The sequence below is a fragment of the Schistocerca americana genome, chromosome X (genome assembly GCF_021461395.2).
Source record: "Schistocerca americana isolate TAMUIC-IGC-003095 chromosome X, iqSchAmer2.1, whole genome shotgun sequence".
In the NCBI taxonomy this organism is placed as follows: Eukaryota; Metazoa; Arthropoda; class Insecta; order Orthoptera; family Acrididae; genus Schistocerca; species Schistocerca americana.
This window is the reverse complement of record NC_060130.1, coordinates 702,916,358-703,204,715: the sequence shown is the minus strand read 5'-3', so window position 1 is coordinate 703,204,715 and position 288,358 is coordinate 702,916,358. Positions and strand designations below refer to the sequence as shown.

The 288,358-nt window shown below is 42.8% G+C and overlaps 1 protein-coding gene across 1 annotated transcript; it reads left to right on the top strand.

Annotated features, from left to right (window-relative positions):
• Positions 1-54,686: 54,686 nt before the first annotated feature.
• On the top strand, positions 54,687-222,678 carry LOC124556263 (glutamate decarboxylase). The gene is made up of 13 exons (XM_047130249.1): positions 54,687-54,707; positions 56,228-56,279; positions 62,686-62,922; positions 131,421-131,618; positions 138,681-138,799; positions 141,009-141,088; positions 141,166-141,337; positions 154,359-154,426; positions 179,455-179,533; positions 193,960-194,109; positions 199,893-200,087; positions 201,828-202,013; positions 222,587-222,678. Exons 1-12 carry the CDS (start codon positions 54,687-54,689, stop codon positions 201,999-202,001), a joined length of 1,545 nt encoding a protein of 514 aa, XP_046986205.1. The 3' UTR covers positions 202,002-202,013; positions 222,587-222,678.
• Positions 222,679-288,358: the final 65,680 nt, after the last annotated feature.

The window sequence follows — 288,358 nt, the reverse complement described above, 5'->3', positions numbered from 1 at the left end:
ATACCGCTTCTCGACTCGCCACAGATGGTCAACACACAAGAGGCAGCAGTAAGTCAACTGCAAATCGTAAACACAGAGGGTGATGCACGGGGTGTTGAGCATAACATAAACACTCGCCACCTCGGAAATGCTTCCAAACAACGCGAGGATCCTACTGAAGCCGTTCCGAAGCAAGGTTCAAAATGGTTCAAATGGCTCTGAGCACTATGCGACTTAACTTCTGAGGTCATCAGTCGCCTAGAACGTAGAACTAATTAAACCTAACTAACCTAAGGACATCACACACATCCATGCCCGAGGCAGGATTCGAACCTGCGACCGTAGCGGTCGCTCGGCTCCAGACTGTAGCGCCTAGAACCGCACGGCCACTCCGACCGGCTCCGAAGCAAGGACTTTCACATACTGCTTACAGCCATGACTCGCCGACTCCGCCGTCTTCTGTGACACTTCGGACGACAGTGCGACGGCAAAATAAAGTTAAACCAAATGATTCCGTGGCTGTAAGTAAGTCAAAAAGTAAAGTCAGCGCAAAAACTGGTACAAAACCTGCTGATGTAGGTTCGAAGTCCGACGGTAAGATGTACGCTTCCCAACACTCACACATCTCTGACGATCAAGAGTCAAGCTTATAAGTTTTTGTCCCTGAACATTAATAGAGTTAGGACAGATTTAAAATTAACAATGTTACGGTAGTTTATCAATGAGTACGAAGTTGATATAGTTCTGTTACAGGAAGTATCTATCTTAATTTTTCATGTATCAGGATTTGCAACAATAGTAAACACCGCGGCTGACGGGGGTACAATTACGGCCATTCTATCACGAGACGGAATCCCAGTGAGCAATATCGAAATGTTGGACTCGGGTAGAGGCATATCTTGCCAAATTTTTGGCGTCACCCTCGTCAATGTCTATGCTCCATCTGGAACGACTCTAAAATCAGAAAGAGCTAACTTCTTTAAACAAGACATCATTTACTTGCTACACCGCAGCCCAACCCAGTTGATAATTAGTGGTGATTTTAACTGTGGGATCCACGGGAAGGATCACTCCCCAAACTTTAATTACTGTAGGGAACTACATGATCTGGTCCGACCGGGGTGGCCGAGTGGTTCTAGGCGCTACAGTCTGGAATCGCGTGACTGCTACGGACGGAGGTTCAATCCTGCATCGGGCATGGCTTTGTGTGATGTCCATAGGTTAGTTAGGTTTAAGTAGTTCTAAGTTCTAGGGAACTGATGACCTCAGAAGGTAAGTCCCACAGCGCTCAGAGCCATTTGAACCATGATCTGGTGCGTCACCTGCAGCTCAAGGATGCGGGGGAACTAAAATTTCCTACCCCGGTAAAGTACACGTACCTGACCTCCACCGCATGTAGCCATCTAGTCCGTTTGTACATCTGTGAGAACAATTGCCAACATGTTCTGGACTCCGATGTCATTCCGGCTAGTTTTTCCGACCACTGCGTCCTCTGTGTCACGATAAATCTGGCCAAACAGCATACTCAATCGATTAGGATTCCGTGGAGCTTAAATGTTTCTATTCTCGTCGATGCCGCGCTACAGGATGTCATCTCCACGACATGGGCAGATTGTCTCAAGCAATGCTGCAGATATCCGAGCAAGATAGCCTCGTGGAATGTTGTGGTCAAACGGAAAATGCGATTATCCTTAAAAAACTACAGTTGACACAGGGCGCAAGATGTCAAACGCACGATTGATTTTTACCGGACAGTTCTGTGAGAGTTGTATGCGACTACGTCGCCAACCAACACGCAGCTGACGACCATCAAACAAATAAAGGCGAAGCTTATATGCATAAAGCGAACGTAGCTTGAAGGAATGAAGGTCAGATCATAAGCAAAATCGCTTCAAGAGGATGAACTTGCATCGCTTTATCACCTCATAAAACATTGTGCCAATCGCAAGAGGGCTTTTATCGGGGAGCTGGACACAGATGATGGACTCCGTTTGACCCAACAGAGTGATATTCTTACTGCAGTTTACCGGTACTTCACGGATCTGTACTCGCAATGCGATGCACATGGTGATGACGGCGGTAGTATCGTGCGTACTCTGCCCTCTGTAGTCATGCCTGCGGAGAACTCGGCGGTCGTACATGATCTTGCTCCAGACGAAATCCTTGAACTGATTTCTGGCTCGCCATCGAATAAATACCCAGACCCTGATGGTTTGCCACAGGAATTTTATGTGCGTTTCTGGCCCATAATCGGACACTCATTTACAAATGTTCTCAATGAAGTGATGCGAGGTCGAATTGTATTGATACCAAAAAGCAAACACCGAAAAACCTTAGATAACTTCCGGACGATTACGTTACTCAACTTTGATTACAAAACCTTTGCCAGAGCACTCAACAGCAGATTGTCTCGATTAATGAAGCAAGTAATTCACAACCATCAATCATGCTTCCCTGGGCGCACTATTATGACGCCCCTTTCGGAATATAGAGATGTAATAACCATAGCGTCAGTCACTAACGTGAATCTCGCATTGCTGTTTATCGACTTTTGCAAGGCATTTGATCGTGTCCGCCACGAGTACCTTCTACAGCTACTGCAGCTGCGTGGTTTTGATCAGCGGGTTATTAATGTCGTGCAACATTTTGTCACGGGCATCATATCCAAAGTCAGCGCAAATGGACAGCTTACTCAGCCCATCGAGGTCCAAAGAGGAGTGCCACAGGTAAGCCCTCTCTCCATGATGTTATTTGTTTTATCGCTCGAGCCACTCTTACGCTCCATTCATGACCAACTTGCAGGCCTGTCGATCGCCGGGACGTCCTTCGTGGTTCGTGCTTACGCCGACGACGTCGGAGTGTTACTGCGCAACGACGGAGACGTATCAACCCTCAACACCGCGGTAGACGAGTGCTGTCGTGCTTCCCGTACTAAAATCAACGCCGATAAATGCACCTTTGTCAACATTCGAGGATTCGATGCAGTTATTGCACCTTGGGCGAAGCATAGCGAAGCCCACACCACCCTGGGGATGATTATCGACAAATGCCCGCTAAAAATGAATGCAAAAAATTGGAAGCAGATCACCAATAAAATGTATGAAAAAAATTGGCGGTCCGTTGACATTCTCCAACGCATACGACTCCTCAGAAGTTATATATTCAGTAAAGCGTACTATAGTACGCTTTTCAGTCCCCAAGATGCAGGCCAAACACATGATGAAACTCTCTAATAGATTTATCTGGTAAAGGCATCTGTTCAAAGTGAAATACACCATGCTGACGTCCTCCAGACAGGCCGGCGGACTCAACATGCCTGACATTAACCGAAAGTGTACTGCGTTATATATTAAACGAATCACCCCCACTTGTTGCACAAGGAACCTCTCAGCGCAACCAGTTGGCTCTTCCGAACCTTACAACCCACCGATATGCACCCACCCATTGATGTAGGTAAAATGCAGTACAAACTACGACATGTCAAGCAGTTTTTTCTTGAAGTAAGCTATATTGATGGAAACTGTCTCACGCAGGATTTACCGACGACGCACCTGTTATTAAAAAGATGGACATCTCCAGTAGTCCGGAATCCCATTATACACTCCTGGAAATGGAAAAAAGAACACATTGACACCGGTGTGTCAGACCCACCATACTTGCTCCGGACACTGCGAGAGGGCTGTACAAGCAATGATCACACGCACGGCACAGCGGACACACCAGGAACCGCGGTGTTGGCAGTCGAATGGCGCTAGCTGCGCAGCATTTGTGCACCGCCGCCGTCATTGTCAGCCAGTTTGCCGTGCCATACGGAGCTCCATCGCAGTCTTTAACACTGGTAGCATGCCGCGACAGCGTGGACGTGAACCGTATGTGCAGTTGACGGACTTTGAGCGAGGGCGTATAGTGGGCATGCGGCCGGCCGGGTGGACGTACCGCCGAATTGCTCAACACGTGGGGCGTGAGGTCTCCACAGTACATCGATGTTGTCGCCAGTGGTCGGCGGAAGGTGCACGTGCCCGTCGACCTGGGACCGGACCGCAGCGACGCACGGATGCACGCCAAGACCGTAGGATCCTACGCAGTGCCGTAGGGGGCCGCACCGCCACTTCCCAGCAAATTAGGGACACTGTTGCTCCTGGGGTATCGGCGAGGACCATTCGCAACCGTCTCCATGAAGCTGGGCTACGGTCCCGCACACCGTTAGGCCGTCTTCCGCTCACGCCCCAACATCGTGCAGCCCGCCTCCAGTGGTGTCGCGACAGGCGTGAATGGAGGGACGAATGGAGACGTGTCGTCTTCAGCGATGAGAGTCGCTTCTGCCTTGGTGCCAATGATGGTCGTATGCGTGTTTGGCGCCGTGCAGGTGAGCGCCACAATCAGGACTGCATACGACCGAGGCACACAGGGCCAACACCCGGCATCATGGTGTGGGGAGCGATCTCCTACACTGGCCGTACACCACTGGTGATCGTCGAGGGGACACTGAATAGTGCACGGTACATCCAAACCGTCATCGAATCCATCGTTCTACCATTCCTAGACCGGCAAGGGAACTTGCTGTTCCAACAGGACAATGCACATCCGCATGTATCCCGTGCCACCCAACGTGCTCTAGAAGGTGTAAGTCAACTACCCTGGCCAGCAAGATCTCCGGATCTGTCCCCCATTGAGTATGTTTGGGACTGGATGAAGCGTCGTCTCACGCGGTCTGCACGTCCAGCATGAACGCTGGTCCAACTGAGGCGCCAGGTGGAAATGGCATGGCAAGCCGTTCCACAGGACTACATCCAGCATCTCTACGATCGTCTCCATGGGAGAATAGCAGCCTGCATTGCTGCGAAAGGTGGACATACACTGTACTAGTGCCGACATTGTACATGCTCTGTTGCCTGTGTCTATGTGCCTGTGGTTCTGTCAGTGTGATCATGTGATGTATCTGACCCCAGGAATGTGTCAATAAAGTTTCCCCTTCCTGGGACAATGAATTCACGGTGTTCTTATTTCAATTTCCAGGAGTGTACTTAAATACCCGAGTGTTCATTGGAAGGCAGTTTGGGACAACATAAATTTAACCGTCCACACTGCTGAGGTGGCGTCCACATGGTATAAAGTGGAAAGTGGTAAACGATGTTATACCCACTAATGAAAGGTTGTATAGAATCGGCTTATGTGACAGTGATAAATGCGTTCGCTGTGGTCTGGTCGACACCTTACGCCATCGCTTCACTTGTGGTGGTCATCTCATTAACTGGAAATGGGTGCATCAGAGGCCCGTAGCACACCAGCCAGCCACTGCACCGACATCCTGCTCTGGCCGGACACGAAACATTTTCCTGCTACCAAGAACAACACCGTGATGTGGCTGTTAGGGCAGTGTGCGACATATACCATCATCCACACTAGTGAAGATAATCTCATAGGTTTCGAGGCTTATATGAGGACGGCACGTTGGAAGATGAAACGTTATCCAAATTTCAGGACGATGTTTGGCAACATGTTAGACATAATATTTGAAAAACAGAGCGTAGGGTAATTCTCAACGCCTGTAAGGACACAAATCGCATGCACGACGATGTAGCGGACAAATTAGACAACGAATAAGGGATTACACCTGTTCCCAGGACTGCTCCCGGCTTCTCAACGGTGTTATTAACTTCATTTGACGTTTTCCCTAATTTATGTGGCCTGTGCATGTCTTTATTATTCGTTTGTATGCTCCAAATGACTTTCTGTGAAGAGTTTGGATGGTTGTGAATCAATTGACAGAACTGCAATTCTATTTAAGACAGTCAATTATATACCCACGAGTACCTTATATATATATAATTCTCTTTAATATGTTTGCGTTTTGGTTCTATGTATCTGTCTGGACTGAAGATGCTGTTTTGTAAGCTTAAGAATGGCACTATATTGAAATGTGTTCTTCAGTCCATTGTAGGATACAATTCGTGTTGAAACAGTTGCAGTACTGCATTATTTTGTTTTTGAGCTTATGTACTTACATGATTGTTTAATAAAGGAAAAAAAGTGGTCAGCGCGACAGAATGTCAATCCTAAGGGCCCGGGTTCGATTCCCGGCTGGGTCAGAGATTTTCTCCCCTCAGGGACTTGGTGATGTGTTGTCCTTATCATCATCATTTCATCACCATCGACGCGCAAGCCACCGAAGTGGCGTCGAGTAGAAAGACTTGCACCCGGCGAACGGTCTACCCGACGGAAGGCCCTAGTCACACGACATTTATTTATTGCATCTACTGACCAGCATCGTTGGTGAGATAGCACATGGCATCATATGCAAACGACGGATTTTTTCTTCTGTTCAATTAATAGTACATCCCCTCATCGATAGTGCACAGTTTAGTAACTTACCTAATTTAAATTAGTAATTATTATGCATTGCTTAGTGTGTTTCATGTTCTAAATAATATCTATACATATACAGAACTGAAAATTACATGAGCACCCTCTACAACGGTAAACCTCTATATTAGCCATAATTTATCGGATTTTTCTTGTTGTGATCATTTCGCGAGATGTATGTAACGGGAAGACCCTTAACATCGATTTGATGCAGAATTCTTGAACGTATTAAAAGGTCCAATATAATAAATTTCCCAAAGACGGAAACGCTGCTCTCCACAAATCTGCACGGTTTAAAAACCATCGCTTGCGCAAAACTCAACTTGCTCTTTTCCCACATGATATCCTGCGATGAAGGACAACAGTCAGGTCCCATATTACTAGACTTCCAGAAAGCATTTGAAACGCTTCCCCATTGCGGACTGTTAACGATGGTACGAAAATATGGAATAGGTACAAGAATATGGAACAGATTCCCAGATATGTAAGTGGCTTGAAGATCTCTTAAGTAATAGAATGCACTACTTTGTCCTCGACGGCGAGTGTTCATCGGAGACAAGGTTATCATCAGGCGCGCACCAGGAAAGTGTGGTATGACGTAGTTATTTACTGTATACATAAATGATCTGAAGGGGGGAATGAGCAGCAATATGCGGCAGTTTGCTGATGATGCTGTGGTGTACGGGGAGGTCACGTCTTGAGTGACTGCAGTAGCATATAAGACGACATAGGCAAAATTGCTAGTTTATATGATGAATGGCAGTTTGCTCTAAATGTAGAAACATGTAAGTCAATTCTTGTTGTTGTGGTCTTCAGTCCAGAGACTGGTTTGATGCAGCTCTCCATGCTACTCTATCCTGTACAAGCTTTTTCATCTCCAAGTACTAACGGCAACCGACATCCTTCTGAATCTGCTTAGTGTATTCATCTCTTGGTCTCCCTCTATTCAATACCTCCTCATTAGTTATGTGATCTACCCATCTAATCTTCAGCGTTCTTCTGTAGTACCACATTTCGAAAGCTTCTATTCTCTTCTTGTCTAATCTATTTATCGTCCATCTTTCACTTCCGTACATGGCTGCACTCCATACAAATGCTTTCAGAAAAGACTTCCTGACACTTAAATCTGTATTCGATGTTAACAAACGTCTCTTCTTCACAAACGCTTTCCTTGCCATTGCCAGCCTAAATTTTATATCCTCTCTACTTCGGCCATCATCAGTTATTTCCCTCCTCAAATAGCAAAACTCATTAACTTAAGCTTTGTGTCGTGCCATGAATCTGCAGTGAATCTCGCAGTGATATATACTCAAAAACAAAGCCCAACACTGGAGTCGTTGTGAGGTCCTGTCAGAAAGTCACCAATGGGAGCCAAACAGTGCCTTATGGTCGGTGGTGAGATGGAATTTGTTGCCACAAAGGAAAACATGGAAATTCTGGGTGGCGTACACAATGGCTAGAGCCTCCTTTTCCGTCAGAAAATAATTGTGTGGAATGGCTGTCAACGTTTTGCAGGCGTACTCGAGAGGCTGTTCAGAGCTGTGAGCATTTCTGTGAGCTAAAACCGCTCCAGGCCCGTACTGAGAAGCATCCATTGCCAAGATCAGCTGTTTCCCCAGTGTAAAAACCAGAGGCAGGGCGATGTCTATAGCAGCGTCTTTATAAGGCGAACACCGTGTCACAGGCTGCTGACCAAACGGAAATAACACCTCTTTTTTGCACCTCGTTAACGGTTGAGTTATGTCTGCCACATTAGGAAGAAATTTCGAATGATAATTGACTTTGCCCAAAAAGGATTAGAGTACCTCCATGTTCCGCAGTTTAAGGACGTTATCAATCGCCGTTACGTTGTGCTTCATAGTTTTGACACTGTCCTTCTAAGAAAGGTGATCCAAACATCCGATTTCTGTCTGAATAAAAACTTTAATTTTCGCAGATTGCACTTAAGGCCCGTCCCGTCCCGTCGGTTAGTGATATGTTCCTGGGGTGAGGAACCCGTGGCTATGATTTCATCAAAATAGTCTGTACAGCATGTACACCTTGTGTTAATTGTTCCATAAATTTCCGAAAATTACGGACGCACTTGCGATGTCGAGTGGCAGGTGTGTATAATGGTACAACCCGAAAGGCGTATTGACCATTATTTGTTGAGAAGCAACACCCAGCTGAAGCTGCAAGTACGCCTCCGCTAAGTCAATTTTAGAAAAACACTCACCGCTCGCTAATTGTACGAGTATTTCTTCTGGGCGTCGAATGCGGTATCCATCCGCTGCAGATTACGTTCTAATGGTGGACTCAAAATCACCACATAACCATAGCGCCCCCACACACTTTCGGATGACAAGCAGAGGCATAGCCCAAAACCGTGCAACCTGTGCAAGTCTCCCTTAACACTGGCCCGCAAAGTGAATGTATCAGGCCGAGCACCGCAAAATTTGGGAACTGCCGTTGGTTTAAGGGCGATGTGGGCATCGTAATCTTTTGCAGCACCGAATGCCGGCCAAAACACTGATGCGAATTCGTGGCAGTGGTCGTTAACGCCAGGAACGGAATAGAGCCGGAAACGAGACGCACAGCATCCCGAATTGGAAAACCAAAAACTGTGAACTCGTCGAAACCAAGAATGTTTTCGGACGTTGCGCTTCCGACGGTGAGAAACGTGACCGCCAGCCTAACAAGCTGATACTCAAAATCGATCGCGAAATTGTCTTGAACAGGAATCGGCTCGTCGCTGTAACCTACCAAACGACGACTGATAGAGGAAAGTAAAGGACGACCCACGCGATGATACGTTTCAAGAGACACGAGGGACACAGATGACTTGATATTAACACGAATACAGAATGGCTGTTGCCGAATTTGCAGCGTAATATAAGCCCTGAGGCGAAAACTGAACTCCTGGCTGAGCACGCTATGAACCTTCAGGAACATCATGTCCATTTCTGAGGACTGGCCCCACCGGTAGCCACAGCAGGTAGACTTCACACGTCCTTCATTCCGCCAAACCACTCGCCATGCACGCTGTTGCGGGCAGAAACTACGGACGTGTGCTCGGAAACTGCTAGGGCAAGAGGGAAACTGCTTTGGGAAGAGCCGTAGTCCGATCAAGACGAAAACGACCACGGTGTCGGTGAACGACGCCATTGCTGTGGTACTGAAATACCGCGGCCACTCACACTACGTTCTCAAGTTGTTCAGTTGCAGCCTGCGAAACATCGAACGTATGAGCAAGAACCAGGACCTCCTCGACTGTGAGATCTTCCAAATTCAACGTCTCCCGACGCACCTCTCTGTACGGAACAAAACAGGCGACCACGTCACGTATCAGAGAGTTGGTATAGCACTACTGATAATGAGAACATACATATATTTACCTCCACCTTAAGACCGGAGGTCGGCTACCCACGCCTGATAGGACCGGCCCAGTTTCCTTGTCACTGATGGAAGCCCATATGGGAAACCATAATGTGACTTTGCTTATAATCATAATAATTGAGCAACTAAAATTCTTGAGAAAACGATGACGCTACAGGGTCAGATAACAGAGTGATATCCGAAGCAGATGAGACGTTTCGGTCTCAATCCAAGACAAGCAAAAAGATTTTATATTCTTTGTGATCAAATGTAACCGAACACCTGGCTGAAAACGACTTACAAGTTCGTGGCGCCCTCCATCGGTAATGCTGGAATTCAATATGGTGTTGGCCCACCCTTAACCTGGATGACAGGTTCCACTCTCGCAGGCGTTCGTTCAATCAGGTGCTGGAAGGTTTCTTGGCGAATGGCACCCCATTCTTCACGGAGAGCTGCACTGAGGAGAGGTATCGATGTCGGTCGGTAAGTCCTGGCAAGAAGTCGGCGTTCCAAAACATCCCAAAGGTGTTCTGTAGGATGCAGGTCAGGACTTGCACAGGCCAGTCCATTACAGGGATGTTATTGTCGTGTAACCACTCCGCCACATGCCGTGCATTATAAACAGGTGCTCGAATGTGCTGAAAGATGCAATCGCCATCCGCGAATTGCTCTTCAACAGTGGGAAGCAAGAAGGTGCGTCTGTGCGGTGATAGTGCCATGCAAAACAACAAAGGGTACAAGCCTCTTCCATGAAAAACACGACCACACCATAACACCATCGCCTCCGAATTTTACTGTTGGCTCTACACACGGTGGCAGACGACGTTCACCGCGTATTCGCCATACCCACATCCTGCCATCGGATGACCACATTGTGTACCGTGATTCGTCACTCCACACAACGTTTTTCCACTGTTCAATCGCCCTATGTTTACGCTTCTTATACCAAGCGAGGAGTCGTTTGGTATTCACCAGCATGATGTGTGCCTTATGAGCAGCCGCTCGAGCACGAAATCCAAGTTTTCCCACCTGCCGCCTGTCATAGTACTTGCAGTGGATACTGATGCGGTTTGGAATATCTGTGTGATGGTCCGGATAGATGTTTGCCTATTACACATTACGACCCTCTCCAACTGTCGGCAGTCTCTGTCAGTTAACAGACGAGGTCGGCCTGTACGCTTTTGTGCTGTACGTGTCCCTTCACGTTTCCACTTCACTATCACATCGGGAACAGTGGACCTAGGGGTGTTTAGGAGTGTGGAAATCTAGCGTACAGACGTGTGACACAAGTGACACCGATCACCTGACCACGTTCGAAGTCCGTGAGTTCCGCGGAGCGCCGCATTCTGCTCTCTCACGATGTCTAATGACTACTGAGGTCGCTGATATGGAGTACCTGGCAGTAGGTGGCAGCACAATGCACTTAATATGAAAAACGTATGTTTTTAGGAGTGTCCGGATACTTTTGATCACATATGTGTATATAGTTTTGTCACTATATGATTTATGCGTATTTTTTATTACTATAGAACAATTAACGTTCAAGAGTAGAGATAGATTTGTGTTTTATACTAAAAATCTTACATATTTTGATAGATAATACATACAATTGTTATTTTTGGGCGACGAATTGAATTTTTTTGTTCGTAATCAGGGACCTGTAACTATTACTTGCGTATTAAATCAATCCAAAAGCATGTGCTATTTGTATGCACAGTGTTACTCCACGGCTGGCCGAAGTGGCCGAGCGGTTCTAGGCGCTACAGTCTGGAACGCGCGACCGCTACGATCGCAGGTCCGAATCCTGCCTCGGGCATGTATGTGTGTGACGTCCTTAGGTTAGTTAGGTTTAAGTACTTCTAAGTTCTAGGGGACTGATGACCTCAGAAGTTAAGTCCCATAGTGCTCAGAGCCATTTGAACCATTTTTTGTTACTCCACACAACCAAACACCTACTTAGGTACGAAACTCCGACATACAAGCACTTTCCATTGCTGTTTACAGTAAATACAGATATCTTGATTTTCCGTGTTGTATCAAGAATTGTACAGACACTGTGTTTGAAGTAATCTGTAAGCCTTGGTTGCACATTCAGTGGCCTGTTCTTTTCGCAGTAGCGGTTTATAGTCTTCCTTCTTGGCACTTCAGTTTTAGGCTTTTAACTTCAAGCTCTTGTATTTATATTTTCCTTTTCAATTCACATAACACATTGTCGTTGTTGTTGTTGTTGTGGTCTTCAGTCCAGAGACTGGTTTGATGAAGCTCTCCATGCTACCCTATCCTGTGCGAGCTTCTTCATCTCCCAGTACTTGCTGCAACCTACATCCTTCTGAATCTGCTTAGTGTATTCATCTCTTGGTCTCTCTCTACGATTTTTACCCTCCACGTTGCCCTCCAATACTAAACTGGTGATCCCTTGATGCCTAGAACATGTCCTAACAACCGATCCCTTCTCTAGTCAAGTTGTGCCACAAACTCCTCTTCTCCCCAATTCTATTCAATACCTCATTAATTATGTGATCTACCCATCTAATCTTCAGCATTCTTCTGTAGCACCACATTTCGAAAGCTTCTATTCTCTTCTTGTCCAAACTATTTATCGTCCATATTTCACTTCCATACATGGCTACAATTCATACAAATACTTTCAGAAACGACTTCCTGACACTTAAATTTATACTCGGTGTTAACAAATTTCTCTTCTTCAGAAACGCTTTCCTTTCCATTGCCAGTCTACATTTTATAAATGCACTTAAAGGAGCAAGTTCTTTAATATGAGATGTTTTAAGGATATCCGACACACCTACTCCTTTTCTTAACACCTGTGGAATAACATCGTTTACGGGAACCAGTATTAGTTTGTTAGTATCAATATTTGACGGTATTGTGGAGATTAATGTCCTTGATTGAGAGAAAAATATGTTTGTGCAGCTTTAATATAACACTTCTGTAAAATTCTTATATCATCTTTGTGAAACATGTGTTAGCAATCTCGCCTCCTTGGTGCAGCCGTATATTTTGTTGAAGTGATAGTTACATTAAAAACTCTGTGCATTTTATTGTAAAACTTCAAGAGGTTTACGTCAGCCCAGCTATGGACAATAAGAGCAATGGTCAACTTAATTTTCTTGATGTATCTGTAATTAAACAGGTTAATCGGGCACTCCATTAAAGAAGAGGAAAAGCCTGAAGTACTGAGTAACAACCGGCCACCATCTGGAAAAGTTTTTCTACCATTCATTAATAAAATTACGAATCGGACGGGTAAGCTTGACCAAAGTATGGGGGCGAAACGATCTTTAGACTCACCAATAACATCAATGAATATTTAAGAACGGAAAAAATATGCACGGCATTCCCTAACAACACCTGGAGTATATACACTGAAGAGCCCAAGAAACGAGTACACCTGCGTAATATCGTGTACGGACCCGCGAGCACGCAGAAGTGCCGTAACACGACGTGGCATGGACTCGACAAATATCTGAAGTAGTGCTAGAGGGAATTGACACCATGAATCCTGCAGGGCTGTCCATAGATCCGTAAGAGTACGAGGGTACGAAGATCTCTTCTGAAGAGCACGTTGCAAGGCATCCGAGATATGCTCAATAATGTTCATGTCTGGGGAGTTTGGCGGCCAGCGGAAGTGTTTAAACTCAGAAAAATTTCCTAGATCCACTCTGTAGCAACTCTGGATGTGTGGGGTGTCGCATTGTCCTGCTGGACTTGCCCAACTCCGTCGGAATGCACAATGGGCATGAATGGATGCAAGTGATCAGACAGGATGCTTACGTACGTGTCAACAGTCAGAGTCGTATCTAGACGTATCATGGGGTCCCATATTACTCCAACTGCACACGCCCAACACCGTTATAGTGTCTCCACTAGCTTGAACAGTCCTGCTGACATGCAGGGTCCATGGGTTCATGAGGTTGTCCCCATACCCGTGCATGTCTATCCGCTCGATACAATTTAAAACGAGGCTCATCCCGCCAGGCAACATGTTTCCAGTCATCAACAGTCCAATGTCGGTGTTGACAGGCCCAGACGAGGCGTAAAGCTTTGTTTCGTGAAGTCATCAATGGCACACGAGTGCGCCTTCGGCTCCGAAAGCTCATATCGATGATGTTTCATTGAATGGTTCGCACGCTGACACTTGTTGATGGCCCAGCATTGAAATCTGCAGCAATTTGTGGTAGGGTTGCACTTTTGTCACGTTGAGCGATTATCTGGAGTCGTCGTTGGTCCAGGATCTTTTTCTGGCAGCAGCGATGTCGGAGATTTGATGTTCTACCGGGTTCCTAATATCCACGACACACTTGTGAAATGGTCGTACGGGAAAGTCCCCACTTCTTCGCTACCTCGAAGATGCTGTGTCGCATCGCTCGTGCGCCGACTGTAACACCATGTTGAAACTCACTTAAATCTTGATAGCCTGCCATTGTAGCAGCAGTGACCCATCTAACAACTGCGCCAAACACTTGTTGGACCGCTACGGTCGCAGGTTCGAATCCTGCCTCGGGCATGGATGTGTGTGATGTCCTTAGGTTAGTTAGGTTTCAATAGTTATCAGTTCTAGGGGACTGATGACCTGAGATGTTAAGTTCCATAGTGCTCACAGCCATTTGAACCAAACACTTGTCATACATAGGCGTGCCGACCGTAGCACCGTATTCTGGCTGTTTACTTATCTCTGTACTTGAATACGCATGCCGGTACCAGTTTATTTGACGCTTCAGTGTACAATTCCATGTGGTTGCAGACAATTATTTATTGCAAGCACGAAAAGAAGTGTCAACCCCACATAGCCGAACACAAAAAGGACTGTCGTCTGGGACATACCAAAAAATCAGCCGTAGCAGAACATGTTTCTCGAGATAGGAATCACAAAATAAAATTGAGTGAGACGAAAGTTTTGGCAAGGACATTGCATTATCATGGACGCATGATAGAGAAGCAAGGAAGATTCATAACCACCACAGTTGATTTGATTTGGCTTTAACGGGGAAGCTAAAACAGCTTATCTCTAACCTACCACTGCCAGCACCGAAATTGAGTTTATTGTGCGGTATCGCTCCCTGTATATCTAGTAAAGCCAACCAATGCCCTTGAATAGTGCAGGGAGTCCCTTTACCAGTTTTTTGTTAGACACAATTACTTCAGGTCTAGTTGTCCCGAAGATTCTGTATCTTTTGCTCTCCAATGCCCTCATCACAGACCCTACATTTATGGTCTTCTTCCGTTATACCCATTCTGTGTAGGTGTTTTTTGAAATTCTCATGGTCTGTCATCAGTCCAGTCATGAGTTTGATCTCTTTCCTGTTCAATCCCAAGATTACTGAGCTTCTTTTAAACCATGGCTTGGGCATCATTACCTTGCTATGTTTTTGTTTATGGACCTTGGTCCAATATTCTACGTACTGCTTCCTAAGCCATTTCCGTAGTTCTAGTTTGATCATAGCCTTGGTGATCGTCAGGACAGGTTCCGGTCCAATAAATGGAGTCATTGCCCACATCCTGGCCAATCTGTCGGCTTGTTTATTGCCACAGATCCCTGAGTGGCCAGGGGACCACACTAGGTTTACCCCATTGCTTCCCCCTATCTCCACCAGAGCCCTGTGGCAGTCTGTAACAATCTTAGATCTTGTTGCAGGAGCTGCCAATGATTTCAGGGCTACCAGGTTGTCTGAATAGATGTAGGTGCTGTGGTCATTGTAGCACCTACGCATATTCTCCACCACACATGCCTTGATTGTATTGCAGTAATTTGAGCTTGGAATACAGAGGCCAGTTTTCCTAGAGAGATGATGCCTTCGAGTCTTGGCTGAACCCCGTACACCCCTGCCCCGACTCCTTGGTCTGATTTCGACCATCGGTGAACCAATCGATGTCCCCCGTATGGTGTCGAAGTATTTTTTCCCACTGCTCCCTGCTTCCAATTATTGTATTGTAAAGCTTGTTGAAGCAATTGGGAGTTATTATAAAGTCGGCAGGCATTTCCCCAGTCGTTCCTATATTTACATCGCTCACTATGTTAATGTGTGATGCTGGATATCTGAATGAGACCCAGTTTTTGCCAGTTTTAAGTCTGTATGCCCCAGCTACTGCCTCCATCTTGACCCAAAGGTGTAGCGGAAGCATATCCAGCATGGCTTCCATTCCAGCGGTTGGTGTGCTGCTAATTCCTCCTGTTATGGCTAAGCAGGCCAGTCTCTGCACCTTAGCAAGCTCCTTAGCTGCAACCTGCTGTTCTACGTTCTTCCACCACACTACAGTCCCGTAGCAAATCCTAGGTCTAACCACTGTGGTGCATATCCAGTGCATACCCCTGGGGCTTAGGCCCCAGTTTTTGCCACAAGCCCTTCTGGTACTCACTAGAGTACTTTTTGCCTTGGAGCAGATGCTCTTAATGTGAGGGGTCCACTTCAGTTTCTCATCTAAGGTTACCCCTAGATATTTCACTATCCCCTTCACAGGTAGAACTTCATCGAACAGCTTTAGATTCCAACTTGAGTGTTGGATATACCTCTTCGTAAATGGCACAACAGTCTTCTTAGGATTAACCCTCAGATCCTGTTTGATGCACCAATTTTGCACAATGTCCAAACCTCCTTGTGCCATATTTTTAACTTTGCCAGTAAATTTGCTAAGTATTACTACGACAAGGTCATCTGCGTATCCTTGGCAGAAGCATTGTCTGGAATTTAGTTCCTCAGTGAGTTCGTTCACCACTAGATTCCACAATAAAGGGGACAGAACTCCTCCTTGTGGGCAGCCTCTAGTGGTGTTAATTACCATCTTTCCATTCATCATGGTAGCCTCTACTTTCCTTCCACTAAGCATGGCCCTGGTCCACCTACACATAGTGGTCCCTAGGTCATGCATATCTGCTGCCCTTACTATGGAATCGAAGGTCGTATTACTGGGGTGCCCCTCGATATCAAGGAAGATGCACAGGGCTATTTCTTGGAAGTGAAGTGCTTTCTCCACCCTCCCAATGAGTTGGTGGAGAGCTGTCTCACATGATTTACTTGGTTGATATGCGTGTTGGTTTGAATATAGAGGGGCCCTAATTAGCCTCCTCTCCACAATGTATACATTAAGCAGTTTTTCCAATGTTTTGGGAATGAAGGAGGACAGACTGATTGGTCTCATATCCTTGGCCTTGGTATGATTAATTCTCCATGGCTTTGGAACGAAGACAACCTTCACTGCCTTCCAAGCATTGGGAATAATTCCTACTGCTAGGCTAACCCTGAATAACCTGCATAGGACTCTTATGAGCTTCTCTCCTGGATGTTGCAGGAGAGCTGGAAAAATACCATCTGTGCCAGATGACTTGAACAGTTGGAATGTTCCCACCACCCATTGGATTTTATTAAAGTCCACACACTCCTTGGCCGATTCTTAGCCCTCTCTTCGAGTGCCTGAGAACCTTTGTCTCTCCGGGATCACATTGTGGTCTGTGTTGTCTGGCATAGCATAATGAGGAAAGTGAGTTTTGAGGAGCAGTTCCAGCATCTCATGTGCTGTCTTTGTATATTCCCCATCCTCCTTCCTCAACATACCTTCTGGATTGGTTGGTACTCTAGTGAGAATTCTGTGACGTCTGGCTTGAGCAGCCGTGCTCTCCACTTCCTCACAGAATGCCTTTGAGGATGACTTCTTTGCTTGTACGATTGCAAGGTTGTAATTGACAAGGGCCTCACGATATTTAGCCCATTGTCCTTTACGTCTCGCAATGTTAAACAGTCTTTGTACCTGTTTTCTTTGCATTTCCAAGTTATTATTCTTCCGAGGCACACTCCTATTTTTGCACTTCATGGTGATTGTACAGTTGTCCTGATATGAGGTCACTATGGCAGAGGTAACAGCCTCTGCTACTTCCTCAAACTCTACTGGATTTCTCATCGAGGTTTTAATTTCCGATAAGCCAAGTCAAGGTCTCTCCTATATGTTTCCCAGTCTGTTTTCCTGGGATTCCTATAGGCCATGGCCTGTCTGATTCCCATTTCAATCTTGAATTTAATGTACATGTTGTCCGATGAGGATGGCTCTAACAGTACATGCCATTGTTTGACATAGCTGCCCATCATCATGGAACCAAAGGTTATGTCAATTACTTCTTCCCTTCTGTTACTCCTGAATGTAGGGTCATTACCCCCATTCAGGACCTCCAGGTTGTTAGCTAAAAGAAATTCAAGAAGGTACTCACCTCTCCTGTTGGTGTCCTTGCTGCACCACACTAGGTTGTGGGCATTGCCGTCGCATCCCACCAGCAGTTGGTCACCTTGCCGATGGAAAGCCTGTATCCTCACCTCCAAAGGAGGAGGAGAGCTGTCTTCATAAGAGAAGTACGTTGAGGCCAAAATAATTTCCCTTGTGATACCTTCCTCACATTGTTGCATTTTAATGCTCACAAGTCCCTGGAGCAGAAGTTAATCATTGACATGAAAGAAATTCCATTTCTTACAGAGATGAATGTTCTGGAGTTTCTTAGACTTCTAGCATAATTCAGCTTACCTCCAGTGCCACTGAGGCCCGATACACCCCCTTTATATTAATAAGGGTCTTGTATCAGAGCCACGTCCACTTCCTGCCTCCACAGGCAGCGGCTCAGGGCAGCAAAGGCCCCTTTACTGTGCTGCAGATTAATCTGCAGCACCTCCAGTCTCCGTCTTGCTGCCATCTTTGAGGTCTTTGACAACCCTGACGTTGACCTGCGAGAAGCCTAAAATCAATTTCAGGTCCTGCTCCCGCATTGTCTCCAGGGACTTCTCTCCGACCTCCACCATCAGGGTTCGTCCTTCCGGTACAACCTCCTGGTTGATCACTCTCCAGTCTCCTGTCGAGAATTTTGGGTTCTGGGCCCCTATTTTCTCGAACAGAGTCTTAGGAGAGACTTCCTTAACGATTTTTGGTACCCATATTGACACCTTTTCGGTCTTAAGAAGTTCCGCTGCCGTCTTGACCAGCAGCTTCGCATTTTCCCACGGGATATCATGGGCACCTTGTCCTTAAGCCATTCCACCGCGTGCACCCCCTCACAGACAAAAATGAGGGCACCACGATCTAGATAGACCCTCATGAAGAGTCCGCAGCTCGTGGTCGTGCTGTAGCGTTCTCGCTGCCCGCGCCCAGGTTCTCGGGTTCGATTTCCGGTGGGGTCAGGGATTTTCTCTGCCTCGTGATGACTGGGTGTTGTGTGATGTCCTTAGGTTAGTTAGGTTTAAGTAGTTCTAAGTTCTAGGGGACTGATGACCATAGATGTTAAGTCCCATAGTGCTCAGAGCCATTTTTCCTCCTGGTGCGAGGTGATGGCCACCAGTGGACAGCCTTCCTGGATAACTGCCATCCTAAAAACCGAGACTGCAGTACTATAGGTCTGTTTCCCTATTTCTTGCCTTGTTTTCTCTAGACTCGCTTATCCAGGGAGGAGGGAGTCTTAGATTCCTCCCTTATCCTCTTGCTACCTGTCTTCGACGTTGAGGGGGTCTGCATAGCCCCTTCGGCCTGAGACAGTTTTTTTCCTGGGGGTCTTATGTACAAGTTTCTTTAATACCCTCCACCTTTAGGAAGCCATTCTTTCCCTTCCTTTTTCCCCTGTTCCCTGAGTAGCTTCCTTCTCTGGGACCCAGACAAGGCTTTGATCTTAATCTGGTCTAACTTCTCGGTTACAGTTCCCACTTCTGGCTCAGGTCTAGACCCTGATTCAGTTGTGGGAATGCCTTCCATCGGTCCTGACCCCGATGTTTGGGTGTCTGAGGTCTCAATTTGCCCCTCAGTTTGTTTTTCTTTATTTTCTTTAATCGTGTCCATATTGGCCCCACGAGATTTGGGGATCTACACGGTCCACACTACGAATACCCCACGCAGTGTAAGGCTACTTACTCAGGGAGGTCACCCGGTATCCCTAAGGCTCCGTTTGTGACACATCTTCCCATGTGCCACGCACCCCTCGGCACGGATCGCATCACACCTTGGGTTGGGAAAGGGAATTGGGTAGGGCTAGGAGTGGATAGGGAAGATGGGACGTTGTGGGACAGTCTTAGTCTGATCCATCGGCTGAGGCCTTTGCGGTAGCAGGTCCTCTACCTACGACATAGCCCTCACCTTCACGCGGATACGCAAGCCTCTCCACCCGCACGGATAGTGCTTTGTCAAGGTGGTGTCCCGCGGAGAGGATCCACCACACTAATTTTAATAGAAAAGAAGAAGGTTTGAAATTAGATGTCGACTTTGCGCTAAGACAATGACAATCGATTATTTTTAATCGAGAGTGATGACGCTATCCAGAGATAGTCACACAGTCGGCAGCACCAAGTGACGTATGGTGGTGCCCTCTATGCGCTCTATAAATGCGAGAACCCCTCAAGGCTTAGTGACAGTAGCCGTTCTACCTCGCAAGATGCTTCCCGCAGTTGGAGACGAAACATTAAGAAGGACCACGATCTTGCACCCTGGAAGTTTTAACTGAGGAAGACGCCGGCCGTTAAAGCCAACATTGTATGACTAATCTCCATGAAGTTTACAGGTAAATAATTACAACTGTAGGCAGACAGAATGTGGTTTGTAATCTATTTCTCGAGTGTCCAGAAGTTCTACTTGTACATCAGTCAACGTTTCGTGTGTTCTTATTGCCCAAGTAGACAATTTGCATAACACTGTTAAAAAAACACAGCAGCTTTTTTGAAAGCTATCTAATAATTTACACCACATACAAATGATTGGCACAGAGTAGAGTGGAGTGTATTGTAAATAATGTTTCTTGGCATTCGATGCATTTAGAGAGTCTTAAACCGGGTCAAACATATCGTCCATTCCACAGTCAGTCTGGTAATTACTTGGTCTTCAACTAAGTATGCTCTAAAATTTTCTCCTAGATGCATATTAGGGCACTTTATAAAATTGATTAGATGGTTACTGATAACTTTTCTCACACCTGGGCTTGTAATATGACATATTAATTTGTTGTATATTCTTACTCTGCAACCAGAGCTCATGCACATTAAACAGTATGTTCCGGCTGTGTTATCGTTGTTTACAACAACACTGCCGTTTACTTAGTAGTCTTCTTGTAGACAGAAGTCGTGGTTTGATGTTAGGTAGTCACATCTACATCTTGTTATAAATCCCAGCAAAATTCTTACGTTACGCCCAGGTCCATAAGGTAATAAGCGTCTACCCGAAGCTGTTACAACAGCCCAGGCAGTTGATTAATTAGAACATCCATTTTAACACCGGCCAATTCCGGTTTATATGATATCTCTACAGGATTTTTATATTTCCTCGATACCGATTCCAATGCTTCATTGCCAAGTTTTTCGTAATGTGCCTATTGCAGCCATATGATTGGCCCCGTGAAGGAATACTGGAAGTTTTGTCTTGACGCAGTGCCCCCCCCCTCCCCTCCCCCCTAACGTTTCATCCTTCCTCTACTAAATTACACATACATGGAGTCATCTCCCTGTTATATCTAGTGTTTGCATTAAAGCCAAGTAGCTTCTGCTACAAATTGCAATCATTTCCTCTGTAAACTGCTTTCTCTAAGTGCTTTTATAAATCAGCGCGATATTACTAAAGTCGAAATTGTAAAGGATTCTCATATATATATGTGTGAGACACTAATTATAATTGTTATGTTACAGATGGTTTGTGTGCTAGTGGAATCGAATATTTTACAGGGTATACTTCCCACTCCAGCCTTGAGTCGTTATGAAGTTAGGGGAATGTCCAAGATGCCTCTTTTTGGATATGCTTTTATTCGATTCTCAATGGTGCACTTCTTCTGCATCTATATGGCTACTCTGTAAATTAGACTTAAGTGTCTGGCAGAGGGTTCATCGAACAACCTTCACAATATTATCCTGTTATTCCACTCTCGAACAGCGAGCGGAAAAAATGAACACATATATTTTTCCGTACAAGCTCTGATTTCCTTTATTTTATTATGATGACCGTTTCTTCCTATGTAGGTCGACAACAAAATATTTTCGCATTCGGAGGGGAATGCTGGTAACTGAAATTTCGTGACAAGATACCGCCGCAGCGAGAAACGCCTTTGTTTTAATGACGTCCACCCCAAATCCTCTGTTATATCCGTGACACTTCGTAAGGGTCCCACACAGCGCAGCAGCACTCCAAAACAGGGCGGACAAGCGTAGTGTAGGCAGTCTCTTTTCTAGATCTGTTGCATTTTCTAAGTGTTCTGCCAATAAAACGCAGTCTTTAGTTCGCCTTCCACACGGCAATTTCTTCGTGTTGTTTCCAATTTCAGTTGTTCGTAAACGTAAATGTAAGGTGTTTAAGTCCTATAGATTTGATTTATTTATCGTGTAACCGAAGGTTAATGGCTTCCTCATGTGGATGACTTCCCACTTTTCATTCATTAGGGTTAACTGCCAATTTTCACACCACTTAGATAACTTTTCTAAATCGTTTTGAAATTTGCCTTGATATTCTGATGACGTAGCTAGGCAGTAAACGACAGCGTCATCTGGAAACAAACTAACACTGCTGTTTACATTGTCTCCTAAATCGTCTGTATAGATAAGGACGTTCGAGTCCTCCCTCGGGCATGGGTGTGTGTGTGTTTGTCCTTAGGATAATTTAGGTTAAGCAGTGTGTAAGCTTAGGTACTGATGACCTTAGTAGTTAAGTCCCATAAGATTTCACACACATTTGAACATTTTTTTATAGATAAGGAACAGCCAGAAATCACTCCTGTTTTACTCGATGAGTTTCCGTCAGTTACTACGAGCTGTGACCTCTCTGACAGGAAGTCACGAATCCAGTGGCATAACTGAGACGATGTTCCGTAAATACGCAATTTGATTACAGGCCGCTTTCGAGGTACGATGTCGAAAGCCATCTGGAAATCTAGAAATACGGAATCAATTTGAAATCCCTTGTCGATAGCACTTAACACTTCATGCGAGTAAAGACCTAGTTCTTTTTCATAAGAACGACGTTTTCTAAATCCGTGTTCACTATGAGTCAATAGACCGCTCTCTTCGAGGTAGTTCATAATGTTCGAACATAATATGTGTTCCAAAATCCTGCTGCATATCGACGTTAATGATATGGGCCTGTAATTTAGTGGATTACCCCTATTACCTTTCTTGAATACTGGTGTGTCCTGTGCAACTTTCCAGTCTTTGTGTACGAATCTTTCGTTGAGCGAACGGTTGTGTATGATTGTTAAGTATGGAGCTATTATATCAACACTCTTTGAAGGGAGCCTAATTGGCGCACAGTCTGGACCGGGAGACTTGCTTTTATTAATCGATTTAAGTTGCTTCCCTACTCCGAGGATATCTGCTCTTAGTTACTCATGTTGGTGGCTGTTCTCGATTCGAATTCTTGAATATTTCTCATCTTTGGTGAAGTAATTTCGGAAGGCTGTGGTTGGTAACTCTGCTTTAAAAGCACTGTCATCAATGGTATTTCAATTTCTATCCCGCAGAGAAGGAATTGACTGTGTCTTCCCACTAGCACACTTTACATACGACCAGAATCTCTTAGGATATTCTGCTAGGTTTGAGTCAAGGTTTCGTTGTGGAAACTATTATAAGCATTTGGCACTGAAATTCGCGCTAAATTTCGAGCTTCTGTAAAAGATGGCCAATCTTCACATGATATCTTGCGAACCATGGATGAAGGGTATCAGACGGATGCCATATTCCTTGACTTCCGGAAAGCGTTTGACTCGGTGCCCCACTGCAGACTACTAACTAATGTACGAGCATATAGGGATTGGTTCTCAAGTATGTGAGTGGCTCGAAAACTTCTTAAGTAATAGAACCCAGTACGTTGTCCTGGATGGTGAGTGTTCATCGGAGGTGAGGGTATCACCTGGAGTGCCCCAGGGAAGTGTGGTAGGTCCGCTGTTGTTTTCTATCTACATACATGATCTTTTGGATAGGGTTGATAGCAATGTGCGGCTGTTTGCTGATGATGCTGTGGTGTACGGGAAGGTGTCGTCGTTGAGTGACTGTAGGAGGATACAAGATGACTTGGACAGGATTTGTGATTGGTGTAAAGAATGGCAGCTAACTCTAAATATAGATAAATGTAAATTAATGCAGATGAATAGGAAAAAGAATCTTGTAAAGTTTGAATACTCCATTAGTAGTGTAGCGCTTGACACAGTCACGTCGATTAAATATTTGGGCGTAACATTGCAGAGCGATATGAAGTGGGACAAGCATGTAATGGCAGTAGTGGGGAAGGAAGATAGTCGTCTTCGGTTCATTGGTAGAATTTTGGGAAGATGTGGTTCATCTGTAAAGGAGACCGCTTATAAAACACTAATACGACCTATTCTTGAGTACTGCTCGAGCGTTTGGGATCCCTATCAGGTCGGATTGAGGGAGGACATAGAAGCAATTCAGAGGCGGGCTGCTGGATTTGTTACTGGTAGGTTTGATCATTACGCGAGTGTTGCGGAAATGCGTCAGGAACTCGGGTGGGAGTCTCTAGAGGAAAGGAGGCGTTGTTTTCGTGAATCGCTACTGAGGAAATGTAGAGATCCAGCATTTGAGGCTGACTGCAGTACAATTTTACTGCCGCCAACTTAAATTTCGCGGAAAGACCACAAAGATAAGATAAGAGAGATTAGGGCTCGTACAGAGGCATATAGGCAGTCATTTTTCCCTCGTTCTGTTTGGGAGTGAAACAGGGAGAGAAGATGCTAGTTGTGGTACGAAGTACCCTCCGCCACGCACCGTATGGTGGATTGCGGAGTATGTATGTAGATGTAGATGTTGCGCATTTTGCTTTCGTTTGAATTTGGCATCCTTTTTTCGTTGTTTCTGCAACTATCCCCACACCAGAAGACGACTGCTAAATGGTGAAACGGAACTGTGTAGTACAGGCCTAAATGCCTTAACAAGAGTAGTCTGCAGGGGGAGGAGGGCAAAATGGTGCTTTAGACCTGTGGAAATCCTTCCATGTCAACAAATGGCGCATCCATAACGTATACGTATCTTCTGTGTGTCTCTCTCATGTCAGAAATACCATGTAAATTAATCTACATTATTATATGTCTCAGTAATAGTACGTTTTATTAACAGAACACTTATTAGTTGTACCAAATCTACTACAGAGACTGCATACACCATGTCTGCCAGTAGTTGACAGCATTTAGGACTTCTAATTTTACATTTCATTCATGCATTTTTTAAGCAGATCCAAGTAAGAGTGGAGGCTCATAAACAAATATTTTGTTTGTATATCCTCTAACGTAGTGAACACCCTAGAATCTGTCATTTTTCTGCAAGTACACCAATATGTGACTAGTTCCATAAAATGGGCCCATATCATACCATCCACCCTGTCCCAAGACAACTTCGATTCTTTTGCTGCCACTTCTAAATGCAAATAACACATATCTTTGGATACAGTATCCAATTCACACACACAGTGTGTGGTGCTGACATATTTTTTGGGAAGATGTGGAAATGTCACTGATATAAACATTGTGTCGCTGATCAAGTTCAGTACTTTTTGCAGACATTTTAAACGTTTATTTAACATGACTACACTGGAAAAGTATCATGAAACAGTTTACACCACTATGCTTTATGCTCAGTGTAGGCCAAAATGGGAATGTCAATTATATACTTAAGTTACTATTTCTTAGTCACATGTGTTTCATAATAACATGGAAACAGTATTGGAGCATTTTATTTGAGAGCCTACAATGATGTTTTATGCACCAATTTTGACAGACTTGTGTGTGTATGTCTGATTTTCATTATGAAACTTACGTATTACAGATCAGAACTGCAAGTATTTTACATAATTTCTGGGTAAATAATTTGAACATAGTAGAAAATTCATATTGTTCAGAGCCTTGCGATCATGGAGCAAAATATTAAGATTGTTGAATACTTCTGAATGTGGTGCAATTTTCAAAGCGTTTGGATATTTTGGAACGTGGGATAATAACGGCCATTGGCACATGTGAACTAGTTCTGTCATCTTGGACCTTTTAATTATTTTTGAATTTTTACTTTTTTTAAATTTCCCCCACCCTGTCTTTATTTGATTCCCCATTAGTGAAATCCTGCGTTTTTGAATTTCTTACCAGCTCGATCTTGAGTAAAGAATTTCCCACCACTGCCAGCAACTGCAGTACCGTGACCACAGTGCCCCAGCTAGCAGTGGACCCTTGAACTCTGTGCTGGAGCCGCCACAGCCATATTACTGCCTACAGCACTGCCTTACATGCCCTTTATTCAATCTTCCAGACATCCCAACATTTCCTACATCTTCACAACAATAACATCACCTTCTTGTGAAACTTCTAGTATCTCAAAAGGAATGTCATAAAAATCCTAGCAATAATCTTAGGACGGACATTTCGTTACTTCTTTCTTCGTTGCCACCTTACTATTTACAGCCATCCCATCTATCTTCTTAATATACTAAAAACTCTTGGGCAAATTCTCAAAGTCAAACCAATCTGGCATTCCCATCTACTAAAATTCAACAAAAAGCAGACATGCGATTAAAACTGCTAACAGACTATACATGAGGATTACATCCCTCCACCATCTTTCAGACCTACAAGAGCCTTATTCAACTCAATCTTATTTTCGCCTGTGTGGTATTCCTCTCTTAACCTAAAAGGCTTTACCACTCCTTACATGACTCGAATTCCATGCTGTCTGCCTTGCCTTCCGTATCCATTATCCCTCACTCACATACATCCTCTTCCAGTTAATAAAATCCCATCTCTTAGAACATTCTCTTCAGTTCCACGTATTCCATAAACTCGAAGACCAAAATCCCAATTCCCAAACAATCACTTCAAATTCAGTACCTTTCGCGCTCCTATACCATCATATTTTCTCCCATCCTTTGCTTCCACACATACCACATCCCGTCTTAAGGGAATTTTTGACAAGCCCCCAATGCCTGATCCAGAACGTCCTGGTGACATTTTACTGTCCTACCAACTACAATCCTAACCTCTGTATCCTCTCGTTACATCAAGGCTCCTCTATCCTACACAACCTCTCATGATCAAAATCCAATCCCCACTTCTCCCTGTTTCTGCTCCCACCTCCTACCTCTTATTCCCACACTTCCCAGTACTTAAAAACCACATCCATGCTCAGAAATTGTGTCCAGATCATTTTATCCTTCATTATCGCAATCTCCTTTCCCATCTTACGACCCTCACCAGGAACAGAGCACGATGCACAATATCCATCGCATATAAACCTATGTAGCACCATCATCGACTCCACAACACCAGCCATAGCAACTCTACCTGTGTTTTGTATAAAAGTGTTATCAATAGAAATCATCTTTTGTTGTTTTTAATGTACATTATTTTGTTCAGTTTAATTTCAAAACTTGGTGATGTTCGGCGTACGAGACAAATTACGTAACGTATTACTCCTAGGATTTAAAGTGAAACGTTTATTGGCAGAGCCGGATTAATTACTTGCACTACTGCCTCAATAGACAATAATGAAATCCCTGTAGCTATCTAACAACTTTCAGGAAGGATACCGAGGCTCAACCACTGGACTGGAAAATGTTCACCCCTAACAGTTCAGGACGTCGCCTTCAACTGGCTGTCATCAGTTGCCACTGATAATTACTATAACAACAAAACAAGAACACAGTTCAAAATTAACGTAGAAACACAAAATGTGCCCCAGAGGCCCACTACTGGCCAAGTCAATCCACGAGGGCTACCGGCGAACTCTCCGATTTCGCGAGATCCATATTTCTCCAATTTAGCGTTCAGGGAATCCAGCCAACAGGAGTACGCATCCCCACTGGCCACTTCCTTACCGCTTTCGTATAAGTTGCTGTCTCCTGGCGGGACATAAAGAACTTTTTCTGCAACAGATGTTGAAGGCGCCGACCGTCACTGGGGAACCACTTGCCCTTCACTTCCCTCTTGTAAACTCTATAGTCACAACCCATACGTGAGGATTACTGGAAATCTCTGCCTAACATCTCGCAGCATGCCTCCTTCTCCCCCATGAAAACGGTCCTGCCGTAGGCAACGGCTAATGGGAGGAACACAACCACGGCTGGAAAGTGAGATGTTACATATCTACCAGTGACAAGCGCGAATAGGACCCGCGCTCTGAGAGTTCTGTCCAAACTTAATTAAGCGTATAGATAGTTCGTCTATAGGTCTTGATGACTGAGTTTGTGAGTATCGGAACATGAGACATAAATGGCGGCATTTTTAGATTTGAAAGGCTTAGAAGCTTAATTTTTTACACCGCCAAGAGACCATAGACCTCAAGATGTCACATAAACTTCAACTTCATACCTCTACCCGTTCCTGAGAAAAAGAGGTCGCAACAGACAGACAGACAGACGGACAACAAAGTAATGCTTTAAGGATTTCGTTTTTCCGTCTGAGGTACGAGATCCTAAAAATCAGTCCGTAGGATAAATAGTTACTACAGTAACTACGCAACAGAACGTCGTAACTGTGGAGAACAGAATTGCGTTCCTCTGTAAAAATGCCGGCAGTCAGACGAGCGTCTCAGCGGAATTCCCTGCCTAGCAGTGCGCCTCTGTCGGCCTCAGGCGGGCAGCGGCACGCGAGGGGAATGTTGCCGCCTCGGTGTTGCACATGCCTAAGGCATGTGGGGCCGCCCGATTGGGAATGCATCGGCAAAGAAAACTGACGCACCCCTCACATTGCGGTACAGGCTGGCGCGTCGGAATGTTATTGCGTTCCTGGGTGCTGTTTAATTAAAGCTGCCCCTAGCCGGCGAGGGGCGCCCCGGCAGCAGATGCGCACAAAAATTAATATTCCCGCAGATGGCGCTGCAGGGGTGCACGGCCGCGATGGCGAACGGGCGCCGATATTGAGTGGGGCCGCACGCGCCCCAACATCTGTCGCGACGCCCACTCCCTTCTCCCTCTCCCCCCACGGTCCTGCGATGCAAGCGTGCACGCCAGACCTGCAGCTTAGCGGCTTTCTTTACACCTGTGAACCCCTAGTGTGTGTTTCTGCCATTCTACCTTCTTGTTCGTAATCGAGGATGGACGATAGATTTGGATTCTGTAAGGCAACATTCCACTCTTGACGCATTTTCTTCAGTACAAAAACTGATGGAAGATTAGTGTTTAACCTCCCTTTATAACAATGAGGTCATTAAGACGGGGCACAAGCTCGGAATGGGAGGGACGTGAGGAAGGAACTCGACCATGTCCTATTCAAAGGTAACCTTCTGATACCGTAATCACCTTAACCCTTAGAGTCCCAATAATATGAAAAGATATGTAATTTTAAAATTTTACTCAAAAGTAACCTCTTTTGCCATAGTAAGCAACGATTACAAGAAGAAATTGGCATAAAGTAAACAATGAAGCTCTTCAAGTAGGTGGTTTCACTTTGGAATCACTGGGACATACAGTTTTCAGCCACCCATCATTTCATGAGATATGTTTGAAAGCAATTTTGCATTTTTCCTAGACACATTCGCCCGTATGCCAAAAACAAATTATATTGCTAAATAACAAGCAAAAATCAAGTTTACATTTAATAAATTTATATCAAATTGCAAAATTTATATTCAGTTACAAAATTTATAAAAATACGTAGTGCGTCAGTAGTTTCGGACAATTCATAAAAGCAGTAGTACAAACTCAAATTTACGTTACAACACTTACTTTCACTGTTAATGTTCTCCTCAATATGACCGTAATAAAAACCCCGCTCGTCATAAGGTGCTACACTCACGTAGCGAACACTTCGTGGCGACTGTTGCTTTGAACGCTGTAAGTGGCCGATACAGTGCATTATGTTCGTAGCAGTAGCTCTCAGTGGCTTCACGTGAGAGGCACTGGTACTTCAAAACAAAATTAATACAATGATCGTTTGAGACAGAAACCACTGGTGCTCAGAAGGTTAAGGGATTTAGGGAAACCATGGAAAACTTATACCTTGATGCCGAACTGGAATTTCAGCCACTGCTCCTCCTCTACCTTCCCTCTCCCCTTTTCCATTTCCACCATTTCCCTCCTCGAGACCAGTGTCTTATCATCACTGCACCAACTCACTCGACTAGGTTTCTCAGAACAAGAGAACGAGAGATGTCAGGAGGATCGAGCGAGCTGTCCAACGCATACCTGACACCAGATATTCATCCTTGGGACAGTCTGCATAGATTTCTAGCTCAGTGTCAAAATGGCTCTGAGCACTATGGGACTCAACTGCTGAGGTCATTAGTCCCCTAGAACTTAGAACTAGTTAAACCTAACTAATCTAAGGACATCACAAACATCCATGCCCGAGGCAGGATTCGAACCTGCGACCGTAGCGGTCTTATCTGAAATTTAAAATTTTCGATTACGTACCCACATGAATTGGCTAAAATTTCGCCTAAGGCTTGCCTTTACAAGAAATACATTTCTACTTTAGCAAGTTCAAATGGTTCAAATGGCTCTGAGCACTATGGGGCTTAACAGCTGAGGTCATCAGTCCCCTAGAACTTAGAACTACTTAAACCTAACTAACCTAAGGACATCACACACATCCATGCCCGAGGCAGGATTCGAACCTGCGATCGTAGCGGTCGCGCGGTTCCAGACTGAAGCGCCTAGAACCGCTCGGCCACACCGGCCGGCCTTTAGCAAGTGACATGTTACAAATCTTGTACACTCGTACGTGTTAAAGGAGATGTTCCACATGTCGACGTCGCATCTGGATGTAATACTTCACTCGTCTCAAAGTGAATTACGAATTACTTCAAACACTTCAGGAACATCCCGTAAAGCTTCACTAGATGGTGCATTCGCTGCTCCTGTTCTTCAAACATACTATCAAGAGTGTTATACACATTTCTTTTGATTGGTCCCAGGTAAGAATTCAGAGGCTTGAGGTCAGATGATCTTGGCGGCCAAGGCACAGGGCTCTGCTCCACGTATTCATCTGAAACACAATTACGCGGTAGACTTAGTCTCACATCAACAGTAATTTGTTCTGGTGCCCAATTATGCATGTACGATCTTCACTAACCACGGGCCATTGGTGAAATTTGAGGACAGTTAGTTGAATACTTATTCGAAAAAAAAAATTAAATTTAAATAACATTTGTATCAACGAGGACAAGTTGCATAGTAACCATACATACAAACTTAACTGGAAAATGTTTTCGGACCTACACATACGTTCGTTGTAACACTTTTGCTTCGAGTATAGTATGATTTCACCTGTATCAGTTTTTGCTGTTAACTGTGACACACCCTATATAAATGGCGGAGGATCCCCATATGCTCAAGATTTTTCTCCTTGGGAGACTCGCTATCAGGCCAAAAACACCTCGCTGCTTAACCAAGATATGTTATATTGTGGCTGAGGTAGTCAGGAGGAAAAGGGCTACAATTTCTCTATGGTCATTAGGACTCAAATTGCACGATATTTTGCTAAATTGTTTAAGGCATATCCACAAATTATTGCATTTCTTTATATTCAAGTCATCATATGCTCAGCAGTAGCGTACATACAGCGGCGGACAAAAATATTGAAGGAAACCGTTGGCATTCAAAACAGCTTCCAGTCGTCTCGGAATGGATAAATACGAGCACAGATCCCGCCTGGTGCCCATTCTTCCTGCAGGTAACGATGATGGAGGTGGATACCGTTCACGCACTCTTCTATCCAAAGTCGGCCACAAAAGCTTCATAATAGTAAGATCTGGTGAATGTTGTGGCTAGAGGAGATGTGACAATTCATCCTCGTGCTCACAAACACCAGTCCTCGACAATGCGAGTGGAGTGAATAGGGGGCCCTGTAGTCTTGGAACGCAGCTTTACGATTGGGGAACGAACACTGGACCGTGGGATGGACCTGATTAGCCAAAATGCTCACATAATACGACTTTGGCAGACTGACCATGGGGCCCAGCCACGATATGGCTGACAAAGATATCACATAACCCATCGCCAATTCACTACTGGGACGTAAGCTCTGCCAGAGTTTAGAAACTGTCTGAAACAAAATTCATCCAACTGAATGACTTTCTTCCATTGCACCATAGTACAGGTTTTACGACTTCGTCACCAGGTTTTCCTGCTATGGATACTTGCATCGCTAATGAGTGGTTTTGAAATTCCAGCTCGCCCAGCAGTTCCCTACTTATGAAGCTCCATTCGTGTGGTTTTGACGCTAACGGGGTTCGCGAGTGCAATATTCAGTTCTGCAACGACTTTTGCATCTATCGCCATCTTATTTTTCGCCACGATCCCCTTCAATGACCGCATGTCACGATCACTTGACTCATATTTTCGTCCGCGTTGTGATTTAGCGGACCCTGTATATGTTATAAATCTTCTATACGGTGCCTCTTGGAAAACGAAGCCGGCCGTTGTGGCCGAGCGGTTCTAGGCGCTTCAGTCTGGACCCGCGCGACCGCTACGGTCGCAGGTTTGAATCCTGCCTCGGGTATGGATGTGTGTGATGTCCTTAGGTTAGTTACGTTTAAGTCGTTCTAAGTTCTAGGGGACTGATGACCTCAGATGTTAAGTCCCATAGTGCTGAGAGCCATTTGAACCATTTTTTTTTTTTTTTTTTTTTTTTTTTTTTTTTTTTTTTTTTTTTTTTTTTTTTTTTTTTTTTTTTGGAAAACGAAATACTTCGGCTACCATGGCTAGGGAAGCACCCGCCATACGAATACCAACAATTTTCCCACTAATAGATTCTCTGATATTCGACGTAATGCACTCATAACTACGCAGAACGACGTTCTGACCACGACCGACATTTGCAACCTATTAAGGGCATTACACTGTGTCGTTCGTGGCCAAACACAACAGTGCCACCTGAGGCTTGCCTAGCACTACATTTATGTTCAGTTCGCATTCTCGCGATTTTTCCATATTCTTCTCCAACCCCTATTTAGGCAGTTAGAATATGTTTCATGTCCTTATTAGCATTCACAGGCAGGGTCAGGCAAGATACGATACACAACATTCATTCAGCGCAAACGAAATAATCTTAACATAAATACGGCGCGAAGTCTCTTGCAGTATCACCTAAGTTTTACCATTGGAGGCGAAATACGAAGAGCGTCGGGAAGTAATTGAAAGTCAACACCCAAGACCGATAGAATGAGTATTAGTCGGTCACAATATTATTTCTCTTGGGATTGAGGATGCTTCGGTCGGCTTATCGCGAGTTTTTATCGCGATATCGCCGAAACACTTGATAGTACCTGCATAATTGTCTTGAAATCATTGACAGTGCCATGCGTTTTCCTTAGCCACCACTGTACTTGTTTACCGTAAAGTTACCGTGTGTTTCCGGGAACGGCCACGGGAGGCCACGTGCAATATTGTCGTGGTGGTGAAATACCGTATTTGACTCCAAGGAACAACACCAACAAAATAAATACGGAAAATTCGCAAAGGGTAAACACTGAGAATTTGAGTACCACAGCAAAGGGTAAACACTGAGAATTTGAGTACCACAAACATTAGTCTATGTTCCATCCAATTCATCAGTACAACCAATAATTTATAGCTGTATACGCCAACACTCTGCAGGACAAATATCGCTAAGATGTCAACTGTAATTTGGATATAATGTGAGTTATAATGCAGAATTTAAAGATGAGATGCGGAAGAGAACACTCGACAACTGAAGATCAGGGGTAGCATCGAATACAGTACACGCCAAATAGCGATTTTATAACGGAACACAAGATCAGCAGTAATCTTTAAAGAATTTACCAGGAAGAAAGAAATGTCGCAGCTATACGAGAAGTGTGGTTTAAACTGACTTACACTGTTGTATCTCTTGGATATTGTTGTAACAAAAGACAGGATGAGTAGGTGTAGACTCTCAATCCAACGAATATTTTATGATCCACACTGTCCATTCACATACGCCCTGCTGAAAACTTTCTAGATATAGTAGTCAGAATTAAAGCAAAATTAAAGAGCTTCTTGGTAATATCCCGTTACTACCGGACCATAACTAGAAACCTGGTTTTTAATGACGGCTGGGAGAAACAACTAGAAGTGATAAACGAAGACTACGGGTTGGTGTTGCTTAGTGACTGTGAAAAACACGACAGTATCTAATACATGTAGAATGCCGATGGCGTTAAACACAACCATGTGTTCTCTGGAATTAGCTACGTTGGTCCAATGGACATTTCAGAAGGAAACAGTACCTCACGCCACCTCCCAACTGAGATTAAATTGGAGATATCGGCAGCTTCCAACAAGAATATGGAAACATGGTAGATAAAATAAGTGCGTTCGAAACAACATAAGATATCGACCTAAGTTCTCAAATGAAAATAAATGTTCCAACCAAGAGAATGCCTACTGCAAATTTATATTAATAGACAAACAAGATTTCAAAATCATCTTAACAAGAGAAATCTAAGAATTCAAGAAATATCTAATTGCTGGGGCTAGAATGGTACGATGCTGTTACGACAAGCAAAAATGCATTGACAATATACCATTCAAATCATAGTATCAATATATTTCTGCAACATCACAAAATATATTCCCAAGTGAAGAATATTAGGAAAAAAAACTGCGTAGAACTGGACAGCATTTCGCAGTAACATGCGGCAGTTGGTTCTGTGACGATAATAAATAAAGATACCAACTTTGTGCATATATAAAGACAATTTAATACTTTGAAACATAAGAACCAAGGAAATAACAACGTCAAGAGAGTTTATAAGTAGGTGTTAGGTGCAATTCTAGACAAAACTAGGATTCCTCAATATTATCAAAATATTTTTTACACTCGTTGTCTACAAAGAAAGAACTTTCTACTGTTTTAACGTATGCAGCGAATACATCACAAAGAGTGCATATATTAGTATTGCAGTGTTGAAGAATTGTCAGAAACCGCCAAACATTGTGTGCTGGAAATTTTCAACAGAATGTGGTTTTACGAATCATTTTGCAAATACTTCACCACACAGATAAATATATCAGTTTGAAAACTTAGAAACAATCCATGGCGAGTCTTCTCCTGTACACCCAATAGACTATCATCGTGCTTCGTGAAAAGTTTAGAATGAGTAATTAGAAATCGACTTGAGTGATAACTCGAAAAATATGACATGTTACCAGACTACACCCTCTGAAACGTTGTTTTGCGTTGGATAAACTGATCTGACGTACTACAAACACACAAACAGCTCTTCTGGAGAACCTATTTAAAGTATTAAATTGCTCCATTAAACATAAAGAGCTTCTGTTACTATCGGAATACCAACAGTTTTCTGAAATGTTGATCTTTATTGGACAATTTTATCCGACATGCAAGACACACAAAGAGCGTTCCTGGAGAACCTATTTTAAGTATTAAATTTCTCTATTACACGTAAAGAGCTTCTGTGTGTAAGAGCAAGACAGCTAAGGAAAGATGACAAAAGGCAGTAATGGAAAATACCATGGGCAAATACAGGCGAGCACACATTCGAGTTCCTGGTTCATCAGAGTTAAACACAATAAAATGTTGACATTTGTACTAACTAAGAAATACAGATTTTGGGCAAAAATAAGGAAATACCGCGAGAAATATATACTTGAACATATATTCAGATGCTACCCAAGCCTGCAGATGGCGCTGTCGTGTTTGACCATGAATGACACTCCTGGAATGCCCTCAATACATTGCAAGTGTCATTCATGGCCAGAACAGTGTTCTATGCAGTTGTGAGTGCATTATGTCGAAGGTAAGAGAAGAGAATTTGTACGTGAGCAAATTGTTGCTGCTCGTATGGCGGGTACTACCCTAATCATGGTGGCCGAAGTGTTTCGTGTTCCAAGAGGCACCGTATCGAAAATTTGAACTGTGTATGCCATACAGGGAAAGCGGAAAAACAGCATCCGCTAAGTCTCAACACGGAGGAAAGCATGTGCTGAGTGATCGTTGCAGACGAGCATTATAGGGGATTGTGACCACGAATAGAGCTCCATAAGTATGGAATTGTAGGGCAAGTTGGAGTTCCAAAATTACTTATCAATGATGAAAATATTCATAACAGGAAAACGTGGCGCTGACTCCATAAATGGGTCAATTGAATACAGTCATTTGGTCGGATGAGTCTTGTTTCACACTGTTTCCAACTTTTGGCAGAGTTTACGTCCCAGTAGTGAATCATGGCGGTAGTTCGGTGATGTTTTGGGCAGCCATATGTGATATACAATGGGCCCCATGGTTACATTGAAAAGTCGCATTACTATCAAGGATTATGTGACCATTTTGGCTTATCAGGTCCATCCCATGGTCTAATGTTTTTTTTTTCCCCCAATGGCGATGCTGCTTTCGAAGACGACAGGTCCCCTATTCCCCCAGCTCTCGCTGTCCAGAACTGGATGTTGTGAGCACGAGGATGAATTGTCGCACCTTCCCTAGACAGCACAGTCATCAGATCTCAGTATTATTGAGCTTTTGTGGTCTACTTTGGAGAGAATGGTGAGTTATCGGTATCTACTTCCATCATCGTTACGTGAACTAGCCGCTATTTTGCAGTAAGAATTGTATACCTTTCCCTTGTAATCCATAGAGGCCCCTTCAATTCCGAGACGATGAGAAATTGTTTTGAACAGTTTTCCTACACCACGTTAGGCGTGGTAATGTGTTCTCTTTTTGGTGTTTCCATATTTTTGTCCATCCCATGTATTTCATACCGTAGCCAGTTGCAGCTCGTGGCTGTAGATTCCCAATTATTTTGAAAACGGTTCCTTTGTGGAACCACGTTTACTCGAACCTTTTTGCTTCTAATACTGTATACTTTCACCTGTGTCAGTTTCTGGTTATTGATTGTGATACGTCCTGTATACAACCAATATTAATGTTCTGGTAGGGGTTAGGCCGGCCGGTGTGGCCGAGCGGATCTAGGCGCTTCAGTCTGGATCTGCGCGACCGCTACGGTCGCAGGTTCGAATCATGCCTCGGGCATGGATGTGTGTGATGTCCTTAGGTTAGTTAGGTTTAAGTAGTTCTAAGTTCTAGGGGACTGATGACCTCAGATGTTAAGTCCCATAGTGCTCAGAGCCATTTAAACCACTTTTTGGTATGGGTTGTGCAATACCGTACTGGATACTGGGCAAGTGCGATAGTACGACGTGTTGCCCTCTGTGCCTGTATCTAACCGAAACCAATACCTTGAGTACGTCATTTAGGCAAAATATAGCCTTCCTTCAAGATAACTCCGTCGCCGGATTCGAAAATGGTCTTTCCTGTTCAAACCTCACCCGAAATACTCACACCCACTTCACACCGCAAGCGATTTTGGTTAATCAGTTGCCTAGCCGTTCGATAGACTCGTTAATTGTTGAACATAGCTGCTCGGTTTCAGATGTTTCAACGTCCTTGGCAGAGAGTACTGATGAACTGTCGATTGAGATCAAAGCATTCTGAATGACAATACTTCAGAACCACCTGCAACAAGATTTTATCAGTCAGATTTTCAAATTCTGTACCATTTTTTTCAGTGTGTAAAACACTCAACTTCTCCATTTAAAAAAGTTAATCTTTAATACTGTTAGCACTAAGTGGATGCATTCGCATCTCAGACTGTCACTGTCGAGTTACGACTAGAATTCCCCTCTACCACAACGTTTCGGTAGTTTTGGTACAGTACATAAATGACGTAGTAGATGGTACGATTGCTAGTATTATTGGTAGAACTGGTAGGGATCGAAACATGAATCAATATGTGAGAGAGAAACTATCCTTGCAAAACATAAATTGCGTTTCATAAGCGATAAAAATTAGTTGATCGCTCAACTTCTGCACTTTTATGTAACCAAAGCGATACTTTTGGTGCAAGTACAGTTAACATGCACAAACAGAAGAAAATCTACATAATAACTGTTGTTATTTTGTACTCAATAGAACGCTCTTTGTCATGATCATAGGTCAAAGTTTGCTATTTTTCTTATTAAACACGACAGTTTTTATGAATAACAGAAACGTGTCTTATATAAGCTCGCCAAAATACTGAAGTGATGTTTGATATGTTTTTGTTTTGCATTTTTTTTTTAATTTTACCCCTTGTTTTGAGGAAATTGCCATTTTGAGCACTATATGATATCTCTGGTTTTTTAAACTAAAATATCTCACTGTTTCAAATTACAAATCAACAATCATTAATAAAGCCTCAATTAAACATTAACAATTTCATTTTTGCTATAAATACTGTATATTTTTAAGTCACAGACTTAACTATGTAGCACAAAAATGTACTTTAGGTTACATGACCTTTTTTATAGCTGCACTCAGCTTCTAGACAGTTCATCACTTTTGGTTTCTAGGAGACCCTAGTAAGACACTAACTGCATTCGCGAACGAACGGATCGAAATAAATAACGCCGGATATGTAGGCAACACACCTAACATTCATGTAATGTAGTAACTGACCTAAGCTGTAGGAAAACTACCGTAGTCTACAGTTACTGACAATCTACAGTAGCTTATGTAGTTTTACACGTCTAGCTGTCAGTGATCCTAATGTTGAGGATTCAAACTGTCTCTATCTTGATAAACGCTGTAAGTAAGTAAGTTAGGATAAAAGAGGGAGTGAGGGCTGTGTGACGCAGTGCGAGGCTGAGAGGGCGCGGATAAGCCTCTTGGGAGCGACCAGCTGGCGCTAATTGCGTAGTTAGCCGCCTGCTCGCTGGCTCAGATCAGCCGGCAAAGCGGATTGCCTCCAGCTGTACACTGCACTGTCTTTCTCATTCGCGCGCGGAGGTCCCCAAAAGAACGCGCACTTTGTTCAAACACCTTACACTTTCAGTTTCTTTCTCTCCTCCAGTAAAGAAACTGTGCGAACAAACAAATAATTGGAAGTACTATAGGGGGTGGTCAGAAACAGTCTGAAAAACTTGTTAAAGGGTGTTACAAGGTAGGTTTTGGTGAGAAAAAATTCGTTGTGCTGTTTCCTAGTTAATTACTACTGGCCATTAAAATTGTTACACCAAGAAGAAGTGCAGATGATAAACGAGTTTTCATTGGACAAATATATTATACTAGAACTGACATGTGATTGCATTTTCACGCAATTTGGGTGCATAGATCCTGAGCAATCAGTGCCCAGAACAACCACCTCTGGCCGTAATAACGGCCTTGATACGCCTGGGGCCGGCCGGGGTGGCCTAGCGGTTAAAGGCGCTACAGTCTGGAACCGCGCGACCGCTGCGGTCGCAGGTTCGAATGCTGCCTCGGGCATGGATGTGTGTGATGTCCTTAGGTTAGTTAGGTTTAAGTAGTTCTAAGTTCTAGGGGACTGATGACCATAGAAGTTAAGTCCCATAGTGCTCAGAACCATTTGATACGCCTGGGAATTGAGTCAAACAGAGCTTGGATGGCGTGTATCGGTACAGCTGCCCACGCAGCTTCAACACGATACCACAGTGCATCAAGAGTAGTGACTGGCGTATTGTGACGAGCTAGTTGCTCGGCCACCATTGACCAGACGTTTTCAGTTAGTGAGAGATCTGGAGAGAATGTGCTGATCAGGGCAGCAGTCGAACATTTTCTGTATCCAGAAAGGCCCGTAGAGGACATGCAACATGCGGTCGTGCATTATCCTGCTGAAATGTAGGATTTCGGAGGGATCGAATGAAGGTCAGAGCCACAGGTCGTAACACATCTGAAATGTAAAGTCCACTGTTCAAAGTGCCGTCAATGCAAGCAAGAGGTGACCGAGACGTGTAACCATTGGCACCCCATACCATCACGCCGGGTGATACGCCAGGTGATACGCCGGGTGATACGCGTTCACCGCGATGTCGCCAAACGCGGATGTGACCGGATGTGACCATCATGATGCTGTAAACAGAACCTGGATTCATCCGAAAAACTAACATCTTGCCATTCGTGCACCCAGGTTCGTCGTTGAGTACACCAACGCAGGCGCTCCTGTCTGTGATGCAGCGTCAAGGGTAACCGCAGCCATGGGCTCCGAGCTGATAGTCCATGCTGCTGCAAACGTCGTCGAACTATTCTTGCAGACGGTTGTTGTCTTGCAAACGTCCCCATCTGTTGACTCAGGGGTCGAGACGTGGCTGCACGATCCGTTACAGCCATGCGGATAAGATGCCTGTCATCTCGACTGATAGTGATACGAGGCCGTTGGGATCCATCACGGCGTTCCGTATTACCCTCCTGAACCCACCGATTCCGTATTTTGCTAACAGTCATTGGATTTCGACCAGCGCGAGCATCAGTGTCGCGATACGATAAACCGCAATCGCGATAGGCTACAATCCGACCTTTATCAAAGTCGGATACGTGATGGTACGCATTTCTCCTCCTTACACGAGGCATCACAACAACGTTTCACCAGGCAACACCGGTCAGCTGCTGTTTGTGTATGAGGAATCGGTTGGAAACTTTCCTCATGTTAGCATGTTGTAGGTGTCGCCACCGGCGCCAACCTTGTGTGAATGCTCTGAAAAGCTAATCACAAGCATATCACAGCATCGTCTTCCTGTCGGTTAAATTTCGCGTCTGTAGCACGTCATCTTCGTGGTGTAGCAATTTTAATGGCCAGTACTGTAGCAGTGAAGCCAGCTTGTCAGATCGTTGCGCACTCAGATTCAAGTGGTCCTCCAGGCACGACGTCGCCAAACATGTTTCTCGTTTGGTTTCCTAAAACCAAACAAGAGAGCGATACGAAGAATTGGACATAGGACGGCAGTAAGGGTCGAACGCGAGCCAAGGGCCCAGCAGTCTCGTGCGCTGTCATCTACACTTTGGCGGGCCGCTTGAGTCTGCGTGCTCAGCGGCTTGATTGACTGATTTCAACGCTAAGTAACTCTTAAACGACGCAGAGGTATCGATTTTGTCTTAACAATTATTTTTCGGCACAACGTACCCTGCAACACCCTTACAAGCTTTTCAGACTCTTTCTGAGAGCCCTGTATAAGCCTGAACACAGCAACCAGCCACAAGTATGGATTTCTTGACAACTTACCAGTAGCGGTTTAGGAGCTTTTTAAATCGTTCATCAGAAGGCTCTTGGGAGCTTTCATGCTGAGGCCTTGCTTTGTGATTCTTAATTCTTTCGTGTCTTAAAGGTAATTAAGACATAATTTTTCTCCAGATTATAAATTAAACAACGTTAAGACAATGTTCGTGTGACTGCTCAAATAACAAATATTTTCCATATGTTCACTGAATTTTTATATACTTTTGTGCATCTTGCATCGCCAAACAATTAATCACCACGTAGCGAGACCTCAGCGTGTAAGAGCCCTCTGACGATGTATTCGACAGTGGTTAAAAAGCCTCTCATTCCATATTTGTTGCTGATTACTATATTCAAGTTGTTATCCTTATAATTCTACTACCAACATGAACCTCAAAGTGTCTGTTTTCGATAAAAATAGCGTTATGGCAGTAATCTTACGGTCTTTTGATCATATGTGGCAACATAAAGCAATGACAAAAATTGGCTGTACTGGTGCACGTCTTGTGGAGAAGTAAGTGTCTTTTCCTGAATAAACCAAAATCGGCCAGCTGTAAAGTTTCAAAGCGTTAGTTGCTACATTATCTTGGTTGCTTAACAACATCAGTAAGAACATGCTTTAGTTTCCTTGTTTCCATCGTTATGCCATTCTGTGAACGCCTTAACGATTCTCTGTAAGTACTGAAGTTCGCAAGTGACGTTCACCCCTGTACTGATGTCAAAAACATTTGTATAATCTGTGGTGTCTCTTTGACGTCATACTCGGCAGTCCGAGGCCTACGAGAAAGACAGGCCGCGGCGCGTGCGTCACGAATGTAGGCCTGAGCTCGCGGAGGCACAAAAATTACGTTTCTGCACCTGTTAACCCATGACTGCGAGTGTACGTACAAACGAGAATTCCATGTTCTGCTGGAATCCGTTATTATGGAGTTTTACTTTTATTATTCCTACAATGATCGGAAGTCCATAGGCCTACATATAATTTGTTACGGCTGTATTGGGGTAATCACGCCAAAATAATTATCAGTTGCATAGGGCACCACTTCTTGTATCAAATGAGAACTATTAAGCAGAAGAGACTTAATGCTATAAACAAGCCGTTATACAATTTATATCGAGTATTGATCTTAAATTAAATTTTGTTGTAGCGCTGTTAATCAGCAAGACTTCAAAATAGCAGACTCCAGTAGAAGATGCAATTCTCGTTAGTAAGTAAACGCCCAACTGGGAGTTAGCAGGGTTAGAAACGCATTTTGTCTGCTAAGCTGAGCGCGCGAGCGAGTTCAGGCCTACCTTCGTGACGTACGCGCCGCGGCCTGTCTTTCTCGTGGGCCTCGCGGCAGTCACAAGGCCTTACAGTCAGATACAAGACAGGCTGCAAAGAATTACGTCTACACAGGATGATCAGCCGAAACACTACCGCTCCTCACCGCCTGCTGACGTAGCGTGCATGTAAAATTATGAAAGCTGAACAGAGGCGAATGGGAAATCATACTAGCCACGATACGGGGCGCAAATGGGGAGATCCACTGACGTAAGCAACCTTTTCAAAAGGAAAACTGTTTTGGCCCGGCGCGTAGGAACAAACGTCTCGGAAACGGCCAATCTGGTCAACTGTTCGAGCGCTACTGTGTGAGCACTTACAGAAAGTGGCTAAAGGACGGCGAAACCACGAGCACACAATACGCCTCATCACAGAATGTGGAGGTCGGAAGCATGCCGGCTTTGTTAAGCAGGATAGACGGCGATCTGTGGCAGATCTGACGACAGAGTACAATGCTGGAACAGGTAGAAGTGTTTCGGGACACGCCGTTCGGTGCAGATTATTGAACATGGATCTCCGTAGCAGACAACCCACACGTGTTCCCGTGTCTGATACAACGCCATCGACAATTACGATTGCGGTGAACGCAGGATAACCGAGACATGAGAGAGCATCAAAGGAAACGTGACGCCTGGTCGGATGAATAACGTTTCTTGATATATCAGGTTGAAGATTGTGTTCAGATACATCGTCATCTAGGTGAATGGCCGCTCGAGTCACACATCGCGCGACAGACACGGGCCGGTGCGGTCAGAACTATGCTATTGTGGACATTCACTTGGACTTCCATGGAACCCGTGGCAATAACTGAAGACACCATCAGAGCTGTGAACTACGTGAACATTATAGTGGACCACCTTCATCACTTCATGGTTGATGCGTTCCCCGACACCAATGGCATTTCCCAGCAACATTGTGTGTCACAAGGCCAGGATCATGCTACAGTGCTCGAAAGTGCACGATAGTGAACTCAGGCTTACGTCTTGGCCACATAATTCCCCTCATCAAAACCCAATTGGACGCTAATTGCGTGCTTGCTCGGCGCCCACAGACTATCGGCGAGTAATTTTGGGAAATGGTGATCTGTACATAGACATCTGGTGCTGCATATCTCCGGAAACCTACCGAGGTCTTATAGAATCAATGGCACGCAGAATCGGTGCTACATCGCGTTCCAAAGATGGAACAGCACGCTATTAAGTAGATGATCATAAAGTTTTGGTTCATCAATGTACATACGCAGCAAGCCACTTCTCAGTGGATGGTGGAGAGTACGTTATACCATTGTTACCTATTTTCGGTCCTATTCATTTCGCATACTGAGAGGAGGAAAAATTACTATCTGTATGCTCCTGGACGCGTCTTAATCTTACATATATTATTCTCACGATCCATATGCAGGATATATGATGGTGGCAGCAATGAAATGCATAGTGTTCTTCGAATACAGTTTGTCTACAATAAGTCAAAGAGGTTTCACAAGAACTGTGTTTCTTTCAAGGATTTCCCTTTAAATTTGGCGATCATTTCTGTTCCACTTTCATATGGGCGCTATAGACCTGTTAACATCCTAGCGCGTCTCTGAAATCGTTCGATGAGTTTTTACAAGCCTATTTGAAAAAGACTCCAAACTCTGGAGTAATATTCCAGGAGTGATTGATTATACTAACTCTTGTAACCAATTTTCTTTACAGTTACATTTCATTTCTCCAGAAACCTTCCAACAATTCTAAGTCTTCCATTCGCCTTCCCTACTGCTAATTTTACCTGATCATTTCACTTCGTGTAGATTTTTAGTATTACACCTAAATACTTATACTATGTGACGTTCTTAAGATATGCATAATTGATTTTGTAATCGGTTACTGTGAGGTTCTTTCTTTTTGTTATAGTTTTTTGTCTTACATTTATCTTCATTTAAAAAGATCTGCCATAATTGCATCAAATGGAAATTTTTTTTCCAAGTCTTTCATCCCACAACGTTTTTTCCCCGTAGACAAAACCAGTGTCCGTGAACAATCTTATGGCGCTGCTCAACTAATTAAGTAAATCGTCTATCTATACTGAGAATATAAGAGGTCATACTGCGCTTCCTCGGCCACATTCATTGACAATTTCGTTTGTTTATTTTATTTTACGAGTCTAGTTCCGTAGGACCAAACTGAGGAGAAATTCTCCATGGTCATGGAACGTGTCAGTACATGAACTTCTCAGAAAAGTTAATAGTAGATAAAATAAAATTTAGACGAATTATACGTAGGTGACAAGCTGCTGAATATGTACTAGTATAGTTAACCATGTAACACAGAATAGAAGGAGTGGGCTGTGAAAGATTAATCATCCAGTAGAACTTACTGTGTTCTGTTAGTCAAATATTAATGGAACCAATCACAAAATTGGAAAGATACTTCGTATATTCGTATGTTGCTTAGCAGTCAACGATGCGGTAGTGTTGGATGCCTTTCGGAAATCTTTAAACTGAGAAGCATAACAAGTGCCAGAGTAACAACCGAGTGAAGTAGCACAGTGGTTAAGACAGTGGATCCACATTCAGTAATACGGTTGTTCAGTTTCCCAAATTTAGGTTCCCGTTGTTTCAGTGAATCACTAAAGGCAAATGCCTGGATGGGCTCCTTTGAATAGGGCACTACCGATTTAATTCTTCATTGTTTCTCAGTCCGAGTATTTGCTCGGTCGCTAATTACCTCGTCGCCTACGGCACGTAAAACCGTAATCTTCTACGGGAGCAACTTAAGAAAACAATTACAAAAGTTTGTCGAAGTGACGGAAATAATGGAAAGCACGTCCAGCGGCAGTGTTCTGCTATCCGCCATAAAGTTTTCACTTGTAACGTACAAGAAACGCAGCGTGCACTTAACGCAGACCAAGAGAATTCACTCTCGGCAACAATCTTGAGCCTGTGGACAAGCCAAACTCTCCGCACCATTCGTTCTCGTTGACGTACTGGTCTCACAGCTCCGTGGCAGATTCTCTGCATTTCGGAAAGAAAGGCGAGGTACCAGGGACGGAGTAAAGCCTTAACGTGGATCGCGAGCCGTGTTCAAAGTACGTAGTTGATAGCGCTCTGCCCGAGAATTCCAGGGGCCTGGATTCGAGACTTGGTCCTGCACAATCCTAAAGTCACGTACAATCAACACAAATTATGCTTCGCACAAAACAATACGATTCATTTTCACACACTATATATTTCGTAAAGATTGTTTACATTACACTTTCAAACACTCAGCGGCGTTCGGGAGGACACTGCTTCCATTCCACCTTCGGTCTTCCAGAGTTAGCTTTGCCACTGTTCCTGTAAATCGCTTAAGGCAAATGTGAAATGGCTTACCTGAAAAGTATGTGTTCGATTTCCTTCCCTATACCTGTCCAACCTAAGCTTGGGCACCTCCTCTAATGAACTCGTTATTGGCATCAAACCTTACTTTTTTCTTTCCTTTACGATAAATAAACAGTTTGGTGGCTTTTAGGCTCTTCAGTTTTTCGATAAACTTACATGCTCACCTGATTATCAATTAATTGCTGTCACCTGATGTTCACACATACTCTACGCTAAATTATTGAGAGACGTGATGCTGTGTTTAAGAAATCAACTCGTATTTAGTGAAACTTCCCCTTTGTATGTAAAGAATGACAGTGCTGGAAAAACTCTTACTTTATTTGATTTTCAAAGAGCTGAGCAAAACTGAACGTACTCAGACAGTTCTCTCTTTACTTATTCTGATCATCACTAAACAGACACACAATATCTTTAGCGCAACGCAATCTGACTTTCAATAATCTATACAAAAGAATGGCCCTGACTAAAAATAACCTATATCTTTCGTGAATCACTTACCTCACAAAAATCTTCGTTACTCGAACTACTCTAATACAGCGAGCGCCAATACTTCCAGCTAAATAAAAGATTCTAACTAATGAAGGCACTAACCACTGATAGGCATAGTTAGCAAACTAAAGATTTTGATAGAGAACAGATAATGTCTTTACCTTAATAGTGTTCAAAAGTCATAATATATACATCAGGTCATGACATCCAGTCTTACAAATTTCCTTTTTCTGACGGACACACGTCCAGATCGTCCGCTCATAGGAACCTCTCAAAACTCTGGCATCTCTCTCCCCACATCCACCACTGCTGGCGGCTCACCTCCAACTGCCCAACGCTACGTGCTGTTCACATCCAACTGTCCAACACTGCACAAGCGAATATTCCAATAATGAGTCCAACCAGCCAGAGACCGCACACAGCGCAGTCAGCGATTTTCATACAGAGCACTACGTGGCGTTACCAACGTAAAAAACCAAACAGCTAACTTACACTAAGTGAAGTAAAACGTTGATCCATATCCATCCTTCCACTGCACAACATTAACATCACCGAAAAAAGGACTCTACTTTTCGTGGTTCTAAAGTAGTAAATCTAAAGCCCTTCACCGTAGGGATATGGAGCGAGTTTCCCTATATGTTACTTCTGACTACAAGAACAGCGTACAGAAAACAGTCTTTCTTCAAGGCAACTGAACTGTCGCAACAGAAATGCTCCTCAACAGTTACAGCTTATTAACTCTAATGATCTCCCTGTTTATATAACAAATGTCATCCTAACCGCAGTGAGACGGCCGTAAATAGGGATAGGAATCGGCCGTGATACAATGAAGGATCGAGCCTGACATTGGCGAAAGGGATTCAAATAAGACACGGGAACCCTAAAGCAGAAGATCCAGCCAACTTTACAATACTGCTTCTGTGCAATATGGGCCCCGTTTGACGATTACGCGCCACTGATATGATAATCTCAAGACAGTATCTGGTCAGAAGTATCCTGATAGCCCTTTGTAATGCGGAATTTACCACCAGATGTCACGAGAGGAGGACCCGCCAGAATAAAACGAGGCGGCGAGTATTCTGCTAACAGAAGAGAAGCAGTAACAGAAGAGTGGGCCAGTCACTGGCTTAGAACGTGGATTAGTCATTAGATGTCAGCTGAGCTACAAATACAGCAGGGGCATTTCAATCCTTCTAAATCTGCCCAAATCTGCTGTTGGTGAAATGATTGTGAAGTGGAAACGGTAAGGAGCAACTGCAGCTAAACCAAGACAGCGCAGACCTCGTGTACTGACGGACAGGAACCGTTGAGTATTGGCGAGGAAGATTGTAAAAAAACGCTTGAAATCAGCGAAAACAGCTATTGGTGAATTCCACAGTGACTGCGAATGGAGTTTAAAAAAATGGTGTACAATGGCCGAGCATCTCCTCATAAACCACACACTTACGTAGTCAGTGCTGAGCGACGCTTGAGGTGGTGTAAATAGCGACGCCACCAGACAGTAGATGGCTGCAACGAGTGATTTGGGGTGATGAATTACGCTGTACCCTGTGGCAATCAGATGGGAAGGTTTGGGTTTATCGAATGCCTTGGGAACTTTACCTGCCATCATGTGTAGGGCCAATAGTGAAGCACAGAGGAGGTGGTGGTACGGTATGAGGATGTTTTTCCTGGTTAGGGTGTGATCTTCTTACTTCGCTTAAGAAAATTCTAAATGTGGAAGAGTATGAACACATTTCACTGCATTGTCTACTGCGTACAGTAGAGGAACAATTTGGAGATGACTGTATCAGAATGACAATGCACCCTGTCATAAAGTACCATCTTTTAGGCAGCAGTCTGTGGGTAATAGCATTCTTTAAATAGACTGGCCTGCCGTGAGTTAAATGGAAAACTTGTGGGATGAGTTAGAATGCCGACTTCACTCCAGACCCCAGCGTTCAAAGTCAGTACCGTCTTTGGTTTCGGGTCTTGAGGGGGAACGAGTTGCAATTCCTTCACAGACATTCAGCCACTTCATTGAAAGTGTCTCCAGCAAAGTTCAAGCTACCATAAAGGTGAAGTGTGGACAAACCATACATTAATGTCCACTAATAGGTAACCGGATACTTTTGATCACAAGGAAGTAAGGGAGGAAGATTAGGGTTTAACATGCTGTCGACATCGAGGTCATTAGAGGCGGAGCACATGCTCGGACAGTTTTAAGGACGGGGAACGAAATCAGCCAAGCCTTTCAAAGGAAACACTCCGGGATCTGCCCGGAGCTATTTAGGAAAATCATGGAAAACCTAAATCAGGATGGCAGCGCGCGGATTTGGACCGTCGTCCTCCCGAATTCGAGTCCAGTGTGCTAACCAGAGCACCACCCCGTTCGATTTTGATCAGATAGTGTAGTCATACCTTCTCACATGTTGGAATATCAAGTGCAGGTAATATACCCATTCTTCAACAACCACGACATCTGTTTGAATATTCATGTTAAACACTGAGACAGTCGTGAGAGCGATGCATTCGTGAAAGCGACCCGGTTTATAGGTCAAGACCTCTCTGAGATTTTAATCTGCTTAATTACTAACTTTGGTTGACTTCTTTCTTTCCGAGTTGAGGAAACAAAAAACTAAGGACTACTGTGCCTAGTGCCGGACTGGCTAGACGAAGTACGACGTAAAGAAGAATAAAGTCGTATATGTGTTGGTGGCAATACCGCTCGGCCCTCTTGTGGCTCTCGGCCTGGGGAACGAGGGAGTAGTGAGGATTCAGTTTGCCCCCGCAGCCGGCTTACTGCTGATCCCTGAGGTTAATGATTCTCTTCCTCCCTGCGCCAAGACCTCTGTCCCGGATTTCCCGCCTCTCTTTTGCAGGTACCAGCCTACCCATCTGTCAAAATGACACAATAAACGCCTCTAGAAGGAAGCCCATAATCTCTCGTTTCCTCCGCAGATCGCAGGGAACGAGAAATGATGAGACACATAAAAAGTGCCTACAGCATAAAAAGTTACCGAGTAAAGGAATGAGGCTGTTACTCACAGAAACAACGTATTGCCACGTGGTGGTATAGAGAGTTTTGAGCGACTTATCCCGTATCACAGTGAAGGATGTCAGCAAATGGATATTTTTAAACCAAAATAGCTACGCAAAAGTCTCAACTGTCAAAGATTAATTTTTCCTTTGAACAATAACGTTACGCAAAAATTAAGGTGCTGCATTCGCATTCTGGAGAAGCAGCGTTTAAATCCCTGTCTGCCCTTGCTGGTTTAAGTTGCATGTGGTCTCCATAAATCGCTTCAGAGACAAATTTTGAGATGGGTTCTTTGTTAAGACACCCCTGATTTTTCCCCGATCGAGCGGGAGCCCCGTTCCTACTGACGAGATATTAAGTCCAACATTCCGTAAGTTGACATCCATGAACTAGAACATCATGCCACACGCAGCAGTCTGCTAGAATGTCTTAAATAAACACCTCGTATAAGTACCTTTAATGATATTCACTGACACTCAATTCGCCCATCAGAACCGCTTAAAAACGTGAATGCACTCTTTTCTCTCTTTCTCAGGGTGTGTATTAAATCGAAGCGTATAAAACAGTCTCGGCTTAAGAGAAACCATTTCAGTTCGAGACCGATGCGATAATTAGTAAAGACTGTAATACAGAGACATAATCTTCAACAAAGAAGATCAAATAATAAAAATTTCGAAATAATCCTAAATTGGAAAACACCTAAGCTAAAGAAGTGAACTCATTCTCAGCTAAAATTAAAGAACCAGATTAAATATGCGACAAAACTAAATCCTGAAAATTAATTTTTGGCGTACTTTCATGGTATTAATTACTGATTTATATTGAATTCAACGAGTTATTTTCCCGTATTCAAACGTTAATAAGAACTCAAAATCTTTTATAAGCTATATAATAAAAATGAAATTAGAAGTTGCTGTTTGAAAAATTTCCAAATTAAGCGCAAAAACAATTCTAATTAAATCGCATGGCAAGGACAGACCCGTTATCCGTTATTTTGCAGTAACGCACGTTGGCACTGGACTCTTCACTAATTTAACACCGATTAAAATGAATTCTTACCAAGCCAAATACCATTCATGCCGTATGTAGTCCACACAAAAGTTATGACGTATTGGTAACAGCGCTTGACAGTCATCACTTGCAAAAAACTTCACTGTGACTGCAGAAAATTAATTTTTAACTGTGTAGCATCTAAAACTATTCGAAATTGTACCTTTTCATTACTGTCTATATTTTGCCTCCATCTTATTTGACACCGGACGTATTGTAGAGAAATGTTCAGGCGTCGTGTAGTTACAATATTTCAACGATTGAAAATAGCTGTACCTGTAGTAAGAGGTTTAAATATCTATTACCTGATAGTAATATAAAGCCTTCGTGCACGTTGAAAGGTCATTTAGAACCTAACCCACAAAAATATTATTTATTTTCTTATTTTTCAGTCCTATGTGCAGCAAATACTAGTGTTTCAATCTGATGTCGCCGCTGGGAACCACAAAAATGTGGTACACGGGCAGGTATACCCGCCTCTGTTCCTTCTCATTTTTTTCTGTGTTATTTGAAATTTTCAGTATACTTTCTGCTTTTATTTGCCCTCTTCATAAAAGTATAAGTTTCCTGTCTCCCTCCTCACAGTGTTGACATAAATTAACTCAGTTACATCATCACAGCTGTTACGACCCTCCGGTTCTCCACAGCTGTCTCTACAAGCAAATTTGCACAAAAATTAATTTTACAGTGGTACATTTACAACACCTCTCTGTGGTGACACTACACTCAAATAAAGTAGCGAACCGTCAAGAAACATTAAACCAGAGAAGTAACTAGTAAAACATCCAGATAAAGTAGCAGTCAATGTCACCAGGTTAATACAGCATCACACATCTAGTCTGAGTAAAGGTTGTGAATAGTCTGTTCATAAATCACAATCTACCAACATCAAGTGTTACAACCCTTAACAGGACTCTACGTTATATACCGGTAAAATAACGTGTCCAGTTACTTACATAAAATGGCATGTCCAGTCAAAGGTGAGCTAAAATTCTCAGTGTTTCAGCCACCTACCATTAAGGAAGATGGAGACTTTCCCAACGAATGGAATTTCGCATTATTGACAGTGATCGGATCAAGAGAATTTAGTTGCACATTAAATTATACGGAAATATGTGAATAAACAGATGTCACAGGCTCTTTTATTGCTTAAATAAACTTCAGTCAATCGTCTGCGCATATTGATTTATCTGTTTGTTGATGAATGTTGAATATTTCTACTGTTTCATCTGGCATACCATCTTGTGAAGAATGTATTAATTGTCTTCTGGTTGTAGTTCCTGGCATCGCATATAGGATTTAAAAGGAGAACTGGGCTCGTCCTTTTATCTGAACTCTTAACATAATCGGTTCATATAGTCTCTTGTAATAAACATCGTGACCAAATTTAAACGGATATAACGGAACGCCTTGTATAGTAAAGAAGACACAAGTACATAACGGATGAGTCCCACAGAATACAGCCATAGTGCTCCTTCTAGCGGGTAGCCGAGCCTGGAAAGCAGCACATTGGCACCTAAAGGGAGAGTTTGAATTCAAACAACCCTACACGTCTCTGCAAATATAATATAAGCCCATACACAGTTTATACCATCTTCAGACCTGTGTTATGCTAAGGCAACCAATCCTTCTCGATGTAGATTACCTTGAGAGTAATGGATTTCGTTTAAAAACTCCAACGTTTGTATCAGCTGAAGCCCTACTGAGGTCTTTTTTTTTTTTTGTTAAAGGTGCTTGGAAGCACGTATGGGTGCCTAATTTTCCGCTTACAAGAGCATGTCACTTATGACATCTTCCCCGGATTCTAACCTACCACAGAGATATGCTCACAACTGAAAATCATAAGTACTGCACAATGTGTACCATTAGGCTGCACTGGTGCTGGGATGTCTCCTCACTAAAATGCGCCTTTGGCTGGAGAATTAAATCAACCAACATATTCCAGAATGAAACCAATCAACATATCGCTCCCGGATGCCTCTAAGACACCACGGCGCTCCTCCACACTGATTAACGTGTGGTAATTGTATTTTACGGTAAACTTAAGATACAGTTTGTATTCTGTATTCTTCTATCTTCCTATAACTAACATACGACAAGAAAACAGATTGCAGTGGCGGAATGAAGGCGTGGGCTTCTTATACAAGACAATGTTCGTCCCGAATACCTGAGCTGATGAGCTGAAGGTTAAAAAGGGAGAGTGTCACCCGAATGTTTAAACTAGTGTCTTGCTAGGAGTTGAACGCTAATGAAAATTTTTAGTATTTGCTGGAGGACGTAGGCTTGGTCCCGCCATGCCATCACCCACTTCCCCACTATTGTCAAAGAACTAGGGGTTATTCATCTTGATGAACGCAAAGGATTTTTCGGGTACTCATCAAGAATGTTAAAGAACCGCTGTCACGTAGTTAAAAACAGAGTTGATCGTTTGCTGCGACTAACACCATTTTAAGGGGATAAAAATAAAAACTCTATCGTCTGCTTTCGGTAAAGAAATGGCCGCATAACTTCTTGAGTGATATAGTCAATAATTTCAGAGCTTCTGCACCACAACACTATTAATTGTAAGCTACTGGTATGTGAAAAGTATTTTGTCAAATTATCTGTCTATTAATCAGAGACTTGAGTAGAGAAATTCGCAACAACATGTTGTGGTCTTCATTTGAAAGACTGGTTAGACGCGCGTCTCCGAGCTTTCTATTCTGGGCATGTCTTTTCATCCCAGCACTTCTACATCTGCTCCAAGATGTTTGCTGTATTCAAGCCATGCACTCTATTTTGTTTTAAGATATTTGCCATGCCACGTGCGTTTCACTTCTACAGTTACGCTTAAGTGTCATTTCAGTGTATTGTGTACAGGGTTCCATTTCTTCGATTTTTCATTCACTGATGCGACAAAACATTATGACCACTGACCACCGAGAGACTGAATCGTGGCTGTTGCTCTGTGTACACGTGATGTGGTGAGAGAAGTATTTCAGCGGAGGAGAGACAAAAGCGGCATCATTGTAACTACGATACAAGTACCAATGGGTAAAAACACTGATATAAACGAGTATGACAAAGAGCAAATAGTTATTATCCTTCATCTGGGAACGACCGTCTCGGAAACAACAAAGCTGGTCCGCTTTCGGCTTTCTACTGTCGTTATCTTCTACTTAAAGTGGTTGAAGAATGGCGAAACGGATAGGTTACAGGGTGTTGGACGTTCACGCCTCGTCGCAGATCGGAGGCCTGCACGCTCTGTAAAACAGGATAGGCGGTAATCTGTGGCAGGTCTGACGACAGCGTATAATACTGGTGCAGCGACAAGTGTTTCGAAGCCCACTGTTCAGTGCACATCGTTGACCATGGGGTTCAGATGCAGACAGCCCCTATGTGTTTCCATGTAGACCCAACGGCATGGTCAATTATGAATGCAGTAGACACGGGATCGTCAACACTGGATGGTGGATAAATGGAAACGCGTTGCCTGGTCGACTGAATCATGTATGTTATTACATCAGGTGGACGGTGGTGGTCACCACCGCCATCCAGGAGAACCGCTTCTCGTAATACAGGCTGGTGGCGGCAGTATTATATTATGGGGACTTTCACTTCGCCTTCCATGAGACATGTGGTAGTATTCGAAGGCGCTATGTCAGCTGTGGAGTACGTGAACATTACTGCGGACCACTTGCATCCCTTCATGCTAAATTTTTTTGTCTTCCCTGGTGGTATCTTCCAGCAGGATAACTGTCTGTGTGACAAGGCAAGAATTGTGGTACAGTGGTTTGAGGAATATCATAATGAACTCAAAATGATTGCTTGGCGGCCAAATTTGCCTGATGTGAACTTCATAGAGAACATCTGGAACGCTATCAGGCATCAGCTGTGCGCCCACAAATCACCGGTCCGTAAATTACGGCGATTGCGTGACCTGTGGGCAGAAATCTGATGCCACATACCTTCTGCAACCTACCGACGACCTTTATAATCCATGTGAAGTAGAATCGCAGCTGTATTGCATTCTGTATGTGGACTAATAGGCTATTACGTTGGCGGTCAGTATGTTTTGCCTCATCAGCGTATGTGCGAGTGCTTCGTAGGTGTGGTAGTTGTGCGCGTACCAACTATGTTTGTGTGACATTGTTATTAAGGACGGCATCACTTGTTGCTTTTTCACCATATTGCTGCATGGGTCATAACATGCGGTAAACGTAACAATTTTTCTGGGATATAGCTAAGTAATGGTCATGGGATCGAAATTAGTTACTTGATTATAAATAAAAATAGTTTATTTGAAAATAAAGTAGTGGCCTACGCTGGAAAATTACTTCATTTAAGAAATGCCTCGTAGCACCATATTTGAAAGGCTTCTTTTCTCTATTTGCCTGAATGTTTTGTTTTCATATAAGACTACATTCCAGGAAAAACTTTCAGAAGAGATTCCTAATTCTTAAATTTATATTACATGATAAAATATTTCCTTTTTTCTGGAACTTTTTTCTCTTGTCAGTCTGCACTATCTATCCTGTTTACTTCTGTCGTCGTCAGTTATTTTACTGCTCAAGCAGCAATAGTAATTTCAGTGTCTGACTCAAAAAATGGCTCTGAGCAATATGGGACTTAACTTCTGAGGTCATCAGTCCCCTAGAACTTATAACTGCTTAAACCTAACTAAACTAAGGACATCACACACATCCATGCCCGAGGCAGGATTCGAACCTGTTTGGCGCAGTTGTTAGATCGGTTACTGCTGCTACAATGGCAGGTTATCAAGATTTAAGTGAGTTTCAACATGGTGTTACAGTCGGCGCACGAGCGATGCGACACAGCATCTTCGAGGTAGCGCCTAGAACCGCTCGGCCACAGTGTCTGACTCCCTCGGTATCATCTGACTTAATTCTACTACACTCATTTATCTTGAGACATTATCCATTCTGTTCAGACGAACTTCCAAATCCTTTACCGTCTCGGCCACAATTTTAAAGTGATCGGTAAACTTTAAATTTTATTTATTCTCCCTGAACTTTAAATCATTTTCCAAATTTTTCTTTGGTTTCATTTAGAACACTTTCGGTGGACAGATACAATAACATGGGGCATAGGTTACAACACTGTCTCACTCCCATTACTGTCTCCCTTTCTTTCCCATTAAATTCTGTAACTACAGTCCGCTTTCTGTACAAGTTGTAGATAATGTCTCGCTTCCAGTATTTTGTACCTCACTTGAGAAGGACTGTTTTCCAGTTAATGCTTTCGATTGCTCAGTCAAAAAATACAGATGCCATAAATATAAATTTGTCTCTCTTTTAATTTACCTTTATAGTACGTCGTAGAGTCAGTATTTCCTCGCGTGTTTCCATGTTTATCCGGGTACCAACCAAATCTTTCTTTAGGTCGACTTCTAGCAGTAGTGCCATTCTTCTTCACATAATTCGTAATACCATTTTTCAGTAATGACTTACTAAATTGATGGTTTGGTAATACACCTGTCAGCATCAATCTCCTTTTGTATTCGGGTGATTTTCTACAACATAATCAAGGAGATTGAAACACGTCAGGCACAAAGAAAGCAGTGTAAACGGTATGTAAGCTTGGAATCCAAGAAAGGAGCGAGAATACTTCGGATATTTCTAAAGCAGACACATAAAATTCCTGTCGATAGTTGGTTCAAATGGCTCTGAGCGCTATGGGACTTGACATCTATGGTCATCAGTCCCCTAGAACTTAGAACTACTTAAACCTAAGGACATCACACAACACCCAGTCATCACGAGGCAGAGAAAACTGTCGATAGTTATTTCAGGTGCTCTTTCCCCACGATAAGTCTAAATATAGATAAATTTATTGTTTTTATATGAGACTGGCTTCTCAGTTCTCCGCTCTTCTTATCCAGTCTGAGCTCTAAAGTAGCAGCCACCAATCAGGTGGGGATACGATTGTTCCATACGGTTTCGCAGAGCTACGGAAATCATTTCTTATAAGAGCAGCAAAAGACGTCAGCGTCTGTAGTTATTTGGGTCCGTCGTATCATTTTTCTTATGCACAGAGAGAGAGAGAGAGAGAGAGAGAGACAGAGAGACTGTCAATGCACATTTACAGTCCTGTGCAGTAGACCCAGTCCCCCAGATCTGTGTAAAACATGTGTGTATTCTCTTTAATGGTTCATCTCTTTCTTAGCGGTAATACCGTCTTCACCAGAGCCTTTGTTAAGCGATTTTGTGATATCTACTGTTTCCTTTATTATAGGGGATTCTGAACCAGGATTTGTCCCTGGTTTTTCGAAGAAAAATTTTTCTTATAGTGCATCACAGTTAAGTGTGTCTTGAACATTGTTCACCTGTATCGTAAAGTTTTTTCAGAGTTCGTCTGGAATGTTCCATTTGCTCGACCGAAACACGGAGATGTTGACCGGTAACGAGATAAGTTCCCCTTGAAGGTCTTTTAAAATCTTGAAGAAGTCCTGTTCTAAATTAACTTTTCATAACTAGGATTCACAGTCATGTGAAATTCCTTGAAAGACATCGTATTTACGCCAGTGACTGTTACACTTTTTATTTCCACTATTGCAAATTAGGCCTTAGGCCATTATCAAGTGCAGATGTTTTGGCTTTAAGCCATGTCTACTTTATACAAGTTGACACATTCATATGTGGTTGTCATTTGCTGCTATACACATTCGTAACGCTGCTAAGTACGATATATGGACATGCGTGCTCGCACTACTTAGCAGCATTACGAATGTATATAACAGCAGATGACAACGACATATAAATGTCTCAGCTTGTGTAAAGAAGACATGGCTTAAAGACAAAACATCTGCACATGATAATGGCCTAAGGCCAAAATTGCAATAGTGGAAATAAAAAGTGTAACAGTCACTGGCGTAAACATGATGTCTTTCAAGAAGTCCTGTTCCATTTCTATAAATCTGTTTTTGCCATAAACTCGTTTTTCATTACGGATTATTTTGGAGTTCATTTTCTGCATCATTCAGCAGTTCTGTGTCCATTCCATTCATTCCTTTGTTTGATGAAGGCGCTCCCGCTTTATCACAGATTGTGTTCCACTATCGGTTTTCCTGTCTTTTAAGGTTGTCCTTATTTCAGTGCTGATGTTTGTAGCGTGTTGCAAAAGCCTAGCCGGCCGAAGTGGCCGTGCGGTTAAAGGCGCTGCAGTCTGGAACCGCAAGACCGCTACGGTCGCAGGTTCGAATCCTGCCTCGGGCATGGATGTTTGTGATGTCCTTAGGTTAGTTAGGTTTAACTAGTTCTAAGTTCTAGGGGACTAATGACCTCAGCCGTTGAGTCCCATAGTGCTCAGAGCCATTTGAACCATTTGCAAAAGCCTGGGAAGTGTCTACTCTACTGAATTTTGTTCACGTATATCCATAATTATAGAAAGGTCAACAATGGGCTCATCAAAAGACTACTGGCCGGTAGCAGGTTCGAATCCTGCCTCGGGCATGGATGTGTGTGATGTCCTTAGGATAGTTAGGTGTAAGTAGTTCTAAGTTCTAGGGGACTAATGACCTCAGCAGTTGAGTCCCATAGTGCTCCGAGCCATTTGAACCATTTGCAAAAGCCTGAGTAGTGTCTACTCTACTGAATTTTGTTCACGTATATCCATAATTATAGAAAGGTCAACAATGGGCTCATCAAAAGACTACTGGCCGGTAGCAGGTTCGAATCCTGCCTCGGGCATGGATGTGTGTGATGTCCTTAGGTTAGTTAGGTTTAAGTAGTTCTAAGTTCTAGGGGACTGATGACCTCAGATGTGAAGACCCATAGTGCTCAGAGCCATTTGAACCATTTTTGAAAAGACTACTCGACAGTATTAACTCAAAGAGGATCATAATCGACTAGTAAGAAAAAATTGAGTGATATACAAGACATGAACGTCACAGAATAAAGCTTCATAAATCGGTTAGCCTTTGGAACATTAGTAACAGATACACGGGAAAGCTTCAAAATAAGACCAGCAAGAATCAATCAGAGGAACTGAAGAAAAAATGATGAATCCATGAAGAGATTTTGGGAGACTAAAAAGGCAAAACTTATCATGCCAACTAAAAAGTCGAAACGTGCACCTTAAGTGGGCAAAACTAAGAAATAAAGACAGAAGGAATGAATGTGTTGTATCTTCTACGGATAAAATATGTCATTAAGATTTTGCAAATAGAGGTAGTTGTATTCTGCGGTCAGTGATCCTCCGACGCTCCGGCATAAATCAAGCAACCTTATATTTACGAGGTCCGCTCCTCGGAAGAGCAATAGGGAGCTAGAGCGAGTCTCTATAGACAGGCTGTTTATCTCCGAAGTCGATTGCATAGCTCTCCGTATTCCCCGTCGTGGTTATATCGATTGCGTTGTAATTGATAAACCTTGTCACACGGGGGCAATGCGGTGATAAATCACGCCAGTATCTGGCCGCACGTCAGCACCGCGCCGCTATAAAACAGTCGCTATCTGCCGCCCATGCAAAACGCGGGGGGTAGTCAGGGGGCGCAGGGGGGAAAAAACACAAAGCGGCTTAGCATCTGCATAATAAGTGTGTGAAAGTTATTATAGATGGCTTTTATCGGCGGGCGGCCTCTTGTTTGCGGAATGCAAACCCTCGCGGCTTAGGGGTGCGCGCCAGATTGTGCGGCCGTACTGCATAAACACAGATACTGGCCGCAGGTGCTGAGCGTAGCGCAGCACAGGCTTGCGGCGGATGCTGTCACCCTGTGAGAGGTGTGCGTCTGCATAAGCACATTAAACCACCACTTATGACGTGTGAAGTGCTTTTTCACTGACTGATAACAATAATGATTCATATTTTCTGCGGCTTCCTTTCATCGCAATATGTAAACGTTGTCTTAATTCGTAGTTCCACTTAGATATCAACGACATATGCTGGTGAACAGTCCTCGAGACAGATTCTTTAGTACTTTTACAGTAAGCAGGCATACTTAGAACGTAACGCTAAAAACTAGTGGACGTTCAGGTGAGCGTGAGAGATACGCCGCCAGTTTTACCAGTTCGATAGATTCCAGTAAAAATGCTGCTACCAGTACTGGTGCAACAGCCGTTTAGTAGCATAAATCCGCTCTTAACTACGTCTATATCTATACACATACTCCGCAAACCACCATACGATGGGTGGCGGAGAGTATCCTGTACCACTATTAGCCGTTTCCTTATCTGTTCCATTCGCAGATAGAGCGAGGGAAAGCTTTATGAGCCCTAATTTCTCGTATCCTATCTTCGTGGTCCTTACGCTAAATGTATGTTGGCGACAGCAGGATCGTTGGGCAGTCAGCTTCAAATGCCGATTTTCTAAATTTTGTCAACGTCACCTTTCCCACAGGGATTCCCAATTGAGTTCCCGAAGCATCACCGCAACACTTGCGTGTTGTTCTAACCCACCGGTAACGAATCTAGTAGCCCATCTCTGAATTGCTTCCATGTCTTCCTTTAATCCGACCTCGTGCGTATCCCGAACACTCCAACAGAACTCATGAATAGATCGCAGAAGCGTTCTATATGCGGTCTACTTTAGGGATGAATCACACTTTCCTAAAATTCTCCCAATAAATCGAAGTCAATCATTCGCCTTCCCTACCACAGTCCTCGCATGCTGGTTCCGTTTCATATCGCTTTGCGGTGTTACGCCCAGATATTTAAACGAGTGTGTCTAGTAGAACACCACTAATGCTGTATCCGAATATTACGAGTTTTTTTTCCTACTCACCCGCATTAACCTACATTTTTCTACGTTCAGAGCCAGCTACAATTCATCACACCAACTAGAAATTTTGTCTAAGTCATCTTGTATCATCCTATAGTCGGTCATCTTCGACACTTCGTACACCTCCGCATTATCAGCAAACAACCGCAGACTGTTGGCTACCCTGTCCGACAGATTTAGCGACCTTGGTCTTCTAAGTGGCTTATATTTGTTTATTGAAACTAACAGGACTTGGAGGCGTACGCAAGAGTTTTACAAGGTATATATACAAAACACAGAATATACAGTGACGGAAATGGTAAGTTTACACCATGAACACCATGCTACTAAACTCATACTCCCATGCTTCCATGCATGTGGAGAACGATGATAAAAATTTCATCTGTATGAGAACTTATCTGCGGTGCGGTGAAGTCTCATTCCTAGAAATGAAGAACAATGTGAGAACATTAGGGCTTATCGGTGTGTCTAACGTTGATGGGAATTTAGAGGAGGAGATCGCAACACAACATGCTCAGGAGGCATGCGCGTGCACCTTCTCGCCATCTTTTGGATGTTAAGAAATGTTGTGTAATTGGCATGAGGGCCATAGAAACATCATACCGGCAGGTAGCATAGACAGCTGACTGAAGCTGAATGACTTCAGAAAGAACAACGCAGAATAACAGTGTAAAAAGAAGAGTGGAGGCTCAGGTCCTTGAACGGCTACACCACGAGAAGATCGTAAGATTGTTCTACTTGCTCTGACGAATAGACGGATAACAACTGCTGAATCCAAGAAGAAATTACAGGCAGCGTGTAACCAAAAATCGTTTGGAACGGATTACTAGAAATTGGGTTGAGTGCTCGAGTTGACATGTGTCGCTTATGTTTAACACCGTATCGAAGACCACAGAGACTTGTATGACGTAGAGACAGAGTCAGTTGGGATATTGAGTGAGACTTTCTTGGGTAGACAGCGATGAGTTCCGCGTCCGTTCGTGGCAGTCAGAACGACACTACGGTTTCCCTAGACGTCATAGTGAAAGTTCACAGAAAGCAGCGATTCTCGAGACCCATACCTCTCCAACTCCCGGAATCATTTTGAGAGAAGCTGTTGGTTATGACAAAAGGCCTGATTTGATAATTGTTAAACGGAGGCTGAATGCTAGCCACTATGTAGCAAGAACGGTAAACCCTATTGGCATAATCTTCATGACCAGAGTACCAAATAGTATACTGCATCACTTGATGGAAGAACAGATATTGCAGTTTACATCCTAAGAGGCTCGAGGAATGTACGGTTCCTTAACTAGCATACCCGCCTCCTGAGCTCTTGCCCATACAGCATCTCTGAGAAACGATGGGAAAACATAGACTTTCCTATCAACCTCGGAGCAGCAATCTTCACGAACTAACGAAGCATGTGTTTCAAGGATGGCAAAAAATTAATCGTGATGATATTCGAGGGCAGTGTGCTTCCATACTATAGTGAATAAAAGAGTGTATTCGTGACCGTATGGGTCACACTTCATGCTGATGTTTATGATGGACATTAGTTTCGAATGGAGCGAAAATTTAATCATTTAAACCTGCCACTTGACGAACATCTAACAAAGTCGGTTGGTTGGTAGGGCGATTTGGTGTAGGGGACCAAACAGTGAGGTCATCGGTCCCATCGAATTAGGGAAGGATGGGGAAGGAAGTCGGCTGTGTCCTTTCAAAGGAACCATCCCGAAGTTTGCCTGAAGCGATTTAAGGAAATCACGGAAAACCCAAGTCAGGGTGGCCGGACGCGGGTTTGGACCGTCGTCCTCCCGAATGCTAACCACTGCACCGCCTCACTCGGTCACAAAGTCGGATACATATCTGACTGGAACTTCATAGAGAAATAATTTCCATTTTTGCATTTCTGGAGCATTGCATTTTCGTATTAATAAAGTGCATGATTGGCACAGGCTTTTTATCACTTCTCTATAAAATCAAAACCAATATCTAAATATTTTGTGAGCCTTTCTAATTTTAATGTCGCACATTTGGGCCTACTCTACCACTGTCTCTTCTATTTATTCTTTCTTTACATTTGTATTTTCACTCATGCAGTCCATCAACTTTAGAAACAAGTGGAAAACCATTAGCTGAAAACGTCATGCTGTACATTGGCTACATCAAATTTCTTACCCGAAGGAAGGAAGAGTAAGGGCTTAATATCGAAACGGTGATGAGACCGTCTGAGTCAGTGAAGGAGCTACCATTGGACGAGGATAGGACAGGGTATTCACCGTAGCTTATTCAAAGGAACAGTACTGACACATATCTTAAGTGGTCTGAGGGAACCACGGGAAAACCAGTCTGGACGACCAGACTGTGCCACCCGGATACCTGCGATATATCCTTTCAGTTGGGCACAGTACGCACACGGACATTGTCGTGCAATAAATAAATTACCTGCGTTGTCGTTTCATAGAATATGCTATGAATAATCCACCTCAGCTTTTGTTGCTCACAGAGGACGTCACAACTGATTATATGTCCTCGAAGGAAATGTTCGACGAGCGGCAGTCCCTCACTGCGAAGTGATTATTATCATTATTTGCAGTAATATTGTAGTTTTAATCATTTCCTTTTACACAATGTGAGTGACAACATCTTACTCATTATCTGTTACTCTCAGTTGTGTGTCGTGCTAATGTAAAATGAAAATCTAAAAAACTTGTACAACTAAACGTTTTCTACGTAAACATGAAGAAGAGTTAAAAGCGGCACCCACACAAGTTTTAAGTATCCTAAGGTGCGCTCGTGCAACAGCATGTCAGAACTCTGGAAATATGGCAGAAGATGTGTAGTTGTGTAACAGATAGCTGTTGTGATTGGCAAAGCTGAAGTGGTTAACTGAACGACGCTCCTAGCTATGTGGACAGAATGTGAATGTGTTGCTCACCGGATCACGGAAGGCGCTTCCTCGTAATTTATTCGAGGCTGTTCTCACTCTAGTCTTCAAATCGAACCATTACCTTATATTTGAGCTCAACCGGCGCCTCCCCCACATGAAATATGATCTATATTTATCTCTGTCCGTTACTAAAATGTATGTATTTCTTTTTTACAGATCTCCTGCCGTACTCGAAGGATGGCTTACCCGTGACGAGAGAGTTCCTGATGAAGGTAGTGGATGTACTGCTGGAATACATCAAGCAGTCCCACGACAGGAACGCCAAGGTGCTGGAGTTTCACCACCCGGCGGAGATGCGCTCCTTGCTGGACTTGGAGCTGCCCGATCGCGGCGTCTCTCTGCAGCAGCTCGTAGACGACTGCCAGACGACGCTCAAGTATCAGGTCCGCACAGGTAAGCTGCTGCTCAGCCGCGCCGTACTTGGGTTAACGGAAGTTCACCAATTGCGGGATATCCTCACAACTGAAAATTTCTTAGAGCACAAAACTCCGTATTCAAGCCCTGGTAGACCGTGCGATGTGGACAGGCCGCTTTGTCATCCTGCCCCATGTGGCGCCATGTTGAAGCGGTATGGAGGGAAAGCATCTTAGGCTATCTCGTAAATATTTCATAACAAATCGTTCCTCACACAGTGACTATACTGCCTATCATTAGAATTCATAACCACTTACTGAAGTTACTTGACGAGTTATTAGAGCACAAGACCATTCACAAGTTGACAAGCATTAACAACCCCACGACAGATCTTAACAGAAGTAGATTAGAGGCAACATCAAAGTAGAAATACCATATAACACTTATGTAAGGCAGGTGTAATGAATAGCAAATAAAAGGTCATATTGCGTTACTAAACCGAGTGAATTTATTACGAACAAAAACTGACAACAAAATAATGCTGAGAACTAAATGTCGAAGTAGATTATAGCTATGCAAAGAACACGTGCATCTTTATAGACCCGAGAGTAAAAATATAAATGTAATGAATAGAAAATAACTTGATCTTTGAGAAACCGTAGACACGAGTGATAAGGGGAAAGAAGTCTATCACCAACTCGAAGGTTTACGCGAACTTGGAGCACTGACGAGTGGTTTTAGAATTCGAGCTTGCCTGGAATTACCGGCCTAAGGGGCTCGATTCGTGTTCTTTTGATGCTGACGGGGCTCGCGAGTGCGACATTCAGCTCTGCAATGAATTTGCATCTGCCGTCATCTTGTTTTTCATCATGACTTTCGTCTGCGTTGGGACTTAGCGGATGATATTTTTCCGCTCTCCCCATGTGCAGTATAAATCTTAGGAAGGGTTCCTCTTAAAAACCAGACAGGACCAACATTTTGCCCACATTCTAATGCAATGAGCTCCGACATAATGGACTCATCAGTACCCAGATCTCGGTTCTGATATTTGCAACGTATTGATGACATTGCATAGACGCCATTCGTGGTGAAATACAACAGTGCAATCTGAAGGCTACGCTCGCATCTGCATTTACGTTCAGTCAATCATATCACGCAGTGTTTCCATATTTTTGTCCATCAATGTATGTACCTTATAAGACGCATCTATACGAAAGTAGAAATGACACACGGACGTAAAGAATGCTTAAGGGTTTCCTGAAAGAAATGAATCGGTTGTTGCACCCGCTACTGTCTAAGAGTTGTGTAATCACTCATTGCGAAAAAAAGTGAAATCAAATACTGACAGTATCAGCAAACAATACACTAATGAGCTAAGCTCTTTCAACATTTAACGATCCACAACTAGGTAGTCGACGGACCAAGAAAAGTTCGTCAGACATCAACATAAACTGAAGCAGTCATCTTAATTAACAATTTTTACTAAAATTCTGCACAAAGTGGACGACAGTTAACAGATGGGATTTATTAAAATAGTAGTAGTTTTCTTGAGGGACAGCTATCGAGTTTTGGTCTTTTTTGTCACGAACTACATTTGAAGCGAACTTACGTGTTTTGATGGGTCACAACCACTTCCTTTCTTATAATTTTATAAACAAGGAAGGCAGATTGGAGCTTTGAGATTTTTGTTTTCGTGTGATATAATTCGGAACCGTGTTACGATGTTGACAGTCATCATTTTTACAAAATTTTTAAGTAGTAGTTTTAACTGATTACATGATACTGAATTTCTACATGATAGTGATGACTTACAGGTATGATCTTCTCCTAATTGAATTTTTCTCCGTACCATACAATAAAATATATTTTGAGAACAAGTAGATTGACTTTACTGTTCAGATCTTACAGACGCCCAAAGAGAGCAAATTGTTGATGCACCTTAAGCAGGTACATCAGTGACGATACACGTAAATTTTCTAGGGTTGCCAGAGCTATAGTATCTGTACAGATTTCGGGGTAAAACTTGGTGAGGTAAAGATAACTATCCAAAATTACTGATAGACAGGAGGACAGAGGACGTTAACGAGGACTGTTGTCTCTCACAAGAAGACCATTACCACCAGAATGCAGTATCGACGAAAGCAGTACGAGAGGAAATGCATAGACAGAGCTACTACTGTTAAACATCAGTGGTCCAGGTGAATCCAAAGAACATGCTCCAGAGACGCAAGGAGCACAAAATTTGGACTGCTTACCAGTGGCGTAGCGTGGTTGTAAAGGTTGGGGAGACTCGACATTTATTATAGGGAGACAAAATAGTACAATAAACAATAATTTAAACAAAAGGCATCAAATATAACAACTACTACTACTACTACTACCACTACTACTACCACTACCGCCGCCACTAATAATAATAATAATAATAATAATAATAATAATAATAACTAACTTGTTCAAAAAACGATGAGAAATTTTTAGAACTCCAGCAGCAAGAGAAGACGCACTTATATCTTCTTGTACACAAGTGCAATGCGGCTGTCTTCTTTCCACGAATGAGTCTATAACTCGGTCTACAAAGATCTTACCACTGGATAGCTCTCCAAGTGGTGTCTTTTCTATTGCTAACTTGCTCAAACACGACAGCCGGGTGTTGGACATTAAATTCCTTAAATAATTCTTCACTCGTTTAAGAGTACTCATGCTTTGTTCACTGCTTGCTGTAGTTGCGGGTAGGGTCAAAACCAAACGCAGGAACTTCGTTGTTTCTTCATAAACAGAGTCTAAAGCAATGTTGGCGATGTACTTTAAGAGGACTCTTGGAGTTAAGTGTTTTTTCACATGAGCATATATGTTACACAGTGCATTTTCAAGTTGTTCTTGTTTCAAAAAAGGGTGCTGTTCTACTAACTGAAGCAGTTTCAACTTTAGGAATTCGTTTTGATAGTTTGGGAAACGCTTTTCGTCCAAAAGTTCACAAACTGAATTTGGGGAAACTCTTGAAATCTTCTTTCCATCTGAACAATTTGCAAATCCAGTATCTCGTAAGTTAGTGCCCTGAGAGATGTCTTTTGACTGTCACGGAATGATAAGTAGCCATTCAAACACAAACTGAATTTAATGCATTCATCAATGAATGTTTCCGTTCTTAACTGTCGTAATTTTCTCAAAAAAGTTCTTATTTCGTCGTGTCAAGCAATTATACTGACAGATTTTGACTAAAGAACATTAAAGAAATGAACAACATAAACAAAGCACCCTCGGTAGAAACAAAGCAAGTAGACAAACGTAGGATCATCCATCCGTCGTTTCATTCTCACAGCACAGCTCAAAGATTCTGGGTCCCACTGAGAGTCTGTATCATCAATTGTATTATTGAAAACACTATATAGCTCTGAGAAAAGACTAGATATTGTTGAAACTGCCCTGAAATGAAAGTTCCAGCGAGTATTGCTTGCATGTGGCAGTTTAAATCCTTTCTCAGTTATCAATACACTTCGTTTTGGTGATTTGTTGAAAAACGAATGGAGTGATGTAAAATCGCTTACAAACATGCGTACTTGTCGTATAATTTTGGAGGCATGTAACAGTACCAAATTCAGTTGGTGTGCGTAAAAATGAATAAACAGCGCATAAGAACAGAACTGCTTCACCAGTTGTTGTAGTCCTCTTTCTCTGCCTGCCATTACTGAAGCACCATCATATGTTTGACTAACCACTTTTCTTTCCACATTCCATTCTTTCAATACTGTATGAATAATGTTTGACAATCCTTCAGCAGTTTTATCTCCAGAAACGTCGTAAAATCCAACGAATCTGTCCTCAATTTTGTCGGTAATACAGTTTCTGAATATTATACTTATTTGACTCTTGCATGACACGTCTAATATTTCATCAGCTTGAAATCGAAATGAAATTGTAGTTCTGAATTTCAGACCTTATTTTCTCATTAACTGCCAGAGTTATCATTTCTATTACATCATTCTGCATATCTGGAGAAGTTCCTTTAAAGGTTGAAGATGATGACAGATGGTGTTGGATTAAATGCTCTCCTTGAGCTAGTAAATCCAACAATTCCAGATAGTTATCTTTGTAGCTGGAGGATTCATCTTCTCGATGGCCGCGAAAGGCTAGTTCTTGTTTACAAAGAAATACAGTTGCCTGAATAATACAAGCCAATACTCTCGTGTTGGATGCAACTTGTTCGTTGTATTTTATTAATGTCAGACGAGCGGCTGCAGAAAGAGCGTGCTCAATTCTACTTTTGCCCAATAACTGAAATGATTCTATGTTCTGCAGGTGACGTTTTGATATCTGATGCTTTGGTGCTTTCCTGTCAAAGTTCTTTATTGTACAAATGCCCTCATTGCACCATTCCCTTTCACCACCAAACAGAAGACATATATAACAACATAATCTGTTATTAACTGCATTCGCAGTCAGCCAAGTATACTTTTCGTACCAGGCTGTGTGAAATGTGAGTTTTTGTTTGGCTTCACTTAAAACTGCACGGAGTATAGGAGTAGGTTGTTTGTCCTTCAATTCGCACTTTTTTTTCGTACGGTACGTTAACCTAGAAAAAGGCGTTTTTAATAAAAATTCTATAAAGTATTCAGTTCTCGCTCACTCATGTTGGCGACACAACGAAAATACCCTCGTATGCACTAAAATCACACAAGAATGACTATGAACACAGACCGCGTGACTGTTGACTTCCGTGTTAAAAGCCAGCATAGAAGCAGCAGAGACTAGTCTCGATACCTGCTAGCAAGTGCAGCGCACCGGCCTTCGTGGAAGAGGGGAAGTGGAGGGGGCGTAGGCGCACACAGCCAGGTAAGAGAAGGGAGGTGGAGACAGACCAGTTGAGTCTCAAGCAGGCAAATACACCAATACTTAGCGTGCGGCGCGGGCTACGAGACTGATGTCTTCGCACATTTAGAGCTCTTAGCAGAAAGTTATTTATATTTTTGTTATGAGTTACCATTGCATCTTTTTTAAGCACGAATACAGGGGAGACTAAGTCTCAAAGTCTCCCCTCACGCTACGCCACTGCTGCTTACCAATAAAAGTATTAATGTGGTAATACGAATTCACTTCTCTTGTAGTAAGTTGAACGACTGATGAAGCAATTATATCATACTGCCTTCTACCCCAAATAAAACATGGTGGAAGGTACACAGGCTATCTGATCAAAAGTATCCGGACACCACTATGTAATGCAGAATTGAACACCACAAGTCACGCAGGCGGACCGCCAGTATAAACCGAGGCGGGGAGAATTGTGTTGTCAACAGCCAAGTAGTAACAGCCAAGTAGTAACAGCAGAATGGGTCGGTCAAGAGAGTTCAGTGATTTCGAACGTGGAGTAGTCAATAAACTCACCATGGACATTGCAGCCCTTCGAAAACTGCCCATGTCGCCTGATGGTGATGTGATCGTAAAGTGCAAACGCGAAGGAAGAATCACAGCTAACCCAAGAACCGGCAGACCTCATGCACTGACGGACAGAGACAGTTATAGAGCGCTGTGTGTGTGTGGGGGGGGGGGGGGGGGGGGGGGGGGGACGATTGCACAATCACAGCGGTCAAACAGTTCCTTATAAGTCACACATTTTCGTGTTCAGTGCTAAGCGACGCTTGAGTTGGTGTAAAGAGCGACGCTACTGGAGAGTGGATGACTGGAAACGAGTGGTTTGGAGTGCCGTTTGGAGTTTTGGTTCAGCGAATGCCTGAGGAACGCTACTTGCCATCACTTGCAGTGCCAACAGTGAAGTTACAGCGAAGGAAGGGAGATTAGTGTTTAACGTATCTTCGACAACGAGGCCATGTGGGGCAGAGCACAATCTCTGATTAAGGAAGGATAGGGAAGAAAATAGGCAGTGCCCTTTCAAAGAAAGGAGGTGGTGTTCCGGTATGGGGCTATTTTTCGCGGTAAGGTTTGATCCTCTTACCTCGCTTAAGAAACAGCTAAATGTTGTACTGCATAGAGTAAAGAACAGTTCGGAGACGATAATTGTTTGTATCAGCGTGACAATACTTCCTGTCGTGAAGCAGCATCTGTGAGGCAATCGTTTGAGGATAATAACAGTTCTGAAATGAACTGGCCTGCCTAAAGTCCCGACTTAACCAAGGGAACACATTTGGGATGGGTCACAACGACGACTTCGCTCCAGATCTCACCGCGACACCACTACCTTTTCTGGTTTCTGCCCTTGAGGAATAATGAGATCCTATTCCTTCAGAGACATTCAGACACATCACTGAAAGTGTCCCCAGCAGCCGCGCGGGATTAGCCGAGCGGTCTTGCGGCACGGTAACTCAGCGTGTTCGGTCAGAGGGTCAGCTGCCCTCTGTAATAAAAAAACTGGGTTAGTGGATCAACGACGAACTGAAACTGATGTCTTGCGACGTCCGCCCTGAGCAGATACACCGAACGAAAAAACGAACAAAATGAGATAAAAAAAAAAAGAAGCCTTCTAAGGCGCCGCAGTAATGGACTGTGCGGCTGATCCCGGCGGAGGTTCGAGTCCTCCCTCGGGCATGGGTGTGTGTGTTTGTCCTTAGGATAATTTAGGTTAGGTAGTGTGTAAGCTTAGGGACTGATGACCTTAGCAGTTAAGTCCCATAAGATTTCACATACATTTGAATATTTTTTTGTCCCCAGCAGAGTTCAAGCCTAATAAAGACGACGGTTGGACATTCCCCACATTAATGCCAACTAATTGGTGTCGAGATCATTTTGATCAGATAGTATAATGGAGGATCCATAGTCAAACAGTTCATTTTAGATGACTACATAATTAATAGCGTTGTCATTATGTCGAGGAAAGGATTGAGTCTTCCAGATCGATAATTTCTCAAATTACACAACAAGAAACGTTTTTGTTTTATGAAGAGGAGGACAAAATAATCCGCCTGCCTTGGTATCTAAACTTTGGAAGACTATCGAATCCTTTGTCTGTGTATTGGAAAAACTCTCGAGCGGGACGACTAAATCAAGGAATATTCACAATAAATCGACCTGGATTATTCTTCGGTCAACCCTCAGAAATTTGTGGAGCAAACCGATTTACTCACATCAATCACATATTTACACATTTAGTACCTCGAAGTACACCACCCGCACTAACATCATTCGTAGTTCTAATTGAAACTCTTAGCTGCTCTTAACAACTGATGGAAGAGTTTCTTTGCGAGGAAAGTTATTAAAATCACACTGACCACCTTTCGTAAGGTACGAGCAGTGGTCATGCTGTTATGAATACCAAAGTTGATTCTACATAAAATCAAAAAGGGCCTTTATGTTATTTTGGAAACCGCTGTCCGACAGACGAGTCGATACCTCCTGCTTGCAAACCCTCGACGTGCGAGCAGCTAGGTTCGTGGAGCGCCACAATCAGCGGCAGCGAATGGCGGCTAAAGTCAGGGTGGCAGGGGCTGCTTTGTGCTGCAGCGCCCTCCCCCCTCCCAATGGAGAGTCCCGCGGAGCCGCTCGTGTGGCTGCTGATAGCGCGATCAGTGGCTTTAGAAACACGCCCGTGTATCTTTAACTTAATTTCCTGCGGCGTGGTAATCCGAGAGGAATATGGTTACGTAATTGAATCTGCGGGTGTTAACAAGGCCATTGAGTGGCGCGGTGATTCAGTTCAATCAAAGCGCATTGTCGCCCCGCCGCGGCGTGCTGCTCTGGCGCCACCGGGGGAATTCTCGGTAGCCGGGGAATGGCCCGCCTTCCGACCGCTGCCTCTGCGTCCCTATCAGTCCGCTGCCAGCTTTCCGCCGAGATACGCACACGGAAATGAGCTTCTGTCGCCTCTCGCATGCATCCGCCATACAGCCACACATAACGTTATGTGCAATTTTTTACCTTCATCATTGCTGCTACTTCGTGGCCGAGGTCGCTAAACCGCATTTATGATGTTGGTCTCCAACCGAAGGTTTCCCTTTCTATTCCTGATGGTTACAGAATTTTTCGACACCGTAATTTCTCCAGTAAGAAGAAGAGATGCGCAGTGTACAGTTACCAATCAAATGACGGGGCACTATTTTCTGGATTTCACTTCAACTCCGCTAAGTAACGTTAAATCTTGCTCTCCCTGCGGTACTAGCGCTGCAAATTAACTGCATCAAGTTCAGTTACCTCCGTACCTTCGTATACTTACTCGCGGTATACACAACATATTCTGGCACACAGGTCTGAAGAAGGAAATGATAAACAGTCTATAATATTACTTTCCTGAATAAATGTGCCTTCTCCTGAACACTCATGAATACGGTACTTATTATAAATTTTGCCCGGTCGAACTTACGACACAACGATATTGGGTTTATGTCATGTGTATTAGTTCATGATATGTTACGCTCCGAGACAGTCTTACCGGTCTACTGTGTGAAATCTTATGGGACTTAACTGTTAAGGTCATCAGTCCCTAAGCTTACACACTACTTAACCTAAATTATCCTAAGGACAAACACACACACCCATGCCCGAGGGAGGACTCGAACCTCCGCCGGGACCAGCCGCATAGTCCATGACTGCAGCTCGGCTAATCCCGCGCGGCTATCGGTCTACTACAGAATCATATAACATATTCAGAAACCAAATATTCTGATCAGTTCCGAACAACGCACGTCACTGAGAGGATCAAAAAACTTGGAGACATTACTCACATAGAGCACAATCTACAGGGTGAGTCACGAGGAAAGATATATGCTTTGAGGGGTGATAGTTTTAGTGATTCTGAACAAAAGCCTTCATGTGGATATACACTCTATTACGAATAGTTTCAAAGATAGAACACATTTAATGTACATTGCTATTTATTCTCTTTATTATTCAAACATTGTCATTGTGTACAGCGTACCACAGTAGTGTAGAGGAAGTCGAGGACAGCGTTTCATGTAGGATACTTGCGGTCAGTCAATTCAGCAAATTACCTCAAATTCGCCTACAAAAATTACCCTAGCTACATCGCATGCGCATCGCGAGAGATTTTCAATACTCTCACGCTCTCTTCAAGCAAACTGTTAGTTCTAGATAAAAAACGAATAGGACCTTTTCGTTCGCTGGAAGCTGCGGTTTTCGAGTTATTCATGAAAAATGTACAAAAATAATATTAAATGTGTTATATCTTGGAAACCATTCGGAATCGGTCATATGTCCAAACGAATTTTTTTGGTCAGAATCACTGATACTATCAACCCTCGAAGCATGTACTTTTCATGCAGAGTCGCCCTGTATGTTACTTATACGTGATACTCTAAAGGCCTCATATGCAGATAATCGTATATATTCTTGAAATTTTTTATAAACATCTGGTCCAATGTCGCACTGACACTTACTAGGGAAAAGCTGTTCCTGTGATATATCTATCCGGGTTTTAATAGAACCAAGGAGTTCTAAAGAGGCACAGCGCAGTACATTACCCAGTATGGGTAGTCTTTAACAAAGACGTGTGCTCCAGAGAAAAGTGACAGAGCTTATTTTAATGTCATTAAACCTGAAATTACTTTTGGCTTCAGTTTTTGTTGCATATGATACATTTGCTTGTGCAAAATTCTGTTCTAGATAGCACCTGCGCCAATGTGCATTTCGAGTTTCAGAATGGTTCAGTCTGATGCTGAGACGAGAAATTATTTCATCGTGTGAAAACATTCTAGTTTTACGCTTCACTGGGCGCTACAGTCTGGACCCGAGCGACCGCTACAGTCGCAGGTTCGAATCCTGCCTCGGGCATGGATGTGTGTGATGTCCTTAGGTTAGTTAGGTTTAATTAGTTCTAAGTTCTAGGCGACTGATGACCTCAGCAGTTAAGTCGCATAGTGCTCAGAGCCATTTACGCTTCACTGTAGCTTTTTACTGTTACTTGAACAAATCTCATCACAAACCAATAATAATACAAAGGTACTCACTTTTTTTCGAAGGCTATAACTGGAGCTATCACTAAAAAGCTGCCTTAGCAAAATCATTTATGGGTCTTACACATCTATGAAAATATATGTAATTTACGAAAGAGGCAGATACCATATACTCATGGATACTGATACAGCCTGTTCTAGCAGTATTAGGTCGGATAAATGGAAGATATTGCCTGTATTAGTGAAAGAGAAGAATGATTGTCACATCTGATCGGTTTTAGTTAAAGAAAACGCAGACCCTTTTCAATGACCAGCTGTTAAATACACCCTCCGATTATCTCGAAAAACCTTCCTGGAGATTTTTTATGTATAATCGCCGATTATTTTAGGTGCAAATATACTGAAAAAGGAACATACAGACTAATAGCAGTCGTAGCAACTGAAAAGTACACCAGCGTTTATTCGGATATGACTAAAACAATATGGATGTATGAAAAGAATGGAACCAACCAAATTATCTAGACAGGATGTGGAATTCTATGTAACCCGCAGTAAAGCTAAAACTGAAACAATAAAATAGATCTGTTCAGTAAAAGACGACCTGTAGCAAGAGGGAATAACACAACTTGGTTTATCAAACAGAAATAATTTAGGCATAAAATTCACGACTAGACAATTGTCCTGGCACAGAAAGCAAACAAGACTAGAACAACTTGGTCTCCCGTGTGAAAATGAGACCATTCTGAGGGAATGAATGAAATATGGGCACAAAAAAAAGCTAAAATGGAAACCTGAAAATGCCCGTTGTCGTGCATCACGTTATTCAGTAGGGCCCAGACTAGAACAACAGTAATAATTATAACGATAATAATAACAATAATATTAGATGAACTTCAATTAAATAAAGTAAATGAACAACGTCCTGTTCAGTCAAGTCTTTTTCTACACTTCACACAAAATCGACATATTAAGCAATATGTGAAGAAAAAAGTAGCAATCTGACAACTCAGTCAAGAGTCAAACGCGGTGAAGTTTTATAGGGAGCGAACACGGATTATGGGATCTGACATCCTGTAGACAAATTGATATATCCAAAATGGAAGTTGTGTTGTTCACATGACGAGCTAGGAGCTGTATTTGGAAATTTATTTACAGAAAGCTAGAGTTGTGAGCTCATATAACGTGGTGACACAGTGGGAGCTTGCGACACTATTGATGACCATCCGCTCATCCAACGGCCACAGTAATCAAGAAGAATATACCATGCATCGGTACCAGGTTTCAAGGTCTGCCTTCTGTCTCTCAATGCACAAACGTAGTATCGCACTGTAAATATGTAAATGTAAATCAAACTGTAAATGAACTCATCGGAGTCAGCTACACGAAACAGTTACACTTCTAAATGGATAATGAGTATGGAGGTAAACAGCCTTCCTGGTTTACGCTCCTCCACAACAGTAGCATACAGTGTTTACATCTCACATTTCTTCAGCACCAAGCTAAAACACAGGCTCAGCATAATAATGACAGACAGAACTATCCCTGTAAATGTAGTTGTAGGCCGGCCGCTAGTGGCCGAGCGGTTCTAGGCGCTTCAGTCTGGAACCGCGCGACCGCTACGGTCGCAGGTTCGAATCCTGCCTCGGGCATGGATGTGTGTGATGTCCTTAGGTTAGTTAGGTTTAAGTAGTTCTAAGTTCTAGGGGATTGAAGACCTGAGATGTTAAGTCCCATAGTGCTCAGAGCCATTTTTTGTGGTTGTAGTTTGGTTGAAACAACGAGCGAGATTACGGAGTGGTAAAACACTGCATTCGTATTCTGGAGGACGGCGGTTCAAATCGATTTCACGCCATCCATATTTAGAGATTTCCCTAAATCAGTGAGAGAAAATGTTTGGATGAGGTCTTTTAAAAGAAACTGCCGTATTCCTTCCTAAACTAAACTTGTGTTCCGTCTCTAATGATCCCGTCGTCGATGGCATGTTCAAACCTAAGCTCATTTGTGGTTAATACATAGACATGCGTGTAGTCTGAGCATATAATATAGATAAAACGCTGAGGTGTAATAAGACTTAATGAAGAAACTCGCTGCTTTAATTTATTTCTGAAGGCTTCGTGTTCATCAAATATTAATTCACTTTGTTCTCTGCTAATGATAGACACATCACCACAAGGTTAGCATACAACTGTAAAATAAAATTAACTTGAGTCTCATTGTTTCAGTCTGAAGCTAAAAAAAGGCAGGTCTGCCTTCTTCCTATTCTTCTCTGTCTTCATAAACTGCTTCCCACTTACACGAACACTGCTAACTGAATTAGTTACAGGCAAATATAATGACTCTCTAAGGTTTTTCTCATGGATGAAGCATACGTAAAGTATCTCGTACAGTTCCAAGTAAAACTCTGCGCTTCATACGTGATCTATTTTGAAAAGAAGAAGGGAAGTTACGTTTTAAAGTTTCGTCAACGACGAAGTCATTAGAGAAGTCGGGGTACAAACCTGGCTAGTGCAAGGATCATAGTGGAAACTGATCATAGCCATTTTAAAGTTTTTCCCCTGACATTCACTTGAAGAGATTTGAAGGAACCATCGAAAAACTAGTCACAAATTCGTGGGCTCAAAACTGAATCACCCTGGCGAATGCAGTTCCCTAATCACAACGCCACCTCACACGGCCATGCTCATTAAATCACCGCTATAATACTTCCTCACTGCCGAATATCGTGTTCATGAAGACAGAAATATAGAAACAAAGTTATGCATGTTTTTCCTCCTACAGAACTCGCGACGATATTCATCGTTGACCCGAGCGACATGACGCACTGGTTAGCACACTGGACGCGCATTCAGAAGGACGATGGCTCAAAGCCCCGTCCGGCCATCCAGATTTACATTTTCCCTGATACTCCTAAATCGCTTAAGGCAAATGCCTGGATGGTTACTTTGAATAAAAAAAATGTTATTGCCGATTATCTTTCCCAGTCCTTCCAAATCCGAAATTCTGCTCCGTCTCTAACGACCTCGTTGTCGACGGGACGTTAAACTCTAATCTTACTTCCTTCCTTCCTTTTTTGTTCCATATAGCTTAAAATTTCAATTGTATGCCTCAGATTGGAAGAATGCGCGAAGCCAGCGCTTCTTGTGCCTCGAAGCTAGAGTATGTGAGGAGAAAACTATAATTATAGCGCTTATTTTTGTCATACATGTGCAGAAGTGTAGTACAATTCGCTCCGTGAAGACTGTGATTCCAGATATGTTCATTTCTGTTGGTTTTATACGTTGAAATCGACTGTAAGTTTTTGCTTTATACAAAAGTGGTATTACATGGGTCAAGGCAAATAGGTTAAAAATCTATCGATTTAACTTCTTACATTCAAGAAAATTATGTGTAATCTTATTTTGACTGACCATTCTATTCAGTCCATACTTCTATTATTAGCGATATTTTCTACTTTCTATCGTCATCTGTCAAGTAGAGCATTTCAGGTGGGCTACTGATTTACTTAGTAATTAATCGAGATTACAGAAAAATATGTACAGTATTATGATAGGTTTCGACTTCCTTTGCAAGTTATCCTCAGAATTTGTGATATTTCATTACATCTTACAATACCTTGCATATACCCTCCACGAAACTAGTTTCTGTAAGCTATTGTTTCTTCTACTGCATCATGGCTCGATATTTTCATTTGGTATCTTAGCGGAAACAACAGTTTGAGGCGCTAGCGGCGCAGCATTTGTGCACCGCCGCCGTCAGTGTCAGCCAGTTTGCCGTGGCATACGGAGCTCCATCGCAGTCTTTAACACTGGTAGCATGCCGCGACAGCGTGGACGTGAACCGTATGTGCAGTTGACAGACTTTGAGCGAGGGCGTATAGTGGGCATGCGGGAGGCCGGGTGGACGTACCGCCGAATTGCTCAACACGTGGGGCGTGAGGTCTCCACAGTACATCGATGTTGTCGCCAGTGGTCGGCGGAAGGTGCACGTGCCCGTCGACCTGGGACCGGACCGCAGCGACGCACGGATGCACGCCAAGACCGTAGGATCCTACGCAGTGCCGTAGGGGACTGCACCGCCACTTCCCAGCAAATTAGGGACACTGTTGCTCCTGGGATATCGGCGAGGACCATTCGCAACCGTCTCCATGAAGCTGGGCTACGGTCCCGCACACCGTTAGGCCGTCTTCCGCTCACGCCCCAACATCGTGCAGCCCGCCTCCAGTGGTGTCGCGACAGGCGTGAATGGAGGGACGAATGGAGACGTGTCGTCTTCAGCGATGAGAGTCGCTTCTGCCTTGGTGCCAATGATGGTCGTATGCGTGTTTGGCGCCGTACAGGTGAGCGCCACAATCAGGACTGCATACGACCGAGGCACACAGGGCCAACACCCGGCATCATGGTGTGGGGAGCGATCTCCTACACTGGCCGTACACCACTGGTGATCGTCGAGGGGACACTGAATAGTGCACGGTACATCCAAACCGTCATCGAACCCATCGTTCTACCATTCCTAGACCGGCAAGGGAGCTTGCTGTTCCAACAGGACAATGCACGTCCACATGTATCCCGTGCCACCCAACGTGCTCTAGACGGTGTAAGTCAACTACCCTGGCCAGCAAGATCTCCGGATCTGTCCCCCATTGAGCATGTTTGGGACTGGATGAAGCGTCGTCTCACGCGGTCTGCACGTCCAGCACGAACGCTGGTCCAACTGAGGCGCCAGGTGGAAATGGCATGGCAAGCCGTTCCACAGGACTACATCCAGCATCTCTACGATCGTCTCCATGGGAGAATAGCAGCCTGCATTGCTGCGAAAGGTGGATATACACTGTACTAGTGCCGACATTGTGCATGCTCTGTTGCCTGTGTCTATGTGCCTGTGGTTCTGTCAGTGTGATCATGTGATGTATCTGACCCCAGGAATGTGTCAATAAAGTTTCCCCTTCCTGGGACAATGAATTCACGGTGTTCTTATTTCAATTTCCAGGAGTGTATAATATGACAGATTGTCTGAAGGTGAATTTCAATACAGGTCGAAATCAACGGAAATATTTTTGTGACATCTGGCAAGAACATCAAATAAACCTTTTACGAAGTTATCAATCGCTGGCTCTCCACTATAGACACAATGTCTGTAATTGAAAAGGGAGTTAGATTTCTATACAGTAGACTTGTAATACAAAGTGTAGCTGAAATTGTATTAGCAAATCTCTTTCAGCCATTGTTCTATACTCGACACTTATTACTACGTATCGGGTTATGGACTTTCGCCTTAATAGGTTATTGTTGCAGTGTTATTTTATATCTGCTGGTGTACTTACTTGATTTTGTTTGGTTAGTAAATTTTCGATGTATAAATTCGTTGTAATAGCTGCAAGACGTACACTGACTCGATCAACTGTTTATCCAAAATTTCTAACAACATTAATAGTACTCAAAGAGAATTACTCGTTTCCGTAAGTTCAATGATTTTAGAGACGCATCAACAAACGTTGCATCATGTACGAACTAAACAGCAGCGGCACAACACGGAAGCACATGACGTAAATGAAAAGCCAGTAAGAGACTATTTAGACCTTTTCGGCAGAGATTTTGAGTTTAGTAGTTTCGACAATGTGTTTCGTACGTTTAACACACACAATAAGATTTGTGGGAAAGCAGGATGGCACACCGAAAATATCTGGATGATATTATGGATCACTGAATCATGGGTGTATTAGCGACCAGCCGCAGTCAGTCAGAGGTAAGCCCGGAGTTGAATGTCACATACATCTGTAAGCTGTTTGTAGACGACAAGAACATAAAATTGATTAAACGATGAATACGCGACTTACATTTGATATTGGGACGCTAGTCCGATACGGTGGAATCCAACGTACCTAACAAACATGACTAGCTCTAGGTGAGTCTTTAAGCGAAAAACGATGTAAATTATGAACAGACTGACATAAATTACAGAATCTGGGGAGTCGAGATGCGTACGACTAAAGAAGTGACTTTGTATCTAGCGAAGTGAGCTTTGATTGAAAACAAAGATCCTTTGCTGAAGAAACTGCGTCACACCCCTTAGCGTACAGAGTTCCTAAAACACGAATAAGCGAGCAGACAGTGAACAAAGTACTCCATCTGACAAAAAAAGTGAAGCACCCAGAACGAGAGGAGGAAACGAAATGAAACTTCACAAGTTGAGAGGGCATATGACGTTATTTCCGTGACTAATAAAGCGAATCAAATTTACAAAGAACTTAGCAGCACGGGCCCACTTATAAGTATGACGTAGCACTCCCTCTGGCCTAGATGTGTGTGCTGATTCCATTGGAAAGAGTGTCATAACGCCGTTTTATCCACTCCTGAAGCAGGCTGACCCACAACCGTTGTAACTGTGTCTCGATGTCCTAAATATTGGCACTGGGACGCAGTTGACGTCCGAGCTGGTCCCCCACATGTATCGTTGACAAATCTGTGTATCTTGCTGGCCATGGAGCGTCTCGACATAACGGAGACAGTTAATAGAAACACGTGCCTTATGGGTACGTGGAAAATCTTGTTGAAAAATGGCACTACGATACTGTCGCGTGGTAGATGACACATGTTGGCGCAGGATATCCGGTGCGTACCGTTGTGCCGTCACAGGTCCTTCAGTTACTACCACTTGTGTCCCAAAATCATACCCTATGGCTCCCCACGCTATAACTCCAGGAATAACACAGCTGTGCCCCTCCAACAAAATGGAAGAATGAAACCTCTCTCAGTTCACTGCCCGCAGTTCATCTGGAGTACAGCAGAACCGTGATTCAACTCTGAACACAATGTGATGCCAGTCATCGGCAGTCCATGCTTCCTGGTCACAGGATCACTCCAAACGAAACCGTTTGTGTTCTGGTATTAACGAAAGTGCGCATGGTACGACAATTCCTTAATCCAGCTGCTACAGGTCTCCGACCAATGCTGCGGGATTACAGAAGAAGTTGGAAGGTGTCAACTACTTGTTCTCGGATGGCAGGCATAGATATCAAGGGACTACGATGTGCTAGATTCACAATAAGGCGATCCTCCCTTGCGTTGGTCAGACGTGATTGACCGGAACCTTGACGACGAATATGTCTGCCCCCACGTTCCCCTGCAGTCCAACATCGGGCCACTGTCACATCCGAACGCCCCACAAATCTAGATATTGCACGATTTGACTAGCTGGCGTAACGAAGGCCAACGATGCGGCCGCTTTGAAACTCTGTCAGGCGCTGATAACGCTGCCTCACACGAGTATGAGGCATTTCCATGTCCTTCACAGTGATCACTCAGCATCTGACGCTGCTTAAATACCTTATACACCCTACCAGGCCTGGTAACGATACTAAACACTAAAAACATTAATGCACTCTGGTAGTCGTGCTACCTTTCACAGAGATTTACATACCTCCTCCCCTCCCTCCTTCCCGATGTTGCCTGCGTGAACGAGGTTACACAGACATCGGACCATGTCTTCTGGATGCTTCACTTTGTTTGTCAGCAGTATAGCACAGAGCACTGAAAGACCTGAGTCGAAACAAGGCCCCCGGAGTAGACAATATTCCATTGGAACTACTGACGGCCGTGGGAGAGCCAGTCCTGACAAGACTCTACCATCTGGTGAGCAAGATGTATGAAACAGGCGAAATACCCTCAGACTTCAAGAAGAATATAATAATTCCAATCCCAAAGAAAGCAGGTGTTGACAGATGTGAAAATTACCGAACTATCAGCTTAATAAGTCACAGCTGCAAAATACTAACACGAATTCTTTACAGACGAATGGAAAAACTAGTAGAAGCCAACCTCGGGGAAGATCAGTTTGGATTCCGTAGAAATATTGGAACACGTGAGGCAATACTGACCTTACGACTTATCTTAGAAGAAAGATTAAGGAAAGGCAAACCTACGTTTCTAGCATTTGTAGACTTAGAGAAAGCTTTTGACAATGTTGACTGGAATACTCTCTTTCAAATTCTAAAGGTGGCAGGGGTAAAATACAGGGAGCGAAAGGCTATTTACAATTTGTACAGAAACCAGATGGCAGTTATAAGAGTCGAGGGACATGAAAGGGAAGCAGTGGTTGGGAAGGGAGTAAGACAGGGTTGTAGCCTCTCCCCGATGTTGTTCAATCTGTATATTGAGCAAGCAGTAAAGGAAACAAAAGAAAAATTCGGAGTAGGTATTAAAATTCATGGAGAAGAAATAAAAACTTTGAGATTCGCTGATGACATTGTAATTCTGTCAGAGACAGCAAAGGACTTGGAAGAGCAGTTGAATGGAATGGACAGTGTCTTGAAAGGAGGATATAAGATGAACATCAACAAAAGCAAAACAAGGATAATGGAATGTAGTCTAATTAAGTCGGGTGATGCTGAGGGAATTAGATTAGGAAATGAGGCACTTAAAGTAGTAAAGGAGTTTTGCTATTTGGGGAGCAAAATAACTGATGATGGTCGAAGTAGAGAGGATATGAAATGTAGGCTGGCAATGGCAAGGAAAGCGTTTCTGAAGAAGAGAGATTTGTTAACATCCAGTATTGATTTAAGCGTCAGGAAGTCATTTCTGAAAGTATTCGTATGGAGTGTAGCCATGTATGGAAGTGAAACATGGACGATAAATAGTTTGGACAAGAAGAGAATAGAAGCTTTCGAAATGTGGTGCTACAGAAGAATGCTGAAGATTAGATGGGTAGATCACATAACTAATGAGGAAGTATTGAATAGGATTGGGGAGAAGAGAAGTTTGTGGCACAACTTGACCAGAAGAAGGGATCGGTTGGTAGGACATGTTCTGAGGCATCAAGGGATCACCAATTTAGTATTGGAGGGCAGCGTGGAGGGTAAAAATCGTAGAGGGAGACCAAGAGATGAATACACTAAGCAGATTCAGAAGGATGTAGGTTGCAGTAGGTACTGGGAGATGAAAAAGCTTGCGCAGGATAGAGTAGCATGGAGAGCTGCATCAAACCAGTCTCAGGACTGAAGACCACAACAACAACATAGCAGCATAATAGGTCCAAGATTCCCATCTCAACGGCTAATCAAGCGAAGTTAATATGTTAGACAACGAGAATGTTCCAAAAGAGCAATACAAACTATCACCACACGAAAAAAGAATAACTGGACACAGACAGAATGAAACCTTACTATGCAGTGAATTGGGAGGTACTGGGGAACTTTTTGACAAATCAAAACTGTGTACTACATCGGGACTCGAACCAGGACCCTTGTCTGTCGTTGTAACCACTGAGATGTCCCAGCACGATTCTCGACACTTCTTCACAGCTTCACTTCTGCCAATAAATCTCTCCTATTTCACAAACCTTACATAACCTCTCCTGCACATCTTGCCTGACTAGCACGTCTGGAAGAAAGGATATAACGGAGAAGCGGCTTAGTTATAGCGTAATGGTGTTTCTGAAGCGAAAGAGTATAAATGAGGACATGAAACAGAAAGAACATATCGGCCCTTGTGCGTAAAACACGTAACAGGATTTTATTTCTTTTTAGAGTACACCAAATCTGCAGATTTTCCGTGTATGAAACAGTTAAACGGCATATCTGTAATACCGATCGAGTGCGTAATCCAAATCAGGTTGGACGAACAGGAGGTGTAGAGAGTGCATTATGGAAGCGCCATTTGTTGCAGTCCCCTCTAAACACCCTATCATAAATACAGACAGATCCAACGTGGTTAAAATGGAAGTACGAGCTCTACATAGCACAATCATACTTAGAAATTCAAAATTCAAGTTATAAAGCTAAAATATACGGATACTCTAAAGCTCTCTACACACAATACAGATAAAATTAGACTAATAGTAACTCATTTAGATTACACACAATAAAGGTAAAATTAGACTAATAATAACTCATTTAGATGCTTACAAGCTTTCACAGTATATCTTTGAATAGAGAGGTAAGAACTGTAATTTGAGATTTAAGATAAAATGTACTCTAATACGCACCTTGCTATTATCTGCAAAGTACAGATGAAGAAAGGGATATGTATGAAGCGTGCAGTGGCTTCAGTTTAACAAAGAACTTGTCGCTTTAGGACTAAGTGAAAAATGCATTTCTCGATCCGCCGAGTTTTCCTTCTTTAGGCAGAAACAAACTGGCGCAGACTTTCATTGGTATACGAAGCGGACGTAAGGTTGCGAGGGACTGATCCCCGGAGGCAGCGCTACACCACTCTCGGAGCACGCAGCCCCACGCGAGTGCATTTCCTTTTAAAAGCCTCTTTTAAAGAAAGCCGAGTTTAATCAATCATTGTAATCCTGTATGGAGCTGCGGGCGAGGGGCGCATATCCCCGGCGGCACGCCACTAATTCCCCTATTTACCCCACGTCCGCCGTGATAAATACTCTGCCTCCACTCGGGCGCACCTTTCTGCAAACACCCCCGCCAGCCGCCAAATCCGCCCAGATGCCGCCACACTGATCACCACGAGCGCATCATCAGATCCCTTCCCCGATATCTGCAATCGAATGAGTGCACTAAATTTTCTTTCCCGCGAGTATTTCGAGATGTCCTAGTGTGATCGTAGCTAATTACTGACTCGCTTCACTTCATCTGCAACTGCAAACGAGCCCTCACCGTAGCCATGCAGAGCTCGAAATCCATTGCTGTACGTTATTAAAACTACATTTTATATTTATTTGGAGCATTTCCGAAAATAAAGTACAAATATACACTATTTATTAAAACTACATTTTATATTTATTTGGAGCATTTCCGAAAACAAAGTACAAATATACACTACTGGCGATTAAAATTGCTACACCACGAAGATGACGTACTACAGACGAGAAATTTAACCGACAGGAAGAAGATGCTGTGATATGCAAATGATTAGCTCTTCAGAGCATTCACACAAGGTTGGCGCCGGTGGCGACACTTACAACGTGCTAACATGAGGAAACTTTCCAACCGATTTCTCATACACAAACAGCAGTTGACCGGCTTTGCCTGGTGAAACGTTGTTGTGTGCCTCGTGTAAAGAGGAGAAGTGCGTGCCATCACGTTTCCGAGTTTGATAAAGGGCGGATTGTAGCCTAGCGCGATTGCGGTTTATCGTATCGCGAGATTGCTGCTCGCGTTGCTCGAGATCCAATGACTGTTAGTAGAATATGGAATCGGTGGGTTCAGGAGGGTAATACGGAACGCCGTGCTGGATCCCAACGGCCTCGTATCACTATCAGTCGAGATGACAGGCATCTTATCCGCATGGCTGTAACGGATCGTGCAGCCACGTCTCGATCCCTGAGTCAACAGATGGGGACGTTTGCAAGACAACAACCGTCTGCGTGAACAGTTCAACGACGTTTGCAGCAGCATGGACTATCAGTTCGGAGACCATAGCTGCGGTTACCCTTGACGCTGCATCACAGACAGGAGCACCTGCGATGGTGTACTCAGCGACGAACCTGGGTGCACGAATGCCAAAACGTCATTTGCTCGGATGAATCCAGGTTCTGTTTACAGTATCATGATGGTCGCATCCGTGTTTGGCGACATCGCGGTGAACGCACATTGGAAGCGTGTATTCGTCATCGCCATACTGGCGTATCACCCGGCGTGATGGTATGGGGTGCCATTGGTTACACGTCTCGGTCACCTATTGTTCGCATTGACGGCACTTTGAACAGTGGACGTTACATTTCAGATGTGTTCTGACCCGTGGCTCTACCCTTCATTCGATCCCTGCGAAACCCTACATTTCAGCAGGATAATGCACGACCGAATGTTTCTGAATACACAAAATGTTCGACTGCTGCCCTGGCCAGCACGTTCTCCAGATCTCTCACCAATTGAAAACGTCTGGTCAATGGTGGCCGAGCAACTGGCTCGTCACAATACGCCAGTCACTACTCTTGATGAACTGTGGTATCGTGTTGAAGCTGCATGGGTAGCTGTAACTGTACACGCCATCCAAGCTCTGTTTGACTCAATGCCCAGGTGTATCAAGGCCGTTATTATAGCCAGAGGTGGTTGTTCTGGGTACTGATTTCTCAGGATCTATGCACCCAAACTGCGTGAAAATGTAATCACGTGTCAGTTCTAGTATAATATATTTGTCCAATGAATACCTGTTTATCATCTGCATTTCTTCTTGGTGTAGCAATTTTAATGGCCAGTAGTGTACATCGATAAGTCAAAACATTATGTCCACTGCCCGCCTCGACGTTGGATGCCACCTAGTGGCGTTGCTAATATGTGACGCGCTAAGAAAAGTATGTAAGCGATGCAGACACGGACGGGGGATCGCCCTAGAGAACATATGGACTGCAAATAGCGAAATCCGTTGAGATAAGCGACACTTACAATATTGTTATTACGCAGAGCCTGTGAACGAGTATCTCGAAAACAGCAAAGCTGCTCGAATGTTCACGTGCTTCGGTCGTGAGCATCTGCAGAAAGAGGTAAAAGGACTGTGAAACTACCACTAGGAGCTAAATGGTTGGACGCCCACGACTCTTCAAAGAACGTGGGGTTCTGAGGCCTGTCTACTTTGTTAAGTAGGATAGATGGTGATCTGTGGCATCTCTGCCGAAAGAGCACAATGCTGGTGCATGCACAAGTGTTTCGGAGCACACCATTCATCGTGCATTGTTGAACATGGAGCTCCGCAGCAGACCATCCCTAAGTATTCACATGTTGACCCAATGACATCATCAGCTGCAATTGCAGTGGGCACGGAACCATCAGGATTCGACCGTCGATCAGTCACAAAGTATCGGCTCTTCGGGTGAATCACATTTTTGCAACACTAGGTCGTTGATCGTCACCACAAACGCCGTCATCGAGGCGAACTGCGGCTCAAAACGTGCAGCGCGCCTCGGACGTAGGCAAGAGGGAGCAGTATTATGCTATGGGAGACATTCTCCTGCGCTTGCGTGGGACCTGTGGTAGTAATCGAAGACACGCTGATAGCTGTGAAACACCTGCATCCCTTCGTGCTTGATGTCTTCCCCGACGGCGATGTCATCTTTCAGGAGTATAATTTTCCGTGTCTCGGAGTCACAACCATGGTACAGTGGTTTGAGGAGCATTATACTGAAGTTACGTTGATGTCTCGGCGTCGAAATTTCTCTCATGTAAATCCAATGGAACCGATCTGAATGGCGTCGGGCGCCATCAGCGCGTACGAAAATCAGCGGCCCATTATTTACCCGAATTACATGACCTGTGCATAGACATCAAATGCCACATTCCTCCACAAAACTACCAACAAACGTATCCCTGATACGCAGAATCAGTGGTGTATTTCGTTCCAAAAATGAACAAACAAGCTGTTAAGCAGGTGGTCATAATGGTTGGGCTCATCATTGTCTGCTTCATATCTTACTTTTGGATTGTTAATTAAGCCATTTCTCACATCCTCTTCTCTACGCCTCTCTGTCTTTCCATTTCTCTTAGAATATCCATTTTCTATCCACGTCCTTCACAAATTCTGTGTTTAAATTTCCGGTAGTCTTTATCTTTTCTTTTTAAAAAGAGTATTCCAGAAAAATATCTTCTACGATTATCAACATTTTTCCAGTTGATTGACATGATTAACCATGCAAGTCTCCCCATTTTTTTTACAACTGTCTTCTCCATCCCTATTCTAAATCTTATTCCCTCTTTTCTGATCATCAATTCCTCCCCGTTTATATTTCATTGTTATTTCCCTTGTTTCTGATCCATACGGTAATATGCGTTGTGCAATGCAGGTTCGCAGGAGAGCTTCTGTAAAGTTTGGAAGGTAGGAGACGAGATACTGGCAGAAGTGAGGCTGTGAGTACCGGCCCTGAGTCGTGCTTCGGTAGCTCAGATGGTAGAGCACTTGCCCGCGAAAGGCAAAGGTCCCGATTTCGAGTCTCGGTCGGGCACACTGTTTTAATCTGCCAGGAAGTTTCAGGTTATATGAAGTTTGTATACAAAGCTGATATCTTTGGCGTTTAGTGTTCAACATCATTCGCGTCATGTACATTCAGGATCTGCACTTCTGAGAAGAGGAATGTGTGCAGAAATCTACCATCTAAAGCCAGTCTCATTCTTGAACATATCTTTTCACAGTTAATCAAAATCTCAGATGGGTACACTTTAAAAGGCGGTGGAAATTCGTTTCTCAACAAATTGTTTCGTGGATTATTTTCTTACTTCATGTTTACTTAAGAAAATAATTGATTGTTTCCCGTGTATTATACAATCAAACACAATACTTATCTCCTTTTTTTTCCTTTTGCGCTTGACTGTGTGATTTCATGTGTATTTAGGAAAAACACATGAAGGTCCTGGTTTTTAGGGCTTCTTGTCAATATTCCGTTTCTTATCAGTCCGCTAGATCGTGTATATCTTATAATTTTCGTAGGCAGCAGCTTCTTTGGGATATTATTATTTTATTCGGTATGACCATCTTGAACAAATAATACCCGCAAGTGTTATCAAAATTTGAAAAAACAGCAGCTCCATTTACCTACTACAAGTCGTGTATATTCAGTTACGTGGTAGATGTTACATGGATCGCTTATGCGTCTCTGCATAATAAGACAAGTAAGCTAAATCACCACTTCTGAAACCACTCTGAACATAACCTGCTTCGTTAAATACTGACGCATTAATATGAATAGATTTTTCCGATTAAACAAACCGACGACATGTACTTTCATATGTCTTTGAAACATGTGAAAATATACAATTTTTTTTATATCCGATAAGTGTGTGACTTTAGTTGTATTTTGCTCAAGCCGCGCAGCGGAGGCGCGATGCTATTTGGATCCATGTTTTAGGATGCAGAACCGGAGTGTGGTGTTCTAGATGTAAACACGATATTTCCTTACAGTTCATATTTTAAAATACGCATGGAGATACATTAATACTTGGCTCTGAGCACTATGGGGCTTAACATCGGAGGTCATCAGTCCCCTAGAACTTAGAACTACTTAAACCTAACTAACCTAAAGACATCACACACATACATACCCGAGGCAGGATTCGAACCTGCGACCGTAGCGGTCGCGCGGTTCCAGACTAGAGCGCCTTGAACCACTCGGTCACTCTGGCCGGCTGCATTAATACTAAACTAAGTTTTGTGCGAGATGTCAAAATACTGCTGCCGCTTCAACTCTTATAGAACGCAACAAGTGATAAAGGAACAAGCCAAAAGGTAATTCAAGAAAGGAAAATAGACAAAGATAAGTCACAAAATTACACTTCATTTCAGTTAGTGTGATGTTAAGTGCATCAGTGTTACTAGAACGAAAATAGTAGGAGTCTCGTAAAAAATCACAAGGCAAAACTTCCCCTCTCATTCAAAGAACTGCACTGAGATTACGAGCCCGCAGGGAGCTTTCAGCACGACAAAAAGGCACGTATTTTCGCAGCGATGCACAGGAACAAGAGGGGCGCTGCTTTCCAGTCTCTGGCCTCAGTTCCTGCTCTCGTCTCTCGATCACAGGCTCCGTCGGCAAACAGCAACAATCACAATGAAGCATCTTACAGAGTCATACGATTTCTTTACAACTAAATGTAGCCACGCTGTGCTAGAGCTACGTATAGTCATGTTAATGATGTAGACTAACAAGTTGCTGTTGCAGGAGACGCGGTGTTTTAGTATACATTGAACAAGTTTATTTCTCACAGTGTCGTTCACAAGAGGACGAAATTTATGTTTGGATGCCAGTAAAGAATGAGCTATAATTTAAAACAAATATATAGTGTAATCTTCGGTAACAGTATTGGATTGTACTCTGACCATCATCAGCAACAGCCGTTCGGCATTCACTGATGGACAAAATCCTCCTCTAGACTTCTCCATGCGTTATGATTTTCATCAGTATGCACGCATGTTGCTCCTGCATGTTACCTACTGTCTTCTTCCCACCATCCATTACTTCGTGGTCACCGAGCGAGGTGGCGCAGTGGTTAGACACTGGACTCGCATTCGGGAGGACGACGGTTCAATCCCGCGTCCGGCCATCCTGATTTAGGTTTTCCGTGATTTCCCTAACTCGCTCCAGGCAAATGCCGGGATGGTTCCTTTCAAAGGGCACGGCCGACTTCCTTCCCCATCCTTCCCTAATCTGATGAGACCGATGACCTCGCTGTCTGGTCTCCTTCCCCCAACAAACCAACCAACCAACCAACTTCGTGGTCTCTGTCTCCTCTCATCTCTTGGAGTCCAGCACAGATCTCCGTTGGTTCATATAATTATGGTGGCCTGTCTACATTTCCACCCCCCCCCCTCCCCCTCCACATTATTTACATGTCAGTCATAACTACGTCATCCCTTTCATTGGTAATTTTGTTTCTTATCATATGTCTTCTAGTAATTCCCAGCATGCACTCATTCATTACTCTCAGAGCTATCCTCTGTTTTTTCTGGTTTTTGGCGTTAAAAGTCATTTTTTGCTGCCATAAATCAAAACTGAAAAAACGCAACTTCTATAAATTTTCATTTTCAGACATAAAGAGGGCTTAATTTTGCCGGGTTTCCAAAAGTATTCCACGGTATTTACATTTTTATGCTTATTTGGTTTACTGTCCATCCAGGTGGAGACCTAAATCCAACTCATCTATAGGTTCTATGCTTTCAGTGTTAATTTCTATAATTTTTTCTGTGTCTTGCTCATAAATTTAGTCTTATTACAATGGTTTTCAAGCCTATTTTCAATTTCGCTGGTTAAGCTGGCCCATAGGTTGATGAAGTTTATCTTCAGTAGAGGCAAGCTGTAAAATATCGCCAGCAAAACGAAAGCGATTCAGATACATTCCATTGTAACGTATCCCTTCTTCATTTTCCCAGTTTATGAATTATGAAATATTCTTAGCACGTGTGGATAATATTTTTCGTTATATTGATTCTTCTTGTCAGACACATCCTTCACTTCTGAATGTACTGCAGTCCTGATGAAATCTAATTGAAGATTCAGCATTCGTCAGAAATATACTACAGTGCTCTAGCACAGGTTGAATCAGTGAGTTCTTCCAAGTGCCTCATTGTGTTATATCCACTTCTAAAACCAGCAAGCAGCATTATGCTAGAAATAGTTATGTAACGTTCAGAAAACCATCTGAAGATGAACCTGGAAAGGTTCGAAAACCGGTTCATGGAATAATAATATTCAAAAAAGAGGACTGTTTGCAGTTTTATGTCTCTACATTCAATTAACCGTCATGGGATCTAAAATAGCCGTAACGGATAAGCTTAACCAGATTGTTTTCTTTGTTTGATGCAAGGTTGTTAAAGTAGTGATTATTTCAATGAACATGTCGACGTTACTTAGAGGATACTGATTTTATGTCACCTTTGTTCTGAAGTGCCACAGTTATGAAATCTGTATCTGTACCCTGGACTTTATTTCACAAGTCAGACAGTCAGTACCTAACAGGTTCGTCACTTACAGAATTACCAACTGCGAACACATCCGGACAGTGTTAATCGTTGGAAAACTGTCCACACAAGTGGTTATTTACCTTATCCCCATAATTCATCATCTTCAGCATGAATACTAGAGTTTTACAAATAAAGAGCTGATTCTCTTGAGTTTGACATGTCACATAAAAACTTTACAAATTACCTAGCTGAAAAAATAAAAATTGTTACAGATTTGTGCTTGCTGATTCCCACAACTGTATACGAGACGCAGAACTAGCTCCGAACTTCCAGAGGTTTGGGGACGAGTGAAGGGGGACCGAAACAATAGCGCGAGTTGACAGATGAAAAACTAAGCGAGTATGATAGCCCTCCCGCAACGCATTACTGCGTCTGTGTGCGGCAAATCTTTTTGTCCTCTCGCGTATAGAAGTATCTCGACGAAAATCGCCTTACTGTGCAGGAAATTAGATTCTGTGAGCTTCTGCACTCAAAGTGAGTTTGACATGTGGTAGCTCGTACGCAACGATTCACGCACTAAATTTTGAGCGAAGATGCATCTGAGAAAAGATTTGAATATTGTTTATTAACACTGTGTTTTATTTCTAAGAGGATTAGTTTTTTTTATAAACGTGACAACATATGGGTATTTTAGCGTAATGCTTTTAGTGATATCGAAAGGCAGTTTTAAATATATTTTACGAAGAATTTACTTACTTAGGTACCAATTAATTGGGGCACTTGTCCTGAAAGGTTAAAAAACTGTTGAACTTCTACCCCAACGCACAATTTTATAATGATTGCAGGTATGAGAACGGTCGTATGGACATAATTCGTCGTCTTATAATTACCGCAACCTATGACCGCAACAGCAAATAAACAGTTGTACGTGGATACAGTTGCACAAGTAAGGCTAACAACAGGGAATAACTAGAAGGAAAAAACTACTTCTTGAAAAGCGTGAGAGTTACAGAGATAATATCCTGTAAGAAATGAAGTATCAGTATATCTCTTAAGAAAGATTATGAACTGAAGTACGGTACTGTCGAACATTGGACACACAAGTATTTTTGACATAACAGTGCCGTTGTAGTCAGCATATTTCCACCTTCTTTTCTACGATCAAAGCCTTAATGTTCGTGTATGCCCAGCATAACAGCTGGCTGCACTCCGCGTATGAGAAATAACGGCCTAGTTTTTGCCTGCAGTAACTATTTTCTTAAGATTTTTTGGCGACCTTTTTCCGTAATCAGGTTTTCGGTTCACGTCCAGCTTCAGGTAAAGCGCTCACAGATTAATACAATTGTGAGATATGAATATGATGCGTCTATCTCGTAGATCGATATGCGCAGAGCACGAGTTTGCAAGGCACTGAGTTGAGACGGTCTTGGGTATGACTTCTATGTGTTTCCTACATCCCTTCAAGCGAATACTGGGTTGGATGCCTATCTCAGTGTCAGACTTATAACTAATACACATTTAAAATACGAAGAGACAGAAAAAAATTATTAGCATTACTTGCACACTGGTATTATAGCCACATTCATTGAGATAGTTTTATCAGAAAGGGAAGCTCACCACAGAAATGAGAACGAGATCCACGGTGACGAAATATTTCCCGGAAGCATATCGAGAAATTCAGAATAAGGCTAAGAATGGAACTGAAAACAAAGTCATGTGAACCATCTGCTTTAGGTCAGGTTCCACAGCCGTTATGATCTTACTGAAGGTTAAAGTTCATTTCCCATGTTTCTATGCATCACTTGAAAACGAAAACACCTCAGTATGACGTATCAGTAATTTGTGGTTTTTGAGACAGACCAGGGTATGACTTTTAGGTGTTTCCTACACCCCTTTACGTGAATACTGAACTTGATGCCTATCTCAGTCTAGGACTTATAGCTAATATGCAATTAAAATGCAAAAAGGTAAAAAAAATTGTTAGTATAGCTTGCACATTGATAGTATTAGTCACATTCATTGAGACTGGTTTGTGAGAAAATGAAGCTCACCACAGGAATCAGAACCAGATCCACGATGAGAAAAACCTTGGCAGAATAAGATCCTGCGATTCAGAAAAAGGCCAAGAAAGGAACTGAAAATAAAGTAAAGAGAACCATCTCCTTTACTTTAGCTTCCACAGCCGTTATGGACTTGTTGAAGGTTAACTTTTATTTTCCATGTTTTTGTGTATCGCTTGAAAACAAAAACTCGTCAGTCGTCACGTATCAGTAATTTGTAATTTTTGACAAAAATTAATAACATCGGCAGAGCTACTAACATTTAGTAAAATCAAGTGATACGTTCAGCAGTGCTGATGCATTTTCTTCGAAGTTTTAAGTCAAGGATACGTATCATGAGCAAAAATAGATGTCAACACGACTCTAATAACGTATATTCTGAATAACGTTGTATTATCTACCAAAAATAAGCACATTTTAACACTTATTGTGACTGTAAGAGTGTTCACTGTAGTTGAAATAACAAATGTCAGGCAGTTAACTACCTTCCCACTAATCATCAGATCGCTTCACTGATTTCTTTGCAGAGTGCACAGTTCATTAGAACACAAGTGCTAAAGGTCGCAATACGTTATGTACAAATAGAACAACGCCTTGACTTGGCCGATACCCCGAGAAGAATTTATCATCGAAATTAGCCGAGGTCTGCATTCCCATATAAAATAGAATAGTGGATTGGCTGCTGATGTTCTCCTCGTCATAAACGTAGCATAACATTTGCAGTGTTTATACGAATTTACTGACTGAAATTAAGCAATGAAAAAAAGTCTTCCTTATGTATGATTTATTAACCTCAAGACCAGCACTGATTATTGATTTACAGCATAACTGCTTTCATAACTAAACAAAATTACAAAAATTTATCAATAAACGTTTTCGCTTTAATTCCCCTTACGCCTACTGATGTATTTAATGTAGTGTATGTGGTTATGTATACTATTTCTATTTTGGTGATCGATCCTCTAATCGAGAAACTTGGTAATGCAGACAGGGCATGGCTCTAGAAGGTAAATAGTGTGGTTGCACAAGTCGTACGAAAACAAAGAAATGCAAACAGATGATGCTTTAAAGCAGACGCGACAGACTCCAGAAACTGTATGGAGCGCGTGGCTAGGGCAACGCGTGGGGCATGTGAAGCAGGGAGCGGGGCTGGGTCGTCTTCCCCAGGCGGCTATTATAGCACTCAATGCGTCGTGTAATCGTTCGCCCGTCCCTCTGTCACACGACTCGCAACCCTCTGTAATAGTCCCGTCGGCTCGTATTACCGCCGGAATTTTTCGAGCGATTTCGTGTGGTAATTGAATGTCAGATGGTTGAAACAATGACATATTTCCCTCCGAGGGCTGTGTACTGTAAATAAGCTATTTAAGTCCCCCAAGAGCTCGTAGGAGGGGAACGCCCCAGCAGGGGTATGGAGTGGCCAAACCGGCTTACTGATCCCTTATATATTAACCACGACTTTATACCAATGTGCTACTCGCATTTCCATTCGCTCGATCGGAAAAAATCTGTGACTCTGTAAATGTAGGTAGTTCCAGTAAATTCAGTTCGTCTATACGTTCGTTTCGTCTAATGCATGAAATAGACATCAAACGTGCACGAATCAGGGCAGTGCGAGTGATCATAGACTTCTTTGCCCTCAGAGAGAATGTAACAGGCATCATAAAAACTGTAAGATAACATACATTTGAAGAAATATCTGGAGAAGCACTACTCATAAAACAAAAGATCGGTTTTCAGTTCTTTGTCTCAATATGGCTTCTTTAGAGACAGAGAAGACAAAATAAGTCAGAATGAGATTTTCACTCTGCAGCGGAGTGTGCGCTGATATGAAACTTCCTGGCAGATTAAAACTGTGTACCGGATCGGCAGCCGGCCGGAGGGGCCGAGCGGTTAAAGGCGCTACAGTCTGGAACCGCACAACCGCTACGGTCGCAGGTTCGAATCCTGCCTCGGGCATGGACGTGAGTGATGTCCTTAGGTTAGTTAGGTTTATGTGGTTCTAAGTTCTAGGGGACTTATGACCACAGCAGTTGAGTCCCATAGTGCTCAGAGCCATTTGAACCGGATCGACACTCGAACTCGGGACCTTTGCCTTTCGCGGGCAAGTGCTCTACCACACAGTGCTCTGCACACAGTTTTAATCTGCCAGGAAGTTTCAAGTCTAATAACAGTTTGCACAGAGACATATAAGCAACAGTCCTGGTCACACTCGAATCAAGAATCGAATGACAAGAAACGCAAATAAATGGAACAATAAAAAGTATCCTCTGCTCATTATCATTTATCTCATACACTGACCAGTCTTTCCTTGATTTTAGACTGTGTACTTCACCATTTTGGCGATTAGCGGGTTGGGTTTCTTTCTGAGAGGCTAAGAGCTCAAACATATAAATACACAGACAAAGCTTGTACGATCCGCTGACACTTGATGCATTCAACGTTTCTCCTCTGAGTTTAAGATGGCATTTGGCACTAGAAAAAGTACTAGCCATAGAAATAAGTTTCAGATAAAAAAGAACAAGGCTCAAACTATGTGGAAGACTGTAATTAAAGAGATAGGGAAAAGCGCGCATTGTAAAATAAAGACAGAATGATGGAGACATCGATCAAGTACAATATTCCAGAATTAGTAACAGAATACAACTGCGTTTTGTACATGGGTTTCCGAATATTGTTTACTACCGTGATTAACATACTCTCCACATTACCGCGTGTATATAATCCTCATTTTGCCTCTTTAACATTCTTTCAATAAATCAGCAATTCTACACATAACTTTGCTGTATCCGATTGCAAGGCTTTGCGGGTTTTGTACTGAAATAACGCATTAAGGAATGCAACACTTTTTGTACCAGTTGTAATAAAAGTCTATGAGTGTCAGATAGATCGCCAGTGACAGAGCACCTCGTGTTCCTGTTGCTAAGAAGGCGTGTACACCGTTCGTTTGTTGTATACTCGTATTTTTACGAGCTTCCAGCAGGAGCGACTTACTTATTTACAGATACCTGTGTAGTTACTAGATTATTTTTGTAATTTCTTGCGTGTTCGAGTACTTACTAGACACAAGCTTTTATAACAGCGTAGCGTACCGTACCGCCGTTGCTATCGACCCTCGGATCGTACAGGCTTTTGTTTGTTTTGGTTAGTGTAGCTCAGTGTCGTTTAGACTGTTAGTGAGAGCGCACTTCGAATTACTGCTGCTAATAAGCCTAGTGCACCGTTCGTTTGTTGTATATTTTTACGAGCTCCAAACGGGAGCGACTGTAGTAATGGATAGGAACTGTGATTGCTGTGTCCAGATGCGAGCTGAGTTGGCGACCCTTTGCTCACAGCTTCAGGCTGCTTTGGCTTCCGTTACACAGCCTGAGGCTGCTGCAAAGGGGCATCATTGTGGGGGGTCGGATGCGGGGATGCGAGAGGCGTCGAGCACGTCCCACGTCTCCCCCGTACGGTCCACTGCTGTGGCCGCCCCGGATACTGCCTGCACTGAGGTTGACCCCTCACCCGTGATCGAGTGGGAGATCATTCCAAAGTCTGGCAGGCAACGAAAAACTTTCCGAGGGGCCGATCGTAGGGCCTCCCCAGTTCGTTTGACGAGCAGGTTTCGAGCGTTATCTGTGGCTGATGATGTCTCTGAGCCAGATGCAACCGTCCACCCTCTTCCAGAGGGAACTTCTCGGCCCGCAAGGTCTGGGCGTTCACGGAGAGTGGGTTGGCTGGTAGTTGGGAGCTCCAACGTTAGGCGCGTAATGGGGCATCTCAGGAACATGACTGCCAGGGAGGGAAAGGAAGCCAGTGTGCACTCCGTGTGCATATCGGAGGGGGGGGGGGGGGGGGGGGGGGAGAGTCATTCCGGATGTGGAAAGGCTGCTTCCGTCATACGTCTGTAGATATTCAGAAAATCCGTGAAGAGACTTAATCAAGTTGCGCGACGGCGGTTTGAACACCGCCAAGTGGAGTGTCTGAGCCACTGTGACACGACACTTGCAGTGAAGACTCGAGACAATGAACTGTGCAAAATACGTTGAATTAAACATGTAAATACGATCTTCAAGTGTGTATTTCTGATTATGGAAATCACTTGTTTTTCAATAGAAAAGGGTCCAAAAAAGTTTTGCGCCATTCTGGTGACATGCATAGCTCCTATTTTTTTATATTAAATCACTTTCTCAATATTCTCTTGATTACAGTAAATCACTACCTGCATCTAAATGTGTAATGAAAGTAAAAGTAGACAGTCATTACTAGTGCAGTTCAGTAGAGTGACCAGAATTTTTTCGGCCCTTATATTGTTCAACTTTTCCAAAGAAGCAATAGCAATTCGAGAGTTCTCAAATTTGCTCGCCTTGCGGAGATACAGAAACTGCTGATAGTATCAACTCAAAACGCATATTCAGAGCTATTAAAAACCGAAACAGGAGAAGCAAAATAAGTAACCAAATAATGGAAATTAAACGAGAATTATTGCAAAATAAACGAGGAGTTGTAAGAATCACATTTCTCGCCATCTGGGATAGAACTGGTTCACAATTACAAGGTCGGCAAGGAGTCCCGTGTTTCTGACCCTGTAATGAACATCAGTCTACCATCTTCCGATTTCATACTATAGATATGGAAACTGACTGTAGAAGACTGGGAAGAGAATTGGCGCCTTTCACTCTGCCATAAAGGTCAATACTACACGACGATCCAATTATCAATCAGGAGCCCTTTCGAAAAGTTCAGCTGAACAAGAGGCTGATAACTATCTTGGTACGAATTCGTACCAGGCATGGTCCAACTTCTTCCCAATTACGACGAACAAGCATTAAGGATAAGCATTTCTACCATTGTAGGAACAAAAGAAGAAGGACATGTAAATCACTTGCTGGCTTCCTACATCCTTCGAAGTGCAGCAAAACCGATCATTACAAAACCTTGTGAAACTGAAGCTGTCACTTCTAACAAGTACTCCTGTTTCATAATGTCATGAAATTACACAGGTATACAAAGCCTGTTCGATTTTATATGAGATAGTAACGTCTATACAGAGAATATCATAATTAATGGCGTAAACGGACACAGTTGAAAGTACACGACACTAGACGCAAGATAGTCTACGTAAACATCAGCTCTAAAACGCGTACCTCAATAACTATGAGCTCTTAATCTTCGCTACTGTGGAACACATCTCATCTGCTGAGAAAGTGCTCATAGCTCTGAAGGTATGCACTTTACAGCCCATGTTTACTGGACCCTTTTTTCTTGTTTTGGTCATGCTACCTTCTCGCAAAATATGTAAAGTAAAGAGCTTCCAGTAGAATGTTCCACAGTACCGAAGAATAAGAAGTGCTCAAAGGACTTAAAGTATGCGTTGTGGAACCTATGTTTACTAAGATTTGTTTGCTTCTAGTAACGAGTACTTTCAACTCCACGTGTTTGCGCCATTAATTATGATACACACCATATATGAAATTTGGTGTGCTATCTGTGGTCTCACAAACAATTTAATTTCCAGATGTATGATTCCCAATATCTGTTAGGTTGATTTTTATATTCTGTCTCGTCTATAGTTGATGTCATGTCAGGATAATTTAATTTTAAGTGTTGTGCTTATGTGGACACTGCAAAATAATCTCAAATCATTATTGAAACTGTTTATATTGTGATTTCTCTGTACATATGACGTGATATATGTATCCAGGAACGCAAGAGCAAGTCACATGACAATATTTTGCACAGAGCATCATTTAATCACCACAAATACTTGATTTACAATATCAATAAAGCAGGTTGTACACATGGACGAGACCTGGACGCTCCCGAGGGATTCAGATTGCTTATACGAGTATAATAGTATAGCAGAGAGCTCGAAAGCAGATTTAAACTGTAAGACATTCCCAGTGGCATATGTAGACTCTGACCATAAACACCGGATGCCATGAAGAGTACAGGGTGCAGCCAACTGCAGGTGGTGGCTCATGTCGGTACCTATGACGTGTGCCGCTTTGGATCCGATCGTTTCGGGTGGCTAACGGAAATGGTAAAGACTGCCAGTCTTGCTTGCGAGATTAAGCTTGGCTTCGCGATCTGCAGCATCGCCGATAGAACCGACTGTGGTCCTTTGGTGCAGAGCCAAGTGGAGGATCTGAATCAGAGGCTCAGGCGGTTCTGTGACCGTGTAGGCTGCATATTCCTTGACTTGGGCCATCGGGTGGTGGGTTTCCGGGTTCCCCTTAATAGGTCAGGAGTCCACTACACACAGGAAGCGGATACACTGGCAGTGGGGGCTGTGTGGAAGGGACTGGGTGGTTTTTTAGGTTAGAGGGTCTCAGGGAACCACAGAAAGGGCGTCCATCTAAAAGGGAACAGGTAGAACAAAATAAGTTAGTTGTAGAAACGATCGGTATTGTAGTTGTAAACTGTCGTAGCTGTGTTGGGAAAGAACCAGAGCTCCAAGCCCTAATAGAATGCACTGAAGCTCAGATAGTTATAGGTACCGAAAGCTGGCTAAAGCCGGAAATAAGTTCGGCCGAATTTTTTTGAAACGATCTAACAGTATTCAGAAAGGATAGATTAAATACAGTTGGTGGTGGAGTATTTATTGCTGTCAGAAGTAGTTTGCCTTGTAGTGAAATTGATGTAGATAGTTCCTGCGAAATAGTATGGGTAGAGGTTATACTTGAGAATCGGACTAAACTACTAATTGGATCGTTTTACCAACCCCCCGCGACTCAGAAGATATAGTTGCTGAACGGTTCAAAGAAAACTTGAGTCTCATTTCAAATAGGTACCCCACTCATACAGTTATAGTAGGTAGTGACTTCAATCTACCCTCGATATGCTGGAAAAATTACACGTTTGAAGCCGGCGGCAGGCATAAAACGTCAACCGAAATGGTACTAAATGCTGTCTCAGAAAATTATTTTGAATAGTTAGTTCATGAGCCCACTCGAAGCGTAAGTGGTTGCGAAAGCATACTTGACCTCTTAGCAACAAATAATCCTGGACAAATAGTGAGTATCGTGACGAATACAGAGATTAGTGACCACAGGGCAGCTGCTGCTAGGCTGAATGCCGTAACACCTACAGTCATCAAAAAGAAACGCAAAGTATATCTCTTTAAAAAAGCTGAAAAAATGCCTTAACGCCATTTGAAGAGACAGTCTTTACTCCTTCCGATCAGGTTATGTAAGCGTAAAAAATTTGTGAAATGATCTCAAAGAGATAGTATCGACAGCAATGCAGAGATATATACCACATAAGCTAATAAGTGGTGGTACTGATGCCCCATGGTACACAAAACGTGTCAGATCGCTGTTGCAGAAGCAGCGAAAAAAGCGTGCCAAATTTAAAACAACGCAAAATCCCCAAGACTGGCAAACTTTTAAAGAAGTTCGATGCTTCAATGCGAGATGCTTGAGATGAATCTGCGTTCACAGCCAGCAGCAAATCCTGTCGGATTTAAAACTAACTGCCACTCCCTTAAACAAAATACCTTATTTTGAAGTGTAGTTGCACGTGTAGGACTAAAATTATAATGTGTTCTTTAATCGTATCCTTTAAACTGAACCGTTACGCTTCATTTCGACAAAATAATCGTGTAACTAACTAACTGACAGGTAGTCGCCTTCTGTCCCTGTCGGTCAGGATCTTTCACGAGGACTGTTCTTACACCGTGGTACATGGCTACAAACGGTACCCTATTCCTTGTAGATACACTGGTCAGTCCGTGTTGATACACCAACAAACAGGGCAACTTCATTTATGGTGCGGTCATGCTCACTTCCAAACACAATAGTTCCTAGCTTATTTCTGCCACGATATTGTATGTCTGTGTCAATCCATCGTATTGCACTGAATCCATACAACCAACATGTAGATACACACGACTTCACTGGAATGACTTACGTCGGCGGTGGAGAGGAACAAAACCGTCTAGTACCACTTCTACTGCTCCAAAGAGGCCAGTGTGCTCTTACAAGGAATTACTAACGTTTTGACCGATGAGCTTATAAAAGGGCGCTTCAAGGAAGTGAGATACACATTATTATGACAGGTAAGTAACTTTTATGGGATGTTGTACTACACTTCTAAGTAACTCAGAGACATGAAATCTTTTTTAACATAGTCAATTATGTGTCTGTAAACAAAGGTCGGGTGATATAATCCCTTCTTGCTCACGGAGCGATTAAGGAACGGCTGTCTGAATGTACCCATTGTTCGAAAATCTCTTTCCCCCAAATGTTCTTACAGCTCGCTGAAAAGATGGGAGCCGGCCGAAGTGGCCGTGCGGTTAAAGGCGCTGCAGTCTGGAACCGCAAGACCGCTACGGTCGCGGGTTCGAATCCTGCCTCGGGCATGGATGTTTGTGATGTCCTTAGGTTAGTTAGGTTTAACTAGTTCTAAGTTCTAGGGGACTAATGACCTCAGCAGTTGAGTCCCATAGTGCTCAGAGACATTTGAACCATTTTTTTGAAAAGATGGAAATCGCATGGTGCCATATATGGACTTCCCGATCTACCGAGTAATCAAAAAGTCAGTATAAATTTGAAAACTGAATAAATCACGGAATAATGTAGATAGAGAGGTAAAAATTGACACACATGCTTGGAATGACATGGGGTTTTATTAGAACCAAAAAAATACAAAAGTTCAAAAAATGTCCGACAGATGGCGCTTAACTGATCAGAATAGCAATAATTAGCATAACAAAGTAAGACAAAGCAAAGATGATGTTCTTCACAGGAAATGCTCATTATGTCCACCATCATTCCTCAACAATAGTTGTAGTCAAGGAATAATGATGTGAACAGCACTGTAAAGCATGTCCGGAGTTATGGTGAGGCATTGGCGTCGGATGTTGTTCAAATGGTTCAAATGGCTCTGAGCACTATGGGACTCAACTGCTGAGGTCATTAGTCCCCTAGAACTTAGAACTAGTTAAACCTAACGACATCACACACATCCATGCCCGAGGCAGGATTCGAACCTGCGACCGTAGCGGTCTCGCGGTTCGGATGTTGTCTTTCAGCATCCCTAGAGATGTCGGTCGATCACGATACACTTGCAACTTCAGGTAACCCCAAAGCCAATAATCGCACGGACTGAGGTCTGGGGACCTGGGAGGCCAAACATGACGAAAGTGGCGGCTGAGCACACGATCATCACCAAACGACGCGCATTAGTCAGACATTTTGTGAACTTTTTTTTGTTCTAAGAAAACCTCATGTCATTCTAAGCATATGTGTCAATTTTTACCTCTCTATCTACATTATTCCGTGGTTTATTAAGTTTTCAAATTTATACTGACTTTTTGATGACCCAGTACCTCACCCACGTCTGTGCGGCCTTGGGCAAATTGTTGGCACCGTTGCAGTAGGGCTGGACGCGATATTGCATTTGCTCCGTATACCGCTAGAATTTCACGGTGAATCTGAGTGAATTTGTATTGGAATACTTCATCTATATCTACATCATTACCCTGCATTACTTCAACTTGTGTGTATGTTTCCAGTTACTGTGCCATTTCAACCGCACACTATGATGTACCTGTTATCCACACTGCAGCTTAACTCCGTCTGCAGACAACTCGGAGCAAGCGCTCTCTTCTGACAATGCGCCATTCTTGTTGCGCAATGTTCTAAACGTCGAACAACATGTATAACTTACTTTTTGAAGTCTCTAGGTATTATCACGTCCCAGATTCCACCACTCCACAAATCGTTAGAAAAGCTACTCTGTTTACATTCCTACCAGTTTAATTGGTGGAACGAAATCCGTGGTTGTTTAGTACGCAAGTAACTGTAACAGTTTTGTAGAAAGCGTGGTGAGTGCACTCCGCAAGAGACACAAGAGGTCTTCTCAGAACGACGGGAGGCCCCCTCGCGGACAGTACGGCCAGCTGTCGAGGGAGACGGATTATACCACGTTCCTGAACGCCCTTGACAGGCTCGTCGAGTGCAAGTGCATTAGCAGCATCCCCCGGCCTGTAAATCTGCAACTCGTGCCCTCTGCTCGCAGATGGAGTTCCGGTGTTCACCTGCAGGCGCGAGGGCGGCACGCTCTGATGCGCTGGGAGATTGTTTTCGCGCAGTGAGTGGCAGGCGGCAGGCCCATGCTGCCACTCCTCTGACGAGGCCAGCTGAAGCTCAGGAAAACAAAGAACCCCGCACAGCGCACTGTTCCGTAACGTTGAGCTTCCCTTACATGCAAGTAAAAGCATATGTAAGAATATACGTGTGTGTGTGTATATGTAAGAATATACGTGTGTGTGTGTGTGTGTGTGTGTGTGTGTGTGTGTGTGTGTGTGTGTGCGCGCGCTTGCGTGTCGCGGGGTGGAGGGGAGGGGCGGGCGGCAGTCTTCTTTATTCCTGAATAAAGTCTGCAGCAGTGTGTGTGCATTGAAACGAACTCACCCGGCAGATTTATATGTGTAAACTAGATCGGGAATCGTACTACAAACTTTCTCTTTGATTATAATACCGAAAACTTATTCCGGAGGAGCGAGTTGCTGTATTGCTTTTTTTATCCTTTGATTCCCTGAACCACTGATGGGAAATTTCTGAATATTTTATAACGATGAAGTTAATTTCGCATGATGTGTCACTGTCAAGTAACGTACTTCGACCATACATTGAAAAACTGCTGCAGATAATTTCAAGAAATACGCAATTAGTGTCTATTGACTCACAGTCAACACCGATTTAGAAAACATCGTTCATGTGAAACACAACTAGCTCTTTACTCGCATGAAGTGTTCGAGTGCTATTGACAAGGGACTACAAATTGATTCCGTATTTCTGGATTTCCGGAATGCTTTTGGCACTGTACCACACAAGCGGCTTGTAGTGAAAATGCGTGCTTATGGAATATCGTCTCAGTTATGTGACTGGATTCGTGATTTCGTGTCAGAGAGGTCACAGTTCGTAGTAACTGACGGAAAGTCTTCGAGTAAGACAGAAGTGGTTTCTGGCGTTCCCCTAGGTAGTGTTATAGGCCCTTTGCTGTTTCTTCTGAATGTAAATGATTTGGAAGACAATCTGAGCACCCCTCTTAGCTTGTTTTCAGATGCGCTGTCGTTTATCGACTATTAAAATCATCAGAAGATCAAAACAAATTGCAAAACGACTTAGGAAAGATATCTGTATGGTTCGAAAACTGATAATTGACCCTAAACAACGAAAAGTGTGAGATCATCCACATGAGTGCTAAAAGGAATCCGTTAAACTTCGGTTACACGATAAATCAGTCAAATCTAAAGGCCGTAAATTCAACTAAATACCTAGGAATTACAATTGGTTCAAATGGTTCAAATGGCTCTGAGCACTATGGGACTTAACATCTGTGGTCATCAGTCCCCTAGAACTTAGAACTATTTAAACCTAACTAACTTAAGGACATCACACACATCCATGCCCGAGGCAGGATTCGAACCTGCGACCGTAGCAGTCTCGCGGTTCCGGACTGAGCGCCTAGAACCGCTAGACCACCGCGGCCGGCGGAATTACAATTACGAACAACTTAAATTGGAAGGAACACATAGGAAATGTGGTGGGGAAGGCTATCGAAAGACTGCGTTTTATTGGTAGAACACTTAGAAAATGTAACAGATGTAAGGAGACTGCCTATACTGCGCTTGTCCGTGCTCTTTTAGAATACTGCTGCTCAGTGTGGAATCCTTACCAGATAGGACTGATGGAGTACAATGAAAAAGTTCAAAGTAGGGCGGCACGTTTTGTATTATCGCGAGATGGGGCAGAGAGCGTCACAGAAATGATACAGGATTAGGGGTGGACATAATTGAAACAAAGGCGTTTTTCATTGCGGAGCAATCTTCTCACGAAATTGTATTCACCAACTTTCTCCTCCGAATGCGAAAATATTTTGTTGACTCCGACCTACATATGGAGAAACGATCACTACGATAAAATAAGGGAAATCAGAGTTCTTTCGGCGCGCTATACGAGATTGGAAAAATAGAGAATTGTGAGGGTGGTTCGATGAATGCTCTGCCAGACACTTAAATGTAATTTGTAGAATATCCATGTAGATGTAGAAATGGCACTTTTTTATGAAGACAATTACTACCATGACGTCACCGCGATTCATGATGGTCCCCTGGACTTTGAAAAAGGTGGGACATCGTTCTTAATAGGGTATGCGATCACCAAGCGCCCGCCGGCCGGGGTGGCCGAGCGGTTCTAGGCGCTAAAGTCTGGAACCGCGTGACCGCTACGGTCGCAGGTTCGAATCCTGCCTCGGGTATGGATGTGTGTGCTGTCCTTAGGTTAGTTAGGTTTAAGTAGTTCTAAGTTCTAGGGACTGATGACCTCATATGTTAAGTCCCATAGTGCTCAGAGCCATTTGAACCATTTGATCACCAAGGACGGCGGTGCATGCTCTGCAACGGGCTCCCATGCTGGTCACAGGGTTGGTAAGTAATTCTTCTGGTCGAGCGTTCCATTTCTCGATCAGCGAGGTTGACAGCTGCTGAATGGTCGATGGTGCACTTGGACGTGCTGCAGTATGTCATCCCATCGTTTTGTTGATCCACGTGTTATGGAAGCGGAGGCATAATATTGCAAAGGCGTACTGATCTCTAAATCTTTGAATACAATACAGTCACTGGTCACCATTAATGTGTCACTGTACTCCTTCCTCGTGTGTATCTTTTATAGGGTGCATTCCGCCCTGGTCGTAGGTTGTGTTCCAAAAATGAACAGCATAGAGACAGAAATGATGACACTTTCTGCGGGACCTGACCATCATTTTGCAGGACAATGCTCGAGCACTTACAATGCGAGCTGTTACTGATTTGTTTGATGATGGGGCTGCTAAATGCTATACCACCTACTGCACCCCCCTGACTTAAGCCCTCGTGAGTTCAACTCTATGTCTAAACTGAAGAAAACACTTCACGGCATTCGCTTCGGAACTGCTATAAATTCGTCGCCAATAGACCGCGCCGCTAGAACTGTCAACACGACTGGCACTGCTAAGAGTATCCTACGACTTCCACACCGCTGGCAACGGGTTATACCCAATACTGGTGACTACTTTGCAGGTCAGTAAAACTTTGAAACACGTATCTGTTTTGTACGAGCTGTAAATAAATAGTTGTCACTATTAAAAGTCCAACCCTCGTATTAGGGTTTCTTCTCGTTCCATTCGCGTGTGGAGCGCAGGAAAAATGATTGCTTAAACTTCGTCCTGCGGGTCGTAATTAGCTGATCTTGCCTTCACGGCCACTGCGGGAGCGATATGTAGAAGATCGTAATTTATTCCTTAATACTGGTTCTTGAATATTTGTAAGTAGGTTTTCATGGTATAATTAGCGTCTATCTTCGATAGTCTGCCAGGTCAGGATTCTTAGCTCCTGAATGACGCTCTCCCGTGGGTCCAAAAAACGTGACCATTCGTGCTTGCTTTACTCGTATATGTTCAGTAACCCCCGTTAAGCAAGGCTACAGCCCAACATCCGGCCCCATTCTTGTGATACAAGCTACCTAACAATCACGAAAGACTTTCTCACCAGGAGGATGTTAATCGCTAAGCCTCCTATTCTGTCGAAAAATGTGATGAAGTTCTTATTCTCACGTGCCTTCTGGTTTGAAATAGTAGTGCTTCGTGTAGTAAAAGTGACTGGTGATTGATTATGAAACGTATGCTGATAGCAGCTAGGTTACTTTTATGTTGGAAAACAAAATCTTGAATTAACCCAATTACGATTCTAGCTTCGTGTTTCAATTAAAGAATCGACCACACATCTTTCTTTAATCTTGTTCATAGTTCCCTCTTAACAGCGAAATTTCACTTGTAAAATTATTGACTAGCATGACTAAACGAACCATAGACTCCCTCTGTGTTTGCGTTTTATCATACATTCATCTCCGTATTTAAGAGTATGTTGTCATTTTGTTACATAAATGGTTGTGATGCAACCGTTAAGATATTAATAGCAGCGACTGTGTAACGCTCGTCCGACCATCCCCATTCCGGTTTTCATTGGTTCAAATGGGTCAAATGGCTCTGAGCGCTATGGGACTTAACATCTGAGGTCATCAGTCCCCTAGAACTTAGAACTACTTAAACCTAACTAACCAAAGGACGTCACACACATCCATGCCCGAGGCAGGATTCGAACCTGCGACCGTAGCGGTCGCGCGGTTCCAGACTGAAGCCGGTTTTCATTGGTTCCTCTACATCATAATAGGTGAATTTCGTGTTAGATCCTTGGACAAGGTCACGATCGATTTCCTTTCCCATCCGCGACCGATCTGAGCCTGTGTCCTGTCTCTGTTGCCTTATATATTGATGACGCTGACCTCTGTCCACCCTTAGGTATCGTTTCGATTTTTCCGCTTAAGAGTGTAACATTTACAGATGATCTAACTTTTAACATCCTTTACAAGACTCACCTGACGTATGTACACGGTACGGTAAGACTTGTCCCCAGTCCACAAATAATACGTGCAATGACTGTTACCCCTCGTTAAAAAAAAGGAACTTTACACAATTTAACCTGAATGTGAGAGCTACAAGCAATTCATTTCGCTCGCTTTACGAACTTTCAATGTAGCTTTTAGATAGAAGATTTTTGTTTCTTGGATAGTGATGACCCTTCGTTTTTACTTCAGTGACTGTACAATTAAATATATTCACTTCAGTATTGCAGTTAGTTAATTCGTTCCCGCGCGCGCGCGCGCGTGTGTGTGTGTGTGTGTGTGTGTGTGTTTGTGTGTGTGTGTGTGTGTGCCACACTCCAAGGAACTTGGCCTACCGAGAGATGCAGAGCGCCTGTCTTCCTCAGCTCTCTCCCTCTCTGCAGATAGAATAGAAAGGCTGAATCAGATATCGAGCGACTCCCGGATACCAGTTAATCTTTTCAAATAATCTGCTGCCTCGAACGGAAATGTGATTACCTGGGAACGAATCGGCTGTGGGTTCCTCTACGGAATTGCTCTGAAGTCAACGGCAGGCAGCCAGATTGAGAAATGGGATGACGTCCTAGTGCACATAGATGACCGTCTGAGATAAGCAGCAAACTATTTTCACTTTGGTGGAAACGTACTTCCTCTGATTAGGGTATGCAACTCCAAAATTCTCCGCAGTGGCTTATGATGCTAATAAAAAGTGCAGCGTTGGCTAGGATCAGTCTCTCAGTGACTACCCTTTCCTGACGTTTGCTCGAAAATATTGCCCTCCGTGACAGATCCGCATCCTGTCTTCTCTTCCCTTACAGTTTTTCCAGACCAATTCCCAGCAGTACACATAAACTGTGTTCATTGCAGCAATATAAATTATTCATTTATTAGGTCAATTACGGAACCTATAATACACATCTCAGAGAGACGCATTGCCAACGCACTTCCGTTAGGACGCTGTCTAGGACGACACAGAGTGAATTTCTCGTTGTCGTTAGCGCTTACTGGAAAATGATGGTGGTTTGCTTTTGTGGTATTGTTTTCTGTCTCTAAATTCCCGGAGCCATGACAATACGAAACGAAGCACGATTCAGTTCAACAAATGTTAATATGTGTGGTTAAGTTACTCGTAGCAGTTGTAGAAATTATCGCCGTATGAATCCTTTTTACGCGGGGATAGTTAGTATGGATAATACCGGACATGCAAATAAACAACGACATACTAGTTCAGTATCCCTCTCACTCACTCTCTCTCTCTCTCTCTCTCTCTCTCTCTCTCTCTTAAACACACACACACACTTTACACATGAAGCAAAAGTGAATGGAAAAAATGTGTTTAATGACAAAATTAACATTGCCTGCGAGTAACCCTTCAGAGCAATCAGAGCGATGACAAAGCCAGGCCGGCCGCTGTGGCCAATCGGTTCTAGGCGCTTCAGTCCGGAACCGCGCTGTGTAACAGGTTCGTAAATGTTCGCAGGTTCGAATCTTGCCTCGGGCATTGCTGTGTGTGATGTCCTTAGGTTTAAGTAGTTCTAAGTCTAGGGGACTAATGACCTCGGATGTTAAGGCGCATAGTGCTTAGAGCCATTTGAACCATTTTGACAAAGCGAGATAAACTGGAAACTGTACGTATATTGCAGGACAGATAACTTTTTTCCAATTCTTTATAGCCATTCAATAAAGACGAGCACTCTTGAATCTCTTTTGCAGCTCGCTTAACTCACAAAATGATATACATTCCACGTCATTTGTGTTCAATTTAGAGTGAAAAGTGTATCTGTAGCAACACAAAACATTAGACATTCATAATGAGCACAACAAAATGGAATGAAATGAAATTTGTACAGACCACATCCAATTAAATATAATAAACTATCCCCTCTCTTTCTGGTACTGCCGACCGCGGTAGCCACGCGCTTCTAGGCGTTGCAGTCCGGAACCGCGCGACTGCTACGGTCGCAGGTTCGAATCCTACCTCGGGCATGGATGTGTGTGATGTCCTTAGGTTAGTGAGGTTTAAGTAGTTCTAAGTTCGAGGGGACTGATGACCTCAGATGTTAAGTCCCATAGTGCTCAGAGCCATTTGAACCATTTTTTTTCTGCTACTAATACTTAGCTTGTATTCTACTAGGGTTGCTCAGAAAGTAATGTACCCTTTTTTTCTCAGCCGAAAACAATGCTACGAATGCGAAACGTTACGTGTGTATTATTTGAAGTCTCCTGAGTGAGCGCTCCAAGTTTCCGTCACTTCCGACAGTTTCAAAATAACGTCTGTAGGTGATCAAGAATTGGTAGCGACAGGGCATACACATCCTTGTTTCGCGCTGGAGGAAGGTCATAGAACGGGATGTAGATTACGTGGAAAAATAGGGTGTGTCGATAAAACACCATTCTTTCGTGTGCGTAATTCTCCTTATGTTCAATAAAGAATTGTTGAAGAAAAAAAATGCGGTGCTTTACTCTCTGGGCAACACTCGTACATACACCAAAGGTGTGATTGGTGTCTCGGAAAGACTTTGAGTCTTCGATTGTCGCACAGCCTAACCTATGTAACTACATTATACGTAATCTACTGGGAACCACACTACAGTTATAGGGCTTGGCTCTACTCGACTCTTCACATGTCCGTTTGGATTGCCGCTATTCCAATACCAACGCTAAATTCAACATATTACTTATAGTAACACTATATAGAAAATATTTATTACTGGGAAGTGGCCAAGGAACGAAATGACTCAGCTCTATTTTCGAAACTCTGCATGCGGTTGTGACCATAGTTTTGGGTTTCTTAGAAGGTAACACTAATCTTTTGAAAGAACTTAGTCCTTAACATGTGTCGTAAGTGGACAAATTAATATTACGTTCTCTGGAGTTCCAAACTTTCTGAGAATCGTTACCCAATTTTAAACAAATTTTGAGTAGGGATCATGACCGCTAATCAGAAGCACCGTGCCCTGATTTTGATTTAAGTGTATCATCGTACTGCATTTTCTGCTGATATCAGCAAACATACCATACACTCTTCTAGCTTTAAGGCGTTCGTCCCCCTCCCCCCCCCCCCCCCCCTTACCCCACACACTGCAACTCAGTTTCTTTTTCTAGATTTTCGAGCTGCCTTTTCAGAGAGTCTGAAACCTGTAATTTCACGGATCCTAATTAGTCTCTCCCTGTGCGGGAAAGAAGAAGTGTGTGTTGTGGACTCCGTGACGTATGGTAGTTTGTGCCAGTCCTGGAGGCGTGCTCTTGTTGCCGAAGTAATAAGGCGACTGCTCGCAATAAGCGCTAAATTCCGCTACGGCACAAATTTTCGTTTGTCACAAACAATTGGTGTCAATCTGGATTCGCAAAATGAGATTCCATTTCTAGTCCCAGCCAGTGCGACGCAGCCAAAAGCGTTGATGAGCGATAACACTATGACCACTGCACGTCGAGAGATTGAATACTGGCTGGTGGCGATGCAGGCATGCGATTCAGTAAAGAAGGTATATAAACGGAGCAGAAACGAAAGGGGAATTCCTCTAGCACCGATATGGGTCGCAAATAGTGACACCCACTGACATAAGCGACTTTGAAAATAACTGGCTTATTGCAAACTGAGAAGCCGGTCGACAGTTTGCGTGCTACTTTCGTGAACATTTATGGAAAAGTGTTGAAGAACGGTGAAATCACGAGCAGGCAACAAGGTGTTGGACGTCCAAGTCTCATCATAGAACGCGGATGTTGAAGGTTTGTCCGCTCTATAAAGTAAGATAGGTGACGATCTGTAGCAGATTTGACGACAAACAACAATGCTAGTGCGAGGACAAGAGTTACGTACCACATCGTTGAACACACTCTATAGAAAACGGGGTTCCGCAACAGCCGACCCCTACGTGCTCCCATTTTGATCCAACAACATCGTCAATTACGATTGCAATTTGCACGGGATCGTCGAGATTTGGTCGTGGATCAATGGAAGCCTGTCACCTCGTCGGACGATTCACGTTTCTTGTTACACCAGCTCGATGATAGTGTCCGGATACGCCATCATGCAGGTGAACGGCTGCTCCAGTCAAACATCGCGTCACAGACGCAGGCTGGTGGGGGCAGCATTATGCTTTGGGAGATATTTACATGTGCTTCCATGGGAAAATGTATGTTGATGCGGTTGAGTAGGAAGAAGAAACCTGTAACGTTCAGATGCAGTATTACTAGTGTCCTCATGACACAGTCAAATCGTTTAAATATCTGGACATAACGTTGCAAAACGATATGAGGTGGAACGAGCATGTGAGAACTGTGGTAGGGAAGGCGAATGGTCGACTTCAGTTTATTGGGAGAATTTTAGGAAAGAGTGGATCACCTCTAAAGGAGAACGCGTATTGGACGCTGGTAGGACCTATTCTTGAGTACTGCTCGAGTATTTGAGATCTGTACCGGGTCGTATTGAAGGAAGACAATGAAGCAGATCAGAGATGGGCCGCTAGATTTGTTACCGGTAGGTTCGAGCCACACGTAAGTGTTACGGAGATGCTTCGGGAACTCAAGTGGGAACCCCTGGAGAGAAGGTGACGTTCTTTCCGAGAAACACTAATGAGAATATTTAGAGATCCGGCATATGAAGCTGACTGCCGAACGAGTCTTCTGCCGCCAACATACATTTCGCGTAAGGGCCGCGGAGATAAGATTCGAGAAATTAGAACTCACAAGGAGGCATGGAGACAGTCGTTTTTCTCTCGCTTCGTTTCGAAGAGGAACAGGAAAGGAAATGACTAGTAGTGGCACGGTGGCTTGTGGAGTATCTATGTAGATGTAGATGTAATCGGAGATCTGTGACAGCTGCGTATCACATGAACATTACTGACCACCACCCGCATCATTTCATACTTGACGTCTCCCCCGACGGCGTTGGCGTCGTCCTGCAGAATAGCTACCCGTGTCACAAGCCCAGAATAGTACTACAGTCGACTGAGAAGCACGATAAAGAACTCACATTTATGTCTTGGCCTCTAAATTCACCAGACCCGAACCCGTTGGCGCTATGGGACGCCAGTCGTTTGAGGAACATGATAGTGAACTCATGTTGATGTCTTAACTACCAGATTCACCAGTTCTGAACGTGAAATGACAGCCTCTAGTGATTTAAGTAAAATTATTAAATCTTTGAAAAATAAATGTTCTGTTGGAGTTGATGACATCTCTAATAAGATATTAAAACAATGTGGAGCAATTAGAGATGATGTTTTGAGTCACATATGTAATGCATCATTAACTCAAGGTATTTTCCAAGACAGGTTAAAATATGCCATTGTCAGGCCGCTCTTCAAAAAGGGGGACACCACAGATGTCAATAATTATCGGCCAGTACCCTTGCTTACAGCATTTTCAAAAATCTTCGAGAAAGTAATGTACTCAATAGTGGTTAGCCATCTCAACAGTAATGGGATACTAAGTAAACCACAGTTCGGATTTCAAAAATGCTGTTCTACTGAGACAGCAATATACAATTTTACTGTTCACATGATAGAGTCTTTAAATAGTAAAATGTTACAAATAGGAATTTTCTGTGACTTGTCCAAAGCATTTGATTGCGTGAACTATGACATTATGTTACAGAAATCACAATTCTATGGTATAAATGGAATAGCATATGAGTGGTTTAAGTCATACCTACAGAACAGGAACCAACAAGTTTCTTTATATGGGTCAAGTGATTTAAGTAAGTTTGCCACTTCATCTAACTGGGGTGAAATTACATTCGGTGTTCCACTGGGTTCAATCATGGGTCCCCTCCTGTTCTTGGTATATGTGAACGACCTCCCTTCCTATCTGAAACAGGAAGCTGAACTGATACTGTTTGCTGATGATACAAGCATCATTAATAATCCAGTAAAAGAAATTCCAATTGAAAATGATACAAATAAGGTCTTTGGAAAAGTCATCAATTTGTTTTCGGCAAATGGACTTGCTCTAAACTTTGAAAAAACACAGTACATCCAAATTTCTGCTGAAAAATGGACAGTTCCTTCAATAAATATAACACATCAACGAAAGTCAGTAGACAGGGTAGAGCATACTAAGTTTTTGGGTGTACATATAGATGAGAATCTTAATTGGAAAATTCATATTTTGGATTATCTAAAGCGACTAGGTTCAGCAACTTTTGCAATCAGAATAATTGCCAATTTTGAGGATATAGAAATTAGTAAGCTAACATACTTTGCGTACTTTCACTCTCTGATGTCATACGGAATAATATTTTGGGGTAACTCAACATTTAGACAAAAATTATTCACTGCTCAAAAGAAAGTGGTTAGAATAATGTGTGGGATTCATAGTCGCACATCTTGTGGGCATCTTTTTAAAAGATTGAGAATTCTTACAACAGCCTCACAGTATATTTACTCACTAACGATATTTGTTCTCAAAAACATGGACCAGTTTACAAACGACAGTGACATTCATGATTATAATACCAGAAAAAAGAAAGACTGACACTATCCTTTACTCAACCTATCTTTGGCACAGAAAGGGGTAAAATATGTTGCTATAAAAATTTTCGACAAATTACCAGATGAAATAAAATGTCTGACAGACAGCAGTAATAGCTTCAAAAATAAATTGAAATCATATCTCCTTGACAACTCGTTCTATACCATAGACGAATTCTTGAATAGGAATAAATACATCCATAAATATAGTATATGCAATTTTGTGCCATTTAAGGGAATGGGGTAAATAATAAAAATATTAACCTTTATCTTTAACTCTGTATTGTTTATATTAAAAAATCTTGTTCCATACGTGCATTTCTTGTGCACTTGACACGTTCCACATCATAACGGTTACCATACCGTGCGATTAATCAATGGAACACGCAACCAACTAACAAACTGACTAACATCTAGGACGCTATCGGTAGCCAACTCCGCGCCCAAAAACACCGGCTCTTAATTTACGGGAGTTGCATGACCTTTGCATGGACATCTCATGCCACATACCTACTGAATCCTATCAAGGAATTCTTTAATGCGCGTCACGTAGAATAGCTTTTGTATTGCACTCCAGTGGTGGATCAACATGCTGTTAAGTAGGTGGTCATAATGTTTAGGCAGCTCAGTGTATCTCACAGTTGTATCGTCTGGGTATAATCCCACAGTCACCAATGGGACTTCATCCAGTGCAGTGTTTTGCAACCTGCAGCGCTGGCACGTGCTGCCTTGAGCATAAATTTGACAGTTTTCTGCGAAACTGTAGCTACTTGTCAAAAAATTTCTTCTCCCAAAAATATGAAGATCTAGACATATGCATAAAATTTTTGTTTTTACTGAAATGTCATGCAGCCTAACAGTAGTGTCCGTGGCTACAGTTTTCAATTTGATCCCCACATACCATTGCAGTATCAGCATAATGCATTGTTCACTCTGTCCTCTAGCTTCGCTCTAGAGTAGGCAGACGCAACAGTATGGATTTCATCATTTTAGGCAACACTTCTATTCACTGTATTCGTCCCATTTAGCAATTCCAACATGAGCTCTATCGTCATGCCTTCAAACGTATTGTAGAGTTTTTTACGGACCTGGAGTTATTTAAGACAACGCTGGCCACCATAGATTATTATCGAAGGCATCTGCGATGTCAGTCACAACTGCCACCTAATGCCCGGCTGGTACCGTCATCCATTGATTTACCTCCGAAATCCGTATTGCCTGTGACCACTACTTATAATTTCGTTACAGCCCACACTCTAGTCGCTCTAGCACTTCGTCCAAATTATTGTTCAAACAAATCGGTCTATAACTTTTTTGTTCACGTGAGTCTTTATATACACCCTTCTTAATGATTACTACTCAAGTTTCTTGCTAGCTCTCAAGTGCCTTCCTTAGTTGTAACGACACATTAACTATGCACAGTTACCGGTACTACCCTTTGTAAAATCTCGTCGAAAATACCAGCTGGACCTGGCTTTTTCCCTCTTTTAACGGTATCGATAGACAATGGAACCTCCTCCTGAGTTAATGGTTATCCCTGTATTCTACCATCGTGTTCTGCATGAGTCTCTGAAGATCTTCTACATGCTCTTCCGTGAATAAATTAAATGAACTCTAAAAACACCAGTTACTGTATAAATGCAGTCAAACAATTTAAATAGGTTAGCGACATTTGTTTGACCACGAGCCGTGGTAGATTTATGCTTGCATATATGACCATCCCAAGCAACCTCCACGGGGACTGTCCATAACCATGCTACACACACCATCATTAGGATCCAACTTACAAAACTTACTATTTTATGAATAATCATATTCTATGAAGAGGAGCACCTTAAGTCATCGACAAGCAGTTTGCAGTTCGCCGGTTAATATCCACAGCGAACTAGATGGAGGCTATGTCACCGTTGCAGTCCCCTAGTTTAAGTAACAAAACTGCAGTGTCCATCAGTGAGTTCCACTCAGCTGCTTCACTTGCAGTATCTCGCGAACTGGCTTGAGGGTTCTTAAAAACGCATGTTGGAACACTTCCACGTATCGTTACGCAAGTAGTATTCCTTTTCTTCATTCGTGGAGTATCATGTCAATCGCCTCTTGGACAAGATTTTTACAGATGCTTTCTAACTATTGTTGTGATATGGAACCACTGGTTAGGGAGACATTTCGGCGTATAGTTTGACGACTCCTTTGACATTCTTACAATGCACGCGGTAAACTAAGAAATATCAAACCTCGTCCTCAGTCCCCTAAGAAACTGCGTCTTACTGTCTGCCACGGCACGTGTATTTATAAAATTACCTACCTAGTTTTAGTTAACTGCTACTGCAAACTTCGACAGATGTTCAGTTGCTCTATCACTTCACTCCTCTTTCCAAGCGCCTTCTAAAAAAAAAAAAAAAATCTTTAAATATCCGTTCAGATAAAAACAGAAAAACATATAAAAAACATATAATATATATTTTAATAAAATGAATAAGGAGAAGATTATCTCATTTCTCCGACAAGAGCTAGAAACATTTGATTCAGGCAGCAAACATGTGGAGAAATTTGACTTAAGTTCAAATGAAGAATTTACCTTGCTCTAGAAAAATATGTACTTAATACACCAATTAATGACGACAGGGATCCTCCATAGTATAAAGATAATAACTTAAAAGTTTACAAGAAATTAGCTGCTACTGCAAAACAGGTTCAAAACAAAGCACAGATCCGCAAACAGTTACTTCAAATGAGCTCAGCTACGAGAAGGCCAAAGAGTGAAGCCTTAAATAACCATCGCAGCAGAATGTAATCACAGGACCCGTCTCACAACGCTAAAACGTGATTTTGTATATTAAGCCCATGAGAGGAAAAAAAGAAATGTGTCCACGCAGTTGTGGACGATACTGGAAACGAAACAGCAAATAGTGAAACAAAAGCCGAAGTTTTCAATTCTGTCTATAAATATTTCTTCATAAAGCAAAATTAAGGAATGTTGTCATCATTCAGTAGTTGCACCGTAGCTAATATACTAGTGGTACTGGAAAGCAGCGTAAATTGCTAAAACTCAGTAAGATTACAGGGCCGGATCGAGTCAACATCAAAACCCAACTCGCTCTCTTCCCACGAGTTATCCCCTGGGCCACGCACAGAGAGAATAACGTTGATTCGGTGATTTCAGACTTTCTAAAGTCGTTGGATTCAGTATCAGATTAACGCCCTTTAATGAAAATACGTTCCTATAGTACAATTAAAAAAGTCTGCAATTGTATCTAAAATATTCTGACAGGCAGGACGTAGCACATTATCCTGGACGCACAGTCATCTGGTGTGCCCCACTGAAGTATAATGCTAGCGATGCTGATCGTATTACACATGGGCAACTTTCCTGATAGTACTAGTCGCAGTCTCAGACTTTCAGTAGGTTATATACTTACTAATACGAAAATTTTGTTCGATAAACGTGTAGTAATTTCCAGTTACATCTAGACAAAATATCAGTCTGGTGCAAAGACTGGCAACTAGCTTTTAATGCAGAGAAATGCAAAGTTGTGTATTTCACGAGACGTATGGTGTACTTTGGCTACAGGATTAATGAGTCACAATGAGAATCAGTCATGTCGCAAAAATATTTGAGAGTAACAGGATGTGGAGACATGAGATGGAGTGATCACAAAGTCTCAGTTGCAGGTTAGGCAAATGGCAGGCTACGATCCATTAGTTGCAGCTTACCTACAAAAGAAATTGCACACTAAACACCACAGGGGAAATCGAGTTGTACAAAGACGAGTGGTATGGTACGAGATAGCTTAACAAATATGTTTAAAAATCGAACTGGCAGATTCATGGGAAAAGACGCCTTACATTTCACAAGAACCTACTTAAGGATTCATCTTTCAGGGTACAAAGTACGAACATTTTGCAGCTCCCAACATATTTATTCCGTAGACACCGCGAGACAAAAATTATGCCTACACCATTTGATCTAAAGTATCCGGATACCAATTAGTGGCCATTAATATGGGGTATGTCAACCCTTCACCTTTATGGCGACTTCAACTCTGCTGGTGACGCTTTCAGTGTGGTATCTAAGTGTCTGTGGAGGAACAGCAGTTCATTCTTCCTCAAGCGCTGAAACCAAGGAAGGTGGTAATATTGGACGCTGGCGCCTGGCGCGAAGTTGACGTTCTAATTCATCCCACAGTTGTTCCACTGGGTTCAGGTCTGGGCTCTGGGCAGGCCAGTCCATTTCGTGAATGTTGTTGTCCACACGCCATTGCCACACAGATGCTGCTGTATGACTTGGTGCATTGTCATACTAGTGCAAACAATCATCGCCTGTGAAATGTTCCTCTACTTTACGTAGTACAGAATGCTATAAAATGTGTTAATATCCTTCTGCATTTAGCATTTTCTTAAACACAATAAGAGTATCACAACTTAACCGAGGAAAACATCCACGTACCGTAACACCATTTCTTCTGCAATTCAGTATTGGCGATACGCATGATGCCAGGTATTCGCCAAGCTTCAATAGGATTTCCACAGGGCATAGCGTAATCATCTTTCCAAGCCACTAGTTTCCAGTAATTTTCTGTCCACCTGGGTGGTCAGTGACTTCAACAGTTGTCCGTCTGTTCGCACGTACACATCTCGGTAACCGTCGTTCACCATTGCCATCTATGGCCCGTGCTGCCACAGTTGCCTCGGCGTCATTTGAATAGCGCCATTTTTCCAGCCACGGCGTATTTTAACCACGGCAGTACGCGAACAGTTCACACACCCAGCCGTCTCAGAAATACTTGCACCCTTGGCCCGAAAGCCAATGATCGTGCCCGTTTGGACGTCACATAAATCGCTCCGTTTCCGCGCTACGACAACGACAGCACAATTTTCTGCTTCCCGTCCACACGCTTTATACACCTTCCACCGCTAGTACTTCAACCTGACGTCTGTGAGCGGTTATTGCACGTTGACGTCGAACATAGGTGGTGGTCACATTAATATGACTGGACCGTATATCTCCGTGCCAACGCCGCCTCTCATTATTCAAGGGCACGTTTCCTACTATACGCCGCACCAACCACTGTTATCATAAACTGAACCGTCTTGTAAAATTAGAAGTTTTGCGACGCATTGCGCTTGATATACGGACGGACCCCTTTCTTTTTGTTCACAAATCAGATGTTTCCTAGCGAACATTAGGTGACTTCGTGTTATTTCTCATAGCGCAATGCGTGAAAGATACATACCCGTAATTAAACCCTAAGTTTTGTTTTTATTTTACGACATTGGAGTACACAGGTGCTGACACATCAGGCTTTACAAATACGCCAGCGAAGAAGAGAAGCTCTTTCCCCTTTGGTTACAGTCAGAGAACGAGTTTAACCGTTGCGAATAAATTTATTGCTTTCCGAGAATTCGTTAGCAATTTGAACAGACTTCTAATGAATTACTGCCATTGTCACCAGCGCGCGACGTAATTTCCCGTTACTGTCGATATCTCAGAAACATTTACGAGCAAGAGCGAGACATTAAATGAAATACGCGCGCAATTACTCATTCACGTGCTTTGCAGACACACTCATAAGCAGTTATAATTGTTGAGATATTTATGATAGATCGCACAACACCTAGCATTACGCCTGTCAAAAAAATCAGCTTCAGACAAACAGCTGACTTAACACATCCAGTATCACGCCCTTATTTAGCCGACAGATGCAGAACTTATACACAGCGGTTTCGACTAGTACTATGACGTCGGTGAAAGTGAACCATTCAGTACAGATTGCACCACTATTTGCACAAATCTAAACTTTGAATATGCAGTTAATTATATCAGAGGACAGCAATTACCATTAACCTAAAAAGATAAATAAAAACAAAATAAGTATGGAATCATGAACAACAAGGTACAGTTAAGTCGAAGTGCATACGTATAATTACTTCAATGATGTACTATAGATTTTTTTGAGAATTCTAGTCTGTTTGGAAGTAGTTCTAACTGTTCACTCTCACTGAAACTACCATCGTTTATTCCTAGGGAGAATATTAGCGTTCATTTGGACTAGAGGCAAAGTTCTTTGTCTACCACAAATTTATTACAATTAAAACACCGTCACTGTCACTATATCATCGCATTAGTGTGGTGGTATCCTCTACAGGTCTCAAGAAAACATTCACTCTAACGTTACACAAAAACCATACACACTGACGGAAAAGAAATTGCACTACCAACACGGAGTTGCACGACATAAACGAAAGTTGGTAGGCGTGTTCCTACATCTGAAAGATAATGGCTATTCAGATTTCTCGCCAGTCGTATAAGACTGGCGCTAGTTGCACCGCTATGTGGATGCAAATCAGGTTTGCTTTAAATACACGCTGTAACGATCGTGAGCGCAAGTTACTTTCGAAATTGGACGTGGTGAGCTGATGTAGGTCAAGAATGCCTTTAAGGCGACAAAGACACCATTATCACCCCTTCACTGAGTTTGAACGAGGTCGTGTAATAGAGCTACAAGAAGCTGGATGTTCCTTCTGTGATATCACCGAAGGACTTGGCAGCAATGTAGCCACTATATGAATGCTGGCAGCAGTGAACACGGGAATGGGCGGTCTCAAGAAGATAGGACTCCGGATAGCCACATGGCACTATCGAGAGGGAAGACCATCGTGTTCGGCGTATGACTCTGGCGAATCGTACTGCATCTGTTCCAGCAATTTTAGCGGCAGATGGCATCACAGTGACACAACGAGCAGTTACAAATCGGTTACTTCAAGGGAAGCTCCGAGCCAGACGTCCTGTAGGGAGCATCCTGCTGACCCCAAACCACCACCATTTGCGATTCCAGTGGTGTCAAGCGAGAGATCATTGGAGGGCTGTGTGGAGGTCTGTTCTGTTTTCTGATGAAAGCTGATTCTGCTTCGGTGCCATAGAGGACATTGTGTTGGTTAGAAGTAGGCCTCTTGTGGGCCTGCAACCAACCTGTCTGCGTGCGAGACACACTGGACCTACACCTGGAGTAATGGTCGGGGATGCGATTTCATACGACAGCAGGAGCACTGTCTAGGTTATCCCATTCACCCTGACTGCAAATCTGTACGTCCATCTGGTGATTCGACCCGTTATGCTGCCATTCTTGAGCAGCATTCCAAGGAGTGCTTTCCAACGGGGTAGCGCTCGCCCACATACCGCTGTTGTAACCCAATATGCTCTACAGAGTGTCGAAATGTTGCCTTTGCCTGCTCGATCACCAGATCTGTCTCCACTCGATTACATATGTGATATCATTGGACGACAACTCTAGCGTCACCCACAAACAGTATCAACCGTCCCTGTGCTGACCGACCAGGTGCAACAGGCATGGAAATTCATCCCAAAAATTGACATCCGGCACTTGTACAACACAATCTACGTACATTAGCATACTTGCATTCAACGTTCTGGCGGTTACACCGATTATTAATGTACCAGAATTTCACATTGTCAATGGCTTATCTCGCGTTTACGTTAACCAGTGATCTTGCAATGCTAATCACTTAAATATGTTACATAGACAAATATATTCCCGAAATTTCATTACACTACATTAGTTATTTTTTAGTGTTGCATTTGCTTTTCGCCAGTGCAGTACATGTCCCAAGTAAATTAAACCCTGTGTTAAGTAGTTTGTACAAACAATCCCGCATGCAGACTATAGGAGCACTTTAATTTCTACATCTACATCTAGGTGATTACTCTGCTATTTACAATAAAGTGCCTGGCAGAGGGTTCAATGAACTACGTTCATGCTGTCTCTCTACCATTCCACTCTCAAACGGCGCGCGGGAAAAACCAGCACTTAAATTTTTCCGTGCGAGCCCTGATTTCTCTTATTTTATCGTGATGTTCATTTCTCCCTATGTAGGTGGGTGCCAACAGAATGCTTTCGCAATCGGAGGAGAAAACTGGTGATTGAAATTTCATCAGAACATCCCGTCACAACAAAAAATGCCTTTGTTTTAATGATTGCCACACCGATTCACGTATCATGTCTGTGACACTATCTCCCCTATTTCGCGATAATACATAACGAGCTGCCCTTCTTTGTACTTTTTCGATGTCATCCGTCAGTCCCACCTGGTGCGGATCCCACACCGCACAGCAGTACTCCAGAATATGGCGGACAAGCGTAGTGTAAGCAGTCTCTTTGGTAGACCTGTTGCACCTTCTAAGTGTTCTGCCAATGAATCGCAGTCTTTGGGTTGCTCTACCCAAAATATTATCTTTGTGATCGTTCCAGTTTAGTATTTTTGTAATTGTAATCCCTAAGTATTTAGTTGAATTTACAGCCCTCAGATTTGTGTGACTAATCGCGTAATCGAAATTTAGCTGATTTCTTTTAGTACTCATGTGAATAACTTCACACTTTTCTTTATTCAGGGTCAATTTCCACTTTTCGCACCATACAGATATCTTATCTAAATCATTTTTCAAGTCGTTTTGATCATCTGATGACTTTACAAGACGGTAAATGACTGCATCATCTGCAAACAATCTAAGACGGCTACTCAGATTGTCTCCTATATCGTTAATATAGATCAGGAACAATAGAGGGCCTATAACACTTCATTGGGGAACGCCGGATATTACTTCTGTTCTACTCGATGACTTTCCGTCTATTACTACGAACTGCATGCAACTGCATGCAACATCTCACAACGATGTAAGTTATGTCTTTGTTTCCACGATCCGTCTATGGATCAAGAAATAATATTTAAGTCCGTTGATTAGGAAATAAAATGAAATCGTGAACAGCTTACCAGTCTTGTCACAAAAGTTAGTCTTTCAGACGAACAGCAAGTAAACTGGTCACGTGTAGTTGAGTTTATACTCACTTTTCTTAGGGCAATCCACTCTCGTGTTCTGTTCTTGTTATGGCTTGAAAATAAACTATTTTTGATAAATTAACTTCATCCTTTGTATTTCTTGTTTATTTCTATGGAATAAAGTGATTTTTCACCATTTTTTCCTTGCGATATTATTGGCATCCTCACCTGTCAAATCCTCATTTCCTTTGTTGGGATGACAAAAGTTCTGAATGTCGCTTGTATCCGCTTCTATTCTATCAAGCATACCCTCTACCATTGCCTGATATAATCTTCTTAGTATCAGTTTAGCTACGTTTTTCACTCTTTTCATTTGGGGCGTAAAAAGCACTTGGCACAATGGTGTCTTTTCGCTCCTTTGTTTGTACGTGCTACAGGAACCGCGTTCAGAGGAGATAAACCATTACAACCTTCCGTGATGTAGGGATGTAGAACTACAGCGCGATATAATAACGGCGCATGTCAGGGCTTATCAGGTTACTTGTAACAAGAGTAACAACGTTTGCATAGGAAGAATGGTATACGAAGATAATGTACTTTACATACAAAACATCGGCAACATGGAAAAAATACTGTGTACATGCATACATTACACTAGCCAGGCTCTTTGAAAACTGGCGATACAACTGCGATAGCGAATCCATCTCCTAGACCACATTAGGATTACACAATTATTTGGCAAGGTCACGACCATTTGGTTTTGTCTTAACTACACTTTCTGAAGCACGCATTAGAGGATATCAGGTATAGTTTTGGACATGAGCCATGACTTTTTTTTCACCAGTATCACCAAGAATCATTTCTCAAGCAAACCACTATTTACAGATCTCGTTTTGTTTGCATCTTAGGTTCCTGGTGGGTGATTTCAGATAAAATCATTCACCTAAAAGGCTACGATGTTGGCGAACAACATTATCCTTGACTTCTAATCGTGGGGATTTATGCCTCGACTTTCCCATATCTGGCTGTCACAATTCGTCTAGCGTCGGTCAATTCAAAACTTAACGGAAAGACTTTATCGCAAGTCGTTAACCTTAAGTAACTAGTAATCAATTTGAAAATGTCATTTAAGATAATGCCCAATTCTTTAATATGGCATGATCTATAGCAAACAGAACATCTACATCGACTGTGAAGTGCATAGCAGATGGTACTTCCCGTGGTACCAGTTACTAGTAATTCGACCGGTTCCATTCACGTATGGAGCATAGGAGGAATTATAAATTGAACGTCTCCTTCGCTATACAATAGGTTAATCTTGCCCTCGTGATCCCTACGAAAGCCATATCTATGGGGTTGTAGTTAATTCCTAGATTCATTACTTAAAGCTGGTTTTTGATACAACGTAAGTAGGCTTTCTCTGGTTAGTGCGCTCTGTCTTCAAGCGTTTGCTAGTTCAGCATCTCTGCGACGCTATCCCACAGCTGAGACAATCCTATGTCATACGTGCTACGCTCCTTTGTATACGTTCAGTATGCCGGCCGGGGTGGCCGAGCGGTTCTAGGCGCTACAGTCCTTAGGTTAGTTAGGTTTAAGTAGTTCTAAGTTCTAGGGGACTGATGACCTTAGAAGTTAAGTCCCATAGTGCTCAGAGCCATTTGAATAATATACGTTCAGTATCACCTTTTACTCTTATTGGATACAGGTCCCAAACACTTGAGAAGTATTCTAAGATGTCTCGCAAGAGTGTTTTAAACGCAATCTCCTCTATAAAATGATTGAATTTTCCTGGTATCTTACGAATCGTCTGAAATCCGTCATCCGCTTTACCTACGACTAAACCTATGTGATTGCTCCATTTCATATGCCTACAGGTTGGTACATCCAGGTATTTGTATCAGTCGACCGATTCCAGCTGTGGCTCACTGACATTTTAGCCTTTCGATATAGCTTTTGTCCGTTTTGTAAAATGCTCAGTTTTTCATTTCTGAACATTTAAAGGAAGGTGCCAACTTATGCATCACTTTGAAACATTATCCTGACCCGATGAACATGTTTTCGAACAATAATTCATTACAGATAGCGCTATCATCTACGAAAAGTCTGAGACTACCTTTCTTATATGCAGGAGATACGTGCGCTGCCTTCAAGTCACTTGGGAATTAGCGCTGAGCGACAGATTCGTGATAAATGCAAGCTAACTAAGAAGTCAATATCGCAGAGTACTCTTACGAATTGGAATTCCATCCGGACCTGGCTACTTATTTGTTTTCAACTTTTTCAGTTGCTTTTCTACGCGAGAGATGCCTTTTACTATGTCCTCCATAACGGGAGTCGTGCGATGGCCAAACGACGGTATGTTTTTTCGGTACTCCTGATTGAATGATTTTTTAAAAGTGAAATTTAAAACTTCAGTTTTCCTTTTGATATTTTCTATTGGCGCAGCAGGCTGGTCAAAGAGTGACTGGATAGGAGCCTTCGACCTGTTCAGCGATTTTACGCAGAACGAGAATTTTCTCGGATTCTCGGCAAGATCGTTCGCTAAGGTATTTCTATGGTAGTTGTATGCTTCGCGCATAAATATTTTTACAGACGCACGAATCTCAACTAACTTTTGTCTCTCGTTATTGCGCTTCCTCTTGTGAACTGACAATGCAACAGTCTTTGCTTCCACAGCGTTTTCCGAATTTTCTTATTAAACCATGGTGGGTCTTTTCCGTCCTTAATCCATTTACTCAGTACATACGTACATAAAGCAGTAGTTTCAATCCGTTTAAACTTTCTCCATAATTCCTCTATGCCCATTATTCTGGAACTAAATTAAGCGTCCGCTCCATAAAGAGCTCCTCAACCCAGTCACAAGAATCGCTTGAAACCCTTACTACTGTCTTTTCGACAATAAACGTCGGTGTGGCACTGATTTAAATGCTTTTCAGAAGTCAAGAAATACTGCATTTACCCTGATCCCCGGTTTTCCAGATGTCATGTGAGGAAGCACGACTTATGTTTCACATGATCAATATTTTCGAAATCCATGCAAAACAGCAGCGGAGGTCATTCTGTTGGAGATAACTCAATGCGTTTGAGCTTAGATATGTTCTAATATGCTGCAACAAATAAATGTCAAGGATATTGGGTGGTGATTTTGGATCACGTTTGGTATCCTTCTTATAGATGGGTGTGACCTATGCTCTCTTCCAACTACTGAGCATTGTCTTTTATTTCAGAGATCTACGGTATCATCATCATCATCTTGGACAGTTTCCAGCCACTGGCTGGGTCTGTCGGGAACACAAGCCTCTCCATCGTGTTCTGTCTTTCCACCATTCCCCCTCTTCCACCTTCGTCCAGTTCTCTCCTCTTCTCATCACACATTCCTTTACTCCCTTCACCCATCTATCTCTTGGTCTTCCTCTGGGCCTCTTCCCCTCCAGTTGCAGATCAAACATCCTCTTTGGAATTCTTCCCTCATCCATTCTCTTCATGTGTCCATACCACTGCAGTCTTGATTTTTCTATCCTGTCCTGTACTGGTTCCTCCTTTAGTCTTTCCCTCACATACAAATTTCGCAATCTGTCTCGTCTTGTTACACCCAACCTGCTCCTCTGGAACTTCATTTCACTAGCCTGTATTCTACTTTTGTCGCTTTTGTGCATTACTCATGTCTCACTTCCGTATGTCAATATGGGGACAAAGTAGGTTCGGTACATAATTCCCTTGGATTTCTGTGGCACCTCCTTGCTCCAAATAAGCCCCCTAATGCATTTGTAGAACTGCCCTGCTTTTCTGCACCTTTCATTTATTTCCATTGCGTTTCCCCCCTTACTTTCAATCACGCTTCCCAGGTACTTGAAGTTCTCTACCACTTGTAGTTTTTCCCCTCCACAGTGGAAGAAGAATGGGGCGATTTCAAGAGGGCTCTAGTTGAGGCAGCTGAGACTGTGTGCGGAAGAACTAGCACAAAGAGGAGAAGTAGGGAAACCCCATGGTGGAACAACATATGTAAAGAGGCAGTACTTCGAAAGAACAAAGCCTTCAGAGAATGGTTCCAGACCCGAACAGAGGAAGCTAGGGTAAAATATAAGGAAAGCAAGAAAGCGGCACAGACCATAGTAAGGGCGGAGAAGAAGAAGTGGATGGAAAAATGGACAAGAATGTTAGAAGAGGACAGTGAAGGGAACAAAAAAGTACTTTACACCATGGTAAGAAATAAGAGGAACGACAGAAGCGAGTGCCTGAGGATCATGGATAATAATGGAAGAGTTGTGGAGGAAATGCATGAGCTCAAAAAGATTTGGAAGGAGTACTTTGAAGATCTGTTGAATGCCGCCAAGCGGGTAACTAATAGCGATGGAGAGCCTAAGGCAGCAGATGATTATAATAGTGGTGAAATTGATGATCTAACTTGGAATGAAGTGGAAGAAGCCATAAAGAGGATGAAAGGGGGCAAGGCACCAGGTTGGGACGAAGTAACAGTGGATATGATACGAGTAGCAGGAGAAGTAGGAACCCAGTGGCTATACAGAGTGCTGAGGGTGGTGTGGAAGGAGAACAGAATTCCTGAGGATTGGAAGAAAGGAATTATAGTCCCGATCTTCAAGAAAGGGGATAAAAGGAGATGTGAGAACTACAGAGGAATCACCCTGCTATGCCACTGTGGAAAAATCTATGAAAAGATGCTGGAGAAGAGAATAAGAAGCAGTATTGAAAGTAGACTGCAAGAGGAGCAGTACGGTTTCAGACCGGGAAGATCAACAACGGACCTCATATTTGCGGTAAGGCAACTGCAGGAAAGGCACTATGAGTACGGGAAGGACTTAATCATGGCCTTTTTGGATATTGAGAAGGCGTATGACAGTATCTGTAGGGACAAGCTCTGGGATGTGCTGAACGCAAAAGGGATAGATGAAGAGATAACACGAAAAGTCAGAAAAATGTATGAGGGAAGTGAGAGTTGTGTGAAAGTGGGGAGGGAACGTACTGCATGGTTCAAGCTGGAAAATGGGCTGCGACAGGGAAGTGCACTTTCGCCTTTATTGTTTATTATTGTTATGGATGAAATCCTACAGCAAGTATCAGATGCAATTGGAGATCATAAAATGAAAGCAGTGCTCTTTGCCGATGACCTGATGTTATGGGGAAATTGCGTGAAGGAGGTGCAAGAGCAGTTAGATGCATAGGAGGCAACGGCAGCACAATATGGAATGCATTTCATGCAAAGAAAAGTGAAATAATCGTCACAACAAGGAAGAAGAATAGGCCAAATGTGGATAGATACGGTATATTATCGTTAAAAAATAAGCTAGCTCAGCCGTAAATTCAGTGTAGAATCTGATAGGGATTCCATTGGGCTTTTTCCTCTTTTAACGCTTTCAGCTGTTTCTCAACATCACTGACTTGCGTGTTCTGATGCAAAATATCATACTACCACTACAGAAGTTTCGAGTGACAAAGCTTTGGCCCCAGAATTAGTACCAAATACACTGACTGACAAAAAAGTGACAAAGAACATATGACCTCACTTATCAGCATGATGTTACACCGCCTCTGTCCTGGATAAATATAATGATTCGGTTGGGAAGTGTGTCATAATGTCGTTGTATCCTCTCGTATGCAAGATGCTCTACAAGATTGTAACTGGTCCCTGATAACCTGGACACTGGCACTGGGACGAAGTTGACGTCCGAGCTGGTGCCACAAATGTTCTATGGGAGACATACAGTATCTGGGGATGTTGCTGACCACAGGAGAACCTCAACATCACTCAGACATTTCATATAGACACGTGCCATGTGTGAACCAACATTGTGTGGCACCAAAATTGTCGCATGAATCGTAACACAAGAGGACGCAGTATATCCACGTTGTACGGTTGCACCATCAGAGCTCCCTCAACCACTACCACTCGTGATCTGACATCATAGCCAATGGCTCCCCACACTCTGATGCCAGAAATAACACAGCTGTGTCTCTCCAACAAACTGAAGGAATGGGACCTCTCTCAGTTTGCTGCCCTACTCTCCGACAGTGGTTCAAATGGTTCAAATGGCTCTAAGCACTATGAGACTTAACATCTGAGGTCATCAGTCTCCTAGACATAGAACTACTTAAACCTAACTAACATAAGGACATCACACACATCCATGCCCGAAACAGGATTCGAACCTGCGACCATAGCAGCAGCGCGGTTCCGGACTGAAGCGCCTAGAACCACTCGTCCACAGCAGCCGGCTCCGACAATGGTCACCTGGAGTAGTGCAGAACCACGATTAAACCCTGAGCACAATGAAATCCCAGTCATCAGTAATTCATCCTTCCCGGTCACAGTATCACTCCGAACCCAGCCGTTCGCATTTTGGTGTTAAAGGCAGCCTACTCGTGGGACCATAATTCCCTACTGCGGTTGCTGCTAGTCTCCAACCAGTGTTGTGGGATGACACAGAATGTTGTAGGGAGTTCATTTCGATGGAAACCTTGATGGCGAGTATACTTACCTTCACGTTCCCAGGCAGTCCAGCATTGGGTCACTGTCACATCCGAACACCCCACAAATCTGTATATTGCACGATTCGACCAGCCGCCCAAATGGAGACCCACAATAGGGCCCATTTCGAACTGTCAGATGCTGATAACGCTGTTGGGGCCGACAGCTGACCCCGAAAGTGGTGGAGGATTCGGCCATTCGTAGATCAGGACGCACTGACGAACTGTTTGTGAAACATCCCTGTTTACAATACTCTTTTAGTCATTTTTATACAGATATGAGACTGCAGCAGGCGTGAGGCTGTTGCTCCCAGATGACGAATGACTTAGTTGGCTGCAGATGTGTACTGAACCAATCTCAGCAACTGCCAGCCCAGGAGACAGCACGCATTAGTCGCGACGGCTGCTCGTGTCAATGAAGCTGATGAAGGCTGACGTTACCACGTGCCGCCATCGATGTGTGACAGACAAAGCTTCTGGCAGTCTGACAGCCTGGTAGTCACAGCGTACATCAGGAAGGACGGTATTTTAACCGTGGTATCGAGAATGGCCGACGCCAAGGGCATATGCCTGCAGTAGACAGTGATCATCAACAATGAGACCTCACAGAACCAGTAAACAGCAACAGAGAGATAGGGACAGCTCCCAGCCCAGGCTCGAACATGCCACGCACTGAGGATGTGGTCAATACGGAAGATAGTCTCCCGACATGTGACCCAGCGATGCGAAGGCACCAATTTGCCTGCATGCAGTCTCCTGCTCACGCGGGTACCTGCTGATACTGCAGAAAAAGTCCGTGAAAGGTGATTGGATACTTCATCTGGCACTGCAGTGGTCCTCGGCTTGAGATTAACAGCTAATGAGGACGGTGGTGTTAGGCTTCACGTACATTTCTCGATATGATCGTGTAAAGAGAACATCAGCCAACATCTGAGAGTGAGGGTCTGATTTGGGGGAGGGGGGCGGGGGATGTATTTACGAGGGCCTGCTAGTCAGTAATTCTCCAACAGCAGCTGTCCCACCCCAGAACGGAGAGAAGTCTGTAGCGGCCAGATGTCGCCATTGGGTAGCAATGAAGTTGTTCTAATTTTGTTGTTTACTCAGTTCCTGCAGGAGCCTAGCCGGAACCGTAATATTACTCAACTGCACACTCCAGAGGCGGTGGCAAGCGTCTTCTGCTTCGGCACCTTACTGGATGAGCATTCTTTCATTCAGAATACGCCTTAATGTGAGATGTTGTCTGGACTTCAGGCTGACGTTCGTTTCCCTCAGTGTAACGCACTTTTGTTGAGCGTAACAGGAACAGTTCATCACATCCAATGGAGTCGCTGTACAACAATGCTGTCCCACACAAGTACACAGCAGTGATCAACATCTGACGCTGTTCACATCTGTTATATATCTCGCCAAACCCGGTAGCAGTACTAAACACTAACTACACTAGCACACTCTGGTGGACGTCATCTCCAAGCGTTTCAGTACCTGTCGATAGTGTGTACGTGTACGAAGCTGACACTGACATCCGACCATGGCTTCTGGGTGCTTCACGTTTTCTGTCAGGCAATGTATCTTGGAAAGAAAACTTTTTTTGCACATAATTTTTGTTTCATCTTTACACAGTCGCTCTCATACGTCAGTACTGTCTCTCCAGTTTCTCCTATATATCTAGGGGTCGCAAGGAGATCCTATAAAAAGGTGTCCTATGTCACTCACTGCTTTCCTAATGCAGACTTGTTCTTTTTGAAGGAGGTGGAAACATGTTCGCAAGTGGCTGGGTTCAAACAGATACTCTCTATAGAATGGACTATATTTCTTTAATGATTCTGAGAGTTTTCTTTCTACATTCTCTTATTTGTCTTTCTTGGTAACAACGTCATAGTATCTGTGCGTATGAAGCCTCTGGTGCCATCTGCAAAACATTGGTCGTATATATAATCGTCGGCCACATCCATTGCTAGATATAGGTCCAGTGTCGACTTTTCCGAGCATTAAAGTCTTCAGTCATGTGCAGCAACGCTGCTGCTTCATACTCTGTAATATCCTCCACGTGCCTTCCGTTAGGTAGCCGTCTTGGAATTTTCTTATCTCTCGGAATCGAGTAAAAAAGTTCAATTTTCATCTTCGATTTATTCACCTGGCTATCAATCCCAAACATTTCCATTTCATTAGAGAAACAATTACGGCTTCCACACGATTAACTTGTGTCCTGTCTCTCCAAGTTATCCAAATATCCGCCTCTCCACAGCTTTTAGAGAAACCGTCAATTTTTGAACTGTTTTCGATTTAACAGTAGTTGTGAAATTCCCATGAGAGACACATTTCAAACTTAGCTTCGAAATATTCAGCTAAGTTTTCCATAATTCCTGCAGAATTACTAATATTTTTTTGCGTGTATGGATAGTTCCTCCCAGCTGTGAGTTTGAGCCACTCTTGTCCTAAGTTCGTATGTGTGGGAAAAACTAGGGAATCTCTAAGGTTGTTCTCATCGGTAGAATCCTTTTGAGAAATTTGGGAAGAGCTGCAGATAATCAGCGATTGTCGCACGGACTGGCAGCTGCCTCTCTTTACAGACTGATGCCGTTGGTATGTTACAAACTTTCAGAGATGATGGAGAAGCGTAAATGTATCAATGTGGGGTATGAGACCCTGGTCCGGAAACAACCGAATCGAAAGTTATAAGCGAAAATCGTTCTGATACCTCTGACGGTGGCCTTCTCCTACTACAAAGTCTTTACTTTCCATATTTCTTCAGGAGCTAATATGGATCAAAACAATAAAATATTGTCTAGTCAACATGAGCTCTAAAATTCGTAACTCAGAGTTTCCAGCACTTGTTAGTAGCAGAGATGTCTCTCACAGTAGCGAAGATGAACAAGTGCTCATAGCTCTTAAGATAGTGCCGACGTTTAAGGTTTTTTTTTTTTGTGAATACGATGTCTTCCCATAACATGGAAAGCAAAGAGCTTGCAGCAGAAGAGCTCTACTGCCAGTGGTATTAGTAATATTTTCTTAAGTTAAAGAAATTTAGGCTTGTGCTGATTAATCCTCTGGCACGTATTAGAAAGTGATGTATCTGTGTTTTTCGCTGCCCGCATGCTACGAAATTCTCATTGATTGTTGTGCTTTGTTCCAGGCCATCCTCACTTCTTCAACCAATTGTCATGCGGCCTGGATCTGGTCTCAATGGCAGGCGAATGGCTGACAGCTACAGCCAATACCAACATGTTCACGTACGAGATAGCGCCCGTGTTCATCCTCATGGAGCACGTCGTGCTCGAACGCATGAGGGAAATCATCGGCTGGCGCGGTGGAGATTCTATCCTCGCTCCCGGTAAATTACGATGCCTGAGTTTAAACATTACCTATTTATATTACGTAATAGTTCTAAAAAGAAAGAATAATTCATGACTAGCGGTACTATGGCTCACTATGTAGAAATTACTGAATTTCAGCGTCTGTTTGTTGTGTTTTGCATTTGGATTCATGTACGCAGCATGTATGATACTTCTGTATGCTAAAGTTATATTACTGATGCATGTAGCTTACAGTTTTTTTTGTACAAAGTCCGAGGACTTATCTACGTTTATGTTATAAAAAGATTAAAAACTGTGTAAAGAATTATCAGGTGTAAAACAATGAAAAGAGTGAATATTACTCAAACGGGAGCATGGTTTCAATTTCGTCAGGTTAAGTTACAAATAATGAAACGTCTATGTGCAATCGTTTGAAGTTCACATGACAGCAATACAGTTCAGTATTTTTATATGTAACAACAATAAATTGCATGGAGTACAGTAACACGTAACCTAGCATTTAGTAAAAATAATGTCATCTGTGCAATGAAAATTTAGAAGGAATAATTAAAGAAATAAAATAATGTTATCAAATTCCTTAGGCCTTTGTAAGGAAAATTAGATTGTCTTTTATTGACAGGAAATAGCTGGCAGGATCATATGAGATATTTCGATAATAGCAGAAGGGGAAGCGCTGTTATGTGAGAAGCGAGATGTATTGTTAGTATGTGTGTGATCATTAGTATTAAGGGAAAGTATAGGAATAGTAAGCACTTCAGCAAAAATTATTGTCTTATTAAATTCATAGGTTCTCTACTTTCACTATATTAAACCAATTTAAAAGTAACAAGCGGTACAATGAAGTTACACGACAAATATCACGAATATACGACTGCTCACGGTATCCATCCCATGGGATAATCATCCTCAGTGGTTGGGGAATTGTGTACATGAGTGAAAATAACATCCACTTAAATTATCTGTCAATTCTGTTAGGAAATCAGAATATTGAAATGATTTAAACTGTAACATGGAATGTGTAATCATTTTCAATTACACATTTCAACAGTTTTTAGAATGTCAATTTCTTCAAAAAGCAGTCATCACAAACATAGTCTTGGGGTGTCCTCTGCAGTACACACAGCAGTGCACCCAACATACCTGTACCAAATTCTCTGCCTTTACCTACTTCTCTACAGATGCAAAATAACTCAATAGGTTCTTCCCTATGTGTAGGTAGTGATTTAAATTCACCAGTGAACTGGTTATCGTAACCATTGTCATCGTCATCACCACAACTTCGATTACTTCCCATGACTCAGGTATCCTCTACTCACATATAGTTTTCTTCTTCTTCTATACTAGTCGCTAACTAAAACATCCACTTACAGCTCTTCCATTCTTGTTTTTCAACCTAGTGTCGTGTTTCTCTTCATTCCTTGTTTTATTCTCTATCTAAGCTTCATCCAGCTTTTTCTCCACGAGGGTACGCAACTATTCTCTTTCACAGCACCGTTACCCCAGTCTGTCCTTACGTACTACTACGACCAGATTCTGGTTATTAAAGTGTCATATTTATAAAGCAAATCCATGCAATGATACAATGAACTGCAGGTTTTAATAACATATTCAGGTAAAAGTAAATCAGTAATAACTGTAAGCTTACGTGGCCTGTTTTATTTGCCACACAATCAAGCAATCCACATTTAAAATTGTGCCTGTCTTCTTGTCCATATTAATTACTTGCAGGAATCAGAAGAGGGCAACAGTAGTTGGAAGTCGTCATGTCTGCTGCATGCTTCAAATATTGAATGCGTATGATTACCTGCTGCGAACAGTTATTCAACTCTACCTTACTTGTAATCAACGAAGTTTTCGAAATAATGCGACATCATGGCAACACTGCTATTAATAATTGTTGCGAGAAAACGAAGAAAGTAATCTTCACAATCAAATATTTTAACAAAGATGAATCATTTAAAAAGCAAACGCTGCATCCAATTTCCTGTTTGATTCCGTCGTGTAAACATAAGAACTGCTTAACGTAAGCGTATGGATACGTTAAACTACTGCGTATTAGAACGTATGTAGTCACACAGAATGGTGGTTCTGCACTTGCACTGCAAACAGGAAAACTGAATTAGTGCGGAGTTTGCAAAATCACACTTGATATTCGGTAATACTTTCAAACAGCTTTTTCCTCGTTTTGTTTCGTCTTATGTATCTCGTTTCACCCCATAGCTTTCTGGAGCTAGTATGTATACCATTATGTTATTTATAAGACCTTCGGAATAATATCATCCACACAGTCCCGATGATAGATGCAAGAACTGTTACACAATCAGCACGACAACTCAACCATACAAGTTGCTGAAGACTGGAAAAGAAAATTGAGACTATGTCAGGCGGTCAGTTCGGCTTTAGAAAACGTAAAATGTATTATACTGGAAAGGCAGCTTTGACGTTATGCTCGTTAATGGAGACAAGACTTACGAAAACTCAAGACACTTCGATAACATGAAATGGGGCAAGATGTTTTGATTTTAAATGATAGATATAAGCTATTCGGAATTATAAGAAATATACAATACGCACAAAAACCACGAGGGGAGTGCTCGGATTATAAAGAGCATATCGCAGGGAGGCGCTGCTCGTCCTTTGAAATTCAACATGTATATCGTCAGAGATAGCAAACGAGCAGTTGAACAGAACGGAAATTGTCTTGAAAGGAGGATATAAGATGAAAATCAACAAAATTAAAACGATAATAGTAGAATGTAGTCAAATTAAAAAAGGCGATGCTGACAGTTTTGTTATTTGGGCAGTAAAATAACTGATGATGGCGGAAGCAGAGAGGATTTAAAATGCACAGTGCCAGTGGCAAGAAAAGAAGAGAAATTTGTTAACATCGGACACACGAGTAGGTTTTAGTGTTAGGAAATATTTTCTGAGGTTAATTGTCTGGAGTATAGTCTTGTGTGGAAGTGAAATTTGGACGATAAATAGTTGAGACAAGAAAAGAATAGAAGCTTTTGGAATGTGGTGCCACAGAAAAATGCTGAAGATTAAATGGGTAGAATATGTAACCAATGAGGAAGTACTGAACTGGGGAGAAAAGAAATTTGAAGCATAACTTGAGTGAAAGACGGGATCGGTTGAGAGGATACATGCTGAGACATTAAGGGATCATCACTTTAGTGTTGGAGAGAAGTGTGGGACGGGGAAAGTGGGTGGGAGGGGGGGGGGGGGGGAATTGCAGAGGGAGACAAAGAAACGAATACAGTAAGCAAATTCAAAAGGATGTGGGTTGCCGTAGTTTCCTCGGAGATGAAGAGGCTTGCACAGGATAGAGCAGTCTGGAGAGAAGCATGAAATCAGTCTTCAGACTGTAGACAGCATAAACAAGAAGCAATGAAGGCAATAAAAGAAAGGTTTACATACGCTATCATTTGTAAGATTCGCTAATAACTTTGTTTGTCTCCTGTGATGGTAAGAAATAATTACAGGACCCATATATACAATGGAATGAAACTGAACCTTCAAAAGTCGTAAGTATTGAGAAACAGCAAAGATGAGAATAGCGACAAAATTGAAACCCAGGTTGAGGAACACGCAGTAGACTAGCTGATGGAATTCTATTACCTTTAATTCCTATGAAATATATGACTATATCACTTTATCAGAGAAAGAAATTTATGAATGTGTACATCTGAAGCGCGAATTTGTATGACATTGAGTCAAAGTGTGGAAAAACCGCAGAAGAAGAGATTTGGAGAGCTGAAGATTGGTATTAAAGAAGGATGCTGCAAATTAAGTGGATTCATAAGATAATAAAGTGTGGTATCACTTATTTATACCACCCTACCGGCTTATCACAGTTGGCAATGGAATTTCAATTTTCCATTAGATGCCGGTAGCGGTTGCGCGGGGTCTGGCGGACCCAATAGTGTGCACCCACTGAGCCACGCCTCCAGTGAATCTGGACTGCGAGCGCCCCTGCCACTGCAGTATAGAACGGCAGGCGGCAGTCACACTCCCACTTGCGTTTGGAGCCACTCCCTGCGACGCTGGTAGCTGGACTCTGTTTTTTTGCTGCAGTATTTGTAATGAGTCTTCGTTCTTTTGCAGAAATACAAGTTACATAAACCGTCTGTTTATTGTGTTAACTTGATCGCTGATCATTTCTGCTCCTGTCCAGCATTCGTGTTACGACTGTTGTCGCAGCACTATGTAGCTCACCTCTTCTTACCATTGTGTATGAAGTCGTACACAACATAAATTAGTTCTTCGCACAACCGTCGAATACAGACCTGTGTAGTCTTTATCATATTATTCATGAAGATGTTGTAGCTTCAGTTTAATTTCCTGTTGTGTGTAACTGCAAGAAAGTTCAAGATGTTCATCGATCGAAACCGATCGTAACTCATTTAACTGTGTTACCATTCTAGAACGCATTACAATAGAAGAAGCGAGATTTACGCCTTACAGAAGCTGCAGCTACCGGGTACTAGCCCTGACAACTTTCATAGAGGCCGGTTTCCAGAAGAAACGAAAAATATCAGTGTGCTTTATCAACTCTACGGCAGCATATGACACCATCTGGAGGGAAGGGATGATTTACAAATTACTTAAAATAATTAAATGCCGAACAGCAGCATTTCTCATGTATAACATCATTAGTAATCGATACTTTCAGATTTTCTTGGGTGAAAATAGAAGCTCAGTAAGGAAACTAAGTAATGGCCTGTCACAGGGCTCAGTTCTCGCACCTTTTATATTTCCGACCTGTCAGACGATATCTCTCTCTCTCTCTCTCTCTCTCTCGCTTGTCAACAAAAGTAGCTTGATCGGTCAGAGGAGACACTGACAGAGGAATTACTGGCCCTTAACCCATATTTTAAAAAATTGAGACTGCAGCCCGTTACCAGTACGAGCGAGGTTTGTGTTTTTCGTCTTAACAACAAACAAGCTTACACTGAGCTCAAAGTGCAATTTGATGGTATGCAAACGCCGTGTGGCTAGGGCCTACCGTCGGGTAGACGGTTCACCTGTTGCAAGTCTTTCGAGTTGACGCCACTTCGGCGACTTGCGTGTCGATGGGGATGAAATGATGATGATAAGGACGACACAACACCCAGTCCCTGAGCGGAGAAAATCTCCGACCCAGCAGGGAATCGAACACGGGTCGTTAGGTGTGACATTCGGTCGCGCTGACCACTCAGCTACCAGGGGCTGACAATTTGATGGTAATACTCTCCATCACAACAAGTACCCAAGTATCTTGGCATCATACGCGACGGCAATCTTTCTTATAGAATACATTTGGAAAACACATCGGCCAAGATAAAACAAATCGCAACATCATTCAGAGGGTGTGTGGCACAGCCTAGCAGGCTACAATGGAGACTCTGCGAACATCGGCTCTTGCACTGTTTTTTTCGGCCGCAGAGTATTGTGCTTCAGTGTGGTGTAATAGTTGTCATACCAGCCTCATCGATGCGCAGCTCAACAACACGATGCACATAATTACTGGTACCATCAGACTAACTCCTGTCTTCTGGCTTCCCCTGCTAACCAATATATACACACTGCAAATTCGCAGGAGTAAGACCCTGCTAACAGATTATTACAATATACAACAGAATACAACTGCCCATCCATGGCAACCTAACTGTCTTACTAAGAAATAGGCTTCGTTCGAGACAGCCGCAACTACTGTACGCTGAACAGATAGCTACAAGTAACACCAATGTAAGAGATCTCTGAACTGCAAACACATCGGAAATTGCCAAGAACGGAAATGGTTCGAGGAATATAACTGTGGTACCGTGGGTGTCGGAACTGACAGGAAACTGTGTGTCAAATTACAAAGAATCCGCACTAGATGTGGTTGGTGCTCTGACCCACTCTATAAATGGAGTATTGTGGAGCCTCCGAGTTTTAACTGTGGTACAGTGAAAGAATCTATCAGATACATAAGAGAGAAGTGAGTCCTATGATGCTATAAGGGCACATGGAATGAGTTTATGAATGCCTGTGCCACAGCGGCGGAATCGATTAGAAACCTAGGTATTAATATTTAGTCGATTTATTTTTATTTTCTGCAATGACATTCATTACACATTATAAATGTACTGCATGTCTGCGCCATTTGAATAGTGATACTAACGTGTAATAATACAGCTGAGGTGGTCTTTATTAATGGTTCAAATGGCTCTGAGCACTATGGGACTTAACATCTGTGGTCATCAGTCCCCTAGAATTTAGAACTACTTAAACCTAACTAACCTAAGGATATCACACACATCCATGCACGAGGCAGGATTCGAACCTGCGACCGTAGCGATCACGCGGTTCCAGACTGAAGCGCCTAGAACCGCACGGCCACACCGGCCGGCCTCTTTATTAATCATTTACAAAAAATGCACAAACCGGAAAAAAGGAATAGCATCATAGGACATAAATTGATACATCAGGGAATGGCTTTCATAGTACTAGAGCGCCCAGTAAAGGGCAAACACTGTAGGGTAAGAAAGAGCTTAGAATTCACCCAACATATAACTGAAGACTTTTGGTGTAAATACTGCATTGAGATAAAGACATTGTCACCAAGGGGAGGATCGAAGAACGACCCCCACACCCCACCACACACACACACACACACACACACACACACACACACACACACACACACATACACCAAAAAATATCAACATCTTAGATAGCTTTCTTTTCAGGAAAACGTAAATCTTCACCTGAATAGCACATAGTGCACCAAAGTTCGTGTCACCCTGACCCGGAATAAATAAAACTAAATGTAATAACTATAAAAATTATGTAATGGATGATAAGATGTCCGAGAAGACTCGCAGTAACGTAACGTTTGATCTGCGAATCTATTTCCACCGCCCTTTTCCCTACTGTGAATTTTTTTGAGAAAATAATAAATGTCAATCTCGAAACCCATTGTTATAACATGGTTCTAGACACAAGCAGTTACATTTATGATGATGTACTTTGCATACTAATACAACCCTTTAAAGCCATGCAATTGCAAAACGACATTATTTTTATGAACAGAAAGCACAATTCTTTTGCAGGTGGCTCTATATCCAACTTGTACGCGTTTCTGGCGGCCAGACATCGAATGTTCCCAGGCTACAAAGAGAAAGGGCTGCATTCCATCAACGGTCAACTTGTCATGTACACCTCAGATCAGGTATTCCCAAAATACACATTGTTTGAATATATATTTTCCACTTCTCTGTATTATATCTACTCGTAACGTGGATCAATATTTATGTTGTTCCATCTGAGACTGGCTGTCTCCTTTTATGAGTGTAGCTGTGTAGGTAGTTAATACTGTGTAGTGAAAGGCATATCTGTTTCCGATGTACGAGTATGTAGTAAAATCAACTTTAGGCTGTCTGAAGCTGATGTTCCTCAAATAACTTGAGATACAAAATGTTAAGGAATTCAGTGGATATTTTGAATCAAAGATTTTGAATCATTTTCGTGCTTGTGGCACTCCTACCAAATCTATCCTCAATTTTGTTTATAAGTACCAGCAAAATCACGAAGTTTAGCAACATTGCCGTGGTTTAAATTATAAGAAAATAGTTATCATAATATAAGCATGCCGTGAGTATAACAATCCGTTGGTGCGAAAACATGGACATAGTCATTGTCGTTCGAAGAAGGAAACCTGAAACCCAGTTGTATCAGGTAAACAACGCTGAACATTACCACATGGATTGTGATGAACTGCCTATGGCACCAGTAGTAAGGGTGGACGCCAACTCAATCGGTGTATTTAATTTCTGGCTCACTAATGTTTTATAACAACTTCGGGTACAGTCGGCAATTATTGAGCTATATGAAAAAACGTTAATTAATTACAAACCATGGCGTGCACACAGTTTTTTCAACATTTAAGCCTCACTAAAGATATTTAGAGTTAGGTTATGATATGTTCGACATGCCTGCCATCATTGGCGATGATGTGGTGCAGAGGAATAGCGAAATTCTGCAAGACTCGCTGAAGTGTCGGAAGATGGATACTGTGGATAACCTGCCGAATGGCTGTTTCCAGATCAGCAATGGCTTTTGGGTTCTTGTCTTTAATATGGCGGCCAATCGAGGCCCATGCCAGTGGCCTCTGGGTACCCCAGAGCCAGAATGCGGTCCCCAAAGTGCTCCTCCAGGACAGCAAACACTCTCCTACTTCGATGGGGTCGAGCTCCGTCTTGTCGAAATCAGGGTGACTTTGGATGAAGTCATCTTCCAAAACCTTCACGTACCGTTCGGTAGCCACCGTGCCATAAAAGAATATCGCATCGATTATTCCGTGACTAGACATTGCACACCACACAGTCTCCCGTTGAGGGTGAAGAAACTTCTCGATCGCGAAATGCGGACTGTCAGTCCCCCAAAAGCGCCAATTTTGTTTATAGACGAACCCAACCAAATGAAAGTGGGCTTCGTCGCTAAACCAAACCATGCATGCGCATATTAATTCCCATCATGCCCCGCGGCCAACCGTGCAGTTTGAACGTCCTAACGCAAACCTTTCAGAAGTTTTGACTATTTTATTCTATATAGTTCAATAATTGTCACCGTGTAAGTGCGTTCTTTGTAGAAGACAGACTTTTAACGGCAGCCTGTGTCCCAAAAGTCATTTAACGAGACGAAGCTCCAAACGTAGTTCCAAACCTCTCAAACATATTCCAAAGACACTTGCCAAGTTTTAAACTGACATTTGGAACCTAAAATCCAGTTTTTCGCTATTGCGTGGAGTTTCATCTGACACCCCAAAATTCCTACAATCAATTAAAACTACGTAGGTCGAGCGTTACTTTACTCTAAATAGTTCTAGCAACGTATCATACTTCCCGCGATTTTCCTGCTATATTAGATAGTAGATTTTGATGTGTCGAGCGTACAGTCCATATCCCCTACTAACGCATTATCGCTTTTTTCACCAACTGAAAAAAATCTAATTCGAAAGACATCATCAGACGATGATCACATTGGTGGTGATAAAGTGATCGAGAGAGCAGGAAGAACAGTATTATGAAGCTATTAACCAAGTCAATCTAAATTTGGCCCCCTCCCCCACCCCAGTTCGCCTATGAGCATCATTGATCTGTGTTGTACATGGATGGCGAGAGGCGAGTGTTGTAACATCTAGAATTACTCATATATTCAGAGAAAATATAAAACACGGCACAAAATGTACTCCAGAGCCCGTATAATTCTCCTCCCAAGCTGCCTAATTTACAACGTCGTCTTTCCAGACATCCAACTGCCATGGTCGGTCTGTATTTCGGAATCATTCTAGGACAAAAGTTTGTAACGTATTGAACAGGAATTGCAGCTGCAAGCACGTAATTGTGGTAAACGAATGTTGACGGAAGTTTTTGTTGCAGTGCCACTACTCAGTGAAGAGCTGCGCTGCGGTGTGCGGGCTGGGTACCGACAACTGCGTCCTAGTCCCGTCTGATGACAAGTAGGTACACAACACGCAAACCTGACGCACGTCTACAAGTCATATACATCTTGCCTAATTCCCTTTGTATTTTTCAGAGGCCGAATGATTCCATCAGAGCTGGAGCGTCTCATTGTAGAGCGGAAGATGAGAGGCCAGATACCGTTCTTTGTGAATGCAACAGCTGGAACAACAGTCCTTGGCTCTTTCGACCCTATTGAACCGATTGCTGATATCTGCCAGAAGTACAAACTGTGGTTACATATTGACGTAAGTACTCACTACATGACATTCTTTTCTACTTGCAGTCACTACCAAAAATACTACTCTACACTCTGTAATTTCCCCTGTACTAAAAAGTGCAAAAAAGGAAGAAGTAAATATCAATTACTCCAAAAGTATCCCCAGTAAAGCGATGCTGTCAAAATGTATGTCTTTGTTGATAATTAAAAATAACTTCTAAGAGTATTTACATTTTTCGTCCATAAGTGGCTCTTTACTCAAAGTTCGCAACACAACACTGTTATAATTACAAATTTTTGAAGAGGCAAACTCTTGACTAAAGAACAATCGTCAGACGAAGCTTGACACTTTTCATATCACTGGAGAAGATCTCATTTGCTGCTCCTGACAACTGATAGTGCACAGATTCTTTTAGCAAGGCCAATGACGTCGGCCAACCTCAGTAATTCTGTACCTTCGGGTACTTCGACAGCCAAAAGTGACAATGTGTAGAGGCTAGACAACTCTGAAATCTCTTTTTTGCATGAAAGAGTGGCTGAGAACAAGATTACAGACAGTTTTCGATCATTGCGATGTGCGGATGGGCTCCATTCTGTGTGAATGCTACATTATCGAGTGATTGCTCTACAAAAGTAATCGAGAGTACTGATAAACGCCGCCTGCTCTGTTTCAATGAAGGAAGGTTCCCGACCTGTATCTCCCAGCGCTGGGGCACAGGCAACGTCGTCTGGGGGGTTGACACAGGAGGGGCCGGAATACCAGCTGAAATTAGCTTCGGAGCAGAGTGTTTTTCTGCCCTGAGGCACCGAGGGTGGCTAAACGTACATAACTGGATCAGCGGCACAGAATACTGATGGAAAGTATTACATTCCTACAAACTACACAATGGCCCATTTCGTGGAAAACGACTTGTTATTCCTATACTACCTGATGCAGAAGTATCAGAAATGATTAAATATTTGCCATATGGTTGACCAAGCTGATGATAGCCAAATCCAGCCACTATAGCGATGCATAAGAGCACCTGCGGGTAGTTGAGAAGGCGCATGTGGATGTTTATGGCTAAAAAATGGATGGATCTTATAGGCAGCTGTGTACCATGATCCGTTGCCCCATAGGAATATGGACCAGAAGAGAGAGTACTTTCAGCACAAATGATTATTCAAAAAAATGGTTCAAATGGCTCTGAGCACTATGGGACTTAACTTCTAAGGTCATCAGTCCCCTAGAACTTAGAACTACTTGAACCTAACTAACCTAAGGACATCACACACATCCATGCCCGAGCAGGATTCGAACCTGCGACCATAGCGGTCGCGCGGTTCCAGACTGTAGCGCCTAGACCCGCTCGGCCAACTGATTATTCCTCTAAAAAAATTACTGCTCCAAGCGTAAACTCTGAGAAGCATGTAGTATTGCAGAAAATTTCCATGGCGACTGGTAGATGAAGGAATTGACATGATGCATTCGTTGTTCTAGAAAATAGATATCTGAAGCAACTGTGACAGGGTGATCGCTTTTGTGTCATAGTGCGGCAATGGATTAGATTCACAGCTTCAGCTCTACTAACAAGGGAACCTCCCCATCGCACCCCCCTCAGATTTAGTTATAAGTTGGCACAGTGGATGGGCCTTTAAAAACTGAACACAGATCAATTGAGAAAACAGGAAGAAGTTGTGTGGAACTGTGAAAAAAATAAGCAAAATATACAAACTGAGTAGTTCATGGGAAGATATGCAATATCAAGGACATTAACAACGCAGGAGCGCTGTGGTCTCGTGGTAACGTGAGCAGCTGCGGAACGAAGGGTCCTTGGTTCAAATCTCCCATCGAGTGAAAATTTTAATCACTTTTTTGGGAGTGATTATCACATCTACAAGAAAACCTAAATCGGGCAGGGTAGAAGAATCTTTTTACCCATTCGCCAAGTGTACAAGTTAGGTGGGTCGACAACATATTCCTGTCATGTGACGCACATGCCGTCACCAGTGTCGTATAGAATATATCAGACATGTTTTCCTGTGGAGGAATCGGTTGACCTATGACCTTGCGATTAAATGTTTTCGGTTCCCATTGGAGAGGCACGTCCTTTCGTCTACTAATCGCACGGTTTTGCGATGCGGTCGCAAAACAAAGACACTAAACTTATTACAGTGAACAGAGACGTCAGTGAACGAACGGACAGATAATAACTATGCAAAAATAAAGAAAGTAAAATTTTCACTCGAGGGAAGACTTGAACCGGGGATCTCTCGTTCTGCAGCTGTTCACGTTACCACTGGACCACGCCGCTCCTACGCTTACACTGTCATGATGTTGCCTATGTGGTCCATGGACTACTCAGTTTGTATATTTTGCTTATTTTTTCACAGTTCCACACAACTTCTTCCTGTTTTCTCAATTGATCTGTGTTCAGTTTATCAAGGCCTATCCACTGTGCCAACTTATAACTAAATCTGAGGGGGGTGCGATGGGGAGGTTCCCTTGTAAGAGATACCACTACTCTCCCTCTAAGTGAAGGAAGGTGCTAACATACACTGTAACGCCAAAGAAACTGATATAGTCATGCGTATTCAAATACAGAGATATGTAAACAGGCAGAATACGGCGCTGCGGTCGGAAACGCCTATATAAGACAACAAGTGTCTGTCGCAGTTGTTAGATCGGTTACTGCTGCTGCGATGTCAGGTTATCAAGATTTAAGTGAATTTGAACGTGGTGTTATAGTCGGCGCACGAGTGATGGTACACAGCATCTCCGAGCTAGCGATGAAGTGGGGATTTACCGTACGACCATTTTACGAGTGTACCGTGAAGATCAGGAGTCCAGTAAAACTTCAAATCTCCGACATCGCTGTGGCCGGAAAAAGATCCTGAAAGAACGGGACCAACGACGACTGAAGAGAATCGTTCGACTTGACAGAAGTGTAACACTCCCGCAAATTGCTGCAGATTTCAATGCTAGGCCATCAACAAGTGTCAGGGTGCGAACCCCTCAAAGAAACATAATTGATACTGGCTTTCGCAGCCGATGGTCAACTCGTGTACCCTTGATGGCTGCACAACACAAAGCTTCACGCCTCGCCTGGGCCCGTCAACATCGACATTGGACTGTTGATGACTGGTCGGACGAGTCTCGTTTCAAATTGTAAGGAGCGGATGGACTTGTACGTGTATGGAGACAATCTCATGAGTACATGGACTCTGCATGTCAGAAAGGGACTGTTCAAGCTGATGGAGGCTCTGCAATGGTGTGGGGCGTGTGCAGTTGGAGTGATATGGGACCCTTGATACGTCTAGATACGAGTCTGGCAGGTGACACGTACTTAAACATCCTGCCTGATCACCTGCATCCATTCATGTCCATTGTGCAATCTGACTGACTTGGGCAATTTCAGGAAGACAACGCAACATCTCACACGTCCAGAATTGCTACAGAGTGGCTCCAGGAACGCTCTTCTGAGTTTAAACAGTTGCGCTGACCACCAAACTCCCCAGACATGAAGATTATTGAGCATATCTGTGATGCGTTGCAACGTGCTGTTCAGAAGAGATCTCCAGCCGCTCGTACTCTTACGAATTTATGGACAGCCCTGCAGGATTCATGGTGTCACTTCCTTCCAGACATTAGTCGAGCCCATTCCACGTCCTGTTGCGGCACTTGTGCGTGCTCGTGGGGGCCCCACACGATATCAGGCAGATGTACCAGTTTCTTTGGCTCTTCAGAGCAGATATTCCAAACTGTCTACAGCTGGTAATCACAGCTACTTGAGTATTGCACTTCAATGTGGTCGTAAAACAAATGAAAGGAAAAGCTACTGAAAAATGAAGATAGGAGCATGGAATATTCGAACACTGCACGAAGGTAAACCAATAACTTTCATAGAAAGAAAGACCGCAGAATTAGCCCAAGAACTATACCGATACGCCTTCGATATCGAAAACTTGAATGGAGTTTGTGTTGGAGATCAAGGAAGAGTTTTTATTTTGGTAAAGGTAAACCAGCGACCGAGAACAGGCACAATGGCATAGTTTTGCAATAAAAAATGAACTATCTCGGGACCTGAATGAAATACCAAAGAGGGATACTGGATCCTAATACGACACTCAGCTTGAGCCTGTGAGGAAAATATTTCATGACACTTCTGACTGAGTATACGCCCACAGTGGCCAACACAGATGAGAAAACAATCACCACGAGCTACTCGAGATGAGAACGATAGATTGAACATCACAAGAACTGACGAACAAGGTAACACAATCTAATGCTGAAAATGAACCCGCAAAATGGAGAAAAAATGGTGGCAAATTAAGACAAGCGAGTTTTAAACTCTAGAAAATAAGCAGCTAGTTATCTCATTCTATGAAGCAGCTGGAAGAATCTAGGGTTCAAAGCGTAGCAAACAGCATATTTCAAGTCAGATTATGGAGCAATGCGACTGCCGAAGCCAAAGGACATTCTCCATAGGTGACCAGAATAATTACATGCTTCTTCTCTTCAATTTGAGTGTTCGAACGTTTCATAGCGTCAACAGTGCTGAGGAAAGCGGAAGGTGCAAGAGTGGTCTATCTAGCAAATAACATCCTGCAGTTGTTATGAAATACGATACAGACATTATTTAATCCATGACACTTTTAATGTACCTTTATTTTTACCAAGACTCGTTTAGAGTTTTCATTCATTTTCAGTTGGTGTAATACATTTACATTTTCATCAGTACAGCGCGGTAGATTAAAGCGTTGTCCGTACCGCCAGTTGAAAATTGGTGAAAACTCTAAACGCTTTTGGCATAAATAAAGTTAAATAAAGAGTGGCTATTTTCTGTATTTCGTCAATTAATGATAGCGGAGAAATCTACATATGCTTATAAACGACTTTTAAGGTTATGTTGACCGGGATTTAATTCGTGACTGTTTCATGCCATCACTGATGAATCCCACTTACAAGGAAAAGGCGATACTCTGAACTGCAGGTCTCACCAGTGAATACCTTTGTATAGCATATTCGATAAAGCAAGAGTACTGTTTAACTAACTAGCTGACTGGCTGGATGAAAGATCACTTTCCGATACTGAGTATGGATTCAGAGAGGACCTTGGCATTGCTGAAGCTGCTTTCTCATCACATCAACTTCAGGAGAGAAATACTGAACAATAGTTATACGTCTGCTTTGCTGATTTCAGTGTCACGTTACGCATGAAAGTTAATACTACGGCAGATCGGCTGCCCACAGATGTTTCTAATGGGTGATGCGAAACCTTTATGATAATATCTGTTCCAAGGTATGATCTACTTTGGAGCAAAGCACGAATGTATTCTCGTTCAAATACTGTTCTCATTGTTCTTATAAATGATATGTTGAAACACGATGACGATGTTTACTTCAGATACAGAGCTAAGTGAAACTCTTTAATTTGCAACAGCTGCAAAGCTACCGAAAAACAGGAAGCCATAAATTCAGTAATGTTTGGAGATAATGTGCCCATGGTTGCATCATGTATATTCGTGCTGAGGAGAACTTAAATCTTCGATCCATTTGAAGTATCTTCGTGACACCAAAACACCAGCTAGTCCTTGATGTTAATAGCCCCACTAGAGCAGTAGCTGCTTCCTCTCCCCTGATCTACAGTTTGACGCGGAGTTGTTTGCGTTCCAGCTGCCGTCCTTATCACACTTCTGTACACCAAATGACTGTATCCGAAACATAAGAGAGTTGGAAGATCAGCGTTCAACATTCCACCAATGAAGAGGTCATTACAGACGGAGCTCAATCTCGGATTGAGGAAAAATGGGACAGGAAATCAATACAGTCCTTTTCAAGGGCACCATCCCTGATTAGCCTTAATCATTAATGCAGTGTATACTGCATCTATATTAAAAGAATTTCAAATCAGTTTCTAATGAGGTTCGTGTGACCGTGACGTCTTTAAAAACAAATGTGCGCAAACGACTTGCTGTGCGAGTATGTACTGGATAAGAAAGAAAACATAATTATTTGTAGATACGAGCAGTGATTTCAGGTATGTGGAAAGCAATGAAATTCATCTTTGACGTAGGTGACAACAGAAAAGAACTGAAGACAACAGCTTTTGATTTTATTGAGAAGTAACGAAGGTGATGAGAAACAGTAAGGTGAGGAAGGGTTTCAGAACATGTTACTAAGTAACCAAACATATTACTAATGTTACACAGTAGCTAGGCTCTCCAACAAAACTGAGAGCAAGCAGTTAAGATCTGTCACTGGCGGAAATGCAAATATTATAATCTCATTTTACAAATATTAATATGAAATTTTGCAGTGAGAAGACATAAAGAATCTTTATTACGACTTAATGATGAGAAAAGACGACGCAAAAAAGAATTTCTACTTTTTAAATGTAAAGAAGCATTTTCTGGAATTATTTACTTATTGCAGAAGACAATGAAAAAAATAAATCAGTGCCAAAGAATAAATACTAGAAATGGAGGAGACACTTATCTGAATTGAGGCAGCCGCGTGAATATGAAGAACCTATAAACTGTAAAATACAAAACTATCGAAAGTAATAGAAACAAAAAAAGAAGACTGGATTCACACAAAGTAATGGTACCTGCTTTTTTCACTCTTTTTCCTGTGTTGTCGTAATACGAGTATTCTGATGGTAAATGCATAACAAAAAAGTAAGAAAAAGGAATAGTGAGAGGTACTCACTGTAAGAAAATTTTAACACACGACCAGAAATGAAAGTGATACTAACTGTGCAGGGTTACTGTATAATCGGTTAAAGGTAGTTAAAGTGACATATAAAATAGGCGTTGTTGAAGAAAAGCCATATCGTAACATGTTCTGGAATAAAGTGCAGCGTTAGTATGAATCTTCGCGTAGTTTTCGAAGTCTGTACAAGTATTCACAATACGTCATTGTCGAAAAGCCTAATTGGAACTAAACTATAATTTTTAGGGGGGTATATGTGTGCAGAAGAGTTAAAATAATAAAAAATTAGAACGGATCCACTGTACAGCGTGCTAAATGTGTATTACAAGCAGTAAGCGTACGTAATGTTCCGTACCAATAATGAATTTTGAAAAATAACAATACTCTGAAGTTATAACTAATGTACACCACATATCTGTTGAGACTGGTGTTAAAAGAAGCCTGGAGTAATTAGTTTCATGAAACAAGAAAATTAGGCAATTATCATCGAAAGTATTAGCGCTTTTGTCAGTACAGATGATAATTCAACTGCTTTGCTCAGTAGAGTAAGTGTTTCATTTTCTTAAGCGAGTCCTCCATTCAGTAGCAGATTAATCTAGGATCTCACCCACTCGTCTCGTATACGGTGCCTAAGGAATGCAGCGTTCTCGGAATGCTATACAACAATTCAAGCAAGTAATATTAGTAGTTTTATTTCTATACAGCAGAATGACAATACTTAACTTGTATTTACAAAGCTGTCGCAAACGAAGGGTGACATGCAACCAAATTAGAGTTCATGCAAGTTTTACACACATCGCTGATAAATAATGTCCGTGATACTAAGTCTGAGTTAGACAATGGACTCGCATTCGGGAGGACGACGGTTCAATCCCGCGGCCGGCCATCCTGATTTAGGTTTTCCGTGATTTCCCTAAATCGCTTTAGGCAAATGCCAGGATGGTTCCTTTCAAAGGGCACGGCCGACTTCCTTCCCTCATCCGATGAGACCGATGACCTTGCTGTCTGGTCTCCTTCGCCAAAACAACCCAACCCAACTGAGTCTGATCTGAGCGGCCGAGGCTGGCAGGAGCGGCACTTATATTCAATTCCGTTTGAGGGCGCTCCTGTCGTGGTGCTTTCCTATTCTGAGCTCCATTGGCCGAAATCGTTTCACCGTCTTCTCTGGTCTTCCGTTCTTCATCTTCGTTCTGGCACTTATGGTTACGCCAGAAAATCCCCCCCCCCCCCTCCACAAAGCGACGGACCATCGTCGTGTATGGAGTGCGACCACGGCAGGGGGTGCAGGAGTGTGGGCGCAAGGTCGGGCCGAAAGCTGTGGCTGCAGGGGACGTCAAGCTTCCGGCCGTACCTCGCCAACTTGCCTGCGCTCTTGCGGAGACGTGCCCCGGAAAACGACCAGAAGGATACGCGTCCACCTCCTGCTGCCATGAACCAGATGAAGAAGGCGGCGACTGCTGCGATGTGGACGGGTCCAGCTCCATCGGTAGGACGAGAGGAGGCGGAGGAAGCGAAGGCTCCATCTCCATGGGGCCGTCGCGTGGTGTCGTGATGACACCCTCTGACGGCTGCTGTGGTCGCGCTGCCCTCTGGACCCGTGAATCTGGGGAAGAGAGACTGAAAGATCATCGTGTACATGACAGAGGCGAAGTTGATTTTGATGGCGGCGCTGCTAGCCCTCTGGACCTGAAACAAAATACATGCAAGCGCTAAGTCGACGGACGATCTCGCCTCGCGCCCATCGTCTGCTGCCGCTTAAAACCTTGTAAAAGACAATGTCATGCAGCGCGAAGCGATACTGGCGGCCTTCCTGCGGCGCCGGATGCTGAGGAGGGTGGGGCAGGTGGAGGAGTGTCCGATGGCGGCGACCGTGAAGCAGTTCCGCCAGTGATCGTCCATCTCGTGGGTGTGATCGATATGAAGCGAGAAACAGTTGCAGTGCTTGATCCCTGGTGTGTGAGGAGCGAAGTTTGGCCATCTGCTGCTTAAATGTTCTGGCAAAACGTTCCCCTTCGCCGTTTGACTGGAGGGAACGGCGCACTAGTTAGATACTGTATGCCATTGCGTTCACAGAATGTTTCAAATTCATTTGACTTGAACTGAGGGCCATTGTCTGACACTATTACTTCAGGTAAGCCATCTAAGCAAAAAATCAGTGACCACACCTGAATTTTGCTACGTGACGTCGTCGAGCTCACTGGCACCGCAAAAGGAAACTTGCTATTTGAGTCCACCACAATCAATCAACGGGTGTTCCAAACAGGTCCCGCAAAGAGTATGTGCACACGTTGCTATGGCGACTGCGACTTCGGCCAAGCTGAGAATTTTTGTGGCGGAGCGGACTGATTTTCCGCACAGGCGTCACACTGTGACGTCATCTGTTGTATTTGGGCGTCCATACCCTGCCACGTACAGTGTCGACACGCTAACTGTTTCGTACGAACAATCCCCCAGTGTGCTTGGTGAAGTAACTGCAACATTTCTTTTTGCAAAACTTTAGGGATCAACACACGTGACTGGCCACTGTCATTCTGAACAAGAACCACACCTTTCCGTACAGCTAGGCTATGCCGACGGGCAAAATATCGGCGCACTACAGAGTTCTTTATGCTATTCAGTGCGTGAGGCCGAGATGTGCGAATTTACTTGAGCAAAATGTTCAAATCTGGATCTGCTTCCGTGGCATGTGCAATTTTCATATAGTTCAGTGGAAAAGACAGAAACAATTCAGAATCCTGAGCATCGATGTAACAACAAGATGCAGCAGAAGCATCAAAGTCTGTATCAGGGCCGATCGGAAGACGTGAAAGTGTGTCCGCATTACCATGTTGAGTTGTAGGATGATACACAATCTCGTACTGGTATTGAGACAACAACAAAGCCCATCTTTACAATTTTTGAGCAGTTCATACAGGAACCAGTAACTTCGGATGAAACAAGGATTGCAAAGGCTTGTGATCCGTTACTAGGTAGAATTATCTGCCATACAAATAGTGGTGGAATTTGGTGACACCGTACACAATAGCCAAAGCCTCTTTTTCAATTTGTGTATAGTTAGTTACACTGAGCTTCGAACAACTCTTTTGATGCGGGAGCAGTAGGTCTGTCTTTATCACCAATTCTGTGCGAAAGCACTGCACCGATTCCATACGAGGAAGCGTCAGCTTGCAATACAACAGGTTTCTCTGGGTCAAAGTGAACTAAGCGTCGATCACTGAGCAATGCCTCTTTAAGTTTTTGAAAAGCTTCTTGGCACTCATGTGTCCAAACAAAGGGGAATTCTTGTTTCTTGCGACGCAAGCGATGCAATGGAGCTGCGATTTGTGCTGCATTCGGTATGAACCGAATATAAATAGTTCATTTTCCCTAATACTGACTGCAATTCTGTGACATTGCGATGGGCTGGAAAGTTTCGTATGGCAAACAAATGCGACTGAAGAGGATTTACACCATGACTGTTTATGACGTGACCAAGATACTGCAACTCATATTTCTTTAGTCCTGCATCAGATAACACACGAAACAAAGCACGTAAATTTTCAATATGTTCTTCTGGTGTATGACCTGCTACTACAATATCGTCAAAATAGTTTGAACAGTTTATCACTTGTGCAGTCAGCTGTTCCAAATACCGTTGGAAAATGGCGGGTGCGGAAGCACTGCCAAACGGCAAACGCAAATATTTAAGCAAGCGCAAATGAGTATTTGCTACACATACTTTGAGATTTTTCATCTAGTGGTATTTGAAGATACACGTTGCGCAAATCAATTTCTGAAAAATAGCGTCCAGTACCTAATTTGTCCATTAGATCCTCTGGGCGTGACAATGGATAAGTACCAATGACAGTTTGGGGGTTGACTGTAGACTTAAAGTCAACACAGAGTCGAATATGACCTGAAGGTTTGGGGAGCAAAACCAGTGGACTTGCCCATTGACTAGCTGATATAGGCGCAATAACTCCGTTTCTTGCAATTCTTTAAGTTCAGCAGCGAATTTGTCCTTTAATACAATGGGAACAGTTCTGGCTCGGCAAAACTTCGGCTAAGCATTTATGCATATATGCAAAAAAATTGTTAGTTTTGCCTAAACCTTCAGAAAAGAGTTATGAGAATTCTTTTAGCAAGCTAGCTACACTGTTTTTTGCATTGAATGCAGACACTAACAACACGTTGGCCTGAATGTTAAAGCCGAACAAATCAAAAGAATCAAGACCAAATATGTTCTCACACTCACATGATTGTGGCACTGTAAAAGTCACTGTTCGCGTATGCGAGCGATACATGGCACGCAAAGTACTGTACATGTTGAGAACGGGAAGGTCTTGTCCATTATAAGCCGTCAGCTGCGTGCAAGTTTTAGACAGGCGTTGGGAGCCTAACAGTTCATATGTGTGACGATTGAGCAATGTCACAGAGGCACCCGTGTCCAACTGAAATATCACACGTTTTCTACAAATAAGGAAATGAACAAAAAGTTTCTTTGACTGACGTATCACTGACGAAACGGCACGCTTGCTAGGTGCAGACTTGGAATTACTGCGTTAATGACATGGGCCTTGTGACGAGATTTTTATGAGTGGGCCAAATTCTTATGTGTCTCCCGTTGCAAATATACAGAATGCACGTGTCTTTTCCTGCCACAAGTGTAACACTGAGCTTGTCGGGAGGGGCAGTCGTGGCGTTTGTGCCGAGGCTTAATTCTGTCCGCCTGTGTAGCTGCCTGTTTAGCGAACTGCTTGTACGTCGTGGAAGGTTGTTTACTTGGCGTGGCTAGCGCACGCCGCCGCTGCAGAATGAGGCCATCGCAACTAAGGGACCAAAAATAGCTGGCTGCTCAAATGTATGAGCCGGCAAGACACCAGAATTGTACTGATCTGAGATTAGCACTACTTGCTGAAATGATGGATCGGACTGTTTCAAAATTTGTTCTCTGACTTTGACATCAGGTACATTGTACACGATCGCATCATGCAATGTAACATCTGAATATAAAGCACCACAAGCACATTTGAATTTGCATTTCCCTGTCATACCTTGCAAATATGCTATCCACTCACGATAAGTGTGTTATGACCGTTTTTTGCAATTGAAGAATTGATACCTAGCTGCTACCACATACACTTGTTGGTTATAATAGTTTGTTAGTGAGTCTATAACACTGTCATACGCAAGTGGTGTTAGGAAAGAGTTTTCGAATTAATCTTAACACTGCACTGCCTACTGTGGATAACAGATAAGAAAGTTTCACAGTACTTTGTATTTTGTGAGCTAGCAAATGTGACTCGAACTGTCCTAATCACTCCAGCCGTTCCTCTTATTGGTCACAAAACTGTCGAAAAGGTGGTATAGCAGCCGAAGTAGGCGGTGCTTGTTTTGTTGGGTGCGTAGCATTGGCCAGTAGCTGCTGCACGGTGTTGAGTAGAGCAGAAATCTGCTGCGTCTGAAACAGAAACATTTGCGTTAGCTGTGTGGCATCTAACGGAGCAGGGGGCAGTACAGGAGTCTGATGCTGAACAGGAGCGGCACTTACATTCACTTCGGATCGAGGGCGCTCCCGTCGTGGTGCGGTCCTATTCCGCACACCATTGCCCGACGTCGTTTCACCGCCTTCTCTGGTCTTCCATTCTTCATCTTCATTACGGCGCTTGTTGTTACGCCAGAACAGTTAATACCCGGAGTTAATGTTTAAGATAAATTAAAACTGACTGCCGTTTTCCACTACTACATAACAATAGAACATTAACTAATACTGCAAATCTGCTGTATAGTATGTCTTTTTGCCACATTTATGAGCATTTTATGCTATCCAGCTTGCTTTTTCATGTCGATGAGAAAAATTATCAACTGCTACAATAGGTCACATCAACTCCTGCAAAGCAGAGACAACGGTAATCAATCGAAAGACTCAAAAAATTGCATGCGTTTGGCCAAAGTTCCAGATTACATTAACATACTTGCATTATAAGTATTAACTTTCTTAAAAGCATTAGTTGTTAGATATTTGAAGGTATGGGTCAGACCATGAGTTAAACAGTATGTATGTTAGTGAGCATCATGTTCTACGACAATTTGTACACTTAATCCTACATGTACATCACCAGGTAAAATGTAAAACAAATATTATTTCTGGATGCAGACTGGCTAGAAGCACTTTATTATCTCTGTCAGTAGTCTAAATCAACTATTAGTGTAAAAACAGATGTACTTTTAGATTTTTCTCCCATAAAAATGCTAACGATCAACAAGATAATGTCGCTGTTTCAGCAGATTATTTTGCATTGTTATAGAAGATGTGCGTGCTATGTTTCATTAAAACACACCAGCTTCATCGTTATTTTTTTTTCTTTTTTTGCAGGCGGCGTGGGGAGGAGGCTTGCTGATGTCTAGAAAATACCGCCATCCGAGATTCACAGGTGTCGAGCGGTGAGTGCTCATATTGGCAGCTTTAGAATATTGCCCCATTAAATTGTTATTCACTCTTCGATAAGGATCTCAGCTGGAATACGGATGTCCTAAATTGTCAATAGGCGTAAATGCATTTAATACTTTGAAAAGAAAAATCACAATGACGCTCACGTTTAACCTAAGCTGCCGACTGACGTAAATATCTCTAATACTATCGAAATGAATTGTTCATGACGCGCAGATTATTTAGTTTAATGCAGGTATACTTGTGTTTCCGTAGCGCCACTGATAATCAACCATATATATGTGGCAACACCGCGATAAATGCATGCTTGAACATAAATGTAGATACTAGCCAAGCCTATAGATTGCGCTATTGTATATGGCCACGAACGGCCACTGCGCAATGTCCTCTATGCCTTGCAAGCGTCGGTCGTGGTTAGAACAATGTTCTGTGTAGTTGTGAGTGCATTATGTCGGAGCTAAGTGAATTCGAACTTGAGCATACTGTTTGTCTCGTATGGTAGGTGGTTCCATAACCTCCGTAGCCGATGAGTTTGGTATTCCAAGAGGCACCGCATCAGATTTAGCGGAAAAACATCATCCGCTAAGACACTACGAAGACGAACGTGTGTGTTAAATGAATTTTACAGGTCACTTAAGAGGATTGTGACAAAAACTAAGAGGAAGACAGCTGTAAAAGTTATTGCAGAATTGAATGTCACAGTCGCGAACTCTGTCAGCATCAAAACAATACGAAGGGGGCTCTCTAAGCTGGGGACTGCAGGACAAACTGAAATTCAAAAACCACTCGTCAGTGATGCAAATGTTCGTAACAGAAAACGTGGTGCCGAAGCCTTTAAACCTGGACTATGGAGCAAAGGACGAAAGGAATTTCGTCAGCCGGCCGCGGTGGCCGAGCGGTTCTAGGCGCTTCAGCCCGGAACCGCGCGACTGCTACGTTCGCAGGTTCGAATCCTGCCTCGGTCATGGATGTGTTTGATGTCCTTAGGTTAGTTAGGTTTAAGTAGTTCTAAGTTCTAGTGGACTGATGACCTCAGATGTTAAGTCGCATAGTGCTCAGAGCCATTTCTTTTAATTTGGTCAGATACGTATTGTTGCGCACTGTTTTCAGCTTCTGGCCGAGTTTACGACCAAAGAGTGAAACATGGCGGCGCTACGGTGATGATTTAGACAGCCATGTCGTGGTATTCCATGGGTCCTATGGTTACTCTGCAAACTCGCATTACTACCAAGGAGTATGTCACTATTCTTTGTAATCAGATCCATCCCATGGTGCACTGTTTGTTCCCCAGTGTTCCAAGACGACATGGCGTCTGCTGACACAGAGCGCATCGTGCAGGACTTGTTTTGTAGGCAGGAGGATGGATTTTTGCATCTCCCCTGCTTACCACAGTGATCAGATCTCAATATTATTGAGACTTTGTGGTCTACTTTGGAGAGAAGTGTGCGTGATCGCCAACCACTTCCAGCCTCGTTACCCGAACTTGCCACTATTTCGCAGGAGGAATGATAGAAGATCCCCTTGAAAATCATACAGTATCATTATTCATCCATTCCGAGACGACTGGAAGCTGAATGCCAACGTTTTTCGTACACAGTATTAAGCATTCTAGTGTGGTGGGCATTTGGTTTTTCCATATTTTTGTGCACCCCCTATAGTTCAGGCAAACATCATTCGTCTCCTTCACTTTGCAGCAGTGTGTGAGCTGATATGAAACTTCCTGGCAGATTACAGCTGTGTGCGGGCAAGTGCTCTACCGTCTGAGCTACCCAAGCACGACTCACGCCCCGTCCTCACAGCTTCACTTCTGCCAGTATCTCGTCTCCTACCTTCCGAACTTCACAGAAGCTCTCCTGCGAACCTTGTAGAACTAGCACTCCTGGATGAAAAGAAATTACGGAGACATGGCTTAGCCACAGCCTGGGGGATGTTTCCAGAATGAAATTTTCACTCTGCAGCCGAGTGTGCGCTGATATGAAACTTCCTGGCAGATTAAAACCGTGTGCCGGACTGAGAACCGAACTCGGGGCCTCTGCCTTTCGCGGGCAAGTGAAGTTCCATCATTCATCTCACTTTTTTTTTGCATTTCGACACAGGTCTCTGGAGTTTCCAAAAAAATACCCATAGATTCCTTCTAAAGGAATTCTTTTAACAGCACAATTCAGTTAGTAGAAGAAGTATAAATCTGAAAACAGCGCATTGATGGTTAAGTTGTACTTTGAACTATAGCTTCTCTTCACAGTACTTTGATAAGCTATTTTTTTTATTAGAAGGCGCTGAATAAATCCTCCATAGTGTCATAGGTGTGATATCCACTAAGTTTGACTCTTGTTTCTAACTTTCAAGTTTTTCAAAAATGGCTCAAATGGCTCTAAGCACTATGGGACTTAACATCTGAAGTCATCAGTCCCCTAGACTTAGAAATGCTTAAACCTAACTAACCTAAGGACAACATACACAACCATGCCCGAGGCAGGATTCGAACCTCCGACCGCAGCAGCATCCTGGTTCTGGACTGAAGCGCCTAGAACCGCTCGGCCACAGTGGCCGGCTTCAAGTTTTTAACTTTGTTTTACATACGCAGTTGGTCACGAAAACTGCAACATCGTGAAGGATAGAATGTAGTAAAATAATGGTTATTATATTATAATATATACAGAAAGAATACATGGTTAAATTTGTAGGTAACTTGAGGATATACTGGGTGCAAAATCTAGTACGCAGAGCTGACACATCTGGCAGCAATAGTGACTCTAACCCGGTTGGCCATTGTATCGCACAGAGCTTGGATGACATATGGATACGTCATTGCATGCTCCTTCATTTCTGTGTTTGAGTTCATAAGTCGTAGCGGCTGGTAAATGTTTGTGTGTCAGTAATTAGGCACCTATGACCATATGTTTTCAGTGAGTGAGAGATTCACAAAACATGCTGGGCAGTGCAACAGTCAAACAACCTCTGTATCGAGATAGATCAGGACAGCATGGGCACATATAGTATTGAGTTACCCTGTTAAAGGATAACGTCACAGAGACCTCGAAAGTAACAGCGCCTGTCCAAATTACCAGCTGAGAGAACGACAGGTGGTCTTATTGTCTGCCCACTGGCACTCTTATACCTTTACACCAGGTGTTGTGCATGTACGACGATTACGAATGGAGCCTGGCTACGTTTGTTCTCCTTCATGCCTCCACACACGGATACACCCATCGTGATGCTGCGTGCAGAATTGGGACTCATGTGAAAAGATGCATGGTGCCACTGCTGTGTCCAGTGTTGTCGTTGGTGCACCACTGTCGACACATCTCTCTCTACTGCCACATTGAGGGAAGTGCAACAGTGTTCGCCGTGCTAATAGACCATGGTGCTGCAGATGTTGTCGCGCTTCCCATGTGGCTAGTGGTTTGCAAACAAGTCCACTCACTGACTCAGTATACATGACACGACTGTAGGATCCTGTGTGGCCAAAACGGTATGTGCGTCCTCTCGTGCGCTAGTCGTTCAAATGGCTCTGAGCACTATGGGACTTAACATCTACGGTCATCAGTCCCCTAGAACTTAGAACTACTTAAACCTAACTAATCTAAGGACGTCACATAACACCCAGTCATCACGAGGCAGAGAAAATCCCTGACCCCGCCGGGAATCGAGCCCGGGAACCCGGGCGTGGGAAGCGAGAACGCTACCGCACGACCACGAGCTACGGACTGCGCTAGTCGTGTGTGGTCGCTTAAATCCTGCGTGGCGTGTAGTATGGCCCTCCTAAACATATCGTTTCCGTATTCTCGTGACGTTCATGAGATCCTGACCAATGCGAACATTGATATTGGGGAACAAAAAACCGCGAGATTGATGCCTCACGGCCTTGTCACTGTCGAAACCCAACACGCGCTGGTAGACGCCTTTCCTTCTTACACGAGGCGGCGGCGCGGAAATAGTAATTATTTGCATATGCAAGAATTTAGTACGCTTCATCCCAATTTGACGTATTTTCCATGGCGTTTTCGCGCTGTTGCAATTTTATTGACCAGTAGTATATATGGACGAAAACCCGATACATATACTAGCGTGCAAAACATAGGGACGAAAGTAACGTTCGCATGGTATGTCACTGCCAATTTATTTAGCTCTACGAAACTGTTACCAAACATAGAAAGACTTATTATGGTAAACTACAGAAGATAACTGGAAGAAATACGCAAGAAGATAAACAGAAATGACACTTTTATTCAAAGATTTTCGATGCCACCGCAAACTGTCGTCCATTAAAATGAAGTCAGCACCGTATGTATCCCTGAAAACCCGTATATAGGGGCCGCGCGTGGTAGCCGAGCGGTCTCAGGCGTCTTGTCACAGTACGCGCGGCTTCCCCCATCGGAGGTTCGAGTCCTCCCTCGGGCATGGGTGTGTGTGTCGTCCTTTCCTAAGTTAGTTTAAGTTAGATTAAGTAGTGTGTAAGCTTAGGGACCGATGACGTCTGCAGTTTGGTGCCATAAGACCTTACCACAAAAAAAGGCGCATATAGGGAATGAATACAGTGTCACAATAACGTTGAGCGGTGAATGTGCCGCGTTCGAAGATTGGGAAGTCAGTACGCCCGTGCAACATTATGCCTCCCCACATCATATAACCTGGACCACTGAAACGATCATGTTTGACAAGGCTTGACCTACAAGGTGGGAACACAGAGGTGCGAACATGTAATGCACCCAGCAACTTTGTCGAACATGATCGTTTTGGTGGTCCACGTGTTAGGATGTGGCTGAGGCATAATGCTGCATGGGCGTACTGACCTTCAAATCTTTGAACACCGTACACTCAACAGTCAGCGTTATTGTGACGCTGTACTGCTTCCCAAAGCGCTGCTTTTCACGGGGGCAGTCGACCCCGATTTAATTTTTAGGATTCCATACCTCAGTCAGTAAAAACGAAACCTTTATAGGATCATTTTGTTGGGCGCCTATCTCTCCGTCTGTTAAGGCCCCTTTTCTCAGGAACGGCCGAGGTATCAAGATGAAACTTATGTCAAATACGAAGCTCCACGGTACCTTGGTGGTGCAAAAAATTTGAGCTTCCAAGTCAACGCGATTAAAAGATGCGGCTATTTATGTCACAGATTTAGATACTCGGAAACTCACTCATCAAAAACTATAAATGAACTATCTATATACATAATTAAGTTTGTCGGAATCCTCAGGGCGCGAGACACACTCACTCTAGTCCGGTTTTTATGGATGACAATGCGCGACCGCATCGAAGAGCGCAGGTGGACAATCTCTTGCAACGAGAGGATATCCGGCGAACAGACTGGATTGCCAGTTTCCCTGACTTAAACCCCATCGAATATGTGTAAGATGCGTCGAGCAGAAGTATTGCAGCACGTGCACATGCACCGCCGACCATTCATTCGCGCTGGTGGAGGAACGGAAGGTCCTACCATAATAACTCCTTACAGCCTCGTGGCCAGCATGGGAGCCCGTTGCAGAGTATGCACTGTCGGCCGTGGTGATCACACGCCTTATTAAGAGCCGTGCCCCGCTTATGCAATGTCCAGGGGACCATAATAAATCTCAGCGACTTCAGTGCAATTACTGTCTTTAAATAAACCATTTGTATGCGCCAATCCTCATTGCTTATTTCTTTCAGTTACCTTCTGTAGTATACTGTAGCATTTCTGTCTATGTATCGAGGTTTGTTACTTGGCAGTAACACATCATGTGGAAGTTACTTTCGTCCTTAAGTTTTCCGCACCAATGTATAATAAGCAAGCAGAAACTATTGTTTCCGGGTAGTTAGTTACCATTTTCACCATAGTTAGAACTTAGATCGGGCATTACACAGAAAGGTAACAACTAGGTTTACCTCCTTAAGGGGAGGTTTACTATCTTTTGGTTCAAAAAATCGATTTTTTTAAACTGCATTTTTGGATCCGTAAAAGTGTTTAGAATCCACCTCTGAAACGGTTTTTCCGAATACGGAACGGAAATGTTTGTTATTCGCGGTTGAATAAAAAAATGCACCTGCCCGAAATCGGCCTTTTTCACGGACCGGTTTTTTTCGGGAATTTCCACTTTGCAGCCGCTAAAAATTATTTTATGTGCTTGCCCATGACTAAAACTGATAAAGTGATCAAGTAGCTTACGACGTACTGCGGCTTGGCAATGCGAGGTCATTCCAGTTCGGTGTAACAGATGAAGAAGGCAATTTGGGCAACGTATTTCCACAAGTGTTTGACGGATGACCACCCACAACACCAAAATTGTCCGGCTGGGGAAGTGGCGCATTATAGAGGCTACCGGACATCTGGACGAATATCAACACGACCAGCCGCTCTCCAAAGAAGTTCAAAAAGTCATTTATCCGATATACGAAGCCCTTTCGTAAGAAAAGCTATTGTACCGGTACTTGGGACGAAACACACAAAATTCAAATGAAAGTTTGAACGCGTGTGTTTGGAAGTTAGCTCCCAAGCATTTGCATTCTGGTGCGAAGACTGTGGAGATTGCGACTTTCCTGGCAGTGAGCAGACCCAAGGCAGGGTATTCAGCAATTCTGAAGACCGTGACAACAATGGACGTCACCCTGGGACTATATTCGACGCAGTTCGCCAAGCAATCGGACGACCACCTGATTCAAGCGGCCGAAAACCGCTTGTCACCGGCCGTACGAGCGGCTCTGGAGCAGCGCATAATGGATCAGATCGAACAGAACGCCCTCTATGAGGAAGAGGAAGGACTAGTTTATGGGCCCGGAATAGCAGATTGAACGTAAGTTGCATAATATTGCATTTATATGTAGTCAAAACTTCAAACGCGTTGCTCTCGAAATGACTTTTTTTATCGCGCGGTATGGTAACTCCCAATCTACTGAACCGATTGGCATGATTCTTTGTTTCCGACGAAGCTAACTAAGTTGTCTAGGAGTTGTACCTCTTTTATTCCGATCCATCAAGTATAAATATTTTTACTTGGCCGACGAAGTCGAAAAATCGACGAAAAAACGCTATTTTTTTCAAATGGTCGCCATTTTGTTTACTATGGTCCAAATAACTTAAGCGAGGTACAACTCCTAAAGAATGTTATATACTTCACCTACGTCAACTCAATTTCGATTTCAGACGAGCCGGCTGACCTGTGACATACCGCGCGTGGAGGTCTACATCGAAATTTTGTTTGGTTCCGACGGCACTTCCGCCTTTGCTCTTCGACATTTCCAATCGAAAAATTTCCAGTTTTTAGAGGAAATATCAATAAACATATTGACCGAATTTGAAATTGATATCTATAACACATCGCGAGAAAAAAAATTCTCAAAGAACATTCTTTTTTGGGGCCAAAGATAGTAAACGTCCCCTTAATTTACTGAGTATCAGACACTCGTATTCAAGACTAGCGAGATTCCAATCAACGTCCAGCCAACATGATCTAGACTTTGTGATATTTATCAGAATAGCTATAAGTTAACGCTCAGATAGTTTTTGTTTGAAGACGACCAGAGCCTATACAAAAAAGTGAGCTACCGCTGCACTGTCGGCACGTGAAGCATTTACCTAGCGCCCTTTGAACGTAGGGACCACGTGATTCGGAGACTGCGCTCGTGATGGGCAGAGAACGCGCGCTCAGGTGCGGGCTGGGTCTGTGAATCAGCGTAGCTGGCAATGAGGGCGGCACCCGCAGCCTGTGATTAACGGCGGCATTAAAATTCAATTAGAGGGGCGCGACGCGCGTCGCCGCCAGCTGCCGCCTGCTCGCCCAGCTGCGATAAGCCGTCTCTCTGCCTTACCAGCTTAATCCCTCTGGCTATATACCGTATGTACAGAAGAAAACTAATGAACGTCCCGAACATCACACGTTGAGTCCTTTTCATTGTCAGTCAAAATTTCACGAAAAAGGAGGACTACTGAAGTGCTATAAATATTGCCAAACTCTGCGAAACCTTCCATGGCAGCATATAGCGACAGGCTGTGTGACGTATAATTTTATATATATAGATTTTCGGTGCCTACAGTGTCACGTCTTTCAGTGTCACACAAATTTTATTTTTAAAGGGGATCAAAAAATGGCTCTGAGCACTATGGGACTTAACATCTATGGTCATCAGTCCCCTAGAGCTTAGAACTACTTAAACCTAACTAACCTAAGGACATCACACAACACCCAGCCATCACGAGGCAGAGAAAATCCCTGACCCCGCCGGGAATCGAACCCGGGCGTGGGAAGCGAGAACGCTACCGCACGACCACGAGATGCGGGCTAAAGGGGATCACTTAAGACTATTTCCATGGGTTCGCCCCTCAAATTTCTCCCTCATTTCACAAAATTGTCGTCTGATGTAGTACAATCTGAAAAAATAAATTCCTTTTAAAGCACAGTTTCGTCTATAATTTATATTCAAAACCTTACACCTGTGTCACAGAACAAATCCTACATCGAGAATACTTTACACAAGTTTAAGGGAAGAAATGCTTCCGATAATTATTTCAGTATTTAAAGAACATCAAAATGTGAACAGGCTGAAATGGACAAACAGTACATGTCACTATGTTAATCAATTCAACTGTAAAAAGCTAAGGAGCATATTATTAGCAAAATGAGAATATGCAAAAGTGAAATGCCAAAATGAGCACTTCTCAATTGGGAGTAAATCAAAACAATCAGAATGGCTGAAAGAGAGCACAATAACATGAGCCATAAACGAATAAGAGCTAAGCAACTAAGCAAATTAGAGAATAGGCAAAAATGAGATGCCAACAAAATGAGAGCTGGCCGAACTCCGTCGGCACTTACATTGTTATATACGGTTGCGCTCGTGGCGGCACCTCGCGGCCCGTACGCAAGTTGTGCGATTGCTGTCGCAGGTCGACCCTTAATCTATGATGTTACAGCTGTCACGCTCCTCGAATTTTCTTCGTCTCTACTGTGGTTGGCCATGCACGCTAATTATGTTACTTGAACCGTATGAAATCAGGTGATAAATACATGTTATGAGTCAACAAGTATTCCGCAGAATTCTATATTTGGGACCACCTTAGAAAAAGGACGAAATTTTCCAAAATACGAAAGTCACATGGCTAGTAACAGTTTCGTATCTCATTATAGTGTTTATTTTACCTTAGTAGCAACTGCAAGTAAATTTTCTTAAGTATAAATTATTAATACGAGCTTTGATAGTAGCTTTATTCACGACCGACAGGGATTGCTCAATTCTTAAGAAATTAGACTCATATTCGGGAGGAACAGGTTTCAAATTTCGGTACAACGATCCTAATTTGGGTTTTCCGTTGCACCCCTGAATCAGTTAAGGGGTGCGAAAAGGTTCATTTGGAAACGCCACGGTGGATTCCTTCTCCCACTATATCCAAATCAGCACCTTACCCTTTTCATCCCCGAGACACAAGGAAAAATATCTTACTCCTATGAAACTTCCTGGCAGATTAAAACTGTGTGCCCGACCGAGACTCGAACTCGGGACCTTTGCCTTTCGCGGGCAAGTGCTCTACCAACTGAGCTACCGAAGCACGACTCACGCCCGGTACTCACAGCTTTACTTCTGCCAGTACCTCGTCTCCTACCTTCCAAACTTTACAGAAGCTCTCCTGCGAACCTTGCAGAACTAGCACTCCTGAAAGAAAGGATATTGCGGAGACATGGCTTAGCCACAGCCTGGGGGATGTTTCCAGAATGAGATTTTCACTCTGCAGCGGAGTGTGCGCTGATATGAAACTTCCTGGCAGATTAAAACTGTGTGCCCGACCGAGACTCGAACTCGGGACCTTTGCCTTTCGCGGGCAAGTGCTCTACCAACTGAGCTACCGAAGCACGACTCACGCCCGGTACTCACAGCTGTACTTCTGCCAGTACCTCGTCTCCTACCTTCCAAACTTTACAGAGACGAGGAAATTAGGTAGCGTGGTTATTTTCTGCAGATGTCTTCTGTTAAGAAAATTTCCTTAGGAATTCCCAGAAAAACTGGGCTAGCAGATGTCCAGTTGTTGCAACCAACCAAGTGTAGCGGCTTAACGAGTCCTGGAAGCTTTACCACGATAACATGTAGCCTGAATAACATGCTTGCCATAGAATGTGAAGTTTCCCACAGTTGCGAAAGACTCACAGTCGGGAGAAACAGAACAAGGGCATGGGTGGGGTGCGGCACCAGGATGGTGCTTTCAAAGATTTACAGAGAAGGCTAACATAAACACCAGCCCTAGAAGATTAACAATAATTCCAAGGCAGCCATTCGGCTGGTTGTATGTTGGGAGTGAGAAGTGGTGGGTGGTTGGAGGAAGAGGTAAAAAGTAGCAGGTGACGCGAGGGAGACTTGGACTTGAGATGGAAGGTGGCAGTGGCCTTTAGTGATCGGTAGTGGCAAGAAAAGTTAGATGGTGTGGAATAAGCGCTGAACCAGTGCAGGACGGCCCCACAAGCAGCCATCCGGCCGACACAAAGTAAGAAGGTGAACCATTTCATCTGTATTGGAGGACTGTGGATACTCAGCCATTCTGGTGTAATGAATTAGAAATGAGTAGCATATTTTTGGATAGCGGACTGGACATGGTAGGAGCACTTTTTCATCCACGATACTGTAAAACACATCTGTTCTAATGCATGGTCTTTGCCTTCCATATTCTGGGTAGAGATAGTATGGAGTAAAACAAGAAAAAAAGTCCAGTAAACATGTGCTCTAAAATGCATACCTTAAGAGCTATGAGCACTTGTTCAGGAGAAGAGACGTGTTTCACAGTAGTGAAGATGAATAAGTGCTCATGGGCCTTCCAGTGTGCATTTTAGCACACATGTTTACTGGAAATCATTTCTTGGTTTGTCCATACTGTCCCATCTCAAAATAAAAGCTTGCAGTAGAGGAGATGTGTTTTACAACATGGAAAATGAAGAAGTGCTCATAGCTCTTAAGGTATGCACTTTAAAGCCCATGTTTAGTAGACTTCCTTTCTTCTTGTTATTGAGGAATCAATTGCTGAAGTTTTGCCGTTGATTTTTGGAACACCTTCCATACGTGTCCAGTGGTGCGGTAGCCTTAGTAAGCGAGGCGGAAACTGTATTATAGTTTGCTAATTGAGTTCGGATTCCAGTTAACTGAAAGTGAATGAATGTTGTTTTGTAGTTATATTTCTATTCAAGTGTTTCCTCCCCAGTAGTCAGTACGTAACGTAGGTTACGTTAAGGTTTTTATTACGGCCGAGATTTTGTAATTCATATTTTTTTCGTGTTTTACCGATCCAATGAGCAAACTACAGATCTTACAGAAAAAGTTGTCAAAGATCCTAAGAAACTTTCGTAAGTTTAGTTTAAAGTCCTCCTGTCACTGAGTTTATAATGTGAAGTTTGTAACGTAAAGTTTAGAGGGAGTCACACACCACTAGGATAATTTTTGCGCTTTAATGTGTCTTAAGTGAAGGCCGCAGACCAGAAAGCGTACGAGGAAAAATTGTACAGACGCATAACAGTAAGTTGTCCTTTTAATTTAGAAGACAAACAGTGACAAACAGTAGAACTATTTCTTAATATAAAGCTGTATTTATTTAGAAAGTGGCAAATTTATTCAGTGTAAGGATTTAACCAGAGATTCCGAAGGAATGCACGAAGGATTTGTATTTTATTACACTACTGGCCATTAAAATTGCCACACCGAGAAGAAATGCAGATGATAAACGGGTATTCATTGGACAAATATATTATACTAGAACTGATATGTGATTAGATTTTCACGCAATTTGGGTGCATAGATCCTGAAAAATCAGTACCCAGAATAACCACCTCTGGCCGTAATAACGGCCTTGATACGCCTGGGCATTGAGTCAAACAGAGCTTGGATGGCGTGTACAGGTACAGCTGTCCATGCAGCGTCAACACGATACAACAGTTCATTTAGAGTAGTGACTGGCGTATTGTGACGACCCAGTTGCTCGGCCACCATTGACCAGACGTTTTCAACTGGTGAGAGATCTGGAGAATGTGCTGGCCAGGGCAGCAGTCAAACATTTTCTGTATCCAGGAAGGCCCGTACGGGACCTGCAACATTCTTTCGTGCATTATCCTGCTGAAATGTAGGGTTTCGCAGGGATCGAATGAAGGGTAGAGCCACGGGTCGTAACACATCTGAAACGTAACGTCCACTGTTCAAAGTGCCGTCACTACGAGCAAGAGGTGACCGAGACGTGCAGCCAGTGGCAACCCATACCATCACGTCGGGTGATACGCCAGTACGGCAATGACGAATACACGCTTCCAGTGTGCGTTCACCGCGATGTCGCTAAACACGGATGCAACCATCATGAAGCTGTAAACAGAACCTGGATTCATCCGAAAAAATGACGTTTTGCCATTCGTACATCCAGGATCGTCGTTGAGTATACCATCGCAGGCGCTCCTGTCTGTGATGCAGCGTCAAGGGTAACAGCAGCCATGGTCTCCGAGCTGATAGTCCATGCTGCTGCAAACTGTTCGTGCAGATGGTCGTTGTCTTGCAAACGTTCCCATCTGTTGACTCAGGGATCGAGATGTGGCTGCACGATCCGTTACTGCCATTTGAATAAGATGCCTGTCATCTCGACTGCTAGTGATACGAGGCCGTTGGGATCCAGCACGGCGTTCCGTATTACCCTCCTGAACCCACCGATTCCATATTCTGCTAACAGTCATTGGATCTCGACCAACGCGAGCAGCAATGTCACGATACGATAAACCGCAACCGCGATAGGCTACAATCCGACCTTTATCAAAGTCGGAAACGTGATGGTACGCATTTCTCCTCCTTACACGAGGCATCACAACAACGTTTCACCAGGCAACGCCGGTCAACTGCTGTTTGTGTATGAGAAATCGGTTGGAAACTTTCCTCATGTCAGCACTTTGTAGGTGTCGCCACCAGCGCCAACCTTGTGTGAATGTTCTGAAAATCTATCATTTGCATATCACAGCTTCTTATTCCTGTCGGTTAAATTTCGCGTTTGTAGCACGTCATCTTCGTGGTGTAGCAATTTTAATGGCCAGTAGTGTATTTCATCTAACTTTTTAACGTCAGCTAGAGAATATTAACTAACGCATTTTCACTTATGCGTACCTCTACTTTGAGTGTACTACAACGAGGATTTTATTGTGAGTCTGCAGTAGCATCGTTTAATTATTAATGAGGAGAAAGAAGCCGAGATGGTGAGAAGTGCCCGCGGCTGCGGGTGACTGCTGTTGATAAATGAGTGTGTAATTAGCCCCATACGCAATTAGTGCAGCAGCCGGCGGCCGGCGGCCTGCGACCCTGTTCCATTATTGTAATCCGCGGTTACACTTCACTGGCGCTGAATGAAACGGGAGAGCGAGGGTAGGGCTGCGCGCCGACCCTCCGTCAGAATCACGGCCGCACCCTCGTGGCCCCTGCACTTAACTCGTGCCGACACGTATACGCACACTTCCGGCCCTCATCGTCCTCCAATTTGCCGAAAACTAGCATACTATTGGCTACTTTCCACGTACTTATTTGATGCAGTCGCGTCTCATTTTCCACATGAACGATTCACTTTGGCTTATTACCTAGATGCTACACTTCCGGCATCAGAGTTGTGTACCGAATACAGTCTCTGTTCGTTATCCCACACACCGAGCGAAGTGGCGCAGTGGTTAGACACTGGACTCGCATTCGGGAGGACGACGGTTCAATCCCGCGTTCGGCCATCCTGATTTAGGTTTTCCGTGATTTCCCTAACTCGCTCCAGGCAAATGCCGGGATGGTTCCTTTCAAAGGGCACGGCCGACTTCCTTCCCCATCCTTCCCTAAACTGATGAGACCGATGACCTCGCTGTCTGGTCTCCTTCCCCCAACAAACCAACCAACCGTTATCCCACAACTTGATAAATACTCTCACTGTCAACTGTATGAGAAACAGCCACACCACACACACCTCATAGATACATCACGCTAATACCGTATAACATGGCCGATAACTTTAATAGAGGTATCAACTCGGCGAGGAAGGGAGTACACAAGTTTTTCTTTTATTTCATATATGCCGTACACAGCTGATGCCACTCATTGATTTTGACATCTCATGTCGCTACCATACTGCGGGGATGTTGCGCGCTAAATTTCACCTGTTATTCCAAACAGACCTAAAATTTTCTGTTGGATAAAAATCGGGTGATTTAGTGGGCCAGTCGAGGCGCTAGGAACCTATCCATATAGCCCTGTGAACACAGTTATTGTCACCTTAACAGCTGGGTGTGTCCACTGCATTATCATCACGAATGTGTAGAAAAAAGGGCAACACTTGGTCATCGAGAAAGATGATATGCTGACTGCAGTACAATTTTACTGCCGCCAACTTACATTTCGCGGAAAGACCACAAAGACAAGATAAGAGAGATTAGGGCTTGTACAGAGGCATATAGGCAGCCATTTTTCCCTCGTTCTGTTTGGGAGTGGAACAGGGAGAGAAGATGCTAGTTGTGGTACGAGGTACCCTCCGCCATGCACCGTATGGTGGATTTCGGAGTATGTATGTAGATGTAGATGTCGATCCTGGTCCATGTTCACAGTATTTTGAATGAGAATGGCAAAATCATGACACGAAAACACCCCCAAAATATCACAGAACAACCTCCGGGCTGAACTACACGCCTCACAGATTGCTGGTTAAACGCTTCATTGTGCTGTCGGTGTTCTCGACGCCTTTCAAGAGGCCATTGCCACTCGTCGGACCGCTTAGCTATTGTCCCCTTTCTGCGTTGTCTGGCCCATTGAAAACATGCATCTTTATGTGCCGTTGTAACCAACAGCCTTTTACAAGGTATCTGACTCCGTGTGGCCAATTCATGGAGCTCCCTTCACACTGTTCGCTCCGAAACTGGTTGAAGTGGACTTGCATCCACTATCAGCAGAAATTCCTGTCGGGTTTGAAACCTGTTGCCATTGACAAGGTGTGACGCTCGTCTCCGAACCTTATCGACAAGGATCTTTTTATGACCATTGTTCTTAGTCGTGTTAAATGCCTACGAGTGGCACACCATTCCTTGTAACAGGTTGTACTATCCTCAAAGAAACACCGACAAATCGTGTATTTTCATTCGCAGTGTGGCTATGGTATGTCCATATACAGTAGCTCTTTTTTGCATTTCTGCCAAGTCTCCACGTCAATTCATCGTTCTGCGCTGATTCCGTACAACCGACCGGCATATAAACACCAGCTTACTGCCATTACTACTCACGTCAACAATGGGGGGCGCATGGCCGACTGATGCGAGTTCTGCAGAATTTAAAGCGCTCCAAAGCGATCGGTGTGCTCCTTTAGAGGGATAACTAACATTTTGTCCGGTGAGCTTCCTTAGTAACGTGCAACACGTAGTTTCACCATGATGACTGTATGTACTCCAAAAAGGATTACATGGTGGAAATGTTTATGGCACAGTATTACTTCTGCAAAAACTACTCGCCAAAAATAGCACTCTTCTCTCAAATTTTTTGCAATATTTTATAACCTGCTCTGCACCATTCTCAGTATTCGTATATATCGTAGAAATGTGTGTGACTGTGAATAGCCATTCCTTTAACCTTTCAAACAAATGTTTCCAGTCAGTTGCTAACTTCCACAGTCCTCTGAGATGGAACAGCACCCTTTTCAGGGAACAAACATAAAATTTGACAGTAACGTAGTCACGATTTCCTGAATATAATTAACCATTTCTGTTAAGATTAAGAGCGGATTTCACTACAATATCATAGTAACGGCTAGAAAAGTACCTGCCGTGCTGTTTTGGGAATGGCCCATCATGCTTAGAACGTCCTTTAACAAATGTGATCCTCTCTGAATGAGAATCATTTACACTTGCTGTGAATTTCACTAAGTATTGTTTTTCATTTTCTTATGGTTCACTCTGTACTGCCTCTACCTCAAGGCCCCACAGTCTCGTAAGTGGTCTACTGTAAAAAATGGCCAGTTTGGGAAGAACCTTAGTGCCCACTGTGATGGTAAATTTACGCGCCTCTGGTTACAACAAATCTTTCTTTGGGTTATGTCACAATACTGAGGTCTCATTTAAGTAAGCAACTACAAGACAGCAATTTAATATATGAACGAATGGCAGCCGACTTTTTTTGCGTATCCTAGTACAATCAGTTTACCATAACTGTTTGTTCACAGCTGAATGTACCTATGTCGTTACCACGAGAGCGAATTGTAGTATTTCGTTGTTTACTGCTCTAAATTTTTGAAGTAAAATGTACTTCGCGTTACATGATTTTTCCGGCATATGGTACATTATGTTATTACCGTTTCGTGTCATACACATTATGAGGGTGAATCCTGATACCTGAGTCTGTAGTGTTCTTGTCAACGTATGTACTGTTTTACAGCACCACAGAATGAAACGTTTAGACCTCACGTATACCAGTACTGTCAAAAATAGCAGCTACTGTTAAAAATATTAAATCGGTGACGAATCCCTCCTGAAAATATACGTGTCATGACTGAAAGTCACTAATATAAAATATATAACATATCCACGTGTCTGTGAAAGGTAATATAGCTCTCTTTTCTCGAATTTGTACGTGCGATTAAACGCCTCACAACTCATCACATTTTTTCGCCACGTACACTGGAATACGTAGACAGTAGAGTTACGACTAACAAATACTGTATGTATGTACCAATAACTATATAATTAAGGAACCCAAGCCACAATGCACTGCAGCTTTCCAGACTCTTATAACCACAATGGCGTCCAGTCGAAGGTTCAAAATATCCAGTGTCTGTAGCTCTTTAGGAATGTCTAGTTATTTTTACAAGGGCTTAGCTCCTGCTCTACACTACCCACAGGCTAAGATAGTCCTTCATGAACTACAGTCACACACACACACACCAATAGTTTCAGTCTATATAAAAAGACGTGTGTCATTTAAAACAAGTGACTTTCAACCATAAATAAAAGTAGAACATTGTACAGCTATGGACAGAATTACATATTAGTACTGTTTATTTTACGTACGCTTAAAGACAATGAAGTATCAGCAACCATTGCTTTTTTTTCTAGAAATTAAAGCAGTAGAAATAGCAATGTGATTGAATAATTAATTACTTACTAATACGAGAGCCGAATATCGAGCTTAGGCATTGAAATGTGGTCACAAGACCAAAAGAATCGGCAATGTATCTAGTGATCACTGTGATCTATCTCAGCTGGAGCGAATCGGATATCTTAACATAAGACTAAACTTTACCAAGCTAAACTAAGCACATGGAAATGCGTCTAGCATCAGTCAATACATCAAGAAACTTTACAGATGATTCAGTTATGACAGAGGATGACTAACTTCCGTTTGTGACCTTAAAATCATTATCTTCTGCGCAAGTGTGATATTTCGCAATATGATGCAGATATTGGAAATGAGAATAGAATCACTCACCTCCAATGTGATGTAGGCATTGGAAATGAGAACAGAATTAATCATCTCATTTTTGCTTTTCTTCTTGTAACTTGCTCAACACACACACTACGAATTGCATAGCATACGAAAAACAATTTACATGAATAAGCTTACACTTTGAACAATAAGATAAATGAGTGACATACGTTAACACCTTACGAAGCCATAGTTTTTTTTTCCTCTGTCTGTCTAGCGTTAAGAATTTGCGCATTTATAGCATCATAATGCAAAAAATAACCTTCGCCTACCTACCTAAGAAAGTTGCTCCTCGATTCTTATTTTTCTTTTGTTCGGAATTGTCAGGTTAATAACGACGAGGAACTTCTCTACGTTTCTGCGTTTTCTTCTTCGCACTTTTTCTTTCCCATCCCCCTTCCCCAACACCCACCGCACACCCCACCCCCTCCCCACCCCCGTTTGGAAATTAGATATAGTTACAACGATGAGCTGTGGGAAAATCCATGGATGGGAAATCTTAACAATCTAATATATTTGGATAAATTATGAAATATTCGACCAGCTTCTGAAATGTCCTGAATGCCGGAAAAAACGCTTGGCGATTGTATGCAGGAAGGACGGGAGGAGAGATCAGCCGAGGTGAAATACAGTGAAAGTGTAGCACTCTTATCTGGAAGACTGCGGACCAAAGTCAGCAACACACGAATGAAATGACATTTGTTTCAAGTCTTTCGCAGCGAATGCAACATGGACGGCGTGAGACGTTCCATTGACAGGAGAATTCAGTAGTGTAATAACTTCTCTCAACCATTCACATAATTATTCCAGTCCATCGTCCTACAGCTGTCCAATTTGCATGAAATGCTACACTGAGGAGCCAAAGATACTGGTACATCTGCCTAATATCGTGTAGGGCCCCCGCCAGTACGCAGAAGTACCGCAACACGACGTGGCATGGACTCGATTAGTCTGAGGTAGTGCTGGAATGAAGTGATACCAAGAATCCTGCAGGACTGTCCATAAATCTGAAAGAGTACGAGTGGCTGGAGATCTCTTCTGAACAGCACATTGAAAGGCATTACACATATGCTAAATAATGTTCGTCTCTGGATAGTTTGGTGGCCAGCGAAAATGTTTAAACTCAGAAGAGTGTTTCTGGAGCAACTCTGTAGCAATTCTGGACGTGTGGGTTGTCTCATAGTTCTGCTGGAATTGCCCAAGTCCGTCGGAATGCACAATGGACATGAATGTATGAAGGTGATCAGACAGGATGCTTACGTACGTGTCACCTGTCAGAGTCATATCTAGACGTATCAGACGTCCCATATCACTCCAACTGCACACGCCCCACACTATTACAGAGCCTCCACCAGCTTGAACAGTCCCCTGCTGACATACAGGTCCACGGATTTATGAGGTTGTCCCCATACTCGTACACGTCTGTCCGCTCGATGCAATGTGAAACGATATTCGTCCGACCAGGAAACATGTTTTCAGCCATTAATAGTCCAGTGTCGGCGTTGACGGGCCCAGAGGCGTAAAGCTTTTGTCGAGCAGTCATCAAGGGTACACGAGTGGCCTTCAGCTCCGAAAGCCCGTATCGTTGTTGTTTCGTTGAAACGTTCGCACATTGACACTTGTTGATGGCCCAACATTGATATCTGCAGCAATTTGCCGAAGGATTGCACCTCTGTCACGCTCAACGATTCTCTTCAGTCGTCGTTGGTCCTGTTCTTGCAGGATCTTTTTCCGGCTGCAGCGATGTCGGAGATTTGAAATTTTGCCGGATTCCTGATATTGACGGTGCACTAGTGGAATAGTCATACGGGAAATCCCCACTTCATTGCTACTTCGGAAATGCTGTGTCCCACCGCTCGTGAGCCGACTAAAACACTACGTTCAAACTCACTTAAACCTTGATAACCTGCAATTGTAGTAGCAGTAACCGATGTAACGACTGTGCCAAACACTTGTCTTATTTAGGCGTAGCCGACCGCAGCACCACATTCTGCCTGTTTACTTACCTCTGTATTTGAATACGCATGCCTTCATCAGTTTATTTGGCACTTCAGTTAATGTGGCATCATGACATGTTCATTTCTGGTATAAATCAATTACATCGTCGGCGGTCAAACATTCAACACTAGTCCGTCATCCCTCCATGCCTCAAGAACTGACTTAAAACTTCTTCTTGCCCTTCATTCCTTGCGAATTTGACAGAGGACCTCTACTATACCACACGACAAAATCTTCCAGGAATAAAAAATTGCAGAGGCTTTATCTGGATTATAATTTCAACTAGTAACTGCTGCATAGTAGTGGCTGCATTTAATATTCATGACTAGTTAAAATGTTTTCAATACGACAGGAGGCCCCTGTGGAATGTGAAAGGAATGGAAACTATTGATCAGCTTTCGCATCAAGTCTCTCCCGTATACGTCACTAGAAACAACTTTCATGCATTTTCGTAACGATAATATCCCTGTATGACGAGAACTGAGCATGAATCTGATTGTGCTAGCGCCCAACTTAATTTCTCTGCTAACGTTAGTCTCGCAATGGTATAGCCTCCGTTCTTTGCCTTAGACCATGCAATGTTTTAGTTTCTTTGTTCCTGCCCTCATATTGTATTTTTATCTTACCTGTTAGACAACTTGAGAAAACGTATACGCCATCTGCATGCAGGCCGTTTAATTAGAGTTCAGTGTGTGTTAGTAGTTAAATTACAAGTGTGTTGGGTTTCTGAAGCGGCAACGGGAAATTATCTGGACGTTGTTTATGTTAGTTTGGGAAAAAGTCCTAAACATCTCACTCGTGTCTCGGGTTGATCAGTGTCATTGAGGCGCGCGGTTTCAATACTGGTATAGTTCACCTCCCTGTCTCGCAAGCTAATACCTTATCATACATGAGCATTCCAACATATTCTCGACAGAATGAAATGCATAATTCAGATAACTATAAAAATACTCTCAATATCAGTAGAGACATCCGCTGAAGCCCTTAACATAACAAGAGTAGCGCGTGATGCTGAAACGCTTCACGAAACATCTCATGTACTCTACTGAACTGAGGTCCAGTCTCGGGCCTGTAAATAGGCGGCGTAGGTAGCATATTTTGTCATCAAGTGTGTCATATTGATATGAAGGCCAAGAGCCTTGAATCTGGAGTTTCATCCAATCTAATAAAACAAGGCCGAGATGGTTCGAAGAATGTGAAAAAGATCTTAGTCAGATTGGTATCTCAGAGAGAGAAATTCCTGACAGGAATAAATTTAGAAGATTGGTGAAGAACTACTAAGGTTATAAAATGGCATCAACGTCCAAAAGACATAGAGGACCTTTGTCCGAAGAGCATAAACACGCATTTCTTGGTGGGCTCAGGAGTTACTGGCCGGAAGTCAAAGCTGGAACAAGAACAAGACCTAGACACTAAAATGAAATTGGTTGTAACCACCCAGTCCATAGGGGCTCAACCATAAATAAAAAGAATATTGATGTGAAGCTCTATACATATTGGTTTCAAGCATACGAAACCAAGAGCACGTAGTTACCAAGACGTTTTTACACTGAATAGCCAAAGAAACTGATACACCTGCCTAATATTAAGTAGGGCCCCTGCGAGCACGCAGAAGTGCCTAACAGGATGTGTCATGTGTGAAGTAGAGCTGGAGGGAAATGACACCATGAGTCCTGCGGGGCTGTCCATAAATCCGTAAGAGATCTCTTCTGAACAGCACGGTGCAAGGCATTCCAGGTATACTCAATAATTTTCATGTCTGGGGAGTTTGGTGGCCAGCGCAAGTGTTGAAACTCAGAAGAGTGTTCCTGGAGAAACTCTCTACCAATTCTGAACGGGTGGGGTGTCGCATTGTCCTGCTGTAACTGCCTAAGTCCGTCGGAATGCACAATGGATATGGATGGATGTAGGTGATCAGGCAGAATTCTTACGTGCGTACCAATAGTCAGAGTCGTATCCAGAATTATCAGGGGCCCATATCACACCAACTGCACATGCACCACACCATTACAGAGCCTCCACCAGCTACAACAGTCCCCTGGTGTCATGCAGGGTCCATGGATTCATGAGGTTGTCTCCATACCCGTACACGTCAATCCGCTCGATACAATTTGAAACGAGACTCGTCCGACCAGGCAACATGTTTTTAGTCGTCAACAGCCCAATGTCGGTGTTGACGGACCTAGGCGAGGCTCAAAAAATGGTTCAAATGGCTCTGAGCACTATGGGACTTAACTGCTGAGGTCATCAGTCCCCTAGAACTTAGAACCACTTAAACCTAACTAACCTAAGGACATCACACACATCCATGCCCGAGGCAGGATTCGAGCCTGCGACCGCAGCAGTCGCGCGGTTCCGGACTGAAGTGCCTAGAACCGCTCGGCCACCGCACCGGCCCAGGCGGTGCAGTCATCAAGAGTACACGAGTGTTCCTTTGACTCCGAAAGCCCATATCGATGATGTTTCTTTGAATGGTTCGCACGCTGACACTTGTTGATGGCCCAGCATTGATATCTGTAGCTATTTGCGGAAGGGTTGCATTTCTGTTACGTTGAACGATTCTCTTCAGTCGTCGTTGGTCCAGTTCTTGCAGGATCTTTTTCCGTTGGAGGTTTAATGTTTCACCTGATTTCTGATATTCGCGGTACACTCATGAAATGGTCTTACGGGAAAATCCCCACTTCATCGCTACCTCGGAAATGCTGTGTCCCATCGCTCGTGCGCCGATTGTAAGACTACGTTCAAAGTCAGTTACATCTTAATAACCTGCCATTGTAGCAGCAGTAACCGATATAACAACTGCGCCAGACACTTGTCTTATATAGGCCGACCGCAGCGCCGTATTCTGTCTGTTCACGTATCTCTGTATTTGAATACGCATGCCTATACCTGTTTCTTTGTCGCTTCAGTGTATTTGCCCTACACGTATTGCCCTCATTCCTCTGATAATGATTAAGTCTCACAGCAAAAGAAACTCAAAGTCTGCGATATGAAGAAATTTTCGGCCTCTCGCTAGATCTTTCGGTCGTCAGTGAAGTTTTTATGGCCATAAAGCTGTCGGGGCGATGAAACAGATGTTAATTTGTGAGGAATACGTAACACGAATGTGAGGTCCAATAAAATGATCGTATTATGAATTGCTTGCTTCCAAAGTTACATCACTTTTAAAAAGCCAAGTTCACTCCTTTCATCAAGATATGACACCGTTTAACGTACAACTCTTACTGTCTTGAAAGATTTGTATTTATTTTCAAAATACATGTAATATATTCTAATCGCTCTACTGTACTATTCTAGGATAAATATTAAATCCTGTTCCAAGGCGCTAATGGAGGAAAATGCTAGCAAGCGCTCAGCAAACTGAAAATGTTATGAAACAAGTATCTAACGAATCTTCGTGGTAGAATAAATCTAATATCCTTAACGAACAAACAGAGTTAGCTAACACACCTTTCCTGAAAAATTTCCGAAAATTGCTTTCCAGCCTCCAAAGCAAATAATGTTAGTACACTTATCTGCAGATCAAGTAGCTAATTTATATGCTACTATAATTCTCATGATGCTAAATGTAATTAAATAATATACTATATAAACTTTATAATTAATTTAACAATATCAACTCAAAAATTCAATTCCTCTGTACTAGTGTAAAAGGCATTACAGTTGCGTAAATGAATATATGATCCTTTCCAAACATAGGACATCATCGTCAAATGTTACGACATATCATAGCATCTGTGATACACATATGTTTGTAAGCTCTTTGTATGTACCAAAACATGTGGTGCGTCGTAGAAATCTTCTCAGTGACAAATCTAAAGTGTTCATTGAGAACAATTTACGTGCGCAACAATAAGAATGCAGTGGGAATGCATTTACATCTGTTGGACGAATGTTATGGAAACAAACACTCAAAACCGACGTTTCACGTAAGTCACATGCAACGAAAATCTGTAACGCAACCATCTGTGTGTGGCGTGTTTATAATTATATATTATTTATATTTTAGGACAATTGATCTGTAGAAAACACATCACAAGTTATAAAGAAAGCGTGTAAGCCGTCTGAGGATGAACCACAACGATTCGAAACCGGTAACGGTACCCTTTGAATAAAGGAACTGAAAGTAAATTTGTGGCTGGTTGCTGTCCTAACATTTGTCTTCGAACAACAGCCACGGTCTCCATCACGTCATCATATGACAAAAGTGCAAAAATAAAACTAGTTACTAGACCTTGATCTGAATACTGATTTTGGGCTCTCGCTATAGAAGAGATATCTCAGGTGGGAGAATGTTTTCTATGGAAGGGTGTAAAATATATTCTTCTACACTTCAGAGTAAAAAATGTCTAATAATGCGAAATGAGCACCACACGGTACTGTTCACTGTGAGACTATCTCTTCCGGAATGGAGGCACAGGAAAATGGAATACCGAATCGGAGAGAAAGGAACAAATCTTTAGCGGCATGATCTACCTAACACGTGACGTGAAAATTCTAATCCATTTCATCGGGAAGGCTGAAACTGATTTGCGCTATGAGCATAGTAATAAAAGTTACACCCAAATTAAGGTGAGCTTTCGCCTGCATGTTTTGAATGTTAGAAAGAAATAGAGGGTTTAAAATGCTGTCAGAGACGAGATCATTAGAGACGGAACACAAGCTCGAATTGTGAAAGGAAATTAGCTGTGCCTTTTAAAAGAAACTGCTTCGGCATTTGCCTTAAACGATTTACGGAAATGACTGGATGCCAGCGTGTCTTCCTACATCGCAACTTCGCTCTCATCCCCCTCGTAACGTACTTCATTGAACTGATAAGCTGATGTGAGTGCTGGTGCAGGATCCCTATGAAGTTGCCTCAGCATCTTTTGTGTCACGACTGCAATTCACCTTCATTTATCAGTATACAGCGACCAGTTTTTTATCGATTCATCCCCGTATTATGGCTACACTTGCAGTGCACCTAATATAATTTCATATCTAGCCGAGAGTGTGTAATTGTTAGTGTATGCTTTTTGCGATTTTAATGCTACTGGTTTAGAACTTTTCCATGAAGGAGTTGTATCAATAGAGACACAAAGCGAGTGTGTAAAATTCAAATACTGGAATATTTGTTAATTTTTGGTTCCCTGCACTTCGCATCTCTGTACTACTATGGAGTATTTCATATCATCGGTTAATACATGATCTAGGGGATAGCAGTTTCTCGGTGCAACAAATACCTCTAAAAACTTTAAAAAGCTAAATTTTGAAATTCCAATCAACCGATTATGATTACCGAATATCAGAAACCGATTTAGATAAAACAGAATCAATTTTTATCATAGGTTAATGAGATCCTCAAAATTTGTACGTCCCTAAATTCCGTTGTCCACCGTGAACAACATAACATTAGCAGAGTGTAAATGATATCTGTGATTAATTTGTGTTTCAAAGCATAATCTACATAAGTTAAATTGTCTCGTGATATCGCCAGATGACCGCTCTAACGAAAATATCGAGATTCTTGATCAGAATGACTTTTACAAAAATTATGTTCTCACACCACGAATAGTTTCTTTCTCTATAATTTATTTTTTGTGTACCTATAGTTAATTATATTTCTGTTATTTCACAGGGCCGATTCTGTGACATGGAATCCCCATAAATTGATGGGAGCTTTACTTCAGTGCTCTACGGTCCATTTCAGGGAAGAGGTATGGCTAACGTAATTTTACTTTGTCGCTGTGCTGATTTAGCTAACTCTAGTGCTAAAAACAGTAAGAAAACATTGGCTTTAATTTTAGTAAGAAATTTCTGAGAATGTACGTTTGAAGCATAACACTCTATTGAAGCCAATCATGAATTGTGAGAAAACCGAGAAAGAAGAATATCGGAGCGTCTGAGATGTGGTGCTATAGAAGGATGATGGGAATTTGGTGTATCGATAAGATAAGAAATGAGGATGTCCTCCGCAGAACCGGCGAGGAGAGGAAAATATGGAAAACATTGACAAGGAGGGACAGGTTGATACGACGTGTGCCAAGACAGCAAGGAATATCTTTCATGGTGTCTGAGAGAGCTGTAGAGGGTAAGAAATGTAGGGGGAGACAGAGCTTGGAATATATGCAACAATTAATTGAGAACGTTGGGTGCAAGCGGTGCTCTGAAATGAAGAGGTCGCCACACGAGAGGAATTCGTGGTGAGCCACATAAAACCATTCAGAAGACTGATGACACGGAAAAATGCATGCAGCATTCCGTACAATTTTTTATGATATTCATATCGGGTGCTGGTACTAATAACTTCTGTTTAAATTCAAATTTTTTATTATCTAGCATTACATTAATTTTGGAAGAGAAATGAACGAACACAAGCATACCTGAAAACACACTGCTCAAAAGAACTAGGGGAATATGACTTGGGGCGTCTGTCATACTCCATTGAGCAATAATTGAGGACTGTGTATGTTATTAAACCTTCCACAAATTAAGTACACAACAAAACATCATTACATCCTCGCTTTTTTACACAAAGAGAGCTGAAATGTCCGACAGGTGTCGAAAACAAAGTGAAAACAGTCATTCATCTCGTCATCCTGGGTTCTTTTCATTGGACTTTGAGAGCTTCAGTAATGTGTATGCGCTTCGTGAGCATTCATCACTGCCTGACACCTTTATGATATGCTACATATAAGACCACGGAGCTCACCCTGTGGTATCCGTTCCCATTCCTTAATGAGAGCCCATGAGAGTTCTTGGACAGACTGTAGTGGAACAAGACGACTACGAACACGTCTGTGAAGCATGTCCCACATATGCACGATGGACTTTAGGTCGGGACTCACCGCCGGCCATTCCGTTACTTCAATGGCCAGGCTTCGTAAGACATCCCCGCTGACACCCCCGCATAGGTCCTGGCATTAGAAGGAACTCAGGGCCACCACCTTGTGCAGCAGCCACCATATGGTCCAACAGGTTCTAGCTGTAAGGCGAACATGGCCAGTGATATGATCCGTATGGCTGTCAACATTGAAGCCCTCCCACAACATCACAGAACCTTGGAAATCTTGTCTATTTCCTGGATAACATTTGGCAGGTACCGCTCACCAAGGGTTTCCGCACGCGATCACGGCCATTACCTTGCGTCAGAGGTTATCTGGACTCGTCTGTGAATAAGACGCCTCGCCAGTAACGAAGTTGCCAGTTGACATGGGAACGGCAGAACTGAAGGCGAGCAGTAATACGTTGTCGTGTCACGGGGGTACTCGAACAGGACGTCTGGGTCGTAAGGTCCTTTCTCGTAACCTGTTGATTGCCGTCTGATCGGACACAGAGGCTGCAGTGGTCCTTCTGAGATCGTCTTGCAGTGATCTGCCGGTATGCGTATGACGACGCCACGCAGAGATGGCCAGATACTGGTCTTCATGTGGTGTTGTAATGCGTCAGCTATCTTGTCCAACTCTCCTTGTGTATTGACCTATCTCTCTGTAGCGTGTCCACAACCTACAGATGACGCATGGAGAGGCATTGGCATCTGCAGCAACACGATCGAAAGTCCAGCCTTTTTTAATCAAACAGACTGCCCTTGCAGCTTTCACTGCAATAAGCTGTCGAATTGCATGTGCTTGGTTACATACAACGTCGACAAATGACAACTGCCATATGCATACGTCACTAGAAAACACTGGGACACCTGCACTCGCTTCCTTCTGAGGGGTCACCTGACACTATATGCATAACACAGCGACTAGCTGGAGAATGATTTTAATTGTTGCCTACATTGAAAGCGAAGATCTCAAGCCATGCAATAAGACCACAGATCCCGCCTGTATCAAAATAGATTTAATATAACGAACGTTGATACACGTGTCCCCCTAATTCTTCTGAAGAATGCACACTAGCAATTCTTTTAAAAGTACACGCTGGTAGCATTAGAGGGCCCCAGATTGTGCAGAACTGGAACCAAGAGGACATGTGACCCACCACCGCTGACGTAAGTCATGGCAATAAAGTGGCGTGTGCATGCGCAAGTCAGTTGTACGGAATCGACGCAGTATGGTGGATCGATGTGCTGACGTAACAGAATGGCAGAAAGGATATATCATATTTGGACGTGCCCATGACCGCGCAGGAAAAGAAGCTACCGGATTTGTTGGTATATCACCGCCGACTATCCAACTTACACGCCGTTAGAACACTGACTGTAAGAAGGTCTTAAACGACAGGAGCCAGAGATAAGGGTCACGCCTTTTACATAAAAATCGGTATCAAACGGAACAGAAATTGCTGTTTTCAGTGATTGCAAGTCAATCTCATTAAGTTTCCGACCGAACATTCCGAAGGGTACTGCGTGCAGCGGTGAATTCCAGTACAATAAACTGGGTGTACTTGACCGATTTTCACATTCATTTGTGATTACCATGACAGTTTTTTAACTTCTGTGATATTTATGCTAGTGAACACAGGGGTTTGTATGAATGGATAACATATTAATTAGCACAATACATTTTCTAAAATGCAGACCATGTAATGGAAAAAATTGGGTGGTTAAAGTGAGCATGGATTTGGGGGTACATTGACCGGCCATACTTCCTCCACAACTGCCAGATACCAGTGCATTTGGGGTCATTATATCGAAAACATAATAAAACTTTGACCATCTATAAATAAACACGATGTTCCAAAGCTTTCTTAAGTGCTTTATTAAGCCTCATAAAAGAATAAACCTAATACGGTACATAAATCAGTTTGTTCCGTTATCAAATTATAAATATAACGAAAGGTACTAGGATGATGTATCACACATATAATTCCAAATTTAACTGAGCATATAATGCCTTCAATTTCATCCATATTGAATCTAAATCCTCATTTCGGAACATCTTGTGCAGTTGGAACTGTGGTGATATATTCTTCATTTTTCGAGTCAATATCTGGCACTTGTGGCCAAAACAACTTCATTCCTTGTTTCTGGAGATATTTTAAATTATGTCTTGTACCCGAATCACTGCATGAACCCCAACAGCTTCCAATGTGCGCAATATATGAATGACATTTATTGTTCTCAGTTGTAGTCACACTGACAGTTACAAATGAGCCTTCGTCTGTATGCTGATGGTTAATGTATGTGTTCGTTAGTTCCACTCTGTCATTAGCATCTACGCTGTTTAGTAAATTGTGTACCTGTAATCTTGAGGTAACAATGACCAGTGGTCAAGGTAACCCCGAAACAAATAAATCATGCACATGGCCTCATAAATCGCAATATAGTGGCGCATATATATATCCCCAGGTGGCGGATAGGGGAATGCCTCCTAGATATAGGTGGTACCGAGGAAATGAAATACTCGGGGCGGACCAAAACTACTAGTAGCGTCTGTTCCCACAGTGGGCGGCTACAAAAGGCGTCTGCTCCACATGTCAGTGGCGGCCTCAACCAACCTCCTGATCTGGAAAGTCAGGCTGTACTCGGCAGCATGCCATACATCCAACTACTAAACATCATGATGGTACAACGAGAAAAATCTCATTCCCCCTGGTCCCAGTCAATAGACTGGGATTGTCGTGAGCATCGGATTCCGGGGGCTCACAGACATCATGAGAAGAATCGGAGCTTCTCAAACTCCCTCAAGACCAAACGCAAACACTACATCGGCACACTCAACGTGAACACACTGATGAAGACAGGAAAGATGAAACAACTGACAGACACTCTCGAAAAATTTCAAATCAAAATATGTGCAGTGCAAGAAGCACGATTCACAGACGAAGACCATTTCAACACGGAGAATTTCAGAATATACAAAGGAAAACCATCGAGACAACTGAAAAACCTAAGGCTTTTTGGCACAGGATTTGCAGTACACAGGTCCATCACGGACAGCATAATCGACTTCTCGTCACCAAACGAAAGAATCAGCACCATCACAGTGAAATCAGCCAATAAATCCTACACAATAATCAACGCACATGCACCGACTAATGACTACAACAGGAAAAACCCGGACGAAATTGATGACTTCTGGACGACAATGGAAGAAACTATCAGAAAAATTCCTGCACATAGAGTCAAAATAATACTGGGAGACTTCAACGCCAAACTCGGAAAAGAAAAGATATACAGACGTATCACAGGAAAACATACTCCACACAAGGACACCAACAAAAACGGAAAACATCTGATAGACTTTTGCAAAAGCCACGACCTCGCCATTATGTCAACAAAATTCAAGAAACCAACACGAAAACTTACCACATGGAAATTCCCCAGCGGAAAGCAAGAACTACAAATCGACCACGTAATAGTTCAGAAAGACTCACAAAAAGAAATTTTGAACATAGACACCCGTAAAGGCTACTTCGACTCAGACCACCACCTACTACAGATCAGGATTCGTCTTTTGCCCAAAAAAAAAGCTCCAGAAGAACAAAATTGTTAGACCAGATCCAGAATACGTTACTTTAAACCAGACACAAATATTACACAAAATTAAAATGGAGAAAACGACAGACTGGACACAACTTTCACGAAGAATCCGAGAGGCCATGAAACTAGCACAAGCACCACGAACACGGAAACACCGTTGGTGGAACCACACATGTGACCAAGCTATTGACCAACGAATCAGTGCATGGAAAAAATTTAGTAGCCATAAATCCCAAGAGAATTGGATGAACTTCTTGAAAACACAGAAGCAATCAAGCAAAATCATTCGCAGTGAAAAACGACAGTATGACAAACGGCGACTGACAGAGATCGAATCGGACTTCATGAAGAACAATACAAGAAACTTCTACAGAACGTTCAGAGAAAATATGACTGGATATCAACCACCCAACTTGTGCTTCAGAAGACCGGATGGAACCCTAGAAACCAATACCAAAAACAATTGTGACATTCTGGCAAAGTACTTTGAAAAACTGCTCAACACGGACCCCCCCATGGAAGAAATGATGACAGAAACGAGCACATACAATCCAGATAGTGAACCTCCAACTCTAGAAGAAGTTAAAGAAATAATAAAGTCACTCAAGAATCGTAGAGCACCAGGAGAAGATGGAATCATCGCGGAAATCTGGAAGTTGCAAGACCCAGAACTCACCAAAGACATCCACAAGATCTTGGAAGACATCTGGAAGACCATGAAAATTCCTGGCGACTGGAAAACTGCCCTGATACACCCACTACACAAAAAAGGTGACAAGACTGACCCGAACAACTACAGAGGAATATCCCTACTACCGGTCACATACAAGATCCTCTCTAAAGCTTTACTGAACAGACTAGAATGCCAAACCGACCACTTGATTGGGGAATACCAAGCAGGCTTCCGTAAAGGGCGGTCTTGTGCGGAACAAATTTGGAACCTGAAAATGATTTTACAACACAAACAGAACCTGATCATTACCTTTGTTGACTTCAAAAAGGCGTACGACTCTATCGACCGGAAAACTCTCTTCAAAATTCTAGCAGAATACAAAGTAGACAACAAAACAAGGGCTATCATAGAGCAAACTTTAACCAACACGACCTCCAAAGTAAAGTTCTGTGGGGAACTATCAGAGCCCTTTGAAATTCGCACAGGTGTCCGACAAGGCGATGGCCTCTCACCTCTCCTTTTCAATCTGGTGTTAGATAAGGTCATAAAAGAATGGGAAACATCACAACAGGGGATAACCTTAGGAAACCTACAGATTAAATGCCTGGCTTTTGCAGACGATTTGGCGATTGTCACGAAAGGTATAAAGGAAACAAAAGACGCTATTGAAAAACTGCACGAAATCGCTTCCAAAACTGGACTACAGATCTCTTACGAAAAGACACAGTTTATGAGCACAAAGAAACTCTCATCTCTGAACACAAAGTATGGCACGATTTACAAAACGGCAAACTTCAAATACCTCGGTGAAACACTACAAATGAGTGGACATAACAGAGACTCAAACGAAGAAAGAAAGACTAAACTCGACAAGGCATACAAAGTAGTGTGGAATCATTACAACAAGAAGTCTATCTCACAAAAAGCCAAATTACGCCATTACGACACGGTGGTGCTCCCCAAGGCACTATATGCAGCAGAGACCACACTAATCCTAGGGCATACACGTATCAGACAATTAGAAAAAGAAGAACGGAAAATACTTAGGAAAATATTTGGCGCAACTAACAACAATGGAATATGGATCAAGAAACCTACAGAGGAACTGTACAAACATACGGAGACAATCACAGAAAAGATTAGAAAACGCAGACTACAATTCTATGGACACCTATACAGAATGCCATCACACAGGTTGACCAAACAGATCTTTGACTGGGTAACCACTAGAAACAGCAAATGGGTGGCAGAGGTAGAAAACGACCTGAACCAGCTCAACATAACAGCAGACACAATAAACGACAGAATAAAGTTCAGAAACATCATTAAGAAAAGTAAACTACATGAGATACAATGCGACAAACGAACAGGCATAAAATGGACCGAAGAACGCAAGCAAGATCACAGCCAGAAGATGAAAGAAATATGGGCAACCAAAAAGGCAATCAAGATGAAGCCGAAGACACAAAGCCGACAAGAAGCATGGACAGAGGACCGGAAACAGAAACACAGCGAGCGAATGAGGGAAGTTTGGGCAGCAAGGAAGGCAGCAAAAGGAACTGGCCATGTAGTTTAGTCCAAATGCGCTCTTTAAGGGCAAAACACCAATAATAATACATATATATATATATATATATATATATATATGAACAAACAACTAATCAGTGGTCTGTTTTGAGAATTAATCGGGTAACATACATGATATAGTTGGAAACATCGATGGCCTTGCAGTTAAATGATATTGGTGAATTTTGTACAACCAGATTTTAACACATGTTTTCGTATACAATTATAAGTCGCAACAAGTTAGCCGACTGTTACGAAAGAAAATCGGCACTACATGGCACCATTTAGCGTGCATTGGTGAAATTTTACCACCAAACAGTATATACTTAACACGCAGCTGAGAGCCATTCAGAGCTTTGAAACTTTTGGTGTATGAATGGTTAAAGTAAACGCGGTGTGTATGAATGGTCAAAGTAAACGCTGTGGACAAAGTACATGGTTTACGGTTTGCTGACAGCGATACATATAGCTGCACATCTTCGATGGGCCAAAAAAGTAGCTGACTCGAGGCGCGTAGTGTGGTCCGACGAGTGGTGATTACGCAAACTTTTAAAATGATGCAAAGTGGCGAGTGCACGGTGGCCCAGTGCGGCTTTTAATCCGCACTATGTGGAGGGTGTAGTTCATGACAGAGGTGGCTCTGTAGTGATTTGGGAGTGTTCTTCGTACCATGGTTGGATCAGCTCCTTCAGGTTGCCGTGAACATGAACCATTATCATATTTCAACATGCACAGTGACCACGTGTTGCCGTTTCTCCTACACGTGAGTATGCTGTGGACGTCCTCATCTTTCACGATGGTAACAGCTGTGTTCACAGGGCTGTGCGCATGCGTTCCTAGTTGTACGAACACTCAGGAACCTCATAGTTCTTCGACTGGCACGCTAAATCACCCGATTTATAATCCTATAAAATGTTTGGAGATATTTGGGATTGCGATGGAACATAACATCCAGCAACACCGAAACCTGATAGCTCTATTGTATTTAATCATCAATTAATGACTTCAACGGGATATGACATACCTCAAGAAGCTTCTGAACTCTCTTCTTCCACAAACATAAGTCATTATTAAGGCTAGAAAGGTGTTAAACGGTATGTTTCCAAGGGTGACTAATATTTTGGTAATATCCATGGCAAAGCCAGCGGTGACAAACGTATCCCATCTCGTGTAAAAGATGTATGAAGAAGGCGAAATACACTCCGATTTCAACAAGAATATAATAATTCCAATTCCAAAGTAAGCAGATGCAGACGGGTGTGGATATTACTCAACTATCTCTTTAATAAATCATGGTTGCAAAATACTAACACGAATTCTGTAAAGAAGAAGAGATAAAACTGATGGAAACCGATTTGTGGAAGTTCAATTTGGTGTCCGGAGAAATGTAACAAAATTTGAGGCAATACCGACCTTACGACGTCCCTTAGAGGATAGGTTAAAGAAAGCAAACCTATTTTTATAGCATTTTTAGATGTAGGGAAAGCTTTTGACGATGTTGACTGGACTACACTCTTTGAATTTTTGAAATTATCATGGGTAAAATACATGGAACGAAAAAAGGTTACTTACAAGTTGTACAGAAACAAGAGTGCAATTGCAAGAGTCGAAGGACATGATGGGGAAGCAGTGGTTCAGAAGTGAGTGAGGCAGGGTTTTAGCATATCCTGCATGTTATTCAATCTGTACGTTGAGCAAGCAGTAAAGCAAACCAAGGAGAAATTTGGAGATGGAATTAATGTTCAGGGAGAAGAGATAAAAACTTGAGGCTTGCCAATGACACTGGAATTCTGTTAGAGATAGCTAAGGACTTGGAAGAACAAATTAATGGAATGGATAGTATCTTGAAGAGAGTTTATAAGATAAACATCAACAGAAGTAAATTGCGGGCAATTAAATAGTTTTGTGGAATTTGTTGACTTAGAGTTAGCTACTGACAATGCTGACTGGAGTAGTCTCTTTGATATTCTGAAGGTAGCAGGAATAAAATTCAGGGAGCGAAAGACTATTTACAACTTTGACGGAAACCAGATGGCAGTTATAAGAGTCGAAGGGCATGAAAGGGAAGCAGTGGTTGAAAAGGGAGTAAATCAGGGTTATAGCCTATCCCTGATGTTATTCAATCTATACACTGAGCAAGCAGTAAAGGAAATCAAAGAAAATTTTGAGATAAGGAACTGTAGTTGAGGGAGAAAAATAAAAACTTTGAGATTTGCTGATGACATTGTAATTCTCTCAGAGACAGCAAAGATCTTTGAAGAGCAGTTGAACGGAATGGACTGTATCTTGAAAGGAGGATATAGGATGGACATCAACAAAACAAAACGAGGATAATGGAATGTAGCCCCAAATTAAATCAGGCAATACTGAAGGAATTAGATTAAGAAATAAACCAACACAGTGGGATCACTTCTTTTATCACCGATTACCAGTTTCAACCTGCGTTGCAGATTACTTTTTTCTGTAGCTGTCATGAAAACAGCTAATTTTCATGTTTTCAGGTGTGCTTATATCGAAATGAAAATGCAAGATTATCTCTCGTTTTGAAGTTATGATGACTTTACGTTATTGCCTATATAAGCTTACGCATGTATTTACCTTGGTGTTATCCCTCGGAGTAAGCTCACTGAGGGAGCAACCGCTTTGCCTAGCGTTAGTAGTTTTCTGCATGTGATTCCCTGATTAGTGTGCAACAGTGATCGGCTAACACTGATGCACTCCACTATCCCTGGTAACTCATTTCCATATCCGAAATTTGCTGGTGGAAGAGTTCTCCGTGCCCGTCGGTTACAGCACCACAGTTCAAATCAAATGGCTCTAAGCACCATGGGACTTAACATCTGAGGTCATCAATCCCCTAGACTTAGAATTACTTAAACCTAACTAACCTAAGGACATCACACACATCCATACCCGGGGCAGGATTCGAACCTGCGACCGCAGCAGCAGCGCGGTTCCGGACTGAAGCGCCTAGAACCGCAGCACCACAGTTACCAGGGAAGAAGTCCAAAGGAGAATCTAGGAACCTAGGATACGAGTATGTTGCACCCCAGTCTGTTGAAGTAATGCAGAAGATTTGCTACAAGATCCTTATAGTTTTCTGCCCTCATTTCCTGGAAGGTTTGTTGAAGCATGAGCAAGGGCATCCCAAGCTAACTTTTCATCACCTGTCAGGAATGTGTTGAAATGCTCATCTTTGCACAGGTGGCGTATCTGGCGACCCACGAAAATTCCCTCTTTTATTTTAGTCTCACTAAGACCTGGAAATTTCTCGCGCAAACAGAGAAATGCTTCCCCAGTCATGTCATTGGCCTTAAAGAAGTTTTGTGTGAGGCCTAATTTTATGTGAAGAGCATGAAGAATTAGAATTATGTTCTTGGTTTCTACAAGTGCTTGATGCATAACAATGTTAAATCCTGGTTCAAGTGATTGACGCTTAGGAAGATCTCTCTTTTTATGATGAACTGCTTTGGCGCGTCTGTCCCAGAGGCACAGAAAGCAAAAGAATTTGGTGCAGCCTTGTTGTAGCCCAAGAAATATGCCTATGTCTTTCAGATCCCCGGAAACCTGCTATTTAAACCTGTCATATTTCAATCGCAATAACAACTGTTTCATATTATCATATGTTTGTTTCATGTAAGGTGGGTACCCAGTCGGAATCGATGGTAACACATTGCCATCATGCAGTAGCACACACTTCAAACTTACTTTGGAGAAGTCGATGAACAGCCTCAACTAATTACTTTTATAGTCAATGGCCATAGCTGCCATTATTATCACCTTCGAAAAATGGGAGGAATGGCATATGGCGGTTACGGAACGCAGTCACATTTACAGCCCCATTAAAACAGTTCCACTGTTGTCTTGACGCCAATAGTTCAACTTTGCCTTTTGGCAATTTCAGATCTCTCACTTGGTCATTAAACTCATACTGTGTTACTTTGGGAATCTCTGTACACTCATCGATACACTTAAATCAGGATCTTTCAAAGAACTGGGTTTTGAAGGTGATGGTGCAGCACTAGTTTCACTACCACCCTTGTCACTATCACAGTCGGGCGGGACGGGAACAGGCCGTCCGTCTTCGTGAGGCACTCGTCATTTGGCTGACGGTATGTTAGAATATATCAAGGAAGACTTCTTCTTCTTGGAAGTACCATGTGGTAATGGAGCTGTCATACAAAAATAACAACCATTCACATGGTTTGATGGTTCTCGCTAAATCATGAGTACAGCAAAGCCCATGGAAGGTCTTTTACGATTCAACCACGAACGAAGACGATGTGCAACATACATGAGGAGCCCAGGGCTTGTCCGGGCCTTCGACTTCGCAGCCAAAGTACAGTCTCCATGCTTTCCTAATATATGGCGCTATTGGCCTCCTTTGCCATTTCAGTGTAGCCTGTCCACAAATGAGCCCGCATCTCGTGGTCGTGCGGTAGCGTTCTCGCTTCCCACGCCCGGGTTCCCGGGTTCGATTCCCGGCGGGGTCAGGGATTTTCTCTGCCTCGTGATGGCTGGGTGTTGTGTGCTGTTCTTAGGTTAGTTAGGTTTAAGTAGTTCTAAGTTCTAGGGGACTTATAACCACAGCAGTTGAGTCCCATAGTGCTCAGAGCCATTTCAACCATTTTTTTTTTTTTGTCCACAAATGTAGCAAAAACTGTCAGCACTGTTGACACCGCGCGGGGTAGCCGTGTGGTCTGAGGTGTCTTGTCACGGTCCGCGTGGCTGTCCCCGTCGGAGGTTCGAGTCCTCCCTCGGGCATGGGTGTGTGTGTTGTCCTTAGCGTACGTTAGTTTAAGTTAGATTAAGTAGTGTGTAAGCTTAGGGGCCGATGACCTCAGCAGTTTGGTCCCATAAGACCTTACCACAAAAAAAAAAATCACTGTTGACGCATTTGCGACACATATTGAATCTCAGGAATCACAATGACCAAACGCACTAACTGCACTTCAATAACACGCTCTTCCAGCATACGAACAGAACACAGCTTGTAACAGACTGAAACTATGCTTAAATGAAACATGCTTCGCTTCTCCCTTCCTCTTCCCCTTCCCTTTGTTGTTACGAGCCCGGGTTAAAAACAGCGACAAAATACACACAGCTATTGTTGCCTGAAACTCCATCATTCTGTCTACCGTCAGTGAAATTTCGAAGCCCATATGGGAAGGGAGTGACAAAGAATGCTAATAAGATATAATTATAATGAAATGCCTCCCCCTTTAACTTGGAAACCAGAGTTAATTTGAGTTTTTCATTGTTGTTTTCGTTATCAGCGGGGTCAATATAGTTAACAAACATTTATTTCATCTCAATCACATTTTCACTGTTGGCTCGTGTAATAGACACAGAAATTTACGTTCTAACCATGTAAACATTTTGACAGCAACACATTGCTCTTTTCTAGCTGTACAACCACCTCAGCCAGCATAAGTCATTATGGCAGCATGTGGAATAGACAGATAGTAAACTTCTTCACAATAAAGAATTACTTTCATTGTGATATTATAGAGCGATAGGGCTTTTAAAGATGTAGGTGCACTCGTAATTAATATTTCCTTCCAGTTTGAAATCCTTTTTCTTCCGACGTCGACGGGAACGACGCCAATTTTTATGCTCAGTTGGTGTGGCTTAATGTATGGGTAAATGTGCATCGACATTACTACCACTCATTACTACAGCTGTGTAATAACATGAAATGACTGTACATCCATAGCTTTATGTTTTTCCCAAAATGTTATGCCCCTTTATTTGTTTTGTGAAAAACCGCCTTTTCTTGCTGCACTGTGTTTTATTCCTCCCAAACGTGTTTCGCGTTTTACGCTTTAAGGCATCATCAGTGGCATCCAGATGATGAAACCTTAAAATGAAAAAGGCGAAACGCTTTTGGGAGGAATAAAACACAGTGCAGCAAGAAAAGACGGTTTTTATTTACAAAACAAATACACTCCTGGAAATTGAAATAAGAACACCGTGAATTCATTGTCCCAGGAAGGGGAAACTTTATTGACACATTCCTGGGGTCAGATACATCACATGATCACACTGACAGAACCACAGGCACATAGACACAAGCAACAGAGCATGCACAATGTCGGCACTACTACAGTGTATATCAACCTTTCGCAGCAATGCAGGCTGCTATTCTCCCATGGAGACGATCGTAGAGATGCTGGATGTAGTCCTGTGGAACGGCTTGCCATGCCATTTCCACCTGGCGCCTCAGTTGGACCAGCGTTCGTGCTGGACGTGCAGACCGCGTGAGACGACGCTTCATCCAGTCCCAAACATGCTCAATGGGGGACAGATCCGGAGATCTTGCTGGCCAGGGTAGTTGACTTACACCTTCTAGAGCACGTTGGGTGGCACGGGATACATGCGGACGTGCATTGTCCTGTTGGAACAGCAAGTTCCCTTGCCGGTCTAGGAATGGTAGAACGATGGGTTCGATGACGGTTTGGATGTACCGTGCACTATTCAGTGTCCCCTCGACGATCACCAGTGGTGTACGGCCAGTGTAGGAGATCGCTCCCCACACCATGATGCCGGGTGTTGGCCCTGTGTGCCTCGGTCGTATGCAGCCCTGATTGTGGCGCTCACCTGCACGGCGCCAAACACGCATACGACCATCATTGGCACCAAGGCAGAAGCGACTCTCATCGCTGAAGACGACACGTCTCCATTCGTCCCTCCATTCGCGCCTGTCGCGACACCACTGGAGGCGGGCTGCACGATGTTGGGGCGTGAGCGGAAGACGGCCTAACGGTGTGCGGGACCGTAGCCCAGCTTCATGGAGACGGTTGCGAATGGTCCTCGCCGATACCCCAGGAGCAACAGTGTCCCTAATTTGCTGGGAAGTGGCGGTGCGGTCCCCTACGGCACTGCGTAGGATCCTACGGTCTTGGCGTGCATCCGTGCGTCGCTGCGGTCCGGTCCCAGGTCGACGGGCACGTGCACCTTCCGCCGACCACTGGCGACAACATCGATGTACTGTGGAGACCTCACACCCCACGTGTTGAGCAATTCGGTGGTACGTCCACCCGGCCTCCCGCATGCCCACTATACGCCCTCGCTCAAAGTCCGTCAACTGCACATACGGTTCACGTCCACGCTGTCGCGGCATGCTACCAGTGTTAAAGACTGCGATGGAGCTCCGTATGCCACGGCAAACTGGCTGACACTGACGGCGGCGGTGCACAAATGCTGCGCAGCTAGCGCCATTCGACGGCCAACACCGCGGTTCCTGGTGTGTCCGCTGTGCCGTGCATGTGATCATTGCTTGTACAGCCCTCTCGCAGTGTCCGGAGCAAGTATGGTGGGTCTGACACACCGGTGTCAATGTGTTCTTTTTTCCATTTCCAGGAGTGTATTTCTGTGCTTGCTGCGGAGAATGGCCACGAAAAGAAACTTGTTTTTATGCCCATGTTCTCATTGTTTTACTCATGGACAGATGTATACATTTTGCATGTTGACAGGGAATACTCATCAGCTGCAACCAGATGAGTGCTGAATATTTGTTCATGCAAGACAAGCTGTATGACGTCCAGTACGACACAGGTGACAAGGTGATCCAGTGTGGCCGCCACAACGATATCTTCAAGCTCTGGTTGCAGTGGAGAGCTAAGGTACTGCAATAAATCGCAGGCATAGCTTTTCGTATGTAGTGTAGAGCGAATTACCTAAACTAGAAGCCGTTTTTTTCATTACCCCTAAATAAATCACTCGCTTTTCATAGAGCAGGGTTTCCCACACTGTGTTCCGCGGAACATTGCTGTTCCACTGGAAATGATTAAGTGCTCCGCGAAAGACTGTTACTAACATGACGTTTTTCCCCATAATTTGACGATACTAATATTTTTTTAATTTTATTATGATGCGTTATTTGCTATGATTTGAAATGAAGTAATCACTGAATAAAACAAGGTTTTCTCGTTTTTAAAAGTTTTATTAACCTTCAAAAATATCAAGGTGTTCCATCAAAGTACCAGGATTCTTAATGTGTTCCGTAAAAGAAAAAGTTTGGGAACCCCTGCCTTAGAGATAACTATAACTTACCCGACATTATTAATGATAACACCTTGGAAGTTTCTAAAGTTTCTGCTTAACTTTTATGTTTTTTCGCCCAGTAATGCATAAAAGACACCTCTGATTCTTACTTTCCATTAATCATAATCACAGGTCTGATCATAGTAGTAGCCTAAACAACTATATACATATACAGGGTGAAGGGAAATTCGAACACTCTGGCTTCGCAGCGCGACTCCTCACGTGCCAGCGATAAAAAATGTCTGTCACAAAATTTCGTCTGGCGAGTACATCCGACAGGAAAAGGTCGTTAAAGAGTGCAATCTGGCAACACTGTAACTACATGTATGGTAATTACCTCTGTTAACACGTAACAGTCGTGCTGTTCGGTTGGTGCAGTGGATAGAGTTATCGGTTCGCATACAGCAGGTGGAGGGTTCGATGCGCGGTTGGGGTGCATATTTTTTTTAGTTGCTACTTTGATTCAGACATTTCATACTGTAATATACACCGTTTCTTAGGTCACATTTATCGTAAGTTTACAACGTTTTGTAACGCTGAATATAACAAATACGTGATTAGACAAATAAGAAATAGACAACTGAAACAAATGACCTGTCATGGGACAGAATAACTACAAAAACAATATCAATTTCTAGATTCTAAAGACGATAGCACAGTACAATATCACAACTTATACTTGTAATTTATACTATATGCAATATGAGTGCTCAGATGTCACACATTAGCAACCAGTGACAATAATAATGTCCATATTAATGACTGCACGACCTTCACAACAGAATACGTTGCCCTCAGAACAACAGATGCTCAAAGGGACCTACCTTCACGTCGAAACATTGCACAACTCGCCGAGTCATACAGCTGTGGATCCTTCGCAGCAAAGCTGCATCCACAGTAACAAGAGCAGCATGAACACTCGCTACCAATTCTTCCACATTCGTCAGTAGAGTAGAGTACACGTGCTCCTTCAGGCATCCCACAGGAAGAAATCCAGGGGATTTAGTTCAGGTGTATGCGGTGGCCATACAACTGGACCTCAGCGTCAGAGCCATTTCTCTGGAAATGTTCTGTCCAAATACTGTTGCACATTAATTCCAGAGTGTGGAGGTGCACCATCTTGTTGGAACCATATCCACTGCCGAACATGTAGTGGAATATCTTCCAGAGCACCAGGCTGATAGTTTGAGAGGTATGGCTGGTTCAAATGGCTCTGAGCACTATGGGACTTAACTTCTAAGGTCATCAGTCCCCTAGATCTTAGAACTACCTAAACCTAACTAACCTAAGGACATCACACACATCCATGCCCGAGGCAGGATTCGAACCTGCGACCGTAGCAGTCGCGCGATTCCAGACTGAAGTGCCTAGAACCGCTCGGCCACACCGGCCGGCTTGAGAGGAATGCATGACACCTTCGTACAGTCAACCGGTCAGGCAACATGTAGGGGCCCAAACACCTGTCGCCCAATATTCCGGCCGAGACATTGATACCAAAGCGCATTTGATATCTACGATCACCGGTGACATGCGGATTAACCCCACACCAATGGTGGACATTGTGCATATTGAAGACACCCTCATGAGTGAATGCTGCTGCATACAACTATATTACGGTGTTCAAGAAGTCATCATTGGCTTCTTGTTATTGTTGGAAACATTCATAGAATTGCATCCGCTGATGGCGATCTGCCGGCCGCGGTGGCCGAGCGGTTCTAGGCGCCTCAGTCCGGATCCACGCGACTGCTACGGTCGCAGGTTCGAATCCTGCCTCGGGTATGGATGTGTGTGACGTCCTTAGGTTAGTTAGGTTTAAGTAGTTCTAAGTTCTAGGGGACTGATGACCTCAGATGTTGAGTCTCATAGTGCTCAGAGCCATTTGAACCATTTTTTGATGGCGATCTGCAGGATGCTGGTACTGCGTGAAAGCATAATGATAGGGGTGCAGTCAATGCTCGTGCAGCATGTTAACGACCGTGCGTTGCAAGACATGCAGCTGCCTTGCTATGCTACGTGTACTTCGCTGGGGTTGTTTGTGTATTACCTCCAGAATAGCTTCCTCAGTAGCTGAAATATGACAAGTCTGTGGACCACCTCTGTCACGCGATGGTGGAAGGAGAGAACCTGACTCCCAAAGGCGTAGCTCCGGACGATGAAACACATTTTTGTTTGGATGGCGTCGACGAGGATATCTAGCAGCATATTCACGAGCGGCAACACCAGCCCGGTTATCAGAAGCACCAAGAACCACATATTCATCGCTTGTGGTTGCCATCCGCCTGCCACACTGGTTTACAGGTTTACAATGAGAAAATTCGATACGTGTACGCAGGTAGATTGGATTCTGTCACGGGCGCGTTATTCCGCTTAAAAGTAGTCCCTGTGTGCTGGACAGTGCATACAGTATAAATACGCTCTCAGTCCTGCGCGCTGTTCCACCTAACGTGCATTATCCCTCTGACAGATATTGTTCTCCATGATTCATCCCGACACTGCTAATTGTGAAATGTTCGATTTCGAATTTCACTGTTTCCCTAACGGTAATAGACATGATGTTTCCGCAATCCCATCGATAGAATAATAATAATAATAATGTATTAAGACACGTACTAAACAGTATGCAGTTACCAGACTCAATGCTGAAAGGTATAATTAGTGGAACCAAGCTGATAACACATACAAATAGTAACCGAGTTTGGACATTATTCGCAAAGTACGTCGCTAGTCCCATTGGCAATTTAAGGCCCTAACGAAATGTAAGGGACCTGAATGAGGCAAGAATAGTAGTTGGTGCTAATCTATCGGACGATTGGAAGAAGTTACAAAGGAAACAGGTTTAGCATCTAATAGATGAAGTGGTGCGAATAAATTCACGCCCACGACGTGGAAAGCTGACCAATCTTCCATTTCTACGATTGTAGTATGTAGGCGCAAATGTTTTCTAGAGGACCTGCTGCAATCGCTGTTGACGATAAAGATGCCAGATACCGTGTCGCCTTTACATTTACAAAATGAAAAACATATGCCTCAACCCAGGATCGAACCATCGACCTCCTGCAAGCTAACCCAAAACTCTGTCCACTGCACCAACTGTACAGCACGATTACTGACACCAGTAGTTACCATACACGTGGTTACAGTGTTGCCAGATTGCCACACTCTAACCTGCTTTTTCTGCCGGATGCACTCGCCTGACGAAATTGTGTGACAGACATTTTTTTATCGCTGGCATGTGAGGAGTCGCTCTGCAAAGCCCGAGTGCGCGAATTTTGCTTCACCCTGTATAAGTCGATCTAGACAGCTTTATTCAGAAAGTATCCATAACGATCGCAGACTCATTCAGAATATTTATTTCCTTTATTGATTCGGTATGTTGTCGCCACAGAAAGCCAACACTGCTTTGCACCTACAAGGGCGGCATTCATCGAAAAAAAGAGCAATCAACAGATCCGAAACAGTCGCGGGATAGGCCGGCTCAAACGCAAAATTTGTACACGAATCTCAAACATGATAAGTAGAATTCAAATCTGGTAGGCAAACTGACCACAGTGCTGAGTGATAGTCTCACTTTTGAACAAACTCAATTCTATGCACTGAATACAGTTCCCCTACAAAGTAAATAAGTCGTGAAAACATACAGCAGAATGGACCGTAGATGGTCTCGTCCCTTACTCAGAGCTATCAGCAACCCGTTTCAGATGACGTGTGTACAGTGCAGATTCCTGTCTCCATCATCATCGTCACCATGATAACAGGATGGTTCGAAATCACATGTGGAACTGTTTCGCCCTCCGTATTCTGTTCAGATGCAAATTCCATGTTTTCCTTTTTTGGGTTCAAAATGGTTCAAATGGCTCTAAGCACTATGGCACTTAACACCTGAGATCATCAGTCCCCTAGACTTAGAACTACTTAAACCTAACTAACCTAAGGACATCACACACATCCATGCCCGAGGCAGGATTCGAACCTGCGACCGTAGCAACAGCGCGGTTCCGGACTGAAGCGCCTAGAACCGCTCGGCCACAGCGGCCGGCCTTTCTTTGGACTCGGCGCAAAAGTGCTGCCCTTCACAGTGTTGAAATATTTGCCATTTACGACGACGCAGTAGCGAAAATGCTCAAGTGTTCAGAAGTGGACCGGAGCCAGTGACCGTATTCAGGATCTCTATAATTCCAAATAAAACTCAAATATTTCTTTACTATTATTAGTAAAGCAGTTCACATGTAAATTTGTTGGAAGTTCAACTAAGGATTTTACCCAGTCTCTCACAGTAAGTGGGCTGATGGTGTCATACGAGGGTTGTTCGGAAAGTAAGGTCTGACAGGTCACGAAATAGAAACCACTGTTAAAATCAAAAATATTTTACTTGCAACAGTTAGCTACACCTTCCAGCTACTTCAGCCGGCCTGTGTGGCCGTGCGGTTCAGGCGCTTCAGTCTGGAACCGCGTGACCGCTACGGTTGCAGGTTCGAATCCTGCCTCGGGCATGGATGTATGTGATGTCCTTAGGTTAGTTGGGTTTAAGTAGTTCTAAGTTCTAGGGGACTGATGTCCACAGATGTCAAGTCCCATAGTGCTCAGAGCCATTTGAACCATTTTGAACCAGCTACTTCTCTACATAGTCGCCGCTCAGACTTCGATATTTATCGTAGCGTTGTACGAACTTTCCAGTACCCTCGTCATAGAAGGTAGCCGCCTGTGATTTCAACCAATTCTGTACGCTGGTCTACACCTCGTTGTCTATGCCAAAATGTTGTCTTCACAGCTAGCGGTTCAAGTGAGCAGAGATGAAACTCAGAGGGAGCCAATTACGGGCTGTATTGTGAGTGACCAAACACTTCCCATCGAAAACGCTGCAGAAGCATCTTTATTACCACTGCAGAGCGCGGCAAAGAACTGTCATGAAGAAGGAAATGCATGACAGTTATGTTACGTGAGCTGCATGATGTCAGCCGAAATCTCTCACTAGGCCCTCACATTTGGTGGGAGACACAGTTTTCTAGGCATCTTTACGTGCTCACTGTGCGCTCAGAGCTGAAAAGAGCCACATGCCTCAATCGACGGGCATACTAGAGACACTGCAGAACACATCTGTGCAAAACTTCACCAATTTTTCACTGTGTTATCCATTTCGTTCCCGACCGAATGTTACTTTCCGAATAGTTCTCGTGTAATAGTGGAGAATACTACTACGACGCAATGCAGTAACCGAGAGCCCTTGCATTTTATGCAGAGGGTTTATCTGAGCAGCAAGAACGTCCATTTTTCTGAGTTTCTTATTTGTCTTCTGAAACAAATGATTAACGACCATTTTGAACTGAAATCGCAGTACTTTAAACGAAGTTATATTCTTTTGCAGGGAACTGAAGGCTTTGAAAGGATGATGGATAGACTAATGGAGCTATCGCAGTATATGGTACGTCGCATCAAATCTATGCCAGAGAAATTTTACTTGATAATGGAACCGGAAATGGTGAACGTCTGCTTCTGGTACGTGCCGACTCGAATGCGATCCATGACACACGATCGCGAGCGGGAGAAGTTGTTGGGTCAGGTAAGTGTGTATAGTTCAGGAAAAAAAAATCTTATTTTCATGACATTTGCAATCTTGTGACACGTAGTTTTTGTCATGATACGTACGATAAAATCATCAGTAGCCAAAATATATACACACATTCAAATAGTAGACGAGTTAAGGTGAATTTAGTCATCGTGGCGGAAAGCAGCACATGCAGAAGATTTAAAAATTAACTGAGGACCTCAACATTAACTACTTACTCCAGGCTGTTGGTAAACACGTCTAATATTATTTTCGTATTCTCCATTCAGGATCTGTAACTGACACAACAGTTGTAATATAAGTTTTGTTTTGATCATCATATTCTTTGTATAACTGTTAATTTTGCAATGATGAATCACGCTATATCATGTAACAACCCGATGGAAGGGTTTGGGTTTGGGGGTGCCTGGAGAACGATAACTGCCATAGTGCTGACAGTGAAGTACACAGGAGGGGAGGGGTATTTCGAAATGGGGATGTTTGTTTGTCACATTTCATAGCATTGTATACTAAGTACAGGAGAAGAAAAATGCGAAGAAGATGATTGTTTGCATAAGCATGACAATGCATCGTGTCATAAAGCAGCATCTATGAAGCAATGGTTCGTGGACAGTAACATTCCTGAAATGGAATGGCGTATCATAAGGCCTGAACCGAACCGAACAGAACACCTTTGGAATGAGTTATAACATCCACTACGCACCATACCCCAGCGTCCATCACCGCCATCTTCTCTCGTTTCGGCTCTTGAGGAAGAACAGGCTACCATTTCTCCAGAGACATTCGAGCACCCCAGTCAAAGTGTCCCCAGCAGAGTTGAGGTCGTAATAGAGGCGAAGGATGTAAACATACCGTATTAATTTCCGCTTATAGGTGTCTGGATACTTCCGATCAGAGAGTGTATGAAGTTCACAGATAACGAATGTGAGTATGTGATTTGTCATATCAACAAAAAACAATTTCTTCAAGACGTAATCCTGTTGCAGTAATACGCTGTAGCAATTAACGTATTTACAGAGTCATGTTGATTGACAAGAAATCATCTTCCGTGTTATTCCTGCTATAAATCGAACACCAATGGTGGCCGAGTATATGACAGGTACTATAGGAGTGAACCCTATCTTTCAGAGTGCATTTTTCAGTACAGATAGATGATGTTGGAAATGCTGTTCCCAGAGAGACTGTCAAAACGCTTGTTAGATACCACAGCACGCTGAAGGTCTTACGAGGCGAGTATCAGCATTATGAAATTCGCCTTGTAGTTTCGTATGTTGTGTTAGTGCTCTGTAAATTTTATCGTTACGTTGTATTAGTTTATGGGGCTCACTAAATAGCTTATATGTTAAGTAAATTTCATTTGCTACTGACAGTTCCTTCATGAAGTTACCGTATTTTTTCTCACTGAAGATGATATAATGTTATGGAGCTTCGCATGTACCTAACACAATGGTAATAAGACAATTGGATATACGACACTCCTCTTTTACTGAGTGCTACACTTTTCCTTTAATTTCAGTATGTCGACTGTACTATTGGCGTTTTCTAACTTCTGACGAACAGACCACTATTAGTCACCGCTTCCCTACTTTTGGTGGCTCGTTGTGTCTCATTTCTCAGCTGTAGTATTCTAAAAATTTTAAAATATTACTGATAAGTAATGTCATAAGTTCCAATGAAGTATATTTAAGTATCCGTTAGGAATTCTGTGAGACACTACAATTAACTGTATTGCAGATTACGCCACTTCTCAAGGGGCGAATGATGATGGCTGGTACGCTGATGGTTGGCTATCAACCATTGGACGAAAGACCCAACTTCTTCCGCAACATTATATCCAGCGCTGCAGTCACCGAAGCTGACGTTGATTTCCTGTTGTCTGAGATGGATAGATTGGGACACGATTTATAAGCCAACAGGCAGGTATGTTACCTTATATATAAAATGTATCTCATAAAGTGGCATGTACAAATAGTGCGAAAATATCATCACACTAATTAAAAGTCACAGTTTAATTCAATGTGAATTAGTTTACTTTTGTTATCTATTGCTCATCACTGCGTTCCATTTTTGACAAATTTGTGACGGATTTTCCTCCGATCTTTGAATAAACGAATTATTTCTTTGGTTCTAACGACCCACTCGACAAGATGACACAGTAATTAAGACACTGACCTCGTATTACGGAATAGAGGGGTTCAATTCCCATTCCATAAAAGCTGGTTAAGTATTTCCATGGTTTCGATAAATACTTCAGATGAACGCTGTGATTGGTTCTTCGATTAGGTCACGGCCGATTTTCGTCCAGTTCTTTTTCCGCCTATGTTAGCACTCTGTCTCTAATGATCCCGTCGTCGACGAGACATTACCTTTCAATGTTTTTTTCTCTTATGATCACGATATTAACAGTATCTATCCAGCCTTCATTTCGTTAGAGCATTTTAGCTCCTACTGTTGAGTTACTTTGGACTGATAAACATTGCAAAGAACTTTGTTGTTAATATCGGGCAGAATAAAGCGTGTGTAGTACTTTGCATAGATACGAGCAGCACACTGATACCCATGACGAATTTGTGAAATAGCTTTATTTTATCTGCATATTTACTTTAAATTTTATTATGCGAACTTGTAAAAAGTGGAAATTTATGCCATTTAATAACATCTATAGAGGCCAACATGAATAACGATCTAAATAATTAGTACAGCAAACATCGTGTTTTGTTATATCTCCTACAGTTAACGAAGTCTAGACTTCAGACATATTAGAAAAATCCTTACTTTTCATTCCACAGGCGTTATCAACTTGTTCAAGATTAAAGCAATGGCTCCGTCAAGAATATAAGGAAGGAATTGTCTAAAACTAAAATTTGTTTGCAAAACACAACCGGACAGTTTAATTCCTTAAATTTCAGTATTTATTCGGGGAATTCGCCTAGAATACGAGATGTCGGTTGTCAAATAAGATATCACGACAGTGCTCATCTCAAATTACGCAAATTCTACGTTCACAAGTTCAGATCTTGTTCTTGACACCTGCGAAGATCCAATATCGAGCGTCGCCTTCCTATCCCGATAAATGGAACCTACCAAAGGTAAACTTCATACATTCATGATGCTCGAATACTTGTAAAAATAGATAAAGAAGGAGAATACGAAAGTTTTTTAAATCATCTAATGAGTGAATGACAGTCAGTAGTGTATCAATGCTGGTACGAGCCTAGAAATGATCTAATTCGTGGTCACCAACCGCGCCTCTAGGGCAATTGCGTGTGGTCTGTTCATAGTCACGATGTAACCTGATACCTATCACGTGTCAAGATGACATCCCCTTCCTCCGCCCACACCTCTAGGGCAATTGAATGACATAAAAATGGTGAGAAAGTGAAGGTCACAAATGGCAGTGAAACCTACAGTGCCTTAGAGGAGTCTGACACTATAGTTTTGTAGTGAACTTGTAAATAACGGTGGAAAATACGCACACACACACACACACACACACACAGGCACACACAACATCACGAAGTTCATACAGTAACCAGTTACCCCCAACCCACTACAACCATCAGTGAAGGATAGAAATAGGATACAAATGTACTTCACTTAACATATACAAGAGATGAGTGATGGAGTCCTGCATGTAATCACCTCCATGATCACACACATCCTACTACCACCAGACACTGGCCACACACGTTAAAAGTTACAGCCTCGATAAGAGCCATCAGGTCGCAAATAGCAGATCGCGGACATCATGCGCCAGCCACTCACATGAGTGGGTAGGGGGCTGCATCTCTGTGTCTTGCATATGAGACACCAACTCTTCCCAATGGTCGACCGGTGCTCATACACACCTGTGATAAGACCAGTAGGCCGCTAGTATTGAGATGTTGACCGCGTGCTATAAGTAGCGACCTTTATAAGACTGACCTAACGACGTACGAAGCAACCAGCAGAGGAAAAGGCAGCGACTACACCTGCCTTAAACAGCTTTAATATTTTTGATTACATGTCTCTTCAATTCATAACGATATTTCCAGTAATGATTCGTTCAATCACCTTGACATACTGCTACCCTAGCAAAGTTCTCCTGCACAGTAAATTTTTTTTTAAGTCGACTGTACTAAAATACGCTTTAGGACATTGACAGTGACAATTATACAATTACTTGTCTCATTATGACAGCCTGACCACACCTAACAACCTCGATAGAATCACTGAATTTTCATTTTAATTATGTTTGCCAAGGTGAACTATAATCTTTGTCTCTAATGCACTCTCTAAAAACAATGCCACTGATCGTGTATCATATGTCACTGTGCAAGACATGTCTTCACATTTGTTCCTACAAGTACTGTCAAATCCTGTTACCTACGCAATTCTCTATGAAGGAAAAGAGAAAAAAGACCATGAAAGTCGAAAATAAATAATAAAATTTCTGTGGCCCTTCAAGTAGTACTGTGTAACTCATTGTGCATCGTTTCTCCATCTTTCATTTCCTACCCACATGGACGGCACAGATTATAGTGAAACTCCTTCGTTACACTGAATTCTCGGCAAATTTGCAGGTTGGAAATGGTGATTCGCAATAGGGAGCAAAAAAAAAAAAAAAAAAAAAAAAACCATTATACACACAAACCTTTGTAAGTAATGATAGGTTTACAGATCTAATTGCCTGGTATTATTTACCAATCATTTTGAGTGTGCATACTTTCTCATAATTTACCGTAAACTGCTGTACTTCTGCGTAACCAGAGAAATCAATTTTCAAAGTAGTGTTTAAAATTGTGTTGCCTGCCTAAAAGGAGCTAACTTGTACGGTAACATTATTTTTGGATACTTTTTATCACCCTTGGATTCCTCTGACTATTTCCATCTTATTGTCGCCGACAGCATTCTGTGATGAAGTAAGTCAAGAACCCATGTTCTTGATCTATGATTCACATACTGAGAATTTTGGCCGTTAAAGAAATTTCCAAATGCTGAAAGTTAGAAAAGAACGAGAATGATTTCTTATTCTATGTCACTATATATGTTCATAATTTTTTTTGACAAACGAATGGACGACATTGTACTATACTACAGTGCCTGAATTCAGTTTTTTTATGTCATAAGATCATCAGAAGTGACATTCCTCCTTATAAAATTCAGCAGTACATCGATTCACTGCGATCATTCCTCTCGAGTGAGGGAAGACAAAATCAGTCACTCACTATATGGTGACTAATATGGGACACTATTTTGAGATAGCGATAGAAAAAGTAAGGCAGATCGTAGGTTAGCGCCTTATCTGTGACAGTGTCACTGAAGACGAAGCACAAATCAGCTACTGTCTGAGTCCGATCATTTCCTTAAAACCTGCAAAATAATAATGCAATGATACAACATATACGTGGTGACTGAGCTGCCCCTACCGATGTCGTTTTATGCAACCCGAAATCTTATATCTAGCCTTCAGAAATCACGCGCGAGGCTTTCATACACTCCTGGAAATGGAAAAAAGAACACATTGACACCGGTGTGTCAGACCCACCATACTTGCTCCGGACACTGCGAGAGGGCTGTACAAGCAATGATCACACGCACGGCACAGCGGACACACCAGGAACCGCGGTGTTGGCCGTCGAATGGCGCTAGCTGCGCAGCATTTGTGCACCGCCGCCGTCAGTGTCAGCCAGTTTGCCGTGGCATACGGAGCTCCATCGCAGTCTTTAACACTGGTAGCATGCCGCGACAGCGTGGACGTGAACCGTATGTGCAGTTGACGGACTTTGAGCGAGGGCGTATAGTGGGCATGCGGGAGGCCGGGTGGACGTACCGCCGAATTGCTCAACACGTGGGGTGTGAGGTCTCCACAGTACATCGATGTTGTCGCCAGTGGTCGGCGGAAGGTGCACGTGCCCGTCGACCTGGGACCGGACCGCAGCGACGCACGGATGCACGCCAAGACCGTAGGATCCTACGCAGTGCCGTAGGGGACCGCACCGCCACTTCCCAGCAAATTACGGACACTGTTGCTCCTGGGGTATCGGCGAGGACCATTCGCAACCGTCTCCATGAAGCTGGGCTACGGTCCCGCACACCGTTAGGCCGTCTTCCGCTCACGCCCCAACATCGTGCAGCCCGCCTCCAGTGGTGTCGCGACAGGCGTGAATGGAGGGACGAATGGAGACGTGTCGTCTTCAGCGATGAGAGTCGCTTCTGCCTTGGTGCCAATGACGGTCGTATGCGTGTTTGGCGCCGTGCAGGTGAGCGCCACAATCAGGGCTGCATACGACCGAGGCACACAGGGCCAACACCCGGCATCATGGTGTGGGGAGCGATCTCCTACACTGGCCGTACACCACTGGTGATCGTCGAGGGGACACTGAATAGTGCACGGTACATCCAAACCGTCATCGAACCCATCGTTCTACCATTCCTAGACCGGCAAGGGAACTTGCTGTTCCAACAGGACAATGCACGTCCGCATGTATCCCGTGCCACCCAACGTGCTCTAGAAGGTGTAAGTCAACTACCCTGGCCAGCAAGATCTCCGGATCTGTCCCCCATTGAGCATGTTTGGGACTGGATGAAGCGTCGTCTCACGCGGTCTGCACGTCCAGCACGAACGCTGGTCCAACTGAGGCGCCAGGTGGAAATGGCATGGCAAGCCGTTCCGCAGGACTACATCCAGTATCTCTACGATCGTCTCCATGGGAGAATAGCAGCCTGCATTGCTGCGAAATGTGGATATACACTGTACTAGTGCCGACATTGTGCATGCTCTGTTGCCTGTGTCTATGTGCCTGTGGTTCTGTCAGTGTGATCATGTGATGTATCTGACCCCAGGAATGTGTCAATAAAGTTTCCCCTTCCTGGGACAATGAATTCACGGTGTTCTTATTTCAATTTCCAGGAGTGTATTTTCTCGCTCGCTGCGCTCAAACTAATGGGCCTACACAAAAAAAGAACAGGATATTTTTGTAGGGAATTTGATTTAGTTAATTTTTTTACTGATATTCGTTTTCGTTGGAGGCCACGGTTTTCGAGTTATTCGAGAAAATGTACAAAAGTAACCTTCAAATGGAACTCCATCCGCATACTCATTCCCCACCAGTCAGGATTTCTAGAATGTTGTTCGTGGCACTCCCTCCCACCACCGTCCAAAAATTTTCGACTACACGATCTATTTCAGACATTCGATCTTTATTGTTTCTGTTGATTGGACTATTACGCCACCAGCATAGTTGGCTGTTTCGTTAACAATATTATTTTTTAACGTGCCCACGAGGATAATGAAAGAAAAATCACTTTTGTAAACTTTACACTAAAACTAATTACGCTGAAAATTCGATCCGAATTTGACCCTTACAAACACAGTAGTTTCGTAGTCAGAAGGTCTGACGAATAAAACGATTTATTGTTTATTCTATGCTGCTAAAATTCACAAAACTGTTAGCTAAAATTTTCGCAAACGTCAATTTTACATTTCTCAGTGCTCGACTATGCTGGTGGGGTAATAGCCAAATCAGTAGAGAGCAAAAAAGGTCGAATACCGGGAATAGTTCGTGTAGTAAACATTTGGCACTGGGAGGAGGGACTGTCACAAGCATCATACTAGAAATCCTGAGTGGTGTGGGAGTAGAGGTGCGTTTGAAGGTCGTTTGTTTATCTTTTCCTTTGATAATTCGAAAACCGTGACCTCCAGCGAAAACACATGCGAATACAAAATTTAACTACTTTAAATTTCCTACAAAAACATCCCAGTCTTTTTTTCTATAGGACTAACAGTTCGCGCGTAGCGAGCGAGATAATATGAAAATCTTGTGCCTGGTTTTTGAAGGCCAGATTTAACACTGCGGATTACATAAAACGAAATCGGTAGGGGCAGCTGAATCACCCCGTATGTAGCTGTAGATTGGTGGATAAGTGACTTCAACACACAGAATTTTGCTTCGCTTGACAATAATACACAAAACAATAAGATTACCACATTTGTAAGCCGAATGTGTAATCGGAATCCTTAGGATGAGCCTCCATATTAACTGTAATTTCTCTAGATGAGTGCGGGAGGATGTAATCGGTCGTACAGGTGCTTTGTAAGCCACTTATTCCATGGATAATGAATCGCATTTCCTTAAGAATCTGCCAACGAACCTCAGCACGGCATCTTATTTTCCTGCAACTTGTATTACATAACCATTCTACTTTAAGGTATTATATGCTTCTTACAGATTCCAGTGGCTTACTACCAAACCATAATCAAAAAGTAGTGGACTTCTTCGTCTCTTTATATACACAATATCTTACATTTATTTACAGTCAGTCCCTACACCAATCGTTAATCCTATGCAGTTTCTATTCGCACATTTCTTTACAGCATACTGGCGCCGCAACCCTCCTATAAAATCTTTTACATCTACAACTAAACACATATTCTACAAGCCGCTGTGCAGTGCTTGGCACAGGGTACACTGTAGCAGTATTCTCGATTTTCTTTCGTATTCCGCTCTCACCTATTTATCGAGGAAGAAATGATAGTCTGTATGCCTCCGTACATGCCCTAATCCCTCTTATGATCGCTATAGTGGGTATACACTGAAGGGCCGAAGAAACTATTACAGCTGCCTAATATCGTGTAGGGCCCCCGCCAGCACGCAGAAGTGACGCAGCACGACGTGGTATGGACCCGGCTAATGTCTGAGGTAGTGCTGGAGGGAGCATCCTGAAGGGCTGTCCATAAATCCGTAGGAGTACGAGGGGGTGGAAATCTCTTCTGAATAGCACGTTGCGAAGCATTCCAGATATGCTCAATAATGTCCATGTCTGGGGAGTTTGGTGGCCAGAGGAAGTGCTTAAACTCAGAAGAGTGTTTCTAGAGCCACTCTGTCGCAATTCTGGACGTGGGGGATGTCGCATTGTCCGCTGAAACTGCCCAAATCCGTCGGAATGCACAGCGGACATGAATAGATGCAGGTGATCAGACAGGATGCTTACGTATGTGTCACCTGTCAGATTCGTATCTAGACGTATCAGGAGTCCCATATTACCCCAACTGCACACCCCCGCCGGCCGAGGTGGCCGAGCGGTTCTAGGCGCTACAGTCTGGAACCGCGCGACCGCTACGGTCGCAGGTTCGAATCCTGCCTCGGGCATGGATGTGTGTGATGTCCTTAGGTTTAAGTAGTTCTAAGTTCTAGGGGAGTGATGACCTCAGAAGTTAAGTCCCATAGTGCTCAGAGCCATTTGAACCATTTTTTGCACACGCCCCATACCATCACAGAGCCTCCACCAGCTTGAACAGTCCCCTGTTTGTAACTCCCTCCCACTAATCGGCCTATCCTACTTGCGATATAAAATATGACCGTGGATTGCGCGTATACCTAACGTACTTTTTCTAATTGCATAAGGCTATCTTTCCCCAAGAAGTGATATCGATAAGTAGGATTAAAGTGTACAACCGACCCGTCTGATCGAAAATCTACTAAAAATAAAAAGTAATTATACCGAACAGGGCTATAATTTCGAAAATGACAGTTATTTTGTACATTCCCTCACGAACAACACTGGACAGAAAAGGGGTAACACTGATCATGAATCCAAAAGTTACACTAATGAACGAAAAGGAAATAATAAACGGTCGCCAGCCCAATAGGGCAATTTACATCCAAAATCCTGTACAAGATAATGGGAAAGAAAAACGTGTATTATTAAACACTGACTTGGTAACTGAAGGTTGTCACGTTTTTTGACACTAATTTTGAGTGAGTGTGTAATGATAAAGAAAACTGAGAAGTCACTCTTACGTTATGTTTGGTATTAAATTTTGAAAAAGTCAATGGAGCAATGATTTGAAAATATGTAATTAAACTGTATGTTAGTATTAAACTTCGTTACATGAACAACGACTTTCAGTGTTCTCAACATAACTTCATCAAAGAAATTTAGAAAAAAAGCAAGCACTTTTTACTTTGCCATTACTTATTTTGCAAATTGGATTTCATATTACTGTCTGAACAACTGAGCCTTTTTTTACTGACTTGAACAGAATTAAACACTAGAATACGTACCAAACCAAACAGCCATATGCTCCAAGCTATATGTAAATAAATAAAACTTCTGCACTCTTAATTTGTTCATATCTTTAGATTTGGATTTTTTCCAGTTATTGATTCTCAAACTTCAAAAATGAAATTGATTTGCTTTAGTCATATACTGAAACCTCTGTTGTACAACAGTTAGTTGAAAGTAGACTGAGGCTAAAATTCTTAAAAGTGAAATTATTCATTAATAAACTGGCTGTAACTATTCAATTTGTTTCTTATGACAATCAGCATATAAGGAAAAAAAGGAACAAGGATCCTGCTTGGTAACAATGTCTTGGGGGCAATGAGGACACAATCGCCCTGAGTTTAGCTGATTATTCATTAATAAACTGGCTGTAACTATTCAATATACTTCTTATGGCACTCAGTTAGCATACAAGGAAAAAAGGAACAAGGATCCTGCTTGGTAACAATGTCTGGGGGCAATGAGGACACAATCGCCCTGAGTTTAACTGAATACTATTTAAATAAAAATGTTCAAATCTGTGTGAAATATTATGGGACTTAAATGCTAAGGTCATCAGTCCCTAAGCGTACACACTACTTAACCTAAATTATCCTAAGGATAAACACACACAACCATGCCCGAGAATGGACTCGAACCTCCGTCGGTACCAGCCGATTTAAAAGAAAATTTATCAATCAAAAAATGGTTCAAATGGTTCTGAGCACTATGGGACTTAACATCTGAGGTCATCAGTGCCCTAGAACTTAGAACTACTTAAACCTAACGAACCTAAGGACCCCACACACACCCATGCCCGAGGCAGGATTCGAACCTGCGACCGTAGCGGTCGCGCGGTTCAAGACTGAAGCGCCTAGAACCGCTCGGCTACACCGGCCGGCTTCATCAATCAAATCACATTCAGTTGTGTTGCTAGGTTAACCGTTAATACTGTCTACCAATGAACAGTCTTACTTCAGTGCTGTGCGTACGACAAAACTCGGAGCCGACGACGAAACTGTGTTGCTGGAACTGCTGCTGTTGTTGAGCCACGGCTAATTACAGAAACAGGCAATCGTAATTAATTCAGCCTCTTCCGCCACTGTCCACTGTCCGTACTCCTGCTACTAGACATTTGGCAGGCGCGCGTACATGATGCCGCCGAATAAGGTACTTCAACTGCGTGAGCGTTAACACCACACTTCCGCACGCTACAAGCGCTGGAACCCGTCTCTCTCTCTCTCTCTCTCTCTCTCTCTCTCTCTCTCTCTTTTTCTCTCTCTCTCCGCGCGCTCCGCGCAGCAACTCCCTACCCAAAGATTTTACAACGCACAGGCACTGCTATTATCGTTGCTAGTCGATGCATATAACAATTCCTTTGCCTTTTTCCCAGAGCTTATAAGTTTCACAGTAAGATACAGATAAATACAATGAAACGTCAACAGACTTCTACCTAAATTTACACATACAGCGAAGCAATGTCCTTACTTATTAAAAGAAAGCATTTAAATTACAAATATTTACATACAATTCAGAAAAAATTATACTATATCGGGAGCAGGTGCCATGCATCCTGCATTTTCGGTGTTACATGTTGACATACAGTGTCCATCGATTCATAAGGTTATTTCCAAACCCATACACGTCCATCCATTTAATACAATCTGAAAGAAGACTCGTCTGACTGGGCAACATGTTTCCAGTCATCAACAGCCCAATGTCGGTGTTGACGGGCCCAGGTGAGGCATAAAGTTTTGTGTCGTACAGTCATCAAGGGTGCACGAGTGGGACATCGGCTAATATATATATATATATATATATATATATATATATATATATATATATATATATATATATATATGTTCAAATGTGTTCGAATTCCTAAGGAACCAATCTGCTGAGATCATAGGTCCCTAGACTTACACACTACTTAAACTAACTTAGCTAAGAACAACACACACACACAGACCCATGCCCGAGGGAGGACTCGAACCTCTGGCACGAAGGGCCTCTAACCGCGCTGTCACTCAGTGCGGCTGACTTCGGCTCCGAAAGGACATATCGATGTTGTTTCGTTGAACGGTTCGCACGCTGACACTTGTTGATGGCCCAGCATTGAAATCTACAGCAATCTGCGTATGGGTTGCAATTCTGTCACGTTGAACGTTGGCCGCAGTGATGTCGGAGGTTTGATGTTTTACCGGATTCCTGATATTCATGATATACTTGTGAAATGGTCGCACGGGAAAATCCGCACTTCATTGCTACCTCGGATATGCTGTGTCCCATCGCTCGTGCGCCGACTGTAACACCACGTTCAAACTCACTTAAATCTTGGTAATCTGCCATTGCAGTAGCAATAACCAATCTAACAACTGCGCCAGACAGTAGTCTTCTATAGGCGTTGCCGACCGCAGCGCCGTATTTTGCCTGTTTACGTATCTCTGTAGTTGAATACGCGTGCCTATACCATGTTCTTCGGCGCTACAGTATATGATGGTGATGACATAATGGAAATGCAGTCCTCGTTGAATGCACTCTCCATAGTATTTTCCGAGAAATACGTTTTTTTCCATTGTATATTCGTGTGTTAATGTAATATTTATATATTTCGGAGATAAGCGATACCTGCAGCAAAGCTCCATTTACCTGCAACGTTTTTCTGATGTTGTGAATCACTTTGTCACATGGTATCCACATCAGATACATATGACACACGTCGGGTATGCGTATATGCAAGATCAATCATATGCTCCAAGAAGTGATGCCACCTCCTACAAAACAATGTCTAGATAAAGTGGAAGAGCATACCAAAGACTGCCAAATACTTACGCGATGTATGATGCTGCTACACTGCCTGTCCCATCTAGTGTTTTACTGTGCGGTATAGAATTCTTATTCGATGTGTTTCTTAGAGAAGCACAAAGTCAATTTACACTCCATCTCCTTACCTAACCCACGCTTATGTTTCTTCTGTAGTAAAATACAATATTTCATATGAGTAAACTAACTGTATGATTTTGCGTAATCGAATTTCCACGTTAAATAGCTAAAACTACAGTCATACAGACACACACATTCTTGCATGCATGTCATCAACTCGTTTCACTGTATTCTTGGGTACAGACCTAGAGTTTCCAGCACTTTAGTAATTAATGATAGGGTGCTTGCCACTTTACATATATAGTAAGAGGTTCATTGCAAATACTGCTTGCTAATATAAAAAATACATAGCACTGTTTGTGTATAATTCTTGTGTCCTCTTTGTTGAAGTCTGTGTTAAAAATCTGCGTGTGGTTTAGAGGTAGAGAACTAAAATTATATGTAGACAGAACATAGTTTACAACCTTTTTCTCGGTGTTGGTTATGTGTAAGGTGTACTTCTACACCAGTCAACTTTCGTGTGTCCTTATTATCCCTAATGGACTCACTGCAGGACGAAATCTTTAACAGGGACTGTTTTCAATCTATTTGACACATTTGTTCCTTGAGTAATATCCATATCGATATAGAATTTTGATGCATGGTATATCACAGGGACCTAGATTGAAAAAAGGATATTTCCCCAGTCTTAATATTGCACTTATGTGTAATACTAATGACATCTGTGTTGGAGTCTGTGATAGCAAAGATCGTCTACATTATGTCTGTCACCCCTTATTTTGGTAGCATATCCTACAAGCTGCATTATGAACGGTTATCAGTTCCCATTTTAGTGGAGTATTGCTGTGTGGTGCTGCCTTTCACCGTAAACAAATGTTCAGTTCAAACTACAGTCTTCTAAGGCATACACGCCCCCAACCTCCTAATCTTGAAATGCAGTTTGATTACGAAGAATAGCCTGTACTCCAGCAGATCAATGGTACGGTTTAGAGGCAGATCCACCTGTGTTACATCTGAAATCGTGTCTGAAGGTCAATCCACCAGCTTTAGGCGTGGGGTAGCACCTGATAACCCCCGTGAGAGACGGACATGCCTACACACAAAATAGCGCAATTGGGATACAATAGCTAAAGTCAGTTCCTCGAACATTATTTCCATTTTTCCATTTGTTATATGCAACCTGTACTTTTAGTGTATATATACAGGGTGTTTCACAATTCATGCTACATACTTCTATAAGCTGTATAGGGGACTTAGTAGATCGAGTTTTACACAGGAGCCGGCCGGAGTGGCCGAGCGGTTCTAGGCGCTACAGTCTGGAACCGCGCGACCGTTACGGTCGCAGGTTCGGATCCTACCTCGGGCATGGATGTGTGTGATGTCCTTAGGTTAGTTAGGTTTAAGTAGTTCTAAGTTCTAGGGGACTGATGACCTCAGACGTTAAGTCCCATAGTGCTCAGAGCCATTTGAACCATTTTTGAATACTCTTCATGTGGCCTCACAAGGAAAAGTTCAAATGCGTTAAATCTGGGGATCTTGGTGGCCAAGCATGTGGCCCACCTCTACCGATCCAACTGACCCTGTAGACTACATTTAGATGGTTTCAGAAGCGAACTGCAAAATGTACTGCTGTGCCATCAGGCTGGAACCTCATTTCGTGCCGAATGTCCAAAGGCACATCTTCCAAAAAGTCCACCAGCACTTGCTGCAGGAATACCAAGTACCTGGCGCCCATTAGGTAGGGAGAGAGGATGTACGGCCCAGTCACACGACCATTGCAGATACCTGTCCAGACATTGATGCCTAAAGTGTGGTCAAATCTTCGTGTACACGTGGCTTTGGGGTTTTCTTGGTCCCAAATGTGACTGTTTCGAGTGTTCAAAATACCTTCCCTGTTCAGTGGTGAACAAAAGTCGCCTTGGAAGCTGAGGAAAGTCTACGAAACGGTGTAAGCACCAAATACAGAAATTGACACGCGGCACAAAATCTGCGGAGAGCACAGCGTCTACTTTATGAAGGTCATATGGGTGGAGTTGCTGTTCATGCAGGACATGCCAGACACACGAGGAGACACATGCAAATCACGTGCAGTGGCTCGAGTACTAGTCGGTGGGTTCTCTTCAACTTGATGAAGCGGTTCCTCTTCTAATACGACAGTGCGCGCCTTCTCGGAGCGCTAAGTTTGCTCTATCGCTTGTGAATTTCCCACTTTCCCGCAGTCGATGTTCTACTCAGGCACACATGGCGTGAGATGGGAGTCACGCGATTTGGAAAGTACTCGTCGCACAAAGTTGAGCTTTTATTCCATCACGGTGAGATTCACCGTAAATTAACAACAAATCGTTGTACTCTGTGAACATGTACTCAGACGTCCTGTTACTCCAGTACTAACCACTGTAATCTCAACTGACGCATCACCAACAAACATGAAAACAAGGCAGATGGAAACAGAGAACATCACGTGACATCGCGTCATCGTACCATTCATTAATGTGGGTATGGAAATGAGCGTTTGGCGTCATTGGCCGGGAGGCCCCTCGCGGGGCAGGTCCGGCCGCCATATCGCAGGTCTTATTACATTCTGCGCCACATTGGGCGACCTGCACGCCGGATGGGGATGAAATGATGATGAACACAACACCCAGTCCCTGAGCGGAGAAAATCTCCGACCCAGCCGGGAATCGAACCCGGGCCCAGAGGACGGCAAGCCGTCACGCTGACCACTCAGCTACTGGGGCGGACATTAATGTGGGGTAACATACCATAACAGACGAACTGCATAAGAAACACCTAGTGCACGACTGAGTAGCTCTTCTTTACCTTGTAACATGGAAACGAGCCGTTTCCGGTCACGGTCTCCTACGCAAAACTTAATGTACTATGTCCCCTTTACAATCTCTCGCAGTGTGTAAAATGAATTGTGAAGTACACTGTGTGTGTTTATCCTATTCATGCTAGGCATCATGACTGGTTTATACTACAAAGACAATTATTGAATTATGCACAGTGCAAAAGAATTAAAGGGTCACATTTACAAAAAAAAACTGTCATTTTCCTGCATTGCGACGAAAAAAAAGCATCTTAAGCTGTTACTCTTCTGACAAATATTATTATTCCACAGGTTTTAAGAACTGATCAGACTCTGATAGTAATAGATTTGTGTTGCGTCTTCAATGCCACTGTCATAGATGGGGTGTTAACGTACATTTTTGTCCGCCTTGGTAGCTGCGCGGTCAACGTAGTAGATTGCTAACTGAAGGAACCTGGGTTCGATTCCCGACCGAAGACGGAGTGTTGCGTTGTTCTCACGTTCAAATCGTCACAATTGACGTTCCGCTATTGAGACTGCTGTATGATCACGTCTCGAAAGCCAATAAAATAAAATAAAAACTTATTTACTTTTTCTACCACTCCTTCAAAATAGTGCCCAATGTCAGTCGCAATACAATGGGTGATTGAATTTCTCATCCCTCACTTGAGAGAAACGATTGCTGTGAATCGGCTTAATGCTGAATTTTATATAATGGGATGTCCCTTCTGATGGGGTTTGACATCTAAGACTGAGTCAGGCAATGTCATATAATATGATGGTGTCCATTCATTTGTCACACATAACACTATCTAAATACATGGCGACGTTGAATAAAAAAATTTTCTTATCCACTTCTAACTTTCAGAATTATTGTAGTTTCTTGTCCACTATAGAAAATTTTGCCAATGTCCAAAAATCTCATTAGGTTATTCACAGACCAACACTATGCGTTCTTGCCTTACTTCGTCACAGAACTCTGTTTGTGACAGTACAATGGAAATTGTGTAATCCAAGGGGGACACATAAGTATCCAAAAACAGCGCCACTTACGTAGCCTCCACAACTTCAGAAACTGCTGACTATGTTGTGACTTTGAAAATTAATTTTTCTGTTTACGCGAAATACAGCAGGTTACGATAATTTACGAGAAAGTAAGCGCACTCTGAATGATTGGTAGATAATACGACGCAATTGGAGCTGTAAACTTACCAGTATAACTGAAATATATTCTCAGTTGTGAACACGAACAATCATCATCTGTGTAAGGGGATGACGAAAATGAAAATCTGTGCTGCACCAAGATTCCATCCCGGATTTCCCGTTTAACGCGAGCGGGCTTTGACTATCCGTGCGCGATCCACAGCCAGACATAAACTTCCATATGTCGTCGTTCCTGCGTCACAATCTGTACTTCTACACATTATATAATTCTTGTACAGAGGAGAACATTATAACTGCTAGTCGCTGCCTGGTATCAGGCAGACTATGGTTGTTTGTATTCGCAACTGCGAAAGCATTTCATGCATTTCACAACAGCTGTAATCGACACACTGCCCATTCCTTTGGACATGCATGCATGTTCGGTGGAACATTGCATCATTCTTCTTAAGACAGGCACTACAATATCGTACTTACCCTGTGTTGAAAGGTATGTGTGCATCAGGCTTTTTATTTCAGTTCCAATTGGGAACCACCTTTGTCCACCTCCAAACCTATCGAGAATTGTCTGTAACAAAAAAGTTTCACAGTGGACTGTCCACTCCTCATGTGTAGGAAATTAGAGGTGGAAAAAACCTACGCAAGGAATCACCATATTATTGCAAGACCATAAAAAATGTATTATTTATTTTTGGCTTTCATGATATTTTCTTTCTTGCTTTATAGAAAAATATCGTTGACAACCTTGTATGACAATACTTTCTTCAACGTCTACATGAGTACTCTGCAGTTCAAACGTAAGTTCTTGTCTCGAATCACTTTTGCACTATTTCTCAATTCTTTCACTCTTCAACAGCACGTGGGGAATACCAACACTTGACTTGGTTTTGCCATCATTTTATGTCATCCTATTCGTCAAGATTAGCTGGGGGAGGGTGATCTTGATTTTGGTCTTAGACCCAGCCCATTGGATGGGTTATCTTCATTTTCCCGCTATTTTTGTGTCATAAATAGCCACAGAGGTGTGGACAGTGGAAGGGGCGTTATCTTGATACATGATAGGTATCAGGTTACATCATGACCTTGAATTTACCACTCCCAGTTTCCCTAGAGGGGTGGATGGTGACCTTGACTTAGATCATTATCTGGGCCCATACCTGCACTGATCCTCTACTGCTGTTTAACTGCAAACTCGTGCTTCATTCTACAGCTATAGACTTTCACAAAGCCAAACCAAAAAAACTGATAAGAAAGTAGTTTTTTTTTTTTTTTTTTTTTACAAGGGTGTACTGAAAAGTAACGCCACTGAATTTTCAATGTCAAAACTCTTAATGCTTTTTAAAACAAATAAACGTTATTAACTTTCTACATCTCCAGTCTTCATGTCTACAGATTTATTTTTCAACATCAACATCCTGTCGACATACACATTTTTTCCAATGAGAGACCAGTTTATTGGTACCATCACTGTAGAAGGTTTGGCTTTGTTGTGAGAGACACATCCTCACCTCTGTTTGCACTGCTTCATCACTATCAAGGTGCGATCCTCAAAGATGCTCTTTCAGTTTTGGCAACAGACGACAATTGGGGACAAGTTGGGATGATATGGAATATAATCTATGACAGCAAACCCAAGGCATTGGATTGCTGGCGATGTCACAGCACTCGTGTTTGGTCAGGTATTGTCAGGGTAAAGGACAGGGTGCTCTATAGGTGGACAAACTGTTTCAATTCGTGCCTTTAGTTTTCTGGGTGTCTCGTAGTACACCGACATAGTTATGGAAGCATTACTTTTCAGCACGCCCTCATTTATTGGCTGTAGTTTACGAGGGTCATTCAATAAATAATGCCCACAATTTTTGGCCCAGAACGTATTTATTCTTCAAATTTAGAATTTCGTGACAATATCAGACAACGTCTGTTTCATATGTACTGTATTTCTACATAACCTCTATCGCATTCCATGGCCTTATGCTAATGTTGTGTAACAGCACATATTCCCTGTTGTTAAAACCTCTTGTCCTATACTCATAACCATATTTTCACTGCATGAATTACAACCTCATGATCTTCAAAGTGTGCCCCACGTAGAGAACACTGAAGCACCTTAACACACCTTAACAGATAAAAACCAAGGGCGCTAGGTCTCGGCTATGGAGTGGAAAAGGCAATGATATCTAACCCAACTTCACAAGTGTTCTGAGACAGTGTGGGCGTGCATTGTCATGTTAGAGTAAGACCTCCCTTGTGCATTGTCATGTTAGAGATTTCTTGTCAGGTCAAACTTGTCAGAAATGGTTCTTGAGTTTCTTCAAAGTGTCCAAATTTGTCTCTGAATTAACAACCGACCATTTTAGGTACCATGTTCATACGATTGACACAATCACTATCCCAAAAGACTGTCATCATGATTTTACCAGAACAGGGAGCTGTCTTGAATTTCTTCTTTTTTGTTATAGTGGGTGGAGCAACTCCAGTGACTGCTTTTCTGTCTCTGGGTGAGTCATGCACCCAGGTTTCGTCACCTACAACGACCTGCGACAGAGGAATCTCTCCATTGACATCAAATTGCTCCAACAGCTAAGACGAAATGGCTAGTGTGAAAGAACTGCATGTTTGCCATCAATTGTACAAACTGCTTATAATCTATTTTATACTGGTTTCGATCATTGCGACCATCTTCAGAGGAAGACTGTATCAACGAAACCAAATGAACAATGTACACATAGGATAAACTAAGTAACATGTCAGCTTTATAAGGATAAACATGCAGAAGCAGTTACAAAAATCTGTTTGTTAGATGGATATGGAATTCAACTTCCCATTGGATAAATTGAAATTCCTCAGGGTTGTAAAATGTACAACGCATAACAGACCATGATTTCTATACCAGCACATAATTGATTTCACTGCAATTAATCGCAACTATCATTATTATAGTAACATGAGACCGACCTCTGTCGATATGAGTGCATCAAAGATCTTAAGTATAAGAGTATATGAAAGATATAGATAGTTTACACTGCAAAGATCACCTTTTAGGAATCGATTTGTGTTTATACATGGTATATGCAAAGATATATATTGCCAACCATCGATAAATGTAGACTATGAAGGTCTGTCTACCTGTAAATGAACATAATATTTACATTGCATCTATGTTCTTAACAGTATGAAGACACAGTAATCATAAGAAATGGTATGATGCAAAATATCGACTAAACATCACCTCTTATATGTAACTATCTTATGCAGACCAAAAGACAAAAATACATTTGTCTACAGTCTAGAGTGACATAGGTCAGAAAAATCTCAATTAATATCTATTGACGACCACTGTGCAGAGAAGACTTCATGCAAAGAGCTTGTTACCATGTCACATTTAATTTGCTAATGTAAGACATTGCAAATATCTAACTTCTTCTGATATGAGTAAATCACAGTAGATATGTATATATGGGATATCTAGATACTTTACATCATGAATAATATCTCTTACTAAATAATTTGTGTTATGCACAATGATAATATATTGCCACATCAATGAAACATAGTTTGTAAAGTTATGTCAAGAGTAAGTTATACTAGCCATATCACTGAATATAAGAAATTCTATCTATATATGTACAAAATGAGATAAATGTATAAAAACTACAAGAACTGTATATTATGTCTATCTCTGAAAGGATGGGAAACATAGGGGTTTAGATCAAAAAATTTAAATCCCTGCTGTCACACAACCTAGACCTCTGGCACTGATCACATAGTCCATAAGCACCATATAACCTATACCTTCGATTTCAAATAAGCTAGACCTCAAGCACCTCATGACCTATAACTCAGGAAATGTCTCACTTAGACCTTAGAGATAACATTGTGCAGAAATCAGGCACCACAGTTCTATGACTTCATACCTCATCGTTACTGAGGAACTACAGAAGCTGCAAAACTCAACATGTATTATTGGAGATTGTATAAGTCTGTAAGCAACCTGAAAAGTGTAACTGCCATGTTTCATCATATACTACATGATGATGAACAGTTAACTATATTTTACAGTTAACAATATATATTAATGGTCCATGGTTGACATATATCGATTACAAACAGATGGTCTTTCCATTGTGTCATATCAACATTTCTCATGCATATATAAGTTCCTTGGTATACTCGTATCCACAGAGATCAGTTATCATGTTACTACCTTAATGATCTTTCTGTTTAATCATAGTGAGGTCAGTTTCCAGCTGGTATCAAAGTCATGGCCTGCTGCACATTTTTCTGATTCTGTGAATATTTTAAGACTGATAGTTTTCAATTTCCTCAGTGGAAAATTGGATTCCATATCTAGCTAATATACAGATTTTTTTGTAAATACTTCCACATGTTTACCATGTGGTTTACTGGTTAAGCTGACAACTTATTTCCTTTACCCTGTGTGTACATTGTTCATTTGCTTTTGTTGATATAGTATTCCTTTGCAGATGATTGCTACAACTGAAACCGATAGAAAATAAAGAATAAATTTGTACAGCTTATGAAAAATGTGCAGTTCTTCAAATTCCCATTAAAATCTTGACCTTTTTATTAAATGTTATAGTCTATTGTTAGCATTTGTGGACCCATCTTGAGCACAGCTTACAATGTTCAAGAGTCACAAATATTGCACATGCATTTCTAATGTCACTGATAGCTGTAGAGACAAGTTCTGATGTGATAGTCTGCATGAATAATGTCTTCCATGGGATTCATCACGTCAAGAGCGGTAGCTGTGACATGACATTTTGAACATGGCCGATCACAATGTTCAATTTCTGCTCTTCCTGACGTTTTAACTCTCTTTACACAACTCCTAACAGTAGTCCAATAAGTAGCATCATTACCATTCGTTCTGCACAAACGTTACCCTGATTTCTTTTTCCACAACTCAAAAGACAATTACAGCATGTTGCTTGGAACGAGTGTCTTGTGTAGACGCGATTTTGATAGTTCACCACAGCTCTGCAATCTGGCTGAATTGTTTCAAGGTCACACACTTCCAGAAGAAATATCAAATTCGAAGCACCTAAAATGACGTTTTCCTTCAAACATTTGGGGCATTATTTATTGAACAATTCTGGTACATTTAATTTTGAACACTATTCATCGGCCCTAAGGTGCCTTGTTGACACTAGGAGGTCGTTTGTCAAAGCTCTACATGTATAACCACTAATTTGAACATCACAGCTCTTAATTTTCAACAGCTTTGATGAAAGCACATTCCAGATGTTGGGTACTGTTTATATTTGCTATTCTTGAGCGTTAGTGATAGAGCTATGGTGCAGCTAATACTTGTAACCCATCCCCAGATCTATATAGGAAAAGATATAAAGAAAATGGCAACTGAATTTCGAAGCAAAACACTTGAGATGCATAGAGGAGTTTGGCAAATGCTTACTAGTATATTTGTGGTACTATCGATAATTGCCCCAACAAGCTTTCAAATGATTTTCTTAATATTTATTAGATCACACTTGCAGTTAAATCTACAGATAAATATTCTGTATAGTTAAAACATGTTAGTTTTATGTCCTAGTCCATTATGCACCTCTTACAAGGTTATGAATTGTTTCAGCACCTGGAGCACAAAATCAGCATGTAATGAAGAAAGAAGAGTTAACTACATCCCATTCACGAATTACAAAAAGAGACGAACATATTTTCATAGAGACTGAAACTGAACAACTTGTATTCAGTACAACATAGCCAGATGGTAGCTGCTAGCATGATTGGGTAAGAACTCATTAGAAATAAACTGTGGTGAGTAATATGTGAGCTATTAAAATTTTCCCTCAAGGAATGTATCATTGTAATCTCAACATCAGGGAGAAATATCAGTTTATTTTATGTTTTCATAAGTGTTAATATTAATTGATGTTGTAATGTTGAAAATAAATAATGAAAACAGTTGAAAGAGTATTGTGTATGGTAGTATTTGTGGCATATATATAGCTTTATGTGTGGACACATTCAGATTAACCTGTAACATTATACTTGTTCAGCCAAATGGCAAACATGTTCATCCATGCTAGCTGTATATAAATTAACAATTGTCAGATTAAAGACATTCTACGCTGATACGACAATACCTATATTACAATAGTAGCCATTTTGTTACATAATTAAGAATTGTTTCTGTAAATAATCATTAATAGAAATGCTCCTGTCCCAGAAATGATTTTGTGATCAAGGATAAATAATCATAAAATGTGTGTGCAATGCATGTATGTTTTACATACCATCATGGTAACAGTAGTATTTAATAGAGGCTTTTATAGAACTAAATTGAGCATAGAATTTTAATACTGTAATCCATAAAACTGGCATTAATATGGACCTTTTATTTCACTGCAATCAGAAGTACAGATGAAAAATCTGGCAGCTTAAATACATTTCAGTCCTTATTTCCAATTCAAAAATAGAGTGGCTGTGTTTCCCACTAGCAGCTGACTTTTTTGCTATTTATGTTTACTATTTGTGAGTTGATTTGGTGCAAAAAATGAGCACAACTCATCTAATAAAGAAAATCTAATATTTGGCATAAATTAACAAAGCAAAACCTCAGATATACAAAAGTTTGTTATCTTCATTTGGTCTGCATGGTTCAGTGATTCTTCACAAGTACAATTATCTGCACACATTTTGAATTTCTATTTGTGCTTTTCATAAATATGTAATAGAGTCAAATATTTAAATGACTCCGATAATCTTTGTTTAAATTATTCAGATAATCCTTTTTTAAATTATTAAAGTTATATAATATAACGATGTTAAAATGAGGCCCTATAACTGAATGATGGCTGGTTTGTGATATTTTTATCTACAAGAAGTGGCTAGAGCCTGTTCAGGTTTGCACTCATTTCATAAATAGGAAAACCTGTGATGATGATCTACCAGTTAATATGAGATACATTAAAAATAAACAACAAGAACATGTGTATGAAAAATGAATATTGAGTTACTGTTTATACTGAAATCATTCATAAACAGGAAGACCGTGATACAGAAAATTTGTCAATAATACTCATCTTGTGTGCCAAACCTATACTTGCATATTACGGCCTAAAATGGCAATTAAAAATTATTGAACAAAATGATTTTGTCATTCTTGATATTTTTAAATTATTCTATAATACAACTATCATGTTGTTAGCAAATGTATTCTGTAATATGTCAATATCATTGAAGTAGCAATAACAGAATTATTATAAAAAAGAACATATTATAATGACTGATTTGAAATGATAAAGCAATAACCAGTGTATTTCTTTGCAACTGGTGACACTTCAGTTAATAAATCGATAGTAAAAATTTATAATGCAAATCAATACTTTTTATGATTAGTCAATTAACATGGGAAAGGATTGTATAGTGTGAGTTTTAAAGAAGTCTCTTAGCATCTGGAGATGTCTCACAGAATTTGCTGTCCTAAAACTAATTCTCATTTCAATAGCGATGTGCTTTAAGGTCCTATAACTTTTTTGTAGATGAATGTGTGATTGCTTAACTGTGATATTAGTATATATAACATAAATGGTCTGCAAATACATAAAGTTGTTACGAGAATAGCAGAGGTTATTTTAGTGTTATATTGTATATGGTCTTAACATAGTGTAATAATTTATCAAGTTATATACTCACTCAATGTTACTGATGGATTCAAATTCACCACTGAAGTAAGATATAGAATCTCTGCAGAAATACATATCAGTACTAATATAATTAAATTTGAATATTTTGTTTTGTTGAATATAATTGGAGTCTTCCATATCTGAACTTAAAGAAATAAGTCTACTTATGAACTGATATGCTTTTTTTTTGTTTACTTCCAAGGTGGTTCATATCATTTTATTTGAATTGTTTCAAGATAAACCGCTCTCATAAGATCTCTAGTCAACAATAACAGAGCATACATCCAGCTGAAACTGCGAAACTTTCTAACTGCTGTAGTATTTTGTTGAAGACAAGGTTTTGAAGCAAAGTGCCATGTTGACTCTTGGTTGTTACCGAGTTTTATAGAATTAGAATCGCAAATAACAGCTTACATAGTGCCAGATATGTGCAGGATTTAAACAACGAGACAGTCTTAATAATTCAGCGCTGTGTGAGAATGAGAAAATCATTTCAGAATCAATTCTAAAGTAGTATTTTGTTAACTTAGTAACTATTGTAATGACTGTTTAAAAAAATTTCCTGTTGCTTAACAATAACTCAAAACAGCTGTTCTGTGCACACATAATGATGGTGACATAGAACATCATTATACCTTTCCCATTACATAAACAACAGTCTATCGCATACGAAAATGTATGATATCAATTTATGACCCCTGTAACTTCTCTTGGTCTGTCCAAACAAATTAATCAGAAATATGAGAATTCACTATGCTTAATGAGTCTACTACCTTTATATCATTACAGTATTACATTATTGCAGTATGCCCTGATGTTTTTCTAAGTGTATAAGTTAAGGGATTCTTCATAAAGTTTTAGCACCAAAAATGAGATACTGATGAGTCAAATATCATGTTACTGAGTAGTACAACTCCTGAATGTGATGCAATGGCAGAACACTCTACAAAAAGTTGAGAAAGTCATTACACATTATTTACAACAAATTGCATCAAGATTAAACATTATTTACAACAAATTGCATCAAGATTGAACATTATCTAACATTTTAACCATAGATCATTCATCTACAAACATAATGACAAAGATTGTCAGTACAGACAACTCCCTATACTTGAAAAGCAAAAGGAGTCAGACTAACTCTATAAAAGAATAATTTTGTTTGTCCATGTGGTGTCTACCATATGAAATTCATTTAAGAAACAGTACTGCAATTTGGTAGCAGAAGTTAGTGAATTAAGTAGTTTTCAGGATTGATTAACTTGTAACAGATGCACAATGGAAGTTTCTATAACCAATGCTTTTGTTGTCAAATAGAATAACATCAGGGTATCTGCTTTATCATCAAACTTCAGTCATTTATCCTGTCACTGTATTGCTGAAAATGTCAAAAACATTATAAAGCTGACATAAGCCAGTTATAAGAATATTACTGGAAAAGTCTCCTAAAATAATATTCATTTCTAGGAATATGGATCTCAGAATTTCTTGAGAAGAAAAAAAGAATGTTCTTCCCTTGAAACAAGTGTATAACATTTTCAGGCATTTGAAGTACTCTTCAACAGGATAATTCCACAACTGCTGTACCAGTTGCTGCTTTAGAAGACATCAACTGATACACCAACAGATTAATTAGATGTGTTTTGGGTAGAACTCATCCTCAGATTGTCTGCAAACCAGGAATACATAGCAAATAACAGGTAATGTAACTATACAAAGAATAGAAAAGAGTATAAAACTAAAAGTACCATCAAAATTAAACAGCTGAAATACACACCATGAACATCTTGGTGATCACATAAGTAAGGACAATATGGAAGAAACAATTATGCCATTGAAGACTGACAGGCCAGCTACAGTGCAATAACCAGGAAGATAATTTAAGACACTAGGGAGATGATGAATACAAGAGTAGTGCTACATAGCGTCAAAAGCAGAAATAATTATCACTTTTTTTAAAAGGAGTTGTAGTATACATAATCAAACTTTTACAAAACCTTACAACATGTGAATAATAAAATGAACAAAGTAATAGAAATTTACAGCTACATAGAAAATACTGATGACAAAAAAGACATAGATGTAAAATGACAAAAAGAATAAAAATTCCAAAAGAGGTACACAGATCCAAACATTCTCAGAAAATTACACAAATAAAATAAGTGAAGGAAAACAGTTTAATAAGGTACAGTAAAATATAAATAATAGAAGCAATCATAGGATAGGGTAAGGGCTCAAACCTTGACAGGATTAGAGGAAGGAGGCCATGCAAACAAAAATCGCTAACAAACAAAAAAATTATGTAGTAATAAAAAACCAAAGGAACACAAGGGAAAACAAAGAGCACAATATAATTTCCAAAAGCGTTAGGTTAAGTGGTAACAACCACCTCTTCTGTACATGAGCATTACTTAAAATACTAGCTGTCAACGATGCTGGGTACCTGAATCCTCAAAAAATACAAATGACAAAACTTAAAAGTATAGAAAAGAGCTGCTTGGAGGTAGAGATATAAGGAATGGGTTAATACATGCAGAAATGTTTGGAATTATAGCCCTAGTATTTCAGTGAATATTTTAAAGAACCTACTGCGTCTAGAAGACAATTGTTTGTTCAAAATTAAAGATGAATGATGTAAAAATTTCTTATTCCTATAATACATATAGCGAACGCCCTTTTTGTCAACATGTAGTATCTACAGTCCTCTATGTCTGTTTAACACAAGATGTCCTTCCTGCGATAAATGACAACCAAGTGCAGAACACACCAATAAAAGTAATTCTGCAGCCAGTCGCCATTTATGACAGATATTACACAGAGATAAATGAGTGCATATATTCCTTGTTGAGCCAAAAGGGAGTGTGCTAGATATATTAGAGGAATAAGAAATTTTTAGACACCATCCATGCAACCCCTCTTTAAATATTTGGCAAAATACTGAACCTGTAATTCCAAGCATTTTCACATGTATGTCTATAACTCCAAGCAAATGTTTCTTATTCTGATATGTTTTTCATCTGTACTTTTTCGTGGGTTTCGATTCCCTAGCATCCTTCACATCTAATATTATAATTAAAGCCCATCTGCAGAATGGATTATTGTTACCACTTAATCTAATGTTTTTGGAAAGTGTATCATACCCTCTATTTTCCCTTGCATAGCTATTGTCTTTTATTGTTACATTATTTATTTTCTTTTTTGACGATTTTTGTTTGCATGCTCTTCTTCATCTAATCTTGCAGTGATTTGAACCCTTGCCATATACTATGATGTTTTTATTGTTTCTGTTTTATTGTACCTTATTAAATTGTTTTCCTTCACTTGCTTTATGTATGTAATTTTTTGTTGGTGTTTGCATCTATGTAACTGTTCTGGAATTTTTACTCCGTGCATTGCCATTTTACATCAATGTCTTTTTTGTTGTTGGTATTTTCTATGTAACTGTAAATTCCTATAACTTCACTTATTTATAATTCATGCCTTGTAAACTTTTGTAAAAATTTGTTAATCTATACGACATCTCTAATGAAAAATTAAAAAAATTATTTTCTGCTTTTGACACTGTGTGGCACTACTTTTGTATTCTTCGCTGCCTTCTGGTGGCTTAAATTGTACCCTAGTTATTGCACTGTGACTGGTCAATCACCCTGCTGTGACAAGTTTGTTTGTTACATATCATCTTTATGTACCTGATCACAGAGATGTTCATGGTGTGTATTTCAGCTGTTTGATTTTGACAATACTTGCAGTTTTATACCCTTGTGTATTCTTTGTATTGTTAGATTTTCTGTTATTGCCTATTTATTTCTGGTTTGCAGACAATCCGATGTTGGGTTCTACCCAAAACACATAAAATAAAGTCATTTGTTTGTCAGATGGTGGTTAGTGACCAATACAGCAGTTGTGCAGTTCTCCTACTGATTAGGAATATGGTCGCAATCTTCCTGCATAAATTTGTGTCACAACTGCATGAAGCCCTCTTCACACCAGGGTAATGTATTAAAAATATGTGTCAGTGTAAATATGTTCAAATGAAGCACAGCAAATATGGGAAGAAGTAGCGATGGTCAACTCTAACAAATTTGTCTTCAGTTGTTGATATAACGTATCTTCATTAATTCTGATGTTTCATTTCCTTTTGTAATCACCAAATAACAATAGCCTCAGTATCTATATCACAGTACAGTTATACCATTGTGCACTACACAGCCACTAAAATTGTATTATTGTGATCAGAAGTTATTCATACACTACATGTTCCTGATAAAAGCTTTGTGTGGTGAATATGTTTTACTGTAGCCTCAGACAGAGATAGGACACTCATAATTCATCTAGTTTGTGAATAAAAATAATCTACTTCAAGATCTCATTTTAGAAAACAGCTGTATTTTTGTTACTCTTATATACATTTCAATATTTGTTAAAATAGCATCAAAATTAAGGGAAGAATCTTCATCTTCAATTTCAAAAATAATGTTAATATTAAAAATGACTTTAGTATTGCAGTTTATTGATGCTGGAATCATGTAAACCATGCTGTGAACAGTAATTTTACTACAAATCGCTGAGGAATTTTATTTTGGAAGAAACATTGATTTCCTCCATTGGCGTTACATTTATTAGAGAGTCTATTTTTATCACAAATGAGGATCTAATTTGAATGTCCATGGCAATTTCCACAGTGGAATGCTACTAAAATATCAGTTATGAAATCACTGTTATCATCGATAGTAATATATGTAGAAAAGGAATGTATTCTTGTCTGTTAAGAAATGTGAAAATGAAGAATAATATATATGTATGTTTCCTGTTAGCTCAATGTATTTTTAATGGAATGAAATTCCTGTCATGTACATTACATAACCAACAACCAGTTTTTTGTTTCTTAAGATTATTGGTGTACAATTATATAACTAATGTTAGCACAGTATTAAAGAGTGGAGAAATTGTTTGGTGCATCCCATCAAAGCAAATTATCCTCTCGACAACATTCCATGTCTTCCACTAGCAACATGTGGTCAAGTGGCAATAATAATATGGTTTACCCATACTGTCATGAAACCCATGTCTGCTGAAAAATGGTTTTACAGTATAAGTTTTAAGTGTCACATATGCATGCACACAGGCTATATGAGTGTGCCTGTGTGTGTGTCTGTGTATATGTCTGTATTTGAGCGCATATGTAAGTGTGTTTGTGTGTGTTTGTTTGTTAGTGTGTATTTGTTTGTTTGTCTGTGAAGGAAAGAAAGCAAAAATATATTTTAGTATTTTCAAGTATGAAACGTTGCTGTTACGATATTCAGTGCAAGTGTCAAAATAATATATTTCAACTGTTGCTAAACAAAGATATTTATTTCTGATTTGTTTTGCTTCTCTAAAATAGCGGTTTTTTGCTCAATTACTTTATTAGGTAGCTGATCAATTGATTTGTGGAAAAAACCTCAGATAAGAAAAAATGATTCTTATAGGAGGAAGTTTCCAATAGAGTAGAATCCAGTACACATCTGGTTTCTGACTGGTGCTTACTTATTTTAATTTCTAGATGTGTTTGATTTGTTTTGTTGATTTGAGCACAAATTCAATATAATTTTCGGCTTTGATAATAGAGCTAAAAGCAAATTTTGAAAAAATTATCCAGTGTGATAGTACATTGGATTACATCCTGCTAATAAATAAATTCAACTGTAAAATTTTCCTTGATGGTGTATTTTGATGTGAGATATTATAGAACTACTATTTAAATACTATATTGATGTAAATTATATTTTATTGGGTTTGAAATATGCTTTCCTAGGTATATTTTCAAATATAAAAAGAATGAAGGTGTTCATAAGTTTGTTAAAAAATTAGTTATGATCTCTGATTAATGTTTAATGTCTTGTAGTGTAAACAACATATACGAAATAAAGTAGATGTTCAATGTTAGACCACTGTAATAATTGTTTCCAAGAGCATCCATTCAACTTAACAGAACTACTTAATAAATTAAATCAGCCTTTAGCTGCAGTTACTTTTTCATTAAAGGTGTGGTACCACAAATCAAAATGTTTATATCTCAGCAAACTAGGTAACAATGCAGTAGTTTCAGATCTCAAGGAGGACGTCCGAACAGTTAACTGTGTAGGTACATGCAGAGGAATGGCAACTTAAGTTTAGAAGAATAGTTCGCCAAATACTGGATATATATGTACCTAGAAGAATAGTTCATGGTGGAAGAGAGACTTCAGGACACACAGTCACTGTAAAGAAATTTCTAATGAAACAGCAACTGCTGCATAATAGGTACAAAGCAAAGCACCGGGTTATAGACAAAGATAAGCTGAATGATATGCATTTGGCTGTCAAAAGAGCAATACGTGAAGCTGTCAGTGACTACAATAGCGGAACCTTATCGAAAAACGTCTCATAAAACTGAAAGAAATTATACAGTGTTGCAATGCCTATATTGTCCAGAACTACGATGCAATGTTCCTTTGGGCATACGCTCATGTTCGAAGGATCAGGCACTGTGGCTACTGCAGCCGTTATTAAATAAATAATGTTTTCGCAGTTGTGAATATAGACAACCATCAACCGTATAATGGAATGACAACAGTTAAAATGTATGCCGTATCGAGACTTGAACCCAGATTTCCCTCTTATTGTGAGCAGTTGCCTTACCATTAGGCTATCCGAGTAGAGCTCATAGCTACAGACAAACCTCCATCTCTCCGTCGTCAACCATGTATCTACAATCTGCACTTGTACATACATTTTGTATATTCTTCTTCAGGGGAGACATTTTATTTTAAAGTAACTTGCTCAGTGTTGGTGAATAAATACGATATTGCGATGACTGTATTGTTTAGAAGTATGATGCATTATATAGCTGACGGTTATCCATATTCGCAACTGCAAATACATTTCATGTATTTCGTAACGGCTATGTGCATCATACTTCTGAACAGAACAGGCTCTGCAGTATCGTATTTCCTGACACCAGTCATGTTACTTCCAATTGAAATGTTTCCCCTGTACAGGAATCTATATAACGAATGCACGAACGCAGGTTGTAGACACATGGTTGATGACATATGGAGGTTTGTGTCTGGCCGTGAGTCGTCCTAGGATAGCCTAATGGGAAGGCGACGACTCTTCATATGCAAGAAATCCGCGTTCGAGTCTGGGTCCAGCACTGATTTTCACTTTCGTCATTCCACTATACAGGTAATGGTCATCCATATTTGCAACTGCGAATATATTTCATGAAAGAAATTACGAGAATGCGAAATGACTGTTATGGATGATGCAGAAACCGAAACTCGATGATGCAGAAACCGAAACTCATGGCAGCAAAACCAACGCAGCAACACTGAACTACGTTTTCAAATTATTTTTTACAGGGAAAAATCCAGGAATATTACCCCATTTTAACTCTCATACCACTGCCAGTGGCGCTGAGGAACAGCTGAAATCATTAAAATTAAACAAACTCTAGGGACCAGTAGAATTATTTTCACATTATACACAGAAACTGCAGTTCAGTGAACCACCCTGTAATCTTAGTACACGCTAGATCCATCAAACAAATAAGTTTGCTCAGTGGTTGTAGAAGACTCAGGTCTCACCCGTCTACAAGAAGGATAAGAGAAGCGATTCACAAAACTACCAAGCAATATCATTGACGTCTACCTGTTGTAGAATTGTAGAACATATTCTAAGTACAAACGTAATGAAATATATCGAACTGAATGACCTAGTCCATTGCAGCGAGCATGGAGTGAGAAAACATTGATCACGCAAAACCTAACTCATACTTTTCTAACATACTGCCCTGAAACCCATGGAACTAGGCAATCAGTGGAGTATAGTATTTCTTGACTTCCGAAAAATATTTGACTTAGTACCGCTCCAATATTTTTTAAGTAATGTACGACCATATGGGGGAATCTAACTAAATATGTGTATTGACGATTTCGGTGTAAGGAAGACGCAGCGCGTTATCTTGGATGTAGAGTCATAGACAGAAGTAGACATAACATTAGGCTTGCCCCAGGGAAGTGTACTGGTACCCTTGCTGTTCGTGTTGTACATTAATGAACTTTAATCGTAATCTCAGACGTCTTGCACGTTATTCAGTCATCAGTAATCAAGTATTAACTGAAAAAAGCTGCACAAATGTGCAATCATATCTTGATAATATTTCAAAGTAGTGCAAATATTGGTAAATTGCTTTAAAAGTACAGAAATGTAAAATTATGAACTTCATAAAACGCACAATAGCCGTGTCCCGTGACTACAGTTTCAGTACGGCACGACTGAAATTGGCCTTGTCATACTGATATACTGTAACAATCTGTTGGAATATGAGATGGAATGATGGAATAGGTGCAATTGTAGGTAAATCAGGTGGTAACTTCGCTTCATTGGTATAATACTCGAAAAAGCTAATCGTCTACAAAGGAGACTGCTTACAAAGCACTCGTGCGAGTACATCTAAAACGTTGCTCAAATGTAGAGAACTAACAGGGAATGTCGATTGTGTACAAAGAAGGCCAGCACGATTGGTCAGAGGTTTGTTTGACACACGGTAGAGCGCAGGGAAATGTTGTAAAACCTGAACCGGCAGACTATTGGAAACAGACGCCAACTATCCAGCGAAAGTCTGCTTACAAAGTTTCAAAAACCAGTGTTAATTGACATACCAAAAAATATGCTACAGTGGCCTACATATCGCTCCCGCACTGACGGAGATACAAAGATTAGACTAATGAAGTCCACACAGAGGTATTTAAACAGTCATTCTTACTGCTTTCCATATGTAACCGATATGGAAAGAAACCCTAATATGCAGTAGACTGGAAAGTCTCTTCTGCCATAAACTTCACAGTGATTTGTTCTAAATTGATGTAGACAGAATCCACACGAATTAACAAGTTTACAGTGGTGGCCATTTTCTCAACATCTGTATATAAATTGTATGCCACACATTAAGCTTTTTTTAACTTCTGCTGATGCTTGCCGATTAGAGAGGTGGAAAAGACATACTTCTGCTTTAAAAACATTAGGTCTAAGTAGACATTTCTGAAAATATTCATAAAGTTTAGTGGACTCGTTGGTAGCTATACTTCACATTCAAGAAGATCTTCACTGTGATATGAAATTGCAAGGTCATCTGAATATCGGAATTTCCGGCAGGCCAAGTCCGGCAGGTCTGTGTGTAAAAATTGAGTAACACCAGAGCAAGAACAGAGCCTTGAGGCGAACCATCAGCGAGTACATCTCATATGCTCTTGTTTTCACCTTGGTGTACTTTAAACCGCCGATTACTCAACACGTTACTTAAAGGGTTACATAGAGATTTACAAGACACTGTTTTCAGAAATTTCAACAGTAGATCCTCGCAGTGCACCATATCACGAGGTGGTGACAGATCAACAAAAACTACTATGTTCTTGAGTTTCTTCTGGTAGCCAGTTTCTGTGTGGGTAGTGAAGGAGAATACTTGTTCACAGCAGTTTCAATGAGATGTGAATCCAGCTCGTTCAGATGGAATCACAGAATTAATTTGGTCTTGTATTCGGTTTAGCATCATTCTTTCCAGTAGTCTGTAAGCCCAGTTAAGTAGATATATTAGGCGGTAGTGTTCTGCAGCTGTTTCTTCTTTCCCAGGCTTTTTCATAGCATTAATTTTAGCTGTCTTAAATCTTGCTGATAATATTCCTGTGTGAAGAATTTCGTTAAAAAGGTGAACTAGCCACATTCGTGTTGTAGGTTCAGTGTACACCAAAAATTCGGGATGGACCTCACCTACACCTGCAGCATTTCTATGTTTTGTGTGGTTAACGGCTGATTCCAGTTCAGTGGTCGTAAATGGAGAAGAGAATTCTGGGTTATGTTAAAGAGACTTCTTGATTTCAATAAGTTCTTTCTTTACTTGCCAAACATTTGCTGTATCTGCTGGAACCTTGGCAACTTTCGCTAAGTTACTGGCGATTGTATCGCATGAGACTGTAGACTTCTTTGTGTTGTGGGAAGGGTCTTCTCTCAGCTTCTGGATGAGAGTCCAAGCTTTACTGCTGGAATGTGTTTAGTCAAGGTTCCTCGTTTCTTTGTGCCTTTTTTCTCTTCTTTGTTCATTCAAGGAATTCGACAAATTCGTAACTCTTTCTTGGCCTCCATTTTCCCTGAAATTATTAAATGGCTGGTTGATCACTTTTAAGGTACGTTCTGGGGTGCTGTTTTTGGCAGTAGATGTGACAGCTCTCAGAAACTTTGAGTACGAGTAAGTCATGGCAGGAATCTCTTCTACTGCATCGTCCGATAGTTTTGAGAGTTTATCCGAATGCGATTTTGAAAGATTCAATGGGATGAAGGAGCAGATCATGCTGGAGCAATTTGTATGCCGTGGGAGATGAGAAAGGGGCGATATTAACTTTTGAAAAAGTCAGGAAGGATCGTTCTGATGATAGTTCCACTATTATTCCCAGAAGTGTCGACATTTGACAGGCAGATGTCATGTGGGCTCTTTGTGTCCCATCTTCTAGACTTGAATGTGATCTTCCCTTTTGCAAAAAAAAAAAAAAAAAAACATTTGAGGTCATCAGTCCCCTAGGCTTAGAAACTACTTAAACGTAACTAACCTAAGGACATCACACACATTCATGCCCGAGGCAGGATTCGAACCTGCGACTGCAGCAGGCGCGCGGTTCCGGACTGAAGCGCCTAGAACCGCTCGGCCACAACGGCCAGCCTTCCCTTTTGCATCATAACGCATCTTTAATTTGTTTACTTCCATCCATTCTGCGAGAATTTTTCCACTTTCATCCTCTTCAGCATAGCCCCATTCATGGCTGTTGCTGTTTAAACCGCTACATATATTGCAGGATGTTCTAGTAATAAAGGTTGTTTGGTCCAAGTGATGTTCAATAGTTTATAAATATTCGCTACCTTTCTGTTTCCAGTTTGAATCACCACTACCATGAAGTTTCCTTCATCCAGTTTCTCTTAGAGAATAAAGGAGACATCAGTTAACTCATTCCAAACAACGATGGCTATCTCATATTGAGGGTGGTTGACGCTGGGCACAAGTTTATTACCAGGAATATTACCTCGCTAGCTCAGAGCGTTCTAATCTTTGCTATGTCTCCTGCAGGGCTATGACATCTACCTTACGCGGTCGTAAGATTTTTGACAGGCCTTCCACCCTTATTTCTGGTAAGTCGTCAATATTCAGTTGGAAAATTCTGAGCATGTTTCCAGGTACGTTATGACTAGTGCTGTTTGCACAGAAATACATTCTTGTGTATATTTTGCGTTGGATGTTGAAAATATATCTGAAACGCCTTCTGCGAGAGTTGGCCTAGCTGACACCGCCTAGTTGGTTGTCGAGGGAGCACCGGTACTAATCAAGAAACAAGAAGCTGCACTCGAAGGCGAACATTTGTCTGCACATACGGAGGTCTCTCACTTATTCGATAAAAGTTAGTACTTTTTCGTCAAGGTGAAGTGGAAATTTAAATAATGAAACCCAGAGGATGTAGCAGGAAGAGCACCGAGAGAACAGATGACAGAACCGACTACAAGGGGTTAAAATGTAACTGTAAATGAAGGAAACAAAGAAAGATCACTCAAGATGACAGAACAGTGAGACGAAAACAATACATTACCATCAAAGGTGTGTATACGAGGTTACAGAAACAGAACAGATGAAAGGCAATACAGAATACGACAGCTGAGACAGACCACCGAAAATAGGCCCTGAATACGTTAATATACGAGTACCTGGGTGCTGTTTCCAGTATGCTATAGCTGACAATATGGTGAATTTTCTGACTCAGGCAAGTAATTATTAACGTTTGTATCTGCTGAATTATGCCGCTGTCTGCGTTTTTTAGTATTAGTATGAGTATTATTTTAGTGGTAGTCGTTTTATTCATCTTTAGATCAATTTTACAGCGAAATTGGACAAGTCTTGGTATTATAATCAGTAACAACAAATAATAATACAAATCACATACACTGGTATTTATATACTTACAGGTTTAGTTTGACATAGATGAGACACCTAATTGGCCGTGGCCTTATAGTAGAAATGACCCCTGCATTTGTCTGAAGTTAGGAAAACCATGGAAAACCAAAGTCAGGATCGCTGGATGAAGACTGGAGCCTCCACCTTCCCGAATACGAGACCAGTGTGTTTAACATAGTGTTGCCTCATTGGTTTATCCCTAGTGCACAATAACGTTTCAGAAACAAGTTATTTAATAATGTAAAACGCTAGTGTCACATTGTCAATTCATTTCTCACTCCGTAATTGCAGACACTACACACACTGTAGGCATATTGCTTCATAATATTACACTACACATACTATTAGCAGATTTCAGGACCGTAGCGACTATACCCGATTTCCATTTTGGGTTCTACAAATTACCATTTGCTAGCCCGAAAAAATGAGTCAGTATCTCTCTGTAACAAGTGAGGTGTTGGGTTCAAAATGTTCAAATGTGTGTAAATTCATAAGGGACCAAACTGCTAAGGTCATCGGTCCCGAGACTTACACACTACTTACACTAACTTACGCTAAGGACAACATACACACCCATGCCTGAGAGAGGCCTCGAATCTCCGGCGGGAGGGGCCGCGCAATTCGTTACATGGTGCCTCTAACCGCGCAGGCCACTCCGCGCGGCTGTTGGTTTCAGAAAGAGGATAAAGTGTTAGTATTACACATTGCCTAGCTTAGAGAGTAAATTTTTTCAGAAAAGAAAAAAAGGAAGGAAAAACATAAAACTCTCTGGCATATTAAAACTGTGTGCCAGACCGAGATTCGAACTCGAGACCTTTGTTTTTTACAGGCAAATGCTCTGCCGCTTCTTTTTCTTTTTTTATTTATTTATTTCATTTTAAAATCACATATGAAAAAGACGATGAAAAAGAAAGGAAAGAAATATAGTGCCGAAGTAACATCCTCGCCGCTTCACTGCGAAACTACGTAAACCTGGGACTGCCCACCGCTTCGGGGGCTCGGGGCTCATGCAACATGCTGCGTAGAAAGACTGCAAAGTGCGTTTTGAATTTAAAGTGACGTCGGATGATTTCGTGTTGCTCTAGTAGATAATGTCAATAGCCCATGCCCGATATCACGGTCTGCGAGAGCACATAATGCGATGCGTTTCCTCCAATCCAGCAGATTGCCGACTTTTTTTGTGAGAGAAAAAAGACAGCGTCTGGTAAAAATAAAGCGTTCGCCGTGATCGTGGAGTCGTCGGTGCGGCGGAGGAGTGCTATGATGCGTTGCGTCAGCCGCCATACATCCTTTGCCTCACCGTACTGCAGAGAATGTTCATCGGCGTCCTGCATGCCACATATAAGGCAGAACGGGGAATCTACCACGTGAATATCGTACAGTCGTTAGCGGGTGACTGTCTTGCTGTTGATTAATGTATACTAAGACGATCTTGCTGTCGTGGTGAGGAGAGGCATATGGACAGCTCGCTAAATTTATCGCCAATCCCTCGTTGGGTATTTAAGTTTGACAACATTGCTGCCATGATGACGCCTCAAGTACCGATATATCTCAGGGATAGTGGGGATCCTTGTAGAAGGTATCTGTAACTGAACATAACTAAAATCAACAAAGAATCGCACGAAGTGAGACAAAGAAGGCGATATTGTGCCTACTGCCACCGGTGGTTCAAAGGGCGTGGGAAGAAGCACGTCTAGGATCGCCGACGTGATGGGGTGTTGCCGTTGGTTCCAAGTCCGTAGCGTCGTTCGCAGGTATAGAGCTAGAACCTTGTTCCGCACATTCGTGAGATGAAGTCCTCCAGAATGGTGTGGGAGGGTTAAAGTCTCGTATTTGACCTTAAACAAAATTCCTTGGCTGACATAGTATCCAAGAGCCGTCATTAACCTGTCAGCAATACCATGTGGTTTTGGCAGTACCTGTCCAAGGTGCGGCAGTCGCGAGGCCAGATGAATATTAATGTATTCCACCCTTTGCAGCAGGCAGTGGGTTCGGAGTGAATTGTTGCGTATGTGCAGTCGGACGTGCTGGAGCAGACGTCGGTAGCTCTCCGCCGCTGATTGTCGTAGCGATCGGGTGACCAATACTCCTAAGTATCGCAAGATGTTCTCCGTCGTAAACGGACTGTGCAGAGCGTCCAGCCCTCGTCCGATGTGCATAATTTTACTTTTATTCATGTTGACCCTGCTACCCGCCGCTACTCCGTATGTAATATGAAGGGCAACCACCTTACGTACTGCGTTCTCCTACCGGTCGAGTATCATCAAGTCGCACGACGAAGGAGCGCCGCGAAGGAGGCGCATGAGGATGGTAAAAAAAATCCTGAGGGTTTGCCATGCGTCGCATGGTCGAATCAAGGAAATCATGGTTGATCCTGTCAAAGGCACGATCAAAATCACATACGAACGCCGCTCGCATACGACAAGCTTCCGTCAGGGAAATGATGTCACGGTATTCATCTAAGACAGAATGGATGTTGCACAGAACCCCTAAACTAGCCTGGGCTAGTGGTAATGTCTTGGATATTACACTCTTGAGCCTTGCCGCTAACATTCGCACAAAGATCGTATAGTCAGTATTGAGCATGCCGAGCGGTCGAAATTGATGGGCGCTGACACTCTGCCGATTTCGGTATTGGTATAAGCAGTCCCGCCATGAATTGCGACGAAACGTCCGTGTCAGGGCTCAATAACTCGTTATACAACAACACCAATTGGTGTATCATTAACTCCACAAATTCACGATAAAATTCGAGTGTCAACCCATCTGGCCCTGGGGATTTATGCACCACACCCCTTGTGAGTGCTCTCCGTATGTCTGCCGTTATGAGTTCCAATAACACCTCTGCATTCGGACCATCAACCTTCATTTTCATCTGTCGCAAAATTTCTTCTCCTATTCGATCGTTCATTGGCATCCCAGTGAAAAGGAGGTGGTAATGCTCCGGAAACCTAGCAGCAACGTCCTGCTGTGACATCAGCGGCCGACGATCACCATCCTGGAGCACTATGATCAAGGATAGGCGATTACGCGCATGTCCCTTGGACACATGATGCATGCTAATACGTTCTCCAACGACGTTGCCAAGCACCGAGCACGGAGGTAAAGTCCCTCCAATTGACGTCTCGCGGTCGATAAAATACACGCCTGAATGCGATAGACTCGCGCTTGACGCTAGGGAGATGGGGCCCCGGAGAACAGGCACGGAGCACCATGTAATAATAATCAAGTGTATCTCGGAGCCATTTCGCGTTGTCCTTTCCATACGTTATGAGAGCTCTTCGTAACGCCGGCTCTGCACATTGCAGCCGCAATGGAAGAACCGTACGGTGCATCAGCAGATGGCGGGTGCACGTCTGCCATTTTTCTTCGATCCCCGCTGGCGACATTCGGGATCCACCAATAAGGATGAATTAAGTTTCCGCGAACTATGGCTCCGCCAGACCCGCTGCCGTGGGAGGGTTAATGTGTATAAATATGCAAGGTGATCCGTAAAAGTTGTGGGACAACGTTCAGCAGCTAACACGTGATCTTTTAATTCGTCAGAAACATAAATCCCATCCAGCCTGTTCGCCGAGTGGCTAGTAAAAATCGTGCAGCCCTCTCGCTGCCCATGGATCTTTCTCCACGTGTCCATTAATGCCACGTTCCGGCACATCGTGTGTAACGCGTAGCAGGAGCTGAAATTAGGGGTTTGATCCTTCGGTGTAAGAACACAGTTAAAATCCCCTCTTACCGAGATGTTGTCATATCTCCCATGGAATAGGGGCGCAATCTCCTCCGAGTAGAATTGCGCACGCGCCCGTCGATTGACAGATCCGGAGGGTGCATAGATGTTGACAATACGAATCAATCAGAGAAACGTCCTCTGATGCATTTCGATGTGGCTGCCGGGACATGGTCCCTGACTCCTCCGTCGGCAGTACCGGGTCAATCGGTGTCAATGAAGAGGAACCGTGTGAAAGGCGGGACATCCGGTCACCATCTGAAGGAATCCTGTCAGCGTCCTCTAAAGGCACGTGTTCTGTGTCAGACATTTCTTCGGCTTGAATAAGTTCTGTGTCGCCTAGGCTAGAGGAGCACGTGCCAACCTAACTGTGGCGACGCTTTTTGCGACGTTTCGGCGATCGTTGTTTGCGCGCCCTGCCCTCTGCCGCCGTAGGCGACGCCCCACTGTGTTCTTCAAAAATGTTCAAATGTGTGTGAAATCTTATGGGACTTAACTGTTAAGGTCATCAGTCCCTAAGCTTACACACTACGTAACCTAAATTATCCTAAGGACAAACACACACACCCATGCCCGAGGGAGGACTCGAACCTCCGCCGGGACCACCCGCACAGTCCATGACTACAGCGCCTGAGACCACTCGGCTAATCCCGCGCGGCCCTGTGTTCTTCGAGCGTTTGTTAGTCCGTTGCTGCCGCCAATGTCTCAACCTCCACTTCCACGTCGCGTGCTACATGTGAGGGTGCGGAAGGTTCCTCCCTCATCTGACGTGACGTGGGTCTAGGGGCATTCTCCATGCTCCCCTAACTCGGTCTGCTGTTGCATCAACACGTCCTTGTCACGCTCCGAACTCGGCAACACCCCCGGCGGATCACCGACCCGTACGTCATCGGCAGTTGCGTGGGAACTTCTCGCTGCGACGCTTCTCCATGTAGCAGTTGCATGACTCGGTGTTGTATGCACTCCTAGCGGATATGTTCTTCTCCACCACAGTCAGAACATGTGCGTGGCTGGCCATCGTAAATCACAATAGCTCGACATCCTCCACTATGTAAATATGAAGGGATATGTTTGTTAAGGACGATCCGCACCTGTCGGACGTCGTTCAGCACGGGATAGGTGCTAAAACTCGCCCAGCGGTCGGGCGTATGACTGAGTATCGTTCCATATGGTCGCAGCGATTCAATAACCAAAAATGTGTGTGAAATCTTACGGGACTTAACTGCTAAGGTCATCAGTCCCTAAGCTTACACACTACTTCACCTAAATTATCCTAAGGACAAACACACACACCCATGCCTGAGGGAGGACTCGAACCTCCGCCGGGACCAGCCGCATAGTCCATGACTGCAGCGCCCAAGACCGCTCGGCTAAGCCCACGCGGCGATTCAATAACCATCGGTTCTGGTACCTCAAGCGCCAATTCAAAGATCCGGATGACCCTCACACCCAAGCCTGAAGGAGCTACAGTTACATCGCTGATATGGCCATCAGAGGGTCGAAATTTAAATCCTCTTCGAACAGCGGCGATAATTCTTTCACACGCAGCTTCATCGGTCATCTTGACGTATGTTGTACTGCTTACAATGGATAGGTGTATTCCAATTACGTCTGTAGCAGGTAAACTATCTTCCTCCCTCAAAAAACGCTCTATTTCGAAAGCCTTGGGTCTGGCATATTCTTTCTCATCCGTAAATTTGAGCGTAGTCTTTCTAAAATTGTTTGCCATGGCGATCTAGTCCGACAACAACACGCGCTAGTACCAGTGGTGTAAACACTTTCTCGTCCACGCGCGCCCGCGGCAGTGACAACACGTCCGTGCCGCGCCACAGGCCTAAAGCAGACTGTTGCTGAGCTACCCAAGTACGACTCAAGAGTACGACTCACGAGCCCTACGCAGAGCTTTACTTCCGCCAGTACCTCGTCTCTTACCTTGTAAACACAGTGTGTAAGTTTTACGTGAAATGATAAATGTTTTATCATCGCTGTTATTATTTATTTGTGTTACATCTTTACCAGACCCCTAGTCTTTGTTATGCAAGTAACCATTCAATGTATAGACTGTATTGCTTAAAAGGTGTTTTTAAACTGCCTTTTTAAATAAGTTTGTTTTGGTAATCTCTTTAATCTCCTTGAGCAATTTATTGTACAGTTTTATCGCTAGTCAGAAAATGCTGTTTTGAGTTTTATGTTTATTTATTATTAGAATTATAAGCTTTTTTCTGTGGAGTTGGAAAAAGGTTTCGAAGATGTTGGGAGCTTGATCAAATAGTCAGAAGATACAGCGCCAGAAACCAATGTCCCACTGTCGGAAGAGGTCACACAAAAGTCTGTCCTGCAGTACCAAATATAAGCAAGGAAGTAGCTCAGGTATGGTTGGTGTGTTTATTATTGTGACTGTCATATTAAGTAATTTAAATGTTGACTACGAGCACTGATAAATTCTGTGTTTCCCGAACGAACAGTCCAATCATCTCCAAATGTTTTGTTAAGAAGGTCTGCTAATATGGGCGGGACATCCATCATGTTGATACCGTTGGTCTTTTCTTACGTTCAGTGATATGTATTCCGATACGTACGGCAACGTATCTGTTGGAAACTGTAGATAACCGCAGATTATAAGTAGATTCGTGGGGATGAATATCAAAGGAATCTCTGGTGGGATGTGAACACCGAATCTGATGTAACAAGAATATCAGTTTCAGTATTCTATCACATTAGAAAGATTCATTGAGAATGCTTGTATAGAACATACCGAGTAAACTGTTTGAAAGAGCGGAACGAATGGAAACAGTGCGCCAAAAATGCAAGGAAAATTAAAAAGAGGGGTAGGCCCTACAGTCTCAAATATCCGCCTAGGATGCAAGAAAACGCAAAGAATAGAAAGTAATTTGGGAAGTCAGTTTGTCTCCAGCGACGAATGAAGAAGATAGGTCTCAGAAAGGAGCAGTCTTAGTACTCCAAAACGTTCTGACTGATCTGAATGGGACACACCTGTGCCGACAGTCTTCGGACACATCTGTAGAAGGCAATAATTTACTGACAACTACCAAGGAAAACTGTACCACAAAACTGGACAGTATTCTTCTATCTTTCCATGTAGAATCCTTTGACATTAACATATCACTCATTATAACAAATATAGAAGCTCTAATTGCCGTGCGGGGTAGCCGCGTGGTCTTAGATGTCTTTTCACGGTCCGTGCGGCACGCCCTCGGAGGTTCGCGTCCTCCCTCGGGCATGGGTGTGTGTGTTGTCCATAGCGTAAGTTAGTTTAAGTTAGATTAAGTAGTGTGTAGGCGTAGTGTGTAGGCTTAGGGGCCGATGACCTGTGCAGTTTGGTCCCATAAGACCTTACCACAAATTAAATTACCAGCTCTAATTACCAATATGTTCACTGATATGTACATTTTTCATCACGTTAGATTCCACGGGAACGGTTTTGCCCCACGACCGTGATGAAATCCAGGACAGAAAGGAGGTCAGCATCAGTCCTAACATAATCTTTTTTTATTTCAGCTATCAGTGCAGCTATCGCCAGTGCCTCAAAGGTAGTTATGCAGACGCAACATGATTATAACAACATATATTCCAATAAAACTTAGGCATCTACAAACATTAGTCCAATGAATTGGACTAAGGCTTGTACATGCCTAAGTTATGGTGGAATATGTGTTGTTATAATGACGCTGATTCTATATAACTACCTATAACGCACTGATGATAGCTACACCTTTAGCTGAGATCTAGATCTGCAATAAAAAAATTGAAATGACATTACCACCGATGCTGATCTTTCTGTCCTCGATGTACATTTCTGGGTAATTTCCAGTATTACTTGCAAGCGATATACATCGAGCACTTCACTGTCATGGCGGCAGATACCGACTTTGTTTACACCGTTGACAACAACAACGACAAACGCGACTGTCATGGCACCAGGTACCTTGTTGACAGCATCAATGACAAAAGATGACATTAATTAAACTTATCTTGCTCGTTACCCAGATATTCATCATCGACAATTCTGCGTGTTTTGTACAAAGTCGGAAGCCTGTTGCCATAGCCAATACAGGTACTGAAATGTGTACAGATCGTCACAATCACATAACACACCTCTCGACAAAAACCGTAGTAACCGCAAATATTATTTGTAGATAATCCAGTTTCTGAGGCAATGACTGCAAATGTATATTCTTTAACCAAACAGGAGACTAAACTAGTACTCTACTGTGTCGTCAATTCAAACAGGAGACTAAACTAGTACTCTACTGTGTCGTCAATTAACATCTATGGAACCACACGTTTCTCCTGATCGTAGTTCTCTTGTGACATTTCGACAATATAATTGAAACGGGAAATAAACGTCGGTCTTCTTTTTCTTCTTTTTTTTACCATGTTTCACATACGCCTCCCCATAGCCATCCATACAGTTCCTAAAATCGTGATGCGGCAATACATGATATTCCCAATAAAAATCCAAACCATTTACCACAGACCACAATCACGTACTTAACTCCTGTCAGGTAAGACTAGAGCAAATCGAAATTCCACCGCCTTTAGTTCACTCATCTGTAGGACACTGTTGACACGGTGCACTTTCCCAAGATGTTCTGTTATCAACGCTGTGAGCAAAAGCAATAATTCGTATCTGCACTCGTGATAGTCATGCGCACGAAATATATTGTTTGCAAGTGATTTTAGAAATTCAACACTTCTGTGATGTTCTGTGGACAGTCATCTGCTGCAAATTATTTGTTTTAAAATGGGAGAGGGGTTTGGCTCTTAGGAACTTACGGGCGTCGGTTGTGCTGTTTTGCATACCCCTACGATGCTACAGTCCGATCTCTGGTGATCTACAGATAAAGGAGACACTCCATATAATCGTGCAAGTTAATTAAGGGAAATAATAATGTTGCGCAACAGAAATGGCTTCCTGAATGGAAATTAATAGGGATGGCCCAACTAAACATAACAACTGGGTTCTAAATCACGCATATGGACATACAAGGTGACAATTACTGAACTATATGAAATAAAATCCTCATAACTTCTGAACGGTTTGCGTTAGGACGTTCAAACTGCACGGTTGGCTGCGGGGCATGATTGGAATTAGCATGCGCTTTGATTTGTTTTAGTCAACTTTCATCTGGACGGGTTCGTCAATAAGCAAAACTGGCGCATTTGGGGGACTGAGTGAAGTGTCGGCAGAAGTGCCAACACCGTGTTGTTTGAGGAAGCCGAAATGCACGCTATAAGCTCACGCAGGATGGCGTGAGGTCTGAAACAGGATACGTAATGAATGCTATAAAGAAAAGTACGTAGCTGCTGGAATACTTAACTTTAATCCACAATTGGGGAACATTGGTCTTGTTGATACAGCATTATCATTTCAATATAACTTGGTGATGGCGCCTTGCTAGGTCGTAGCCATTGACTTAGCTGAAGGCTATGCTAACTATCTTCTCGGCAAATGAGAGAGTCTTCGTCAGTGTCTGTTGCTAGCTACGTCGGCTGTACAACTGGGGCGAGTGCTAGTACGTCTCTCTAGACCTGCCGTGTGGCGGCGCTCGGTCTGCCATCACTGACAGTGGCGACACGCGGGTCCGTCGTATACTAGCGGACCGCGGTCGATTTAAAAGCTACCACCTAGCAAGTGTGGTGTCTGGCGGTGACACCACACTGAGAATCCGCATTTTACTATCGAGAAGTCTCTTCAGCCTAAACGGGTGACTCTATGGTGTGCAATGGCCAGTCACAGAATAATCGGTGCAATATTCCTTGATACCACGGAGACTACCGAACGGTACGTGGAGGTTTTGGAAGATGATTTCATCACCATTATCCGAAGTGACCCTGATTTCGACAGGATGTGGTTCATGCAAGACGGAGCTCGACGCCATCGAAGCAGGAGAGTGTTTGATGTCCTGGAGGATCACTTTGGGCACCGCATCCTGGCTGTAGGGTGCCCAGAGGCCACTGGCATGCGCCTCGATTGGCCGCCATAATCTACGCATTTGAACCCATGCCACTCCTTTTTGTGGGGCTATATTAAAGACAAGGTGTACAGCAATAACACTAAAGCCATTGCTGAGCTGAAAACAGCCATTCAGAAGGTCATCGAAGGCATCGACGTTCCGACACTTCAGCGGGTCATGCAGAATTTCGTTATTCGTCTGCGCCACATCATCGCCAATAACGGCAGGCTTATCGAACATGTCATAACCTAAATTCAAATATCTGTAGTGACATTTACACGTAGAATAAAGTTTGTGCAAGCCGTAGTTTGTAACTAATTTACGTTTTTCTCACATTGTTCAATAATTGTCACCCTGCATTAATGAGAGGAGAGATCACGTAATGTATAACACAAACAACTGATCTCTGTATTAATCAGATTTACAATCGTAAAGTACAACACTAAATTTATCCACTGATATAAACAATTTAACATTGAAGACTTGGACAATGAGGTTGTAAGGGTGAACTATAACCTTGGCAGAGGTTGGTGGACACGATAAATGCAAACTTACGAAGCTAACACATGAAAACGACCAGCGTCCATAAGCATGGTTAATGAGTTACAGGAAGAACACGGTAAAATAGGATCGACCATTATTGGCATCGTCAAAGCTCATATTGGAAGCAAATAAGCTGATTATGAAATATTAAAACGGAATAACTGGGCCCTCAAGAGAATGATCTAATACCGTGATGGTGAAAGCATTTTTCTGCGCAACCGCTAGGCTTGGTTCATCAGTCGACCAGCAGCCTCTGTCATCACTCTCAAAACTCTCCAAAACCCTAACGCGAAGTGTTCTCTTTTATGACGCTCTGTAACTTGGCTGTGTTTTCGCCAGAGCAAAAACTCGCCAGCCAATAATGGCAAATATTGCGAGTTCTGTGCAATAAAATTTAAGTAAATACGGTAAAGAGTCTCCTACGCTTTGGATTTTTACTAACTGTTTTCAAACAAAAGTGTTCTGAGGTTCAGAGGTGGGCATAAAATCTCTCCCAGTACATAGCACAATATTGGAAAAGACTTATAAGGCGCTTGACACGTTGGCACAGCCGAAAAGCTCCGTGCTCTACGAAAAAGTGTAGTAAGAACCAACCAGAACGTTGGATTCTGAAAGTTTAAACCGAACGTTATTTCGAGGTAAGGAAAATTAACAAGGCCCTCTGGGAAGAGACACCTGGCTTGAGATCTCTTATCTTACTAATGGATTTCTGCGTAGAATATTATGGTTTTTCGACAGAAGGTAACCGTCCCAAATCCGCATGGAGTGAGGGAACTGAACGCTTGGTCGTCTACTGCGACTGCCATTTCACCTCAGCAGTGGAACATTTTCGTGGTAACCAATTCCACTTAAAAGGATTCTTATCTGTGGCTGGTCAGAAGCAGTCCCTCCACAGTACTAAAAAAGAGAAGTGAGCAGACAGCAGTAAAAAAAAATGGTTCAAATGGCTCTGAGCACTATGGGACTCAACTGCCGAGGTCATTAGTCCCCTAGAACTTAGAACTAGTTAAACCTAACTAACCTAAGGACATCACAAACATCCATGCCCGAGGCAGGATTCGAACCTGCGACCGTAGCGGTCTTGCGGTTCCAGACTGCAGCGCCTTTAACCGCACGGCCACTTCGGCCGGCACAGCAGTAAAAGAAACGGTCACTGGAGGTATCGAATCTCAATTGCAGTTATATATGCACCGTCAGTAATCGACTATTCCGTCAAGGGAAGTGAGCAAAAAATATTATAAAATATGTTGGGAATCAATATCAAAGAAGACTGGCCATGTAACAAGCTCTACAGAGTACACAAAATCATGCAAAACTGACTTGAATGTGCCCTCAGTTCCAAAATGTAAACATGAAATCTGGAAATGAAGCACATGGATGAAGACTTTTGTTTCATTACCTGACACGAAATATACAGTTACTGCCGCAAACCAAGCAGTGTGTGACAACCAAAATCGAATCTAAGACGATGGCTAAAAATGACATAGAGAGTGGACGTTACGATTGCAAGTAACGTGAGCCGAAATCAGTATTGATGAGCAAAGCCATAATCGTCTTACGCAACAACACACAATCGTAGAAAGTTACAAATTAAAGTGCAAGCCTTGAGAAACGAGGCTACAACTGCAATCGACAATCGTCGTAACAAAGGCTTCTATATTGTGATGCATCTGCAGATCCGCCAGCTGCGCCAGGTATTTGTCTTGCGTAGAAGGCTAACAGCTATCCTCATGTAACGTGTTTGTTGCGGCTATTGGAGTAGCGGCTACCAAAGACACAACTATGGGCCATACCGCCGTCACTTTCCAAGTCTGTCCGTCCCCATATCACAGGAGTGAAAGTATGTTAAGATCCCTCCCATCGAAAATGGCCTTAAGGACGATAATGCCCAGGAATAGTGTGGCACTGATGTGTCTGGCGAACTTTGCTGACTCGGCATCTGTCAGCACCTCATCAGCATTAGGATTTTTTTTTTTTTACATCTCATCCGGTCACATGCATGAAGGCCATTCTGGGAATCCTGACATCAGCATAAGCACTTTCTTATCATTCCAGGAATCCTATCATGCTCATGCAGATGTTGTTGTTACCATATTTCGCTGACATCAGCATCGTAACACGCTGCTATGTGCCAAAGCCATGGAGAGAAGGGGACGGCTAGACCTCACGCCCCCGTACCATCCCACCCCCCGTGCTCGGTAACCAATAGCATGCAATTTGCTTTTGTGTTGTCAGCATGAAGCTCGGTAGCTAGTCAATACCATGCAATTTGCAATCGTATCGTCATATGCTGCCCAGCAAGAAGTGCAGTGCTGCGTTTGCACTTTCGTGGGAGCGAGAATCGTCTGCAGTTCTCAAGCGTGTCGTATTCCGCTGAATACAGAATCAGCGCTTTCTTATTATTACGGAAACCCATAAACCGCACACCCAGCTCCGCGCACCCGGCCCTCCTCCCCCGCATTAGCACCCCGTGCACCTGCTCGTCAACATCACTGTCAGTCTTGTCCACATTAAGAGGGCCCCGCTGGTTTCCAGCAGTATGCTCCCCATTCCAGCTCAGTGCTCAGGTATTTGCTACTACAACAAATTGAGTTATTATCGCATGAAAGTATTCCAGCGATCTGACGATGCCACACAGACCACCATAATGTAAGAACAACGTCTGTAAGTAATTTAGTGCTCGAAAGTACATGTAGTATATATTAGCTATGCACTGTTGCTGTCCATTTCAGGCCTCTGCTCTATAGTGAGAAGCAGAGTAATGTGCTTTGACAGTATGAAATAATGACGTCATTGTACAGTCTATAAAAAAAATCTGGAAACTGGTAGTATCGGTAATATGGTAGAACGCCAAATACGGAAAAAATAGTAAACAAGCTGTAAGTGGTTCCACCGCAATTGCGTCTCCTGTATTTCCCTCGAGCAATATGCTCTCCACTCAAGTGCTCAGTGTTTGGGTATTTGTTATAAAAATAAATTTAATAAATTAATTTTATTTTGCCCAGAAGATATACCCAAACAATCTAACGACATCTCACACAAATTGGTGTAAAGTCACGTAAGTCATTTAGAGCTCAAAGTAGTTGTATTAACTATCGAACATGTGCTTATGCTCTCCATTCGGGGCCTCTGCGCTGTTCTGAGAAGCAAACTAAAATCGGCTGACAGTATAAAATAATGATGTTATGTAGGTAAGAAACGTGCGCTACTATAAATTCAACTATCTAGACTATAGTATTTAGAAGTTTTTGACAGGCTAGAGAATATGAAAAACAATTATTCTGGTACAAAATGACATATAAATTTACACACAGAAAACACCCTTTCCTTATTTGTGTTTGGTGTAGCTGTAACATGTGAGCACGGTATGATGTGGAAGCACCAATGTCGAATCGCTTTTGCGACAATCAGCGAAGCAGGCAGTAACACCGTCACCTCAAACACCCAACTTCAGTTGACTACCGCCAGAACTTTACTAGCAGAATATATGTATTAGGGTAAAACACCACAACATTCGGTTTCCAGATAAAAAGAGCAATCGAATGTTATAGTTGGGAACAGAATGAATCGTGTGTGGAGGCCTGTGAAAGACTGCACAAGCGTATTAATTTAAATAGTAAGTTCTCCAAGTTCATCACTGTGAGACACGGTGTCAAGATAAAGCTGTAGTTCCTTCTATGTGGGAACGACAAAGTGACAGCAAGAGGGATATTGCAAATCACTTCGGAGAAAAACTAGAAATCCTGTGGTCAATACAATGGAGATGAACTGTGCATTATTATTAGTGTATACCATCAATACGAGACAGCTTACTATGTGAGAAGCAAAGCTTAATCAAAAATGGTACTTCAACATTGCAGTATCCGTGACGTCATGACATTATCGGTTTGCAGGCACACAGAAACAGATATGAAATAATGCGAATACAGCAGCAACACCGGTGGGAAACTACTAACAATTCCAGAAGTAATGTAATGTAAGTATATTCTGTAACAATAGTAGTGTATCGACCCACCAACAGATGTAGTCTACAGAAATTCTTGCCTTAGCAGTAACTGTCAGCTTCTAGCAGTAAAAAGAAGGCGAGAGAAATGTTGCGATATGTTCAAATGGTTCAAATGGCTCTGAGCACTATGGGACTTAACTGCGGAGGTCATTAGTCCCCTAGAACTTAGAACTACTTAAACATAACTAACCTAAGGACATCACACACATCAATGCCCGAGGCAGGATTCGAACCTGCGACCGTAGCTGTCGCGCGGTTCCAGACTGTAGCGCCTAGAACCGCTCAGTTACTCCGGCCGGCCCTAAAACCTGGAAACCCCATTTCTTATGCTGAGATGCAGTGCCCTAAATCGGCCTGCCTTCGGTACGGCAAAAAGAAATGTTTAATGGTAGGTACATATTATCCAGAGCTAACCCAAAGTCCAACGACAAATTTTGGTTGGTTTTCATGAATGTTTATAGGGTTTCTTTTTATTTATTTACTTTGTGCAATGGTCCTGTGGTCATATATGTTTCCAGTCATACAGTAATAACGTAATTTTTATTTATTCTGCTTGTTATCCAACCCTCCTTTGTTTCTGTGAAAATACCCTCACAACGGCGAAGCAATCCGTATCATTTTATCACCACAACGTGCAACAGAAAGCACAGAGTAATGCAACAACAACCCTCAGACATAACACGTACACTCCTATCACAGTGTGTTCTGTCTGTTCTGATTGTGTACAGCACCTCTACCTCTATACTCTGCAAGCCAACCTTCTGTGTGTGACAGAGGGAACTTGGTGAAGCACTGTCACTTTCCTGTTCCAGTCGCAAATGGTTTGCCAGAAGAACGAGTGTTGGTAATCCTCCGCGTGACCTTGAATCTCTCTAATTTTACTTTCATGGTCGATTCGTGAGATGTACTTACATGGAAGCAATATATTGTCTGAGTCTTCTAGTAATGTACACTCTCACAAGTTTAAAAATAAATGACGCCGTGATGCACAACTCCTCTCGGGCAGCGTCTGCTACTCAGGTTGGCTGATCATCTCTGTGATGCTTTTGTGTTTACTAACTGAACCTGAAAAGGACCACGTCGCTCTTCTTTAGATCATCCCTATTTCGTCTTCTATCAATAATATCTCGTAAGCAAATCCTATATAGTCCGCAGCTCGTGGTTGTGCGGTAGCGTTCTCGCTTCCCGCGCCCGGGTTCCCTGGTCCGATGCCCGGCGGGGTCAGGGATTTTCTCTGCCTCGTGATGACTGGGTGTTGTGTGATGTCCTTAGGTTAGTTAGGTTTAAATAATTCTAAGTTCTAGGGGACTGATGACCATAGATGTTTGAACTATTTTTTGAAATCCTATATATTTCATGGAAAATAATCATTTTTTTAAATATAAGTAGCTGGAAACATAAAAAAATCTACTTACTAAGCAGAGTAAGGAGAACACACACATAAAAAGGTAGCATATATCATAAAAAACAGACGACAGTTTGAATAAGATACACTATGTGATCAAAAGTACCCGGACACCTGGCTGAAAGTGACTTACAAGCTCGTGGCGCCCTCCATCGATAATGCTGGAATTCAATATGATGTTGGCCCACCCTTAGCCTTGATGACAGCTTCCATTCTCGCAAGCATACGTTCAGTCAGGTGCTGGAAGGTTCCTTGGGGAATGGCAGTCCATTCTTCACGGAGTGCTACACTGAGGAGAGGTATCGATGTCGGTCGGTTCTATAAGATTCAGGTCAGAACTCTGTGCAGGCCAGCCCATTACAGGGATGTTACGAGGTGCATTCAAGTTCTAAGGCCTCCGATTTTTTTTCTCCGGACTGGAAAGAGATAGAAACATGCGCATTGTTTTAAAATGAGGCCGCGTCCATAGTCAATACGTCCCAGAGATGGCAGCACCGTACGGCAGATGGAATTTTACCGCCAGCGGCGAGAATGAGAAATTTTTTAAATACTTAAAATGGCGACGTTTTCCTTACTTGAACAGCGTGCAATCATTCGTTTTCTGAATTTGCGTGGTGTGAAACCAATTGAAATTCATCGACAGTTGAAGGAGACTTGTGGTGATGGAGTTATGGATGTGTCGAAAGTGCGTTCGTGGGTGCGACAGTTTAATGAAGGCAGAACATCGTGTGACAACAAACCGAAACAACCTCGGGCCCGCACAAGCCGGTCTAACGACATGATCGAGAAAGTGGAGAGAATTGTTTTGGGGGATCGCCGAATGACTGTTGAACAGATCGCCTCCAGAGTTGGCATTTCTGTGGGTTCTGTGCACACAATCCTGCATGACGACCTGAAAATGCGAGAAGTGTCATCCAGGTGGGTGCCACGAATGCTGACGGACGACCACATGGCTGCCCGTGTGGCATGTTGCCAAGCAATCTTGATGCGCAACGACAGCATGAATGGGACTTTCTTTTCGTCGGTTGTGACAATGGATGAGACGTGGATTCCATTTTTCAATCCAGAAACAAAGCGCCAGTCAGCTCAATGGAAGCACACAGATTCACCGCCACCAAAAAAATTTCGGGTAACCGCCAGTGCTGAAAAAATGATGGTGTCCATGTTCTGGGACAGCGAGGGCGTAATCCTTACCCATTGCGTTCCAAAGGGCACTACGGTAACAGATGCATCCTACGAAAATGTTTTGAAGAACAAATTCCTTCCTGCACTGCAACAAATACGTCCGGGAAGGGCTGCGTGTGTGCTGTTTCACCAAGACAACGCACCCGCACATCGAGCTAACATTACGTAACAGTTTCTTCGTGATAACAACTTTGAAGTGATTCCTCATGCTCCCTACTCACCTGACCTGGCTCCTAGTGACTTCTGGCTTTTTCCAACAATGAAAGACACTCTCCGTGGCCGCACATTCACCAGCCGTGCTGCTATTGCCTCAACGATTTTCCAGTGGTCAAAACAGACTCCTAAAGAAGCCTTCGCCGCTGCCGTGGAATCATGGTGTCAGCGTTGTGAAAAATGTGTACGTCTGCAGGGCGATTACGTCGAGAAGTAACGCCAGTTTCATCGATTTCGGGTGAGTAGTTAATTAGAAAAAAAATCGGAGGCCTTAGAACTTGAATGCAGCTCTATAGTCGTGTAACCATTCCGCCACAGCCCGTGCATTATGCATAGGTGCTCGATAGTGTTGAAAGATGCAGTCGCCGTCCCCGAATTGCTCTTCAACAGTGGGAAGCAAGAAGGTGCTTTATCAATGTAGGCCTGTGCTGTGATAGTGCCACGCAAAACAACAACAAAAAAAACACGACCACACCATAACACCACCGCCTCCTAATTTGTTGTTGGCACTACACAGGCTGTCAGATGATGTTCACGTGGCATTCGCCACATCCACACCCTGCCATCGGATCGCCATGTTGTATACCGTGGTTCGTCATTCCACACAACGTTTTTCCACTGTTCAATCGTCCAATGTTCACGCTCCTTACACCAAGTGAGGCGTCATTTGGCATTTAATGACGTGATGTGTGGCTTATGAGCAGCCGCTCGACCATGAAATCCAAGTTTTCTCATCTCCCGCCTAACTGTCATAGTAATTGCAGTGGATCCTGTTGCAGTTTGGAATTCTTGTGTGATGGTCTGGATAGATGTCTGCTTACTACACATTACGACACTCTTCAACTGTCGGCAGTCTCTGTCAGTCAACAGACGAGGACCGCCTGTACCCTTTTGTGCTGTACGTGTCCCTTCACGTTTCCACTTCACTATCACATTGAAAACAGTGGACCTAGGGATGTGTAGGAGTGTGGAAATCTCGCGTAAAGACGTGTGACACAAATTACACCCATAAACTGACCACGTTCGAAGTCCGTGAGTTCCGCAGAACGCCCCATTCTGGTGTCTCACGATGTCTCATATGGAGTACTTGGCAACTGGTGGCAGCACAACGCACCTAATTTGAAAAACGTGTGTTTTGGGGGGGGGGGGGGGGTTCCGGATACTTTTGATCACATAGTGTATATGACAACAAAGATTGACAACAGGGTTACATAAGAACGGATGTTGGCCTCACAGACTAATATATGAACTAAAATAATCAATTTTTGAAAATATATGTGGTTGGATAAATACAAAATCTACTCACCAAGCGGTAGCAGGTGTGTATGTGTGTTCACCTGCCGCCGATTGGTTAGTAGATTTTTTTATCTATCACCACTCAACAAGCGGCGGCAGGAGAACACATACACACCTGCCACGGCTTAGTGAGTAGATGTTTTATGTATCCAATCACTTATATATATTTTATGGATATGACGGATTCTACTGATCGTTCTCCAGTCGTATAATCGTACGGTAATGGTCCTTTCTGTCTATTTCATACCACATTCAGATAAAAATATAACTCTTGTGTAATCTAATTACAGGAGTCATAATTGTAAAAAAAGACGTCATGACCACGAGATCAACTTATAAACTATTATTACAACCCAGTAGACAAAACTGCAGAACGACTTTAGGACTAACATAGGCATAGAGAGATCAGAGAAGCAAGGAGTTCGATTTTTCTGACAGGTAGGCACAACCAACAATGGAATTTCAAGTTAATGTTCAATGATCAGGTTAGTAGTAGATACATTGCAGTTTGTAAGGCTCAGGATATAGATGCAGTCATCCATCGATAACGGTTATATGACCCACAGGACCAGTGTGGTTTAAATGCAGCATGCTGGAGGCGCGGTTAGCATCCCTCGATGAGTGGCCATTTGCTATTGAGCAACAATCGGATGAGCTAAGTGAAGCGGGGTGCTTATACGTCGGTAATGGTGATCAGTGTGTTTTCACTGCGGTGAAGATTTGAAGCATTAACATGAGGAGGACGATTCATCGACAACACACGCTTGGTGTAAAGGGTACTGATATTGTGGATACTATCTGTCTAACGAAAAATGAGATGATTGCAGCAAATGATGTGTTAAATATTAAAAGTTGTAGGAAATAGTCCTAAAATGCAGTGTCATCTAGACAGCATGTGCTTAAAGGTACTCGACTGTGTAAAATTTGCTTACAGGATGAGGTGGGTGCAGCATTCAATACATATGGATGCATTACTACACGTGCTAAATGTGCACTCTCCATTTCCTCATGTGTTGTGTGCTCGAAATGTATGGCATACATAGTTAGGATACTCATTCAAAATTGTTAAGAAAGTATTAGCAAATAGTGTATTTTTCCTTTGTAAAATGTAAACTCTACAGTTCATAAATTAAAATATATCTGTTGAAAAGCACAGTTAGTGTCCTCTTATTTTTAAGCAAATTCATGTATGTAGCTATATCCACCTCAGATCCACACCTGCAAACTGCATGATGTGTTATAATAAATCTATTAAACAGTACTATTAGTGCATGAGTCGTACAAGACGACGTTCAGACTATGAGCCATGAGGTGCAGGCCTCATATGGAAATTCATATTAGCAAGGTAAGGTAAACTGGTTGGCTTGCTAAGGTGCTATACATACAGCCTTCCACTTCAAGACCTACCCGAACTTACGATGTGTTGTACATAGAAAGACCTGGTTTGACAACACTGTGGCAGTAGTATCGAACTTGACGCAGTAGAGTTCACACGTGGCGGTTTGTTGTTGATTCAGGCATGACACAGTTAGATCACTAACACCGCTGCTACTCCACCTACCAGCTAGATTAATGATGCTCCATTATACTAAGTTCCACTCATTGTTTTCGAGCAACCAATCCAGTAATGCGTCTCCTACACTTACTCACGTTATGGTACATTAAAACCTGAGATGGAATGCCTACAGAAAAATAGTTGCGAGATGGCTGGCTGGCTTAAGGTAGCCACTGTGTCCCACTGTGTGGCGACATGATATAGTGGAATGACGCATCGAGAGCCCGGCTCACAGGGATGGATTCTACAATTATTATTGGAACATTGAACAACAATTATCTCTCTCGTTAACAGAAACGAAAGTCGGTAGGAGTGTTTCTTCATCTGAAAAATGCTGTCTATTCTAAGTTCACGACAAAAAAAATGGTTCAAATGGCTCTGAGCGCTATGCGACTTAACTTCTGAGGTCATCAGTCGCCTAGAACTTAGAACTAATTAAACCTAACTAACCTAAGGACATCACACACATCCATGCCCGAGGCAGGATTCGAACCTGCGACCGTAGCGGTCGCTCGGTTCCAGACTGTAGCGCCTAGAACCGCACGGCCACTCCGCCTAGAACCGCACGGCCACTCCGGCCGCCAAAGTTCATGACAGTCGCATAAGAATGGCGCTAGTAGCCCCATTTTGAGGCTGTAAATCAGGTTTGCTTTAAATACACGCTATAACGGTCGTGAGTGTTAGTTATCTTTCACACTGGATGTGGTGAGTTATGTTAGCCAAGAATGCCTGTAACGCGACAAAGACGCCATTTTCGGCACCTCACTGAGTTTGAACGAGGTCGTGTAATGGGGCTACAAGAAGATGGATGCTCCTTCTGTGATATTGCAAAAAGACTTGGAAGGAATGATTGCTTGCATTTGGCTCTGCCGAGTAGTACTTCATCTGCAGCAGCAATTGGCACCACAGTGACACAACAGACTGTTACAAATGGGTTACTCCCAAGGCCAGCTCCGAACCAGACGCGCTCTAGCGTGCATTCCATTAACCCCAGACCACCGCCATTTGCGACTTCAGTGGTAGCAAGCGACAGCTGATTGGATGGCAGGGTGGAGATCTGTTGTGTTTCCTGATGAAAGCTGGTTCTGCCTCGGTGCTTGTGATGGCCGTGTGTAGGTTAGAAGGAGGCCAGTTGAGGGCCTGTAACCAACCTGTCTTCGTGCTAGACACACTGGACCAACACATAGAGTTATCGTCTGGGGGTGCGGTTTCGTACGACAGCAGGAGCACTCTCGTGGTTATCCCACACACACTGACTGCAAAATCGAACGTCAGTTTTGAAATTCGACCTGTTGGGCTGCCATTCATGAATAGCATATCAGGGGGTGTTTTCCAACAAGATAACGCTCATCCACATACCGCTGTTGTAACTCAACATGCTGCACTGAGTGTCGACATGTTGCCCTGGCCAACACGGTCACCATATCTGTGTGCAATCGAGCACATATGGGACAACATTGGACGACAACTCCAACGTCATCCACAACCAGCATTAAACATCCCTGCACTGACCGACCAAGTGCAGCAGGGATGAAACTCCAGCCAACAAACTAACATCCGGCACCTGTACAACACAATGCACGCACATTCACATGCTTGCATTCCATTTTCTAGCGGTTACACCGGTTATTACTGTATCAGCATTTCACATTTCAAATGGCTCTGAGTACTATGGGACTTAACATCTATGGTCATCAGTCCCCTAGAACTTAGAACTACTTAAACCTAACTAACCTAAGCACAGCACACAACACCCAGTCATCACGAGGCAGAGAAAATCCCTGACCCCGCCGGGAATCACACCCGGGAACCCGGGCGCGGGAAGCGAGAGCGCTACCGCACGACCACGAGCTGCGGACATTTCACATTTGCAATGGCTTATCTCACACCTACGTTTACCTGTGATCTTGCAATGTTAATGACTGAAGTATGTTCCCAAGATAAATGTATTCCCGAAATTTCATTACTTTACACTAATTATTCTTTGATGTTGCGATTTTTTTTTTTTTTACCAAAAGTGTGGATGTAATTTTCATATAAAATGAAACGTAACATTTCATTGTTTGACAACAAGGTTTAGTTTACTCACATCTATTTCTACATTACATTTCTACCATATGAGACACCTTATCAGCAACGATCACGCCACAAATGTTCCAGCTGTGTCAAATTTAACTCAGCAGTCACTAGTTCATTGTTGTCAACATACATTTTCAGCCAGAGCTCAGGCTATGAGGGACACCCCCCGTCCTCAATATTATAGACAGCATATTCCGGTAACTAGTCCTTAACCCACTTCACCTTCCCCAAGCCATTCACGAAGACGCACAACTCGGCTGAAATAAGTGAGCGTAAGCAACTCAGCACCGTCTCCAATGGCATGTCAGCCGAGTGCGTTCTGTGCCGATGGTTAGTCTCCATTAACCATCTTGCAGAACTTACATCCAGCTCATGGTAGGACGTTGTCAGCTCCAGAATAAAAATCACCACATACAATAACGCTACTTCAATCACCTTCCAGCATCTGAAATGCTATTTCTTTTGCAACCAATCGATTGTCTGGAGTGTAAAATTCTTGGCCGTCAAAGAGCACGTCGCACATCGTTCTACTGTCATAGCACATTTATTATTATTTTTTAATATTATTGCTATTATTAGCGGTTATGCGAGGAGAAACAGAGTACATCAAAACAAATCCATTTCCGAAAAAAACAACTCGTTGTGTCTGGTTACTTTATCAGCAGTGACAAACATATTGCGAGAGGCTTACGTCTGTCACCGCTACCCATCTCCCACCTACCTTTGGCTGCAGAATGTGTGAGTGTATTAGCTCCATGGGTGCAGCGAGCTGATACTGTGTTGAGCGAGCAGCCGGCCAGCTAGCCTTGCTTCGCTTCTAAGGCAGAGACGGTATAACGCAAATCTGATAGAAGTGTGTAGGAAACGATTCTGAAGTATCTACAAGCTGCTGCTGCTACTGCTCATCGAGCGGCGATGCATCAGAGGGCTGCTGAGTTGTGTAAAAGAAGGAAAATCGCAAGTTTTTACGAAAGCACATAGAATAATAATAATGACGAACGGGGATGGATTTGTAATGCATACATGTCAGATTTCCTTTCTTATTCTCTCTGAAGGTGGTGGTGATAGGAAACAATTGCCTCCTCTGCTCAGAAATACCAGGTAGCCCCTGTGACTCGATGAGTGAGGGTGCAGTGGATAGGTGTATGTCCTTAGCTAGAGCCGCATCAAGAGGTTGTCCTGCTGTTGCTAACAGAAATAAATCACAAGTGTTTGCGAAATCACACACGTACACAATAAGTAATGATAGAGAAAAGGGTGGAAAAACACTTACAGTCTTCTTATCCTTTGTATTCTAGCACTGGGCGGTGGTTGATCTCTGCTCAAATGGTTAAAATGGCTCTGAGCGCTATGGGACTTAACTTCTGAGGTCATCAGTCCCCTAGAACTTAGAAATACTTAAACCTAACTAACTAACTAACCTAAGGACATCACACACACCCATGCCCGAGGCAGGATTCGACCCTGCGACCGTAGCCGTCGCGCGGTTCCAGACTGTAGTGCCTAGAACCGCTCGGCCATTCCGGCCGGCTGATCTTTGCTGACGATTCATAACGATACTCTCGTTGTACTGTACAGAACACAAGTAAAGAATCAGTCTGACGGTTGGACTGGTGGGAGGAAGGTCATTATTCATTACTTTTGGGTATTAAATCATTAAAATTGGATATTAAATAATGCTAATACTTCATTAACTACACTTATTGGACAGATCATTAATAAAAGTAGTAAGAGCAAGTGGCTGCACAAGGGACCTGGATTTTGATCCATGGCCTTGAGGCACAACTGGCTCTGGACTGTGACCCATGACCTTGACCTTAGATCTTGAGCCTTGTTGGTGTTGGTGTCTCCTTGCCCCATTACTGGAAGGTAGAGGGAGTATCCACATCAACTAACACATAGTCCCTTGAACAGGCCTGCAAAGTCGATATGCACGTTGTCCCAATGCTGATCCGACAGAGGCTATGTACAAAAACGTCGAACCAGATCCAATTGCTTTCGCTCCCATGTCTGGCAGGTCTCGGCTTCATGTTCGATGTCTGGGTCAAATCTCAGGAAATATATATCACGTCTTGCCGACATCTTCACCCTCAACAACCTTCATTGTGTTTCATGGAGTAGCTTGAGAATGTGAGACTACAGTGTAGTCGGGATGACCGTGTGGAACTGACTCTTCTGAGGCCAGCAGAAGTACTGAGACTGTGGTGCATTGAAAAATAGGTACATAGTGAGTATTCTGTAGCTTTGGCAGGTGCTTTGGCCAACCTAAATGTGGTTAACATGCTACTTTGTGACGCGTTGGATCCTGATCTGTCAGTCTCGCCACTTCCAAAGCTACCGCACGAAATGTTTTTATCAAGATAGGACAGAGAGCCCATACTTGTTGAACCCATGACTAGGACCCATCAGTAGACGCAAAAGCGCTTCAGCACTGGTATGTTGAATGGTAGCTGTTGGTGTATCTCATAATGGTAGTTGCTGAAAAACAGTGTTAATTATTGTAATTATTGTCGCATCTTATCTGGAAGATCCACTAGAGGCCATGAAAATTAACAGGTTGTAGTTCCGTACAAGAAAGGGTGAAACTTTTTTATACAACAAATAATAGCCACTGTGTAGTATTCTACTTAGCTACAAGTCATGTGTTGTGCTGTTAAATGTTATAAACATTCTTGTAATTGCTTGGCCCATGCTGGTAACTGATAACAGAACGCTAAACCGAATTACAAAGCACCTGTTGGCAAAAATAAATACCTTCCTAAAGTAAACGTGGCCAGGAAGGAAGCAGATTTCACAGACCCTCTTCTTTTTCTTTTTTAACAAAAATTCTTGTTACACAAGCGGCAGACAGAGTTATGAGAGTTATATGTAGCAGTGGTTAAGACACTGAACTCGTATCCAAGTATATGTCCCGCAGTCTACATTTAGTTTTCCCTGATTTCCTTAAACGCGTATGGTGAATACCGGAAAGGTACTGACATGAAACGGCCAATTTCTTTCCACTATCGATCCCCAGTCCGAGCTTGTGCTCCATCTGCAATGACCTATATGTTGATAGTACGTCAAATCCCAATCTTCCTCCCATTGTAAGTGGCGAACCACTGAAATTTGACTCAAAATTTTCAAAGCTGATTTATAGGGTGTATGATACACTGAATGCTGTGAAGCTAAATTTCCCGTAGTAAGTTCACTTGCCCTAGAACGACTGGAGCTCCATCCAATCTCTGGGTGCAGGGAGTTTATCAGTTGCTTCAACGTGGGCTGACGAGGGCCTGAGATCATCTTTGCTCTGATTATGACCAAGGTACTCAGAACATTGTTAAAAAAAACTACGTTTACTTCAATAACAATTGTGTCCACTATCCCTAAGTCAATTAAATAGGTGTTCTGGTTTGCTGATCTGTTCCTCTCAGACAGACCCATGACAATAATGCCATCTACATAATTATTAGGTTGTGAGGCACCATTGCAGAAGATTCTCTAAATGTGATAGTGTTATTATAAAGTTTTAATTATCACCTTGAAAGGATCAAGATGCGATCACGAAACTTGTTGATGGTGTTAGTCCTTCAACGAGACACATTTTTCCCAACAATGGCTGACTTAGTTTACATCTTCGTTGCAAAAGTTTGCATTGTGGTTGCCCTACAAATGTTCCACCTCGAAAATCACCTTGTCGTCTTTCTGGAAATGTCTGTTGTGAAATAGTTTCTTCATCCGAGGAAAAAGGAAGAAGTATCTGCATAGCATGAGAGTAGAATATGGAGCAGGATGAGGTGAGGAAAAATTTATAGTCCAAAGAAGCAACTTGTGTGACTTTGTCCTTCACTGAGTAAGCTGGGGCGTGTCGCACAGAAACACCTCCTGAAACATCTTCCCACAATGCTTTGTCTTGAACGCTTCTCACAACGCTCTCAGCAGATTTCGATAGTATGGTCCTGTGATGGTTTGTCCCTTACGAGGATACTTTGCTAGTACCACACCTGGGTAGTCCCATAAAATACTCAGTATCACCCCTCCCGATGATCTACATCTACGTCGACATAGATACTCCACAAGCCACCGCACGGTGCGTTATGGAGGGTACTCTGTACCACTACTAGTCATTCCCTTTTCCCGTTTCACTCGTTCCATAGTGCTCAGAGCCATTTGAGCCGTTTCACTCGTAAATAGAGCGAGAGAAAAACGATTGACTGTATACCTCCGTATGAGCCCTAATTTCTCGAATCTTTTCTTCGTGGTCCTTATGCGCAATGTATGTTGGCAGCAGTAGAATCGTTGGCCAGTCAGTTTCAAATGGCGGTTCTCTAAATTTTCTCAACAGTGTTTCTCGAAAAGAACGTCGGCTTCCCTCCAGGGATTCCCACTTGAGTTCCGAAATCTTCTCCGTAACACTTATGACTTGTTCGAACGTACCGGCAACAAACTTAGGAGCCCGCCTCTGAATTGCTTCGATGTCTTCGTTCAGTCCGACCTGGGATGGATCCCTGACACGCGAGCAGTACTCAAGAACAGGTAGCATCAGCGTCCTATATGCGGTCTCTTTTGCAGGCGAACCACTCTTTTCTAAAATCCTCCCAATAAACAGAAGTCGACAATTCGCCTTCCTTATCACAGTTCTCATATGCTCGTTCCACTTCACATCGCTTTTCAAAGTTGCGTCCAGATATTTAAATGAATTGACTGTGTCAAGCAGCACACTAGTATTACTGTAACCGAACACTACAGACTTGTTCTTCCTACTCATCTGCATTAACTTATTTTTTCCACATTTAGAGCCATTCATCATACCATCTAGAAATTTTGTCTGAATCGTCTTGTATCTACGTACAGTTATTCAACTTCGACGCCTTACAGCACATCACAGCATCACCAGTAAACAATCGAAGATCGCTGCCCACCGATGGTTGCGAGTTTTTCGGCGCTGATGATGAATCCACATGTTTCCATTGTTTTACGCTCTTGTCTCGGAGTCATAGTGACACACACAGTATATGGTGACTGTAAGTCATCTGGATAGGCCTGACGCAACATTTCGTCGGGAATTTAGAATGGATGTGAGCAGTCGTGGAGCCTAGCGCACGGTGCCTGATTCCAATTCAAACGCCTGATCCCTATTCAAATTGTCGAGAAAGATGTTGAAAACTGATCCACACCTCATTCTTTTTAAATACTGCGGCAGTACTCGAGAAACCAAAAGGTATTCTATGATACTTATACAGACCGAAAACCGAATTAATTACCAGAGGTGCTTTAATTCTGTATTTAGAAGTAATTACGGGTAAGTATAATTGAAATCCATTTTAGAATGAACTGCTTTCCTTATAACTTAACCAGTAGCTCTACTGGACATGAGATAGGATATACATCTTCGTTAGACTGAGCATTGACATATGTTTTAAAAGTGCCACTAATCCGAATTTTTATTACCGCCATGGTCATTGCGATTTGTATCATTGCACCAGCGGCCTCTAAAAGATCGAGATCTCCTTTAACTACTTCCCCCATAGCAAAAGGCATAGCCTTAGCCATGAAAAAATAAGTGGAATTCAGCTTTAATAATGTGTGTGCGTGGGCAACCCAGATTATATTCAAATAAATCTGAGTATTCCTTACATAAAAGGTCCAAATCACTAAGCAGAATTCTACTAGGTATTATGTTAACCGAATCTAGTATTCGAAATCCAAAACCGGTAAAGACGTCCAAACCAAAAATGTTGGTTGATAATCTTGAAAATATAACAAAAATGAAGCTATTCTACAGGTACAGACATTTCTGTAGGCAACATTGATTGTTACTTGGACTTTCAAAGCAATAAGCTCTACCACACAGCGTTTACTTCCGTGGAAATGTGGTGAGCCGATACGCCAGTATGTCTTAGCGGTAATTACAGGGTGTTTCAAAAATGACCGGTATATTTGAAACGGCAATAAAAACTAAACGAGCAGCGATAGAAATACACCGTTTGTTGCAATATGCTTGGGACAACAGTACATTTTCAGGCAGACAAACTTTCGAAATTACAGTAGTTACAATTTTCAACAACAGATGGCGCTGCGGTCTGGGAAACTCTATAGTACCGTATTTTCCACATATCCACCATGCGTAGCAATAATATGGCGTAGTCTCTGAATGAAATTACCCGAAACCTTTGACAACGTGTCTGGTGGAATGGCTTCACATGCAGATGAGATGTACTGCTTCAGCTGTTCAATTGTTTCTGGATTCTGGCGGTACACCTGGTCTTTCAAGTGTCCCCACAGAAAGAAGTCACAGGGGTTCATGTCTGGCAAATAGGGAGGCCAATCCACGCCGCCTCCTGTATGTATCGGATAGCCCAAAGCAATCACACGATCATCGAAATATTCATTCAGGAAATTAAAGACGTCGGCCGTGCGATATGGCCGGGCACCATCTTGCATAAACCACGAGGTGTTCGCAGTGTCGTCTAAGGCAGTTTGTACCGCCACAAATTCACGAAGAATGTCCAGATAGCGTGATGCAGTAATCATTTCGGATCTGAAAAATGGGCCAATGATTCCTTTGGAAGAAAAGGCGTCCCAGACCAGTACTTTTTGAGGATGCAGGGACGATGGGACTGCAACATGGGGCTTTTCGGTTCCCCATATGCGCCAGTTCTGTTTATTGACGAAGCCATCCAAGTAAAAATAAGCTTCGTCAGTAAACCAAATGCTGCCCACATGCATATCGCCGTCATCAATCCTGTGCACTATATCGTTAGCGAATGTCTCTCGTGCAGCAATGGTAGCGGCGCTGAGGGGTTGCCGCATTTGAATTTTGTATGGATAGAGGTGTAAACTCTGGCGCATGAGACGATACGTGGACGTTGGCGTCATTTGGACCGCAGCTGCAACACGGCGAACAGAAACCCGATGCCGCTGTTGGATCACCTGCTGCACTAGCTGCGCGTTGCCCTCAGTGGTTGCCGTACGCGGTTGCCCTACCTTTCCAGCACGTTCATCCGTCACGTTCCCAGTCCGTTGAAATTTTTCAAACAGATCCTTTATTGTATCGCTTTTCGGTCCTTTGGTTACATTAAACCTCCATTGAAAACTTCGTCTTGTTGCAACAACACTGTGTTCTAGGCGGTGGAATTCCAACACCAGAAAAATCCTCTGTTCTAAGGAATAAACCATGTTGTCTACAGCACACTTGCACGTTGTGAACAGCACACGCTTACAGCAGAAAGATGACGTACAGAATGGCGCACCCACAGACTGCGTTGTCTTCTATATCTTTCACATCACTTGCAGCGCCATCTGTTGTTGAAAATTGTAACTACTGTAATTTCGAAAGTTTGTCCACCTGAAAATGTACTGTTGTCCCAAGCATATTGCAACAAACGGTGTATTTCTATCGCTGCTCGTTTAGTTTTTATTGCCGTTTCAAATACACCGGTCATTTTTGAAACACCCTGTATAAATACGGAAACTCTGATATGCACTTGGCGATCCGCATCCACAGTCATGGTGACCAGTAAGATCTAGCGTTTGAGAGGAGTTTTGGCAACAGCTAATGGCACCGACAAGATGCTGTACAATGCGATACCATACTATGATGAAGACAGTGGGTTAGCTTTTACAGACTGAAGCGACAAGTGAACGTTTGTTGCAATCAAAAGACATAGTATTGGCCAACTGCACCGGCTGTGACAAGGACGTAGCCAAAGGGGAGTTCCGGGTGAACCTGAACTCCCCCCTCCCCCCCCCCCCCTCTATCACTCAATTGAAATTACAAACGACCTAGTTGCCCTGCTAGTGAAACTGAAAGATTTTTTTTTTTAATTTTCATTCAAACGACTTAAACGGGATACCCACTATTCATAATCAAACACCCCAACGTTGGTTGTAAGGTACATCACCTATAGACGCCATTTTTAAACTGTCCTGCAGCTACTCTCTCTGTCGGAAGTGACGGAAACTTGGCGCGCTCACTCAGGAGACTTCAAATAATACACCAGAAGACCTATGACAACATCTGGCATCTTGGGCTCCTCTTTAAACTCCAGCCCTACGCTCTTCCCATCAATTTTGTCTGTCTCGCTTCCTTCCTCTCCCTCCTATGTCACTATCCACCATACCAACTCCCATACTTTCTGTCCCACCACTGGCGTGTCCCAAAGCTCCATCCATTCCCATCTCCTTTATCTCCTGCATACTGCAGATATGCCCAAACCTCCCCCACCTCCTCCAATTTGCTGATGACACCGCTTTCCTGGCCCTTTATCCTAACATTCAATGATCCCAGTGTACCCTTCAAACTGATCTCAACCAGTTCTCTGCCTGGTGCAACCAGTGGCTACCTCGCATCAACTCTTTCAAGACCCAGGCAATCATCATACGTCGTACCACCTGCTCCTTCCGACTCCACGATTTTTGCCTCACCATTAATGGTTGTCCTATATACCTCACTTCTACCCTGAAATGCTTTGGCCTCACCCTCGAGTGTCACTTCACGTTACAATCCAACAAAAAGCCCATAACAGACTCCGCCTCCTGCAACTCCTATCTGGCCAGACATGGAGACTGCATCCTTGCACCATCCTTCACATCTGCAAATCTTTGATCCATCCCATCCTTTGTTATGCCGATGTCACCTGGATTTCTGCCCCACACAGATTCTATAAAGCCCTACAAATCCTTGATCACCTCACTTTCTGTATCCAGCTTCCATCCCCCACACGGATCCTCTACAACCTTATCCCCTTCCCACATCTTCCTCTTTTCCTCGAACACATCGTACACTGACTTGATCCTCCCCAAACCCCGGTGTCGTCTATCCTCCATACCTCCAGTCCATTGCCGTGCCTTTACCGTTGTGTCCTGCCCACTCTCCATCTCCACGCCCTCCACTTCCTTTCCCAATGCAGCTTCCAGCACCTACCCCTCCCAGATGATGAGCTTCGTCCTGGTATCTACCCCTCCTACCAACTCTAACCCCACCTTCCCCCTTTCCTCAGGACTCCCTCTCCCCTCCTTTTCCCTTCCCCTGAGTGGTTTTTTTCCTCCCTCCTACGCCCCCTCCCTTTCTAGTGCACACCTTCTGTGTCTCTGTGCTCCCTACTGACTTGCCTTCCTTCTCCCTCTCCCTCACTGACCGTCTCTGGCCCTTTGGTTCGCCCCCCCCCTTTTTTTCTTTTCCTCGCACCCTTTCCAGCCCACCTCCCCCACTGCCCCATCCTGTCCCCCCTCTTTCCCTCCTCACAGGCCTCTCTTCCCTCGTCAGGTCCCTCCCCACAGTTTTCACTTTTTGTTGTGTGTGCTTTGTCTCATGCAGTGGTTTTAAAGTGTCAACGTTCTGGTGTGTTTTAATTCTGTAGCCAACTTTTAACCTGTGTGTGTGCTTCAGTATATTTTATGTGCTCCGCGAATCGCCAATTGTGTTTCTTATCTTTCTGTGGACTTTTTAAACTGTCCCACATTAATGTCTCCATGTAAGTGCATATTTTATCCCCCACTGTCTCCCCTTCTTATGTCTTATGTCCTCCTTTTTTTCACTTTTTATATGTATTGTTTTCATGTTTTTATCAAATGTATCACTCGGCTGAAGAGCGACGGATTGTACCGCTGCCAGTCCTCCCCTTCTCATATGAGGCAGGGGAATGAAATGACAACAAAGAAAAAAAACAGGCACAGTGGGACAGCGGATCACTGATCTAGTATTACTATTACCTATTTTTATTCTCCCAGTAGCAGCTATTCACTTGTAGATCAGCAGAAGGCTACTTCTTTGTAGTTCAGGAATAACCTGCTGTCCTATCATTAATACCCATCCTTCCCATATAGGGCTACTGTGTATCTTCATGTTCTTCCCAGCAGCAGCAATTCACTTGTAGAACGGTAGGAGGCTACTCCCTTGTACTTCAGTGACAGCTTTCTGTGCTGTTATTATTACCACCACCCATCCTTTCCATATAGGGCTACTGGCTAGACTGGCTGGAGCAACTCTATTGTGCTAGACTAATAGTGAAAATATCCACTACACATCCACTAATTATTGACCAAACTGGAGGAAGCTACTGGCTAGTGCTCGATCAATGCCAATTCAAATTGTTTAAAGAATAAATATACCACACTGCATACAAAATAAAGATTCATGTCTGTCCTTTTCCCGCTAATTTCCAGATAGGACGATGGAAGGGGAAGGCCAACAGCACTGTCTGGTGATGGTGTGAACTAGGTCAGCTGGTCACCGAACCTCAAGGTGAACACACAAAATTGTATATTCCCTACAACAAATTTGAATTTCCCGCCATTTTTTGAATTTTCCACCAAAATTTCAGTTTCCTGGCTATTCTAGGTGTGGAGCTGGGGAGGGAGAAGGGACCCAGGTGCTGGCTGGGGAAAACCCATGATATCATCAGGGGGTGGGGGTAATTAATTAATCAATTAATAAATTTGTATAATTAAACTTATATCAAAATTTCACTTATGCTCTCTTTGTCCACGAGCCTTTTAAAGGCCTCGTTAACAAATCGGATCCCTCCTTTTACAAAATCCTAGTTACGTCTTGCAGTAACATTGAGTACAGAATTTCTTTGTGTTTGCTACACTTTTCAACCTATAAATACAGTAATAACAACAACTACTACTACTGAAACTTCCTGGCAGATTAAAACTGTGTGCCAGACCGAGACTCGAACTCGGGACGTTTGCCTTTCGCGGGCAAGTGCTCTACCAACTGAGCTTGGGTAGCTCAGTTGCCAGGAAGTTTCATATCAGCGCACACTCCGCTGCAGAGTGAAAATCTCATTCTGCCAACAACTACTACTACTAGACTTTCTGTCTACACGATGTTGGACTTTCGTGTTGTAAAGATCCAGAATAAGAGGAACGTCACAAGTATCACTGTATTGGTAGTTTAGAAACAGAATTTGTAATGTAAGGTACTATGGTTTTGTGTATATTTTATGGAATTTGTCCATTAATACTTGTTTAACTGTTGTACGAGATGTAAAGCATTATCAAGTTACGAACTACATTATTCAATACACAGGTGTAATGGTATATTTCATTAGGGACAATGGATTTCGGTCTAGGATCAGACCGACATCGGGTCCAAAAACCATCTCAGCTATGCATTTGCGTAACTAGAATAACAATTATTGGATGCACATTGTTCCATCATTGATATTAGATTATATACATAACATTATGTCCATTTAACCTCACAGAAGTTTTTGTGTGGTCCAATGTGTCGCTCTGTCGAGCGCTGTGCTCTGTGTAGTGGTGCCACATGTGCTGCAAGCGCTGTAACTTCTAGGTCTAGTTGATCGGACGTGAGGGCCGGTGCTTCCTCGGCACGCTTGCATCGCGGCCTGTTTTTGCAGCGGCCGCCGAAATGCTATGAACGGGGCCGCTGACAGAATGAATGCTATCGCACTGTCCTTTTATGCTACCCGCCATGTTTTCAGCTTTGTCTCCCATCACTTGTAATGAAGCTTCGTGTTCTCTGGAAGCCTGGTGAGCCATATTACGCAGGTGCGCTGTTCAAAAAGTAGGTCAGGTCCCCCTAGCGCGCGTAGGTCACACTATAGCTGAGGGGGAGGGGGGGGGTCACGTTTCTTAATCCGTCGTCTGCCATTAATCTTCAGAGCCTGTATTCAGGTGCTCTGGTGACTGTACAAAGCGCTTGATTAGGCAGGCTTTAAGCGCTGTGTAGCTATGCGCGTGCAATGTATCTTTGCAGTGATTGTCTGAGCTGCGCCCGCATCTCGTGGTCGTGCGGTAGCGTTCTCGCTTCCCACGCCCGGGTTCCCGGGTTCGATTCCCGGCGGGGTCAGGGATTTTCTCTACCTCTACATCTACATCTACATCTACATTGATACTCCGCAAGCCACCCAACGGTGTGTGGCGGAGGGCACCTTACGTGCCACTGTCATTACCTCCCTTTCCTGTTCCAGTCGCGTATGGTTCGCGGGAAGAACGACTGTCTGAAAGCCTCCGTGCGCGCTCTAATCTCTCTAATTTTACATTCGTGATCTCCTCGGGAAGTATAAGTAGGGGGAAGCAATATATTCGATACCTCATCCAGAAACGCATCCTCTCGAAACCTGGCGAGCAAGCTACACCGCGATGCAGAGCGCCTCTCTTGCAGAGTCTGCCACTTGAGTTTATTAAACATCTCCGTAACGCTATCACGGTTACCAAATAACCCAGTGACGAAACGCGCCGCTCTTCTTTGGATCTTCTCTATCTCCTCCGTCAACCCGACCTGGTACGGATCCCACACTGATGAGCAATACTCAAGTATAGGTCGAACGAGTGTTTTGTAAGCCACCTCCTTTGTTGATGGACTACATTTTCTAAGCACTCTCCCAATGAATCTCAACCTGGTACCCGCCTTACCAACAATTAGTTTTATATGATCATTCCACTTCAAATCGTTCCGTACGCATACTCCCAGATATTTTACAGAAGTAACTGCTACCAGTGTTTGTTCCGCTATCATATAATCATACAATAAAGGATCCTTCTTTCTATGTATTCGCAATACATTACATTTGTCTATGTTAAGGGTCAGTTGCCACTCCCTGCACCAAGTGCCTATCCGCTGCAGATCTTCCTGTATTTCGCTACAATTTTCTAGTGCAGCAACTTCTCTGTATACTACAGCATCATCCGCGAAAAGCCGCATGGAACTTCCGACACTATCTACTAAGTCATTTATATATATTGTGAAAAGCAATGGTCCCATAACACTCCCCTGTGGCACGCCAGAGGTTACTTTAACGTCTGTAGACGTCTCTCCATTGATAACAACATGCTGTGTTCTGTTTGCCAAAAACTCCTCAATCCAGCCACACAGCTGGTCTGATATTCCGTAGGCTCTTACTTTGCTTATCAGGCGACAGTGCGGAACTGTATCGAACGCCTTCCGGAAGTCAAGAAAAATAGCATCTACCTGGGAGCCTGTATCTAATATTTTCTGGGTCTCATGAACAAATAAGGCGAGTTGGGTCTCACACGATCGCTGTTTCCGGAATCCATGTTGATTCCTACATAGTAGATTCTGGGTTTCCAGAAATGACGTGATACGCGAGCAAAAAACATGTTCTAAAATTCTACAAGAGATCGACGTAAGAGATATAGGTCTATAGTTTTGCGCATCTGCTCGACGACCCTTCTTGAAGACTGGGACTATCTGTGCTCTTTTCCAATCATTTGGAACCCTCCGTTCCTCTAGAGACTTGCGGTACACGGCTGTTAGAAGGGGGGCAAGTTCTTTCGCGTACTCTGTGTAGAATCGAATTGGTATCCCGTCAGGTCCAGTGGACTTTCCTCTATTGAGTGATTCCAGTTGCTTTTCTATTCCTTGGACACTTATTTCGATGTCAGCCATTATTTCGTTTGTGCGAGGATTTAGAGAAGGAACTGCAGTGCGGTCTTCCTCTGTGAAACAGCTTTGGAAAAAGGTGTTTAGTATTTCAGCTTTACGCGTGTCATCCTCTGTTTCAATGCCATCATCATCCCGTAGTGTCTGGATATGCTGTTTCGAGCCACTTACTGATTTAACGTAAGACCAGAACTTCCTAGGATTTTCTGTCAAGTCGGTACATAGAATTTTACTTTCGAATTCAATGAACGCTTCACGCATAGCCCTCCTTACGCTAACTTTGACATCGTTTAGCTTCTGTTTGTCTGAGAGGTTTTGGCTGCGTTTAAACTTGGAGTGAAGCTCTCTTTGCTTTCGCAGTAGTTTCCTAACTTTGTTGTTGTACCACGGTGGGTTTTTCCCGTCCCTCACAGTTTTACTCGGCACGTACCTGTCTAAAACGCATTTTACGATTGCCTTGAACTTTTTCCATAAACACTCAACATTGTCAGTGTCGGAACAGAAATTTTCGTTTTGATCTGTTAGGTAGTCTGAAATCTGCCTTCTATTACTCTTGCTAAACAGATAAACCTTCCTCCCTTTTTTTATATTCCTATTAACTTCCATATTCAGGGATGCTGCAACGGCCTTATGATCACCGATTCCCTGTTCTGTACATACAGATTCGAAAAGTTCGGGTCTGTTTGTTATCAGTAGGTCCAATATGTTATCTCCACGAGTCGGTTCTCTGTTTAATTGCTCGAGGTAATTTTCGGATAGTGCACTCAGTATAATGTCACTCGATGCTCTGTCCCTACCACCCGTCCTAAACATCTGAGTGTCCCAGTCTATATCTGGTAAATTGAAATCTCCACCTAAGACTATAACATGCTGAGAAAATTTATGTGAAATGTATTCCAAATTTTCTCTCAGTTGTTCTGCCGCTAATGCTGCTGAGTCGGGAGGTCGGTAAAAGGAGCCAATTATTAACCCAGTTCGGTTGTTTAGTGTAACCTCCACCCATAATAATTCACAGGAACTATCCACTTCTACTTCACTACAGGATAAACTACTACTAACAGCGATGAACACTCCACCACCGGTTGCATGCAATCTATCCTTTCTAAACACCGTCTGTACCTTTGTAAAAATTTCGGCAGAATCTATCTCTGGCTTAAGCCAGCTTTCTGTACCTATAACGATTTCAGCTTCGGTGCCTTCTATCAGCGCTTGAAGTTCCGGTACTTTACCAACGCAGCTTCGACAGTTGACAATTACGATACCGATTGCTGCTCGGTCCCCGCATGTCCTGACTTTGCCCCGCACCCGTTGAGGCTGTTGCCCTTTCTGTACTTGCCCAAGGCCATCTAACCTAAAAAACCGCCCAGCCCACGCCACACAACCCCTGCTACCCGTGTAGCCGCTTGTTGCGTGTAGTGGACTCCTGACCTATCCAGCGGAACCCGAAACCCCACCACCCTATGGCGCAAGTCGAGGAATCTGCAGCCCACACGGTCGCAGAACCGTCTCAGCCTCTGATTCAGACCCTCCACTCGGCTCTGTACCAAAGGTCCGCAGTCAGTCCTGTCGACGATGCTGCAGATGGTGAGCTCTGCTTTCATCCCGCTAGCGAGACTGGCAGTCTTCACCAAATCAGATAGCCGCCGGAAGCCAGAGAGGATTTCCTCCGATCCATAGCGACACACATCATTGGTGCCGACATGAGCGACCACCTGCAGATGGGTGCACCCTGTACCCTTCATGGCATCCGGAAGGACCCTTTCCACATCTGGAATGACTCCCCCCGGTATGCACACGGAGTGCACATTGGTTTTCTTCCCCTCTCTTGCTGCCATTTCCCTAAGGGGCCCCATTACGCGCCTGACGTTGGAGCTCCCAACTACCAGTAAGCCCACCCTCTGCGACTGCCCGGATCTTGCAGACTGAGGGGCAACCTCTGGAACAGGACAAGCAGCCATGTCAGGCCGAAGATCAGTATCAGCCTGAGACAGAGCCTGAAACCGGTTCGTCAGACAAACTGGAGAGGCTTTCCGTTCAGCCCTCCGGAATGTCTTTCGCCCCCTGCCACACCTTGAAACGACCTCCCACTCTACCACAGGTGAGGGATCAGCCTCAATGCGGGCAGTATCCCGGGCAACCACAGTCGTAGTCCGATCAGGGGATGCGTGGGACGAGCTGGCCGTCCCCGACAAACCCCCATCCCGACCCCCACAGTGATGCCCATTGGCAACAGCCTCAAGCTGTGTGACCGAAGCCAACACTGCCTGAAGCTGGGAGCGAAGGGATGCCAACTCAGCCTGCATCCGAACACAGCAGTTGCAGTTCCTATCCATGCTAAAAACTGTTTTGCTAAGAACGTCTGAACTAATCTACAGAGAGCGCAAACAAATCGACAAAATTTAAACGGTTATTAAAATACAAGATTGCCTAGTAAATGCAGTAATGCTGCTACTTGCGCACTGCTGACACTGCTCGGCGGCGGAAGGAGACTAAGCGAAATTACACTATTCAGGTACTAAAACACGATGCTACACTCTCAAATACTATAATACGCTCGAAATTTATGAATTAAACAATGCAAGTACCAAAAACACGCAAAGAAATTAAGAATTAAACTATGTAACAAATGAGTGAGCTAGGAGTATACGACTTGCTGCTGCAGCTGCTTATCCAACGGCGGCAGGGAGCACACTGACTGCGACCAACCGACACTGGCCGTTCAAAACAAAACAGTAGACAAACGACTACGCGAATTTACACTATTCAGGTACTAAAACGCGATGCTACAACTCTCAAATACTATAATACGCTCGAAATTTATGAATTAAACAATGCAAGTACCAAAAACACGCAAAGAAATTAAGAATTAAACTATGTAACAAATGAGTGAGCTAGGAGTATACGACTTGCTGCTGCAGCTGCTCATCCAACGGCGGCAGGGAGCACACTGACTGCGACCAACCGACACTGGCCGTTCAAAACAAAACAGTAGACAAACGACTACGCGAATTTACACTATTCAGGTACTAAAACGCGATGCTACAACTCTCAAATACTATAATACGCTCGAAATTTATGAATTAAACAATGCAAGTACCAAAAACACGCAAAGAAATTAAGAATTAAACTATGTAACAAATGAGTGAGCTAGGAGTATACGACTTGCTGCTCAGCTGCTTATCCAACGGCGGCAGGGAGCACACTGACTGCGACCAACCGACACTGGCCGTTCAAAACAAAACAGTAGACAAACGACTACGCGAATTTACACTATTCAGGTACTAAAACGCGATGCTACAACTCTCAAATACTATAATACGCTCGAAATTTATGAATTAAACAATGCAAGTACCAAAAACACGCAAAGAAATTAAGAATTAAACTATGTAACAAATGAGTGAGCTAGGAGTATACGACTTGCTGCTCAGCTGCTTATCCAACGGCGGCAGGGAGCACACTGACTGCGACCAACCGACACTGGCCGTTCAAAACAAAACAGTAGACAAACGACTACGCGAATTTACACTATTCAGGTACTAAAACGCGATGCTACAACTCTCAAATACTATAATACGCTCGAAATTTATGAATTAAACAATGCAAGTACCAAAAACACGCAAAGAAATTAAGAATTAAACTATGTAACAAATGAGTGAGCTAGGAGTATACGACTTGCTGCTGCAGCTGCTTATCCAACGGCGGCAGGGAGCACACTGACTGCGACCAACCGACACTGGCCGTTCAAAACAAAACCTCGTGATGGCTGGGTGTTGTGTGCTGTCCTTAGGTTAGTTAGGTTTAAGTAGTTCTAAGTTCTAGGGGACTTATGACCACAGCAGTTGAGTCCCATAGTGCTCAGAGCCATTTGAACCATTTTCTTGTCTGAGCTGCACTAAAGTGGGCGACGACACAATGAAATTGTAAGGTCTCTTCCTGTACGTTACATTGGCAAAAAAACACTTTCCACATGCAGGAACCAGAGTTCTGACCGTAAAGCCCAGAACGCCAACAGTTTAAAGTTTTGCTCTTTCCTACCTTGTGGGGCTGTTTGCTGAGGCTGTTGATCATGCTGACTACCTGTTGCATTACTGCTAGCCGGTTGCAAAGCGTCGTCGCTGTCTATTTTCATGCCAGCTCCATTCCCCGAATTCATAGTGAAGTGTCTGTTCGAGGTCACCTCTGTATGGAGGTCACTGAAGGCGTAGGTAATCCAATGGAGAATACGGATTGCACACTATAACACCTTTAATGGCGCACTATATCTTACAAGGGAACCTCCCCATCGCACCCCCATTAGATTGTGGATAGGCCTTAAAAACTGAACACAGATCAATCAAGAAAACAGGAAGAAGTTGTGTTGGAACTACGAAAAAAATGAGCAAAATATATGAACTGAGTAGTCCATGTGCAACATAGGCAACATCAAGGATAGTGTAAACTGAAGAGCGCCGTGGTCCCGTGGATAGCGCGAGCAGCTGCGGAACAAGTGGTCCTTGGATCAAGTATTCCCTCGAGTGAAAAGTTTTATTTTTTATTTTCAGACAATTATCAAAGTTCAGGCACTCACACATAATCAACTTCGCCCTCCAAAATTCCAGGACATGTTCAGATTTGCTTGGACATATGCAGGATTTGACGGTCTACACACGGAAAAATTTGAAAACGTTAAAAACATATGTTTTGACAGAGCATAGAGAAAACTGTGCGACTGTGAAACTGTTGCATTCATTTGTTGCAGTTTATGTGACAAACTCTTATGTTTTCATCACTTTTTTGGGAGTGATTATCACATCCACAAGAAAACCTAAATCGGGCAAGGTAGAAGAATCTTTTTACCAATTCGCCAAGTGTACAAGTTAGGTGGGTCGACAACATATTCCTGTCATTTGATGCACATGCCGTCACCAGTGTCGTATAGAATATATCAGACGTGTTTTCCTGTGGAGGAATCGGTTGACCTATGACCTTGCGATCAAATATTTTCGGTTCCCATTGGAGAGGCACGTCCTTTCGTCTACTATTCGCACGGTTTTATGGTGCGGTCGCAAAACACAGACACTAAACTTATTACAGTGAACAGAGACGTCAACGAACGACCGGACAGATCATAACTTTGAGAAAATAAAAAAAGTAAACTATTCACTCGAGGGAAGACTTTAACCAAGGACCTCTCGTTCTGCAGGTGCTCACGCTAACCACGGGGCCACGGCGATCCTGAGCTTACACTGTCCTTGATGTTGCATATCTTACGCGTGGACTACTCAGTTTGCATATTTTGCTTATTTTTTTTCGTAGCTCCACGCAACTCCTTCCTGTTTTCTCGATTGATCTGTGTTCAGTTTTTCAGGGCCTATCCACTGTGCCAACTTGTAACTAAATCTGAGGGGGGTGCGATGGGGAGGTTCCCTTGTTAGAGCAAAATACGTCACAATATAGACAATCGCGCCAATAGAGAGTGATTCAAAGTCCTTCAATTACAGCTATTTCACACTATCTTTAGTTTGTCGCTTTTTTTGTCGATCTGTATCGCTACAATGGCAAGAACCATTTTTTGGTCGTCTTGGGTCAGTCCTCGCTGTTAACAGACAGTTTGCATACATGTCCAAAGGAACATTGCGTCGTTCTTATGAATAACCACAGGCCTGCAATATCGTATTTATTCATCAATACTAGGCTGCAACTTTCAATTAAATTTCCTCCTCTGTATGGGTATTACATAACGTATGTACGAGCTCAGGCTGTGACCCACGAACGACGACGTATGGGAGTTTGGGTCTGGTCATGAGTCGTGCACGGGTAGCCAAAGGTAGGTAGGCAACCGCTCGCGTAAAGCGGGAAATTCGTGTTCGAGTCCCAGTCGGGCACAGATTTCAATTGCCGTCATTTGTTTAAACAGCCGATGGTTGTTTGTATTCGCAACTGCGAATACATTTCATGTGTCTCTGAGTTATTCGGCTATGATATTAATGTTCAGAATCAATCACATACACATCTTTCAAGAAATAAATTTGGTAAAATAGAATCTACACTCCTGGAAATGGAAAAAAGATCACATTGACACCGGTGTGTCAGACCCACCATACTTGCTCCGGACACTGCGAGAGGGCTGTACAAGCAATGATCACACGCACGGCACAGCGGACACACCAAGAACGGCGGTGTTGGCCGTCGAATGGCGCTAGCTGCGCAGCATTTGTGCACCGCCGCCGTCAGTGTCAGCCAGTTTGCCGTGGCATACGGAGCTCCATCGCAGTCTTTAACACTGGTAGCATGCCGCGACAGCGTGGACGTGAACCGTATGTGCAGTTGACGGACTTTGAGCGAGGGCGTATAGTGGGCATGCGGGAGGCCGGGTGGACGTACCGCCGAATTGCTCAACACGTGGGGCGTGAGGTCTCCACAGTACATCGATGTTGTCGCCAGTGGTCGGCGGAAGGTGCACGTGCCCGTCGACCTGGGACCGGACCGCAGCGACGCACGGATGCACGCCAAGGCCGTAGGATCCTACGCAGTGCCGTAGGGGACCGCACCGCCACTTCCCAGCAAATTAGGGACACTGTTGCTCCTGGGCTATCGGCGAGGACCATTCGCAACCGTCTCCATGAAGCTGGGCTACGGTCCCGCACACAATTAGGCCGTCTTCCGCTCACGCCCCAACATCGTGCAGCCCGCCTCCAGTGGTGTCGCGACAGGCGTGAATGGAGGGACGAATGGAGACGTGTCGTCTTCAGCGATGAGAGTCGCTTCTGCCTTGGTGCCAATGATGGTCGTATGCGTGTTTGGCGCCGTGCAGGTGAGCGCCACAATCAGGACTGCATACGACCGAGGCACACAGGGCCAACACCCGGCATCATGGTGTGGGGAGCGATCTCCTACACTGGCCGTACACCACTGGTGATCGTCGAGGGGACACTGAATAGTGCACGGTACATCCAAACCGTCATCGAACCCATCGTTCTACCATTCCTAGACCGGCAAGGGAACTTGCTGTTCCAACAGGACAATGCACGTCCGCATGTATCCCGTGCCACCCAACGTGCTCTAGAAGGTGTAAGTCAACTACCCTGGCCAGCAAGATCTCCGGATCTGTCCCCCATTGAGCATGTTTGGGACTGGATGAAGCGTCGTCTCACGCGGTCTGCACGTCCAGCACGAACGCTGGTCCAACTGAGGCGCCAGGTGGAAACGGCATGGCAAGCCGTTCCACAGGACTACATCCAGCATCTCTACGATCGTCTCCATGGGAGAATAGCAGCCTGCATTGCTGCGAAAGGTGGATATACACTGTACTAGTGCCGACATTGTGCATGCTCTGTTGCCTGTGTCTATGTGCCTGTGGTTCTGTCAGTGTGATCATGTGATGTATCTGACCCCAGGAATGTGTCAATAAAGTTTCCCCTTCCTGGGACAATGAATTCACGGTGTTCTTATTTCAATTTCCAGGAGTGTATACTGCATTCGCCAGTTTACAGTCAAAGTTAGCATTTAAGAAGGATAATATACAAACATTTCTCTTAACATAGTTTGAAGCATATTAACCTATGGAATATGATTTCTATGCCCTCATAAGACAAACTACACACTAAACCTAGGGAAAATCATGGAGTTGACAGGAATGGGGGAAAGAAATACAGTAGAAGAAGAATGGGTAGCTCTGAGGGATGAAGTAGTGAAGGTGGCAGAGGATCAAGTAGGTAAAAGACGAGGGCTAGCAGAAATCCTTGGGTAACAGAAGAAATATTGAATTTAATTGGTGAAAGGAGAAAATATAAAAATGCAGTAAAAGAAGCCGGCAAAAAGGTATGCAAACGTCTCAAAAATGAGATCGACAGGAAGTGCAAAATGGCTAAGCAGGCATGGCTAGAGGACAAATGTAAGGATGTAGAGGCTTATCTCACTAGGGGTAAGCCGGCCGGAGTGGCCGTGCGGTTCTAGGCGCTGCAGTCTGGAGCCGAGCGACCGCTACGGTCGCAGGTTCGAATCCTGCCTCGGGCATGGATGTGTGTGATGTCCTTAGGTTAGTTAGGTTTAATTAGTTCTAAGTTCTAGGTGACTGATGACCTCAGAAGTCGCATAGTGCTCAGAGCCATTTGAACCATTTTGAACTAGGGGTAAGATAGATACTGCCTACAGGAAAATTAAAGAGACCTTTGGAGAAAAGAGAGCCACTTGTATGAATATCAAGAGCTCAGATCGAAACCCAGTTCTAAGCAAAGAAGAGAAAGCAAAAAGGTGGAAGGAGTATATAGAGGGTCTATACAAGGGCGATGTACTTGAGGACAATATTATGGAAATGGAAGAGGGATTAGATGAAGATGGAATGGGAGATACGATACTGCGTGAAGAGTTTGACAGAGCACTGAAAGACCTGAGTCGAAACAAGGCCCCGGGGGTAGACAACATTCCATTAGAACTACTGACGGCCTTGGGAGAGCCAGTCCTGACAAAACTCTACCATCTGGTGAGCAAGATGTATGAGACAGGCGAAATACCCTCAGACTTCAAGAAGAATATAATAATTCCAATCCCAAAGAAAGCAGGTGTTGACAGATGTGAAAATTACCGAACTATCAGTTTAATAAGTCACAGCTGCAAAATACTAACACGAATTCTTTACAGACGAATGGAAAAACTGGTAGAAGCCGACCTCGGGGAAGATCAGTTTGGATTCCGTAGAAATGTTGGAACACGTGAGGTAATACTGACCTTACGACTTATCTTAGAAGAAAGATTAAGGAAAGGCAAACCTCCGTTTCTAGCATTTGTAGACTTAGAGAAAGCTTTTGACAATGTTGACTGGAATACTCTCTTTCAAATTCTAAAGGTAGCAGGGGTAAAATACAGGGAGCGAAAGGCTATTTACAATTTGTACAGAAGCCAGATGGCAGTTACAAACGTCGAGGGGCATGAAAGGGAAGCAGTGGTTCGGAAGGGAGTGAGACAGGGTTGTAGCCTCTCCCCGATGTTATTCAATCTGTATATTGAGCAAGCAGTAAAGGAAACAAAAGAAAAATTCGGAGTAGGTATTAAAATCCATGGAGAAGAAATAAAAACTTTGAGGTTCGCCGATGAATTTGTAATTCTGTCAGAGACAGCAAAGGACTTGGAAGAGCAGTTGAACGGAATGGACAGTGTCTTGAAAGAAGCATGTAAGACGAACATCAACAAAAGCAAAACGAGGATAATGGAATGTAGTCGAATTAAGTCGGGTGATGCTGAGGGAATTAGATTAGGAAATGAGACACTTAAAGTAGTAAAGGAGTTTTGCTATTTGGGGAGCAAAATAGCTGACGATGGTCGCAGTAGAGAGGATATAAAATGTAGACTGACAATGGCAAGGAAAGCGTTTCTGAAGAAGAGAAATTTGTTAACATCGAGTATAGATTTGTCAGGAAGTCGTTTCTGAAAGTATTTGTATGGAGTGTAGCCATTTATGGAAGTGAAACATGGACGATAAATAGTTTGGACAAGAAGAGAATAGAAGCTTTCGAAATGTGGTGCTACAGAAGAATGCTGAAGGCTAGATGGGTAGATCACATGAGGAGGTGTTAAATAGAATTGGGGAGGAGTTTGTGGCACAACTTGATAAGAAGAAGGGACCGGTTGGTAGGACATGTTCTGAGGCATCAGGGGATCACAAATTTAGCATTGGAGAGCAGTGTGGAGGGTAAAAATCGTAGAGGGAGGCCAAGAGATGAATACACTAAGTAGATTCAGAAGGATGTAGGTTGCAGTAAGTACTGGGAGATGAAGAAGCTTGCACAGGATAGAGTAGCATGGAGAGCTGCATCAAACCAATCTCAGAACTGAAGACCACAACAACCACAACCTATTGAATGCGTTTGAGTTTCGAAATGAGAAGACAACAAACTACAAAAAATATCAATCGACAAGCTAAGAGTATTCTATGAATGCTCTTAATAAGTAAACCAACCCGCTAATGTTAGTGTTAGTAATCCTAGCCGCCCGGGGTGGAAGAGCGGTTCTAGGCGCTACAGTCTGAAACCGCGCGACCGCCACGGTCGCAGGTTCGAATCCTGCCTCGGACGTGGATGTTAGTTAGGTTTAAGTAGTTCTAGGAGACTGATGACCTCAGAGGTTAAGTCCCATAGTGCTCAGAGCCATTTGAAGTAATCCTAATCTCGCACTCTTCCTAACATTGCGTCTCTCATGTTCTTCCGGGAGTACGTACTGCCACCTGGCGGGAACTAGCTTAACTGTCCAGCGGCAGGGCGACAGTCCTGTAAAAACATGGCGAAATCCTCAGTTAAGTTCACCTCGTCTACTTTTTTTGTGCATCGCAGGATTTTTTGATCAATGTGTTTAAAAGTAAGCTATATTCCTAACCAAAACAACCTAATTACAATCACGTTTTTATGTTTTTTCTCTATAGTTATAGTTTTAACAGTTTGTCAGTTGATCTGCAGGTAGCGTCTGCCGTATTGGAATGTCACTATCTTCCTTAAATCGCCCCCTCTAGTAATAATATCGCACTGTGAGACATTACCCACACGCACACACACACAAATTGATTTAAACTAATAATAACACTTTCTTGTTTTACTGTTGTTGCGCAGCATGTTTTAATTTATTGCTGCAGATGCCTCCTAAAAAGAGAAAATTGTGTACTGAGAAAACATGATGACAGCCACCATGACAGCGGAGAGAAAGTGGATGGGTCTGGATCGCGCATCAAAATACTTCGAAGTTCTGGGGCCGATATTGAAAGACAAAATAAACTCTGGAGACAACGAATTAAATCAATAAACTATTAGTATCTACTCAACTTGGTGGAAAACCTGTGCCTGGCTGTGAGCTGGAGCAATCAATGTCAAATACTGCTTGGATATGAAGACTTAGTTTTACAGTTCAATTGCTGAAGATGTGAAGAAAATGGCCTTTCCCTTGGCGGAATGAACGAAGGGAATATTGCAGCAAAATGGAACAGGGCGACAGACGTATAAAAACATTGGGGAAATCCTCAGTTGAGTTCAGCTCGTCTACTTTTTACTGTGAATCGCAGGATTTTTTGAAATGGTCATCGTACAGTGATCAATATGTTTAAAAGTAAGCTATATTTATAGCCGAAACAACGTAATTACAATCACGTTATAACACTTTTTCAGTATAGTCCTTCATGAAAAGGCATCTTGAATTAAGTTTGAGAAAATATTAAACAGTTCTTTGATATATATGAACCAATTCCAGAAAAATAAATCGCGTACTTACATACCGTACAGCTGTGATGAGGCTGATATTACAATAGTCCAGCATAAGCCATTAATCGCCAAGTTGGAGCTGTTTCTTCTGCAGAAACACCCATAGTAATGATCGTTACAGGTGTGAGTGCTAGGAGCAACATTATACCACATTTACTGTTATTTCTCAGAATAAATAAGAGCTTTTAGATAAGGTACTAAATCGAAGCAAATACATCTAGCACACATCTGGCTGGATAGATTCGTTAACTTTTCTAAAGAGTTTCAGTAGCATTTTTTAGACAGTGTGAAAACTAAAAAGGAGGATCCAGTGATATGAATGGTATCAGAACCGGCTTCAAGTTAGCCTCGTTTTCAGATATGTTTTCGCTGCCTGGTGGCGGGGGTGACAATGTATGCGACTACAAGCCACTCGCGGATTGTTCACGACCGCGTAGCGGGCTGCGCGACTTCGGCCTGAAGTTCAGCAACCCATAATTAAATAAAATAAATGTCGTCACCACATGCCACATGCAGAATGTATTGTGCACTTCTTCTTTAGCTCAATAACAAAACTTGATGCCAGGTTAACGGTCCGCCTACGTAATAACGGCAACTGAATACGTCAGAAAATTCTTACCAGGCGCTTTCAGTCTCTAACTTCGGAGATCAATAACTACATAAATATCAGCCGTCGCAATGTGACACTTGCAGCATCCACAGAACGTTCTTTTTTTTAGTCCAATAACAAAACACGAAGCCTGCTTAACGGTGCGATTAGGAGATTTGGGCAGCTGAATATAACAGAAAATACGCGCTTGCCGCCCTCGACTGCTGACTTCGGAGGTCAGTAACTCAATAAATATTTGCCGTCGCAATATCCCACTAGCAGCAACCAGAGAACACGCCTTCTTTAGTTCAGTAACAAAAGGTGAAGTCGTCTTAACGGTCTGATTAGGAGATAATGGCAACTGAATACGACAGGAACAACGCACTTGGTGCTCTCGTCTGTTAACTTTGGATGTTCATAACTCAATAAATACTTGGCGTCGCAATATCCCACTTCCAGCATCCCGAGAACACTGCTTCTTTGGCTTAACGAATACAGATTCGGATACCGGTCTCATTAGGAGCTATGGCAGCAAATATGACAAAAAATAACGCGCTTGGCGCCCTCGGCTGCTAACTTCGGAGGGCGATATCTCAATAAATATTCGCCGTCGCAAGATCCCACTCGCAGCATCCAGAGAACACTGTCTTTAGTTCAGTAACAAAACATGAAGTCGTATGAACGGCCCGATTAGGTGATATTGGCAGCTTCTAATATTTCTGGCTTTGCAGCCACCATATTCGGTTACGAGCAGCTCTTGTTAGAGCAGTTGAGAAGGCAGCAGTGACAAGATGTAATCTGCTGCGAGGTACCGATGACAGAGGGTTTGTTCGGTATGGGTATCGCGAAAAAGACTGCCTAAAAAAATAGTGGTCCATCCCTGCGAGTGGTTGTTGCGTTCGAAAGTTGCGCGCCAGAATGGTAATCTTCTATTATTAATATTAGAAAAACTAAACAGCGTATTTACGTGAATTTCAAATTAAAGCATCTCTCAGTAGCGTGCCATCATTCCATTATTTCACAAGTATTAATAACCAGCAGAATAATAAACAACTGCTAAACGAAAATGCAGACGAAGCACTAACTTGGACGGCGGGCGAAGTTGATTGGCTATAAGATCATAGCTTGTTCGCCAGTGTCGGAGGACAGACACCCTGTGTGCCGTGCTATCAGTTAGGAATTAATCTACAAGGTCTAGTTTATAAATGTGAGAGCTGCAATTACTGAAACATGTAGTTCATTAATTTGATGAAGAATAGAAATCATTTGTGACTCTAAAGTGGAATGTAATTGTGCAGTTTCTCGTGTTCTGCCAATAAAAAGCTTGTTGTACACGGCATCCCTTGCGGGAATAATCTTTGAAGTCGAAGTGCTTGGGGATTATGAGGCGAGATTTTATTAGCGAGAACTGTCAACTGTAACCGACCAGCGAACTGTGAAAGGACTGTGATTCGTGTGAACTGTAAATGACCAGAGAACTGCATAAGAACTGGGATAAGTAGGCTTTAAACTGTGTCTGTACTGGTTTTGTACTTCAGTTGAACTATAATAACTGGTGCCGCAAAATCAAATTTTCCGCTTATGCATTCAACTCAGGACGGTGGAGCAAACAGGCATCTCGCGTGCACTGCCTCTTAGTACAAATGAGATCAGGACACGTCATCTGTGGTAACACAGAGGAGGTATGAAGGAGGGAAATACTTTCGACAGAAAGGGTTTATGATACGCACTCCCTACCTCTGCCTCACCACTCTCTCTTTTCAACATGCCGCAAGCCGAATATGGCAGGAGCTACGGCTTGGAGCCCTCGTCTGCTAACTTTGGATGTTAATTACTAAATAAATATTCGCTGTCGCAATATCCCATTTGCAGCATCCAGAGAACACTCGTTCTTTAGTTCAATAACAAAACATGAAGTCATATTAAGCTCCGGTTAGGTTCAAATGGTTCAAATGGCTCTGAGCACTATGGGACTTAACTTTTGAGGTCATCAGTCCCCTAGAAATTAGAACTACTTAAACCTAACTAACCTAAGGACATCACACATATCCATGCCCGAGGCAGGATACGAACCTCTCCGGTTACGGTATCCGCCACTGAATATGGCCGGAAACTACGCGGTGGGCGCATTCGGTCGCTACTTTCGGAGGTCTGTAACTAAATAAATATCTGCCGTCGCAATATGATACTTGTTGCATGCTCTGTACACTACTTATTTAGAGTACATGGGTGACTTCTTCCTAACGCTCATCAGGCATTGGTATTTCAGTGCGCTCTTAGCAGCTTTCTTCCAGGCTGCTGCTGATGGGTGTTGGGCAACGTTGAACCTAACTGTGGCAGGGGATAGTTATCCACGTTTCTGGGAATCGGCGTTACTCAGGCAATTCCAGAATTCTGCGCATCCCACTGTCGCTGAAGATGAGATTGCTGAGGTTTGGTGATCTAGAAGGACTATTGGATGTTAGGAGGTAATTATGGACACGTTAGTAATGTGTATTAATCATTTAAATCTGTTTCTGAAACAACGATAGCAACTGAATGTAAATGACAAAATGTTATCAGTAGATCGTAAAGTTTAGAGTGCGAAGAAAGAGAGGGATTATTTGCAGTGCCTACTCTGCTAGTAGAGAAAAAATTAAAGAATTACGATGTTACCACACGAAGCTACGGTTCATTTTGATATTAATGCAATGACAGTGTCTGTAACTTTTGAGTGTGGAATTAAGAACAGAGATAACCCAGGAGAAGTTTTCGTAATGTATTCATTTACAACAAGTAATAACACAGCATAATAAAAATAGTTGGACGTGTTGACAGTTACCAAAATTAAGAAATGACAATAGTAAGAGTAATGTAAAACCAGTAGAAGGCACAAATACAAAAATAATTACTAAACTATTACAGATGCAAAATAATGTCCAGCGGTTAAACGATATTATACTAATTTGGTATCAAAAGAAACATAAACTGTTAATTTTATAGTTTTTCTCGCCCTGCTTTTTTTCATATTATTCAGTTCTTTCCCACTGCAATCTTCGTAATTATTTTTCTATGCTTGGTCCACTCGTTCAGACAAACTTCGTACCGAGTTCAACCGACCCGCCGAGTCAGATGATTCAGTTGCTGAACAGTTGTCTCACCACAAATATGTACCACACTAATACAGTTATAGGTGGTGGAGACTTTAATCTACCCCCGATATGTTGGCGAAAATAGATATTCGAAGCCGGGGGTAGATGTAAAACATCGACAGAAATTGTACAAAATGCTTTCTCCCATAATTATTTAGAGCAATTACTTCAGGAGCCCACTCGAAGTATAAGTGGTTGCAAAAACATACTTGACCACTGAGCAACAAATAATCCTGAGTAGATAGGGAGCAACATGACAGATATAGGGACTTGCGACCGCAAGGTCGTTGTAGCAAAACTGACCACAGCAACATTCAAAACCACCAAAAGTAAAAGCAAAATACAGGGGTATCAAAAAGAATCATCCGATTTGGCACGTTTACATTTCTGAAACTAAAAAACATATACAATGAATTTTGTTTTTTGATGAATGGGAAACTCAAAAAGTTTTTCTTCATACCTTTTCATAGGTGTTCAATATGCCACCCCCCTTGAGATGTATGGCATATGTTAATGCGGAATTCAGATTGTTCCCACACTGCAACGAGCTTGTCTTGAGTTACAGCTTTCACAGCTGCTATTTTGCACTGTCTCACTTCATTCATTGTTGTTGGTAACAGAGGCACATAAACAGAATCTTTTATAAACATCCACAAGAAATAATCACACACAGTCAGGTCCGGTGACCTTGGAGGCCAATAATGTAAGGCTGAATCATTTGGTCCAGTGTGACCGACTCATCGTTCACTAATCCTTTGATTTAAATGTTCCCACACTTCCAGATGCCAGTGTGGCGCTGCCCCATCCTGTTGGAAAATGAAGTCGTTCGAATCAGTCTCCAACTGTGGGAAAAGAAAGTTCTCAAGCATATCGAGATATGTGCTTCCTGTAACAGTGTTCTCGGCAAAGGAAAATGGACCATACACCTTTTCCTGTGAAACTGCACAAAACACATTAAAATTTGGAGAGTCCCTCTCATGTTGTACAACTTCAAGTTGATGTTCCGTACCCCATATTCTCACTTTATGACGCTTGACCTTTCCATTTTAATGGAATGTTGCTTCGTCACTGAATACTAAGCGTGGAAGAAAACCGTCATATTTCCTCTTGCCAAGAATGAAATTACAGAAATCCACACATTGTTGTTTGTCTCCTTCACGAAGAGCTTGCAGTGGCTTTTTGTATGGTTTCATGCGTAAACGTCGACGCAATACACACCAGACGGGGGGCATGTTGAACTGCCAAGCTGCATAGCGAACGGATTTCTGCGGACTCCTTGTGAAACTATGGCGGATGCGTTCGGCGTCTGTGACAGGCACTCGGCGAGAGCCCGGCGATTTGCCTTTACGCAAACAACCTTTTTCTCGGAATTGTTCATGACATCGTCTAATGCTCTGTGCTGTCGGAGGATCCACCCCATACC

Coding starts and splice junctions, on each gene's coding strand:
- LOC124556263 (XM_047130249.1), top strand. CDS start 54,687: ATGCGACACAGCATCTTCGAG. Junction 62,923..131,420: donor CAAGTATCAGGTCCGCACAG/GTAAGCTGCTGC, acceptor GCTTTGTTCCAG/GCCATCCTCACTTCTTCAAC. Junction 200,088..201,827: donor GGGAGAAGTTGTTGGGTCAG/GTAAGTGTGTAT, acceptor ACTGTATTGCAG/ATTACGCCACTTCTCAAGGG.